Source organism: Myxocyprinus asiaticus, chromosome 28 (assembly GCF_019703515.2).
Source record: "Myxocyprinus asiaticus isolate MX2 ecotype Aquarium Trade chromosome 28, UBuf_Myxa_2, whole genome shotgun sequence".
Lineage (NCBI taxonomy): Eukaryota > Metazoa > Chordata > Actinopteri > Cypriniformes > Catostomidae > Myxocyprinus > Myxocyprinus asiaticus.
In genome coordinates this window covers 41,226,085-41,512,558 of record NC_059371.1, presented here as the reverse complement: position 1 = coordinate 41,512,558, position 286,474 = coordinate 41,226,085, and the positions used below count along the sequence as shown (strand labels likewise).

The 286,474-nt window shown below is 40.0% G+C and overlaps 7 protein-coding genes and 1 pseudogene across 19 annotated transcripts in view; 2 read left to right on the top strand and 6 right to left on the bottom strand.

Annotated features, from left to right (window-relative positions):
* The window catches only part of LOC127418564 (gastrula zinc finger protein XlCGF57.1-like), a 105,486-nt gene extending 92,472 nt beyond the window's left edge, over positions 1-13,014 (bottom strand). Inside the window, exons 1-5 of one of the 7 annotated variants that reach the window (XM_051659141.1) lie at positions 12,932-13,014; positions 11,918-12,167; positions 9,781-10,000; positions 4,509-6,009; positions 3,628-4,383 (exon numbers count right to left, since the gene is read on the bottom strand). In XM_051659141.1, coding sequence (XP_051515101.1) covers positions 4,051-4,383; positions 4,509-6,009; positions 9,781-10,000; positions 11,918-12,167; positions 12,932-12,967 — 2,340 coding nt within the window. In that variant the 5' untranslated portion in view covers positions 12,968-13,014 and the 3' untranslated portion in view covers positions 3,628-4,050. Of the gene's footprint in view, positions 1-3,627; positions 4,384-4,508; positions 6,010-7,240; positions 9,680-9,780; positions 10,001-11,917; positions 12,168-12,931 lie in introns of those variants that run through there. The other 6 variants (XM_051659150.1, XM_051659152.1, XM_051659155.1 and 3 more) reach the window with 6 other exon arrangements.
* Positions 13,015-42,993: 29,979 nt separating this feature from the next.
* LOC127418586 (gastrula zinc finger protein XlCGF57.1-like) lies at positions 42,994-72,758 on the bottom strand. 4 transcript variants are annotated; one of them, XM_051659213.1, is made up of 3 exons: positions 72,703-72,758; positions 62,754-63,132; positions 42,994-45,642 (listed from the first exon to the last, which is right to left on the bottom strand). In XM_051659213.1, the coding sequence occupies exons 2-3, from the start codon at positions 63,121-63,123 to the stop codon at positions 44,243-44,245; spliced, it is 1,770 nt and encodes a 589-aa protein (XP_051515173.1). In that variant the 5' UTR covers positions 63,124-63,132; positions 72,703-72,758; the 3' UTR covers positions 42,994-44,242. The 4 variants fall into 4 exon arrangements, with proteins under 4 accessions (XP_051515173.1, XP_051515171.1, XP_051515170.1 ...); XM_051659211.1 differs by lacking the exon at positions 72,703-72,758 and adding an exon at positions 66,999-67,056; XM_051659210.1 differs by lacking the exon at positions 72,703-72,758 and adding an exon at positions 66,561-66,636.
* LOC127418631 (gastrula zinc finger protein XlCGF7.1-like) lies at positions 70,164-83,920 on the bottom strand. The gene is made up of 3 exons (XM_051659288.1): positions 83,853-83,920; positions 79,981-80,176; positions 70,164-72,900 (listed from the first exon to the last, which is right to left on the bottom strand). Exons 2-3 carry the CDS (start codon positions 80,174-80,176, stop codon positions 72,143-72,145), a joined length of 954 nt encoding a protein of 317 aa, XP_051515248.1. The 5' UTR covers positions 83,853-83,920; the 3' UTR covers positions 70,164-72,142.
* Positions 83,921-93,968: 10,048 nt separating this feature from the next.
* LOC127418605 (gastrula zinc finger protein XlCGF57.1-like) lies at positions 93,969-107,537 on the bottom strand. The gene is made up of 4 exons (XM_051659242.1): positions 107,472-107,537; positions 106,988-107,075; positions 105,671-106,232; positions 93,969-96,760 (listed from the first exon to the last, which is right to left on the bottom strand). Exons 2-4 carry the CDS (start codon positions 107,045-107,047, stop codon positions 95,802-95,804), a joined length of 1,581 nt encoding a protein of 526 aa, XP_051515202.1. The 5' UTR covers positions 107,048-107,075; positions 107,472-107,537; the 3' UTR covers positions 93,969-95,801.
* Positions 107,538-109,153: 1,616 nt separating this feature from the next.
* LOC127418609 (zinc finger protein 501-like) lies at positions 109,154-130,044 on the bottom strand. 3 transcript variants are annotated; one of them, XM_051659248.1, is made up of 3 exons: positions 129,964-130,044; positions 128,939-129,404; positions 109,154-112,795 (listed from the first exon to the last, which is right to left on the bottom strand). In XM_051659248.1, exons 2-3 carry the CDS (start codon positions 129,402-129,404, stop codon positions 111,777-111,779), a joined length of 1,485 nt encoding a protein of 494 aa, XP_051515208.1. In that variant the 5' UTR covers positions 129,964-130,044; the 3' UTR covers positions 109,154-111,776. The 3 variants fall into 3 exon arrangements, with proteins under 3 accessions (XP_051515208.1, XP_051515207.1, XP_051515209.1); XM_051659247.1 differs by having other exon boundaries at positions 129,968-130,005; XM_051659249.1 differs by lacking the exon at positions 129,964-130,044 and adding an exon at positions 129,737-129,955.
* Positions 130,045-137,980: 7,936 nt separating this feature from the next.
* Positions 137,981-158,584, bottom strand: LOC127418570 (zinc finger protein 883-like; annotated as a pseudogene).
* Positions 158,585-160,500: 1,916 nt separating this feature from the next.
* Positions 160,501-193,264, top strand: LOC127418541 (uncharacterized). Its single transcript, XM_051659120.1, has 11 exons — positions 160,501-160,599; positions 161,073-161,255; positions 161,392-161,857; positions 165,249-166,452; positions 172,151-172,184; positions 172,860-173,408; positions 174,008-174,359; positions 174,521-174,847; positions 174,969-175,497; positions 175,621-175,788; positions 188,826-193,264. The coding sequence occupies exons 2-11, from the start codon at positions 161,073-161,075 to the stop codon at positions 189,571-189,573; spliced, it is 4,560 nt and encodes a 1,519-aa protein (XP_051515080.1). The 5' UTR covers positions 160,501-160,599; the 3' UTR covers positions 189,574-193,264.
* A 4,823-nt stretch (positions 193,265-198,087) lies between these two features.
* Positions 198,088-272,204, top strand: LOC127418576 (zinc finger protein ZFP2-like). 2 transcript variants are annotated; one of them, XM_051659197.1, is made up of 5 exons: positions 198,092-198,225; positions 199,120-199,254; positions 228,416-228,517; positions 252,454-252,949; positions 264,398-272,204. In XM_051659197.1, the coding sequence occupies exons 1-5, from the start codon at positions 198,190-198,192 to the stop codon at positions 265,645-265,647; spliced, it is 2,019 nt and encodes a 672-aa protein (XP_051515157.1). In that variant the 5' UTR covers positions 198,092-198,189; the 3' UTR covers positions 265,648-272,204. The 2 variants fall into 2 exon arrangements, with proteins under 2 accessions (XP_051515158.1, XP_051515157.1); XM_051659198.1 differs by lacking the exons at positions 228,416-228,517; positions 252,454-252,949; positions 264,398-272,204 and adding exons at positions 199,418-199,910; positions 236,550-240,632 and having other exon boundaries at positions 198,088-198,225; positions 199,120-199,335.
* The last annotated feature ends 14,270 nt before the right edge of the window (positions 272,205-286,474 follow it).

Sequence of the window (286,474 nt, the reverse complement as noted above, 5' to 3'; positions counted from 1 at the left end):
GACCCCTTTTCTTCTCTAAGTACACAACATCACTCTGACCTATCATTGACCACGTTTACATGCACTTAAGAAAATGGTTTATTCCAGGGTTTTAGCAGAAAGCGGCGTTCTGAAATGTCATGTAAACAAGAATGCTGATTTCCTTACGCCGTTTAAGGGCTAGAGAAAGTGGTTTAACCCTTTAAAGCCTGAGCCCAAAATTCCGAAAATTCCATTCTGTGCCAGAATATGATATTCATTTTACATTCATATTCATATTACATCACACACCTGAAATGTATATACCATACTGAAGTGAAGAACTAGGGCTTTCAAATTATATAAATATATGTATTATTATTTAAGGCTAATCATCCTTTATCAATAAGATTTCACACAACAATTTTTACTAAAATCTTCTCCGGCCACCATACTTCATCAGACAACTGCATTTTCAACCATTTTAATTACAAGCTAGAGGGAAACTTAGAGTGTATGAAATATACATAATTTTGTGGGCAATGTAGAATAGCAGACAGATTAGAAATATAATCTATTGTTTAAAAGTTATGACCATTCAAGTGATTAGTGGGAAAACAGAATAAAACAAACATTTAGAAGGTTAAGATACATTTCATATGATCACTCCTCAAATACTCCTTTTGAGCACCTGCAGTAATAAATTGAGATTGCATCTGAAATTGAAGGAAACAAACACTGAAATTTTTTGTGTTCAATCAAACACAAAACACACACTTTATTTAATTTGAACATTAGAATTACACACGAATTACACAGCAAAACATACAAAATCAAACTTTTGAACTATCTACAGTAAATACATTTTTAATAAAGAGTGCAGGAACATAATATATATAAATTCATAAATACTCAACAACTGCAATACCTGTGGAGAGAAGAAAGGGAGGAAAGAAGGGAGGGGCAGGGTTCCCACTCTAAGTCAATTGTCAAATTCCCTGACCTGAATTTCCATGACCTATAATGAGCGGAAAAAGAGGCCCCCATTGTGCTGAGCACTGAGCAGACAAAAACCAGCCACAGTATTTTAAATCCATCAATTTGCCAGCTTTATTTACTAGTCACAGATGTTTTCAGTACAAAACTAAGTTTTCACCGCTTAAACAATGCACAATTATGATCACATATTGCTAGGCCTATACACCCTTATAAACACACTGGCATTTATATGCAACAAACTTTAAGCAAAATATTTGTTCTTAAATGGTAACAAAATTAATGAATTTACACAGATATTACTTTGAATACTTACATGAACTTAGCTCTAATGTTAATCTAAAGCATTTGATACTTCAAACACATGAAGTTCTGATAACACTGCCTTTAACAAATAGCACAATCAAACTACCCTTCAGAAACACACATACACACTACTTTTTTTTTTTTTTTTGGTTTGTTTGCTTTTACCCGTTAAATGCACTTTGATATTTTTCTGTACTATTTCTACAGAAATTAATTTATGGTGTTTATGCTTTCAGGGGTTAAACACTCTGGAGGATTTTCTTTTTGTCATCAAGACTGTTTGACTGGGCAATGAATGTAAGATCCCCTACACTTTCTGCCTTTAATGCAAGGTCATCAGCAGATTTCCTTTTCATGTTTTGTTTTTCTGCTCCTTTAAGTCTTCTCTGTTCCTCAAGATGAGAGAGGTATTGGCTGTGGATGAAGACTGAAGGCTAGTTACCACAAAGTTATCAATTCCCCCCACTGACCTCAAATGATCACACACACTGTAAGTGCTTTCCTTCATGTTTTCAACCTCTATTTGTCTATTGACTGAAAAACCTCTTTCCATGCAAGAGCATTAGGAGCAGTGCCACAACATTCCATACACCTCTCCTGCCATTGTTTCACAGAATAGGGTATCTACCTGTGGCAGGATTGAAGACAGTGAATTCTGCCCTTCTCTTTGCATTGATACATTTGGCAGATGCTTTTATCCAAAGTGACTTACAGTGCCCTGATTACAGGGACAATCCCCCTGGAGCAACCCGGAGTTAAGCACCTTGCTCAAGGACACAGTGGTGGTGGCTGTGGGGATTGAACCAACAACCTTCCACTTACCAGTTAGTCCACTACACCACCACCACTCCATGGCACAGTCTTTGGCACAGACTCATTGATGAACTTACTGGACTGTTTGAGAATATAATCACAATCATTTTCATCTACTCGTTTGGTCTCAGTGAGCAGTTTGAGGATTCTTTTCAACTTGTTGATGCATGAATCTTTATTGCTTACCATCCTCCTTGGATCTAGGCAATCCATGTTGCGCACGAGAGTGTACTGTAGTGGAGATTTTTCTTGTAATTTCCTTGCAAGTGTCAGTAAGCACTTTTTGCAATCCATCCTGAACACCAACTCTCTTCTCAATAATCTTCTGTGATGACACCAGTTCCTTCAGCATTTTGTCTGCAGAGAACTCCACATGAACTTTACTTGCATGAATGAGATTGTTTTTGTCTGTGACATCAATTGACACTGTGTTTGCACTAGCCATCACATCAGGCTTGATAAAACGATCCATAGTTGACATGATAACGTTAGAAAGATCAGCAGCCAGAAAAGGAATCATAGGTCTGTGTTTGATATAGATTCAAGAAAGGTGCAACCTCTTTTGAAAATGACAAGTGAAAGGCCAACTTTGCATGCATCAGTGGGTCTCTGCACCCTTTTTGACAGTACTATAGGATTTAGTTCCAGGGTTGGGGAATTTGCCTGCCTCTACTGCATTCACATATTTCTTCAAGTCTGTCAATATCTTGATCATTCTCTCTGTAACTGGGACATTCTCTACCCATCATGTTTTACAGAATTTGAATGGCATAACAGGAGATGTTTCTGCAAAAGCTTTGGCATAATCCTCTCTTCGGGCAGAGGAATCTTTCAGTAGCCAATAAGCATTGCTTAAGAACTGGTCTACATTCCAATTTAAGGCATCTGCACCTTTTTTTAAATGCCCCGTGCAAAATATGTAGGCTACAGCTACCCACATTTAGTAACACAGTATTGACATCTCGTTCAAGTTTTGTATAAGGTCTTGGAATTTAAAATTGACATTAGGTCCATCCATTGAAAGCTGTACAAGACCTTTGTAATTTAACCCCTCTGTCGACTTGTGGAAGACCTCCACCATGTCCTCTGCTGCGGCGAGGCCCATGAATTCAGAAGTGATGTAGCGTGTAACTACAGCATCATTGTCCCAAAATCTTAAATTAATGTCCATATGCTTTGTTTGGGTCTTCTGATTCAAGCTTTCAAAAAACAAAACATATCCATTCTTAAGAGACCTTATCCTGTCCATCTGACTTGCAGTATGGTGCTATACCAAAAACAGTCAAATAAGACTGTTTATTTAGTTTCTCCACATTTAAAGCTGCTGGCAATGTCACTATCTGGGAACATTCTTTTGAACAAAGACCCTATAGAAGAAAAAAATGTGCAATGCTGTAATTTACCATATATGCCCAAATATAGGCTACTCATAATATTAAATGAATCTAAACCACAATCCTGAATTAATTCAAACGTAAGCACTGAACCGTTATAATCCTAATTGTATACTAGGACTAAAGTTAGTGCGATTTAATACCCAGTATTATAACTACACCACGAATGGAGTACCACCAGCAATCTTAAACCTGTGAAGGCCAAATTTTAAAATAAATGGGCAAAAACATTTTTTACCTTTCAGATGTTGTTGGAGGAGGCCTCTGATGCAGAAAAAAAGGTTTTTAAAAGTTTATGTTTTAGTAATTTTTTAATGACACGTTGTAATATTGCAACAGTGGCCAGGGAGGGCAGCAGAAATCCTGTATTTGTACTTGCATTGTCTGAACAAATATACAGAACAACTAAGTGTTCGTTTGCACAGTTGATTGCTTATGTAGCTCCATAACTGTATATATCATGAATAATAATCACACAACAGTCATATTTTTTTTTTTTTAAATATAGTAAAACAGGAAAAAATGTTTTTACAAAACTGAACTCAGACTTAGTCCCAAAGTTCAGGTATGATAGTCCCAAAGTTCAGGTATGGTAGTCCCAAAGACAGTTCTTGTCCTCTGAAAAACAAAGACGAACATTGCACTTGCGGCATAGAGTATTGGTGTAGCCAGTTTTGCAGAGTCTGCAGCGTCCTCTTGTTGTCTTCACTGGTAAATGTGCAACCATGTCCCTGCGCACATCCACCGGGGGGTGTGCAGATGGCCTCTTAGCTGGGGTCCCGTTTGGTTCACTCCCATCTGAGGACGGTCTCTTGTGAGCATTCAAAGGGCTCCTTGATGTCACCGTCTCTGTTACTGGGCTGCCACCGTCTGAAGATGGTCGCCCTCTCTTTGGTTTAATTGGAGTTGTGTTCACCTGAATTGGATTAGAACAGAATCAATTAAGATGTCAAAAATACATTAAGATACAAGTCAGATATGTTATAAACAGTGAAATATTAAACATATTACAAACAGTAAATAGCAGAAATGCATTCTCACCAGGATAAGAGAATCTGCTAGTTCTGCCTGAAACTGTCTCCTGTTCAACATCTCTTTTGGCAAAATCTTGAGCGCTTTGCAGTCTCGCTTGTAGAGGAGCCAGGCGTTGATCACAGCGAGAATAATGGTGTGCCAGAAGATGTACAGGTACCACCGTTTCGATTTTATGCAGTACTTATATTTGGCAGCAAATGAATCCAATAAATCCAAACCTCCCATGAATTTGTTGTAAGTTCCCACAATGTAAGGCCTCTCAACTTCAATGTAGGTTTTGGTGGCTTTGTCCCAGCGTTTAATTTTCTGCACAGGTTCTGGACCAGCAAAGGATGACACAAGTGTCACCGCCCTGTTGTCAAACCATTTGACAGCACAGATGTTGTGGTTCCCCTCGACTCTGAAGTCAAAGCTTCCTCTCCCACTCTTCTTCAAGCTCTTCTCGTCTGCAAGGTTACAGTTGAGTAGGCATACCTGTCTGGCTGTTCCCATGTAATGAATTCCACGTCGAAGGAGCTGAACTACCAATGGGATGCAGGTGAAATAGTTGTCTGCAAAGATTTTGTAGTTCTGCCCTTCTGGAAGTGTGGAAGCAAGTTTCATCACAACATCCCCTGACAATCCAAGTTCAGATTTGGCTCGATGTCCATTGACACTGCCTTGGTACACCTCAAAATCACAGACCATGCCAGAGATTCCTCTTCTCACCCATAATTTGAACCCCCATGGGTGTGGCTTTCCTCGCAGATACTGCTTTATGCCGCTGAATTTCCCCTTGAAAGGGATCATCATCTCATCCACAGAGTTGTGTTCTTCTGGTACAACCTGCAGACACTTCTCTCTGAATGAGTCAAGCCAAGGTCTTAGTTTCCACAGTTTGTCTGTCTTTTCTGTCTCTGGCACTGTCAAGTTGTTGACAAAATGTAACGATCTCAGCAGTTCTTGGAATCTGTTGCGTGACATCACATCTGAAACTTGGTTGTACCGCAGGGCTGTCTCCCAATACATACTGACTCCAGACATTTGTACTAGGCCCATCTTCAAGTAAATTCCAATCACTTTCTCGATTTCTTTTTTATTGGTGTTAACAGATCTTCCAGTCTTTTGAAAGCTGTACTCGTTTGTGTTTTGTGTCAGAGCCTGAAGCATGTCTTCTGACACGAACCTCTGGAAGTATTCCAGTGGTGTGTGGATGGAAACATCACCACTCGTGACATCTGGACCAGAAAAATCAGTATTGGGACTGACAAAATCCCTTTTCAGCCAGCGATACCGGTCACGGGGCATGGTCGGTTTCTTTGGTTGTAGCTCAATATCCTCATAATGATCGTCTGGGCAGTCAGTGGGTTGTTGGTTTTCTCTGTCCACTTCACCGGCATCTTCATCTGTTTCTCTATCACTTGCATCACTGTCGTCTGAATCCAACTCAAAGTCACTCTCTCCGTTTTGGATGATAGCAAGAACATCCTGCACACTATACACAGGTCCTTTCCTTGCTGGTGGCATTCTGAAATTAGAAAAGTAGCAATTATTTAAAAACTATTCACACAATATTCACAAAATATTCTATTATTCACACCTAAATCATTCCAGAGCATTAATTCCAATGCAACAACCATCACCTAAATCATTCCAGAACAACAGCCATCAGCTAAAACATTCAGAACCATTTAGAATATTCCCACCTGTCCCAGTACAATGCAACAACCATCACCTAAATCATTCATTCCAATGCAAGAGCCATCACTTAAATCATTCCAGAACTTGTTTCTGCCCAACTGTTTCTGACTAACAAACAAAGCCCAGGGCCAGTTCAATGTATTTTTGTTACTGACAAGATACAATTTCAAATACTGCAACTAGAAATTATTTACTGACTGATTCAATTCTGGCCTAAACTCAAAATTCTAACAAAAAAACACACACATTCTCACAAGCCCCAGAATTATACTACAACTATCCTCAAAAACATCCAGAACCTGTTTCTGCCCAACAGTTTCTGACTAACAAAACAAAGCCCAGGGCCAGTTCAATGTAATTTTTTAACTAGAATGTAGTAATTCATTCAATTCAGGTCTAAATTCAAAATGTTAACAAAGAAAACACATTTAGTACGTATAGTGAATAATCAAACAAAAAAAAGCTGCTGGACCGGAAGCTAGATTCAATCTGCTTATTTCAAGGGCCTGTTGTCAGTCTTTTTAATTACACCTCTTTGGTTGATTCAAACGTTTAATAACGATTAATTTAAACAAATCTATGAGTTTAAATACATGACTAAATACCGGTTGCAGAGGCTAAGAATTTGTCTAGCGTTAATGGTAATTAGCTCGCAACCTAATTACAGGGTTTTTCCTAGCTCAAAATGAGGCGGAGGTGGTACCATACTGATCAAAAAAAGTGACGTTAAAAACACGTAAAGGTTGGCTTTGTGTTAATACACTCCTATTGACCTGGCAACTGAATACTAGTGTTAATTTTGTCAGCTGTTTTATTTAATTAAGTCTTAGTCCTGTTAATCAACCATATCCTATTTTTTTTTTTTTTTTTTGTCAAGTTTTAGTTGACAAAGTCTGGGCATTTTAATGAAGTTTTAGTCAATGAAAACTGTTGACATTTTAGTAACATTTAGTTATATTGACATTTTAGTCAATGAACAATGTAAACCTTTTTAGCCATAAGAGTATTATTGATAAGCATTTGTCAATCTAGTCTATCCAAAACCAATATATATATACCTGTACGACCAGTAGGACTCAGTAAGCTTCAGGCACCACAAGATTTCAGCCTCCAGGGTCTTTGCTGTTGTTAAGCCGAGACGTGCTCCACTGTGTCTCATACTACTGTCACTGCTGGAGGTGGGAGCAGCTTCATTAGCTGACTGCTGTTCTCTTGGCGTGGGCTGCAGTAGAGCAGTGATGGGCACTTGGGCCGAAGATGATGCTCCTGTCGGCTTCATGCGGGTAGCATGCTTCTTACTGTTTGCGTGGCTGCGAAGTGCTCCCTCTCCCATATTTGATAACTCAATAGTAGTTTTACAAACTTTACATTTAGCTTTTCTGTTGTCTACTTTTAACACCCAGTCTTTGAAGTGATCATTTTGTAGCCAAAGCTCTTGAAATTTACATTTTCCTGGCATGTTTGCCTTAGTTAGCAGGTACAAGTGACTGCATTTATTGACTGAAGTTATTGTCAGTTGACGAGCGGGAAGGGGATAAAATGGTGCTGAAAAACAACCTAACCATAACAATACGCAATGCGGGAAACGCGTGAAATAACCCACTAAAGAAAAATATGGCATTAACATTTTACATTTTGATAAATGGCAACTTAAACTTAAACATGCTACAAACAAAATTCCCTGATATTCCATGACTTGGACCAAAAAAAATAAAATCCCCTGACTTTCCATGTCTGGAATAAACTTTTTAAAATTCCATGATATTCCAGAAATTCCACGACCCGTGGGAAACCTGGAGGACAACACCACCAGTAAACACAGCCCAACCTAGGCCTCTTCGCGAAACTGGTCACACTCAGCTGAGTGCCAAGACTGAAAACAGTTCCTATTGCGAACCAAGCAAAGTCTTTTGCCATTACATTCCGGCGCGCAACAAGCTACTTTAGTTTTATTTTCAGTCCTACTTTTCCGATAGCATAGCCAACATCTCTTAGAGGACTCTTCAAATTTAGGGACATGGGCTGTGTGGAGTGATGACGAAGGAGGGACTACAGGCTTTAGTGTATGCAAAGGGAAACTTGCGTGAATATCGATACCTCCCAGCTGACGAGCCAGGTTTTCTCTGAAATCTATCTGGGTTAAGTTGACCGGTCTACGCTCATCCCCTTGTGCCACATGAATGTGTTGCCATTCCTTAAACAATATGAAACTATTGACGACGGCAATGTCTATAAATTGGAAAAAAAGAGACTTCCACCACTTCTGAGTTTTTTGTCGGATGTCGTAAGATTTTTTCATTTGGTCTGACCTAGCAACACCGCCCATGTTTTTGTTATAATCACTAATGACACTGGGCTGGAGGGCTACTTCTTTTGTCCAGTCACCATCATTTTTTACAAACCTAGTAATTTCGGTTGAGGCATTTGCATTGTGGAAATTGGAGAGGCATGTAACTGCACGTGTGTCCTTCCACTGAATTACAAGTATATTTCCCTCAATCCTACACCATCTCATATCCCCACGAGCTGTGTTGCGTTCCCATTTTTTGATGTCTTTAAATTCTGCAGGGAACAGTTTACGATTCACCCTGCATGTCCCACAGGCATTAGTTCCCATTTCTAACAACTTAACCATAAGAGCTGGGGACGTGTAAAAGTTGTCGAACCAAACATTGTGGCCCTGGTCTTTGAAAGGCTGCAGTAACAATTCAACTACATTGGTGGCCAAGTCAGTGACACGCCCATCACGACTACCTGTGTAAACATTAAAGTTGAGAGTATACCCAGAGTCTGATGTTATAATTACCCATAATTTAAAACCCCACCGAGTAGGCTTGCCCTTCATGTATTGTTTAAATCCTGTCTGACCTTTAGACTTGACCATACGTTCATCTATTGCAAGATTTTGGTTAGGCTGAAAGAGCTGCTGGCATGTTTGTTTGAGGTGGTCCATAAGATAATGCAACTTCCTAAGGCGATCCTGATTATCCTCTGTGGTAGGGTCTACAACATGTAGAGCTGCTAAAAGAGCCTTGTAGCGGTCACGCGACATAAATCCCCTCGCCCACGAGCCCTGAAGTGACTTAGTTCCCCAATGACGATGGGAATCAGGGAGAATTGAAAACCCCATGTAAATGAGCAACCCAAGAAATTTGTAAAATTCATTGGGGGTCACCTCCATCCAAGCTCCTTGGTAGCTGGAATATGACGGACAGTTTAGGACAAGCTCCCACCCCTGACGGTTTGTAAAGCTGCATATCTCAGCAACTACAGCCTGAGTAAAAAACATCATGAAAAAGTCAATTTCTCGCAACATCACATTGGAGGTTGACCGCACAGCCTGACGCACACTATCTAAGTCAATACCAAGTGGACGGCTAGGCTTAAATGGGAGAGGTTTTGGTGCCTGTGAATCGTTGTCAGAGTACGAGGGATAAGAAACAGAGTCAGGGAAGCATTTACGCTTTCTAGCTGACTTGGGACCTGTGTGAGAATGGCTAGCCATACCCAAAATAATAAGAGTAACAGTGTTAGTGTTACTGTGAGTATCAGTCATATGAGAAATAGAAACAAACGATACATACACATTCATACATACCCAGTTGATGGTCTTGGCTGGGGATCAGGTTCCATCTCATCCTCCATCTCCTCGTGGTCCGGGTCTTCCTGCAGTAGTTCCTGGTCCAGCAGATCTTCCTCCTGTGTGCTCATGCCCTCATGAGCCATGTCCTCTTCTACTCTGAACCTAAGCTCATCAGCAGTCAGTTGCCTCCTCCTCTTGAGGGTGCTGAGCAGGGAGCCATAGTCTCTATCAATCTCTACAACAGAAAAAAAGTACAACAATTGGTAGCCAGCAGTGTGTTCTTCACAAATCCGTACACTGAATAGTCACCAAAGGCTTGCAGACTAACCAGAATGTCCAACTGCAGACAGACCTCTCACACTTTCCTTGTGAACAGGAAGCTACACACTACCTAAAATCATGTCTGTGTGATGGATGGGTAAGGCTGTATGTTAAATTATAGAAAGATATCTTCAATTTTTTTTTTTATTACATGGGATATTCAACAAGCTAGATAACTTATCTAACTAGCAGGCCAGTTTCCAGGCAGGTCTGAACAGCGTCTGCTCTCGGCCTAACATTACTTCAGGCGGATTTTTCACAAGCGACAAAACTGGCCAAAAAAGTTATTGATATTTAGCTAAAATGTAACATAGTATTGCTAGCTAATGTTTATTTAGCAAGTTTCACAGAAATTTGCTTAAAAATAGAGGCTAGCTGCCTGTCCGATGAACGCCGAAGGTCATGTCATTTTTTCCAGAAATGACTAGCGTTACTCCTACAAATAAATGCTCCGTAACTAAAACATTTTGACTTTCAACTGACAATACTCACAACACACGTTAAATAACTTATCATACCTTGAAAGATCGCCTCAGTTTTCAATTTGAAGCAGTAAGTCCAACACTTGAGGTAATCTCCCGGGGTATCCTCTCTAGCTCCGCTCAGGCAAATGGAGGATGACGATGATGATGATACATTTATTATTCCCGCCCAGTAACCCATTAACCAATTATATGTGCTTTTAGCTTATATTGTCATGAGTATCTGGCAGTTTTCAGAAATAAAATCGGTGATTGGACGGAGAAGATATTGAGACAGGAACCATGAGAATAATTGTTCCCAAATTTGAACGCTCCAGCTGGTAAGGGTTAATGCCATTTTTATACCATGATTTCCATAACTGTTGTCAGTTGAGGGCGCTATTCTGCTACTGTGTGTTTGACAACCCTGGGATAATACTTTTTTCCTCTGTGTTGGTGACAATGGTGTCTTTGATGTGAGTGGTTTTGGAGAGAGGGGGCGTAGTTAATTAAACGGCACTGCTCGTTTACAACACGATTGCAGCACCTTTAATGTATATCTAATAATCACACAGATTTGTCAATCATTTAAGTAGTTTTATTTCGCATTAGATTACTTTAATGCTTTTATATTGTTTTTAGATAAATATATAACTTTTTTCATGTTTAATTGCTACAGTTACTGAAAACTTCAAGCACTGTTTACTCTTTTCTCTATTTAGTTACTGGGTCTTGAATAATTACTTTAAAAGCTTGAAGCAACATTTACAAAAAAACACTGAAGGCTCCATTGTTTTAATTTAATGAGTGTTTCTCAATTCATCCAGAATCGTGCAGCTCTTTTGCCACCGATTGTAAAGTTGTGAATGTGTTAACACGTTGTTTTCTATGTGAAAGGGACATTCGTCGGCGAATCTCCTTTCATATTTGCTTAGCCTTTTTTTATACAAAGGCAGTTGCACTTCCTAGTGCATGATGCATGCACAGAACACTACATGGCGCTAGGAAGTGTAATCGAGCTTGAAATCATGATCACCAAAGAGACTGCTGATGTTAAGATTTATAGTGAAAAAGGAATTGCATTTTGTTCTGTTTCTCTCCCAAAGCAAATTGGATCGCTTCAGAAGACATGGATTTAACCACTGGAGTCAAATGGATTACTTTCATGCGGTCTTTGTGCCGTACACTTGCATTGTATGGACCTACAGAGCTGAAATATTTTCTAAAACTCTTTATTTGTGTTCTGCAGAAGAATGTCATACAATTAAGTACTAAAACAACTTTTTAGTGTGAATTTTGAGTCTTGTAACAGACTCTAAATTGACAGTCTGTTGTCATGAAAATGTAAATCATTAAAGGAAGAAATATACCTGAAGGAATAAAATCATCTTTATAACTCTGTTGTTCCTCTGCTGTGTTTTCTTCTTTTATCTCCTCTTGCTTCACTTCAATCTTCACTGGTGTCTGGAGCATCTGCTGTTCATCATCATCATTCTGTTGTTCCTCTGTTGTGTTTTCTTCTTTTATCTCCTCCTGCTTCACTTCAATCTTTACTGGTGTCTGCAGCATCTGCTGTTCTCCAGCGTGAATCACATCAATTTGCTCTCTCATGATGAACATCTGAACACAACAGGATATTCTCAAATTTATTCTCGTTTCTCCTGAAATTCAACGAGGTGTTTTTCCAGACACATTCAGCAATAAACGGCGATAACTCTTAAACGACTTAGAAAATATTTGGAAAGCTAATAATATTCTTCAAGCTTGTTTTCATTATTTTCAATCGATATTATGAGCATTTGCCTGCAAAAGCCGTCTCAATGTGAGTTACCCCGGGGAGAGGTCCTCCTGTCGCAGCGGTAAGGGACCGTGGAGAAAGTGCAATTTTCCACTTTTTTTTTTTTTTATTTTTTTTTTGGTCTGTGTGTGTCCAAAATTAAGTTTCTTTTTGTAATAGCTTTTTTGTTAAAGGACATAGAGACACGAAACCAATGTCATTCAATAGAGGAGGACAGGGCGCAACTTTCACAGCCATTAATTTTACCCCTAGTGGTTGAATAGGGAACTGCATGTCCAAAATTAACTTTCTTTTTGTAATAGCTTTTTTTGTTAAGAGTATTATTAGCTTTCCAAATATTTTCTAAGTCGTTTAAGAGTTATCGCCGTTTATTGCTGAATGTGTTGGAAATATCAACAACAAAACTATCTTGACCTCGTTTAGCGTCCTTCACAAAACAATGCAACATGCTGAGATAAAAAGCTTATTTTAAGGTCATTAAAACGCCAAAGAGAGAAAAACAACATGCACAGAAAAATACTGATCCACATAAATCTTGAAGTACATATAAAAGCATAAAATGATGTTAAAGACATTAAACTCGTACCGAACTGGGCTCTCGGATTATCAGCTCTTCTTTCATCTTGTTTTATGCCGGTTAGAAAAACAACTCTCGGTGTTCCTCAGCCATCTACTGGACTGGAGTGAATCACAAACTGATTTATCCTGAAAAACTCGCACAGTGAAAGTCAAAACTTTTTTAGATATCTGTACTGAGATCTTCTTTCATTTCGGTCGTTCAACAAGGAGAGAAAGGAGGCGGATATATTATAATTAACAGAGTAACTGATGTTTACACATAACGATGGCAAAAGGATGTTATAGTTATGCTATGCAATATGCTATTATTGTAGTCTTTTGGAAGAGTGTTATAAAAATCATGCTCCACAGTCACAAAATGGTAGAAATGCTCAAGCTGTGTTGACATTTGTAGGAAAAACGCTCATGAACACTTACAGAACATAAGTTATAACTTATAAACACACTGCTGAAGTCTTAGTCAACACCATCCTGAAATCTGAGCCTTCATTTAGTGTTTCATAAAACACTGTACCGGTGCACTATAACTACATAATTCAAAATAACCAATGACTTCAACACAGTCGATGGGTTTTAAATAAGACATTTATAAACATTAACTGTTGGCAGAATTATTGATATAAATAACATTAAATCAACCTTAACTAGGCCAATGATGTGAACAGTTTAGCTGAGACCCCCCCCCCCAAAGGGGCGGCTCCTGACGCCCAGACAAGACCGGGGAGAGGAGGAAATTTGCCATCGGGAGTCCACGGAGGGTTAAGGAAGGGTGACAGGAATCCAGGGTGACTGGACAGAGGGTCTAGAGGCCTGGGAGGAGGATCAGGGGGCCAGGACAGAGTTGGCGGAGGGTCAGGAGGTTTAGGAGGATCAGGTTTGGAGACAGCCGTGGAAGGCTTGGAGGAAGGTGAGGAGGACTTAGGAGGTGGAGCCAAAGAAGACTCAGGAGGTGAAGCCATAGGAGACTCAGGAGGCGGAGACATAGGAGGCGGAGCCATAGGAGGCCCTGGTGGCAGAGCTGGAGAACCTGGAGACCGGAATGTAGCCGAAGGCTTGAATGACCAGGGTGGAGCTGGAGGCTTGGAGGACCAAGGCGGCGCTGGAGGCTCGGAGGACCAAGGCGGAGCTGGGAGATCGGAAGACTGAGGCGGAGCCAGTGGGACTGAGGACCAAGCTGGAGCCATAGGGATAGAGTTCCCTGGTGGAGCCAAAGGATCAGAGAGCCAAGGCGTAGCCGGAGGATCGGAGAGCCAAGGTGGAGCCAGGTGACTGACAGACCAAGGCGGAGCAGGAGGGACGAGGAACACTGGTGGAGGCGATAGGCTGAAGGACCATGGTGGAGCCGAGGGATCATAGATCCGAGGTGATGTTGAGGGATCGGAGGGCCAAGGCGGAGTCCAGGGTACGGAGGGCCTAGGCGGAGTCTGAGGGTCGAAAGACCTTTTCATCTGTAATTCCACAGGTGGCAATGGTAGAGCCGGTGAATTGGGCAGAATCGGCTGATCAGGAGGAGGAGCAACTAATGTCCTGGGCGGGACCAACGGAGGAGGAAGGGCCATAACGCTGGACAGAACCAGCGGAGGAGGAAAGGCCATCATGCTAGACGGAACCAGGCATCCATGATGCTGGACAAAACCAGCAGAGTAGAAGGACTGGACGGAACCAGCAGAGCAGAAGGGCTGGACGGAACCAGCAGAGCAGAAGGGCTGGACGGAACCAGCAGAGCAGAAGAGCTGGACGGAACCAGCAGAGGAGGAAGGGTACTCGGGTGGGCACAAGGGCGGGAACCAGCTCCAAATCTTACAGCTCAGTGAGCGCTGGCTCTGGGACGGACAATGCGGCAGGTGTTGCCTCTGGGTCGATCTTTGTCTCTGGCGGGGGGGCTGTGGAAGGCGTTGGCTGAGTTTCAAAGTCTGGGGCAGGCTTGGCGCTCGCTTGGCAGTGACGGCCACACAGGGGGTATTCACCGTAGGGGAAGAATAAATGTCCTCTTCCCCTACAGTGAAAAGTGAGCTACATAATTTGAGAGCCAAATCCATGTACTCACATAAAGTCCAGTGAGGATCATCCTTGGGCATCCGTGCCCTTAATGATTAATTAAGGGCAGAGTGTGGTCATCAAACTGCACCACATTTGCAAGATCAATGAACTCATGGACATGATCCTCTAATGGACGGTCCTCTTGAGTGAGGAGGAGTATTTGGACAGCCGCTAGATCCATTTGTAGGTCAGTAAAGAGGTGGTGATCTTTTAGAAAAGAGGCTTAGGATCTAATCGCAGCTTCTTTTAATAATAGCAAGGAAGAAGATAATTCAATAAACATGGTAGAATAAAAAAGAACTAAATATATACATCAAAGCTACAGCTTAACATAAGAACAAGAACTGACAATAAGTGAAGGAAACAAGAGGGCATATATACACAGATGAATAATGAGGGAACAGGGAACAGCTGTGAAAGATGGAGGGCAGGTGAGTGTAATCAAAAAGGTGCATACTGGGAAATGTAGACCATGAACAAGGGGAAAAACTAAACAGTCACTGAAACTGAACTGAAGGTGAAGGAAAAACACAAGGCAGTTCATGACACATGGATGGAGTTGGGAAGGTCATTACGCCATCGAGGTACGGGTGAAGCCGAAAGCCCGGGAAATTGATTTGGTGCCTCTTGTGTTGGTACAGCAAGGCACCGCTAATTTACAGACCGCAGGCTTCTGGTAGGAATGTAGCTCTGCAGGAATGATTGTAGGTAAGCTGGAACAGACCCAGCTGTTCTGTATGCCAGCATCAGAGCCTTAAGCGTGATACGTGCAGCTACCAGCAACCAGTGTCGAGAGACGAGGGGTGTAACATGCATTCTCTTGGGTTTGTATCAGACCAGATCTGCTGCTGCATTCTGAAATATTTGCATAAGCCTAATTGCACATGAATGAAGGTCAGCTAAAAGAGCATTACAGTAGTGCAGTCTAGATATGACAAGCGGCTGAACAAGGAGTTGTGTGGCATGTTCAGAGAGGAGAGGTCTTATTTTCCAGATGTTGTAGAGTTCAAATCTACAAGTCTGTGACACTGCAATGAAATACGAATCCACTGACACAAGATGCAGGGTAATCAGGTCATGCTAGATCAAAAGCGATAATATTGAGGGATGCGTGTAAACTTAAAGTATTAATTTGTGTAAAACAACCCCCCACAGCACTTTTTCATCTCAAACGAAGATCTAAACAGCTCCCTCCCCCGATTGGGTTAGTAGAGGCAAATAGTAAGGTGTGAATCGCTGACAAAATGAGGCTATCTGGGTGTTTAAATCTTATGTCTGTGTAAAAAAAAAAAATTATTCTAGAAATGTTTTTATGTGCTTAAAAAGTGTTAAAGGTATTTTACAGGGCTGTCATGCACATTTTTTTTTTTTTTTAACAATGAAATGTAAACATATATATATATATATATATATATATATATATATATATATATATATATATATATATAAAATCAACATTTAAACCCCACAACCCCCCTCCCCACACATAATAATCATACAAACTATAATACACTACTCTCTCCACACCCCACCCGAGAGCCCTCCAAAAACTCCAAATACCTGCCCCATTTCCGAACAAACTTATCCAAGCCACCCCGTCTTCTAGATGACACCTCCTCATAAGTTGCCACCCTCCCCACCTCCGTGCACCACTCCGGATATGGGGGCGCACCAGCTGACCTCCAACCCCTCAAAATAACCTGCCTGGTGATCATCACACATGTCAGAACCCAGTTCCCTATATGACCATCCCCCACATCGATGACCGCCCCATCGCCCAGAACACAAAGTCTGGGGCAAAATGAAACCTGAGTGCCCACCACGTCGCACACAAAATTCTGAACCTTCGACCAGAATTTCTGGATCTCGAAACACCACCAAAAAACATGGGCCATGTCTCCATCCTCCGATTGGCATCTCCAGCAGGTGGGTGTGTCTTTAAGACCAAGCCTATACAGTCTAGAGGGGGTCCAATAAAATCTATGCAAAATTTTGAATTGTATAAGACACACCCTTGCATCACTAGATGCAGACTTAACATTTTTAAGAATCTTAGCCCACACCTTCCTCCAATGCCAAGTTGAAATCTTTCTCCCATACTCTCTTGAGAGAAGTTAAGGCTCCGTCCCCCATACTCTGAATTAACAGAGAGTAGTACACTGATGCTTCATGACCTTTTCCAAAAGCCGCAATCACCTCTCCCAAAGCATCTGCCTCCTTAGGGGGATGTGTGCCACTCCCAAAAATAGTGCAAAGCAGGTGGCGCAGTTGTAAATACCTATAAAACTGAGGTCTGGGGATCCCAAAATGTTGGACCAAGTTTTCAAATGATCTCAACACACCACTTTCATATAGGTCACCGAGTGTAGCAACCCCCCTCACAATCCACTCCAGCCAGCAGAAAGGAGACTTGCCAATATATAGGCTTGGGTTCTGCCATATGCTCGAGGCAGCATTTAAATAAGTGTCCAATTTAAACAATCTGGACACTTTAGTCCATACCGAGTGTAAATGCGAAATAACGGGGTGTAACTTAACTTTTCCGATTAGTTTGATAGAAATACTTTGTAATGGTGAAATAGGGGCAAGAACTGCCTGTTCGATAACAAACCAGGGAGGGGCTTTCTCAGGTGGAAGTGACCAATGAGCCAAATGTCTGAGACTGCAATAAAACAAAATCTTGGGAAGGCCAAGCCCTCCTTTGTCTATCGGCCTATGTAACTTATTAAAATGCAATCTGGGACGTTTACCATTCCAAATGAAGGACTTCGCTATGCTATCAAATTCCTTGAAATAAGAGAGGGGGACATCTACAGGGAGAGATTGTAGCAGGTAGTTAAATTTTGGACTACAATTCATTTTAATAACAATAACCTTCCCAGTCATCGATAAATTTAATGAAGCCCACCTGCTGACATCGCTCGAAAACCTTTTTATTAAAGGGTCAAAATTTACACTAACTAAATCAGATGAATTTGCTGGGAATAAAATCCCCAAATACTTAATGCCCTGTTTGGGCCACTGGAAGGCGCCCGGCTGAAAAGCCGTTACTGGGCAGTACACTGTCAGAGCCAAAGCTTCGGATTTAGCCCAATTGACTTTGTATCCTGAGAACTTGGAAAAGGAATTAATAATTCTGTGGAGGCAAGGCATAGATCTAGTAGGTTCAGAGATAAATAATAAAATATAATCTCCGTAAAGCAGAAGCTTATGCGGCACACCACCCGCCACCACCCCTGGAAAATCCTCCTCCTTTCTTATCGTGGCTGCTAATGGTTCCAGGGCAAGACAGAACAATAATGGGGAAAGAGGGCAACCCTGCCGAGTGCCCCAATCCAGAGTAAAATAATCTGAGATTAATCCATTTGTTTGTACCGCTGCTACAGGGTGTCTATGAAGTAACTTAATCCAACCAATAAATGTACTCCCGAACCCGTACATTTCCAAAATCTTAAAAGGATAATCCCATTCTACCATATCAAACGCCTTTTCGGCATCAAGTGAGATGGCAGCGATTGGAGATTGATCATTCGCTACTGACCACATGATATTGATGAGACGCCTGATGTTATCAGAAGAGCTGCGGCCCCGAATAAACCCCACCTGATCTATATGTATAAGAGATGTCATAACTTTACTTAATCGATTAGCCAAAATTTTTGACTATATTTTTACATTTAGTTGGATCAGGTAAATTGGATGGTAACTTTTACACTCGTTTGGATCTTTGTCCTTTTTAAGAATCAGACTGATCCGGGCTTGTGTCATGGTTGGAGGAAGTTTTCCGTTCTTTAATGATTCAGTATAAACTTCTAACAAAAGTGGAGCCAGTTCTGTAGCATAGGATCAAAAAAATTCTGCGGCAAAACCATCTGGCCCCGGAGCCTTGCTAGTAGGTAGGGATTTAATTACCTCGTCAAGCTCCTCCAAGGTTATCTCAGAATCAAGAGAGTTTTTTTGCTCAGTCGTAAGTTTAGGAAGATCTAATGGTTCCACAAAGTTTCTAATATCTTCATCAGTAGACAAAGACGTGGAACTATAAAGATCAATATAGAACCTTTTAAAGGCATTATTAATATCAATGGCTGAGGTAAATATTTCACCAACAGCAGATTTTACTGAGGGAATGGTAGAAAAAGACTCTCTCTGCTTTATATATCTAGCCAAAAGCTTCCCTGCTTTGTCACCCGACTCAAAGTATGACTGTCTTGCCCAGAATAACCAAAACTCCATTTTCCATAACAAAATAATATTATATCTATATTTCAATCGGGTCAATTCTCTGAGGCCATCAGCTGACATATGGCGCTTCAGCTCTGCCTCTGCACTTTTAATATTCCCTTCCAACTCCACAAGTTCTCGTGCTTTGGATTTTTTGATGAATGATGCATACTGTATGATCCGGCCCCTAAGAACCGCCTTAAGTGCCTCCCAAACCATGCCCACAGAGGATACTGAGGACCAGTTGGTCTCCATATAAACATTGATTTCAGTCTTTAACATTTGTTGGAAATCAGGATTTTGCAGAAGGGATACATTAAGGCACCAACTATATGATTTCTTTTTCTCTATATGTGGCATCACCTCTAAACTCACCAGGGCATGATCTGAGACTAAGATATTTCCAACTGAGCAATCAACAACAAATGAAATTAGGGATTTGGATATAAAAAAAAATATATTCTAGAATAAATCTTATGGACTGATGAAAAAAATGTATAGTCCCTACCGGACAGGTTCAAAATCTCCAAATATCCGAAAGACCAAGATTTTTACACATCCTGTGAAGCGTCAGTGTTGCTCTAGGGGCTTGCACACTTATGCTTCACTATAATCAAGGACTGAATCCATCAAAAGATTAAAGTCTTCACCCAATATTATACCATGAGGGGTGCCAGCAGCTTGCAACATCCCTTCAAGATCTATAAAAAAGCCCTGAACATCAGCGTTAGGTGCATAAATATTAGCCAAAATCAACCTTTGCCCTTGAATTTCAGCTAAAACAATAATTACTCTTCCTAATTTATCTTTAATCTGTTTGAGACATTTGAATTGTAGATGTTTATTTACCAATATAATGACTCCCTTGCTCTTACTTGAGCCAGCACTAAAGAAAACATGTCCACCCCATATCTTAACAAATTTTTCAGCTTCCTGCGGGGAGAGATGTGTTTCTTGAAGAAACACTATATCATATTTGATACATTTAAGAAAAGAAATAACCTTCCTTCTTTTTATGGGGAGCCCCAACCCATTCACATTCCATGTGGAGAGAGATAGTACACTCATATTAACAACTGACATATTGATATAGTAGAAAAAATAAATTGTGTGCCAAAAACAAAATTATGAAGACCACATTCCCCATTAGTGAAACAATCAAACCCCGAACATCCCCCCGAACATAACAAACAGAAAAAAGAAAAACGTGCGCATTAACCCCGCGCACGACAGTGCCAACCGGCGTCAATCCCTCTAAACTCAAAAGGTCCATGAACGCCCACGAGCCCCCACGACAACTTTGCCATCGGATTGCTCAATTTTGCCTCACAAATTGTGGCAAAATTACATAACAGAAAATACTTTGAAAAATAAACCCAGTCAATAGGAAGAATGAACACAAAGAATGTGTATATTCATTCACAGAACTGTCTCAAAGATGTGATCTTCCACAAAACAAATTCCAGCTGATATAAAACCATTCAGATTCCTCGGTCAGACAAACAAATGTTCAGTGAGCCAGCTGTTATGAGTTCAGCGGATGAAGTAATCATTCCAATGTCCCGTAAAAAAAACTCAACAAAACAAACCACAGCCAGCAGGAGGAATAAGCACGAAGAACGAAAAGATTAATCAACAGCTGTTCCAAAGGAATGTTATTCAACAGAACAAGCTCCAGCCGCTAGGCGGAACCAATACAAAAAGATATAAAACCGGCATCCCGGTTCCCCGGATGATCGAGTCAGTTCACTCAGAGGCTGCATAAAAGTATATACCATGACTTACACAATCCATCAGCTTTATAAAAGACATCCTTTGTGTGAGCATGTAGATATTTTGCGGTCATCCATAGTGTCCACTCTCAATCTGTCCGGGAACTTAAATGCAAATGTTTCTTTAAGGAAAGTGTTATTCACAAAACAAGTTCCAGCCGCTAAGCGGAGCAAACGCAAAAAAACCTAAAATGTGGCCCAGCTTCCTCAAGAGTTAGTACAGCAAGTCAGGCCCACTCACATAAGAAACATCCAATGGTTTACTCAGACATTGATTCTATAAAAGATATTGCCTGATTTGGACATGTGAATACTTTGCGACCGACCTTTGTTTCTATTCTCAGTTTGGCAGGAAACAATAGAGCAAATGAGATCTTTTTCTGATGTAAGAGTTTCTTACATTCCTTGAACCGATCGCGTTTCTCTCTTGTCGAACTCGCAAAGTCCGGGAATAAGAAAATATTATGGTTCTTCCAAGAAAGCGTCCCTTTGCTCCTCGCCTGGCGCAACACAAGATCTTTATCGGATGATCTCAGAAATCTGTCCAGAATCAATCTGGGCCTGTCTCCCTCAGCAGATCTGTGAGCTGGGACTCTGTGTGCTCGCTCGATTTCCAGCTTGTGGCCTGTTATGTCGAGTAGACTCGGGAAAAACTCATCTAGGAATTTCACCATATCTCTGCCCTCCTCATGCTCAGGAATTCCAACAATTCGAACATTATTCCTGCGGTTTCTATTCTCAAGATCTTCAAGCTTTTCAAGGAGATGTTCCAAATCATATTTGGTCGTGGGCGGATTAGCGGTTAATTCCCTCTCCGAAGATTCCAGAAAATCGATTCGTTTTTCAACATCAGTCACTCTTGTAGCTAACTCAGAGAATTTTGTTTCCATCGCCGTAATCGATCGACATATTACAGCGAAATCCTCCAAGTCAGCAAGAATCTTCGTCAACATCACCGTCATGTTGGACAAATGACGCTGGATTCCTTCTCCCGCCACGCCATCCAAATCGAGTCCCCGGTCTGCAGGCCTGTCAGGGCTTTCATCCTGAACACGTAAGTGTCTTTTAATGTCTCCAGAGCCTGAGGATTTTGACTTCTTTGCCATGTTTTGCAACAAAGGGCAAATGTGTAACTGGGTGTATTAAATTTCACCAGAATATAACATGAGAATAATCGAAAATTCAGCAAAGTGCGCAGAGCTCGTCGCTCGCACATCCGCTCCTTGTATGGCTTCATGTGACCTCCCTGTCATGATAACTTGATTTAATTCAATTACCCGATTAAAAAAATTACCACATTACAAAATTGCAGAATTGACATATCAAAAACAATCCGGAAGTGACTCTGATGTAAGAGTTTCTTACATTCCTTGAACAGATCGTGTTTCTCTCTTGTCGAACTCGCAAGGTCCGGGAACAAGAAAATATTATGGTTCTTCCAAGAAAGCTTCCCTTTGCTCCTCGCCTGGCGCAACATAAGGTCCATGGATGAAGGTCCTAACACATACAACAAGAGGTGCCAGCTGTGTGAGAGCTCTTCAGTTTAGATTTTTGCAAAATAATGCAGATGTCTGTTGACCTGAAAAACTATAACATCACTTCAGCAAAGCAACAGCACCTGAAAAGAATACATCCGTTTTTTTTACTTCAGTCCCGCCGGACACAGCACAGTTCACTGCATTCAATTTGCGGTTATGCGTCCGGATTTGGAAAAGAGTTTGAGCCTTTCGTTGCCGTGCAGGACATGCAGAAATTAACAAAAAAACAAATTGAAATGCACTCTACAGGCCAAGTATACTTCGGCTGTCCACGTTGCGGATCACAGATCAGTGGCAAGTTGCATGATGCAAATATTGTCATGAGCTCAGTCCGCCAGACTGACCACAAGCAGCCCAGATTTCCTCGACACATGAACACGATCCTCGTCCGTGCATGCCATCTGTGGATGCGCCTGCCATTGACTGTACTAAAAGACTATTACAAAGCAGCTGTAGTGGGCATGCGTCGAATGCATTCGTATTCGCTCACGGACAGAAGAGTATACTTTGACAACAATGCAGTTGACCGTGCGCGAGCTGATCTGGAATGCACAAAAATGAAGGACACCCTGGCCTTAAGCCTATTTATCTACACAACTGTTTGCAAAATAGGCTTTTAAGCCTTAAAGTTTTGACTTGCGCCCCCGCAGACAATATATTAAACAGGCTTACCCGAGGGAGTAATGGCTGGTCTTCATAAGTGAAATTATTAACAGTTTTCCTCAAGAAATAACTGAATGTCCAGATGCTTTAAGGAATTTTAAATGGTACATGGCAAGCAAGGCTGTTTCTGTTCCCTAGGCATTTGATTGTTATTTTCGAGGGAGTGTGCAGATACGCTGGTGTATTAGTGTGGTGACTGTGTCATTTGTCAAACAGTGTGACAGTCAGAGGTCATTTGAATAAGACACACAAACTTATATTATCATTTACTTAAAATTCCCTTTTTTGGACCATTAAGTTGGACGCCATGCGGGGATCGGACGTGTGAACGGTGAGCTCTGCGCACTTTGCTAGTTTTAATACTTTTCAAGACATAAACCGGTGAGATTCGATACACTCTGTTCCATAACTGTTCTAGGAGGACAATATGTCAAAGAATTCAAATTCTTCAGGCTCTGGAGACAATAAAAGACACTTACATGCTCAAACTGACACCCCCGAGCAGGCCGTGAGCCTTGGAGTCGATTTAGACAGAGAAGTGCGGGAAATGCGGTGAGAGATGTTGAACATGTTGGCAATGCTGACGAAAGTCATTGCTCACTTGGAGGATCTTGCTGTGATACGTCAATCGATCACTGCCATGGAGGCGAAGTTTACTGATGTGGTTAAAAGAGTGGGGGATGTCAAGAAACTGACCAATTATCTTGAGTCATCGGAGAGGGAATTATCTGCTAATCCGCTAGCGACCAAGGTGGATTTGGAGCGTGTCTGGGAGAAGTTGGAGGACATGGAGAACCGTAATCAGCGGAATGACATCCATATCGTTGGAATCCCTGAGGGAGCAGAGGGACAGGATATGGTTAAATTCCTGGATGGGCTCTTTCTGAAACTGCTAAACATAGCAGGCCATAAGCTAGAAATTGAGCGAGCTCAAACGGTTCCTGCTCCTCAACCCACAGAGGGAGACAGGCCCCGATCAATTCTGGCCAAATTTCTGAGATCATCCAATAAACATCTTGTGGTACGCTAGGCGAGGAGCAAAGGAAAGCTTTTTTGGAAGAATCACAGCATTTTCTTGTTCCCAGACTTTGTGAATTCGACAAGAGAGAAACGTGATAAATTCAAGAAATGCAAGAAACTCTTACATCAACGGATGGTCGCGTTTGCTCTGATGTTTCCGGCCAAACTGAGAATAAATACCGTAAAACATTCACATGCCCACAGCAAGCGATGTCCTTCATAAAGTCAATGGAGTGAGCAAGTCACCTCATTGTACTCATGTTGCAGCTGAGTGGACCGGCTCACTGAACATTTGCTTGACTGTTTGAAGATTCTGTACACTTTTTTTGTGCTGGCTCCGCCTAGCGGCTAGGGTTTGTTTTTTGGAGTATTTCTTGCAAAGACATTGGAGTGATTAAGTCATTTGTTTGCACTTATGTTGCAGCCCGAGTGGACCGGCTCACTGAACATTCGTTTGACTGTTTGAAGATTCTGCGCACTCTTTTTTGTGCAGGAGTGGCACACCTTCGGGACAGTTTTGTGGATGAATCTACATGCTCTTTGTGCTTATTTCTCCTGTTGGCTGGGGTTTGTTTTGTGGAGTATTTCTTGCAAAGACATTGGAGTGATTAAGTCATTTGTTTGCACTCATGTTGCAACCGAGTGGACCGGCTCACTGAACATTAATTTGACTGTTTGAAGAATCTGCACGTTCTTTTTCAGTTGGTTCCACCTAGCGGCTGGAGTTTATTTTGTAGAATAACACACCTTCAGGACAGTTTTATGGATGAATCTACATGTGCTTTGTGTTTATTCCGCCTATTGGCTGGAGTTTGTATTATAGATTATCTTTTGCTGTGTAATTCTGTCTCACAAAATTTGTATAGAAACACCGAATTTGAGCAATCCAACGGCAAAGTTGTCGCGGGGGTTCTCGTAGGTGTACATGGACTGTTTGAGTTTGGAGGGATGGACGCCAGTTGGCGCTGTCGTGTGCGGGGTTAATGCGCACGTTTTTCTTTTTTCTGTTTGTTTGGTTTCTGGGTGATGTTCGGGTTTTGATTTTCATACTAATGTTGGAATGTGGTCTTTATAATTTTGTTTTTGACACACAATCTATTTTTTCTTTATGTCAAAATGTCAAATGTTAATATGAGTGGATTGTCTCTCTCCATGTGGAATGTGAATGGGTTGGGGAACCCCATAAAAAGAAGGAAGGTTATTTCTTATCTTCAGCATAAGAAATATGATATAGTGTTTCTTCAAGAAATGCACTTTTTTCCGCAGGAAGCTAAAAATTTGGAAAGATATGGGGTGGGCATTTTTTTTATAGAGCTGGCTTGAGTAAGAGCAGGGGAGTCATTATGCTGATAAGTAAACATCTACAACTTAAATGTCTCAAACAGTATAAAGATAATTTAGGAAGAGTCATTATTGTTTTAGCTGAAATTCAGGGACAAAGTCTTATTTTGGTTAATATTTATGCACCTAAAGTTGATGATCAGGGCTCTTTTATAGATCTTGAAGGGATGTTGCAAGCCACTGGCACCCCTCATAATATAATTTTGGGAGGAGACCTTAATCTTTCGATGGACTCAGTCCTTGATCTTAGTGAAGCAAAAGTGTGCAAGCCCCCTAGAGCAACACTGACGCTTCACAGGATGTGTAAACATCTTGGTCTTACAGATATTTGGAGACTTTTGAACCCATCTGGTCGGGACTATAAATGTTTTTCATCAGTCCATAAGATTTACTCTAGAATAGATTTTTTTTTATATCTAAGTCCCTCATTTCTTCTCTAATTGATTGCTCAATTGGAAACATTTTAGACTCAGATCATGCCCTGGTGTTATTTGAGGTGTTGCCACATATGAAGTAAAGGAAATCATATAGTTGGCACTTTAATGTATCTGTGGCAGGGAGGAGGGCAGGGCCGGGTCGTGATGCTGCACACCCGGCCCCTAATCAGGCTAATCAAACCCTTGAGAGGGATAAAGGCGACCGGAGGCGGCAGCTCCAGAGAGAGAGAGTTACGGGCAGCTGCCCGGCATGTGTTTGTGTATGTCTTTTTGCTTAAGTTTATTGTTAAAATATTATTTATATTGTTAAGCCGATTCTCGCCTCCTCCTTTCCATTGAACCGTGTAACAGTATCCTTTTTTTGTCAGTGCCGTAGCCTAGTGGGCTGTGCTCATGACATGTGGTGCTAATGTATTGTGGGTAACCTGAGTTCTAGTCCTGGCTTGGGAGGTCCTTTCCTGATCCCATTCCCACTCTTCTCTCTCTCATTTCCTGTCACCTCTCTACTTTACCTATCCCATTAAAAAGCTGAAATCTTTGTCTATATGGAGATCAACTGGTCCTCAGTATCCTCTGTGGTTGTGGCTTGGGAGGCACTTAAGGTGGTTCTTAGGGGTTGGATCATACAGGATGCTTCATTCATCAAAAAATCCAAAGCACAAGAACTTGTGGAATTGGAAGGGAATATTAAAAGTGCCTTCAGCAGAGCTGAAGTGGTGAATGTCATCTAATGGCCTCAGGGAATTGACCTGATTGAAATATAGATAAAATACAATTTTGTCACGGAAGGTGGACTTTTGGCAATTCAGGGCAAGACAGTCATACTTTGAGTTGGGGGACAAAGCAGGGAAGCTTTTGGCTAAATATATAAAGCAGAGAGAGTCTTTTTCTACCATTCCCTCAGTGAAATCTGCTGGTGGTGAAAAATTTACCTTGGCCACTGATATTATAATTAATTTAATTTTTAATTTATCACACATTATACATTTTGCACATATACAGTGAAATTCTTTTTTTTCACATATCCCAGCTAAGCTGGGGTCAGAGTGCAGGGTCAGACATGATACAGTGCCCCTGGAGCAGATTGGGTCAAGGGCCTTGCTCAAGGGCCCAACAGTGTCATCTTGGCAGTATTAGGGCTTGAAACCCTGACCTTCTGAGCTGTAACCCAGAGCCTTAACTGCTGAGCCACCACTGCCCCCCTTTTAATAATCCTTTTAAATAATTTTATCTTGATCTTTATAGTTCCACATCTTTGTCTACTGAACAGGATATTAGAAACTTTGTGGAACCATTAGAACTTCCTAAACTGTCGGCTGAGTAAAAAAATTCTCTTGTTTTTGAGATAACCTTGGAGGCAAGGCTCCAGGGCCAGATGGCTTTGCTGCTGAATTTTTTAGATATTATGCTACAGAACTGGCTCCACTTTTGCTAGAAGTCTATACAGAATCATTGAAGAATGGAAAGTTTCCGCAACCTATGACACAAGCCCAGATCAGTTTGATTCTTAAAAAGGACAAAGTTCCAAGCGAGTGTAAGAGTTACCATCCAATTTTCCTGATCCAGCTAGACATTAAAATATTGTAAAACATTTTTGGCTAACCGATTAAGTTATAACAACTCTTGTACATATAGATCAGGTGGGGTTTATTCAGGGCCATAGCTCTTCTGATAACATTAGGCATTTCATTAATATCATGTGGTCAGTGGCAAATGATCAGACTCCGGTCGCTGCCATGTCGCTTGATGCCGAAAAGGCGTTTAATATGGTAGAATGGGATTATCTTTTTAAGATTTTGGAAATGTACGGGTTCAGGAATACTTTTATTGGATGGATTAAGTTACTTTTTAGACACCCGGTAGCGACGGTACAAACAAATGGATTTATTTCAGATTATTTTACTCTGGATAGGGGCACCCAGCAGGGTTGCCCTCTTTCCCAATTATTGTTCTGTCTTGCCCTGGAACCATTATCAGCCATGATAAGAAAGGAGGATGATTTTCCAGGGGTGATGGCAGGAGCTGTGGCGCTTAAGCTTTTGCTTTTTGCAGATGATGTTTTATTATTCATCTCCGACCCCACTAGATCTATGCCTTGCCTCCACAGAATTATTAATTCCTTTTACAGAGTAAATACAGAGTTAATTGGTCTATATCCGAAGCTTTGGCTCTGAGATCAGAGCGTACTGCCCGTTAATGGCTTTTCAGCCGGGCGCCTTCCAGTGGCCCAAACAGCATTAAGTATTTGGGTATTTTATTCCCAGCAAATTTGTGTGATTTAGTTAGAGTTAATTTTGACCCTTTAATAAAAGGTTTTCGAGCAATGCGGGCAGGTGGGCTTCATTACATTTATCTATGATTGAGAAGAGTGGATTGTGAGGGAGGTTAATACGCTCTGTGACCTATATGAGAGTGGAGTGTTGAGATCCTTTGAAAATATGGTTCAACATTTTGGGATTCCCACGTCTCAATTCTATATGTATTTACAGCTGGGCCACCTGCTCTGTACTATTTCTGGGAGTAGCATACACCCGCCTAAAGCGGCAGATACTCTGGGAGTGGTGATTACTGCTTTTAGAAAAGACCATGAGGCATCAGTGTATTACTCCCTGCTAATTCAGTGTCTGGGGGACGGAGCTTCAACTTCTCTCAAGAGATTATGGGAGAAAGATTTAAACTTGGTATTGGAAGAGGGAGTGTGGGCTAGGATTCTAAAAAACGTCAAGGCTACATCTAGAGATGCAAGGGTGTGCCTTATGCAATTTAAGATTTTACATAGATTCTATTGGACCCCCTCTAGATTGTATAAGCTTGGTCTTAAAGACACACCCACCTGCTGGCAATGCCAATCAGAAGATGGGGACACAACCCAAGCTTTTTGGTGGTGTGTTAAGATACAAGAATTTTTGTTGAGGGTTCAGAGTTTTATGTGTGACGTATTGGGCATTCAAATTTCATTTTGCCCCAGACTCTGTATTTTAGGTGATGGGGCGGTCATTAATATAGGGGATAAATGCATACAAAATTGGGTCCTAGCCAGTGTTATGATCAGCAGACAAATTATTCTTAGGGGATGGAAGTCGGCTGGAGCACCCTCATTTCAAGAGTGGTGCACAGAGATGGGAAGGGTAGCGGCATTCGAGGAAATGTCATGTAGAAGGCTATGCAACTGGGAGGACTCTCATGGAGAGGCAGTGGAGAGAGAAGTATAGTTTTAAATGTGTGATTTTTTTCTTTTTTTTGTGTGTGTGTGTATACTCAAGTGTGACCACAGGGATATTTGTTGAGGGTCAGGGTGGGGTTGGGTATTGGGAGGGGGAAAGGGAATAATGGGGGTTAAATGTTGATTCTGTGAATACATGTTTTGCTTTTCGGTGTTAATTGTGTGAATCAATAAAACGTCTTAATCAGAAAAAAAAAATCCCTTTTTGGACATTAGAATTTGAAGTACACAATCGTAGTTATCAAATAACCGCGAACAGATGATTGATTAATCATTGCAGCAGGCCTAAGCACAGGAAAAAGCAATCAAATATACTTTGAACACTCAGGCATAACCCAACAAACCCAGAACTGTCACAGATTTTGCAGGAATGAGGACCCAAATGCAGAAATGAAAGAAATAACTGATTTTATTAAACAAAAGAAAACAAACAGGCAACACAATTCTCTCACAGGGAGAGAAAACTGACAAAACAGAAACCTGAACAGGGACACCAACAAGGACCAACCAAGATCAGGAACATGACTAGAAACAGGAAGAGACTAACCAGCACACAAAACAATCTAACAAACACGAGAGGGAAAAGGACACAATATATAGAGGGAAGGCACATGAGGAACAGGTGAAGACAATCAACATAACGAGGACTAGATGAGGTGTGGCAAGGGGAAACAAGTAGGCAGGGTCAGGGAAGCACATGGCTGACACAAACACTGACAGAACCATGTGCTTAAACACAAAACAAAGACAAACATGCCCACAGAACTTTGAAGGGAGAGGGCTGCCAGACCAAGGTCATGACAAGAACAATCAATCAATACTAAGCCCTGATTGTCCATTCCATGAATGCCCAGAACAATATGGATAAAATAACATTGTTAAAGCATGAATAACATAACACACAGTGGCAGCCCGTGCATTTTAAATATAGGCCTTCATTCATGTGATTTATGCCATTAAGAAAACACAGTTTCACAATGAATAAGACACCGTATCATATATTATGTGGCAGTCAACTAATAATACCAATTGACATTTAAAAAAACATCAACACACGAAAGCCAGAACCAAGGAGGTCTAATACGAAGAAAAAGCTCTCTAATAATATTTGCGATTTTAATGTTGCTTGCAATAAATTTTGTTTCGTAAGGTTACACGGTTACTTTTCAAAACCTGATTTGACACTGAATGCTCCTGCAGCCTAATTTACACTTAGAAAACTCATGATGTTGCTTTAACAATGCAAAAAGCACTTACCAATTTGCTTGAAGTGAAAATCAGTCCTCCTTTCCTGTTTAATCAATCGCACGATCATCCAGAACATCTCAGGTTTTTAAATCCATAAGGATCTCTTTCTCAATGGTGATGAGGCAGTGATGACAGCTGTCTCGTCAGGAAGATCTCTCAAATTACGTACATCACTTAAAGCATGATTGCGTCACTCAAGGCCAGCTAGAAGGCCTTGGACTGGAACATATCCTAAAGACCACACCCACCAAGAACAAATAAATAAATCTGACTGGCTGATGAATCTGACAATCTGACTTAAGATGCCCATTCATTTGCACAGTTGAGGGATTCTGCAGAAATTCTGGTAGGCCTAACGGGGTGGAGCTCAGACTCACGTGGTGCTTCGGCTAAGGAGCATGCAATTTGTGAAACAGCTGACATGCTTTGCTTATAAGCATCGAGGGATTAATTCTGATTGGATAAACTTTTCAGTTTTTTGCTATTCATTTGTTGATGAATTAGGAGTGGAAAGCGATTGAAAATACATAGGCAAAAAGGTGAATGAGAATGAAAGGATGAAAAAATATTTATTTGTTATGCATGTTATGCCAGCAGAGAAGGCTTTGCTGGCCCTGAGAAATCACCACTGGTATCACACATATTAGCTTGGTTACTTTTTAAGGTTAGCTACACCTGGGAGCCTGGGTAGCTCAGTGAGTATTGACGTTGACTACCACCCCTGGAGTCACGGGTTTGAATCCAGGATGTGCAGAGTGACTCCAGCCAGGTCTCCTAAGCAACTAAATTGGCCCAGTTGCTAGGGAGGGTAGAGTCACATGGGGTGATTAGTGGTTCCCCCTCTCAATGGGGTGCATGGTAAGTTGTGTGTGGATTGCAGAGAATAGTATGAGCCTCCACATGCTGTGAGTCTCCATGGTATCATGCACAGCAAGCCACATGATAAGATGTGTGGATTGACTGTCTCAGAAGCGGAGGCAATTGAGACTTGTCCTCTGCCACCTGGATTGAGGTGAGTAACAACACCACCACGAGAACATAGTAAGTAATGGGAATTGGGCATGCCAAAAATTGGGGAGAAAAGGGGATTTATTATTAAATAAATAAATAAAAAATAAAAAAGATTAGCTACACCCTGGTAAATGGTCCTGAATTGTAATTTTTTATACAAATATAATGGCATTCATATACAAACACAAAACTGCTCAGTATCGGCCGATACCTAAAACTAGGTACTTTGTATCGGTCTTCAAAAATTGGTATCGGTGTGACTTTTGTTTAAATGGTAGTTCCACCTCACGAAATTCTAGCAGTGCAAAGCTTGCATATTGCAACTCTGCGTCGTTGTCACTCAGTTCAAAGTAATTCCACACAAGAGACATTTTCTTTTAACACACAGCATGATTTCTGTCTGACACATTTATTCCATCCTCTTTTGATTGGCAGGAGATAATTGGCCCCGATTATTGGGGTTATTGTGAAGCTAAAGAGTTATTGTGAAGCTATTGAGTTATTGTGAAGCTGTAAGCTCAGAAGGGTTGACAATTAAAAGCCTTCCCTGAGACTGAAGATCCCAGTTCCCTGTGTCCTCCTTCCCTCCCTGTGTGAAGTTTTGCTTCACCCCCAAAAAGGTGTTAAGATGAAATATCAGTACCATGATTATGACAGGAAGTATTTAGGACAGCGAGCTGGCAACAATTGTATTTGGTAAATTGGCTTGGCGGATACTTCTGAATTGTTCTTCCCCCCCAAAAGCTGTATAGAGATTTACACGTTTGTTTGAAGGTGCGTTCTTGTACGATGGCTGGTCGAGGGGGCTACATTTTGATTCAACAGGTGACCTCCACTCATCATGGAAGTGGATGGGGTCATGGCATTCGCACAGGGAAGGTGAGAATGAGAGTTGGCTTGCGCTGCGTTTGAAAGGGAGGGCTCCCGCTGCGATTCAAATGAGAGACTGCTCAACGAGAGAGTGGTTTAGCTCGTGGCATTCGAACGGGTAAGCCCAGCATGCATTCGAACAGGGTCCACTCTGCATCCGAACGGAAAAGCCCACTCAGCACTTCGAAAGAGAGAGCCCACTATACGTGTGAACATGAGTGGGCTCACAAAACATTCGAACGGGAGAGCTCTTACTGCAATTAGAACGGGAGGACTCTGGTTTAAATATATACACACACACATATATGCACACACGCACATACATACGCACACCTGCGCACGTGAACACATATGCGTGCATGCATGTAGGATGTATCGAGATGACAGTGGTTGGTAACATGAGTGATAGAGACAGGTGATACTGATAGGGGGATTAGCTGATTAGTGATTTATGAGCTTTCCTGATGTGGAAACAATTGGTGCAGCTGTGATATGCATCTGAGGACCAGCAACCAAGAGATTGAATTTGTTGTTTGGCAGGGAAGCCAGATTGGAGGAGGACTGATTTTAGGAGCTTTTGGAACCAGAATCTTGAAGCTGCATGGTTATCATCGGCGAATAGCGGATCAAGAGGGGACTTAGATTGGTAAGGTTGGATAGGGGTGGACAAGTTGAAAATGAAATCGAATGCCCATTTTATCTTAATCTGTTTGCTTGTTTAATGAAGAATCTGATGTTTCGTTTATCTATAATTTGCAGGTCTGAGAAGGTGGGATGAATGTTGGGATCGAACTGTGTATTTCGGCTCTGCGTTTCTGAGCAACGCAGAGCTGAAAGGCCAGGATAAACATAGCGTCAAACGTGCAAGCTGTGTTTACTGAATGGTAATGAAGGCGGAGGGTGGTTAGGCATTTGTTAAGATATCAATGGTTAGAGGCATTCTGGTGCCCAAGTGTTTAATGAGCAGAAGAAATTTGGGGTTATTGATTGCTGGGGCAGACTTGCCGAAGGACGCCGTTTGGATAGCCTTTGGTGGTATCTGGTTAAATGTCTTTGAATTGGTTTAGGAAAGGAGTGAAATGGTGAAATTGATATGCTGTGGTAGAACCGTTATTAAGTGCAATATATATATAATCCGTCAAATTTGGTGAAGGAAACGCCAAATCGAGGGTTGACAGAAGTGCTAGATTGTGGTAAACTGCATTGGAACAGCTTTCGAAGGCAGCCTCGTGCGAGGGCCTGCTCTGGGTGGAAAGCTTGGACAAAGGACCTTGACGTGGCTATAGGGGGCTGTACTGTTGATATTTGCATCTAATCAGCCAGTTTATGGGGACAGTCCTACGTAAGGGCCCGAGCCGGGTGGAAGGTTTAGATTAAAGGACCTGTGTACGGCCGTAGGGAGTTGTACCATAGGTATACGGTCAGATTGGCTGGCTTGCAGAAGTAGCCTCACTCAATAGACTACCCATAGATGGGGAAATATGGTGCTTTGAGAACAACAAGAGGAGGTGGTGACCGCCATCACCTGTAATGCTCGCTGCAGCTGCTGAGAAGCGAAGACAAAGGGCTTCGGCGGAAGCATGGTAAAATGCTGCTGTGGCTGTAGAGTAAGTGGACCTCCTGCAGGAGCAGAGTTTAGAATGCTGTTTCCGCAGTGGATTTAGTATTTGGGGGCATAGTAAAGGGGCTCCTGTGGGAGCGCTGTGGTTTTTTCCATTGCTATGTTTAAATGTTTGCCATCTTTGGCTGCTTGGAAGGTAAAAGTGAAAGCAAGAGGAAAACCTGTGAACAATTTTGTTGAAGGGATTTTAGATGGGCTCTCGTAGAGACCTGCTGGAAGTAATATGGGTGAAATCCTTGTGGATGGCGCAATTTCAAGCGTTTCTGTAGAAACTACAAAATATTCATATTAGGTGAAACTTATGCACATTTAATAATCATAAGAAATCTGTGAGAAGGCCACTGGAGTGTGGGCTGCACTTGCACCAGTAGAGGGGTAACCTCAGGCTGCTAATGCTTATTTGAGGGGAAAACATGTGGACTGCTAATGCTTATTAGAGAGAAAAGCATGCAGTCGACGTTTCGAGGACAGAGAGAGAGAGAAGAGAAAATAAATATTAGTAACATTTAGAAAAAATGTGACCAGCAGCATAAATTATATATGAAAAGAGAGTTGCAGCTTTGCAATGCATACAGAAATGCAGGAGAAATGTGCTGGGAAATACAGTACATCTCAGTAAACAATGTGAAAAAACAGCATAAAATTATCTGAGAAATAAGAGCTTTGGCTCTGTGCTGCATACTGATATTCAAATGGACTTGCAATCACTTGTAGTCATTTGCTCCTTAGGAGTATGACTGCCACCTGCTGTACAATATACCTCTTGCATAGGAAATGCATCGCATAGCAATAATGAACAGCATGAAATTATCTAGGAATAAATTGAGTTGCAACTCTGCACTGGATTGATTTTACTTGTGTGAATTGTTTGTCCTGACGGGAGGAGGGAAGGTCATATTATAGTGTAAAGATGAGTGGACGTTTGTAGCAGCACTTGCTTCATGTTATCGAGCTCGAATGCTGAGAGCCGAGACACGTTGCAGGATGATTATGAATGAGTTGGGACATGGCCTCTTGCGGAGCCGAATTCCGATATTCATGTTAGAATATGGCAAACAATCACTGGATAGAGCATGCCCTAAACGAGCAACACGGCGAGGCAGTGAGGCTGACAATACTGGGGGTTGAAATGGTGGTTGGATTGAATAGTTAATCTTTGTTTCTCTCGCCAAATAAAAATGGAACTCTAATGGCATGAAGCCTTAACGGCAACCGTTCGCGGAGGCAGCTCGCACTGCTTTCTGGGTGGAAAGTTTAGATAAGCAAACATATGAGCAATCGCAGAGAGCTGTTTCACATTTTTAAAGAGCCGGAGCAAACAGTTTGCGGAAGCATCTTCCCGCTATAAACTGCCTTGGCGAATGGAGCATAGAAAGAAAAACGGTAAAAAATATAACACAGCGTGGTAGCCATCAATACTGCTAAAAACAAATGAGCTGCTGTGGCAGCTTTTGTTGAATAATGAGATTGTTTGGATGAAAGAGCTGTTTTGATTAAGGTGAAAAAGTCCTCCTTGAGCGGGGAGGAAACCTGGGCATGAGACCGCCCAGGTTTCTGAGGGGTGGAAGTGGGGTTTGGGGGTAGGAGAGAGAGAGAGAGAGAGAGAGAGAGAGAGAGAGAGAGAAGACAGAGAGAGAGACTCCGGATCACTGCTTCCTGGAAACACCCCATGTAGTCCTCGACCAGCTGGATCGCTTCCTCCAGTGATGCTGGACGGTGGCACTGGACCCACTCTGCCTCCCATGGGGCAGCTGGGCGACGAATTGTTCCAGAACCACTTTGTCTACGATATCCTGGGCGTCGCGGGGTTCCCCTGCCAGCAACCATTTCCGGCAGGCATCCCGGAGCTACTGGCAATCAGGTGGCTGTGTTTGCCCAGTTTCAGGGCATGGAAGTGCTCTCGGCTCTGTTCGGGGGTCTGGCCAACCTGTTACAGAATGGCTCTCTTCAATTCTGCATACACGAGGAGGTTGGCTGCCACAAGCTGCACTTCCCCGGAGAGTAGTGGTAACAGTCGAGCCGCCCACTGGTCAGGCGGCCATTCCCACACCTCAGCTGTCTTCTCGAAGAGATCGAGTTACACTTTGGGACCGTCGGCCGGCCTCATTTTGACAAGGGTGACTGGTTGGACAGCCAGGGTGGGCTCCAGGGCTGCAGCAGCAACCCCCTCGTGCCTGACCAGGGTCCAGAACGCCTATCGGTTCTCTGCTTGGGCCTGGAGTTGAAAACGCTGCTCCTGCTCCAGCCACAGCATGACGAGGGCCTGATGTTGGGTTTGCTGGATGCCGGCGAGGGTTTTGATCACCTCTCCCAGTGGTGAGGACTCCATGACGACATGTCTCCTCATCCTGGGTTTCGGCACCAGTGTGACAAAACTCCAAGTACAGGTATGGGAAGGAGGAGACAGGGAGTAGTGACATGCTATAGGTAACGCTTTATTTCTCTTCTGTGCAGCAGATGCACTCTTTTCAGGTTCTTTCACTCAGTTCAATAATTCACTCTCAAAAAATAAAAAAACTTCTTTACAAACACTCAATAACCTTGGTACACACAATGTCAGCAGTTGGCAATGCTGCACACTCGTTCTCCCTCTTCTAACGTGTTCAGTGGTTTTAAGGCATTTCTCCGCTATCACTGTAATAAGAAACAGTTGTTAGAAATCATGTCAACCAGTTTGACGAGCCACACCACTCCCTCTCTCCCGCAGACAGACACACGACCACGCCTCCATCACCACAGTCACTTACATACAGTTGACTTAGGTGAGCGATAAGTCAGTGAATGATAGTCCCAAAAAATGATGCACCTACAGTTTGTAAGTAGTAATGAAGTTCATCCAGATGAAATTGATCATAGTAACCACTGTGCTTGGATGTGCTTACTGTCAGCCTGGTATGTCCCTTTGGAGGCTGTCAACCACATGGAAGAGTGGTGCAGTGGATTGTGCACAGAGATGTGTGACGAGGAGGAGGGTGGGGCTGGGCCGTGACTATGCACGCCCGGCCCCCAATCGGACTAATCAGCCGAGGAGAGGGATAAGTGCGGCGAAAGCAGACTGCCGCATTTGCTGCACTTATCCCTCTCTTCGGCTGATTAGCCCGATTGGGGGTAAATCAAAAACGCATTAGTCAGAGCTAGGGATGAGCTTTTTTGAGTTATTTTGTAATCAAGTAATCTAACCCACAAAAAATGAGTAAATAATTACTCGTAAATTAAAATGGAAGTTAAAATTATTAAGTATAACTCTATTTCAAAATGAATGGGATAACTTAAACTATGCTTTTCCTTTTGAGGGGGTGAATTGAACAAATGCATTAATAAAAAATAAAAAAACAGTACACAGTAAAAACAGTTTAAAAACAGTTTCACACACCAGCAGCTCACACATTAACCAATACTGTCGGCATTAGGGTAATACACAGATATAAACTTTGAGTCTACTGTCTACATACTATTAAAAAAAAATAAAAAAAATATTTCACATATTATTCAGAAAAATAAGTAGCTTTTTAACTTGTCTTTTCTGGTGTGCATGTGGTTTATGTCTAAAACTATTTGGTTTAATTTAGAGTAAATCTGACTAATAATTCAATCCGACTTCAATTAATAGACCTTGAATTTAGACAAAGGTTTCAATCAGTTTCTGATCATCATTTTAGATACGATATTAATTTGGGGCTTTATTAATTTTGGGCTTTTGATTACTTGATAGGTCTTCATTTTATTTATTCATTCATTAGGAACCTGATATCGTTTAGAGTAATACAGCAGCCAAATTAATATGCAGATATCACGATCATGCGGTTGCCAGTTCACTCTAATTCAGCGGTTGCGAGGTTAACTAATATCATTAAGTCAGGCTGTCTACTGCTTGCTCATAACTAAATGATAGTTTGGCTAAGTCATGTACATACAATTTACTTAGGTGAGCGATAAGTCAGTGACTGATGGTCCCCCAAATAAATATGCACCTACTGTTTCTCTCATTCATAGGCTGCAGTAATATTCTTATCCTGGTCATACACTTTCTGTGACCTCAGATTTCACTAATCTACTGGAAATAATGAGTTCAGGAGAATTGTGGATAATCAAAATGAACAATTTATTTGCCACGTAGGATTAAAACTTTACATCAAAAAATCAATCAAAGCGAATTTACAAATGATCAGAATAAACATAATAGATCACAACTCAGAGAAATACACCTGGCAGTAGAACGACACATAGTAACAGTGTGGGAGATCTGAATTACAGATTTCTCCCAAAAGCTTTTGCTAACTCTCCTTAAATATCCAGACCTGAAGGATAATTGCAACACATGGAAACAACAGACAATTAAATTGGAATTTGGAACTGAAAAGAACCCTACTACTTGAGGTGTTTGGGAATAATTTGAATTCAAGACCCCATGAAGGCACACCCCAACAGCAGAGACATAATTTCTGTAAATCCTAAAATCTTTCTTATGACTAAGTCAACTGCTGTGGTAATTAGACCAATGTACCAGTCAGTCTTAGACCTTTTGAATGATACCAAACATGCATAGTTACACTCTTTGTATACAGCAGATATGGTATTTTTGTACATACAGATCTTAGGTGGGTTTGAGATAATTCTATGATGAGAAGGAGAGTGGGTGAAGGGAACATATGTGGAAGGACAACAGTGAGGCAATTTACACTCAGTGGGGTCTGTTGCTTCAGTTAGAGATACTAACTTCTTATGCTGATTTTCTCAGAGATATTTGTTTACTTTTCTCATGAAGCGATGCTCACTGAGCCCAGATGACTTAGCACACACTTTGCATGACTCCAACAAGAACTGAATACCAATAGTGTATAATTCAATAATAATCAAAGCATTACAAGTATTACCAGACTTGGCTTTACCTTAAAGCACAGACGCCATTACATCTTCTCTCATTCAGCACCTGACCTGAACAACATGCATATCCACAGCGCCCCCAGTGGACTCAATTGTTACTGCAGGTGATGCGTGAAATGTAGTTGTAGCCTTATTTTGTTATTAAGAGCGACTCTTTGAATTTACACATAACGGATATTCTGCACTCTCCTTGCTCTTTCTGATGTTTTATAACACTGAAGAAAACAAATCCCACATGAATTTTCTTGACAAACTATTTACTTGACATCACTATGACTACTTGCGCAATTCCTATTTACATGTTTCTGTAGAGGCCCTGATTGTTTGAAACTTCTACCACATGAAGAGCATTTGTATGGTTTCTGTCCAGTATGAATTCTCCCACGTGTTTTCAAGCCTTGTGACCGAGTGAAACTCTTTACAAAGTGTGAGCACTTGTATGGTTTCTCTCCAGTATGGATTCTCTCGTGTCTTTTTAGGTTTACTGACTGAGTGAAACTCTTTTCACAGTATGGGCACGTGTAAGGTTTCTCTCCAGTATGAATTCTCTCGTGTTTTTTCAGGTTTTGTGACTGATTGAATCTCTTTCCACAGTGTGAGCACTTGTAAGGTTTCTCTCCAGTATGAATTATTTGGTGATCTGTCAAGTCGCTGGCTGTAGTAAAGGTTTCCCCACATTCAAAGCACATATGAGCACCCACACTGGTATGTATTTTATGGTGCCTTTTTAAAAACAAATTCTCTCTTGTGTGAATTCTTGTGTGCAGTTTAAGATGTTGTTTTTGTGTGAAACTTTTTCCACACTGATGGCATGTGTAAGGCTTCTCTCCTGTATGAATCCTTGTGTGCAATTTAAGATGTTGTTTTTGTGTGAAACTTTTTCCACACAGATGGCATGTGTAAGGCTTCTCTCCAGAGTGAAATCTCATGTGTATTCTAAGATAATCTTTACTTCTGAAACTTTTTCCACACTGATGGCACGTGTAGGGCTTCTTTCCAGTATGAACTCTCATGTGTACTCTAAGGTAATTTTTATTTGTGAAACTCTTTCCACACAGACAGCATGTGAAAGGCTTCTCTCCAGTGTGAATCGTTACGTGTACATTAAGTTTTCCTTTACATGTGAAACTTTTTCCACACTGATGACACGTGAAAGGTTTCTCTCCAGTGTGAACTCTCATGTGTATATTAAGCCAGCTTTTACTTGTGAAATTCTTTCCACACTGAGAGCAGGTGACAGATTTCTTGGCTGTTCTTCTTTGAGGCTTTTTTGGTGAGCAATTTCTTTTAGTCTTCGAGCCACTCAAGGAGTTTTCTCCAGTTGTGAAATCATGGTGTTTCTGATACTGAATTTTCTCCTCCACTTCAATCAGCTCTTGACTTTCCTCTTTCACTTCCACCAGCTCTACAATGAACACATGAAAATGAATCAATTCAAGAGGGACAAGTGTGAAAAACTAAACTGAACTCAAATTTAATGGCACAACACAAATCTCCACAGTGTATTTTTGATTTTCACTATGTAAAAGGTATACATTTATACCAGGGATACTCAAACTTCTATGGCAAGAGATCTGCTTTTTAGGAGTCAAACACAGAAGGTGCTGTTGCCCTTAATGTATCCGTTAGTATACTTCTTCTTCCCCAATGAGAGTCTATGGCAGCTCTATGAACGCTACATAGGAAAATGATGAAATTTGGCACACTAATAGGAGTGGGCATGAATAGCCCCCATACCAAATTTGGGACCCCTAGGACAAACTCTATGGTGCCACCACCAGTTAAAAAATGCACTTTTCTTTTGTGCATATCTTCTGAACCATTTGTCAGATAATGTTTTTTGCATCTAATTACTCTTCTCCTGAAGATTCAAATGGAAAATGGAAATATCGAATTTTGATTTTTGACTTTTTTGAAAAGTTCAGTTAACAGCACTAACAAGGTCAACGTAAAACAGGAAGTGAGGCTATATCTCGGCAATGCTTTATCCTATCGAAACAAAACGTGGTATGCTTCATTAGGACTATGATCTGAGGATTCATGCCAAGTTTGGTGATAGCGCCACATAAGGCTCAAGAAATGTAAAAAATATCTTCTTTTTTTTTGCTCTAAACTTTTAAACTGTATGTCCTAAAATCATGAGGTTGATGTCTATGGATTCTGTGGGTTATGCGGATTTCAACAATACATTTTTTCCCCCATATCAGCCATTTAGTCTCTCCGCCATTCTGAATTTTATGAAAAAGTGATATATCTTTTAAAAGTGTTGTCTGATTTAAAAGAAAATTGGCAGGCATCATCAACATTATGTTCTGAGGATATCCGAGCAATTTAGAAACATCAGCACCTATACTCTAATCTCAGCATACCTCTTTGCCATCAGTCAGCTTTGTCAACTGAGTGGCACAGTGTGTAAAGTACTTGGGAGTAGTTTTAAAGGTTGTGGTTCAATACCCACCCACCTAGAACAGTGTTACAGTTGAATTTATTTTGTATTAGAGGTCTTTGTATTGTGCTAACTGAATGTTTGCAGGGATAAACCCAAATAATTTTTACTTGTAGATATTCTCTTTGTTCTTCTTCTATTGTTTTCTGATATATATATATATATATATAAGTTTTATTAAAAATATGTCTTTTGAATGCTTTAACAAATTTATATGAAAATTGGAATGCATAATTGAAATCATGTCCTGAGGATGCCAGAGTAGTTTGGAGAAAGTGCCACCTATGTTTCAAAAGATAACCAACTGCTCTGTATGCTGGCTCAATCCTTGGTATGTCTCTTTGCCAACAATCAGCCATGTCAACTGAGTAGCACAGGGTGTTCAGTACTGGGTTATAATTCCAAAAGTCATGGGCTTGATCCCTGCCTAGACAAGCCATCTGGATTGATTATTTTGTATGGTATTCAATGAATGGTTGCAGGTTTAATCAAATTTTGATTGTCATCCTGGTGAATCTTTGTTGAAACATTCATCCAGATGAAATTGATCATGGTAACCACTGTGCTTGGATGTGCTTACTGTCAGCCTGGTATGTCCCTTTAGAGGCTATCATTCACATGGAAGAATGGTGCAGTGGATTGTCCACAGAGATATAATACAGAAAGTGCATGTTCGAAATCTACTTGGGTTGACTCATAAATCAGTGAGATATTTGGCTGATGCATTGGTTCATCTCTTTACTTTTTAGTAAATAAAAATGCATTAGTCAGAGCAAGGTATGAGCTTTTTTGAGTTATTTTGTAATCAAGTACTCTAACCCACTAAAAATGAGTAATTGATGACTCGTAAATTAAAATGGACATTAAAAATAACAAGTATAACTCTATTTCAAAATGGGATAACTTCAACAAACTATGCTTTTCTTTTTTTTTTGGGGGGGGGGGGGGGGTGGTGGTGAAATTAACAAAATGCATTAATAAAAAATAAAAAAACAGTACACAGTAAAAACAGTTTAAAAAATGTTTAATTCACACGCAGCTTCCATATAAACCAATACTGTCGGCATTAGGGTAATGCACAGATACTTTGAGTCTACTGTTTACATACTATCACATTTTATTATTATTTCACATTATTATTCAGAAAAACAAGTAGTGAAACTTGGCTTTTTAACTTGTCTTTTCTGGTGTGCATGTGGTTTTACGTCTTAAACTATTTGGTTTAATGTAGAGTAAATCTGACTAATAATTAAATTCGACTCCAATTAATAGACCTTGAATTTAGACAAAGGTTTCAATCAGTTTCTGATCATCCTTTTAGATACGATATTAATTTGGGGCTTTTGATTACTTGGTAGGTCTTCATTTGAATTATTTGTTCATTAGGAACCCGATGTCACTTGGAGTAATACAGCAGCCAAATTAATATGCAGATCTTACGATCACGAGGTTGCCAGTTCACTCTAATTCAGCGGTTGCGAGGTTAACTAATATCATTAAGTCAGGCTGTCTACTGCTTACTCATAACTAAATGATAGTTTTGCTTAGTCACGTACATACAATTTACTTAGGTGAGCGATAAGTCAGTGACTGACTGTCCTCCCAAAAAATATGCACCTACTGTTTCTCTTATTCATAGGCTGCAGTAATATTCTTATCCTGGTCATACACTTTCTGTGACATCAGATTTCACTAATCTACTGGAAATTACGAGTTCAGGAGAATTGTGAATAATCAAAATGAACAATTTATTTGCCACATAGGATTAAAACTTTACATCAGAAAATCAATCAAAGCGAATTTACAAATGATCAGAATAAACATAATAAATTACAACTCAGAGAAATACACCTGGCAGTAGAACGACACATAGTAACAGTGCGGGAGATCTGAATTACAGATTTCTCCCAGAAGCTTTTGCTAACTCTCCTTAAATATCCAGACCTGAAGGATAACTGCATCACATGGAAACAATAGACAATTAAATTGGAATTTGGAACTGAAAAGAACCCTACTACTTGAGGTGTTTGGGAATAATTTGAATTCAAGACCCCATGAAGGCACACCCCAACAGCAGAGACATAATTTCTGTAAATCCTAAAATCTTTCTTATGACTAAGTCAACTGCTGTGGTAATTAGACCAATGTACCAGTCAGTCTTAGACCTTTTGAATGATACCAAACATGCATAGTTACACTCTTTGTATACAGCAGATATGGTATTTTTGTACATACAGATCTTAGGTGGGTTTGAGATAATTCTATGATGAGAAGGAGAGTGGGTGAAGGGAACATATGTGGAAGGACAACAGTGAGGCAATTTACACTCAGTGGGGTCTGTTGCTTCAGTTAGAGATACTAACTTCTTATGCTGATTTTCTCAGAGATATTTGTTTACTTTTCTCATGAAGCGATGCTCACTGAGCCCAGATGACTTGGCACAGACTTGCACCTTGGATGACTCTGACAAAACTGAATACCAATAGAGTATAATTCAATAATAATCAAAACATTACAAGTATTACCAGACTTGGCTTTACCTTAAAGCACAGACGCCATCACATCTTCTCTCATTCAACACCTGAACCAGTGGTTCCCGACCCTGTTCCTGGAGGCCCCCCAACACTGCACATTTTGTTTATCTCCCTTTTCTGACACACCCAATTCAGGTCTTGGAGTCTCCACTAACGAGCTGATGAGTTGAATCAGGTGTGTTTGTTTAGGGAGATATCCAAAATGTGTAGTGTTGGGGGAACTCCAGGTACAGGGTTGGGAACCACTGACCTGAACAACACGCATAACCACAGCACTCCCAGTGGACTCAACTGTTACTGCGGGTGATGCGTGAAATGTAGTCTTATTTTGTTATTAAGAGCGACTCTTTGAACTTACACATAATGCATATTCTGCACACTCCTTGCTCTTTCTGATGTTTATAACACTGAAGAAAACAAATCCCACATGAATTTTCTTGACAAACTATTTACTTGACATCACTATGACTACTTGCGCAATTCCTATTTACATGTTTCTGTAGAGGCCCTGATTGTTTGAAACTTCTACCACATGAAGAGCAGTTGTATGGTTTCTGTCCAGTATGAATTCTCTCACGTGTTTTCAAGCCTTGCGACCTAGTGAAACTCTTTACAAAGTGTGAGCACTTATATGGTTTCTCTCCAGTATGGATTCTCTCATGTCTTTTTAGGTTATCTGACTGAGTGAAACTCTTTTCACAGTGTGAGCACTTGTATGGTTTCTCTCTGGTATGGATTCTCTCGTGTCTTTTTAGGTTTACTGACTGGGTGAAACTCTTTTCACAGTATGGGCACATGTAAGGTTTCTCTCCAGTATGAATTCTCTCGTGTTTTTTCAGGCTTTGTGACTGAGTGAAACTCTTTCCACAGTGTGAGCACTTGTATGGTTTCTCTCCAGTATGAATTATTTGGTGATCTGTCAAGTCGCTGGCTGTAGTAAAGGTTTCCCCACATTCAAAGCACATATGAGCACCCACACTGGTATGTATTTTATGGTGCCTTTTTAAAAACAAATTCTCTCTTGTGTGAATTCTTGTGTGCAGTTTAAGATGTTGTTTTTGTGTGAAACTTTTTCCACACTGATGGCATGTGTAAGGCTTCTCTCCTGTATGAATCCTTGTGTGCAATTTAAGATGTTGTTTTTGTGTGAAACTTTTTCCACACAGATGGCATGTGTAAGGCTTCTCTCCAGAGTGAAATCTCATGTGTATTCTAAGATAATCTTTACTTCTGAAACTTTTTCCACACTGATGGCACGTGTAGGGCTTCTTTCCAGTATGAACTCTCATGTGTACTCTAAGGTAATTTTTATTTGTGAAACCCTTTCCACATTGACAGCATGTGAAAGGCTTCTCTCCAGTGTGAATCGTTACGTGTACATTAAGTTTTCCTTTACATGTGAAACTTTTTCCACACTGATGGCACGTGAAAGGTTTCTCTCCTGTGTGAACTCTCATGTGTATATTAAGCCAGCTTTTACTTGTGAAACTCTTTCCACACAGACAGCATGTGAAAGGTTTCTCTCCAGTGTGAATCGTTACGTGTACATTAAGTTTTCCTTTACATGTGAAACTTTTTCCACACTGATGGCACGTGAAAGGTTTCTCTCCTGTGTGAACTCTCATGTGTATATTAAGCCAGCTTTTACTTGTGAAATTCTTTCCACACTGAGAGCAGGTGACAGATTTCTTGGCTGTTCTTCTTTGAGGCTTTTTTGGTGAGCAATTTCTTTCAGTCTTCAAGACACTCAAAGAGTTTTCTCCAGTTGTGAAATCATGGTGTTTCTGATACTGAAATTTCTCCTCCACTTCAATCAGCTCTTGACTTTCCTCTTTCACTTCCAACAGCTCTACAATGAACACATGAAAATGAATCAATTCAAGAGGGACAAATGTGGAAAAACTAAACTGAAAAATGTAATGGCACAACACAAATCTCCACAGTGTATTTTTGATTTTCACTATGTAAAAGGTATACGTTTATACCAGGGATACTCAAACTTCTATGGCAAGAGATCTGCTTTTTAGGGACCAAACACAGAAGGTGCTGTTGCCCTTAATGTATCCGTTAGTATACTTCTTCCTCCCCAATGGGAGTCTATGGCAGCTCTATGAACGCTACATAGGAAAATGATGAAATGTGGCACACTTATAGAAGTGGGCAAGAATAGCCCCCATACCAAATTTGGGACCCCTAGGACAAACTCTATGGTGCCACCACCAGTTAAAAAATGCACTTTTCTTTTGTGCATATCTTTTGAACCGTTTGTCAGAGAATGTTTTTTGCATCTAATTACTCTTCTCCTGAAGATTCAAATGGAAAATGGAAATATCGAATTTTGATTTTCTACTTTTTTGATAAGTTCAGTTAACAAAACTAACAAAGTCAACGTAAAACAGGAAGTGAGGCTATATCTCGGTAATGCTTTATCCTATCGAAACAAAACGTGGTATGCTTCATTAGGACTATGATCTGAGGATTCATGCAAAGTTTGTTGATAGCGCCACATAAGGCTCAAGAAATGTAAAAAATATCTTCTTTTTTTTGCTCTAAACTTTTAAACTGCATGTCCTAAAATCATGAGGTTGATGTCTATGGATTCTGTGGGTTATGCGGATTTCAACAATAAATATTTTTCCCCATATCAGCCATTTAGTCTCTCCAACATACTGAATTTGATGAAAAAGTGATATATCTTTAAATGTGTTGTCCGATTTAAAAGAAAATTGGCATGCATCATCGACATTATGTTCTAAGGATATCCAAGCAATTTAGAAACATCAGCACCTATACTCTAATCTCAGCATACCCCTTTGCCATCAGTCAGCTTTGTCAACTGAGTGGCACAGTGTGTAAAGTACTTGGGAGTAGTCCAAAGGTTGTGGTTTGATACCCACCCACCTAGAACAGTGTTACAGTTGAATTTATTTTGTATTAGAGGTCTTTGTATTGTGCTAACTGAATGATTGCAGGGATAAACCCAAATAATTTTTACTTGTAGGTATTTTCTTTGTTCTTCTTCTATTGTTTTCTGATATATATATATATATATATATATATATATATATATATATATATATATATATATATATATATATATATATATATGTTTTATTTAAAATATATCTTTTGAATGCATTACCAAATTTATATGAAAGTTGGTATGAAATCACGTCCTGAGGATACCAGAGTAGTTTGGAGAAAGTGCCACCTATGCTTCAAAAGATAACCAACTGCTCTGCATGCTGGCTCAATCCTTGGTATGTCTCTTTGCCAATAATCAGCCATGTCAACTGAGTAGCACAGGGTGTGCAGTTCTGGGTTATAGTTATGAAGGTCATGGGTTTGATCCCCACCTAGGCAAGCCATCTGGATTGTTTTTTTTGTATGGTATTCAATGAATGGTTGCAGGTGTAATCAAATTTTGATTGTCATCCTGTTGAATCTTTGTTGAAAAGTTCATCCAGGTGAAATTGACCATGATAACCACTGTGCTTGGATGTGCTTACTGTCAGCCTGGTATGTCCATTTGGAGGCTAGCATTCACATGGAAGAATGGTGCAGTGGATTGTGCACAGAGATATAATACAGAAAAGTGCTGGTTTGAAACCTGCCTGGATTGACTCAAACTAGTGAGATGTTTGGCTGATGCATTGGTTCAGCTTTTTAGTAAATAAAAAATGCATTAGTCAAAGCTAGGGATGAGCTTTTTTTAGTTATTTTGAAATCAAGTACTCTAACCCACAAAAAATGAGTCACTGATTACTCATAAATTAAATGGAAGTTCAAAATGGGATAAACTATGCTTTTGTTTTGTTAAGTTGTTTAGTGGGGGGTGGGGGTGAAATAAAAAGCATTAATAAAAATAAAACAGTTAAAAAAAACCATTTTCATTCACCCGCAGCTTACATTAAAAGCAATATTGTCGGCATTAGGGTAATGCTATTATTTAGAAATACAAGTGAAACTTGGCTTTTTATCTTGTCTTTTCTGGTGTGCATGTGTAAGTAAATCTGACTCCAATTAATAGACCTCGAATTTAGACAAGGGTTTCAATCAATTTCTGATCATCACTTTAGATATGATATTAATTTGGGGCTTTTGATTACTTGGTAGGTCTTCATTTGAATTATTTGTTCATTAGGAACCCGATGCCGCTTAGAGTAATACGCCAGCCAAATTAATATGCAGATCTTACGATCACAAGGTTGCCAGTTCACTCTAATTCAGCGGTTGCGAGGTTAACTAATATCATTACGTCAGGCTGTCTACTGCTTACTCATAACTAAATGATAGTTTTGCTTAGTCACGTACATACAATTTACTTTGGTGAGCAATAAGTCAGTGACTGACTGTCCCAAAAAACATTGCACCTACTGTTTCTCTCATTCATAGGCTGCAGTAATATTCTTATCCTGGTCATACACTCGTGGTAACATCAGACCTTGCTAATCAACTGGAAGTAATGAGTTCTGGAGAATCGTGAATCAGCAAAATGAACTATTTATTTGCCAGGTAGGATTAAAACTTTACATCAGAAAATCAACCAAAGCGAATTTTCAAATGATCAGAATAAACATAATAGATCACAAGTCAGAGAAATACACCTGGCAGTATAACGACACATAATAACAGTGCAGGAGATCTGAATTACAGATTCCTCCCAGAAGCTTTTAATAATTCTCCTTAAATATCCAGACCTGAAGGATAATTGCATCAAATGGAAACAAACTATTCAACTGGAATTTAGAATTGAACAGAATCCTGTTACTTGGAGTGTCAGGGGATCATTTGCATTAAAGACCCATGAAGGCACACCCCAACAGCAGAGACATAATTTCTGTAAATCCTAAAATCTTTCTTATGACTAAGTCAACTGCTGTGGTAATTAGACCAATGTACCAGTCAGTCTTAGACCTTTTGAATGATACCAAACATGCATAGTTACACTCTTTGTATACAGCAGATATGGTATTTTTGTACATACAGATCTTAGGTGGGTTTGAGATAATTCTATGATGAGAAGGAGAGTGGGTGAAGGGAACATATGTGGAAGGACAACAGTGAGGCAATTTACACTCAGTGGGGTCTGTTGCTTCAGTTAGAGATACTAACTTTGTGAGAGACTTCTTATGCTGATTTTCTCAGAGATATTTGTTTACTTTTCTAATGAAGCGATGTTCACTGAGCCCAGATGACTTGGCACATGCTTACACTTTGTATGACTCCAACAAGAACTGAATACCAATAGAGTATAATTCAATAATAATCAAAGCATTACAAGTATTACCAGACTTGGCTTTACCTTAAAGCACAGACGCCATTATATCTTCTCTCATTCAGCACCTGACCTGAACAACATGCATATCCACAGCGCCCCCAGTGGACTCAATTGTTACTGTAGGTGATGCATGAAATGTAGTCTTAATTTGTTATTAAGAGGGAACTTACACAATGCATTCTGTGCTCTCCTTGCTCTTTCTGATGTTTTATAACACTGAAGAAAACAAATTCCACATTAATTTTCTTGACAAACTATTTGCTTGACATCACTATGACTACTAGGGCAATTTCTATTTACATGTTCCTGAGGGTATCTGATCGTTTGAAACTCCTCACACATGAAGAGCTGTGGTATGGCTTCTATACTGTATGGATTCTCGTGTATTTTCAGTTGTGACTTAGTGAAACTCTTTCACAGCGTGAGCACTTGGATGTTTTTTTTCAAGTATGAATTCTTTCGTGTCCTTTTAGGTTATCTGACTGAGTGAAACTCTTTTCACAGTGTGAGCACTTGTAAGGTTTCTCTCCAGTATGGATTCTCTCATGTCTTTTTAGGTTATCTGACTTAGTGAAACTCTTTTCACAGTGTGAGCACTTGTATGGTTTCTCTCCAGTATGTATTCTCTCGTGTCTTTTTAGGTTTTCTGAATGACTGATACTCTTTCCACAGTGTGAGCACTTGTATGGTTTCTCTCCAGTATGAATTATTTGGTGATCTGTCAAGTCGCTGGCTGTAATAAAGGTCTCCCCACATTCAAAGCACATATGAGCACCCACACCGGTATTTATTTTCTGGTGCCTTTTCAAAAACAAATTCTCTCTTGTGTGAATTCTTGCGTGCAATTCAAGATGTTGTTTTTGTGTGAAACTTTTTCCACACTGATGGCATGTGCAAGGCTTCTTTCCAGTATGAACTTTCATGTGTATTCTAAGGTAATCTTTTTTTCTGAAACTTTTCCCACACTGATGGCACGTGTAGGGCTTCTTTCCAGTATGAACTCTCATGTGTACTCTAAGGTAATCTTTATTTGTGAAACTCTTTCCACACTGACAGCATGTGAAAGGTTTCTCTCCAGTGTGAATCGTTTCGTGTACATTAAGTTTTCCTTTACATGTGAAACTTTTTCCACACTGATGGCACGTGAAAGGTTTCTCTCCTGTGTGAACTCTCATGTGTATATTTAGCTTGCTTTGACATGTGAAATTCTTTCCACACTGAGAGCAGGTAAAAGATTTCTTGGCTGCTCTTCTTTGAGGCTTTTTTGGTGAGCAATTTCTTTCAGTCTTCAAGACACTCAAAGATTTTTCTCCAGTTGTGAAATCATGGTGTTTCTGATACTGAAGTTTCTCCTCCCCATCAATCAGCTCTTGGCTTTCCTCTTTCACTTCCAACAGCTCTACAATGAACACATGAAATTGAATCAATTAAATCAATTCAAGAGGGACAAATGTGGAAAAACTAAACTGAACACAAATTTCTTGGCACAACACAATTGTCCACAATATACCTTGGAAGAGATATTAGGGAGGCCAGCAGGGGGTGCTCACCCTGTGGCCTGTGTGGGTCTTAATGCCCCAGTATAGTGACAGGGACACTATAATGTAAAAAGGCACCGTCCTTCGGATGAGACATTAAACCGAGGTCCTGACTCTCTATGGTCATTAAAAATCCCAGGGCACTTCTCATAAAGAGTAGGGGTGTTACCCCAGTGCCCTGGCCAAATTCCTCCCATTGGCCCTTCTCAATCATGGCCTCCTAATAATCCCCATCCATTAATTGACTCAATAGCTGGTGTATGGTGAATGTACTGGCACACTATGGCTGCCGTCGCATTATCCAGGTGGATACTGCACACTGGGGGTGGTTGAGGAGATTCCCCTGTTCAATGTGTAAATCGCTTTGAGTGTAGTGTCAGAAAAGCGCTATATAAATGTAACATTCATTCATTCATTATATTTGTGATTTTCACTGTGTAAAAGGTATACATTTATACCAGGGATACTCAAAATGGGAGTCTATGGCAGCACAATGAACACTACCTAGGAAAATGATTAAATATGGCACACTGATAGGAGTGTGTATGAACAGCCCCCATTTTAAATTTAAGACACCTAGTATAAACTCTATAGCGCCACCACCAATTCAAAAATGCACTTTTCTTTTGAGCATATCTCTGAAGAATTGAACTGCAACTAGTGGAAATGCTAATTTTTTTTTATCAATAATTAGATTTTCACTGTTGGCAATGTTAATTTCTGATATCTGTAATGTGATTGTTACTAATAAGAAAGCCTTTTTAGATTTCTTTATTTACTCTCCAAATATCAGAAATACCAAATGTAACATGTTGAAATACATGTACTGATGTCAAAAATGAACATTTCCACTAGTTGAAATTAAATTCTTGATATCAAAAAGGAACATTTGCACTAGTAAAAATTTAATTATTGATATCAAAAATTATAATTTTTACTAGTAAGAAATGGACTGCTGAGATGTGAAATTTGAACTTTAACTAGTAAGAAATGAAATATAGATATCTATAATTGCGTTTTGAATGGGAGTGAATGACAGATTGTGAAATTCTACTAATAAAAATGCAATTACAGATTTCAAGAATTACAGTTTTTACTAAGTCTGGGCGATATGGCCAAAAATTGTATCACAATATTCTTCTTCATATCGTTAGATAACGATATTTATCACAATATACATTCACATTTGCACTTTTTTTTTTTCCAAGTTGGCAGAAGAAAAGAAAATAATGTAATCCTAAACAGTCAAAATAGTCTCTACAAAATTGCATTGGGGCCAAGAGGCAGCCAAAGCATTGGGGTCTGAGGGGTCTTCTACCAAAATATTAAAATTGTATAGAGTTAATCAATCGAATGTAGTTGGATATAAATGATAAAGATCATCTATTCATTTTAAAGCATAGTGACAGCAGTCAAGTATTTGTTTGAATATTTTTACATTCAAATTATATATTACTTTACATTCAGATACAAAAGTATGGGGGCATAGAAGCCCTTGTGACTGAGGCATGATACTGTATAGGGGTTCAAGGGTATTCCCTGAGAGAAAATTTTGAAAATATAAAAGTCTGAATGGACCATTTTATATTTCCATTAAAGTGAGAAAGACTAGGCTGCCAACTAGTAGTTTTATTGTCTTTCCTTGTCACCCATGCCTGAAATGACAACAACAACCCCCCCCCCCCCCTTTACTAGCGCAAATGTAAATATAGCTGCAAGCAGCAATGACCTGCCCAAGCATCATGGGTCAATTTCCACCCGGTGGCTTTCGGAAAACAATGCAAGGTGGACACGTATTTGGCATTATTCTAAACAATTTAAGCAATTTGGGTAAATATAAGAGGACTATTTTTAAGTCTGTTGTAAAAGCCACAGTTCCTGCTGCCAGATGGTGGCGCTATGACCGTGACCCAAAATAGTCACATCCATGTGATTAGCCCCCAAGACTAAACATACATCTCAATTTTGATACAAAATTGGTATCAAATTAAAGTTAAAACACTCAACTTTCATCTTCTGCAGTCTATTTTGCAAATAGAACATTATAGTGAAAACATTTTAAAATGTTAAGAGTGTGTTTTTAAAACATGCGACATTGAGCGACAGTACTTATGTTTCATGTTCTCTGCTTATGATCTGATCCATTGATTGAAGAAAAAACAGCATGCATTTCATTGTGAGGGTCCACTGATGAAAATGCAACAAACATATCAGATGGTTAAGTAACCTTGTTACCTTCTAGTTGAAGTTCTGTTAATATTTTTGCATCTGTGATTATTTGGCAGTTTTAATCACCTAAAATGTTCGCTAACATTATGCCAATTGTTTTTAACGGAAGTGTATTATACAGGATAAGCTTTTATGTATGTAAACATGTTTGATGCTATTTGTTAAAATATATTTATACATAATATGATATAAATGTGAATCTATCAGAATCAGAATGAGCTTTATTGCCAAGTATGCTTACACATACAAGGAATTTGTCTTGGTGACAGGAGCTTCCAGTACACAACAATACAAAAACAACAACAAGACTTCTAAAATAATAAAAATGTAATAAAAAAATAGATAAATATTGTAAAGAAACAAGTATATATAGAATACACAACAGACATATACACACATACACACACACATACATAGTGCAAATCTAAATACAAATCGGTTATGTACAGTGCAAGGGAATGTAATGGCAGAAGACGTAGGATGTGCTGGATAATATAAAAAGACTAAGCTGTGTACTGCACATTAATTATTGCTCAAGGGGGCAGTTTAAACTGTTTATGATATGGATAGCCTGGGGGAAAAAATGTTCCTGTGCCTGACGGTTCTGTACAACCTCTGCTGGGCCTTTTTCGCAATGGAGTCAATGTGGGTCTCCCACTTCAGGTCCTGTGAGATGGTAGTGCCCAGGAACCTGAATGACTCCACTGCTGCCACAGTGCTGTTTAGAATGGTGAGGGGGGACAGTGTTGGGGGGTTCCTCCTAAAGTCCACAATCATTTCCACTGTTTTGAGCGTTTTCTAGCTCAAGGTTGTTTTGACTGCACCAGACAGCCAGCTGTTTAATATCCCTTCTGTATGCAGACTCATCGTCATCTCGGATGAGGCCGATGACAGTGGTGTCGTCTACAGAGGGGTCCTTGGCGATGCAGTCGTTGGTGTAGAGGGAGAAGAGTAGTGGGGATAGCACACATCCCTGGGGGGCACCAGTGCTGATTGTACAGGTGCTGGAAGTGAATTTCCCCTGTCTCACAAGCTGCTGCCTGTCTGTCAGAAAGCTGGTAATCCACTGACAGATAGACGTGGGAACAGAGAGTTGGTGTAATTTAGTCCAGAGAACAGCTGGGATGATAGTGTTGAAAGCCGAACTGAAGTACACAAAAAGGATCCTTGCATATGTCCCTGGTCTGTCCAGATGTTGCAGGATATGATGCAATCCCATGTTGAATGCATCATCCTCAGACCTGTTTGCTCAATAAGTAAATTGAAGGGGATCTAGAAAGGGTCCAGTGATGTCCTTCAGGTGGGCCAACACCAGTCTCTCAAATGATTTCATGACCACAGACGTCAGGGCAACAGGTCTGTAATCATTAAGTCTTGTGATTTTTGGTTTCTTTGGGATGGGGATAATAGTGGAATGTTTGAAGCAGCATGGGACTTTACACTGCTCCAGTGATCTATTGAAGATCTGTGTGAAGATGGGGGCCAGCTGGTTAGCACAGGATCTAAGACATGCAGGTGAAACACCATCTGGGCCCTGTGCTTTCCTTATCCTTTGTTTTCAAAAGCCGCGGCTCACATCATCTTCACAGATCTTAAGTGCAGGTTGAGTAGCAGGAGGGGGGGGGAGGGGGGTTGCAGGAGGTGTTGGTGTTTGTGTGAAGTGAATGTCAGAGTGGGTGTGGGGTGTGAGATTGGGCCTTTCAAATCTACAGAAGAACACATTCAGGTCATCAGCCAGTTGTTTGTCCACCACAGGGTTGGGGGTAGGAGTCCTGTAATTCGTAAGTAGTTTCATGCCACTCCACACTGATGCAGGGTCGTTAGCTGAAAACTTGTTTTTCAGCTTCTCAGAGTATCTTCTTTTAGCCACTCTGATTCCCTTATTCAGTGTGTTCCTGGCCTGATTGTACAAGACTTTATCCCCACTTCTGTTAGCATCCTCTTTGGCCTGACGAAGCTGCAAACCATGGTTTGTTGTTGTTAAATGTTAAATAAGTCCTAGTAGGAATGCACATATCCTCACAGAAACTGATATATGATGTAACAGTATCTGTGAGCTCGTCCAGGTCTGTGGCTGCAGCCTCAAAAACACTCCAATCAGTGCAGTCAAAGCAGGCTTGTAGTTCCAGCTCTGCTTCATTGGTCCATCTCTTTACAGTCCTTACTACAGGCTTAGCAGATTTTAATTTCTGTCTGTAGGTTGGAAGATGAACCAGACAGTGATCAGATAGTCCCAAATCTGCTCTAGGAACAGAGCGATATGCAACCTTTATTGTTGTGTAGCAGTGATCCAGTATATTTCTGTCTCTGGTTGGGCATGTAATGTGCTGTTTGTATTTGGGCAGTTCACGTGTGAGGTTTGCTTTGTTAAAATCCCCAAGAATAATAATAACAACTGAGTGTTCTATCTATATATATATATTGTGGTAAGCAGGGCATGGCCGGGGCACTGCAAGGCTGGAGAGATAAATGGTAAACGAGTTCCACCTCCTTGAATCCCGATCCGCTGGTGCTGGAGCAGTTTGCAGCCGGCGACCGAAAGGGACGGCTGAAGGGGGTCCAGCGCCATCGTGCAGCGTTGCTGACGGAGGCAGTGCATCTGGCTGAGGATTGTTTGGCAGCGTGTTCGGGGGCCGGTGTGCCCATCTCTCTCTCTCCTCCAACCCCTTCTCCTTCCCCTCGTCCTGTTCCTATTCCCCGAAGCCTATTTTCCAACACTCTCAAGAAATTGGGGGGGGGGGTGAGTAAGTCACAGGCCCAACACAAGTGACTCCCTGGCCGGAGTTTGGCAATGGGTGTATGTTGCGAGCAGGGTGTGGCTGAGCGGCGTAGGGGCAGAGTGAGGCCAGAGAGGTAAGTGGCCACACCGGTCTCGTGTTCCAGGGAGGAGCGGCGGGACTATTTAAGGAGAGAAAACAGCGGCAGACAGGGAGAGAGAGATGCACAGAGCTGTGTGTGTCTCACAGTAACTGCTGAAAAGCAAGGCTGTTGAGTGTTGTTGAATGTGTTTATTGATTGTGCTGAAAAGTATGTTTATGTTTTGATGTTCACTTAAAAGTATGGCATTAAAGTCTTATGTGCATTGTTCACCTGGTGCCCGCTTCCTCCTTCATAGGATAGGCAGAAGTCTACCACATTTATAATTAACCCTTACCAGCTGGAGCGTTCAAATTTGGGAACAATTCTTCCCATGGTTCCTGTCTCAATATCTTTGCCGTCCAATCACCGATTTTATTTCTGAAAACTGCCAAATACTCATGACAATATAAGCTAAAAGCACATATAATTGGTTAAGGGGTTACTGGGCATGAATAATAAATGTATCGTCATCATCTTCATCCTCCATTTGCCTGAGCGGCGCCAGAGAGGATACCCCGGGAGATTACCTCAAGTGTTGGACTTACTGCTTCAAATTGAAAACTGAGGCGATCTTTTGAGGTAAGACAAGTTATTTAACGTGTGTTGTCAATATTGTCAATTGAAAGTCAAAACGTTTTAGTTACGAAGCATTTATTTTTTAGTAGTAACGCTAGTTATTTCTGGAAAAAAAATTACATGACTGTTGGCATTCATCAGACAGGCAGCTAGCCTCTATTTTTAAGCACATTTCTATGAAACTTGCTAAATAAACATTAGCTAGCAATACTATGTACATTTTTAGCTAAATATCAATAACTTTTTTGGCCAATTTTGTCACTTGTGGAAGACAGTCAAACCTTTTTATTTACGAAGCATTTATTTGTAGGAGTAGGGCTAGCTAGTATTTTTCTGGAAAAATGTGACTGTCATCGGCGAGTCTCTTCTTTTTATATCTAACATTTTTTGGCAGTTTCTGTGAAACTTGCTAAATAAACATTAGCTAGCAATACTATGTAAATGTTTAGCTAAATATCAATAACTTTTTGGCCAATTTTGTCACTTATGAAAAATCCGGCTGAAATAATGTTAGGCAGAGAGCAGACGCTGTTCAGACCTGCCTGGAAACTGGCCTGCTAGTTAGATAAGGTATCTAGCTAGTTGATTTTCCCATGTAATAAAAACAAATGGTAGATATCTTTCTATAATTTAGCATATAGCCTTACCCATCCATCACACAGACATGATTTTAGGTAGTGTGTACCTTCCTGTTCACAAGGAAAGTGTGAGAGGGCTGTCTGCAGTTAGACATTCTGGTTAGTCTGCAAGCCTTTGGTGACTATTCAGTGTACGGATTTGTGAAGAACACACTGCTGGCTACCAATTGTTGTACTTTTTGTCTGTTGTAGAGATGGATAGAGACTATGGCTCCCTGCTCAGCACCCTCAAGAGGAGGAGGCAACTGACTGCTGATGAGCTTAGGTTCAGAGTAGAAGAGGACATGGCTCATGAGGGCATTAGCACACAGGAGGAAGATCTGCTGGACCAGGAACTACTGCAGGAAGACCCGGACCACAAGGCGATGGAGGATGAGATGGATCCTGATCCCCAACCAAGACCATCAACTGGGTATGTATGAATGTGTATGTATTGTTTGTTTCTATTTTTCATATGACTGATACTCACAGTAACACTAAAACTGTTACTCTTATTATTTTGGGTATGGCTAGCCATTCTCACACAGGTCCCAAGTCAGCTAGAAAGCGTAAATGCTTCCCTGACTCAGTTTCTTATCCCTCGTACTCTGACAACGATTCACAGGCACCAAAACCTCTCCCATTTAAGCCTAGCCATCCATTTGGTATTGACTTAGGTAGCGTGCATCAGGCTGTGCAGTCAAACTCCAACATGATGTTGCGAGAAATTGACTTTTTCATGCTGTTTTTTACTCAGGCTGTAGTTGCTGAGATATGCAGCTTTACAAACCATCAGGGGTGGGAGCTCGTCCTAACTGTCTGTCATATTCCAGCTACCAAGGAGCTTGGATGGAGGTGACCCCCGATGAATTTTACAAATTTCTTGGGTTGCTAATTTATATGGGGTTTTCAATTCTCCCTGATTCCCATCGTCATTGGGGAACCAAGTCACTTCAGAGCTCGTGGGCAAGGGGATTTATGTCATATGACCGCTACAAGGCTCTTTTTGCAGCTCTACATGTTGTAGACCCTACCACAGAGGATAATCAGGATCGCCTTAGGAAGTTGCTCTATCTTATGGACCACCTCAAACAAAAATGCCAGCAGCTCTTTCAGCCTAACCAAAATCTCGCAATAGATGAACATATGGTCAAGTCTAAAGCTCAGTCAGGATTTAAACAACAAATGAAGGGCAAGAATACTCGGTGGGGTTTTAAATTATGGGTAATTACAGACTCAGGGTATACTGTGTTTACACAGGTAGTCGTGATGGGCGTGTCACTGACTTGGCCACCAATGTAGTTGAATCGTTACTGCAGCCATTCAAAGACCAGGGCCACAATGTTTGGTTCGACAACATTTACACGTCCCCAGCTCTTATGGTTAAGTTGTAGAAATGGGAACTAATGCCTGTGGGACATGCAGGGTGAATCGTAAACTGTTTCCTGCAGAATTTAAAGACATCAAAATATGGGAACGCAAGACAGCTCGTGGGGATATGAGGTGGTGTAGGATTGAGGGGAATATACTTGTAATGCAGTGGAAGGACACGCGTGCAGTTACATGCCTCTCCAATTTCCACAATGCAAATGGCTCAACCGAAATTACTAGGTTTGTAAAAAATGATGGCGACTGGACAAAAGAAGTAGCCCTCCAGCCCACTGTCATCAGCGATTATAAAAAAAAACATGGGCAGTGTTGCTAGGTCAGACCAAATGATAAAATCTTACGACGTCCTACAAAAAACTCAGAAGTGGTGGAAGACTCTTTTTTTTCCACTTCATAGATATTGCCGTCATCAATAGTTTCATATTGTTTAAGGAATGGCAACACATTCATGTGGCACCAGGGGATGAGCGTAGACCGGTGAACTTAACTAGATTTCAGAGAAAACCTGGCAAGTTTCCCTTTGCATACACTAAAGCCTGTAGTCCCTCCTTTGTCATCACTCCACACAGCCTATGTCCCTAAATTTGAAGAGTCCTCTAAGAGATGTTGGCTAAGCTGTTGGAAAAGTAGGACTGAAAATAAAACTAAAGTAGCTTGTTGTGCGCCGGAATGTAAAAGACTTTGTTTGGTTTGTGATAGCAACCGTTTTCAGTCTTGGCACTCAGCTGAGTGTGACCAGTTTCACGAAGATGCCTAGGTTGGGCTGTGTTTACTGGTGCTGTTGTCCTCCCCCTCCCCTCTTTTTTCCCTCTCTTCTCTCCACAGGTATTGCAGTTGTTGAGTATTCATGAATTTATATATATGCTGTACCTGCACTCTTTATTAAAAATGTATTTACTGTAGATAGTTCGAAAGTTTGATTTTATATGTTTTGCTGTGTAATTCTAATGTTCAAATTAAATAAAGTGTGTGTTTTATTGAACACATAAAATGTATATTTCAGTGTTTGTGTCCTTCAATTTCAGATGCAATCTCAATTTATTATTACAGGTGCTCAAAAGGAGTTTTTGAGGAGTGGTCATATGAAATGTATCTTAACATTCTGAACGTTTTTATTCAGTTTTCCCACAAATCACTAGAATGGTCATAACTTTTAAACAATAGATTATATTATATATATTATAGCACTACTCCTACAAATAAATGTTTCGTAACAAAATGGTTTGACTATCTTCCACAAGCGACAAAATTGGCCATAAAAGTTATTGATATTTAGCTAAAAATGTACATAGTATTGCTAGCTAATGTTTATTTAGCAAGTTTCACATAAATTTGCTTAAAAATAGAGGCTAGCTGCCTGTCTGATGAACGCTGACGGTCAAGTCATTTTTTCCAGAAATAACTAGCGTTACTCCTACAAATAAATGCTGCATAACTAAAACGTTTTGACTTTCAACTGACAATACTGACAACACACGTTAAATAACTTATCATACCTTGAAAGATCGCCTAGTTTTCAATTTGAAGCAGTAAGTCCAACACTTGAGGTAATCTCCCGGGGTATCCTCTCTGGCTCCACTCAGGCAAATGGAGGATGACGATGATGATGATACATTTATTATTCATGCCCAGTAACCCCTGAACCAATTATATGTACTTTTAGCTTATATTGTTATGAGTATCTGGCAGTTTTCAGAAATGAAATCGGTGATTGGACGGCGAAGATATTGAGACAGGAACCATGGGAATAATTGTTCCCAAATTTGAACGCTCCAGCTAGTAAGTGTTAACATACCTAGGTTCCTCCCATAGAACGCAGCTTTTTGTGTACATGTAAATAATAAGTAGCGCTCTGATGGATGTTTGAAAAGTGCGCATGCGTGGGACAGACCGGGACAACAAATGTCATAGAATGGAGCCCAACAACATGTCAACACAGCAGAAAGAATTCAACATTTCTGGAAGTACAGTGGAAAAAAAAAAATCACATATATTATAAACTATACATTTATACACACAAATGTAAAATATCGACCATCCTTATTATTTGGATATATGCGCTCATATATTGGGGAATCCCGGAGTTCTATGTAAGAGGGAAACGCCCACTACTGCGTCGCGATTGTAAATTAAGGAAGCAAACACAGCAACAACTCTGGAATATCTGGAAATTAAGCAAATCAACAGAGTAAAATAGTGAAGTCTTTCTCAGATGCCATGCGTTTACACAAGCGTCGCGGGAAAATTACGTTGCTGTGGAGAAAGCTGCTTACTGACGGAGTCATATGTAAACGGGAGTAAAGAGTAAGCCGCTTAATCTGTGCTTGTAAATGGGAACAGTTCTCACGCAATAACCCACTTTCTCGCAATAAGCCGCTTTCTGGTGTCCATGTAAGTCATTCAGACACATGGTTCCTACGCAGATGATACGCAGCTCTACGTGTTGTTCCAGCCTTACGACCCCACCATCTCAGCTCGTATCTCTGCCAGCCTCTATGAGATCTTGTCCTGGATGAAGAAATGTCACCTACAGCTCAACCTAGCCAAGCCAGAACTTCTTGTGATTCCAGCCAACCCGTCTGTTGACCACAACCTCACTGTCTACCCATCCAACCATCCATCTATCTATCATCCATCCATCCATCTGTCCGTCCATCTATCTATCCATCCATCCATCTACCAATCCAACATCCATCTATCCATCTTTCTATCCATCCATCGTCCATCCATCCATCCATCCATCCCTCTATCCAACATCCATCTCTTCGTCCATCAATCTATCTATCCATCCATCGATCCATCTATCCATCCATATATCTATCAGTCTATCTATCCGTCTGTTCGCCCATCAGTCCATCGATAGTCAAAGCTGTCACAGTTATCTGATTTATTGGTTCATTAATCAATAGATTTTGGCGAAAGATCAGTCCATCAATCAAGATACTAAAGCTCAGGTTTCTCTAGGTGAATTTAATCTGTAAGTGTAGACTTCTGTTAGTCACTTTAGATAAAAGGATCTGCCTGATTCAATGATAATTAGTAAATGAACACAGTAAAAGTCAGGTGTGTGCAGTCTCTATAGCTGAAGTCCGATCAATTAGTCATTTGTCCTGGCAGTGAATCTGAATATGAGCCCAACCGAACACAACGCTCTATTACTGCTTTAAATGGACAAACACATAACATGATCAATACCACAAACCTTTAATGCAGGACATTTGCATTGGCTGGTTTCAGTTATCACTGATAGACGAGTGTTAGTATTCATCTTGGTTTAACTAAGCTAATGCCAAACAGGACAGCCCGGAACCTGGGAGTGGTGTTGGATGACCAGCTCAACTTCACTGTCAACTTCTAAACTGCCAGATCTTTAGAACAACATTAGAAAATTCAGACCTTTCCTGTCTGAATATGCTACACAGATTCTGATCCAAGCTCTGGTCATTTCAAGACCAGACTACTGGAATGCCCTGTTGGCTGGTCCCCCAGCTAGCACGATTAAGACACTGCAGATGGTCCAGGACCCTGCAGCATGTCTGATCTTCAATCAGCCAAAGAGGGTTCACATCACCCCTTTCTTGATTTCAACTCTACAGTCAATGAACGAGCGGTGCCTGGTGGTCCTATCACAGGCACAATGTCCATTTCACGAGCATTCATTCACTCCACACAATCTGCTTATACCACCTCAACAATCAAGAAACAGCTGAAAAAACATCAATTCCGAGAGCACTTAACCAATCCACACTAAATGCACTTACTATTTCAAAAAAACAATTACTATATGTCTCTTTCTTCTGTGCTAACATCTTTACTATTCCAGCCACTGTGAAAACTTGGCTGTGTAATACTGAAGATATTGTTGACTTTTGTATGACAAATTGCTTATATCCTCATTTGTAAGCTGCATTTGGATAATAGTGTCTGCTAAATGTTAATGTACATAAATGGTGCACATTCAAATTATTTCAGGGACTTTTATATTATTTAACAATGCATTTGGTGATTTGGCAACAGTTCTCTGAAGTCCTATGAGGAACAATTAAAAACAGTGAGTAAAATATTGCAATATATTGCACTATGTACTTGCAATACACCAAAATTGACTGATCTTTTACTGACTGAACAATGAAACAGAAATGGCCTCGAAGTAGGAGGAGCTCCAGGTCACACCTACTGATGACATGGACTAGTGGCAGTAAGGTGTTCAGTAGCCGGCACAAAGTTTTCCTGAAAGTTTGCACTGGCAAGCTGTTACAAACCATTAAAAGAAACTCAAAAACCCAGATTTTTTTTTTTCACAACCATTCGTTCCTCAATTTCGTATGAAGTATGCCGGGTACTTCACGGTCCCTGACAAACTTATATGACTTTGGAAATAAAAAGCTGAACCTTTAAGGACAACAGAGCACTTCTAAAATGACAATAAAAACAGGGATTGTCATGAAAATGTACAGCAACTGAAACATACCTGAAGGAATAAATTCATCATCTTCATTTTTCTGTTGTTCCTCTACTTTGATTTCTCCTCTCATCTTAATTTGGTTCCTGCAGTCCAGCAGCTTCACTGAACACATCTTCACTGGTGTCTGCAGCATCTGCTGTTCATCATCATCTTCATCACTCTGTTGTTCCTCTGTTGTGTTTTCTTCTTTAATCTCCTCCTGCTTCACTTCAATCTTCACTGGTGTCTGCAGCATCTGCTGTTCATCATCTTCATCACTCTGTTTTTCCTCTGCTGTGTTTTCTTCTTTAATCTCCTCCTGCTTCAAGTCAATCTTCACTGGTGTCTGCAGCATCTGCTGTTCTCCAGCGTGGATCACATTCACCTGCTCTCTCATGATGGATATCTGAACACAAAAACATCATGATTATAATTAACTGACATTCATTAAAAAAAAAAAAAAAAAAAAAAAAAAAAAGGATATTATTTGATTAATATACACAAGAACAGCTCTTTAAAACAAAATAACCATTTCTGAGATGAACCATTTCTCAACCAGCCCGTCTGGCACCAGCAATCATCCATGCGATGATCTAATCAGCCAATCGTGTGGCAGCAGTGCAGTGCATAAAATCATGCAGATACGGGTCAGGAGCTTCAGTTAATGTTCACATCAACGCTATTCTGAGATGCTGGCTGGCGCTGTTTTGGCAGCATGGACCTACACAATATTAGGCAGGTGGTTTTAACGTTGTGGGCGATCGGTGTATATGCTTTGTCTGTAACCACATACATCGATATAATAAAATTATGCGTGGAGAGGAAAATGTCAGCAGTCTGAGTGAGTTGATTCGTACATTGATAGTTAGTTCATCTTGTTAATGATCTGATGCAATGAGCACTGCTGCACTCTCCCCTAAAGAATGTAAATTTTTAGGGACAAGATCACTGATTATTTGTCAAATTAGAATGACACAGTCTGAGTGAGCTGGAGTCGTAGACTTCATACATTAATAGATTGTTAATCTAATTAATGATTAAATGCATTGAGCACCGCTGTAGTGTACAGTTGAAATCAGAAGATTACATACACTTAGGTTGAAGTTCAAATTTTTTAACCACTCCACAGATTTAATATTAGCAAACTATAGTTTTGGCAAGTCGTTTAGGACATCTACTTTGAGCATGACCCAAGTAATTTTTCCAACAATTGTTTACAGACAGATTGTTTCACTTTTAATTGATTATACCACAAATCCCATGGGTCAGAAGTTTACATACACCAGCTTGGAAAATTCCAGAAAATTATGTCAAGCCTATAGACAATTAGCTTCTGATAGGTGTACTGAATTGGAGGTGTACCTGTGGATGTATTTTAAGGCCTACCTTCAAACTCAGTGCCTCTTTGCTTGACATCATGGGAAAATCAAAAGAAATCAGCCAAGACCTCACAAAATAAATTGTGGACCTCCACAAGTCAAGTTCATCCTTGGGAGCAATTTCCAAATGCCTGAAGGTACCACATTCATCTATACAAACTATAGTATGCAAGTATAAACACCAAGAGACCATGCAGCCATCATTCCGCTCAGGAGGAAGACGCATTCTGTCTCCTAGTGATGAACACAGTTTGGTGTGAAAAGTGCAAATCAATCCCAGAACAACAGCAAAGGACCTAATGAAGATGCTGGAGGAAACAGGTAGACAAGTATCTATATCCACAGTAAAACGAATGCTATATCGACGTAACCTGAAAGACTGCTCAGCAAGGAAGAAGCCACTGCTCCAAAACCACCATAAAAAAGCCAGACTACAGTTTGCAAGTGCATGTGGGGACAAAGATCTTACTTTTTGGAGAAATGTCCTCTGGTCCGATGAAACAAAATTGTAACTGTTTGGCCAAAATGACCATCATTATGTTTGGAGGAAAAAGGGTGAGGCTTGCAAGACAAAGAACACCACCCCAACCGTGAAGTATGGGGGTGGCAGCATCATGTTATGGGGGTGCTTTGCTGCAGGAGGGACTGGTGCACTTCCCAAACTAGATGGCATCATGAGGAAGGAAAATTATGTGGACATATTGAAGCAACATCTCAAGACATCAGCCAGGAAGTTAAAGCTCAGTCGCAAATGGACCTTCCAAATGGACAATGACCCCAAGCATACCTCCAAAGTTGCGGCAAAATGGCTAATGGAGCAGTTTTGAGCATATCAGACTTAAAACCAAGAGCGAATGTGTGTATATTGTATAGGGCTGCAACGGTACACAAAATTCATGGTTCGATACGTACCTCGGTTTTGGGGTAACGGTTCGGTACAGTTTCGCTACAGCAGCGAAAACAAAGAAACTTTAAATTACTTATTTTGAAAACAGTGGCTGATGGGCAACAATTCTTATTGTGAAGGCTCATTTATACATGACTGCACTATGCATATTCAATGAAATTACAACACAAAACTTAAGAGCCTCTTATATGCACATAATTTAAACACATAAATAATAATAAAAGTAAAAGTGTAATTATAAAAATTAACAAAATTAAGACATTAGCAGTGCAGATTTGTGTCTTTTGCCTTTCAGCTCACTACTTGTACTTACTCAATTTTCAAGCTTTTTTTTTCTAGAAAAATCAGAATATCCACATTATCAGAGGAGAGGGTGGATCTGTTAGCACTGACAATGTCCCCTGCAGGACAATTACAGCACGTGCTTGTTTATATAGAGTGGGCACTTCAGAATTGCTGAAATGTGTTATTGTAGGAACTTTATAATGGGGCTCAAGCACAAAGTTTGTTCCATATTGTATACCGCATCGAAGCGCGTTCAGTGGGAGATGCGGATATAAACTTAGAGACAGCTTGTGAAAGCCGCCGGGGCAGCGCACACGTTGATGAAAGAACTATCCACATAAACTTCACATGCATTTATCTGATCCACAGTTTCTAGTGTACCGTGTGCTGCTCTGTTCTGTAAAGATTTGGTTCCGTGCGGTCCCATGTTGCTCCTCAGTCTTTTTTTCATTTTAGTTCTAAATGGTTTGTGTTGTTCGTTAGATCAGCCAGTCAGGCTTCCTAAGCAACCAATTGGCCCTGTTGTTAGGGTGGCTAGAGTCACTTTGGGTTAACCTCCTCGTGGCCGCTATAATGTGGTTCTCGCTCGCGGTGGGGCACATGGTGAGTTGTGCGTGGTTGCCATGGAGAATAGCGTGAGCCTCCACACGCGAAATACGTCTCCGCGGTAATGCGCTCAACAAGCCACGTGATAAAATGCACGGATTGAAGGTCTCAGACGTGGAGGCAACTGAGATTCATCCTCCGCCACCCTGATTGAGGCGAGTCATTACACCACCATGAGGACTTGGAGCGCATTGGGAATTGGATATTCCAAATTGGGGAGAAAAAACACATAAAAGAAAAAAGAAAAGACATGAATTTAACCGTTGGAGTTGTATCGCTGACGTTTATGCTGACAGTCTGTGATTTTTGGAGTTTCAAAAGAGAAATCTCCATTCACTTGCATTTTAAGGACCTGCTGAGCTTAGATATTTTTCTTCAAATGTGTTCTGGTGAAGAAAGAAAGTCATACATACTTGTGATATCTCTCGAGGGTGAGTACATAATGATAGAATTTTCTTTTTTTTCCTTTTTTTTTTTACTAAATTCAAAATATACATTCTTTTTCTCTGCCTGTGTGACATCATAAAGCAATTTCATGCGTTATTAAACTTTGTGGCCATTTCACAACATTTTAAAGTCCTGTGTTCCGTTTTAACGTAGTCAGAGGAGTACACAAAGCGACACATACAGTTAGAATATCAGGATTTTTTTTTTTACCATGCCAAAAACAGACGAGCCTTATTCCTGCGTTCGAAGGCGAGATTCAAGCATGTTGTCTATTGTCCTCCAGAATTTCGCGCCGAATCTTTCCACACACACACACACACACAACAACAAAAAAAAAAAAAAGAGTAGGCGTGCACGCGCAGAGTCTCTGTGCTTGTGCTACTCTAATAACGCACGCGCTCGCTCGAGCAAAATGCTTGTTCACATAATGCTGAAGTTTACCAGCATTGTACATTGATATATAAGCTAATTAACAACCTTCCCATCCCACCGTATAGCCCCCCCCACCCCATGGGGGGAAAAATTCATCGGATCTGCTCGAGTCACGTAAATGACATATTTTGGACTGTAAACAACGGTGAATTTCGCCGAAAAGAGACTCGTTTGCAGGTATGCATATTAACCTCACAAATGATGTTGAACACGTACCGTGAGTCTGAGCGCTCAAACTGCGAGATCTTCCTCTTCTGATGTTAATGGCGGTCGGCAAAACAACTTTTGGTGCATTACCGCTCCCAGCTGGACAGTGCGGTAAAGTTAGTTTTATATTTGAAATTCTTTGACATTTGCGACAATACCCATTCAACTCTCCATGCACAGGTTTCACATTTTCAAGCCAAACCAACTTGGAAATGCATGAAAAGGTTTTCTTTGCCTAGCACAAAGCTGAATTTAAAAAAAGATTTTTTTTTCATATAAATTTTATTAGCCCTATAAATCAATTAAACAATTTAACCATTTGACATTATGACATCACAACAAATATGAAATGTTCTTAAAAATATCCCTTTCATGACACAAGGCTCTGTTTGTGGAATTTACATTCTATATGTTTTCAAATAAATATAGTAATGTAAATGTTTGTAATATTCTAATTCCATTAAACTCAATGACCGTTTGACCTAGAGACATGAAACCAACTGCAAAATACTCAGAATATTATTCTTTATATGGCACAAGACTTGTTTTTGGGAGTAAATGTTCAGTACTTTTTATACAGATATTTGCATCCCTATAAATCAAACAGAGCCTTGTGTCATGACAGGGACATTTTTAAGAACATTTCATATTTGTTGTGATGTCATAATGTCAAATGGTTAAATTGTTTAATTGATTTATAGGGCTAATAAAATTAATATGAAAAAAAAAAATCTCCTTTTTTAAAATTCAGTTTGTGCTAGGCAAAGAAAACCTTTTCATGCATTTCCAAGTTGGTTTGGCTTGAAAATGTGAAAAATGTGCATGGAGAGTTTAATGGGTATTGACGAAATGTTAAACGAATGTCATAAAACTAACTTTACCGCACTACTGGACAGCAGTGTAGAGCTGAGGAGGGTCTGGCCCAGAGATTATTTAGTAGAGATGGACCACTTCTATTTAAATGAATGGGAGAAATTGGAACAATGGATGTAGAAAGGAAGTCCCGCCTTACAGTTAAAAGAGCCAATCACCTTTTAGAGACAGACATCGCCTGTCAATCAACTCATGCATGCGCATTAGCTATACAATCTTCTTTTTTTTTAGCGTAATATAGTTAAAGAAGCACAATTTATGATTCCAACATTTTATTGCCGATTTGAAATATGTTCTTTGATCGTAATGTTGACCAACCGTTTTTGAGATTTCGGTCTTTCCCAATTCAAGTACATAGGAGCTGCGCTGTCGTAACTGGAAATAGCAGAGATAGTATCCACCTTATTTTTCAGCAAAACTAGGGCGCCGCCATTATGAACATTGAATGTAGATCACTTCCGGTATAAGCCACTTCCAGCTATTTTAGCGATACAAAAATACTACGTTATGCTGCTTTATATTACAGGCTGGCAATAAATGTCGACATATTATTATCATTAATCATGGTTTTCATAAACTCATTGGTTTTGAGCGCATATAGTTTTACCGTTTATCGCATTTTGCCATCGTTTAATCACACACTGTTGCGCTGGCAGAATTAATGAAATCAGGCGCTGACAGGACAGTTCTCCACAACCAGCAGAGAGGAGAAAGCTGCCGGGAAAATGCTGCTTCAACTTTCTTTGCACCAAAACTGCATTTTATCCTGACAAAATAATCGCATTTTACTGTCATTTCGTGTCAGAGAGCATTCTCTCTTTCTTAGCGGTGCATAGTAAACAAACACGCAGATCTCACATTCAGCTTATGAAACATTGCCTTTGGAAATAACTAAATAAAAGGCATCATCTGAGGTTATGCAGGTAAATATTAATGGAGGTTTACATGGAGACAAGAAAGACTGCATCATCACAATCTCGGTAAAGAAAGAAGCAGATTGTATTACCGTCTCTTCAATACAACACTCAGCAACAACTGAGTGATTTACTCACTCTTTTACTATAAATGCTGACATTAGAAAATTATCCAACTTTGGCATTACTAAGTAATTAATTACTGTAAATTACTTTTTCATTGAAAAAAGTAAGGGATTACTCTTAATTTTTCAGTAATTTAATTAGTTACTTCTGATGTAATTGCGTTAAATACTGTGTAGACTCTAGAACAATTCTATATAAAACAATAGTGAATTTAAAATCTAAATTTAACGTCTAATGTTAAAATATGTTTTCTAATTTAATGCTGCCCCCTTAAATTCTCTGGCCAGTTCATGAATAGTTTATTTGATTTTATATTATTTATGTGAGAGAATTTAAATAACAGTTTCATGTCTTGTATATTTCATCAGGTCGAGGTTGATCAGGGTTTTAGAAATTAGTAATAAGTAATGCAATTACTTTTCAGAGTAATTAGTATAATAATCTAATTACACTGTAGTTGTAATTAGTAGTTAGTAATTAATTACTTTTATTAGAGTAATTTACCCAACACTGCTGAGTATGATACAGACCTTGCAACAACCGATGAGGGACAATTTTCTGATGGTGAGGGCCCTGCTGAGGTTGCTGCTAGATTCTGGTTGAAGAATGGGAATTTTTTCTGGTCTTCATCTCCACCTGAGAGGCGAGGCAGGTTGTCTGCTGAAAAGGTAATCAAGATGACCCCAGGGCTCATAAAATATGCCATTTCCTGGATTAATGATATAAAATCCTTCAAACTGTTCCTGACAGAACCAGTAGAAAACATAGTGATTTCCATGACTAATTTGGAGGGGAGACGCATCTACAAAGACAACTGGAAGGAGGCAGACCAGACAGACATCCAAGCATACATAGGTCTGTTGATTCTGCCTGGGGTCTACAGATCCAGAAACGAGTCTACCACCAGTTTAGGAATTGGGTTTGATACCTTGTGTGAGCGTAGTCAGAACCTTTAACTTTAGTAGCATTTCCAGGCAAAAGAAAATCCTCTTTGGGTCAAAATGACCGAAAGACAACATGAGGGTTAAAGTAAGAAATAACTCAAGTGTCAGGTCACATTGTTCTAGCCTATTAAGGTGAAAAAGCTGTGGTTAGGTCAAGAAGCAAAACAACACCATATTTGCATGTGTGTGTGCTATACATTGTAAATTACTAATCCCAGTACAGTGGCCAGGCATTTGTTTCCTAGAAATTAACCGAGAGCACAAAGTGTTTATAAGAAGAGGTACAGTCTTGCACAGGATGAGAGTACTAAGAAATGTTTTATAACTTCATGCTTAATATAACAGCATGATATGAAATGAATACAGAATACATAAGATTTCATAACTAATTATAAGTGACTATGCATCATATTATTCCATAAACAAAATATATATAAAAGAGAAGGACATAAGAAGAAATCTGTTATAACTTGAACATATAAATTGCATATCAAACACAGACAGATAAAACAGTAGTAAATGCATGCATCTGCAAACTGTCATGTTGATATAGTTGGCACTGCTCCATCTTTCAGTATAAGTTTCTTTGCAAAGTTTGAATCATAATGGTGCTTGAAACAATCCTTAGAAAAATGTGCAGAACAAAGGTAAGTGCCACATTAATGCGTTCAGGAATTTTGTTTACATAAATTTAAGTAACTCGTTCCTAATGTTGGGATCCTTTGGAAGGCTATGCAGAGATGCAGTTTTTCTACAACCAGGAACACAACAACGTCTGGGGACCTTAACATTTTCTTTGGTTAAAAGGAAACTACAGTCACAATAGTACCACTTTCAGAGTTGGGGACAGAAGTTTACATACACTAAGTTAACTGTGCCTTTGAGCATCTTGGAAATTCCAGAAAATTATGTCAAGCCTTTAGACAATTAGCTTCTGATAGGTGTACTGAATTGGAGGTGTACCTGTGGATGTATTTTAAGGCCTACCTTCAAACTCAGTGCCTCTTTGCTTGACATCATGGGAAAATCAAAAGAAATCAGCCAAGACCTCAGAAAATAAATCCACAAGTCTGGTTCATCATTGGGAGCAATTTCCAAAATGGCTGAAGGTACCATGTTCATCTGTACAAACAATAGTATGCAAGTATAAACACCATGGGACCACACAGCCATCATACCGCTCAGGAAGGAGACGCATTCTGTCTCCTAGAGATTAACGAAATTGTGCGAAAAGTGCAAATCAATCCCAGAACAACAGCAAAGGACCTTGTGAAGTTGCTGGAGGAAACAGGTAAACAAGTATCTATATCCACAGTAAAACGAGTTTTATATTGACAAAACCTGAAAGGCTGCTCAGCAAGGAAGAAGCCACTGTTTCAAAACCTCCATAAAAAAGCCAGACTACAGTTTGCAAGTGCAAATGGGGACAAAGATCTTACTTTTGGAGAAATGTCCTCTGGTCTAATGATACAAAATTTGAACTGTTTGGCCAGAATGACCATCGATATGTTTGGAGGAAAAAGGGTGAGGCTTGCAAGCCAAAAAACACCACCCCAACCGTGAAGCATGGGGGTGGCAGCATCATGTTGTGGGGGTGCTTTGCTGCAGGAAGGACTGGTGCACTTCACAAAATAGATGGCATCATGAGGAAGGAAAATTATGAGGATATATTGAAGCAACATCTCAAGACATCAGCCAGGAAGTTAAAGCTCGGTCACAAATGGGTCTTCCAAATGGACAATGACCCCAAGCATACCTCCAAAGTTGTGGCAAAATGGCTTAAGGACAACAATGTCAAGGTATTGGAGTGGCCATCACAAAGCCCTGACCTCAATCCGATAGAAAATTTGTGGGCAGAACAGCGTGTGCAAGCAACGAGGCCTACAAACCTGACACAGTTACACCAGTTCTGTCTGGAGGAATGGGCCAAAATTCCAGCAACTTATTGTGAGAAGCTTGTGGAAGGCTACCCAAAACATCTGACCCAAGTTAAATAATTTAAAGGCAATGCTACCAAATATTAACAAAGTGTATGTAAACTTCTGACCCACTGGGAATGCTGAAATAAATAATACTCTCTATTATTATTCTGACAGTTCACATTCTTAAAATAAAGTAGTGATCCTAACTGACCTAAGACAGGAATTGTGAAAAACTGAGTTTAATGTATTTGGCTAAGGTGTATATAAACTTCTTCAACTGTACATCAAATCCCCACAAGGTGTCAGTGATTGTTTAGATTCATCAATGCAGGTGATTATAGCAAATGACTGTTCTTAAACTACACTTCCTGTGATTACTTTGGGCAACACCTTTTCATATGAGTCACTACATTGCTTGCTACATTGAAACTTTTCCCACATTTAGAGCAGTAGTATGGTTTCTCTCCAGTATGGATTCTCTCGTGTGTTGTCAGGCTTCGTGACACACTAAAACTCTTTCCACAGTATGAGCATGTATAAGGTTTCTCCCCAGTATGGTTTCTCTCATGAATTTTCAGGTTTTGTGACTTAATGAAACTCTTTTCACAGTATGAGCACTTGTAAGGTTTTTCTCCAGTGTGAACTCTTTGGTGCTGTTTTAAGTTGCTGGATTTAATAAAAGTCTTCCCACATTCAAAGCACAAATGAGCCCCCACAGAGGCATGTATTTTCTGGTGCTTTGTCAAATAGGATTGGCGTGCAAAACTCTTTCCACAAGAAGAACACATGTAAGGCTTCTCATTTGTGTGAGTTTTCAGATGTTGTTTTAAGCTTGAATTCAAAGCAAATGTTTTACTGCACTGATCACATTCAAATGATCTTTCTCCAGAGTGAAAGAGGAGATGATTGTTTAAATCGACTGCATATACATAACTTTTTCCACACTGATGGCACGTGTAAGGTCTCTCTCCAGTATGAACTCTCATGTGTTTATTAAGAACTTCTTTATTAGTGAAACTCTTTCCACACTGAGAGCAGGTGACAGCATTATTAGCTGCTCTTCTTTGAGGCTTTTTTAGTGATAAATTCTTCTTAGTCAGCTCTTGAAGTTGCTCTTTCCCTTCCATCATGTCTGAAAAAGTTGACAAAAATAAATTAGACAATTCAAGGACTAGGGATGTCAAAATCTCCGGTACATTGGTACCAAATCAATACTAAAAGTACCAACTTTTAGTTGCAATACCAACTCAATGTAATACCAGCACGCTGTCTGACTGACACCTGACTGCTTTCAAATGCTAACATACAAATTTGACATATTTAAAATAATGTATGCACAATTAAATAAAATCGTGATATGTCCTAGTGTAATTATTAAATTGCGAAAGGCTGTGAATCAGTCTGCATGTGCTGTGCATTTTAAAGTGAATGTGCAAAGCCACCCACTTATACACTGAAAACTCCACAATATGAGCATCATGTTCACTGTACATGTTGTAGGAGATGACAGAGCAGAGCAATCATTCACTGTGAAGCACACAGCACAATTAGACTATATATTTATGAAATCACAGCATTTACCATTTAAGTGTGAAGCTATTGTCAAAACCACACAGAGACTGAAAAGCCTTCATGTCAAATGAAGCTCGATTCAATTAGATATGTGAAACAGAATTTGGTACAGAAATTTATTACAACTGTATAGTAAAATTTAATATTATCTGTAATAATAATAACAACAATGATTAATGAATCATAATACTAATATTTAAGCAATGTCACAAGCAAGAGTTCTGTTGAACTGAATAGAAGTTTTCATTTATAATGTGATGTTGTTGTGCAACACTTTATTTGACAAAAATAAAACCTATGTTGTGTTTTAGATTATGCTGTGATAATCTTTACTGAACCTCTTCATTGGATAAAAATAAATGTTCTATTTTCAGAAAATGTTCTATTTTCATTTGTTTAACGTTTTATATATTTATTTGATTAGGCACTATTTTAACGATTAAATTGAATACAAATTTAAAACATGGAATTCAGAAAAAAAAAAAAAATGGAAAACAGCATTTGTGGGGAAAAAAAAAGTTTTCAGTAGGGTCCTACTTAAACCTGAAATTCTTACAAAATTGAGAAACATTTTAGGGAAACATGCATTTGTTTGAATTTATTATTTACATTAATATTTAACTTTTTAAATAGTCTGAAAAAGAGTGATTAATAGCATGTAACCCATTTTTGCTGTGGTATTTAAATTGGCATCGAGAATTGTAAAATTTTACTAGCATCAGTACCGAATACAGAAATTTTGGCATTGTTACATCCCAATCAATGTAAAATGTAGAAATCAATTTGAACCCTAATTTAATGGCAGAACATAACAAACATCCAGTATTTATTTGTGATTTTTGCTGTGCAAAAGGCGGCAGATACACTATACGGCCAAAAGTTTGTGGACACCCCCTTCTAATTAACGAATTTGGTTACTCCATTAAATCCAGTAAAGAAAAATCTTAATGTTTCTTTATGTAATGGCTTGGGCTTTGTGTACTTCCAAATTTGTGGCAACTGTTTGGGGATAGCCCTTTTCTGTTCCAGCATGATAATGTCCCTGTGAACAAAGTGAGGTCCATAAAGAAATGGTTTACTGTGGTTTACCAAAGGGGGAAATTGATGCCTAAGGTTTTGAAATCAGATGTTCATCAAGCACATATGGTGTCCACAAACTTTTGGCCATATAGTGTATATACAGTATATAAAATATAAAATCATATATAATATACTCTGTGTGCATGTGTGTGTGTGTATATACACACACACAACAGGTCAAAAGTTTTGAAACACTTGACTGAAATGTTTCTCATGATCTTAAAAATCTTCTGATCTGAAGGCGTATGCTTAAATGTTTGAAATTAGTTTTGTAGACAAAAATATGATTGTGCCACCATATTAATTTAATTCATTACAAAACTAAAATTTATAAAAAATAAATTAAAAAAGTTCTTGAAATTGATGACTTGGACCAAATAATAAATTAAAAGCAGCCAATAAGTGCCCAACATAGATGGGAACTCCTTCAATACTGTTTAAAAAGCATCCCAGGGTGATACCTCAAGAAGTTGGTTGAGAAAATGTCAAGAGAACATGTCTGCAAATTCTAGGCAAAGGGTGACTACTTTGAAGATGCTAAAATATATCACAGTTTTGATTTATTTTGGATTTTGTTTAGTCACAACATAATTCCCATAGTTCCATTTATGTTATTCCATAGTTTTGATGACTTTACTATTATTCTAAAATGTGTAGAAACATTTTTATAATAAATAAGTGTTTCAAAACTTTTGACCAGTAGTGTGTGTGTATATATATATATATATATATATATATATATATATATATATATATATATATATATATATATATATATATAAATTTGTGCTCAAAAGTTTGCATACCCTTGGAGAATTGGTAATATATGTACCATTTTTAAAGAAAACATGAGTGAGCAGGCAAAACACATTTCTTTTATTTCTTATGGGATTCATATTCAACTGTAGGTTATAACAGAATGGCACAATCATAAAACAAAAAATGGCAACAAAGAAAAAAATGAAATGACCCCTGTTCAAAAGTCTGCATACCCTTAGTTCCTTTAGCATCAATGACAGCGTGCAGTCTTTTGTAATAGTTGTCTATGAAGCCCCAAATTCTTGCAGGTGGTATAGCTGCCCATCCGTCTTGGCAAAATGCCTCCAGGTCATGCAAAGTCTTTGGTCGTCTTGCGTGAACCGCATGTTTGAGATCTCCCCAGAGTGGCTCGATGATATTAAGGTCAGGAGACTGTGATGGCCACTCCAGAACCTTCACCTTTTTCTGCTGTAACCACTGGAGGGTCAACTTGGCCTTGTGCTTAGGGTCATTGTCGTGCTGGAAAGTCCAAGAGCGTCCCATGCGCAGCTTTCACGCAGAAGAATGCAAATTGTCTGCCAGTATTTTCTGATAGCATGCAGCATTCATCTTGCCATCAATTTTCACAAGATTCCCCGTGCCTTTAGAGCTCACACACCCCCAAAACATCATTGAGCCACCACCATGCTTCACAGTGGGGATGGTATTCTTTTCACTATAGGCCTTGTTGACCCGTCTCCAAACATAGCGCTTATGGTTGTGAACATAAAGCTCTATTTTGGTCTCGTCAGTCCAAATTACAGTGTGCCAGAAGCTGTGAGGCGTGTCAAGGTGTTGTCGGGCATATTGCAACTGGGCTTTTTTGTGGCATTGGCGCAGTAAAGGCTTCTTTCTGGCAACTCAACCATGCAGCTCATTTTTGTTCAAGTATTGTCGTATTGTGCTCCTTGAAACAACCACACCATATTTTTCCAGAGCAGCCTGTATTTCTCCTGAGGTTACCTGTGGGTTTTTCTTTGTTTCCCGAACAATTCTTCTGGCAGTTGTGGCTGAAATCTTTCTTGGTCTACCTGACCTTGGCTTAGTATCAAGAGATCCCCGAATTAGGGGGCCTGGGTAGCTTAGTGGTAAAAGACGCTGGCTACCACACCTGGAGTTCACTAGCTCGAATCCCAAGGCATGCTGAGTGACTCCAGCCAGGTCTCCTAAGCAACCAAATTGGCCCAGTTGCTAGGGAGGGTAGAGTCACATGGGGTAAACTCCTCATGGTCGCTATAATGTGTGGTTTGTTCTCGGTGGGGCGCGTGGTGAGTTGAGCGTGAATGCCACGGTGGATGGCGTGAAGTCTCCACACGCGCTATGTCTCAATGGCAACACGCTCAAAAAGCCAAGTGATAAGATGCGTGGGTTGACGATCTCAGATGCGGAGGCAGCTGGGATCTGTCCTCTGCCACCCGGATCGAGGCGAATCACTACACGACCACGAGGACTTAAAAGCGCATTGGGAATTGGGCATTCCAAATTGGGTGAAAAAGGGGAAAAATCCAAAAAGAGATCCCCGAATTTTCCACTTCTTAATAAGTGATTCAACAGTACTGACTGGCATTTTCAAGGCTTTGGATATCTTTTTATATCCTTTTCCATCTTTATAAAGTTCCATTACCTTGTTACGCAGGTCTTTTGGCAGTACTTTTCTGCTCCCCATGGCTCAGTATCTAGCCTGCTCAGTGCATCCATGTGAGAGCTAACAAACTCATTGACTATTTATACACAGACACGAATTGCAATTTAAAAAGCCACAGGTGTGGGAAATTAACCTTTAATTACCATTTAAACCTGTGTGTGTCACCTTGTGTGTCTGTAACAAGGCCAAACATTCAAGGGTATGTAAACGTTTGATCAGGGCCATTTGGGTGATTTCTGTTATCATTATGATTTAAAAAGGAGCCAAACAACTATGTGATAATAAATGGCTTCATATGATCACTATCCTTAAATAAAAGACAGTTATTTTGCATGATCAGCCATATTTTCAAAATCAATGCCAAAATTTCACAATATCTGCCAGGGTATGCAAACTTTTTGAGCACAACTGTATATTATATATATATATATATATATATATATATATATATATATATATATATATATATATATATATATTCATTTTTATATATATGATTTCATGCAATATAGTATTATAGTATGCAAGCTGTACATTTTATTTTAATATTTAGCTTTTATCCTTTTGATCACATTTTAGCATTTGTTCAAATTTCATTTTTAATAATGATATTGTCAGTGTTTAAAATTTCATACAACTTTTTAACAATATATTCACAAGGTTGGAACCTAATGAAAATAGAATTAATAATTATATTATTATTATTTTATAATTATATCATACAAATAATAATTTAAGTGCTACTATGTCAAAACTACTATTAAAAAAAAGTTTTTTTTTCATTTTTTTTTTACCAAACCCTTGCATAGATGTGGCACAAGCCTATATGTTAAATTATTTAATATTTGTGAACGCAATGCACATTAACAAGAGAGTAGTTGCACAGCGATTTTTTTCCTTATCTGTGCAGTGTATGATTAGAAATAATGTTTCTTTTTAAGTTTTTGATCACCAACTGACTGTAAATAACAGAAAGGATTTTAAAAGAGACATGAAATTGGGTGCCTGGATCTTGTCTTTGGATACAAAATTCACGGAACAAAGAAAAAGTAAACTTTTACTTGTATAATGTGTATTAACTTGCTTGTACAAATATTTATTGTACACTTTTTCAAATTCAAATCTACAAACTCTCGAGTTTGCAACATTTGTACCTTCTTACAGACGTCCAACAGGTGTGGTACTGTTCTGTAGCCATGTTTTAAAATGGAGAATGTTGTAAAAACAATCTGGGGAAGAGTTTAATCAAAGTCAGAGTTGACGTCGTTAAATGCAATACCAATGCCATTTCACAGCTGAACTAAAGCGATGGTGACAGTGCTATCAAGACAGATCCGGACCCACTTCAGCCAAATAAGGTCAATTTCCTTCAGGACGCTCACGAGACACAACACGCTGTAAAAGATGAGGCTGAATCCAGCTTCTGCTGCTTATTCAGTAAAACGATTGTGGCGCTCAAGTTCTTCTTCATAACTACACAACTCAAGAAAAATGTACTCACCAATGGCTAATAAAATACATATTTTAGTTGCATAGTGTGAAAATTGGTCGCATTGGTGAGTGATTTACTTGCTATGTAGAGGGTTGCTAAGTGATTATAAATCTTCACTTTTGGCACTGGCATATGTATTGTAAATAAAATGTTTTTTTGTGAGTTGGCAACATAGCTGCTTTTGGGGGCAAAATGGCAGACACTTAAGAATGGGACGATTCGGTTATCTCACGGTTCGGTTCGATATATGATATGAGGTTATCGATTCGATAATATCTCGATTTGATATGATAACATTAATATTAAATGACAAAGTATGGCAGAATTTTTTTTTTTTAAATGTTTGCGCAAAATGCACATTTTATTTCTCATAAAAAGTACGTTCTTAAATACACAATATAAATCTTCAAACTCTAAATAATAAGAGTTTCTCATGTGCCTTTCACTATAAAAAAAGAGCTTTCAAACAAACAAGCTTTCAAAAATAGTGGACTACATTCATGCTGATCAGATGCAGAACAAGCAATAGAACTGAACAAAACCTGTCCTGAAAAAGTGTGAAAATATTTACGTTTTTAATCATTTGTTTGTCTTGATTATTATAATTACATTTAAAATGTTTAAAAATATAAAAATTCTACTTTCTATCAATTAATATTATTTCTTGTAATTGTATATATAATAATATGAGCTGTCAATGTTTGAAATAATGTGTACAATTTAAAGTAATAACATTAAGTTTACATTCATTTGTATAACAAGCACTATAACTGTACTGTCACTTTAAGAGTTTAACGTGCATCTCACAGACTTGCCACAGTCTTTTAATATCCTTTCTGTTCTTACAGTAAAATAAAAAGTTAAAAAAAAATAATAATTTTGATCACAAATAGCACAGAAGCGCCAAAAAATCTAGACTTCTCTCTCATTGATAAATGAACCGCAACACCAGTGCGAGTCTGCACAATGATGTGCGATGAAATGCACGAAACTCTTAAATTGACAGTACCATTATAGCGTTCGTTATACAAATGAATGTAAACTTAATGTTATTACTTGTAAATTGTACACATTATTTAAAACACTGACAGATCATATGTCATGTCATTATTATATATACAATTTCAAGAAATAATATTAATTGATAGAAAGTAGAATTTTTATATTTTTAAAAAGTTAAAATGTGATTATAATAATCAAGACAAAAAAATTATTAAAAACTTTTTCAGGACAGGTCATTTCAGTTCTATTGCTTGTTCTGGACCTGATCAGCCTGAATATAGCTCACTATTTCTGAAGGCTCATTTGTTTGTGATCATTCCTTATAGTGAAATGCATATGAGAAACTCTTATTGTTTTACCTTGAGCATTTATATTGTGTATTAAAGAACTTTTATAACTATTTTTATGAGAATTTATAATGTGCATTTTGTGCAAACATAAAAAAAGAAAATAAATATTTCTGCCATACTTTGTCATTCAAGTGTTATCATATCGAATCAAGATAATATTGAATCGTGAACCTCATATCGTATATAAAAACGAGATAACCATATCGTCCCATCCCAAGTAAATAGGTATCGGACAAAAATGTTCATGTCTGTGCATTCCTCGAAGAAACATACCTGGATGAATAAAATCTTCATCACTCTGTTGTTCCTCTGCTATGGTTTCATCATCATCATCTTCATCACTCTGTTGTTCCTCTGCTGTGTTTTCTTCTTTTATCTCCTCCTGCTTCACTTCAATCTTCACTGGTGTCTGCAGCATCTGCTGTTCTCCAGCATGAATCACATCCACCTGCTCTCTCATGATGAACATCTGAACACAAAAACATCATCATTATAATGGACTGACATTCATCAAACTCAAAAAATATTCTATACTTATACAAGAAGTAAATATAAAGAGAAATAAAAACCACAAATTTGTAGAATAACATTAATTTGTCAAATGAATATTGAATAAATGACACTTAAATTATTACTCTAAAATAGTGCTGTCAGTGTATTAAAATTTGTAATCACGATTAATCGTATATTTTTTTTTTAGATAATTGTGATTAATCACGGGTCTCGAAAGTGCTCAAATTTGACACTACATATTAGTGGTCGACCGATGTGGGGTTTTTTTAATGGTCGATGCCGATACAATGCCGATATATATAACAATTTAATATAGTAAATAACAAACATAAAATTGCTTAAAAAAACCCCTCTTATTTAGCTCTACATTTACTTAATTTCACACAAAATTTTAACTTTGTAAAAAAGAATCTAAAAAAATAATATTGTATTTAAATGGTAGCAGTTTCTTCTGAATTCTGTTTAGTCATAACATTTTTGTAATTTATTTGCACATGAAGAAATTAATATATTAGGAAGAAGGAAATAACAGTACACACAGTAGTCCAGCAACCATGGATGGCATGTCCACGTTAGCAATCGCATTTACTCAGAAAATACCGAATAAAACCAATTGTACATACAGTGCATAGCGAATAAGACATTTACTTATAGCACACGTGAAGCTCTTTTACATGGAAGTTGCATCAGAGAGTATTTGGCAGAGATGGGCCACTTCTATTAAAATGAATGGGAAAAATCAGAACGCCCAACTGCAGCCAACGGTCAGTGGATGTAGACAGGAAGTCCCACCTTACATGTAAAAGAGCCAATCACTTTTTAGATACAGACATCGCCTGTGAATCAACTCGAGAATGCGCATGCGCGTTAGCTATAAAAGCTGGAAAATGTTAGTTTTTTAGCATAATCTGAGGTAAAGAAACACCATTTATGATACCTGTGTTGTCAGATTTTACTGCTGATATGAAATATGTCCTCTGATCGTAATCTTGACCAGAGATTTCGGTCTTTCCCCATTCAAGTGGATAGGAGATGCACTTTCATGACTGGAAATAGCCTCCCGAGAGCGTTCCAAACATGGCCGACAGTGGACTGACTTGCTAGAAAGACTTTGGTTGGACTCATGCGGATCCAGCAATCTTCTGACAGTTTAAATGGCCAGGATCACCCTGCTTGGTTCGTCGTCATGATTTGTGAATCAGAGGAACTTTTGATCCTGATCCTGAAGTTTTGATTCTGGCTGATAGAATACACACTTCAGAGGAAGATATTAGATGAGCGCTCGACAGGAAGAAAACGCTGGAGTTTCGTGAGGTTCATGAATTACATCCATTTATACGAGATATTTGCATATTTGAAAACGGTATATAATAGAAGTTTTATTGATATTTACCATTTACAATTAGAAAAGTTACAGGAAACTGTTGAGGACTGTTAAAATACGTGCTTTAGAGTAAGATAAATTAGTACTCCACAGAATTCTGGATCTGCTGAAGTTTTGTAAGGTTTGTTTATTAGAGGTTTAAACTAGATATGCGCATATTTGCAGACAGTATATGATATTAGTTTTATTGATATTTGCCTTTTTATCATTAGACAAGACAGTTAAAAGTTACAGGGAACTGGGTGCCTGGCTAGCTCAGCAAGTAAAGATGCTGACTACCACCCATGGAGTTCGTGAGTTTGAATCCCAGGGTGTGCTGAGTGAATCCATCCAGGTCTCCTAAGCAACCAAAATGGCCAAGTTGCAGGGTGGGTAGAGTCACGTTGGGTGAGTTGTGCGTGGATGCCGCAGTGGACGGTGTCTCCGCGGTAACGCGCTCAACAAGCCACGTGATAAGATGCGCGGATTGACGGTCTCAGTCAATCCGCGGAGGCAACTTAGATTCGTCCTACGCCACCCGGATTGAGGCAAGTCACTACACCACCACGAGGACTTAGAGTGCATTGGGAATTGGGCTTTCCAAATTGGGGAGAACATTTTTAAAAAGTTACAGGGAACTGTTGAGGTGAGAGAGGGAGAATGAAATAGGCGAGCACTTCAACATTATTAGCTCAAACCGGTCACCGGTCTATTATTGTAGTAACATGATGCATGTAGCAACAAAATTAACCGTGACTGGTCGTTTACATGTTTCAGTCACTTCACACGCAAGCAGGCGATTTTTGGCACCCTCAAGAAAAAAATCAGCCAAACAGGAAAATGTTTCGGCCTCAGCGATATATCGGTACTACATATATTTATTTTCCTGTCAAAATGCATTTATTTCCATTTTAGGAAAGTGAGCAAAACAATATGTAACAATATGGTGGTTTATTAACATTTTCCAAACTAAGCCTTCCACAGTATAAAGATAGAAATGCTTTAAAATATCACCAATTCAAAAAACATTAAACGTTTCCCCAAAGTCTACGTGGGAGCTTGAATTATTGAAAGAACTAGTGCCCACATAGGTTGCATATTCATTGCCATGGGAATTAAATCTCTTAAACACTCATCCTCCACAATATTAATCAGCCGGTAGACTGTGGCTATACGCTTTCCTACAGCAACCGTGAAGCTGCGTTCATGATTCATGTCAGAGCATCAACGCCAACGTTAAACGCCACTTTGAACTCCACATGAAAAGCGCTTGCAGACAAAAACCACTCATTGGTGATAGTTAAGTCTTGACATGCTTCTGTGATAATTAAAACGCACCTTACATAGGTCCCATCTAGGCTTTTTTGTACATCAAACAGCGTTAAAAGTTCCTTTTTCCATCTCCATCATTTCAAGGAAGCACTGTTGTGTGCGTTTGTGGCATGTCCATCAGTGTAATGCCTCCGGATGGACGCATTAAAAAGGTTCTGCACTCCTAAGAAGTGTTGGTTAATCTTTATTAATGGTACATGTGTTAATCCTCAGAGTTGGAGTCACATGCAGAGAGCAAAAACAGAGGATAGTCCACCCCTGAAATATTTAGTGTCTTTAATACCCTGTCTATGTGTACGTGCAAAAGCACTTCCTTTTTTGGTGCAAGAGTTCTGCATGATGTTAGGCAATAACTCAGGTCAGGTCTCTCTGACCTACTGAGAAGTGAAAACTGGTTAAGTCTAAGGGTCCAAAACAGACCCCCTTGCATGTTTGTTCCAACTGGGTATTGTAAATTACTGAGCTCAGCAAGATAAGCAAAGCAATCCTGACATCCTGTGTCTGTCTTGAGTGCACAAAGTTTAGACAATAAAGCATAAAAACCAACAAGATCATACAAAGAGAATGACTTAATATTCCAACATACATTTTGAGTATGAATGAGTACATTGATAATATGAATGCATATATAATTATGTATATATAATTGATTGCAAGTATAATATTGCATAAGCAAAGTATAAAAAGAATGAAAATCATCTGGCCACATGCATTAATAACAAACTCGCTGGATATATCAAAAATTAAACATGATATTTTCAGATTTCTTCTCGTTTCTTCTGAAAGAGAATAGTTCAAAGAGTCCTTCACAAAACCGCCAAATGCAGCGATAATAAGCTTCGGTTGCGATGCATACAGATATATACAACATACACACAAATGCACATAAAAACAAATATAAATCTCACAGATTACGTATAACACATTAAACACGTACCAACTGAGCGCTCAAACTGTGACATGACTTCTTGCTTGGCGGTTTGCAAAACGACTTAGGGTGTTTTGGCGCCAACTAATGAATTGGAGTGTGTGTGTGTGTGTGTGTGTGTGTGTGTGTGTGTGTGTGTGTGTGTGTGTGTGTGTGTGGAAGCCGTGGAGTGCCGATTAAAAAAGAATGAAGAACTAAATGATCAATCTATTAATTTGAAAATAAAAAACGTGAATAAATATATATATATATATATATATATATATATATATATATATATATATATATATATATATATATATATATATATATATATATATATTATAAATGGACAAATAGATAGACATATTTACATTTATTGTGTATTTAATTCATGTTTAAAATACAATTAAATGCAACAACAAAATAGCGCATTAAAGCTAGTGTGTGCAATCTTTTCCAGAATCGTTTTTTTATACTGGTTGAAAGTCTCTTCACATCCTGATAGCAATCAATAATTTAACTGGTCTAAATGTAAAAAAACAAATATATATATATATATATATATATATATATATATATATATATATATATATATATATCTTCTGTGGAAGGGACAGGACTAAAAAATGATCGACCAATCATTGCATTCGGTCCGAATGTAATGATAGGATGTCCTTCCTGTCTGTCAATCTATATTTCCATACCGCCGCGCAACTTGTTCGCGCAATCACACGTCATCAGCGCGGGTTCCTTGACGCTGTGCAGAGCGAGCGCGAGAATGGAAGGCGAACCGCAGCTACCTTATGTTCCTCCTGAACCACCAGTAAAAGGAAACAAGAAAAGAAAGACCATGTTAGAAACTTCTAAAACGAAAAAATGTCTGGATCAAAAGCGTGCTAAAAGCAGAAATAACATTGGCGTTGCTTTTCCACGCTGGAGGCAACTGCGGGACTCAAAGGGTCTGAAAAATGACGCCATGGTTGCTGTTTTTCTTTTGGACAGGTAATTATATGGTTTGATTTGTTTTTGATATATTTTGTTAATGTAATGAAGTATTTAGCTCATGTAGTTTGTGTACCTTTACGAATTAGCTCAACGCTTGCAGCAGTTACGGTGTAAAATGAAACTATTTTTATGTTTTCAACGTTACGAAAACACTGCAACATCCACACCTTTGGTGCATGGATTCATAAGGCCACCACCACCAACTGTTTCGACTATTTCTTCAGTCTCTCCCAAAACAGTGAGTACAATGTCATGATAGAGGAGGCATGGCTTTGGAGACACCTCTGAAGCGAGGGTGAGCTCTATGCTTTCAAAGCTAGCTTGCTAACTGCTAGCCTCTCTGGATTACACACCCTAGCTTTAATAAGTCATTTTTAAATGCACCTTTAAAATTGCATTTAAAAAAGCATTTGGGTATTGTTTTTCTTTATTCATTTTCCAGTTGCTTTTTTTTCATATAATTGCCAATGGCTTTTCTTTTTCATTTTTACTTTGGCTTTTGTTTCACCATTTGATAATCGAGTTTAAAAATGCCACTGCACAATTGACTCGCGGGAGTAACCAATGAAATTTAGACTGTTTTAAGACACTTCCCTCACATGCCACTGGAATTAGATGTAAGATGGTTATTTATAGAGGTATGAGCAGTTTACGTGCTCTATGAAGCCCGTGCAAAAGACCAGAGAAAGGGAGACGTTAACCCCAATGCAGTCAACAGAACGAGCCCCCCGACCCATATCTCTGACTGAAAACACATAATTACTTGAATACACCTCTTCTATGATGAACATATTTTCACTTTCTAAATCTGAAGTCATTTTGATATTTTTTCTGGGGCTTAAAGTAAAAAATGTCATGTGGTGTGACCATCCAAAGACAAAAAAATAAATAAATAAAAAATAAAAATTGAAGCTTTATTGAAAAAGAAGAAAAGTGTTTCCCTGAGTACTGCAAAGTAATCTTTTATTATTTATAAAAATAATAATAAAAAGTTGCCTATGCACCAAACGACCCTGAACCAGCCAAGAAACCCTAAACTATAACATCTGAAGGTGCTCCCATCTTGTGGTGGTGAAGAGTCATCACATAAATTAAAAAAGACTTTGGATTTTCATTTTCTAAAGAAAATATGAGGGGCATTTGCCTCTGATGTTGTGGGTGACTCTTAGCATTTTGTTATTTGGTGAAAAGGGAAGAAACTTAGCTTAAAAAGACTTACGGGTGAAAAAATGTGGACAGTTTCTATGTACATTTTAGTTAACAGGTTAATTAACATGAAATGGTGCACCTTTCTCTGAAGTGTCTTTGAATAAGTATGATCTTAATTTGTTACTCAAAAATGCATATTGCTGTCTCAAAAGTATGAGCATTAGTTGAACATTTTTGTCCCATTACTATTGCCCCTATTTCAATATAACCCCCTGGGGCTGTTTTATCCCAAGTGAGGGGCCCCCTTGTCACATTAAAAAAAAAATTGAAAAACATTGTTATTTCTTTTCACACAATCTATGCTGCTCCATCAATATTCAATACAAAATCTTGATAGACTTTGTGACCTAAAAATAAAGCCCTGTCATACCCTCTTACTAGTAAAAAACAAAACAAGCAAACACATCAAATTAAAGGGATAATATCATATTTATTTCATTATTGTTCTTGAGGTTCACTTAATGTTTGTAAAGGTTTTTGCACTACAAACAGTCATAATGTAGTATTAAATGACCTTTTCCCACCTAAAGCACTCTGTCTTAAAACGCTCGGTTTTCTGTACTGTCAACTTTAAGCCCACTGTTATGACTGGCTAACATTTTGCAGAGAAAATGCCGCCAATACTTTTTTCACTGCCTGATAACAGTAGCCTGGAATAACACAAGCTTCAAATGTAAAGGGTTTCCAGTTGTATTGGACGGTTGGCCCAGGCGTTGGCCTCTGCTGTGTGGCTTCTTCAATATGCATCCCACGTAATGGGAAATACGGGATGTTTGCCAGATGATTCGCACCCGATCATTTCACAGGTCAACCGAGGGAGGGAATCCCCCTCGACTGTTTCGCTGCTTTCATACGGGACAATGGGCTTCCCGATGCATTCATTTTAGACAAAATATGGGACGTCCTGGCTAATGAAAGACAGAAGAGACGGCAGCCACTACCGTATAATACACCATTGTCTTTCATTGCACTCCGTGCTACGTGCTCTTCTTACAAACAGTAATAAAATAATCTCAAATCAATATTTCATGCGCAGTTATGTATTTCTTTGGTAAATAACATCTGGGGACCTTATTTGACTTCTTAAACTTTGATTGGTTAAAAGTAATCTACAGCAACAATAGTACCACTTTCAATAGAGTTGGAGACCTCAGCCGCTCTCTTTCAGATCACCGCAACAATTACGTATGCTGAGGAAGTGGGGATGTTCAAATGAACACCCCATTCCTACATCACTGTGGGGCTGGAGAGGAAGTTTTGAGTTCTGAAACTTACATAATGTTTTTAATAGTACAATGACCTCTAAATGTATAAGTCAAAATATCAAGAAAGATTTGATGATTTTACTGTGTACCCACGTTAGCGATGCAATGTACAGTATATGCTAACAGGGAATGTTTCCATTTACTTGCATCTGTCTAATCACAATTGCAAAATAAACTTTAAAGTGAAGATAAATCTCTAAAGTAAATTAGGAAAGATATAGATACAGCAAATCCTCACAAGGTGTCAGTGATTTAGATTTCACCTCCAGTGGCTGCGGTCATATCTGGAACCCTCCAACGGCCAAGGCAAAACAAATATCGGTTAACTATTGTCATTGATTTTTGTTGATGACGATAGTTCCAAAGCATCTATTAATGATAAAAACCAATAAATCAGCCAACCTCAAACCCACATTATAAGAGCTGTGGACTGGTTCAACAGCTAAACAACAAAAACTGAATTAATATACATTTGTTTCTGTTAAAATACAAAATTAGCCCACTTATAACAGGAAAAAAAACAGTTTTCAATGTTATAACAATTACCTTCCCTAAACTTCTTTTGATTAAGGCCAAACTTCATCATTGCAGGTGGTTATAGCAAATGACTCTTCTTTGACAATGCTGCTCTTTTAGAAGAAATTTCATCTTTGGTATAGATCTTATTCACAGTAGCGCCATCTTTGATTTTTTTTTTTTTTTTTACGGGAAAGAAAACAAGGCTGTAAGGGTTAAACTTACCATCTCTTCAGTGGCACGCACAGTAATAAGCTGTATAAAGCTCCTAGATCTCACCCTAAAAGTTTTCTGTCTATTGAATGTTCTTGGGATAATATACTGTATTTTCAATGTTTTGTCTGCGTAACGATCCAAAAACACTTTTAACTGAAGTACAGCCCAGTTAAGAGACTGTGCGTCCATCCTTCACAGACTCATTGTCATTCCCCTCAAAAATCAAAGATGGCACTGCTGTGAATAAGGTTTATTATCTGAATTTTCACCAAGTTATTTGAAGCATTGTCCCTGAAGATCGACATCTCTCTGTGATTACTTTGGGCAACCACTTTTCATATTAGTCACTAGAATTCTTGCTGTGCTGAAACTTTTCCCTCATGAAGAGCAGTGGTATGGTTTCTCTCCAGTATGGATTCTCTTTTTTTTTCTTTCCCTTTTTCATCCAATTTGGAATGTCCAATTCCCAGTGCACTTTTTAAGTCCCCATGGTCGCGTAGTGATTCGCCTCAATCCGGGTGGTGGAGGATGAATCCCAGTTGCCTCCGCATCTGAGACCATCAACCTGCGCATCTTATCACGTGGCTTGTTGAGCGCGTTGCCACGGAGACATAGCGCCTGTGGAAGCTTCACGCCATCCACTGCGGCATCCGTGCTCAACTCACCACGCGCCCCACCAAGAACGAACCATATTATAGCGACCACGAGGAGGTTACCCCATGTGACTCTACCATCCCTAGCAACCGGGCCAATTGGGTTGCTTGGGAGGCCTGGCTGGAGTCACTCAGCACACCCAGTATGGATTCTCTTGTGTGTTTTCAGGCATTGTAACCAAGTGAAACTCTTCTCACAGTGTGAGCACTTGTAAGGTTTCTCTCCAGTATGAATTCTCTCATGTGTTTTCAGGCTTTGTGACACACTAAAACTCTTTCCACAGTATAAGCATGTGTAAGGTTTCTGTCCAGTATAGATTATCTCGTGAATTTTCAGGTTTTGTGGCTTAATGAAACTGTTTCCACAGTGTGAGCACTTGTAAGGTTCTTTCATGGCTTAAATCTATGTCTTCCCACATTCAAAGCACAAATGAGCCCCCACAGTGGCATGTTTTTCTGGTGCTTTGTCAAATAGGACAGGCATGCAAAACTCTTTTCACAGGAAGAACACTTGTAAGGCTTCTCATTAGTGTGCATTTTCAGATGTTGTTTTAAGACTGAATTCAAAGCAAATGGTATTCCACACTGATCACATTCAAATGGTCTTTCTCCAGAGTGACAGCGGAGATGACTCTTGAGATGGTTTGCATATGCGTATCTTTTTCCACACTGATGGCACGAGTAAGGCATCTCTCCTGTGTCAACTCTCATGTGTCTAATAAGATGGCTTTTACATCTGAAACTTTTTCCACACTGAGAGCAGGTGACAGCATTTTTGGCTGCTCTTCTTTGAGGTTTTTTAATAGAGAAATTCTTGTTAGTCAGCTCTTGACGTTGCTCTTTCACTTCCATCAGGTCTGAAACATAGCAAGTCGACAAAAATCAGTTCAAAATAATTTAAGGTTTAGGGATGTCATAGGTACCTGTACTTTGGTACAAAGTCAATGGTAAAATAAAAGAAAGTCACAATTCCCAGTGTTTTGCAGTACTGGTAGTACAGACTCAATTTGATTCTCGCTGTGTGACTGACACCTGACTAGGGACATGCGTGACTAAACTGTTCAACATTTTTACACATTTACATTTCGCTTTATTTTTATTTATTTTTTTACAAAGGATAAACTTAAATTATTGTCATGTTAATGTTACATTTTAAATATAGTTATTAAAAAATCATTAAATAGGATTTTTGGAGCAGATGTGTAAAGATGTATAAGTTTAATTTCATCTTTCACAAGACGAGCAAAGTAGCTATGGAAATCAATTCGGTGGTGGTGCAGGAAACGGATTTCCAAAACGTTGGTTTGCAAGTCGCTATGGTTTTCACATTTGAGTCTTCATTATATCTGTGCGTACTTGCAAACTATTTTCCCGCCAAGAGGGCTTTTTCAAGTGCAGGATAATCGCCTCAGGTGAGTCAGGTCCCATCTTTCACCGGACCATGCTGACGTTCATTTTGCTCATCAAAACTGTTGCTCTGAGTAATTAGCCTAGAAAATGAATATAGGTATGCATATCTTTTTATTATTATTATTATTTTAACCCTGCTGATCGAGAATGGTATTTTCAATGATGTCCCAACTGCTTAACTGGTTAAACCATATTTTATTTTGTGTGCATGTCATGCTTAGAACAATACTTCTTAACCAAACAGCTGTCGTATTAGACCATAGGCTAATGCACATTGTGAAATACGTGCAACTTTTCAGCAAATTTTTTTTTCTCATAGATTGGGCTTTCCTGTTAATTATTTTCAACCGTGTTCTGTCTGTTTTAATATATTAAGTAACATTTACTTGGCGAATTCCATTTAGAACAAGTTATTAGCGCAGGGCCAATAGAGTAACCCTATTCATGCAATTGTTTTCAATAAATATGCCTGTATTCACTAACGTTGATACAGTAAATGCATGTCATGATCTATATTTCTTTTCAGTGGAATTTAGTGTCAGATTTGGCTTTTGGAATAGATTTTTAAATGGGTCGCATAAACACAATATTTTTTGACTGTTTTCTGAGGGTTTCTTACTTTTTAGACTAGTCGGCTTTAAAAGTTCGGTTTAAATGTCAGTAAAATGAGTTGTTCCGCACATCCCTACACCTGACTGCTTTCAAATGTTCACACATGAATTTGACATATTTGGGGAAAATGAATGCACAATAAAATTTAAATCGTTACATGTCCTATTGTTATTATTAAATCGTGAAAGTCTGCGATTTAGTCTTCATGTGTTTGCCGTTTTAAAGTGGATGTGTTAAGCCGCCACATTATGAGCATCATGTGCATGTTGTAGGAGATGACTGAACAGAGCACTCATTCATTTTGAAGCACACAACACATGCAGACTACATATTTAAATAATTAAATCACAGCATTTGCACTTTAATGATAACACTTGGCCATATATCCCACTGTTTATCCGGAAGTGTCCAGCTATTTTCAAAACGACACGGAAACTGAAAAGCCACCAAAATAAAGCTCGATTCAACCAGACATGTGAAATTGAAATTGGGACAGAAATGTATACAGTGGTATAGTAAAATGTAATATTCACTGTAATAATAATAACAACGATTAATAATAATAATAATATTTAAGCAATATCTCAAGCAAGAGTTATGTTGAACTGAATAGAGTTTTTCATTAATGTATTCATTTATAATGTGATGCTATTATACAACACTTTATTTGACAAAAAATAAAACCTATGTTGTGTTTTAGATTATGCTGTGAGAATCTTTACTGAAGCTCTTCATTTGATTAAAAAAAAAAAAAATGTAATAGTATGTTGAAAAGATTTTGTTCTATTTTCATTTGTTTACATTTTGAATGAACATGATTAGACACTATTTTGATGATGAAACCAAATTCAAACTGTATTACATGTAATTAATAATAATAATAAAAAAGCATAAATAAAAGGAAAACAGATTTCATTCTGCTGATCTCCTGGGATTTTCACACACAACAGTCTCAAGAATTTACTCAGAATGGTGCCAAAAACTAAAAACATCCAGTGAGTGGCAGTTCTGTGGATGGAAACACCTTGTTGATGAGAGAGGTCAACAGAGAATGATCAGACTGGTTCGAACTGACAAAGTCTACGGTAACTCAGATAACCACTCTGTACAATTGTGTTGAGGAGAAGGTCATCTCTGAATGCTATTCTGAGATGCGGGCTGGTGCTGTTTTGGTGGTACGAGGGGGACCTACACAATATTAGGCAGGTGGTTTTAATGTTGTGGCTGATCGGTGTATATATACATTATATACAGTAAATATATATATATATATATATATATTAATACATTTCTCCAGACTTGTAATCCATAAGTGAAATGACTGTTGCTGTATAATATAAAATATATATTGTTTGGGTTATTTCATAATACTATGTGTCTTTACTGTTATGACCAGTTGTCATGATAATGGATGTAACAGTCTCATCTTGCATGCTTTACACTTGTGCACAACTGCATAGAAAGCACACCTGAGGAAAATTACGCTGAATAAAAACACCAAAGTCTTAGCATTTATTTGAGAAAAACTTCATGTAGTAGTGATGTGGTTTGCAATGACTGGTGGGTAAATTTCCCGCTCCACTTCCTGTGAAGTGAGGTATCCATGTATCCTTATTCCCGATTTGGAGTGCCCTTCGAACTGAACATTCGCTCCATTCGGATAGGAATCTGTCTTAAGATGGCTGATAGGAATGCACCTTATGAGTTTTTTGTCATCTTGTGTTTAGTGGCAGTTTGCAAACCGGTAACTTGTGGTGCGTTTCCACCAGCTACTGGACTGGACTGTGAATGCGTTTGGGAAAACTCATTATCGGTTATATCCACCTTTTTCCTGAACCATGATTCATTATGGATGCCTGTTTTCAATTTCCAGTCTCCAGTTTTTTCACTCACATCAGCGTATGTGGATAATGTGACGTTTAGCATATTAAATGTGTAAAAATTGACAAAAGGCTCCATAGTGCCGATACTTTAGTCACAATGACCATTTTTGACAGTGCATCACCCGTTAAAGTTTAAAGATTGGGTGGATGACGTGAAACTATGAACAGAGATGAGTTACATTGATAACATCAACTACTTTGAGTTGTTGTGACAGCAAACGAATGCACAAGTTGAGTCTGAACTAATTTTTACTTCAACACTTATTTTTTTTTAACCTTGTTTCTTATGAGATTGGATCCTCCCATGAACCACCAAGGGGCCACCACGCTGTCAAATGTATTATAAGTAGCCTAGTACAGGTATTGTCATGCAAACATAACCATACCAGTAAGAAAAATTATATTACATGCATGTATAAATGTAATGTCAACTGTAGTCTACCATAGTGCATAGATACGGCTGTGGCTTTACAGCTACCTGGCAGGTGCAGAATAAAAGAGAAAAGGGGAAGAACGTGAAACGAGAGCAAGAAGTTTTGCATTTCACATGTGAGCAGACCACCCGAGATGGATCTTAATACCAGGTGTAAAAGTGGTCTTCTCTGCCCTTTCCTGCAGCCTCTTCACCCTGCTTTTCCCCTTCTGTATTTTTTCTAAGAAATATCTGAAAAGTAGCACAACATTTATTACACTTTTTTTATTTATTATTTCCTTGACCCTAAAATGCATATTAAATGCCTGCTCCCTAATGTATTTTTTTGGAGTTAAGCTCCCACATTCATAGCATTCCTCAACATTTTCTGTACCAATAGTGTAACATGCCAACATTTCTAACTGCTTATAAAGGTATATCGCCATAATGATGGAAAATAAACTCATATATAGGTGGTTGCTGCTGACCTGAGACATGTAATAGTGTAATGATATAGTTGCACTTCCATCAATATTTGTTCCACACAAGTTTACCATCACAGCAAATCTAGTACTTATTACTTCATTTGTTTTTAGGTATTATATGGTGATATAGGTAACATAAAGTTTATACAAATTAACCAGCGAGAGCAAGGATAATTCTAACACTTTTTTTTTTTGTTCATTTATTTGGAAAAAAAAGTTAAGACTTATAAATGCCTAAATCTTTCATGGCAGCAGTCATTATTACTCATGTAATAAATGTATAACCTAATCGAGTCAAACAATTGAGCTAAAAGTACACAAAGGCCAATGTTACATTCATTCAACACTGTTTAATTGTAAAGGTGATGTTCAGTAAATGTTACAATGCAAATGGGAAAATCTTTATAATGTGAATGTACAGTAGCCTATATAATTCACGTTCACATGCTAATGTTAATACAAACACTGGACAAATCCTCAGATTATGAAGGATAGCCTTTATTAGTAACATCAGACAATTTTTTAACACCAAGGCAAAATGTAAACACAAATAATCAGAGTTTAACAAAATATTTTTTCACTTATATAATCGTCATTAAAAACTTTAATTTGTCGATCTATTTGTCATAACAGATACAAGAGTCAGTTTCCTAAAGACGCATTTAAGGCAGGGGTTCTTACGAAATTGTATTCACCTGGGACCCACACTTACAAAACCTTGCAATGCACTGTATTTGGTATATACATTAATTTATGTGCTTTTTTTAATGAATAAAACAATTGTGATATATATATATATATATATATTTTTCTTTTAGACTTTTGTGATTTTTATTTCTTTTATATTCTTTCAATACATAAAAACCTTTTAAATGAGATTAAACATTTGAACAAGCATAGAAACCCTCTCAAATTGTAAATATAAAACAATTACAATTAAACAAAATCAATAACATCCACATTGATCTAGAATACAATATCACTTAATGATGCTTTGAGCTTCCTTAATGCATCACATGCTGTAACGCCTACAAATATTCCCTAAACCAATTTTTCGTCCCACACCGTTTGTTGTACTCTCATGAGTGAGGTGTCAAATCCTCTGATTTATTGAGGACAATATTTCTGCTATGATCAGATGAAAAATCCCATAGACTTCACATTGACAAGGGATCAGTGGTATCATATCTCAGTACGGGATCCATATCTCGGTACCAGAACATTGTATAGACATGGAGGTGGACTCTTTTAACTCTTTTTATTTAGGTCCCTGGAAACTGCCTAGCAACCATTTAGCAACACCCATATACAGTATCAGCACAAGAACATCATAAAAACATGGGGGTGGGTTCTTTTAACAGTGTACTGAGGCCCTTGGTGGGACACTGCTGTGACAAGTTTAGCCCTACTTGCATTTCCCTCAGAAAATGTTCCTATATAGTTAAAACCTAATGTTTCTGTAAGAAAACAAACTAGCCAGTAGCTCCCTAAAAAATGAAATTGCGTCAAATAGCTTCCACTGATGAACAAATTAAACAGTTTGCGATAGAAGCGAGAGATTTGCAGACATTTATAGTAACTCGGGTCAGTTAACAAGCTAATGTTATCAAGCAGAGAAAAGCCTTGATCAAATTAAATTAACAGGATAGCATTTTTATTTATTTTTTTACATATCTGTTCATAATGGCTGTTTCTGACCATTTTGGCAGCCTAAGCGAGTTCTGTTATAGGGGGGTGCATCTGAGGCAGCGACCCCTCCATTAGAGAGCCTTAAACTAACATGTGAAAGTAAAGAATTTAGGACAGATTTTTTTTTTTTTTAACTATCGTGTAATATGATAGCTATTAAAGTTGGCTATGTTCCAAAACCAACATTGTAAATGTTAAATGGACAATAACTAAAACTGTCCAAAATGAGAGACATATTTTAAGTATTTGGAAATATATTTAAATTATTTAAAATATTAGTTTTTCATGTGATAAGTTTTTAAAGCTTTAAGGGAAATCATACATATTTTATTTTAAGATTGCAAGTTAAATATGAATAAATTACTTTAAGGTGGCAATTTGTATGACAATCATCATAATCGCAATTGTTTCTGTGAATTTTTCATAATCATGACAGCCCTAATTACAAGTTTCTTTGGTTTCCATTAAAATTATAATCAGCCCACTCATAAACAGATGAGCATTCCTACAAAAGTTCAGTTCTCCAAATAAGAAGACTTCCTTAAAAGTCTTCTGTTTTAATCTTAGATGATGCTGTTGTTTTGGGAGAACTTTCCTCCTATTTTACACTAACTATTTACTTCATATTATTGGGTCTAAAGATGAATTTTGATCAGTGTGACTACTTGGACAATGATTTTTTAAATGTTTCTGTAGATGACCAGATTGTTTGAAACTTTTCCCACATGAAAAACAGCGGTAAGGTTTTTCTCCGGTATGAATTCTCTCGTGAGTTTTCAAGTTTTCTAACCGAGTGAAACTCTTTTCACATTGTGAGCACTTGAAAGGTTTTTCTCCAGAATGGATTTTAAGGTGCACTGTCAACTGGCCGGCTGAAGTAAAGATCTTTTCACATTTAAAGCACTTATTAGCCACCACACCGGTATGTGTTTTCTGGTGCACTTTAAAGTAGAACGAGCATGCAAAACTCTTTCCACAAAGAGAACACTTGTAAGGCTTTTCTTTGGTGTGGATTTTCAGGTGTTGTTTTAGAAACTGTGCCTTAACAAATGTTTTACCACACTGATCACATTGAAACGGCCTTTCTCCAGAGTAAAGGCAGAGATGATCTTTGAGATGGTCTGCAGACGCAAAACTTTCCCCACACTGATGGCACGTGTAAGGCTTCTTTCCAGTGTGAACTCTTGTGTGTCTAATAAGTTGCTCTTTTTGAGTGAAACTCTTTCCACAATGATGACATGTGTAAGGCTTTTCACCTGTGTGAATGCGTGTGTGCTTATTAAGGTTTCCTTTAGTAGTGAAACAATTTCCACACTCATGGCACGTGTAAGGTCTCTCTCCAGTGTGAACTCTCATGTGTGTATTAAGATTGCCTTCATTTGTGAAACTCTTTCCACACTGAGAGCAGGTGAAAGATTTCTTGGCTGCTCTTCTTTTATGCTTTTTTGGTGTGGAATTCTTCTTAGTCTTTGAGCCACTCAGAGATTTTTCTCCAGATGTGAAATCATGATGTTTCTGATCCTGAATTTTCTCCTCCACTTCATTCAGATCTTGAGGATCCTCTTGAACTTCCATCAGCTCTATAATGAACACAGTAAATTGACAAAAATCAATTTCATGAGGGAAAATGTAAAAAAGTTAATAAAACTGAACCCTAATTTAATTTATGGCATAACACAACAAATGTCCAGTATTTATTAGGGTTGTGAGTTGCCGAAGTCCTCCCGATTCCGACATTTTGATGCTAATTCAATATGTATTGCGATTATTTTATTTTTTAATTATATGATATTTTATCTGTTAACTTGTGGTCGAACAATATGGGTTTATTAATGGCCGATGCGGATATCCAGAGAGCAGTGTGCCTGATAGGCTGACATAATGATATCTCGCACACTTAAAAATAATAAAAAACATGCATTAAATTTGCAAAAAATAAAAAAATAAAAAAAGGTTAACCTTTATTTAGCACTACATTTACATAAAATTCTGTCAAACAATAAGATTTTGTGCATTTAAATGGTAGATAGCAGTTTCTTATGGTTTCTGTTTAGTCATCCAATATTAGTAATTTATTTGCACATAAATTGCAAATAATTGCAAAATTATTATTGGGACAGTTCACCCATAAATTAAAATTCTCTCATCATCCCAGATGTGTATGACTTTTTCTTGTGCAGAACACAAAAGAAAAAAAACAGAAGAAAAAAAAAGAAATTAATCTCTGTAGGTCCATACAATGCAAGTGAATGGTGACCAAAACTCTGAAGGTCCAAAAGGGACAAAAAGGCACCATAAAAGTAATCCTTAAGACTCCAGCGGTTAAATCCATATCTTTAGAAGCGATATGAGAGGTGTGGGTGAGAAACAGATCAATATTAAAGTCCTCTTTTACTGGAAGTCTACACTTTCACTTCCACATTCAGCCACCTACTGGTTGGGGCTGGACAAAGGTGGAGATTAACAGTAAAAATGGACTTAAATATTGATCTGTTTTTCATCCAACACCTATCACATCACTTCTGAAGATACAGATTTAACCACTGGAGTCTTAAGGATTACTTTTACGCTGCCTTTATGTGCTTTTTGGACCATCTGAGATCTAGTAACCATTCACTTGCATTGTATGGACCTACAGAGATGAGATATTCTTCTAAAAATCTTAATCTGTGTTCTGCAAAATAAAGAAAGTCTAACACATCTTAGATGGCATGAGGGTGAGTAAATTATGGCATAACTTTCATTTTTGGGTGAACTATCCCTTTAATATAATCGTAGAAAACATTCCCTGTCTTAGGTCAGTTAGGATCACTACATCATTTTAAGAATGTCAGAATAATAGTAGAGAGAATTATTTCAACTTTAATTTCTTTCATCACATTCCCAGTGGGTCAGAATTTTACATACACTTTGTTAGTATTTGGCAGCATTGTCTTTAAATTGTTTAACTTGGGTCAAACATTTTGGGTAGCCTTCTACAAGCTTCTCACAATAAGTTGCTGGAATTTTGTCCCATTCCTCCAGACAGAACTGGTGTAACTGAGTCAGGTTTGTAGGCCTCCTTGCTCACACACGCTGTTTCAGTTCTGCCCACAAATTTTGCCATCTATTTTGTGAAGTGCACCAGTCCCTCCGGCAGCAAAGCACCCCCACAACATGATGCTGCCACCCCCATGCTTCACGGTTGGGATGGTGTTCTTTGGCTTGCAAGCCTCACCCTTTTTCCTCCAAAAATAAAAATGGTCATTCTGGCCAAACAGTTAAATTTTTGTTTCATCAGACCAGAGGACATTTTTCCAAAAAGTAAGATCTTTGTCCCCATGTGCACTTGCAAACTGTAGTCTGGCTTTTTTATGGTGGTTTTGGAGCAGTGGCTTCTTCCTTGCTGAGCAGTCTTTCAGGTTATGTCGATATAGGACTCATTTTACTGTGGATATAGATACTTATCTACCTGTTCCCTCCAGCATCTTCACAAGGTCCTTTGCTGTTGTTTTGGGATTGATTTGCACTTTTTGCACCAAACTACGTTCATCTCTAGGAGACAGAATGCGTCTCCTTCCTGAGCGGTATGATGGCTGCGTGGTCCCATGGTGTTTATACTTGCATATACACCGTTTGTACAGATGAAAGTGGTACCTTCAGGTGTTTGAAAATTGCTACCAAGGATGAACCAGACTTGTGGAGGTCCACAATTTATTTTTCTGAGGTCTTGGCTGATTTCTTTTGATTTTCCCATGATTTCAAGCAAAGAGGCACTGAGTTTGAAGGTAGACCTTAAAATACATCCACAGGTACACGTCCAATTGACTCCAATTAGCCTATCAGAAGCTAATTGCCTAAAGGCTTGACATAATTTTCTGGAATTTTCCAAGCTGCTTAAAGGCACAGTTAACTTCGGACCCACTGGAATTGTGATATAGTCAATTAAAAGTGAAACAATCTGTCTGTAAACAATTGTTGGAAGAATTACTTGCACAAAGTAGATGTCCTAAACGACTTGTCAAAACTATAGTTTGCTAATATGAAATCTGTGGAGTGGTTAAATTAGTTAATGACCTCAACCTAAACATATGTAAACTTCTGACTTCAACTCTACATATACTGCATAATGAATACGTCATTAACATATAGCCCATGTAAAGCGTTTTTACTTTGAAGTTGCTCTCATGCGCTAGTGCAGATCCAGCGAGCAGCAGTCTCCTGACAGCTTTCATTTTACACGGCCAGGATCGTCTACTTATAGTTTCATGAACTGACTGTCAAGCATCATTCATGAGTTGTTTTTTCGTCTACAATTCTTATGTTTTTTTGTCTTGGATGTTGTCTGCCTTATTGTCTACGATAGACAATCACTTTTGGACATTGGTTCTGCAATAGCACACCGAAAACCGGACTTTAAATATCTCAATGCCAACCCGTTGTTTTCAAACACGAAAGCGGAGCCCTTTGTCTGGGCTGCCCGACCGCGGAAACGCAGCCAGAAAAGGGGAAGGAGAGCCGGCGTTCTCGTCGGACTAAGACGTCGCGCAAATCGACCCCTGCTACTCAGCATTCTACTGGCAAATGTTCAGGCTCTGGACAACAAGCTCTGTGAGCTGAGAGCGTGGATCTCTTTCCAACAAGAGAGGAGGGACTGCTGCATTATCTGCCTTACAGAAACTTGGATGTCTGCGGAGATTCCAGACTCAGCCATCGAACCCGTGGGGTTCTCCGTGCACCGAGCGGACAGAGTGAAAGATCTCAGGTAAAAGCAGAGGTGGTAGTGTATGTTTTATGATCAACAAATCCTGGTGTGATCAGAGGAATATACATTCTATCGAGTCTTTCTGCTCTCCTGATCTGGAATTTCTCATGCTTCTGTGTTGGCCATTCTTGCTACTGAGGTAATTCACAGCGGTCATTATCACAGCTGTGTACATCCTGCCACAAGCCGACACAGACCGTGCACTCAAGGAACTGTATGAGAGTATAAGCAAGCAGGAAACCACACACCCTGAGGCCACATTCATTGTGACTTTAACAAAGCCAACTTCAAGTCAATAGCACTGTAATCCTACCAACACATCAGTTTCAACACATGAGGGGACCGGGTTTTGGACCATTGCTACTCTCCCTTCTGGGATGGCTACAAATCCTTCCCCCACCCACCATTTGGCAAATCTGTCCACTCTTCCGTTCTCCTTCTGCCCGCTTACAGGCAGAAACTGAAACAGGAAGCACCCACTCTCAGAACGATCCAGTGCTGGTCAGACCAATCAGATTCTATGCTACAAGACTGTTTTGATCACGTGGACTGGGAGATGTTCCGGTCCGCTTCTGATGACAACATCGAGGTCTACACCGATACGTAACGTGTTTCATCAGGAAGTACATAGATGATTTAGTGCTGACCAAAACAATACGGATCTACCCAAACTAGAAACCGTGGATTAATAGTGATTTTCGTGTGGCACTTAATGCGCGGACCTCCGCTTTTAATTCTGGGAACGCTGAGGAGCATAAACAAGCCAGTTATGCCCTCCGCAAAACTATCAGAGCAGCCAAACGCCAGTACAGGGACAAGATATTCCCTGTACACACATGACTGTGTGGCAACACGCAGCTCTAGTGCCATCATTAAGTTTACTGATGATACGACGGTGGTAGGTCTGATCACTGACAATGATGAAACAGCCTACAGAGAGGAGGTGCACACTCTGACACACTGGTGTCAGGAGCACAACCTCTCCCTCAACGTCAGTAAGACCAAGGAGCTTGTGGTGGACTTCAGAAGAAAAGAGAGAGAACACAGCCCCATCACCATCAATGGAGCACCGGTGGAGAGAGTCAGTAGCTTCAAGTTCCTCGGTGTCCACATCACAGAGGAACTCGCATGGTCTGTCCACACAGAGGCCGTTGTGAAGAAGGCTCATCAGCGCCTCTTCTTCCTGAGACGGCTGAGGATGTTTGGAATGAATCTCCACATCCTCACACGGTTCTACACCAGCACTGTAGAGAGCATCCTGACTGGCTGCATCACCGCCTGGAATGGCAACAGCACCGCCCTCAAGTGCAAAGCGGTGCAAACTGCCAGACACATCATCGGAGGTGAGCTTCCCTCCCTCCAGGACATCTATACCAGGCGGTGTATGAAAAAAGTTCGGAGGATCATCAGAGACTCCAGCCACCCGAGCCATGGGCTGCTCTCACTACTACCATTAGGCAGGCGGTATTGCAGCATCAGGACCCACACCAGCCTCTTCCTCCAAGCAATCAGACTTTTGAACTCTTGATCTCCCACGATACATATATCAGCACCGCACTTTATTAGCCTCAGACTGGACCCACATTTTATACTTCACTGGCAACTGACTATCAACCGACAGCTGAATGTCAACACAACACTTCATATTTATTTCCACTGATTACATGAGGGGGAGGGGTACAGTGTATTTTTTTTGTATACAGTCTTATTTTGTGTATACTGAATACTGTATATTATTAGGTGTATGTTGTATATTGTGTTGTTATTGTGTTGTGTAACAAGATGTGTAAACTGTGTTGTGTGTAAATCAGATGTTTATTGTAATTGTCATACTGCTATGTTGCTCGGAACCGCACCCAAGACTTTCACCCACTGTTGCACTTGCGTATATGGTTGAGTGATAATAAAGGGATTTGATTTGATATTAGGTCAAAAATGGCAAAAAAGAAACGGCTTTCTCTAGAAACTCGTCAGTCAATCATTGTTTGATGAATGAAGGCTATACAATGCTTGAAATAGCCAAAAAACTGAAGATATCATACAAAGGTGTACACTACAGTCTTCAAAGACAAAGGACAACTGGCTCTAACAAGGACAGAAAGAGATGTGGAAGACCAGATGTACAACTAATCAAGAGGATAAGTACATCAGAGTCTCTAGTTTGAGAAATAGATGCCTCACATATCCTCAGCTGACAGCTTCATTGAATTCTACCCGCTCAACACCAGTTTCATGTACAACAGTAAAGAGAAGACTCAGGGGTGCAGGCCTTATGGAATAATTGCAAAGAAAAAGCCACTTTTGAAACAAAAAACAAAAAGTAAAGGTTAGAGTGGGTAAAAAACACAGACATTGGACAACAGATAATTGGAAAAGAGTGTTATGGATTGTGACGAGGAGGAGGGCGAGGCCGGGCCGTGATGGAACACAGCCGGCGCTGAATCAGCTGATCAGCGAGATAAGGGGCACCCAGAGACGCCGATACGAGAGAGAGAGAGAGAGAGACGCACGTGCCCGCGTTGCATATGTGTCTTTGTTTTATGTTGTTTTAAGTTGAGTTTTACATTAAACCTTATGTTTACTGTTCAGCCGGTTCCTGCCTCCTCCTTGCCTGTCCTTTAACTTTTACAGTGGTGCCGAAACCCAGGTGGGATGCGCTGTCACGGAGTCCTCGCCACTGCCATCCACCAGGGAAGCAGCCGCGGCCATCTGCCGAGAAGAGGAGGAGTGGTTCCATCCACCAGGGGATGGAGGACTCGCTGCCGTCCACCGGGGAAAGCGTGAGCTGGCCTCCGCCAGAGGGTGGAGGAGCGGTTGAGGACCGGGTGACAGCGCGTCCAGGAGCCGGCGAGCAAGTTCTTCTCTCTCCTCTCCCTCTCTGTGTGTCTCCGCTCACCCTTTCCCTCTCCCCACGCCTCCCTTTATCTCCCCACCCCATTGAGCTTTTGTGGGATCAGCTAGACTGTAAGGTGTGTGAGAAGTGCCCGGCAAGACAGCAACATCTATGGCAAGTGCTACAGGAAGCGTGGGGTGAAATGTCACCAGAGTATCTGGACAAACTGACTAGAATGCCAAGGATCTGCCAAGCTGTCATTGCTGCACGTTGGATGATTTTTTGATGAGAACTCTTTGAAGTAGTTTAAGTAGTTTTCTTAAACGTTTTTTCAAATTGTAATAGTCATTTTTCACGTTATTAATGTCCTGACTATACATTGTGATCAGTTGAATGCCACTTTGGTGAATAAAAGTACAAATTTCTTTCCATAAGAGCAAAATCTGTACATTATTCTAAACATTTGGCTGCCAGGGAGTCTTGTAGTGCGGCTAGCGTTAGCAATGTCTCGTTCCCTTTGTCTCAGGGAACCAAGGTTAAGTACGTAACCGAGACGTTGCCTTACGACTCAGTACACTCGCCATTGCGTAGTAATGCATATGGGGAATATGGGGAGTGCCTTCTTACACGACCTAGTTGGGGTCTTCCAAATGGACAATGACCCCAAGCATACCTCCAAAGTTGTGGCAAAATGGCTTAAGGACAACAAAGTCAAGGTATTGGAGTGGCCATCACAAAGCCCTGACCTCTATCCGATAGAAAATTTGTGGGCAGAACTGGCTCAGTTACACAAGTTCTGTCTGGAGGAATGGGCCAAAATTCCAGCAACTTATTGTGAGAAGCTTGTAGAAGGCTACCCAAAATGTTTGACCCAAGTTAAACAATTTAAAGGCAATGCTACCAAATACTAACAAAGTGTATGTAAACTTCTGACCTACTGGGAATGTGATGAAAGAAATAAAAGCTGAAATAAATAATTCTCTCTACTATTATTCTGACATTTCACCTTTTTTTTTCTTTTCTCCCCAGTTTGGAATGCCCAGTTCCCAATGCGCACTTAGTCCTTATGGTGGCGTAGTGGCTTGCCTCAATCCAGGTGGCGGAGGATGTATCTCAGTTGCCTCCGCTTCTGAGACCATTAATCCATGAATCTTATCATGTTGATTGTTGGCTTGTTGAGCACGTTACCGGGGAGACCTAGTGAGTGTGGAGGCTTCCCCCTATTCTCCGTGGCATCCATGCACAACTTGTCACGCGCCCCGACAAGAGCCAGAACCACATTATAGTGACCACGAGGACGTTAACCCAATGTGACTCTACCCACTCTGGCAACCAGGCCAATCGGTTGCTTAGGAAGCCTGACTGGAGTCGCTCAGCACGCCCTGGATTCGAACTTGCAACTCCAGGTGTGGTAGTCGGCGTCTTTACTTGCTGAGCTACCCAGGCCCCCCGACAACATCCCATTACATGTAACAGAATACGTGTAATGGGATAATGTATTTAAAATACAAAATAAGTAACTGTATTCCACTACAGTTACAATTTAAATAATTGGTATTTATAATACAGTTACATTCAAAAAGTATTTTGATTACTGAAGAGATTACTTTGCATTTTATTGTCATTTGTTTCATTTAATATTTAGTACTTTCAGATGGAAAACATTTATACATATAAATGATGCGATCCAAAGTGCATTTGAACAGCGGTGAAACACTTTCTTATGATGTGTTACATTCATACGAGCAGACAGAGAAGTAAGTTTGAAGTAAGTTTGGAGCAGAAGAAATAGAAATAAACCTTGTGTAAATTGTCAGCTTTATGCTAAGCTGAAATGTTATTTCTAGCCATTTTACATGCATGTTACCAGACACGATCATATTTTTTTATCAAGAAAATTCACGTTGGATCATAATTTCTTTTTTCCTAGTAAGACCTTTGATATTAGGGTAAAAATCGTATTCTTGATAATGATTTTTTTTTATTGTTTTCCTGTAAAAATATCTAAACATCCTTAATACAAGATCAATTTGATTTATCTTATTTTAGAAACAACACTGCATAAGATATTTAGGTTTTTTGGAGAATGTATTTTTAACAAGTGTATTTTGTCTTACTGTACTGGCAGAGTTTTTATAGTCAAAACAAGTGAAAAAATCTTCCAGTGCTGAAGTAATCCAAAGTATTTACTGACCTTGAGTAATCTAACAAAATATGTTACAAATTACATTTTACAGCATGTATTCTGTAATCTGTAGTGGAATATGTTTCAAAAGTAACCCTCCCAACCCTGCTGAGCACTTTATTAGGTACATCTGTACACCTACTTATTCATGCAATTATTTAATCAGCCAATCATGTGGCAGCAATGTAGTGAATATAATCATGCTGATACGGGTCAGGAACTTCAATCACATCAATCATCAGAATGGGGAATTTATTTTTTTATCTCACTGATTTTGACCGTGGCATGATTGTTGGTGCCAGACGGGCTGGTTTGAGTATTTCTGTAACTGCTGATCTCATGGGATTTTCACGCACAACAGTCTCTAGAATTTACTCAGAATTATGCCAAAAACAAAAAACATCCAGTGAGCGGCAGTTCTGTGGAAGGAAACGCCTCGTTGATGAGAGAGGTCAACGGAGAATGGCCAGACTGCTTCGAACTGACAGAAATTCTACGGTAACTCAGATAACCACTCTGTGCAGTTGTAGTGAGAAGAATATGATCTCAGAATGCACAACGAACGTTGAGACGAATAGGCTACAACAGTTGAAGACCATGTCGGGTTCCACTTCTGTCAGCATCTTTTTAGCGCAACTTTTGAGTGATACAAATCATCTGGTAACAGATTCTGACATGTCATTTGTTAGTCCTGAAAAAGTAAAACAACATAAAAAGAAGAAACATACCTGAAGGAATGACATCATCATTATCATCTTCACGCCGTTGTTCCTCTGCTGTGATTTCATCATCATCTGCATCACTCTGTTGTTCCTCTGCTGTGATTTCATCATCATCATAATCTTCTTCATCACTCTGTTGTTCCTCTGCTGTGATTTCATCATCATCATCTTCATCACTCTGTTGTTCCTCTGCTGTGATTTCATCATCATCATCTTCATCACTCCGTTGTTCCTCTGCTGTGTTTTCTCCTCTCATCTCCATCAGATTCTTCAACATCTTCACTGGTGTCTGTAGCATCTGCTGTTCTCCAGCATTACAGACAGAAGTCAGAGACTCTGTGGAGGTTTGATCACCCTGATTACTGTCACACACACTCTCCTGAGCATCAGTAGAACAGAGTAAAGTGAGCTGTGAGTCCTGTGTGTCTCTGGATCTCTGTTCAGAGAGTTTGTCCAGCAGCCGCTGTGGTGTGGACTGATCTCTGCCGCTCCACACTGAATCCTGACATTCTGTGGAGGTCCCATCAGTCACACACACTGAGGATTGACAGGAAACCTTTTCCAGCTCCTGACAAACACAACACAATCACATCTGTACCGGTCATCATCACCGAGTCACAGTCATGTCACATCATTTGAAACTTACTTACAATCTCAACTTTAAGGGACAGTTCACCCAACAATTTAAATTCTCTCATCATTTACTCACACATCTGGGATGGTATGAGGGTATGACTTTCTTCAGCAGAACACAAACAAAGATTTTTAGAAGAAAATCTCAACTCTGTAGGTCCATACAATGCAAATTAATGGTGATCAGACCTTTGTAGCTACAAAAATCACAAAGGAAACATTAAAGTAATCCATAAGACTCCAGTTGTTTAATCCATATCTTCTGAAGCAATATAATAGGTATGGGTGAAAAACAGATAAAAAATGTAAGTACTTTTTTTTTTTTTTACTCTAAATGTCCACTTTCACTTTCACATCTGAAAGTCACATGTGCTGCCTGTTTAGTTTCACTTTCACATCTGAAAGTTAAAGTGGACATTTAGAGTAAAAAATGGACTTAAATTTGTATCTGTTTCTCACCCATACCTATTATATCGCTTCAGAAGATATAGATTAAACAATTGGAGTCTTATGGATTACTTTTGTTTCATTTTTCACCATTCATTTTTTTGGGTGAACTATCCCTTTAACTCTCTGAAAACAGATTTTAAGATTTAGCTAAATCAGGTTCATTAAAATCTAACAAGACTCTGCTCTGGAAAAGACAAATAGACACAGTGATTCAGTTAAATGATGAAATGAATGTTTAACCTGTAAACTGTCTCTCTCCATCAGTTTTGTCCTCATCACCTCTTTCTTCAACTCTCTCATGATGAAAATCTGAACACAAACAACAGATCTGTAAAACAAAACAAAACATTTTTCTGAGATGGTATACATGTAAATGTGCTTGTGTTTGGTTTCATTTTCCTGACAGCATGAATATTATCGGATATTAACCCATCACACGCTTTATTCAACATCTAACAGCCTTCATTGAACTCATTACAACAAGCCGATGGATTTAACGAGCTCATATACCAGAAATTAATCATGATATTATCAGATTTCTGCTTGTTTCTCCTAAAAACCGATAATTTTGAAGCGCCCGTCACAAAACCGCTATATGAGACGATAATAAGCTTCTTTTACGGTCATCAAATTGAAAAAAAGAACAAAATAAGACATGCACAGAAAAAATACACAACAAAATAAATAAAAATCTCACAAGTTAAGTTAAAGTTGCACCACGTACCGAACTGAGTGCTCAAACTGAGACTTCCGCTTTCTTCTTCTTCTTCGTCTTGTTTTTATTGGCGGTTTGCATTCTTAGATTGCGCATTACCGCCATCTACTGTGATTAATGGATCGGAGACTTTCCTACTATATACTTCAGCTCCTCCATTTTTAGCTCCGAGCCCCTCATATCCCAGAGAGAGAGAGAGAGAGGGGGCTATATTCTTTCAATTAGATTTTAACTTTTAAGAAACTGTAATAGTATATTACTTCCTATTGTTGGATTCAAAATGTTCTTAATGGCGGTTTGCAAAACAACTTATGGTGCTTTCCCGCCAACTATTGGAATGGAGTGTCGATGCATTTGGGAAACGTTAAAGATTTGTTTATATAACGTGCACGTGCTAATTTTAGTCAATGCAAATCAAACACTAGACAAATCCTCAGATTATAAAGAATGGACTTTAATACACAGCAGTCAAGATAAGATGATATAGAAATAATCAGTTTCACAAATTATTATTATAATTTTTTACAGTATATAATTATCATTATATTTCACATTTTCAAACTGAAGATCTAATACATGCTAGAATTAAGTTCATAAATATGCATTTAAGGCAGGGGTTCAACATGAATACAAACACACTCAAATTGTAAATATAAAAACATAAGTTGAAACTACAATCTCAAATAATTACATTTTTTGTCATATAAGAGGTCATTGTGTTATAAAAGCATACTGTAACTTTCAGAATTCAAAAATGATTCTCCAGTCCAAAAAGAGTACTTACTGTTTCCACCCTGCAAAAACGACTCGTTTTGAAATTTTCCTCCTTGTGACGTAGAAGATAGGAGTCATTTGCATAGTCTCTACATTATCTGCAATCGCCGCGGTGAAATCAGAAAGAGAGAGCGGATGAGGGATGCCAATACTGGAAGTTTCACTATTTTTACTGTTTGCTTTTCACCAACGAAAATATTAAGATGTGGAGTAAAGTACCCAGATGTTATTGTGTTCCTGGTTATGGATAAACTGCATCTCTGCCATGCCTTCTGAAGGATCCCAACATTAGAAACGAGTGACAAGTTCAAACAAGCGTCAATTTGGAATTATATATTTCTGCCACATTTTCTCTATGGACTCTTTTGAGAACCATGATTCAAGCTTTGCAAAGAAACTTGTATTGAAAGATGGAGCAGTGCCAACTATATCGGACATGACCGTAGTGCTGGTGAGTAACAAGTGTAATTCAAATGTTTAATTGCCTGAGTTTGTTTGATATGTAAGCATTTTATTGCATAATAACCCATGATCAGAACTCCAACGTGGAGGGGATTGTACATAATACACAGTTACTCACCAAAGAAATACATAATTCCTCAAGTATCGATTTGATATTAAATGATTATGTTAGAATAACGTGTAGCACATTGAAAGACAGTGGTGAAGTATATGCTAGTAAGGCTGCCAGCTGTCTCAACTGTCTCGTGTTAGCAAGATCATCCTGTATTTTGACCAAAAATTAACATGTCTGGACATCCTTTTTTCTGTGATTAATCGAGTATCGCGGGAGACCCTCTCCCTTGTTCGAGCGAGCGAGGGAATCCCCTCCCGGCGAACATCTTGTATTAGTCGACATGGAAGCATATAAATGTGAAGAGAGACAGGGGAAACCCACGAGCCCACCATCTCTTACATTTATGCATTTGGCAGACACTTTTATCCAAAGCGACTTACAGTGTACTTATTACAGGGACAATCCCCCTGGAGCAACCTGGAGTTAAGTGCCTTGCTCAAGGACACAATGGTGGTGGCTGTGGGGATTAAACCAACAGCCTTCTGATTACCAGTTATGGTGCTTTAGTCCACCATGCCACCACCACTCCATAACTCTTATAACTCTCTTTACAGCTGAATACAGATTTATTAACCTTTCACATTCACGGCTTGTGTTATTCTGGACTATTTTCACTGTTTTCAGCTTTACATAGCATTATTTTACCACCAAATCTTGTATGCCTGACAAAGTAAGTACTTGGAAGCAACAGTGTGCCGACTTCAGTTCAGTTATCAGTTATTCAGCTGAACAACTGCTGTAATTCAATTGTGTGCTTCACATTTAATGGAACATACAGCTGTCAATGATTGTCTGGAGCGCGTGCTTTTAGTGGATTTTGTAAATCGCTTACATGTTTTCATTCTTTCATTTTTGGAAAATACAGTTCCACATGTGTAATAGCGGGAGGGCATTTACTCTGCAAAGATGTTAGCCAATTAGAACAGTGGGCGTGTTTTAAAGCTGTAGTACAGGTCAAACGGAGCGTTTCAGATAGATGACTAAACACAGGGTAGAAAAAGGTCATGTAATACTACATTATGACTGTTTTTGTGCAAGAAATTTTACTAACATAATGTGGACCTCAAGGAAGAAAACTCTAACCCCTAATCCTAACCCTAACCTTACTCCTAAACCTACCCGTACCTCAACCTCATTAGCAGCAAATGTGGGCATTTTGCAGAACAACACGTAGTTACACAGAAAATATAGTCTGGTATGTATTTAATGTTAGTACATAGTACTTAAGGCCACCTAATATAAAGTGTGACCGAAAATAAAATAAGAATCCATGGCATGGAAACTCCTTTAAGTTTGAATTGAAATAAGGTATCACTTAATATTTTCCTCAAAGTATCCCATTTTGTTACCCTTAGAAACATGTACTAAGGTAACTGCTGTATAGTTAATGCCAATACAGGTATTGTCATTACAATAATACGGTGGTAACTTAGTATTAGTCAAGAAAATACAAAGATTTTGTAAGCATTTTCCATAGTTTGAAAGTCTTACCATATGAATGTAAACGTTAAGGCATAGTAATAACAATTGCAGTAACTATGGTATTTTGGCAGAAACTATTGAAACAATAATTACAAAACAAAATAAAATTGCAATATGAGCATGAGCGTGTGTATTTTTTCCCTTTCTCAGAATTTTGTCATGATTAATTCACTATTTTGGTTGGTGCACATCTTCTGAGACTGACAAGATCTTGCCAATCAGAATGTGCACAAAACAGAGAGAGCGAATGTGAGAAAACAGAACAGACATCAAGGAAGAGAATAAAAATAAAGAAAAATAAATAGGCACAAAAAACAGACTCTGCCATTTATGCAGAGACAATTTTTTACATCTCTTCATACATTCAGAGGGTGGGGCCCACTTTTTGAATCAGTCTCATAGCTTGGTTTTGTTCCAATAAAATAAAATGAATAAAATTTTTTTTTTTTTTTTGTTGGTGCAATGAAGGGACCTCAACATCTGCAGCTGGACCGGTGGTGGATTTCCTAAATGTAGGATGATAGGGTGTACCGTGAGAAATAGCATTCATACAAGCTTTTTATATTCCCATACCTCTCTCACCGCATCATTCTTTACTGGCGAATCAGATTTGTTGTCTTACAACATTCGGCCAATGTTCCACTCACCCTTGATGAAATGACAGTGACGCTGAAGTGATGTCACCCTGTAGCTCAAGACTGGTTGCCTAGTGAAGCTAAGCAGGGTTGAGCCTGGCCAGTACCTGGATGGGAGACCTCCTGGGAAAACTAAGGTTGCTGCTAGAAGAGGTATTAGGGAGTGTGTGGGTCCTAATGCCCCAGTATAGTGATGGGGACACTATACGGTAAAAAGGCACCGTCCTTCGGATGAGATGTTAAACTGAGGTCCTGACTCTCTATGGTCATTAAAAATTGAAAGAGTAGTGGTGTAACCCTGGTGTCCTGGCCAAATTCCCCCTATTGGCCCTTCTCAATCATGGCCTCCTAATAATCCCTATCCATTAATTGGCTCTATAACTCTTCTCTCTCCTCTCCACCAATAGCTGGTGTGTGGTGAGCGTACTGGGGCACTATGGCTGCCGTCGCATCATCCAGGTGGATGCTGCACACTGGTGGTGGTTGAGGAGAGTCCCTGGTTCACTGTGTAAATCGCTTTGAGTGTAGTGTCAGAAAAACACTATATAAATGCAATGTTCATTCAAGGAGCCTTTTGCGGCCTAATTATGAGACCACTGATTGAGTCATAGGAAGTGATTAAAGGACGATACTATTCAATGGCCGATTGACTGTAGCATCCTTAGTTTCCATTAATAAAAAGGTAGCCCACACACAACAGAAAAGCATTCCGAAAAATTCCTGAATTAATACGAAGACTTTGTTAAATGTCCTTTTTTACTTTCTTAGATGATGCTGTCTTTTGGGAGAAATTCTATCTTTGTGTTCATCTGAACTTCCAACAATTTTACTTGATATCTTTGGACCTTAATATGATTTTTGCTCACTGTGAATACTTGGGCAATTCTTTTTTATATGTCTCTTTAGATTACTTGCTGCGCTGAAACTTTTCCCACATGAAGAGCAGTGGTATGGTTTCTCTCCAGTATGAATTATTTCATGTGTTTTCAGGGGCTCTGACCGAGTGAAACTCCTTTCACATTGTGAGCACTTGTAAGGTTTTTCTCCAGTATGGATTCTCTCGTGTTTTTGCAGGTTTTGCGAGCAAGTAAAACTCTTTTCACAGTGTGAGCACTTGTAAGGTTTTTCTCCAGTATGAATTTTTTGGTGTTGTTTCAAGTGGCTGGCTGTAATATAAGTCTTCCCACATTCAAAGCACATATGAGCCCTCATAAAGGTATGTATTTTCTGGTGCTCTTTAAAATAGGACAGGTCTGCAAAACTCTTTCCACAAGAAGAACACTTGTAAGGCTTCTCATTTGTGTGTCTTTTCAGATGTTGTTTTAAGCCTGAATCCAAAACAAATATTTTTCCACACTTATCACATTCAAATGGTCTTATTCCAGAGTGACGGCGAAGATGATTCTTGAGATTATCTGCATATGCAAAACATTTTCCGCACTGATGGCACGTGTAAGGCTTTTCTCCAGTATGAACTCTCATGTGTTTAATAAGATATTGTTTTTGTGTGAAACTCTTTCCACACTGATGGCATGGTAAATGCTTTTTTTCTGTGTGAACTCTTGTGTGCATATTAAGATATTTTTTACGTGCAAAACTCTTTCCACACTGAAGGCAGGTGTAAGGCTTCTCTCCAGTATGAACACTCATATGTATATTAAGATCACTTTTAAAACTGAAATTCTTTCCACACTGAGAGCAGATAAGAGATTTCTTGGCTGCTCTTCTTTGATGCTTTTTTGGTGAGCAACTCTTTTTTGTGTTTGAACAACTCAAAGATTTTTCTCCAGTTGTGAAATTCTGATGCTGAAGTTTCTCCTCCTTTTCATTCAGTTCTTGATGTTGCTCTTTCACTTCCGTCGGCTCTACAATAAACACAGTAAATTATCAAAAATCAATTCAAATTCAAGAGGTGTGAAACATCAAAAGGAACCGCAATTTAGTGGAAGAAAACAAATGTTCAGTATATATTTGTGATTTTTGAATTGAAAAATGTATATATTTATATCAACGGTGCTCACATTTCTATGGCAAGAGATAAACTTTTTCATAACGTTATTATAGTAAGATCTACTACGCACACACACACACACAAACACACACACACACACAAAAAAAAGAAAAACATATATATTTTTCATCTATGCTGTTTTTCCGGGGGGGGGGGTTTCCTATGTAAAATATCACAGCGCATCACAGTGTTTTCAGCGTCTCACGCAGGTGCAGCATAATTGTTTTAAGTTCTTTTGTCTCGAGACACACGTGTTGTGCTCTATTCATTGAATTGTGTCTTGCTTTTTGAACGCAACAACGTATTCAGTCTAAATGGCCTCCAAGTCTTTTAGAAATGCTTTAGCCATTAGTTACGTCAGGGGTGTCCAAAGTCTGGCCCGCAGGCCATCTGCGGCCTCTGACTGCTCTGATGCGGCCCGTGAGAGATTTTAGAAATAGAACAAAATTAGGCTCGCTATGGAGAAATTCATTCATATTCTGGACACTGGATATTGCTATCACGTACAGCCACTATTCACAGCGCATCGATTCCACTAGTGCGTTCAGCGTCGCCATCAGCTTCATCTGGCAGAGTTCGACAGGAGTTTGGAATACTCCTTATTTCCAAAGATGAAGCACCACACAGAAAGAATGATGCATTTATTCAAGGATGGCATCAGGTTAGATACTTTACTCATGTACTTGTACTTGTTAAAATATCCCGATACCTCAAAACATACAACTGAGTAGAGCTGCTGTTGTGTGAGCTGCTGCACAGCATGCACAGAAACACACGAACCGAGCATACTCATCCAGAACGTCCTCTGTAGCACTGGGATGTATAATCAATTTGTTCGTTCTGATATTTCATTGAAACAAGAAAAATTATTCAAGGGCTTCCCAGTGCCATGTGAGTGAGGACACTGTAGAAGAGAGTGCTTAAAACATTTGCACATCTGTGCCTGATGCATGAGCTCAGCTTGCACATGCACATCTACAAAATAAAATGAAGCGCAATAATTTTGATCCAATTAAAATCATATTTGTAATGCAAATAACAACAGAAAAGAAGCTATAATTGAATAGTTATAAAAAGTAATTCCTTGAAAAATAAAGAGTAATTCCTTGCATCACTTCATTACAGGAAAATATCTGATTTTAATTATTGTGGGTCACACCCAACACTTATAGCAGCTCTATATGTGCTTTGCAGTGCCACTGAACTGACATAAAAAAAAAGATAAAAATGTGAAGTGAGTATAATACAGTATTTTGTATAAGACGCATCACTGTTCCATTATAAGTGTTCTTTATGAGTGAAATACCGCCTCAGTGTAGAGCTCATTCAGCAGCACATACTAGACAATATTTTCCCAGTTTTTGACTATTCGGACACTTTGCTGGACATTTTAGTCGGCAGTGCAGCTGTGCTGTTCAAGAGACGCAGGTGAGGGAGACGAGCTGGCGAGCTAATCAGGCTCCATCGGTGCGGCTTTCAAGCAGCCTTGCCAAGTATTTATCTAGCGAATCTCTGCTCTCTTCCTAACAAAACGGACGAACTACATCTCCTCACCTGTACAAACAAGGACTTTTCCACCACTGCTGCCTTGTGCTTCACAGAAACCTGGCTGAGTGAAGCCATTTAGGAGGGCGCATTACATCTGCCGGGCTTTCAGCTGTTCAGAGCGGATCGCATCGCGGATATAATGGGAAAAACGAGAGGCGGTGGAACATGCTTTTACATCAATGAAAGTTGATGTACAGATGTAACAATGTTAAAGAAGATATTCTGTCCTAATTTGGAAGTAGTCTTTAGAACTGTAAGCCTTTCTACTTTCTGCGGGAGTTTTCCTCATTTATTCTGTTGAGTGTTTATATCCCGCCACACGCGTGGGTGAACGCAGCGCTGCAACAGCTGGCTGATCAAATCACAGACATGGAACAACAAAATCCAGACTCAGTTATTATTATTCTTGGGGATTTTAACAAAGCAAACCTCACACGTGAACTGCCCAAATACAAACAGCACATTACATGCCCAACCAGAGACAGAAATATATTGGATCATTGCTACACAACAATAAAGGATGCATATCACTCTGTCCCTAGAGCAGCTTTGGAACTCTCTGATCATTGTCTGGTTCATCTTCTTCCAACCTACAGACAGAAACTAACATCTGCTAAACCTGTAGTAAGGACTGTAAAATGTGGACCAATGAAGCAGAGCTGGAACTACATGCCTGGTTTGACTGCACTGATAGGAGTGTTTTTGAGGCTGCAGACACTAATCTGGATGAGCTCACAGATACTGTTACATCATATATCAGTTTCTGTGAGGATATGTGCATTCCTACTAGGACTTAACATACAACAACGACAAACCGTGGTTTACAGCAGAACTCAGACAGCTTCGTCAGGCCAAAGAGGTTGCTTACAGAGGTGGGGATAAGGTCTTGTACAATCAGGCCAGGAACACACTGAACGAGGAAATCAGTGGCTAAAAGAAACTATTCTGATAAGCTGAAAAACAAGTTTTCAGCTAATGACCCTGCATCAGTGTGCAGTGGCCTAAAACAACTTACAAACTACAGGACTCCTGCCCACAACTGGCTGAAGACTTGAATGTGTTCTACTGCAGATTTGAAAGGTCCAATCTCACACCCAAACCCGCTCTGACCTTCACTTCACACAAACACCTCCTGCAACTCCCCTCCTCAACCTGCACTTAAGATCTGTGAAGAAGAGGTGTGCCGTGGCTTCTGAAAACAAAAGACAAGGAAAGCACAGGGCCATGATGGTGTTTCATCCGCTTGTCCCTGACGTCTGTGGTCATGAAATAATTTGAGAGTCTGGTGTTGGCCCACCTGAAGGACATCACTGGACCCTTTCTAGATTCCCTTCAATTTGCTTATCGAGCAAACAGGTCTGTTGAGGATGCAGTCAACATGGGATTGCATCATATCCTGCAACATCTGGACAGACCAGGGATATATGTAAGGATCCTTTTTGTGGACTTCAGTTCGGCTTTCAACACCATCATCCCAGCTATTCTCCAGACCAAATGACACCAACTCTCTGTTCCCATGTCTATCTGTCAATGGATTACCAGCTTTCTGACGGACTGGCAGCAGCTTGTGAGACGGGAAATTCACTTCCAGCACCTGTACAGTCAGCACTGGTGCCCCCCAGGGATGTGTGCTATCCCCACTACTCTTCTCCCTGTACACAAACAACTGCACCGCCAAGGACCCCTCTGTCAAGCTCCTGAAGTTTGCAGACGACACTACTGTCATTGGCCTCATCCAAGATGATGATGAGTCTGTATACAGAAAGGAGGTTGAATGGAAGGCCCACTGGTGTAGTCAAAACAACCTTGAGCTGAACACACTCAAAACGGTAGAGATGATTGTGGACTTTAAGAGGAACACCCCAACACTGACCCCCCTCACCATTATAAACAGCACTGTGGCAGCAGTGGAGTCATTCAGGTACCTGGGCACTACCATCTCACATGACCTGAAGTGGGAGACCCACATTGACTCCATTGTGAAAAAGGCCCAGCAGAGGTTGTACTTACTCCGCCAGTTGAGGAAGTTCAACCTACCACAGGTGCTGCTGATACAGTTCTACTCAGCAGTCATTAAGTCTGTCATCTGCACTTCAGTAACTGTCTGGTTTGGTGCAGCTACGAAATCGGATATCAGAAGACTACAAAGGACAGTTCGGACTGCTGAGAGGATTATTGGTTGCCCCCTGCCCTCCCTTCAAGAACTGTACACATCCAGAGTGAGGAAAAAGGCTGGAAAAATCACTCTGGACCCCACTCACCCTGCCCGCTACCTTTTTGAATGGTTGCACTCTGGCCGACGCTTCAGAGCTCTGAGCACCAGAACCGTCAGGCACAGGAAAAGTTTTTTCCCTCAGGCTATCCATCTCATGAACAGTTAAATTGCCCCATTGAGCAATAACTATGTGCAATTCAAAGTTTAGTCTTTTTATATTTATCCAACACATCCAACCACTTCTGCCATTACATTCCCTTGCACTGTATATACAGTGCATCCGGAAAGTATTCACAGCACTTAACTTTTTCCACATTTTGTTATGTTACAGCCTTATTCCAAAATGGATTAAATTAATTATTTTCCTCAAAATTCTACAAACAACACCCCATAATGACAATGTGAAAGAAGTTTGTTTGATAAAAAACGAAAAAAATCACAAGTACATAAGTATTAACAGCCTTTGCCATGACACTCAAAATTGAGCTCAGGTGCATCCTGTTTCCACTGATCATCCTTGAGATGTTTCAACAACTTTACTGGAGTCCATCTGCGGTAAATTCAGTTGATTGGACATGATTTGGAAAGGCACACACCTGTCTATATAAGGTCCCACAGTTAACAGTGCATGTCAGAGCACAAACCAAGCCATGAAGTTCAAGGAATTGTCTGTAGACCTCCGAGACAGGATTGTATCGAGGCACAGATCTGGGGAAGGGTACAGAAAAATTTCTGCAGCATTGAAGGTCCCAATGAGCACAGTGGCCTCCATCATCCGTAAATGGAAGAAGTTTGGAACCACCAGGACTCTTCCTAGAGCTGGCCGCCTGGCCAAACTGAGCGATCGGGGGAGAAGGGCCTTAGTCAGGGAGGTGACCAAGAACCCAATGGTCACTCTGACAGAGCTCCAGCATTTCTCTGCGGAGAGAGGAGAACCTTCCAGAAGAACAACCATCTCTGCAGCACTCCACCAATCAGGCCTGTATGGTAGAGTGGCCAGACGGAAGCCACTCCTCAGTAAAAGGCACATGACAGCCCGCCTGGAGTTTGCCAAAAGGCACCTGAAGGACTCTCAGACCATGAGAAACAAAGATTGAACTCTTTGGCCTGAATGGCAAGCGTCATGTCTGGAGGAAACCAGGCACCGCTCATCACCTGGCCAATACCATCCCTACAGTGAAGCATGGTGGTGGCAGCATCATGCTGTGGGGATGTTTTTCAGCGGCAGGAACTGGGAGACTAGTCAGGATCAAGGGAAAGATGAATGCAGCAATGTACAGCGACATTCTTGATGAAAACCTGCTCCAGAGCGCTCTGGACCTCAGACTGGGGTGAAGGTTCATCTTCCAACAAGACAACGACCCTAAGCACACAGCCAAGATAACAAAGGAGTGGCTCCGGGACAACTCTGTGAATGTCCTTGAGTGGCCCAGCCAGAGCCCAAACTTGAACCCGATTGAACATCTCTGGAGAGATCTGAAAATGGCTGTGCACCGACGCTCCCCATCCAACCTGATGGAGCTTGAGAGGTCCTGCAAAGAAGAATGGGAGAAACTGCCCTAAAATAGGTGTGCCAAGCTTGTAGCATAACACTCAAAAAGACTTGAGGCTGTAATTGGTGCCAAAGGTGCTTCAACAAAGTATTGAGCAAAGGCTGTGAATACTTATGTACATGTGATTTTTTTCAGTTTTTTTTATTTTTTAAAAATTTGCAAAGATTTCAAACAAACTGCTTTCACGTTGTTATTATGGGGTATTGTTTGTAGAATTTTGAGGAAAATAATGAATTTAATCCATTTTGGAATAAGGCTGTAACATAACAAAATGTGGAAAAAGTGAAGTGCTGTGAATACTTTCCGGATGCACTGTAACAGATTTGTATTTACACTGCATATATATATATATATATATATATATATATATATATATATATATTATTATTATTTTCTTTTTTTGTTGTCTTATTGTGTATTCTATATATACTTTATTTTCTATTCAGTTTTTATTTTTATTCAATTTTTATTTATTTTATTCAATTATTTTTTATTATTATTTCTTGTTGCTGTATTGTATTGTTGTGCACTGGAAGCTCCTGTCACCAAGACAAATTCCTTGTATGTGTAAGCATACCTGGCAATAAAGCTCATTCTGATTCTGATGTAGGGCCTACACAAGCATACCATAGAGCACAAATTGTGATAATATTAATATGTCAGTCAGCGCAAGTTAAAAATGCACAAATAACACTGAAAGAAACCGATCTATTTCTTTGTGCTGCAAGTGAAAATGTAAGCAAGGTGTTTTGCTGTCACTGTTAATGTTAATTTCCCCACAAGCACGGAGATAAATCAGACAATGTCACATTCAGACAGCTATACTGCACTTTTTACATATACAAGCACTTAAATGTTTAGATGTGGGGATTGTATTTTGAATTTTATGTTCCACTGTTGTGAATTTTGAGTTAAAATGTGTCCCTGACATGACAAGCCATTTCATAATACACATGCAATATGACATCATATGGATAGAATACGCAACACTGAATTTGTGCATTAAAAAAAAGCTCAAATGCTCAAAATGCAATGGCAATGAGAGATGGCCAATTTAGAAGAGGATTTAGAACATCAACAGAGAAATGCCAAGGTATGTATACAGTACACTTTATTACATATAGTCATGGTACAAGAAATCAATCATTTAACACAACCGAAATGTAATATTAGGTGGTTTGATGCTTAATTAAATAATTGCTGCGTCGGAGAACTGCATGTTTACCGACAAGGTGAAGATGATGCTAGCAATATTTGAATGGCAAGAAAAATGTTACAAAGTCAAGGATGGAAACGGCTCACCTTTCATCTTAATTATCCCAACTATGTTAATTTTTACAGACAAAAGGTATTTGTGAAGGATTTCAGTCAGGATTTAGGCCCCATCATAATACAGAGACTGCTCTTATCAGAGTTACAAATGACTTGCTCTTAACTTTTAGAGCTTTTAGATCTTAGTGCTGCCTTTGACACAATAGATCACGGCATTCCCTTAGGCTTGAGAATTTTGTTCCCATTTGTAGACAGGCATTAGCTAGGTTTAGGTCCTATTTATCTGATCGCTACCACTTTGTGTAAACAAGGAATTGTCAGATCAAGCTAAAGTTATGTAGTGCCACAGGGATCAGTTTTAGGGCCTCTGCTTTTCTCCTTATATATGCTTTCCCTGGGAGACATTATCAGGAACCGTGGAATTATTTTTTACTGTTACGCTGACAATACCCAACTTTATATTTCCTCGAAACCCAAATACATTTTCCAAGTTAGCACAGTGTATCAATGATATCAAAGACTGGATGGCTAAAAATGTCCTTCTACTAAATTCTGACAAAACAGGGGTATTAATTATTGGACCAAAACCCTCTAAAAATAAGATGCTAGAATATTATTTAATTTTCAATCGATGTACTGTTACGTCATCTTCTACAGTAAAGAACTTTGGTGTTATACTTGATTGCAATTTGCCCATTGTTCCAATGTTTGTAGAACAGCATTCTTCCACCTCAGAAATATTGCTAAATTACAACACATGCTCCTTGCTTCTGACACCGAAAAAATAATTCATGCATTCATGACCTCAAGACTAGATTATTGTAATGCATTACTGGGAGGATGTCATACAGGTTCAATTAATAGAATTCAGTTAGTTCAAAATGAAGCAGCTAGAGTGCTTAAAAGAACCAAGAAATATGATCATATTAGCCCCATTTTACCATCACTACACTGGCTGCCAGTAAAGTTTTGTATCAATTTTAAAATTCTTTTAATTACTTACAAAGCTTTGAATGGCCTAGCTCCTTAGTAGTTAAGCAACCTTCTATCATGCTATAAAACGTCATTACAATCGCAAAATTGAGGCCTGTTAATAATACCTTAAATATCGAAATCCACATAAGGAGGTAGATCCTTTCCCTATTTGGCTCCTAAATTTTGGAATAGTCTTCTTAGCAGTGTTCGGAACTCAGACACACTCTCTCAGTTTAAAGCCCCAAGTATACTTCAGTCAGATGCGAATGTACTGGACGCATGATGCAAATCTCGTCATCAGCAGGGTGCTCGAGTGCAGCCCAATTTTTCTAACCGCGTGTCATTGAATGCGCAGAATACACATGCGCCTGAAATTATTTGCACGAATTAGGCCGGGTGTACACGGTGCGAGTTCTGACACTCGGGAGGTCATGAGCCCCTGCACACGTTATGACTCAGTTTATCTAAAAATCGTATAGGTGCAGTGGTACACGACACGACTTAACTATCTGACGAATTCCGGAGCAATCGCATTAATTTTCACGCTATTTATCATTATAAGACATAAAGCCAGAGAACACTGCTTCAATTCCTTGTAGCTTGCGATTTAGAAATAAAATAGAAGACTGGCATTGCCAGAGGCTGCATTAGCTGAAAACTCATCTGCCGATTAAAAAAAAAAAAAAATGGATACTTATTACAAATGCTGTACAACATTTGACAGATTGAGATTTTGAAGGGAGGCTTTGTGATTTTATGACTGCATACATCAATCATAACGTCAGTGTGTTGCTGCCAGTTAATTCCTGATAAAGTGCACAAAATGTACAAGATTAAAAAGAAAGTTTGGAAAATTTGCTCACCGTTTCTGTTGGTTATACTTGGATTTAATATAAGCGCAAACATGATGTTTAGTGCAGAATTCAGAGTTATTTTAGTGGAGTACGCTACCTGAACTATTCAGCTTTAGATTTAGGCTACGTCCTTCTCATCTATGTCACACTGCTTGCATGTTGATAGCAGTCATTCTGAAGAAGATCCATGGGGTCTTCTTGTCCATGTAAATGCGCTTTAAAGCCGCACACACAGCTAAGTTAAAAAATCTTGTTTTAGCAGCGGTTGATTGACAGGCAGAACTTTCAACCTAGATGTCCTTTGTTTCACTAGACACGCACTTGGAGAAAAAAAAATCTTCTATCACATATCCACTATTGTGTGAAAATACAATTATAATAGATACTATATCCCCCTAAATGTTGCCCTAGAACTGAAACGAATTCAAAAATAGACCATGATGGAAATGTGAAAACTGTCCATCAGAGTGAAGATTGTTTTCAAGTGCAACCTGTATGGCAAATTATTTGTTTGAAGAGCAGAGAACAGCATGGCATTTCTGTAGAATCCTACGGTGATGTGGTCGTGAATAATATGGGGAAAACACAGATTTAACACAACCATTTTCTCCAAATGTGTAAAAGCTTCATGAACACTCAGTTTTCATGGATCGTGTGAGTTGTAACACCTTCTCTTGATTGGTCAGCTTCAGGTAGAACGCCAAATTGGCCCAAATTTTTTTAAACAGTTTTAAAAATTATCGTGAGGTCGTGAGCTACTCGAAAGCCGCTTGGCTCCGCTTGTAATTCCTCTCACACGAAGCGAGCCACAACCACACGAGCACCAACGATTTCCAGGCGATCTCTCCTGACTGGAAAAAATCAGTCCATGTCTGCCCGCCTTTAGTGGATCCACAAGGTGGCAATGCTCACATTTCAGCTGTTGCTGTAACGAAGAAGTGCGAGAAGAGATGAAGGTAAAAACAACAACAGTTGTAGTGCGCATGTGTCAACCACCTGTGTATGTGCGCACTGTCAAATGGAGTATACTTTCACAATCTCGTGTTCGACCATAATCAAAGTATACTTCGGGCTTAAGTCTAGACTAAAGACTCATCTCTTCAGCCAGGCATCCAACTAATTATTCCCTCAACTCACAGTTATGCTGCTTTAGTTAGGTCTGCTGGAACTGGAAACCCTTCTCATATTCTATAACTCTGCTTTAAATTGAATGTCATCTAAGCTAATAATATTCTATTCGTTTTCTTGTCTCATCCTTGGGATACATATCCTGAGATTTCCAGATTTAGCTCCAGTCCTGCCCGATGTCCCACTCCCACCACTATGTTTTGCTGATCGATGACTACTAACTGCAGCCTGTACCAAAAACACAGCAAGGAGCACTTTGATGATCACTGTCTGCAATACATCAGTCTACTACAATGGACTTCACAGAGGATAAACTGCTGCCAAGCACAACTTTAAGACATGGGATACTTCACTGGCCACTGCCTGAACCTCGGACTTAGGATGGACTTCACCGAAATGAACTGCCAAGCTTCCTGTCAGACTGAAAATGGAATCCATGGACTATAAATTACTGCCAACTAAAGCCTTCACCAGCCCAATAACACAGGACACTGCATCTATGGCCACGTACACACTAAAAAGTTTCAGCAGTGACAACAAACTCTGCAGTGCCTCGTACCTGTGAACAAGAAACATGAATGCCACCTGTTTTGTGTTTGCTATTTTTGAGCTCAGAGATTATCCACCAGAGATGTATTATCAAATGGCAATGTTTAGTTAGCTGCCTTCGACAGAATTACCGTGTTTTTCAGGGCTCAACATTAACGCTTGTCTGCGACAAGTGGATTTTGAACGGGCAAGTGAAATAAATATTTACTTGCCCAACCAGACAAGTAGCCCATTTAAAACTAGTGATCGACCGATATGGGTTTTTTTATGGCCGATGCCGATATCCTGAGAGCAGGGTGGCCGATAGGCCAGTACAATGCCAATATATCACACAATTTAATATAGTAAATATCAAACATAAAATTGCTAAATAATGAATACTCCTATTTAGTACTTTTACTCAATTTCACACTAAACTTTAACTTATAGTAATAATATAAAATATTAAAATATAAAATAATATTGTATTTTAAAATGGTAGATAGCAGTTTCTTCTGATTTCTGTTTAGTCATCAAATTTTGGTAAATTATTTGCACATAAAGAAATGTTTAATATATTAGAAAGAAGGAAATAACAGTACACACAGTAGTCCAGCAACCATGGCATGTGCGCATTAACAATCGCATTTTCTCAAAAAATACAGAATCAAACCAACTGCACATACAGTGCACAGTGAATAAGACATTTACTTATAGTGCACACGAAGCGTTTTTACTTTAAAGTTGCACTCATGCGCTCGTGCGGATCCAGCGCAAGCAGCGATCTCCTGACAGTTTAAACGGCATGACAGACTGACCGTCATGATTTGTGAATCAGAGGAACTTTTGATCCTGATCCTGAAGTTTTTATTCTGGCTGATAGACTACGCACTTCAGAGGAAGATATTAGATGAGCGCTCGACGGGAAGAAAATTGATTTTCATGAGGTTCGTCAATTACATCTGTTTAAACGAGATATCTGCATATTTGCAGATGGTATATAATAGAAGTTTTATTAATGTTTGCCTATTATCATTAAAAAGAAAGTTAAAAGTGACAGGGAACTGTTGAGAGACTGTTAGATTACACACTTGAGAGGAAGATATATGAGCGCTCCACAGGATGCTGGATCTGCTGAAGTTGTGTGAGGTTGGTTTATTACATCTGTTTAAACAAGATGTGTGCATATTTGCAGATGGTATATGATATTAGTTTTAATTATATTTGCATTTTTATCATTAGACAAGACAGTTAAAAGTTACAGGGAACTGTTGAAGAGAGAGAGTGAGAATGAAACAGGTGAGCACTTTAACATTATGAGCTCAAACGCGTCTTTCGCTGCTCTGATATTCGGACCATTTAAATGACACTGTGTTGCACACCAGTCTATTGTAGTAACACGATGGCCCGTAACAACAAAATGAACCGTGACTGGTCGTTTACATGTCTCAGTTGCTTCACATGCAAGCAGGTGATTCTCAGCACTCTCAAGAAACAAATCAACCAAACAGGAAATTTCATTTATCGGCCTCTGCGATATATCAGTCAATCACTAATTATTTAAAAACTAATTTCACTAATAACGAAAAAATAACCGGCTATATTTGTGATATAGCCTAGGCCTGTGCCACTTTTTGCAAAGTTTATATTCTTATTTTGCTGTTGAAAACAATCCAGAGCGTGTAATTTTTTCATTCGCTAGCATCTAGTAGCTGCGCGCCATTTGACTGACAGGCGGCTTATTATGTGCAGGCTTTATGCGTGCACTCTAAGAGCGCCTGAACGGTCAAATAAATTTACAAATTCTACCAAAATGTCTTGAGTCGTTCATTTAAATACAGATTTACAGTATGTCTAAAGTGAATGTAAACAGTGGGGGAAAAGTGGATTTGTATCAAAATGTAGGACTTGTAAGTGTTAATGTGACCTAATAATAGACCTGCCACTGTCTAGGCAAGGCAAGTTTATTTATATAGTACATTTCATACAGAATGGTAATTCAAAGTGCTTTACATATAAATGATAAAGTACAAGAACCAGTTAAGAACAAGAAATGAGAATAAAAAGTAATAAATTAATTTAAAAAATAAGTACAAATAATAAAAAGAAAAAAAAAGAAAAAAGAATACAGAAATAAAATGATGCAGTGCAACCAGTAAGTGCAGCACAGTGCTCATTTAGTAAATGCACAGTTAAACAGATGTGTTTTCAGTCTGGATTTGAATGTGGCTACTGTTGGAGCACATCTGACCTCTTCTAGAAGCTGGTTCCAGCTGTGGGTGGCATAATAGCTAAATGCTCTCACACCTTGTTTTGAGTGAACCCTCTGTATGTCTAACTGACTTGATACTAATGATCTGAGAGGTCTGTTAGGTTTATATTCAACAAGCATATCTGAAATGTATTTAGGTCCTAGGCTGTTGAGCGATTTATAAACGAGTTATAGTACTTTAAAATCTATTTTAAATGTAAGCCAGTGTAAATACCTGAGGACTGGAATAATATGTTCTGATTTTTTTGTTCGGGTGAGAATCCTGGCAACGGTATTCTTGCTGCAGGTGTCTAATGGTCTTTTTGTGAAGGCCGGTGAGGAGTCCATTGCAGTAGTCCACCCTACTGGTGATGAATGCATGAACAAGTTTCTCTAAGTCTTGACTGGATACAAAACATCTAATTCTGGCTATATTTTTGAGATGATAGTATGCTGATTTAGTTATTACTTTGATGTGACTACTGAAACGAAAGGTCTGACTCCAAAATGACACCAAGATTCCTGACTTGATTTTTTGTCTCTAGACCCTTGAAGTCAAGGTATGTGTTCACCTTGGGAATTTTGCCTTTGTTGTCAATACAATGACCTCTGTCTTGTCATTGTTTAACTGAAGGAAGTTTTGGCACATCCAACTGTTAATTTCGTCAGTGCACTGGCACAGAGAGTCTATGGGGCTGTAGTCATTTGGAGACAGGGCTAGATAGGACTGGGTGTCGTCTGCATAGCTATGGTACGCAATTTGGTTATTTTTCTTAATTTGGCCAAGTAGGAGCATATACAGGTTGAACAGGAGTGGTGCAAGAATTGAGCCTTGTGGGACTCCACACGTCATGGATGTCCACTTAGATTTATAGTTGCCTATGTTCACATAATAACCCCTCCCTTCTAGATATGACCTGAACCAGCTGAGGACCATCCCAGAGAGCCCTACCCAGTTTTCCAATCTGTCTAGGAGAATGTTGTGGTCAACAGTGTCAAACGCAGCACTAAGATCTAATAATACCAGCACTGAATATCATTTAAGGATCTTTATGTGTGCCATCTCTGTGCTATGATGCGGTCAAAAACCAGACTGGAAATTGTCAAAGTAGCCATTCCAAATTAAGAATTTGTTCAGCTAATTGAAAACAACCTTTTCAATGATTTTGCCTATGAAAGGAAGATTTAAAATTGGTCTGTAATTGTTCAATATCGAGTTATCTAGATTGCTCTTTTCAAGAAGGGGCTTGACAACTGCAGTTTTCAGGGACTTCGGAAAGTGCCGCATTTCTCAAACTCAGAATCGTGAACATTGTGTTGAAATGTAATCAAATAAACAATAAAAAAAAACTCAATATGAGGCTATTGACTAGTATAATAATGTGACAAAAGTTAAGAACAATATATTCAAACAGCCGATATAAAAAAGTTTTTGGACCGAAAATTTAAGCGTGGGGAGATCCATGGTAACATTTCCATGGATGTTTTATTTCCATGGTAACATCGATTTCTCTGATTGGTGAATGAATTCTCACTACTGTGGATGACATTGGACAACATCCATAGAACACTGAGACATGAAGCTATTGCTTCATTCAGCAAAAAAAGAGGTGTTTAATGTGTATTTCAAGTTATATCGACAATGAGTGTGAATATTCACAAGCCTGACCAGCACTGGATTAGCTAGGTCCCTTTTTTCCAACTGTACATACTTAGAATCATTTTCGTTCATTTTGCTAGGTAAAGTATGCAAATGGCGTATTATAAATTCATATAATACGACAATTGACGATCTAGCTTTGCGTCAAATGCGATAATATATTTTTTAACACAGTGACCCTTACTTTAACCATACCATACGTCTAATAGTGGACAACATTATTTGACTAATTGTATTTATGCAGTATATATAATTTTACACTTCAGTATCACTGTCTCGCTCACTGATGAATGGAAGAAAAAGCCTTTATGATGTTTGAATACTTATGAGAAGTTTTTATTTAAAATTCCCGTATTTGTCCATTAAAGGGATGGTTCACCTAAAAATTTAAATTCTCTCATGTTATTCAAGATGTGTATGACTTTATTTCTTCAGCAGAACACATTTGAAGAAAATAGAAAAATATCTCAGCTTAGTAGGTCCTTAAAATGAAAGTGGATGGTAATCAGACTTTTGAAGCTCCAAAAAATCACAGACAGTCAGCATAAATGTTATCCATACAAATCCAGCGATTAAATTAATGTCTTCTAAAGCGTCACAATCGCTTTTGGTGCGAAAAAGATCAATGTTCAAGTATTTTTTAACTGTAAAGCATCGCTTCCGGGTTAGCAGCGGTATGCGCGTGACGTAATTGCGTTCGCATGTTCACGCGAGAACTGACGTACGTGCGACACACCCGGAAGAGTAGCGATGTTTACAACTGAGTAGAAGGAATGCTCTACAGAAACTTTGTTGGTTTTGGATTAGATCAGTATTTGTATCTATGTTTTTCACAAAGGTCCGTTTGTGCTTATCCTGGATATCTCAACCGAGAGAAGAATGTGAGATTACATCCGTAATATGCCAACACGAATACGTTACATGAGAGACCACGTGAACTTGGCGCTACACGATAAGTTTACACGCACATTCTGACCGATTTATAGTTTAAAAACTTAAATATTGATAATTGTTGCACCAAAAGTGATTGTTTCCCTTTATAAAACCTTAATTTAACCACTGGAGTCGTATGGATGACGTTTATGCTGACTGTCTGTGATTTTTGGAGCTTCAAATGTCAAATCACCATTCACTTGCATTTTAAGGACCTACTGAGCTATTTGTCAATTTTTCTTCGAATATGTTCTGGTGAAGAAAGTCATACACATCTGGGATGGCATGAGGGTGAGAATTTTCCTTTTTGGGTGAACTATCCCTTTAAAATGTGATTAGAATTTTAAATAATACCGTGTACAATAATCGTGGTTTTCTCAAATAACCGCGGTAAGATATAATAACCGCTATCAGAAGATTATTTAATAATCACGACAGGCCGGGGGGCCTGAGTAGCTCAGCAAATCCATGGAGTGCTGAGTGACTCCAGCCAGGTCTCCTAAGCAACCAAATTGGCCTTGTTGCTAGGGAGGGTAGAGTCACATGGGGTAACCTCCTCGTGGTCGCGATTAGTGGTTCTCACTCTCAATGGGGCGTGTGGTAAGTTGTGTGTGGATCGTGGAGAGTAGCATGAGTCTCCACATGCTGTGAGTCTCCGCGGTGTCATGCACAATGAGCCACGTGATAAGATGCGCGGATTGACGGTCTCAGAAGTGGAGGGAACTGAGACTTGTCCTCCACCACCCGGATTGAGGTGAGTAACTGCGCCACCACGAGGACCTACTAAGTAGTGGGAATTGGGCATTCCAAATTGGGGAGAAAAGGGGATAAAAATTAAAATAAATGAATAATCACACGCTATACAATAAAAATGACTTGACTTTTGTAGTCGAGTTGACAACAGCCTTAATGCAGTGAAATGCTTTCATCTCCCCTTTTATCCACAAAAACCCAGTGTCATGTGGTCTTCTAAATTTGTATAGTAACTTGTACATACCAAACATGTGTGTAATTATGCAAATATAAGCCTAATAAGTAAGTAATGTGACTATAAAACAACATTAAAAAGATAAAACTAACCTGAATTAATAAAATCATCATCATCTTCATCACTCTGTTGTTCCTCTGCTGTGTTTTCTTCTTTTATCTCCTCTTGCTTCACTTCAATCTTCACTGGTGTCTGCAGCATCTGCTGTTCATCATCATCTTCATCACTCTGTTGTTCCTCTGCTGTGTTTTCTTCTTTTATATCCTCCTGCTTCACTTCAATCTTCACTGGTGTCTGCAGCATCTGCTGTTCGTCATCATCTTCATCACTCTGTTCTTCTTCTGTTGTATTTTCTTCTTTTATCTCCACCAGCTTCACTTCAATCTTCACTGGTGTCTGTATCATCTGCTGTTCATCATCATCTTCATCATTCTGTTGTTCCTCTGTTGTGTTTTCTTCTTTTATCTCCTCTTGCATCACTTCAATCTTCACTGATGTCTGCAGCATCTGCTGTTCTCCAGCATGAATCACATCCACCTGCTCTCTCATGATGAACATCTGAACACAAAAACATTATGAGATGGTATATATAAATGTAATTTTTCATGGTTTCATTTGTACTGACAGCAGAAATATTATCGATATTAGCCAATAACTAGTGGTGCACCGGTCAGGAAATGAGGCTGATACCGATCACTGGTTTTTCCTTATAAAGTTCCCTGTGCCACACTTTTGCATGTTATATGCAGCAGTTGTTATTTATGTTGACATATATGTTAATGCCCCACACTGTAAAATTACACTCAACTTATTTTAATAGTGAAATGCTAACATTTGTTTAATTGAAAACAGTTATGAATAGATCTGCAGATTTAAATCTGGGTTCTCACAAAATAGCTTTGGAATGAGTGACTGATGAGCTCATAAATTAAACATGATATTCTCAAATTTCTTCTTGTTTCTCCTGAAACGGACTTTTTAAAAGGGTCCGTCACAAAATCGCCACATAAGACGAGAATACGATTATTTTACGATCATAAAACGTCAACAAGAGAAAAACAACATGCACAGAAAACTACACATCAATCTCAAAAACAATATAAAACACATTATGCACCGACTGAAAGCTCAAATTCTTCTTTCATCGTCTCTTGTTTAATGGAGGTTTGCAAAACAACTAATGGCGCTTTTGCACCTCATACTGGACTGGAGTAAAGATGCGTTTGGGGAAAAATTATATATATATAGGGAGGGTTACTTTTGAAACATATTCCACTACAGATTACAGAATACATGCTGTAAAATGTAATTTGTAATGTATTTCGTTAGATTACTCAAGGTCGGTAACGTATTCTAAATACTTCTGATTACTTCTTCAGCACTGGTAGATTTTTTCACTTGTTTTGACTATAAAAACTCTGCAAGTACAGTAAGACAAAATACACATGTTAAAAATACATTCACTGAAAAACCTAAATATCTTATGCAGTGTTGTTTCTAAAATAAGATAAATCAAATTGATCTTGTTTTAAGGATTTTTAGATATTTTTACAGGAAAACAATACAAAAATTATTATCAAGAATAAAATGTTTGCCCTAATATCAAAGGTCTTACTAGAAAAAAAAGAAATTATCTAACGTGAATTTTCTTGATGAAAAAATCGTGCCTGGTAACGTGCATGTAAAATGGCTAGAAATAGCATTTTAGCTTAGCGTAAAGCTGACAGTTTACACAAGGTTTATTTCTACTTCTGCTCCAAACTTACTTCTCTGTCTGCTCGTATGAATGCAACACATCATAAGAAACTGTTTCACCGCTGTTCAAATGCACTTTGGATCGCATAATTTATGTATAAATGTATTCCATCTGAAAGGACTAAATATTAAATGAAACAAATGACAATAAAATGCAAAGTAATCTCTTCAGTAATCAAAATTCTTTTTGAATGTAACTGTATTCTAAATACCAATGATTTTAAATTGTAACTGTAGTGGAATACAGTTACTTATATTTTGTATTTTAAATACGTATTCCCGTTACATTTATTCCGTTACTCCCCAACCCTGTATGTAAATACATATAATTATACACACACTTATGTTTAAAGTCACTGCATAATGTAACAGCAAAGGCTATTTAATCGGCCAAACAGGATGCTGGATCTGCTGAAGTTGTGTGAGGTTGGTTTATTACATCTGTTTAAACAAGATGTATGCATATTTGCAGATGGTATATGATATTAGTTTTAATTATAATGACTTTTAAAACAAACATTATCAATTTGAACAATACTGATAAAGTCTGTTTGCCGTGTACATCTCATGTCATTTACTGTAAATTTGTTAAAAATCACTGCAAGTTTAAACTATTCAGTGACGAAATAAACGTGGCAACATCTAAATGCTTTAAGACTCCTTATTATTCAAGCAATGGAAAAACAAATAACAACCTTCTTCGTCTGACCAGTTATGATATATTTTAGAACTGTTAACGATATGTTAATGATGGCACAGCGATAATGATTAGATAATTTTGTGGAGAAATCACCATGTTTTGGTTTACAAAGGCACTTTGATAAGAAGAGTATAAGCAAGTAATAAGTCGCAGCAATAGTGTTCATATATTTGGTGAAGAAAGGCCATAAAGTTGTTTATTAAAGTAATACAAAGGCAATAAGATGCCACAATATATATTATATTGTGAATAGAGCTCACATAAGAATAAAAGGGATGCATAGGCAAAAAATCCAGCAATATGAATTCATTCATTATGGAGACAATACAGTTAAGATCAGTACGTTTTTTAAAAGGGGATGCAAGGCAGAGATATAGTTGACGTTATGAGAACCCATATGCGAGTGGCCTCTAAGGAGCAAACTGTGGCACCTACACCGATCAGCCACAACATTAAAACCGAAATATTGTGTAAGTCCCCCTCGTGCCGCCAAAACAGCACCAACCCGCATCTCAGAATAGCATTCAGAGATGATATTCTTCTCAACACAATTGTACAGAGCAGTTATCCGAGTTACTGTAGAATTTGTCAGTTCGAACCAGTCTGGCCATTCTCTGTTGAGCTCTCTCATCAACAAGGCGTTTCCGTCCACAGAACTGCTGCTCACTGGATGTTTTTTGTTTTTGGCATAATTCTGAGTAAATTCTAGAGACTGCTGTGCGTGAAATTCCCAGGAGATCAGCAGTTACAGAAATACTCAAACCAGCCGGTCTGGCACCAATAATCGTCCATGCGATTATCTAATCAGCCAGTCGTGTGGCAGCAGTAGTTAATGTTGCAATCATCTGATTTGAAATTACTGTACATTTTCAGTTGTAGTGCTTTAAAAATAGCAAAGAGTGAATATAAATTACAAATCACTCCTTTTTGTTTTTATTAGCATTTTTCATACTGTCCCAACTTTTTCGGAATTGGGTAAGTAGTTAATACATTTCGGTGCCTCAACAAGTTTACAAAAAATGTCCATGATTGTTAGTACAATTTAAGACTAATAACAATTTGATGAGTTGAAATAACAAGGCGATGTGAAACAGGAGATGTTAAACAGGTGAGGCAATCGTGTCATAGTATATAAGGACCTCCAAAAACAGCCTAGTCCTTCAAGAGCAAGGATCATTCGAGACTTGTCAATTTGCCAACAGAAGCTTCAGCAAATAATCCAGCACTTTGAGAACAATGTTCCCCCAAGACAAATTGGAAGGATTTTGGGCATTTCTACAGTGCACAATATAGTTAAAAGATTCAAGGAATCTGGTCAAATCTCAGTGTGTAAAGGGCAAGACAAAAACCACTTCTGAATGCGTGTGATCTCTCGTCCCTCAGGCATCACTGTCTTAAAAAACATCATTCATCTGTAATGGATATCATGAACATGGGCTTGGGATAACTTTAGTAAACCTCTGTTAGTCAACACCATTCGCCGCTGCATCCACAGACTTTACTGTGCAAAGGAGAAGCCATACATCAACACTGTCCAGAAGCGCTGCCGACTTCTTTGGGCTCAGTCTCGTCTTAGATGGAAAGTAGAACAGTGGAACAATGTTTTTTTGGTCAGAAGAGTCCACGTTTCAAAAAGTTTTTGAAAAACACAGCTGTCGTGTTATCGGGCCAAAGATGAAAAGGGCCATCCAAGCTGTTATTAGCGTCAGGTCCAAAAGCCAGTGTCTGTATGGGCAAGGGGTGTGTCAGTGCCAATGGCATGTGTAACTCACACATCTGTGAGAACACCATGAATGCAGACAGATATATACAAATTTTGGAACAACATATACTGCCATCCAACACTGCCTTTTCCAGGGAGGTCCCTGCATTTTCCAACAGGACAACTTCAAACCACATACTGCCCAGATTACAAGTGCATGGCTGTGTAAGCAGAGAGTGTGGGTGCTAGACTGGCCTGCCTGCAGTCCTGACCTGTCTCCAATTTTGAATGTGGCGCATTATGAAGCACACCATACGGCAACGAAGACCCGTACAATTGTGCAACTAAAGACCTACACTATATGGCCAAAAGTTTGTGGACACCCCCTTCTAATTAACGAATTTGGTTACTCCATTAAATCCAGTAAAGAAAAATCTTAATGTTTCTTTATGTAATAGCTTGGGCTTTGTGTGCTTCCAAATTTGTGGCAACTGTTTGGGGATAGCCCTTTTCTGTTCCAGCATGATAATGCCCCTGTGAACAAAGTTAGGTCCATAAAGAAATGGTTTACTGTGTCTGGCATGGAAGAAATTGACTGGCCTGCACAAAGCCCAGACCTGAACCCCACTGATCACCTTTGGGGTGAACTGGAACAGCGACTGTAAGTCAGGCCCCATCAACCAACATCAGTTCCTGACCTCACTGATAGCCTTATTTCTGAATGTAGAGCAAATCCCTGCAGCCATGTTACTACATACAGTATAGTGGAAAGCCTTCCCAAAAGAGTGGAAGCTGTTATTACAGCAAAGGGGGAAATTGATGCCTAAGGTTTTGAAATCAAACGTTCATCAAGCACATATGGTGTCCACAAACATTTGGCCATATAGTGTACATAAAGGATGAATGGGGGAAAATGACACCTTCTAAACTTAACAAACTTGTGTCTTCAGTGCCCAAAAGCTTAATACGTGTTATTAGAAGAAATTATGATGTTTCACAGTGGTAAACACACGACTGTCCCAACTTTTATGGAGCGTGTTGCAATCATCTGATTTTAAGTTATTGTACATTTTCAAAAAATCATGAAATTCATAAGGAAAAACCTTCTGGAAGTGATCAGCACATTTGGACCGGACAGCTCCCGTAACGAAGCACTTAATTTCTGCTTATGAGCGATATAAGTGCTGGTTTGGTAAACACAAGTTACTTCATCATAAAATAATGAGTAACGTTAGTTAACATGATTGTAAAAGCTTAAGTTGCAACGTTATCAGGAAACCCAGCCATCGCTTCTTATTTTACGATGGAGTAACATCTAATGTGTTGGTGCTGGACCGCTTACATGCAGGTCCACGCGGTTCTGTTTCAATTTAATTTTGTGGCAGTAAGAAAGCGCGTGTAACTTATGATTCAAGTTTGCAGTTATGCTGATTTCACAGAAAACATTAGGAATACGTTTGCTCTAGTCTTTAAATAACAACAAACAACGGATCCATGTATTTAATCACTGACTGACAAAAACTACTGACAGTGTTAATGCTTGAATTGGTCATTAAGAATGACTACTTATTAAAACAGTAAAATATTATTTAACATTATCTGCACATAAACTAATTACTATTCATCACCCCCTGCACCCTTTTTAAAACAAAATGGCACCCATGGATTCAGTTCAGGTAGATTTTATTTTGAGGTGTAGGTGAAGGGAAAGACTGAGTGGGCTTTAGGAGTGGTCAGAGAATCCATTAACAGGAAGGGAGAGATCACACTGACTCCAGTGAATGGATTCTGGACTGTGATGCTGAGGAATGAGAATGAATATATAGCCTGTGAAGATCATCTTGTCTCTCTGTGTGTGAGAGTGAAGCCACAGAAGGTTGGTGTGTTTGTGGATTATGAGGAGGGTCTGGTCTCCTTTTATGATGTGGAGTCCAGCTCTCATAGCTACTCTTTCACTGGTCAGTCTTTCACTCAAAAACTCTTTCCATATTTTAGCCAATATCATATTTATAAAGGTAAAAACTCAACTCCACTGATCATCACACCTATCAGTTTGATTTCAACATTTTCTGAAACAAATATTAATGGTGCTTACCAGTACAAAACTCCCCAGCATGATATTATGGCGTTGTGGTTGTTAGTGTCTTACTATTGATATTCTGGTCTCTAGATATGACTTGGGTCCCAAAGTATGAATAGTGATAACGACACTTAACAGACACCACTAATAATAGTACTTTTTGTAATAAGAATCTGAATATATACACAATATTGCCAAAAGTATTCGCTCATCTGCCTTTAGACGCATATGAACTTAAGTGACATCCCATTCTTAATCCATAGGGTTTAATATGACGTTGGCCCACCCTTTGCAGCTATAACAACTTCAACTCTTCTGGGAAGGCTTTCCACAAGGTTTAGGAGTGTGTTTATGGGAATTTTTGACCATTCTTCCAGAAGTGCATTTGTGAGGTCAGACACTGATGTTGGACGAGAAGGCCTGGCTCGCAGTCTTCGCTCTAATTCATCCCAAAGGTGCTCTATCGGGTTGAGGTCAGGACTCTGTGCAGGCCAGTCAAGTTCTTCCACACCAAACTCGCTCATCCATGTCTTTATAGACCTTGCTTTGTGCACTGGTGCGCAGTCATGTTGGAACAGGAAGGGGCCATCCCCAAACTGTTCCCACAAAGTTGGAAGCATGGAATTGTCCAAAATCTCTTGGTATGCTGAAGCATTCAGAGTTCCTTTCACTGGAACTAAGGGGCCAAGACCAGCTCCTGAAAAAGAACCCCACACTATAATCCCCCCTCCACCAAACTTCACAGTTGGCACAATGCAGTCAGACAAGTACCATTCTCCTGGCAACCGCCAAACCCAGACTCGTCCATCAGATTGCCAGATGGAGAAGCGTGATTCATCACTCCAGAGAACGCGTCTCCACTGCTCTAGAGTCCAGTGGCGGCGTGCTTTACACCACTGCATCTGACGCTTTGCATTGCACTTGGTGATGTATGGCTTGGATGCAGCTGCTCGGATATGGAAACCCATTCCATGAAGCTCTCTACGCACTGTTCTTGAGCTAATCTGAAGGCCACATGAACTTTGGAGGTCTGTAGCGATTGACTCTGCAGAAAGTTGGCGACCTCTGCGCACTATGCGCCTCAGCATCCGCTGACCCCGCTCTGTCATTTTACGTGGCCTACCACTTCGTGGCTGAGTTGCTGTCATTCCCAATCACTTCCACTTTGTTATAATACCACTGACAGTTGACTGTGGAATATTTAGTAGCGAGGATATTTCACGACTGGACTTGTTGCACAGGTGGCATCCTATCACAGTACCACGCTGGAATTCACTGAGCTCCTGAGAGCGGCCCATTCTTTCACAAATGTTTGTAGAAGCAGTCTGCATGCCTAGGTGCTTCATTTTATACACCTGTGGCCATGGAAGTGATTGGAACACCTGAATTCAATTATTTGGATGGGCGAGCGAATACTTTTGGCAATATAGTGTATATAAAAAAAAAATCAACAATCTGATTACACAAATGTAATATACAGTGTTCTTCTGCATTTAAATTCTGCTGTAATTAGAGATTGTTATATTCTATGGAACTGTACTAATGACAAATTGCTTTGATACAAATAAGCATGCTGAATTGCACTAGGCAAGTTTATTTATATAGCGCATTTCATACACAGTGGTAATTCAAAGTGCTTTACATTGAAATGATAAAAAAATAAAAGATACATAAAAGTTCATTTTAAAATCACTTAAGAAGAAAATAAAAATAAGACGACAAAAAATAAAATAAAACAACAACCCTGCATTGAAGTAACAGTGCTTGCATTTTTTGGAGCTGCAATTTAACATTATTGTATATTTATGCTTTGAATATTTCAACTGAATTCATTGTGCACAAAACTTCATTTAAAAATAAATATTCACATTCAAAATATTCTTTTTTTCATCATTATTATTTGATGGGTGATAAAGAGCCCATTTTGCTTTACAAATTATCTAAAATTTCAGTGGTTCAAAGACATTTGCAAATTCAACCTGGCATTGCAGGAAAAGCAGTATAGTGGCAATGCACACTCTTAACTTGCTGCTACTAGGCTTCACCACTAAGAGGAACAATTGGGTGTTGATAAACATTGAAGACTTTAAATATGTCTTTTACCCTGTTGTGAAGTCACGGAGCCAAATACAAATTTACTTGTCAAGAATCTGTCAATTTATTAGTTCTTTTTGTTATTAGACATAGGAGAGAAAGTAACATTTCAATCAGAGAGTTGTCAAGTCGGTCTCCCCGTCTTTCTCTGAAGATGCCAGCTCGTACAGGATGTATTTAAGTACATCCTTTTGAAAAACACAACACATCCTTCCACTGTTTAAAATGAGCCCACATTACTTCCCATCCCCTCATAATTTGAAACTCATACCTCTGAAAAGTCTTTCTCAGCAACTTTACATCCAAACAACACAAATGTATGCAACTTTTATAAGACATAAAGGACTTGTATAACGTTTGACTTGCACAAAGCTTTAAAAGCATGCATATTAAACAACATCATATAAAAGCAGAAGTGTAATAATGTAATTCAAATGATCAATAATGCTACTAAATTATTATGAATATTGATGATGATATTTAACACTAATAAACACAAATATTTAATCTACAAAGATCAAGAGCAACAGGGAGAGATCCTGGCGCCCCCAGGTATGTCTGCTCTCTCCACTACTCTTGTCTCTACACTGCCTAGGACCCCTCTTTCAAACTCCTTTTAAAGGAATAGTTCACCCAAAAATGAAAATTCTTTCATCATTTACTTACCCTGATGCCATCCCAGATGTGTATGACTGTCTTTCTTCAGCATAACACAAATTAAGATATTTAGGAAAATGTTGCAGGTCTGTAGGTCCTTATAATTTAAGTACACGGGTGCCATCAGGCTGCTGGCTATTTGATGGTCCAAAAGGCATATTTAGACAGCATAAAATTAATCCACACGACTCCAGTCGATCAATTAATGTCTTAAGCAAATTGATAATTAAATTGTTGCTTCCAGCCAGCACTGTATTGCTGTTTGAAATGACCAAACTCTCGCGACGTTCATTCCTCTGTTGTATATAAAAGCGTGCGCTTCTGACTTCTCACGTGAACGCACCATTGAGCTTACGTCACTGATGCATCAACTACTGGCAGGAAGCAATTTTTTTAAATTAATAAAGCTTTAAAAATCAATTTGCCTTCTCTGTCACACTATAATCCATCACGCTCACTACGACAGAAAAACTCAATAACAATAACGAGAATATCAAAATCCACAAAAGGAGGGAGATCATTTTCATATTTGGCTCCTAAGCTATGGAATAGTCTTCCTAGCAGGGTTCAGAACTCAGACACAGTCTCTCAGTTTAAGTCTAGACTAAAAATGTATCTATTCAGCCAGGCATACACCTAATTTATCCCTCAATTCATAGTTATGCTACTTTAGTTAGGTCTGCCGGAACCGGAAACACTTCTCTTATTGTTTAACCCTGCTTTAAAGTTAATGGCATCTACGCTAATTTTATTCTATTTCTTTCCCTGTCTAAACCTCGGGATGTCCGATTCCCACAGTATCGTTAAGTGATGATGACCAACTGCAGCATGTGCCAGACAGACTTCACTTCAGTCTACTAAGAAAGACTTCACAGAGGATGAATTGATGCTAACTCAAAGACATGGGATACTTCATGATCTACAGTCCGAAGCATGGACTCAGGATGGAGTTCACCAAAATTACCTGCCATATGCTTCCAGCCAGACTGCGATGCTCCTCAATGAATGATACCTACAGTTGAAGTCTTAAGTTTACATACATTTTGGTTGAGGTCATTAAAACACATTTTTTAACCACTCCACAGATTTCATATTAGCAGACTATAGTTTTGGCAAGTCGTTAGGACATCTTCTTAGTGTATGACATGAGTAATTTTTCCAACAATTGTTTTCAGACAGACTATTTCACATTTAATTGACCATATCACAATTCCAGTGGGTCAGAAGTTTACATACACTGTGCCTTAAGCAGCTTGGAAAATTCCAGAAAATTATTTCAAGCCTTTAGGCAATTAGCTTCTGATAGGCTAATTGGAGACAGTTGGAAGTGTACCTGTGGATGTATTTTAAGGCCTACCTTCAAACTCAGTGCATCATGGGAAAATCAAAAGAAATCAGCCAAGACCTCAGAAAAATTATTGTGGACCTCCACAAGTCTGGTTCATCCTTGGGAGCAATTTCTAAATGCCTGAAGGTACCACGTTCATCTGTACAAACAATAGTACGCAAGTATAAACACCATGGGACCACACAGCCATCATAGGAGACTAGAAATGAACGTAGTTTGCCGTGAAAAGTGCAAATCAATCCAAGAACAACAGCAAAGGACCTTGTGAAGATGCTGGAGGAAACAGGTAGACAAGTATCTATATCCACAGAAAAACTAGTCCTATATCCACGTAACCTGAAAGACCGCTCAGCAAGGAAGAAGCCTCTGCTCCAAAACCGCCATAAAAAAGCCAGACTACAGTTTGCAAGTGCATATGGGGACAAAGATCTTACTGTTTGGAGGAATGTCCTGTGGTCCGATGAAACAAAAATGGAACTGTTTGGCCAGAATGACCATCGTTATGTTTGGAGGAAAAAGGGTGAGGCTTGCAACCAAGGGACACCATCACAACTGTGAAGCATGGGGGTGACAGCATCATGTTGTGGGGGTGCTTTGCTGCAGGAGGGACTGGTGCACTTCACAAAATAGATGGCATCATGAAGAAGGAAAATTGTGTGGATATATTGAAGCAACATCTCAAGACATCAGCCAGAAAGTTAAAGCTTGGTCACAAATGGGTCTTCCAAATGGACAATGACCCCAAGCATACTTCCAAAGTTGTGGCAAAATGGCTTAAGGACAACAAAGTCAAGGCATTGGAGTGGCCATCACAAAACCCTGACCTCAATCCGATAGAAAATTTGTGGGCAGAACTGAAAAAGCGTGTGTGAGAAAGGAGGCCTACAAACCTGACTCAGTTACACCAGTTCTGTCTGGAAGAATGGGCCACAATTCCAGCAACTTATTGTGAGAAGCTTGTAGAAAGCTTCCCAAAATGTTTGACACAAGTTAAACAATTTAAAGGCAATGCTACCACATACTAACAAAGTGTATGTAAACTCCTGACCCACTGGGAATGTGATGAAAGATATAAAAGCTGAAATAAATAATTCTGACATTTCACATTCTTAAAATAAAGTAGTGATCCTAACTGACCTAAGATGGGGAATGTTTCTAAGATTAAATGTCAGGAATTGTGGAAAAACTGAGTTTAAATGTATTTGACTAAGGTGTATGTAAACTTCTGACTTCAACTGTATATCAACTTGGACAAAGGGGGGACAACACTCTTTTTTTCTTCTCCCCTTTTCTCCCCAATTTGGAATGCCCAATTCCCAATGCGATCGAAGTCCTCATGGTGGCGTAGTGACTCGCCTCAATCCGGGTGGCGGAGGAAGAATCTCAGTTGTCTCCGCATTTGAGACCATCAATCCACGCATCTTATCACGTGGCTTGTTCAGCGCATTACCGCGGAGACGTAGTGTGCGTGGGGGCCCACGCTACTCTCCACGGCATCCACACACAAGTAACCACGTGCCCCACCGAGAGCGAGAACCACACATTATTGCGACCACGAGGAGGTTACCTCATGTGGCTCTACCCTCCCTAGCATCCGGGCCAATTTGGTTGCTTAGGAGACCTGGCTGGAGTCACTCAGTGCATCTACGTGTATTTCCTCAGTTAATTCGGGATGACTTCAAGGACTTTAACACTAAAACTTAGTTCATACAACTTACATACTGAATTTCCGAAACCAAACCTTTCTGCATGAAGACTTGAGATATTTTTAAAGACTTGAGATTCTTGAGTAGGTACTTCCTGCCATATGTGCATGTTCTGCCTTTCCTTAAGTCCAACATTTTTATGTCAAATAAACAGATGAAATGTCATGTGCAGGCAGATATGATCCAGGTTTTAATGGAGCAGGCTCAGCAGGGTCATAGGAAGAAAAACTATTAGTAGCATGTAAAGACCGCAGTAAAGCTAGTTTGTGATTTGAAATTCAGACTTCAATTGACTATGAATCCACTATGCGCTGTATTAGATGTAAATAATGTTGCATTTTATTTTTCATGATTTGTGAATTTGGATGACATCATCCTCAGCTCCGCAACCGGTCAGACTCTTCATTTTCAAATCCAAATAGCTCCAAAAGCTGAACACCTAGAAGACTGAAAACACTCTCACCTTGACAAGTCTGTTTGATAATTTTTTTCAAAGCAGTTTGTTTTCCTGTCAACCCTTTTTAAGTCCATGAGTCGGGAAGGCGAAAAATAACTGCTATTTCCAGCAAACACGCAGTCTGGGTTCATGCAAATCCACTTGTATTAGATAGAGCCTGATTTGTTGAAACATGTAAAGGCGGTAACACAGGATGTGGTAACCGTGAGTTCCCTATTCATTTTGGGATATGGAAAGAGGTGCCAGGCAGCTAAACGGAGACACCTCCGCTTGTCAAGGCCGTTCACAAGAATTATATCACATTTTCATGCTGGACTGTTTGAGGCACACACTGCAAAAGATAAATATTTGTTATCTTTTCGCGGCTGCCACGTGTCATTGACCAATCAAAGGTTACTCTAATCAACTGGTTAGTTCCCTTCAGAACAGTCTGAAATCGCTCCCTATTCTGTAGCATTCACTAAAGAGAATGAATTAACGAGTGAGTGTTTTCCCTTCACAGCCAGTGTGTGCCCACCAGTCATATTTATTTTAACAAAGTTCTATTCGTGGTTAAACTGTTTTATGGAGATACAAAAGCAATATGAACATCACAATCAGGGAAGAAGGCAACAACAATGAACTTACGTTGGTCAATGGATGCAAACGGTTTTGAATAATGACACAGAAAGCCAAAGTATCTATCTATATCCATCCATCCATCGATTAATTTCATCTTATATAGGTTCGTGGGGTGAACTCGGCTGCATACGTTTTCTATTTAAATGTGTGCTTTCTTCCCCTTTAATCTTGCATGCTCTGCTCAGTGTCTGTTGCATGAAAGTCCGTGTAATATAAGATGGACACATTGGGTATTAATTTATAATGATAATTGATTCTTAAATTTCATAATCAATGCATCGATACCTTTTTCCACCCCTACTAGCAAGCCCTCAAAATGATCATGTTGGAGACTGAAGCTGCCTTTGTTTGCAAATTTATCCTGCACTTGAAAAAGCCTACTCTGCTGGAAAATAACTTGCAGGCACGCACAGAAGACTCAAATGTGAAAACATCCATAGGGACTTGAAAGTCAGCGTTTCAGAAATCTGCTTCCTTCACCATTACCGAAGTGACTTCAATACCTACATTGCTCATCTTGCAAGAGGACATTTTTCTGCTCCCGCCATGAGTGAGAGAAGGAAGCATGTGTGGCCCGAGGTAAAATTAAACTTTGTATACATCTGTTTCAGATTTCCTATTTTTGTAATAATTGTATTACTAATTATATTGGAAATGTAAAATTAACATGAGTAATTTAAGCGCATACTAAAATATAAAGGCAAATGTAAATGTGTACAATTGTTGAACAGTTTAATGGGGAAAAATATTGACTGACTAGCAATTCCAGTGTCGACTAGCAGCATCTGTACCGTTTAGTCGACTAGTCTCGCACATCCCTAGTTTATAGAAGTGGCTGCTTATAATAAACCCACTGAAATAAACAAGACTAATTTGTGAATTATATAATTATAACATTACTTATTATAACATAACTGAACGGAGAAATTAAAGTGAGCATCTTACCTGACGCTGGCCAGACTTAGTATCCCAATTAGGCTTTCTTTGTTCATTTTATTATCCAGCTTTTTTGTCAGATGGCAAAAATCTACATCAACATTGAAAGGCGTGCAGCAGGCAGAAGATTGGCACGCAAAAGGACTCTTAACAGTAGTTCATATTGGTCATATACTTGAAGAAATTAAAAAAAATTAATAATCAGCAAATCACAGACATTTGTTTTCGGACGGGATTAGATTTCTCAGAGGACCCTTGGGTTAGCTGAAAAAAAAAAACAGTAGGTAATTTGCTCTGAAAGAGGTTGTGTGAGAAAAATAGACTTGTCAGATTCAGATGGGATTAAAATCAAGTCAAACACGGATATCCCGAACCTCCTCAGGGAAAACTAGTCCCCTCCGAATAGGCCTTTACATAATGCTGCCCTTTTGGGAGATTCTGAATTTCAAACTATTTACTAGATATCGCTGGACATGATGATTTTTTCTCACTATGACTACTGTAAATTCTTTTTTACGTTTCTGTATAGCACTTGCCGCACTGAAACTTTCCCCACATGAAGAGCAGTGGTATGGTTTCACTCCAGTACGAATTCTCTCATGAGTTTTCAGGTTATCTGACTGAGTGAAACACTTTCCACAGTGTGAGCACTTTTATGGTTTCACTCCAGTATGGATTCTCTCGTGTCTTTTCAGGTGTTCTGACTGAGTGAAACTCATTCCACAGTGTGAACACTTGTATGGTTTTTCTCCAGTATGAATTCTCTCGTGTCTTTTCAGGTTTACTAGAAGAGTGAAACACTTTCCACAGTGTGAGCACTTGTAAGGCTTTTCTCCAGTATGAATTCTCTCATGTGATTTCAGGTCTTGTGACTGAGTGAAAGTCTTTCCACAGTGTGAACACTTGTAAGGTTTTTCTCCAGTATGGATTCTCTCATGTGATTTCAGGTGTTGTGACTGAGTGAAACTCATTCCACAGTGTGAGCACTTGTACGGTTTTTCTCCGGTATGGATTCTCTTGTGTCTTTTCAGGTGTTCTGGAAGAGTGAAACACTTTCCACAGTGTGAGCACTTGTAAGGCTTTTCTCCAGTATGGATTCTCTCGTGTCCTTTCAGGTCTTGTGACTGAGTGAAACTCTTCCCACAGTGTGAGCACTTGTAAGGTTTTTCTCCAGTATGAATTCTTTGGTGCTTTTTCAAGTGGCCACCTGTAGTAAAGGTCTTCCCACATTCAAAGCACATATGAGCCCTTACACCGGAATGTACTGTCTGATGCTTTTTCAAATAGGACAGGCATGCAAAACTATTTCCACAAAAAGAACACTTGTAATGCTTCTCATTTGTGTGAGTTTTCAGATGTTGTTTTAGGTACTTTGCCAGAACAAATGTTTTACCACACTGATCACATTCAAATGTTTTTTCTCCAGAGTGACAGCGGAGATGATTTCTGAATGGGGCAGCAGATGCAAAACATTTCCCACACTGATGGCACGTGTAAGGTTTCTCTCCAGTGTGAATTCTCATGTGTACAATAAGAGAGTCTTTACATTTAAAACTCTTTCCACACTGATGGCACATGTAAGGTCTCTCTCCAGTGTGAATTCTCATGTGTACATTAAGCTGGCTTTTATATAAGAAACTATTTCCACATTGAGAGCAGGCCAGAGTATTTTTTGCTGTTCTTCTTTGAGGCTTTTTTGGTGAGAAATTCTTCTTAGTCTTTGAGCCATTCAGAGATTTTTCTCCAGTTGTGTAATCATGATGTTTCTGATCCTGAAGCTTCTCCTTCTCTTCTTTCAGTTCTTCATGTTCCTCTTTCACTTCCATCAGCTCTACAATGAACACAGTAAATTGATAAAAATCAACGAGTAATTTCTCCAAGAATTGATTACAGACAGATTGTTTCACTTTTAATTGAATACATCACAATCCCAGTGGGTCAGAAGTTTACATACACCAAGTTCATTGTGCCTTTAAGCAGCTTAGAAAATTCCAGAAAAAAATTGTCAAGCCTTTAGACAATTAGCCAGTTAGCTTCTGATAGGAGCTGTACTGAATTGGAGATGTACCTGTGGATGTATTTTAAGGCCTACCTTGAAACATGGTGCCTCTGCTGTTAGAAATCATGTCAGCCAGCTTGACGAGCCACAACACCACCACTGTCCCGCAGACAGACACACGACCACGCCCCATCTCCACATACCCCCACCGCCCGACATCCAGCCTGCCAACACCCCCCTCCCCCCCACTGCTGGAGAGAAAGTCAGCCACAGCCATCTGCACCCCCGGTCTGTGCATCATCTAAAATTTGAACAGCTGAAGTGCCAGGTACCAACAAGTGATCTGCGCATTGGTATCCTTCATGCGGTGGAGCCACTGGAGTGGGGCATGATCTGAACAGAGGGTGAAGGCCCGCCCCAGCAGGTAGAAGTGGAGGATGAGGACCACCCACTTGATTGCCAAACACTCCTTTTCAATGGTGCTGTACTTAGTTACCCTCAGCGCGAGTTTACAACTAATGTACAGCACCAGCCACTCCTCCCCCTCCACCTCCTGCGAGAGCACTGCCCCCAGCCCTCTGTCAGATGCATCCGTCTGCAAAATAAAGGGGAGAGAGAAGTTTGGAGCATGTAAGAGCAGTCCCCCACAAAGTGCAGATTTAACTTTTAGAAAAACCTGTTGGCACGACTCCATCTGCTGGACCGGATCAGGAGCCCCCTTTCGAGTGAGATCAGTCAGCAGGCTGGTGATGTCAGAGAAACTAGGCACAAACCTTCGTTAGTAGCCAGACAGCCCCAGAAACTGTCTCACCTCCCTTTTGGTCTTGGCGCTGGGCAGGCCGCGATCGCCGTGGTTTTGTTCATTTGGGGACGCACCTGCCCATGGCCCAAGTGGAACCCCAGATACCGAACTTCCACCCACCCAATTGCACACCTCTTCGGGTTGCCCGCGAGCCCTGCCCGCCGTAGCGATCTCAGGACGGCTCTCAGATGTTGCATGTGCCGCAGCCAATCATTAATATAAATGATGATATCATCTAGATAAGCGCCGGCATATGCAGTATGTGGCCTGAGAATTTTGTCCATGAGACGCTGGAACATGGCGGGGGGCCCGAACAAACCGAACAGAAGGGTCACGAATTGGTGTAAACCAAATGTTGTGGAAAACGCAGTCGTTTCTTGGGAGATTGGAGTTAAGGGGACCTGCCAATAATCCTTTGTTAAATCCAGTGTCGAATAAAATTGAGCCGCGCAAAACCGATCGAGCAATTCATCAATCCGGGGCATTGGGTACTCGTCAAATTTAGACACCGCGTTCACTTTTCAATAGTCCACACAGAATCGGACCTTCCCTTGCTCTTAGGTACCAGAACCACCGGGCTGGCCCAATCGCCCATCTCGAGCATTGCCTCTAATTCTTCCCGAACTACCTTTTTTTTGTGTTCAGGAAGGCAATAGGGGCGGCAACAAACCACCGTCTCGATGTGGTGCTTTATGACTGGGGAGAGGTGAGAACATGTCCGCAAATTCCGCTTGCAACTTGGAGCTGCTATGGTGAGAGGTGGTCTCCACACGGGACCGGGGTGAACTGATTAGGTTTGAGCGTCACCTCTGGACTGAGCTCCACCCTCTCGGGAACTACCGTCGTAAAGGCCACAGGGACCGCCTCCATGATTTTAGGAGGTTGAGATGGTAAACTTGACATGCTCTGCCGGATCTTTTCACTTAACCTCATAATCGAGATCTTCAACCCGCCGTGTGACCTCAAAGGGCCCTTGCCACTTGGTGAGTAATTTAGAGCTTGAGGTGGGCAGTAATACAAGCACTTTATCTCCAGGTGCAAATACCCATAGTTGAGTGCCCGTCATACAGCCGGCTTTGACGTTCCTGAGCTTGGAGCAAATTCCCATGTGTTAATTGACACAAAGTGTGGAGTTTTTCTCTAAGATCAAGAACATACTGAATTTCATTTTTACTGTTTGAAGGTCTCTCCTCCCAAGCTTCCCATATGATGTTGAGCATGCTGCGCAGCTGACGCCCATACAGCAGCTCGAATGGGGAAAACCCTGTGGAGGCTTGTGGTACCTCTCGCACTGCAAATAACAGGGGCTCGAGCCACTTATCCCAATTTCTAACATCCTCATGTACAATCTTACGGATCATGTTTTTCAGGGTTTTATTAAATCGTTCCACCAACCCATCGGTTTCTGAGTGGTAAAAACTGGTGCAAATCGATTTAATACCTAATAATTCGTAGAGTTCGCATAGTGTTCGTGACAAATACAGTTGTGCTCAAAAGTTTGCATACCCTGGCAGAAATTGTGAAATTTAGTCTTTTATTTAAGGATAGTGATCATATGAAGCCATTTATCATCACATAGTTGTTTGGCTCCTTTTTTAATCAAAATGATAACAGAAATCATCCAAATGGCCCTGATCAAAAGTTTACATACCCCTGAATGTTTGGCCTTGTTACAGACACACAAGGTGACACACACAGGTTTAAATGGCAATTAAAGGTTAATTTCCCACACCTGTGGCATTTTAAATTGCAATTAGTGTCTGTGTATAAATAGTCAATGAGTTTGTTAGCTCTCACATGGATGCACTGTGCAGGCTAGATACTGAGCCATGGGGAGCAGAAAAGAACTGTCAAAAGACCTGTGTAACAAGGTAATGGAACTTTATAAAGATGGAAAAGGATATAAAAACATATCCAAAGCCTTGAAAATGTCAGTCAGTACTGTTCAATCACTTATAAAGAAGTGGAAAATTCGGGGATCTCTTGATACCAAGCCAAGGTCAGGTAGACCAAGAAAGATTTCAGCCACAACTGCCAGAAGAATTGTTCGGGATACAAAGAAAAACCCACAGGTAACTTCAGGAGAAATACAGGCTGCTCTGGAAAAAGACGGTGTGGTTGTTTCAAGGAGCACAATACGAAACCATCGATTACTCTCACTTGGTCAAATGTGTGTTTGAGGGACTCGTCACGTGACTGCTCTAGTGGGAAATCCCCCTCAGGAAATTCCCTGATGGCGGAGACCTCCTCCCTTGTGTCATCTTGACGCATAGCTGGGGGGTGGGGGGGTTGAGATGTAGGGGAGAGAGAGAGAGAGAGAGAGAGAGAGAGAGAGAGAGAGAAGAAAGAGTCTCTGGACTGCTACCTCATGGAAACACCGTCATGTAGTGTTCGGCCAGCTGGACGGCCTCCTCCAGCGAAGCCAGGCAGTGGCACTGGACCCACTCAGCCATCCCCCGAGGAAGCAGGGAAATAAATTGCTCCAGTGTCACCAGGTCGATGATGTCCATGGTGCCACAGGTTCCCTCAGCCAGCAACAATTTTCGACAGGCATCCCGGAGCTGCTGTGCAAAAGCAAACGTGTGGCCATGCCTTCTGAACTTAAGGGATCTGGAGAGCTGGCGGCTCTGCTCAGGACTACGGCTGACCCATTGCACGATGTCCTTCTTCAGGTTTCTGTAGTCGAGAAGGCTGGTGGCAGGAAGTTGCTGGGCTGCTAGCTGCACTTTCCTGGAGAGCAACAGAACAGATGGGCTGCTCACTGGTCAGGTGGCCATTTCCACACCTCAGCAGTCTTTTCAAATAAATCATTGTTCGGCCCCTTATTAATAAGGGTAACGGGTGATGTAGGCTCCGGGGTCACAGCTGCAGCCTCCTCTCTGTCGATCAGGCTCCGGAATGCCTGCCGGTCCTCCACTTGGGTCTGGAGCAGGAGCTGGAAATGCTGTTCCTGCTCCAGGTGTAACTCCACAAGGGCTTGGTGTTGGATAACAACGTTATCCTCCGATAGCCTCCCAGGTTTCGGCACCACTGTGACAGGTTCATAATTTCTGGGCAATGGAGGAGTCAGGAGGCAGCAAACTGTCAATGTGAGTATTTTATTACTCTTCAGCGTCACACAAAAACTTTAACAAAAAGGGCTCTTAGTGGCCAAATACACACACAAACGAGTCTTTGATAATCTGGTGGGTACATGCAGCCAACACTCTCTCTGCTGTCTTTCTCTCCCACTCTAATGCTTCGTGCGCCTTTTCAGATCTCCCTCTGCCATCACTATGACAAGAAACAGGTGCTAGAGGTAATGACAACCCAGGTGACAAGCCTCACTGCTCTCTCTCTCTCCCGCAGACAGATACATGACCACACCTCCCATCCCCAAAAGGTGTTTTCTCTTTTCCTCATCAGTGCTGTTCAGAATATCACGGCTGTTTAGCCGTTTGACATGGTTGAATTGCTCCATAGCGCTTTAAAATAGAAGATTGTCATGTAGAATTCAAATGCACCACGATATTGGGAGAAGCTTGATTTAATCGTGCACGTGATTGGCTCTACGCTATCCTGTCACCGGAGCTCGCAGCCCTGTTGATGAGCACACAGAAAGAACAGAGAGCAACTTCAGGTTTCAATCACTCCGTGCGCATCCGTGTCCCACATGAGAAGAATATTTAGTGCTTATAAAACAAGATGAATATCATAAGGTTGCTGCATCACCTGACGGAAATGTGTACATATGTGGCTTGCATTAGAGTGTCAAAACAAATGTCCATCTTAAAAATATATACACATGCATGTTTATGCATTGCATCGATGACATCACATTGTTGGTTATTTAATCGATGCATCGATCCAGATCGATGGATCGTACACCCCTACCTTTCATACCATAATTTTACAAAAAACAATTAAGTCTTTAAGAAGAAACTCTAATCCAGTGTCCCTGACATTTCAGAACTGTTATGAATTTGGAAAAATCTAAATAAAAACATTAGGGATGCACCGATTGATCGGCTGCCAAATCAACCAATCCTCGTATTAAATCTGTGATCGGCCCTGCCAACTAATGGGCAGGAAGGAGATAGAAAAATAAAAAGAATAAAAAAAACAGCTCTGAAGATGGTGATATTAATGAAGAATGTTAATTGGCAAAAAACAAAAGAATTCTCTCATGAATGTGCATAGGAGGGCTAGTGTAAGTGTATTTTTAGAGTAAAAAGACTTAAATATTGATCTATTGCTCACCCACACCTATCAGACTGCTTCTGAAGACATACGTAGATTTAGTCACTGGAGTCGGATGGATTGCTTTTATGCTGCCTTTGTGATTTTTGGCATTCTGTACACCATTCACTTGTATTGTATGGACCTACAGAAATGAAATACTCTTCAAAATATCTTTGTGTTCTGCACAGGAAAGAAAGTCATACACATCTGGGATAGCATGAGGGTGAGTAAATGAGAGAATTTTCATTTTTGGGTGAATTGGTCCTTTAAAAGGCAACTGAGCACTTCTCAAACAACAATAAAAAAAAAAAACAATGAGGGACTTTTTAGTGTGACTTTTGAGTGACAAAAATCATCTGGTAACAGATTCTGACATAACAGTTGATTGTCATGAAAATGTAAAAAAAAACATTAAAAAGAAAAAACATACCTGAAGGAATAAAATAATCATCATCTTCGTCACTCTGTTGTTCCTCTGCTGTGGTTTCTCCTCTCATCTTCATCTTCATCAGGTTCCTGCAGTCCAGCAGCTTCACTGAACACATCTTCACTGGTGTCTGCAGCATCTGCTGTTCATCATCATCTTCATCACTCTGCTGTTCCTCTGCTGTGTTTTCTTCTTTTATCTCCTTCTGTTTCACTTCAATCTTCACTGGTGTCTGCAGCATCTGCTGTTCTCCAGCGTTACAGACAGAAGTCAGAGACTCTGTGGAGGTTTGATCACCCTGATTACTGTCACACACACTCTCCTGAGCATCAGTAGAACAGAGTAAAGTGAGCTGTGAGTCCTGTGTGTCTCTGGATCTCTGTTCAGAGAGTTTGTCCAGCAGTCGCTGTGGTGTGGACTGATCTCTGCCGCTCCGCACTGAATCCTGACATTCTGTGGAGGTCCCATCAGTCACACACACTGAGGATTGACAGGAAACCTTTTCCAGCTCCTGACAAACACAACACAATCACATCTGTACCGTTCATCATCACAGAGTCACAGTCATATCACATCATTTGAAACTTACAATCTCAACTTTAACTCGCTCAAAACAGGTAAAGAATTAAATGAATGTTTAACCTGTAACCTGTCGTCTCTCTCCGTCAGCTTTGCTTTTAGTGACGTCACCTCTTTCTTCAGTGACGTCACTTCTTTCTTCAGCTGAGAGATTTCTGTGATGAAATCATCAATATCCAGCATAGACAGATCAGTTCCTACTGATTTACAGCAGATTACATCCACCTGCTCTCTCATGATGAACATCTGAACACAAAAACATCATCATTATAATGGACTGACATTCATCAAACTCTAAAACATTATTATATGATTAGAAACAAGAATAGATCTGTTAAACAACATCTGTTTCTGAGATGGTATAAAAAAAAAAAAATAAAGGTGTGCTATGTGTATGGTTTCGTTTTCTTGACAGCAGGAATATTTTCAGCTATTATAACATGCTATAAACTGAAAAGAAGGGACTAGAAATGGTTCAAGGAATGAAAACGAAAACCAACGAAATTTTTAGCAGAAAGTAATCGAAAACCAGAACAAAGTGATTTTCAATTGTTCCGGAGTGAAAACATTATTTCCAAATGCTGGTAACCAGTTATAACCGGTTAATTTCGTTCCCATAATTTTTTCATTAAACTAAAGGCCAAAGGGTTTATCACAGTAAATTTTTGGAACTACACAACTTCATGTTGCCCAAAAAAAACATGTGCTTTGATCCTGAAGGAAACTGCTGCATCACATATTTCTTTAACTTATTGCCTGTTGTGGATGTCACATTCTGTAAATGAAGACCTTTTTAACAACTACGTACTGTATAACTACTACAACATACTGTATATTTGTACAGCTAATCCTGGTACAAGGAAAACATTATTAGAGGTAAAAAGTTTACAAGTTTTCAATTAATTATTGTTAGATATAATGCATTAATACAGATTTGATGCTGCTGGGTTTTGACTGAAAATCAGACACAAACATTAAACTTAACTGTTAATTAATTGTTTGCTTGTTATGATTTCTATAATGATAAATCCACCACAAAGGAAAACAATTAACAGCTTATTGTCACTTATTTTGCTGAGGCAACTGGCTTATTTTGGGCTTGTTTCTCTTGTGAGATCTGGCAATGCTGCAACTGATATTTCACCCACCCCTTAGTGCACAGTACTGTCATTTTAAAAAGAATGTTATTAACCGTTCATTTATTTCGTTCTAACTAGGTGTGACTGCTCGATCGGCCACCGATCTAAAGCCCGCTATACACTGTAGTTTTTTTCAGTACTTTAAGATTGTTGCTTGTCAGACTGTACGATACGAACACATTGAGATCGTCACATGTGCGACATTATGCCGCTCAGCAAAGTGACACCACTCTCCCATTCCTGTTAGGGTTTCCAATCGATTCTCCCCACTCAGTGACGCACCCACTGAGAATCATGTTGAAAGAGCCCTAATAATTGGTGATTCTACTGCAAGGAACACGGAAATAGAGACTCCAGCCACTATTTTTAAATGCATTTTGGTTGCCAGAGCATCTGACATCAGATCAAATTTACAAGTGCTGGCTAATTCTAAACATAGATTTTCTAAAATTGTTATTCATGTAGGCACTAATGATGTCTGGCTTCGCCAGTCAGAGATCAATAGAGATAACGTTAAAGAGGTGTGTGAACTTGCAAAAACGATGTCAGACACTGTAATATGCTCTGGCCACCTCTCTACTCATCATGGTGACGAGGTTTATAGTAGATTAGTGTCACTGAATGCCTGGATGTCTGAGTGGTGTCTGGAGAATAGCATAGGATTTAAAGACAATTGGAAGAGTTTTTGGGGTAGACCTGACCTGCTAAAGAGAGACGGACTCCATACCTCCACGGAAGGTGCCGCTCTCCTCTATAGTAATTTGCTCATAGTCTTAATAATAATAGTATTTGGCTAACTGGGGCTCAGGTCAGGAAGCAGACAAACTGGTTAATTCAAACATCTGCTAGCTGCCTTGAGACTTCACACAGGTCACATAAACTACAACACATAGAGACTGTATCACCTAGATATCACATAGAGACTGTGTCTGTTCCCCGAACTACCAAACACAAAACTCTCACTAAATAATTTAGAAAAAATCTGATTAAGGTCAAACTTGAACAAAATATAAAAATTAAACAAATTAAAAAGTATGTATGTTAGATCCATTACCAACTAAGCTCTTAAAAGAGGTATTCCCTGTAATCTCAAAACCTCTTCTTAATATTATTAACTCTTCACTATCCTTAGGACACGTCCCAAGAAACTTTAAAATGGCAGCTATCAAACCACTTAAGAAGCCACAACTTGATCCTGGAGAACTGGCTAATTACAGACCGATTTCAAATCTCCCGTTTATGTTGAAAATACTAGAAAAGGTAGTATCCTCCCAACTATGTTCATTTCTAGACAGAAATAGTATACAGGGCTCAACAATAAGGACTGCCCGACGGCCCAGGGCCAGTATGAGAGAGATTCGGGCCAGTTGCTAGAACTGTCACTTGCCCGATCGGGCCAGTGCTGCATTTATAACATTTGTGCAAGCAAACAACAAGCGAGAGAGCACAAAAATTACACTGAGCGAACAAAGTATTGTAACAGACGAGCAAGTGCTCGCAAAGATGCACAAGAGCATAATATACTGGACGCACTAAGGCACAGTTGTATGTACGCATAAGAGCATGCAGACACCGAGTGCACTCTCCTAGCACTGTCCTCGCTCTTTTCCAAGTGTCTTAGCAGCAGCTATTACCAATGTGAAGAAAATAGCAGGAAAAAAATCCACTTTTGCACGTCTTTAGCAACCACACCAGTACAAAAAAATCCTTAGCATTGAGCCCTGGTATATATATATAAACAATTTCAGTCAGGATTTAGGCCCCATCACAGTACAGAGACTGCACTTATCAGAGTTACAAATGACTTGCTCTTATCATCTGATTGCGGCTGCATTTCACTTCTAGTGCTTTTAGATCTTAGTGCTGCCTTCAACACGATAGATCACGACATTCTCTTGAATAGGTTAGAGAATTATGTTGGCATTTGTGGACTTGCATTAGCATGGTTTAGGTCCTATTTAGCAGACCGCTACCACTTTGTCTATGTAAATGAGGAATTGTCAACCCAAACAAAAGTATGGCGTGCCACAGGGATCAGTTTTAGGGCCTCTGCTTTTCTCCTTGTATACGCTTCCCCTGGGAGATATTATCAGGAATCGTGGAATAAGTTTCCACTATTATGCGGACAATACCAACTTTATATTTCTTTAAAACATGACGAAATTTCACAATTCTCCAAGTTAGGAGAGGGTATCAATGAAATAAAAGATTGGATGGCCAGAAACTTCCTTCAACTCAATTCCGACAAAACAGAGGTACTAATTATTGGACCAAAAACCTCTAAAAATAAGCCGCTACAATATAATTTGACTCTCGATGAATGTACTGTTACATCATCTTCAACAGCAAAGAACTTGGGTGTTATATCTGATACCAATCTGTCCTTTGAAAATCAAAACCTCTCTGTTGCTGATGCCGAAAAACTAATTCATGACCTCAAGACTAGATTATTGTAATGCATTACTGGGAGGTTGTCTAGCAAGAACAATAAAGAAACTTCAACTGGTTCAAAATGCAGCAGCCAGAGTGCTGACTAGAACCAAGAAATATGATTATATTAGCCTCATTTTAACGTCATTACTATGGCTACCTGTTAAATTTTGTATTAATTTAAAAATTCTGTTAACTACGTACAAAGCTTTGAATGGTCTAGCTCCACAGTACTTAAGTGACATTCTACCACGCTATATTCCATCACGTTCATTATGATAGCAAAATTCTGGCCTGTTAATAGTTCCTAGAATATCAAAATCCACAAAAGGAGGTAGATCCTTTTCATATCTGGCCCCTAAACTATGGAATAGTCTCCCTAACACTGTTCGAGATGCAGACTCATCTATTTAGCCAGGCATACACCTAATTTATCCTTCAACTCACAATTAGCCTGCTTTAGTTAGGTCTGCTGGAACCAGAAACCAGAAACATTGTCATGATCTATAATTCTGCAATAAACTGAATGGCATCTATGCTAATATAATTCTATTTTTTTCCCTGCCTCAACCTCGGGACTCCTATCCTGAGGTCACCAGAACCAGCTGGATCCAGCTTCATTCCTGCTTCGTGTTGGACTCCACTACATGTCTCTGAGTGATGATGACTAATAACAGCCGGTGGCAGCCAAACATCAATTCAGTCTATTACGATGGACTTCAGAGGATGAACTGATGCCAACTCCGACCATAAGACGTGGGATACATCATATGCCATTGCCTGAACCTTGGATTTAGGATAGAATTATCGGCCGGTTGAACTGCGATGCACCTCACTGATCTCTGCCTGCATCACCTCGGTCTAATGATGGACTACACTCTTATAATGGAATACATAAACTATCAATTAATTGCCAACAAAAGCCTTCATCAGCCAACTAACAAGGACAATGCATCTATGTGAACTTCTGCAGTTAATCCAGGTTGGACTTCAAAGACATAAGTCATTAATCTTATAGTTCATTCAAAATCTTTGTTTAAACACTGGCCCTTAACACTTACTTAGTTTAATAATTTTAAACCATGACTTGCACTATACATAAGTAGCGCCCGATTTATCAGTCAGACGATATTATCGGCCGATATTAGCCTTTCACGGATATATCGGTATCGGCGTATATGTTTACCGATATGCGCAGATATAAAAACTTTTTTTCAGAACATATAATGCAGAAAATAATGCTTGAATTTGTCTCATAACGTAGTTCCAGCAGAGTGCACTCCGACACCGCTGACGGTGGTTCTGCAGACAGGGTGGAGTTAAGCGGTGTCTTCTCTGTAAATTGCTTACTAGTTTGTTTATTAACTTTCCAGTATGAATTTCACAATGACCCCGTAATTTTCTCTTTTCAATATAACTAATATAAGGTTAACCCTGTCCCTGACAACAATGTCACTCATGTTTATCACATCTGTTTGCTATGTTAGTCAGCTATAGTTTGTCACTGCAGTCAGTAACGTAGCAGATTGAAAGGTAAACATAAGAGCATCTTTTTGCAGCTCAGCAGACAACGGTGCGGTGGTGGATTGTGTCTGTTGAGTGTTGATTTCACGCTACGTTGTTACCTAGTTGGTGAGACGCAATGCTGGTCCATCTTTTACTCTCTGTGACAACGAGCTTATAGCTAACTAGCCAACGACGTAGCTACTTTCACTGCTTGTCAGCTGAGTGGAAGCTAATGTGTAAACATGGATTCACCAAACAGTTTTGTTCAGGATTCACAATTTGGTACCCCCTTCAACCGAACAATTCCAGTCATTGCATTTACAAAATGTAATATTTAAAAGTCTGGTTTTCCACTGTTGAAAGTTTCCCCTGAACTTGTATAGCTGAATGCGGTGTAATACCGCTGCCGCTGTTTATTTCTTGACTTGTCAGGTGTAAATCTTCTTGTTTTAAAACTTGCCCCTAACTGACTGGCAGTATTAAAATAGTCCGCATTTGACTGATACTAAACAGTACTACTGATGTTTATTTATCTGTTTATTTTATTTTTATTTATTCTTTGTTTAAATGGTCAGCATTTGACTGATAAACATCAGTAGTACTGTTTAGTATTTAGCTATTTATTTTATTTTTATTTATTCCTTGTTTAAATGGTCAACAACTGACTGATACTGAACATACAGTACTGATGTTTATTAAGCTATTTATTGTATTTTTATTTATTCTTTATTTTCTCAGTGTTCATTTCTAGAATTTGTTGACAATGTATATTAATAATGTCAAATATTCTTTGATAAAAATATTTAAGAAAGCAGCCTTCTGAGTAACTTTGCATAGTTACATCGGTGCAAAATTGTTTTCTGCTTATTTATTTTATAAAATGAAAAGAAGAAAAAAACACTGAAAACTGAGCACAAATGTTGCTATGACACAGAGCAGGTTTCTTGCCAAGGTGGTCAGAGGTTTTCTCAGAAAACAGTGAATTGGGGAGCGAGAGAGGTGCAGACCATCTCATCTGCCCATCATAACAGCAGTCACACTATACGAATGCGATGATAAATTTCTGACACTGCCACAACTTCATCAGAGGCTAAAGATCACCGCAAAGGCTATTAATCAGCCGTCATGAGCATGTCACAGTAAACGTTGTAAGATCGCCGATTTTGCCCTGCGATGACAGAAATCCTTTAGGATTTAGAAATCCTTGAGCAATCTGACTCAGAGGGAAGAATCGTGCAGCGTGCACCGGGCTTAAATCGGCCGATCTTTGTCTTAAATCTTAAAAACGGGTATAAAATGAATTAAACAACAAAGATGCGTATACAAATCTAAATACACATGATGTAACGCGAGTCGTGGCAATCAGATGGTGTGTGGAGCGATAGAGACTGTTTGAGCGATCATGAGCACTTTTAGCTTCACTCTCTAAAACATGAGCACTCTCGATGTCAATCAAACATGCGGCTCTGTAGGTGCTCTTAATATCTCATCATGAGTCACTCATCCCAGCGCTATTCTGTGAGGATCCCAATTTAAATCATATTAATATTGGTCACAATATCACTAATAACAGAAATAATTGTTCAACGTTCAATAACGGCACCGCGTCTTCACGCATTTGCTTAATAATTAGTGATTTCTGTTACAACAAGATGCCAAAGACAGTAAACAAATAATAGATATGAATGATTTCTCACTGGAGCAGTTTTACAGCTTGTAATGGATATATCTTTCTTATTTTTTAATGTATCTCTACTGTGTGTGATGCTCTCATGGTTTTTACTGGTTGCCTTTTGATATTGACAACAGAATTATTCGTAACTGTTTTCAACACAAATAAAAGTTAGCAAATTACAATGAATGTAATTTTGGTAATACTTAATGAAAAAATAGGTTAAATAGGTTTCATTTCTTTAATATTATTTAATGCATTATGAATCATGAACAAACAATGAACAATACATTTTTACAGCGTTTATTAATCATAATGTTAGTTAATAAAAATGCAATTGTTCATTGTTAGTTCATAGTGCATTAATGTTAACAAATACAACTTTTGATTTTAAAAATGCACTAGTATATGTTGTAACTAACATCAAGTTCATCAGTTCATGTTATCTACAGTAATGTTGTTAATGTTAACATATAGAGCTTTTTTATAAAGTGCTACCGTAATTTTACTGTGTGGGGCATAAATATATAACTGCAGCATATAACTTGCAAAAGTCTGACAAAGAGCACTTTAAAAAATAATAATAATAATAATAAGAGGTTGATTTTGGCCTCAAATTTCCTGTTCGGTGCAAAACTAGTTTTAAATGGTAACATTTTGGAAAGGAGTCTGCGGAACTTGAAACATATCAACATAGATCTTGATGTGCACACAACATAAATACATAAAATGATGTAAAAACACAATAAACAACACGTACCTGCGCGCTCAAACTGTCTGCAGCTCTTGTTTCATCTCGTGTTTTATGGTGGTTGGAAAAACAACTCACGGTGCGTTTCTGTCATCTACTGGACTGGAGTGAATCACACATGATGATATAGCCTGAAAAACTCGAAGCGTTCATCGTTTTAACTCCATTTTGCCTCAGCAAAACTATTATTATTATTATATTTTTTTATTATTTTTTTTTTATTATTATTATTATTTTTTTTTTTTTAGATATCTGTAATGAAAAAATAAATAAAAAATAAAAAAATAAATTTTTCTTTTTTTTTTTTATTAAAAAGTGTGGCCTTTGTTTGGCGAATTGTCTCGTCGATCGCTCAGCCTGTCAATGTAAACCTGTCCCCATTGACTTGCATGTGCATCAAATACCTGTCTGTGTTTACAGGGGTTTCGAGCCATATACCTGTCCCCATTGTGTGATACGTGCCTATGTACGCATCTAAATCAACAGTCTATGAACTAAATGGAGTGAATAAACCATAAAAAAGAAAAATGTCGACTAAAGTACTGAACCACTTTAAAAGAATATACTCTGGTTGCTGTTTCCCACCAGACTGGCTTCCATCATCTTTTCAGATATGTACATCTTCAGAAGAAGCGCTGAAACACCTTCTGGAAAGCCACAGATGGGCAACTGGCACATTTTACACTGTTTGGTCATTTATCAGTTTCTAAATTAACAATGTTTATTTGTTTTGTTGTTGTTTTTTCATGTGCCTATGAAGAACATTTATGTTGAGTTGTATACAAATGCACAATGCACATAAGACAGCTACTTTCATTAAACAATGCTTTATTTACAGTTTGATCATAACTGAACCCCATTTGTATGAAATATGAGCAAGTAAAAGAAAGGGAATGTGCAATGAGTTTTAAAAAAGCATTAAATGCCTTTTTTTATTTCCTGGTGACAGGTGGGATGATAGTAAAAAAATAAAAAATAAGAAAGTGACACCCAGATTTCTCTGGAAAGTGGAAGACTATTCAGAACACATTCCTCTCTCTGTTAAAAGAAGATGCATATATCACATATGCTTGCCAGCATGGAAAAAACTACAAAAAGACACCAAAAACAGATAAGTTGGTATGTTCCTAAAGCACACCTTTTCATGAGCTTAATGTATGTTGTATGAGAGTGGCAAAATATACATTTGCTTATAGACAAGCTTATAGGCACACATATTTTTTTTTATTATTATTTTATTGTTGCTGGTGATGTCTGGTAAAGTCCTGCCTTACAACAGGCCGACAAGCCCTCAGTCCAGCCTCTCTCAGCCTATTGCGGACAGTCTGAGCACTGATGGAGGGATTGTGCATTCCTGGTGTAACTCGGGCAGTTGTTGTTGCCATCCTGAAGATCTGTAAAGTTATTTTGGATTTTTTACAAAATTATCTTTAAAATACAGTGTCCTGAAAAAGGGACTTTTATTTTTTTCGCTGAGTTTATTATGTATCCCTAGTCATGAATATTTTTACTCTTATGTTCTGAAGGTTATCAACTTCTATTTGTCCCTGCTGATGAAGAGGAGCGATGATCAGCAGGAAGGCCTTAAGGTCTACTGTTTAAGCACATTTTTCTTCCCAAAGCATCAGAGTGGTGACGGACATTTTGCTGGCCATGCAGCAGTGACTAAATGGACAAAAACAGTGGATCTCTTCTTCTATGATCTGATTCTTGTTCCTTTGCACCTTGGCTTGCACTGGGCTTTGGCTGTAAGTAATTTATGAAGAACAAAGCCTTTGTAACTCATTGTTTCCATATCTATACTGTATGATTAAAAGTGTAAAACACTATATTTTTACTCTTGTGCTTATGTCTTTAACCTATTACCTCCATTTCTAATCACCAGGTAATTGATTTCAAATCCCAGACAATCCAGTGCTATGAATCCATGGGTCAGAGACATGGTGATATCTGCCACACATTGTTGTGAGTTATGTCCAAATGATTGCTGCAAGTTTGGTTTGATCATCAAATTGCTTTGAAGGCATGTGTCTCATGTGCGTTTTTCAGGCTAAATCATCTTGTGTGATTCACTCCAGTCCAGTAGATGACAGAAACGCACCGTGAGTTGTTTTTCCAACCACCATAAAACACGAGATGAAACAAGAGCTGCAGACAGTTTGAGCGCGCAGGTACGTGTTGTTTAATGTGTTTTTACATCATTTTATGTATTTATGTTGTGTGCACATCAAGATCTATGTTGATATGCTGTTTTCTCTCTGTGGCGTTTTAATGACAGTAAAAGAAGATTATTATCTCCACATGGAGCATTGTTTTGAGACGGACGCTTTAAAATATTCAGTTTCAGGAAAAACAAGCAGAAATCTGTGAATATCACGTTTCATTTCTGATACATGAGCTCTTTAAATACAGCGGCTGTTTATAAACGAGTTCACTGTAGGTGATAATATACTTTACAGTTTATATCCTGTTATAACAGCTGATAATATTCCTGCTGTCATACACAAGCACACGTTTATTTTTTTTTGTATCATCTCAGAAACAGATTTTGTTTAACAGATCTGTTCTTGTGTGTAATTATATAATAATGTTTTAGAGTTTGATGAATGTCAGTCCATTATAATGATGATGTTTTTGTGTTCAGATGTTCATCATGAGAGAGCAGGTGGATGTGATCTGCTGTAAATCAGTAGGAACTGATCTGTCCATGCTGGATATTGATGATTTCATCACAGAAATCTCTCAGCTGAAGAAAGAGGTGACGTCACTGAAGAAAGAGGTGACGTCACTGAAGACAAAACTGAAGGAGAGAGATGACAGGTTACAGGTTAAACATTCATTTCATCCTTTTACCTGTTTAGAGTGAGTTAAAGTTGAGATTGTAAGTAAGTTTCAAATGATGTGATATGACTGTGACTCTGTGATGATGAACGGTACAGATGTGATTGTGTTGTGTTTGTCAGGAGCTGGAAAAGGTTTCCTGTCAATCTTCAGTGTGTGTGACTGATGGGACCTCCACAGAATGTCAGGATTCAGTGTGGAGCGGCAGAGATCAGTCCACACCACAGCAGCTGCTGGACAAACTCTCTGAACAGAGATCCAGAGACACACAGGACTCACAGCTCACTTTACTCTGTTCTACTGATGCTCAGGAGAGTGTGTGTGACAGTAATCAGGGTGATCAAACCTCCACAGAGTCTCTGACTTCTGTCTGTAATGCTGGAGAACAGCAGATGCTGCAGACACCAGTGAAGATTGAAGTGAAGCAGGAGGAGATCAAAGAAGAGGAGCACAGTGATGAAGATGATGATGAACAGCAGATGCTGCAGACACCAGTGAAGATTGAAGTGAAGCAGGAGGAGATAAAAGAAGAAATCACAGCAGAGGAACAACAGAGTGATGAAGATGATGATGATTTTATTCCTTCAGGTATGTTTCTTCCTTTTAATGTTGTTTTACATTTTCATGACAATCGACTGTTATGTCAGAATCTGTTACCAGATGATTTTTGTCACTCAAAAGTCACACTAAAAAGTCCCTTGTTGTTGTTTTGTATTGTTGTTTGAGAAGTGCTCAGTTGTCTTTTAAAGGAACAGTTCGCCCAAAAATGAAAATTCTCTCATCATTTACTCACCCTCATGCTATCCCAGATGTGTATGACTTTCTTTCTTGTGCAGAACACAAACACAGATTTTTAGAACAATATTTCAGCTCTGTAGGTCAAATCAATACAAGTGAATGGTGGACAGAACTTTGAAGCGCCAAAAATCACACAAAGGCAGCATAAAAGTAATCCAAATGACTCCAGTGACTAAATCTATGTCTTCAGAAGCGATATGATGGTTGTGGGTGAGCAACAGATACTTATTTAAGTCTTTTTACCCTAAAAATCCACTTACACTTGCCCTCCTGTGCGCATTCACGAGAGGTATTTTGTTTTTTGCTGGTTCACATTCTTCATTCATATCACCACCCTCTGAGCTGTTGTGGAAATATGATTTTTTTAAAAATAATTTTTCATTTCTATTTCCTTCCTGCCCAGTAGTTTGCAGGGCCGATCACAGATTTAAGACAAAGTTTGGTTGATTAGCAGCCGATCAATCGGTGCATCCCTAATGTTTTTATTTACATTTTTCCAAATTCGTAACAGTTCTGAAGAGTCAGGGACACTGGATTAGAGTTTCTGCTTATTGACTTTTGTCAATCTGGATGCATTGATTAAATAATTACAATGTGATGTCATTGATGCGCATAAACATCGATGTATATATTTTTTTTTAAGATGGCTGTTTGTTTTGACACACTAATGCCAGCCACGTACGTACACATTTCCGTCAAGTGATGCAGCAACCTTATGATATTCACCTTGTTTTCTAAGCACTAAATATGCTTCTCATGTGGGACACGGATGCGCATGGAGTGATTAAAATCCTGAAGTTGCTCTCTGCTCTTTCTGTGCGTCAACAGGGCCGCGAGCTCCAGTGAAAGGATAGCGAAGAGTCGATCACGTGATTAAATCGAGTTTTCCTCAATATCGTTTTGCATTTGAATTTGACATGAGAATTATCTATTTTAAAGCGCTATGGAGCAATTCAACAATGTCAAACGGCTGAACAGCCAAGATATTCTGAACAGCGCTGACAAGGGAAAGAGAAAACACCTGCCCTACACCAACATCAATTACAAGACTCACATCTTCATATCAACACCCTTACTAATATTTATCACAGTAAACTGTAACAGAATTTTTATTAAAAAAAAAGTGTAAGTTGTAGCCAAGAAAAAACAGGGATAACACATGCTCTCCTGTCATGGGAATGTAAGTATTCTGGATTGAAAGACTTGCTTGACTGTTGTAGAGATGACAGATTGTCACTCTAGTGTTTTCTTTATTCCACAAGGCAATGAGCTGTAATCAAACAATTGATGATCACATGATGGGACTTTATTTTTTTATATATTTATTTTTCTGTATTCTTTTTTTCAACAACAGAAGTACCTTATTTGGTTGTGGATGTCCCAATGTGTATAATGGATTTGTACTTTTCAGAGTGCTCGCAATATTCAAATTTTATTTTGCTTGCATTTGTGAACTATAAAAATATTAAATGAATGTGTAAAATAAGCACACAATATCGTAATATTGATCGCAGGCCCCTGAATCTAATTGAAATCATATCGCAACAGACTTTGAAGTATCGGTATACATTGGATCTCTTGCTAAGAGAATAGATATAACATTGTATTGTGAAGAAACTTGTGATTTACAACCCTAATGAAAGGAATAATCCACCCATAATTGCTAATTCTGTCATCATGTACTAGGGTGCCAATTGGGCAGAGAAACTAAGAATATTTACCATAAATATTTTTAAAATTTGAATATTATTCAAATTTTAAAGTCAGCTGATTTTTAAATTGACGTTGTTTCCCAAGTCCACAAGAGGGTGCAATTAATACATAAACCATTCAGCACCATTATATTATTGCAAAGAACATTCCTGGCTGTTAAAAAAAAGCATTTCATTTTCAACTAATGTGCATAAAATAAAAGTTTTAGTCGGTCCATATTTTCAAATGTAAAGTCAAAAGAAAATTAGGGGTAAACACTTCAATAAACCGTACACATAGTGTTGCACTTGCACTGATGCCACAGTATACTACTATTCCAGACTAAAGCTTCATAATAACAGCGAAAAACCACATTGATTTTTATTCAGTACAGTTATATGTAGAGTAGCATTATTCCCAGATAGCAGTGGTATTCGTCTGAACTTGGTGGTGAAGCAGCTCAGACTGTAAGCCCAGGCCAGGGGCTGTTCAATCAGACAGAACACAATAGAATGGAACCGAACGCGAGAATCTCAAGAGACACATTTTTAAGTTGAACTTCTTTCTCGCTAAAGCGTTTAAAAAAACTCACTGCATAATCTGAGAGACTCTTATAAGAGAGCAAGACGCAATGGCCAAGTACCTCCACCAACTGTAAGGGGCTGTTCACACCGAACGATTCTGCAACCATCCATTTGTTTTTCTATGTAAACACTCGCTAGACGAATGTCTTTGTTTCGCTTTGTTTTTGATTATTCATTGTCTCGTGCAGGAGCGCTGTTTTTTTAGATGATGTGTCTAATTAAAAATACATTTAAAAAGCATCTTGAGACATCTGCTTTCTGTTTAAGTGTATTTGTTGCACTGTTTCTAACCTTTTTTAGCACAAGAATGCGATCAATCTGAAGATCCAAAATTTTAATACAGTTTTAGCATTTAAATGTAGCATTTTTTTCTTAAATTCGACAAATATTCAATTTTCACATTTTTATTTGACAGCCCTATCATGTACTCACCATCATATCCTTTCAGACTGACTTTCTCTGATTGGTTCACACTCAATCTAAATTACTATAGTCATGAAATGCAGCTATCAGACATAGTGGTATAAATTACACTTTGCACTGCAAAAATCTAAAATTAATATTAGGAATGGGGATAAAAATCGGCTCTTACAAATTGTGATTCTTGAGACAATTTTTATCTCCCTGATAAAAAAACAAATTATTTAATTTTAAAATAGAAACGTTTTGCTTAATATGCTAATACAATAGATAGATAGATTTGATTACTAGTTAGCACAGCTAATGTCAACTCACAATCATTTAAGGAATTGTAATACATATTGATTTGGCATTTCAATATCATATCAAATCAGGAGGCAATTCCCACTCTCAATAAAAAAAAAATATATAAATGTTATTTCTTTTTACATTTGTCCCTCTATAATTATTTATTTATTTTTTTCAATTTACTGTGTTCATTGTAGAGCTGATGGAAGTGAAAGAGGAACAACAAGAGCTGAATGAAGTGGAGGAGAAGCATCATGATTTCACAACTGGAGAAAAATCTTTGAGTGGCTCAAACACTAAAAAGAATATCTCATCAAAAAAGCCTCAAAGAAGAGCAGCCAAAAATAATTTCACCTGCTCTCAATGTGGAAATAGTTTCTTATATAAAAGCCAGCTTAATGTACACATGAGAATTCACACTGGAGAGAGAACTTACACGTGCCATCAGTGTGGAAAAAGTTTCACAAATAAAGGAAACCTTAAGATGCACACAAGAGTTCACCCTGGACAGAGGCCTTACACATGCCCTCAGGGTGGGAAAAGTTTTGCACCTGCTGCCCGATTCAAAAATCATCTCTGCTGTCACTCTGTAGAAAGACCTTATAAATGTGATCAGTGTGGTAAAACATTTGTTGTGGCAGCGTACCTAAGACAACACCTGAAAACTCACACAAATGAGAAGCCTTACAAGTGTTCTATTTGTGGAAAGAGTTTTGCACGTGTGTCTTATTTTAAAGAGCACCAGAAAATACATACCGGTGGGGGGGCTCATATGTGCTTTGAATGTGGGAAGACCTTTACTACAGCCGGCAACTTGAAACAGCACCAGAGAATCCATACTGGAGACAAACCATACAAGTGCTCACACTGTGGAAAGACTTTCACTCAATCACAAGACCTGAAAGCACACGAGAGAATCCATACTGGAGAAAAACCTTACAAGTGCTCACACTGTGGAAAGTGTTTCACTCTTCCAGTAAACCTGAAAAGACACAAGAGAATCCATACCGGAGAAAAACCATACAAGTGTTCACACTGTGAAATGAGTTTCACTCAGTCACAACACCTGAAAAGACACAAGAAAATCCATACTGGAGAAAAACCATACAAGTGCTCACACTGTGGAAAGACTTTCACTCAGTCACAAAGCCTGAAAACACATGAGAGAATCCATACTGGAGTGAAACCATACAAATGCTCACACTGTGGAAAGTGTTTCACTCAGTCAGTACACCTGAAAACTCATGAGAGAATTCATACTGGAGTGAAACCATACCACTGCTCTTCATGTGGGGAAAGTTTCAGTGCGGCAAGTACTATACAGAAACATGTAAAAAATAATTGCTCAAGTAGTCACAGTGAGCAAAAAACATCCTCATGTCCAACGATATCAAGTAAATAGTTTGAAATTCAGAAACTCAAAAATTTCTCCCAAAAGGGCAGCACCATTTAAAGCCCTATTCGGAGGAGGAGGTAAGGGAAATCCATGTTTCACAGACTTGATTTTAATCCCATGTGAATCTGACATATCTGTTTTTCTCACACAACCTCTGTAAAAATTTCAGAGCAAATCACCTAATGTGGACATTTCTCCAAAAAGTAAGATCTTTGTCCCCATGTGCACTTGCAAACTGTAGTCTGGCTTTTTTTATGGCGGTTTTGGAGCAGTGGATTCTTCCTTGCTGAGCAGCCTTTCAGGTAATTTCGAAATAGGACTCTTTTTTTACTGTGGATATAGATACTTGTCTACCTGTTTCCTCCAGCATCTTCACAAGGTCCTTTGCTGTTGTTCTGGGATTGATTTGCACTTTTTGCACCAAACTATGTTCATCTCTAGGAGACAGAATGCGTCTCCTTCCTAAGCAGTATGATGGCTGTGTGGTCCCATAGTGTTTATACTTAAGTACTGTTGTTTGTACAGATGAACGTGGTACCTTCAGGTGTTTGGAAATTGCTCCCAAGGATGAACCAGACTTGTGGAGGTCCACAATATTTTTTCTGAGGTCTTGGCTAATTTCTTTTGATTTTCCCATGGTGTCAAGCAAAGAGGCACTGAGTTTGAAGGTAGGCCTTAAAATACATCCACAGATACACCTACGATTGACTCAGATTAGCCAATTAACCTATCAGAAGCTAATTGCCTAAAGGCTTGACATCATTTTCTGGTGTCTTAAAGGCACCGTTAACTTAGTGTATGTAAACTTCTGGCCCACTGGAATTGTGAAATAGTCAATTAAAAGTGAAACAATCTGTCTGTAAACAATTGTTGGAAAATGTATTTGTGTCATGCACAAAATGGATGTCCTAAACGACTTGCCAAAATGTCTAGGTTACTAGTGTAACCTCTGTTCCCTGACGGAGGGAACGAGACATTGTGTCGATGTAGTGACACTAGGGGTTCGATCTTGAGTGCCCCAATCACCTTTGCTTAAATAGAAAAGGCCAGTGAGAATTGGCAAGTGGAATTTGCATGCCACTCTCCACCCTGGACATACGGGTATAATACATAAGCGTGCACCACTCATTCAGATTTATGCTGAGGAGCCAATAGAGAGTCCCGGCCATGACAACGGCCGGTTCAGCACCGCGGCAGGAGGGACACAATGTCTCATTCCCTCCATCAGGGAACAGAGGTTACACTAGTAACCTAGACGTTCCTTGTCTGTCACTCACTCAACGTTGTGTCGATGTAGTGACACTAGGGATTCCTACAGGAAATGCCGCAGGTGCTGAACCATGTCAAGAGGTACAGAAGAGTGGACACGGGCAAGCTGCTGTGTGCCTCGCAGCGAGTGCTCGACCATGTCGTGACCTTCCAGTGAGTTTAGGTAAGGCGTCTCCCTAGTACCGTTAAGGGGGGAGGAGGCACTTACCCAAGGAGGCTATAGGCGGTGGCCTTTCCTGATATTTGCTGTTAAGCAATTTGCTGCCGAGCACCTTCTGGAATAACACTGGGAAGTGCTCTTCCCTCTCCAGGAGGGAGGGCACTACGGAGACCACATCCTACCGGAGAGAGATTAACATGTGGAGAATACCTCATATGGACTTACCAACTGGGAAGTTCACATATGGAATGATACCACTGGGAGGACCCTATCTAAGGAGAGGGTACACAGCAACAGTGGCCGAAGCAGAGCAAGGCTCTGATGAGGGGAAACACAGGGTTCACCAGAGGGGAAAACAAACAGTGGAAACGCATCACACAGGATTTCCCAGAGGGGAATCGCCACGTATGGAGCACTGAGCCCGAGTACACGGGCTCACCTGAAAAGGGGCATACCACGAGTACTGGGCCTGGTGGCGTCACTTCTCTGCCGAGTTCGTCACCGAACAGTGCTTAAGAATTGGAGGCGTCCAGGGTTCACCAGTTACAGGGAACTGTTGTGGACAAAATAGCGCACATTATCACCTTGAAAAAGGGGAAAGGCGTAATGCAAGCGGTACACCCAACCGGCTGCTCGGCTTACCTGCTGTTACCCTGTAACACTCGGGATGAAACCGGTTCTATGTGTAGGTTGTAAAACCTCGCAAAGGTATTGGGTGTAACCCAACCCGCTGCTCTGCATATGTCTGCTAGAGAGGTCCCCCTTGCCAATGCCCAGGAGGACGCAACACTTCTAGTGGAGTGCATCTGGACTCCCAAGGGGCATGGCAGGACTTGTGACTGGTAAGTCAAGGAAATGACATCCACAATCCAGTGGGCCAACCTCTGTTTGGAGACAGCTTTCCCCTTCTGCTGCCCTCCAATGCAGACAAAGAGATGCTCCGAGCATCTGATGTTCTGCGTGCGGTCCAGATAGTTGCGCAGGGCGCGAACTGGACATTGCAACGACAAGGCCGGGTCTTCCTCCTCTGAAGGGAGCACTTGCAGTTTCACCACGTGGTCCCGAAAGGGAGTGGTGGGAACTTTGGCCATGTAACTGAGCCGGAGGCTCAAGATCATGTGAGAGTGTGCCGGCCGAACTCCAGGCATTTGCTGGTGACAGAGAGCACCTGTAGGTCTCCCACCCTCTTGATGGAAGTGAGCGCCACCAGGAGGGCCATCTTCAGTGACAGTGCTGAGCTCGGCCTGCTCCAGGGGCTCAAAGGGGACTCTCTGTAGAGCAGGTAGAACCACAGAGAGATCCCAAGAGGGAATCAAGCACGGTCAAGGAGGATTCAACCTCCTTGCACCTTTTGAGGAACCTGGTGATCAGGTCATGCTGCCGTGAGAGTCTCCCATCCAGTGTATCGTGATACGCTGCTATAGCAGTCATGTACACCTTCAGGGTAGAGGGAGACAGCTGTCTCTCCAGCCCTTCCTGTAAAAAAGACAGTACAGACCCGACCGCGCACCTCTGTGGGTCTTCCCCATGGGGAGAACACCAGTTCATGAAGAGATGCCACTTCAAGGCATACAGCTGCCTTGTAGAGGGGTGTCTTCCACGACTTCATTACCAAAAAGTGCCTTCCATGACTTCATTAGCTCCTCGTTCACTTCTGGGAAGAAAGGCACCTGGGCGGGGCGCGGCTGTGAGTCCGATTCCAGAAACCAATCATCCAGCTGCTCAGTGCAGGGTGGAGGGTTCCACTTTAGCCCGATGTTCACAGCCACCCGGGCAAGCATGGCTGCTATCTCAGCGTAAGCCTCATCCTATGCTCTACCGCCCGTGAGCGGGATCTTGGAAGATTCGTCTGCTTCCAACAGCAGAAGCCCACCCTCCGATGCTGCGACCGATAACTCATCCTCGTCATGAGCTGTGAACGAGACATTAAATATGCCCTGATGCGGACCGCTTGCATCACTCAACAGCTCTTCCGGGTAGAACGAGCATGTTGGGGGATGGGAGGTCTGTGGGGGCTGAGCCGGCGGAAACGCTCCCATGTCCTCATCCAGATCGCCCACGGCGCTCGCTGACCCGGCCGCCTAAGCTTCAGCGCAGGATGGACTGGGTTGGGAAGCAGACGTGGTGGCACCTTGCTTCACGAAGAAGGAAGTGAGCTGCGACCGCAACGTTCTTATGGGCCTTCACGAAAACTGCCTCGGCATGCTGGCGCCCCAAGCACTCGAGACAGATTTCATGGCTGTCCGGAGGGGAGCGATAATGGCCACATCCAGTAGCACAAAGGCGAAAGGCCATTTTTAAAAAGACACCGATCGTTTATGCGAGCTCTTTTAGTAGAAAATGTACTTTTTAGAATATACTCTTAGCACCTGTAGACTTGGCCGCCGAAGCGCCCAGGGGAAACACAACACTCGACCGTGTGAGGGTGACTGCTGATATGCGCTGTAAAATCCAGCAGTGTAGGTGATGGGACAAACACAATACATGCATTCGGCTCCGAAGAAAAAATCTGAATGAGTGGTGCACGCCATCTCCTTTTATACCCGTATGTCTGGGGTAGAGATTGGCATGCAAATTCCACTCGCCAATTCTCATTGGCCTCTTCTATTTTAAGCAAAGGTGATTGGGGCTCTCAAGATCGAACCCCTAGTGTCACTACATTGACACAACGTCGAGTGAGTGACAGACTGGGAAATATAGTTTGCTAATATTAAATCTGTGGATTTTTAATGACTTCAACCTAAGTGTATGTAAACTTCAGATTTCAACTGTAAGCCTTTTATGTAAGTCTTAAATAAGTTGCATACATTTGTATTGTTTGGACGTAAAGTTTTCAGAGATATGTGTTTTAAATTATGAGGGGGTGGGAAGTAATGTGGGCTCATTTTAAACAATGGAAGGATATGTTGTTTTTTTGTTTTTTTCAAAAGGATGTACTTAAATACGCCCTGTACGAGTTGGCATCTTCAGAGAAAGATGGGGAGACTGACTTGACAGCTCTCTGATGGAAATTTTACTTTCTCTCCAATGTCTGATAACAAAAAGAACTAATAAATTGACAGATTTTTGACAAGTACATTTCTGTTTGGCTCTGTGACTTCACAACGGGGAAAATACGTCAATTTAAAGTCTTCAATCTACATCAACACCCAATTGTTCCTCTTAGTGGTGAAGCCTAGTAGCAGCAAGTTAAGAGTGTGCATTGCCACTATACTGCTTTTCCTGCAATGCCAGGTTGAATTTCCAACCGTCTTTGAACCACTGAAATTTTAGAGAATTTGTAAAGCAAAATGGGCTCTTTATCACCCATCAAATAATAATGATGAAAAAAAGAATATTTTGAAACTGAACTTTGAAATGTGAATATTTTTAAATGAAGTTTTTGCAAAATGAATTCAGTTGAAATATTCACAGCATAAATATACAATAATATTAAATTGCAGCTCCAAAAAACGCAAGCACTGTTACTTCAATGCAGGGTTGTTGTTTTATTTTATTTTTTGTCTGTCTTATTTGTATTTTAAGTTATTTTAAAATGAACTTTCATGTATCTTTTATTTTCTTTATAATTTCAATGTAAATCACTTTGAATTACCACTGTGTATGAAATGCGCTATATAAATAAACTTGCCTTTTGCAATTCAGCATGCTTATTTGTATCAAAGCAATTTGTCATTAGTACAGTTCCATAGAATATAACAATCTCTAATTACAGCAGAATTTAAATGCAGAAGAACACTGTATATTAAATTAGTGTAATCAGATTGTTGATTTATATATATATATATATATATATTCAGATTCTTATTACAAAAAGTACTATTATTAGGTGTCTGCGAAGGAAAGTGTCATTATCACTATTCATACTTTGGGAACCAAGTCATATCTAGAGACCAGAATATCAATAGTAAGACGCTAACAACCACTCCTAACACCCTAGCAACTGCCCGGCAATGCCATAGTATCATGCTGGTGAGTTTTGTACTGGTAAGCACCATTAATATTTGCTTCAGAATATGTTGAAATCAAACTGAGAGGTGATGATGATGTCACAAAGTGGCGAAAGTTATTAATATTAATTAGGTTATGTGCAGATAATATTAAACAATCTTTTATTGTTTTAATAAATAGTCATTCTTGATGACCAGTTCAAGCATTTTAATAAAAAAAAAAATTCCATTATTTGATAACTTGAACTGTATATTTAAACCTGTCAGTAGTTTTTGTCTGTAGTGAATAAATACATGGATCCATTGTTTGTGTTACACCTGCAGTGCCTGCTATCTCTCCTGTATGCCGCCAGAGGTCGTATCCCAAGAGCACTACCTTTTCACAAACTACATACCCATAATCCTCTGCTCAGACTGATTACTCTCACATCTGGTTCACATTAACTCTGGTTATTTAAGTTGCCTGTTTTCTTGTATTCAGTGCTAAGTCTTGTTTGCCTTGTCAACATTTCTGAGTGTTATTTACCCATCCTGTTTTCCCTGTGTTTTGACTCCTGCCTGTTTCTTGTATTTCCCAGCCTGCTTGTGAGTTTTGTGGATTTATTGCCTGTTTACTGGATTACCCTTCTGCCTATCGGATTTACTTGGTTAGCCTTCCTGGACAGTCTGCTTGTGTACTGAACCACTGCCTGCCTTTTTTTTTCTCTGTTTTGTTACTTTGTTTTACTATTTATACTGTTATTAAAATTGCATATGTATCTTAACACTCCTGCCTCGGCATCCTTGCTACAGAAGACTTCGCCTAACTTCGATTCAGCAGCTTTCCAACAGTTACACAAACTTGTTTCAGCGCAAGCAGCCATGCTTACCAGTCAACACCAGCAGCTGTGCAAGCTCACCTCAATCACGGAAGAACTTTTTAAATCCATGCAGCCAAACCCACAAGTATCTCCGAAGAGGTTTTCCACTAACAACTCTGCCTGCTGCACAACGCATTCTTCAGCTGTTGTCAATCCTCGACTCTCACTTCCAGAGAAGTTTGATGGATCACCCAGTAAGTGTAGAGGATTTCTTACAATGTGAGCTTTTTCTGTCTCAACTACCTCTCATGCATCCCAATGATGAAGCTCGTGTTTCCTTCATCGTATCACTGCTGTCAGGAAAAGCACTAGACTGGGCTATGTCAGTTTGGAGTCGTGAGAACATACTAAAGGGGTCCCTGTCTCACTTTCTTGCTCGTTTACGGGAGGTTTTTGAGCACTCTGAGGGTAGGAAGGTCCCGGGAGAACTTCTATTGAGTTTAAAAAAGGGGAATAGGTCTGCTGCTGAATTCGCCTTATCCTTCCGCAGACTAGCAGCGCAAACTGTGTGGGTAGAGGACACATTGAAGCTGTTGTTCCGTCAGGGGTTAAATCCTGATCTTCTGACTGAGCTAGCATGTCGTGATGAGGGGAGATCTCTTGATGAATTCATCAAACTAGCCATTTGCCTGGATAATCTAATCAGAGCCCATCGTCCAGTCAGTCCCCTTCAGACATTTCACTCTGATATCGTTGTAACCAGTCATCACGAGCCCATGCATGTGGGTCACTCTTCTCTCTCCTCCAAGGAACGATGACGCCGTCTTCGAGAGAGATTGTATATTTACTGCAGACAGTCGGTACATTTACTGGTTGCCTGAGTTCAGAAATTTCAAACACTATTATTATTGAACAGTTTGAACTTTTTGTTACATTGCATGTTCAAAATAGTGAACATCAATTGTCTGCCATCTTAGATTCAGGGGCTGCAGGTAACTTATTGACCTGGGTCTCGCCACAAATCTAAATTTGTTTTTGTCTTTTTGTCTACATGTCTCAGCGCTAGATGGACAACCCCTAGGCTCTGGCAAGATTCTACAGATCACTCAAACCATTTGTCTTCAAGTTGGAATCCTCCATGAGGAGATTCAGATCCTTGTCATTCACTCTCCTAAGAATCTGATTGTTCTTGGCCTGCCATGGCTGAGACTTCACAACCCAGAGATCTCCTGGAGAGATGGACAAATCACTCGTTGGAGTACTTCCTGTTTCCAGTCTTGCCTCAACCTTCCTGAACCCATCTCTCCCTCCTGTAAGCACCACGACGATTCTCCCTGACAAGGAGATTTAGATCCTACAACATTGTTATTCTGATCTCCAGGAGGCTTTCAGCAAATCAAAGGCTACACAGCTTCCTCCTCACCGTTCCTGTGATTGTCCAATTGACCTTCTGCCAGGCTCCTCTCCTCCATGTGTACAGATATACCCCTTATCCGAACCAGAGACTAAAGCAATGGAGGAGTACATTTCGGAGTCCCTTGAAAAAGGTTTCATTCGACCATCCACTGCTTCTGCTGCCTTCATCTTCGTAGGAAAGAAGGATGGGGGTCTTCGTCCATGTATTGACTACCGAGGCTTGAACACTGTCACCAAGTATCGCTGTCCCCTTCCCCTGGTACCAGCAGCATTGGAGCAGTTACGAAATGCCAAAATCTACACCAAATTGGATCTTCGTAACACAATTTAATCCACATCCGGGAAGACAGCCTTTTCTACACACACACCGGCCACTACGAATACTAGGTAACGATTTTCGGACTTTCCAACAGTCCATCTGTCTTCCAAGCCTTTGTAAATGACATTTTTCATGATATCATTGGTAAATGGGTTATAGTCTACATTGATGATGTTTTGATATACTCTTCTTCCCTTGATGAGCACATTCAACATGTCGGAGTGGTGCTCAACCGCCTCATCCAACATCAGCTTTATGCCAAGATGGAGAAATGTGAGTTTCATCAGTCTACCATCTCTTTCCTGGGTTATGTCATCTCCTCTGAGGGGGTCTCCATGGACTCTTCCAAGGTACAAGCCATACTGCAGTGGCCACTGCCTGTGTCAGTCAAAGAATTACAGCCCTTCCTTGGTTTTGCCAACTTCTACAGACTATTCATCCGAGGTTATAGCTCGGTGGCGGCCCCATTCACCTCATTGCTCCAAGGTAAAGCCCAAAAACTAAACTGGACACCTCCCTGCTCGTCAAGCTTTTGATGACCTTAAACAGCACTTCACTACTGCACCCATTCTTCATCCAGACCCCACTTGACCCTTCGTGTTGGAAGTTGATTCAGGTGTTGGTGCGATACTCTCCCAACGACAAGGATCTCCTGCCAAACTCCATCCCTGTGCCTTCTACCCACGCAAGTTATCTGTGGCCGAGAGAAACTACGATGTCGGCAATCGAGAACTCTTAGCCAAGAAGGTGGCTTTCGAGGTGTGGAGACATTGGCTAGAGGGAGCTCATCATCCTTTTCTGGTGATCACTGATCATCATAAACTAGAGTACATTCAATCTGCTAAACACTTAAATCCTCGTCAAGCTCGATGGTCTCTCTTCTCCAGGTTCGATTTCACCATCACCTTTCGACCTGGCTCCAAGAACACCAAAGCTGATGCCCTGTCCCGCATTCATGGGTCCACTACTGGCAACAACCCTGTGACTTCCATTATTCCACCCACTCTCATTGTCGCTTCCGTACAATGGGACATAATGGCAGACATCACCCAAGCTCAGAACCAAGAACCCACTCCCGCTGACTGCCCTCCAGATAAGATTTTTGTTCCCAACTCCTTACGCAACAGAGTTCTACAGTGGGTTCATGACTCGGGACATCCAGGCACTCAAGTTACTTGCAGATTAGTGCAAAACCGGTTTTGGTGGGAGAACCTAGCAAGAACTGCAATGTGTGTGCTACCTCTAAATCTATTCGACAGCTCCAGTCTGATCTCCTTCAGCCTCTACCTGCCCCTCGACGTCCTTGGTCTCAACTCTCAAGGTTTTACTTCCATCTTAACCATGGTGGACCGCTTCTCTAAGGCATATAGATTCATCCCTCTGCCCAAGCTCCCCTCGTCAGTGGAATGTGCTGAGAATCTGTTTCAGTACATCTTCCGCTTTTATGGCCTACCCGAAGACATTGTCTCCGACCGTGGTCCCCAACTCACCTCCTGAGTCTGGTCTGTATTCTTCAAACTGTTCAACGTCAATGTGAGTCTAACCTCTGGTTACCATCCTCAATCCAATGGTCAAGCCAAACGTCTAAATCAAGACCTTGGTAAATTCCTCTGGGCCTACTGTCAAGTCAACCAGCACGACTGGATCCGTTTCCTACCCTGGGCAGAATATGCTCAGAACTCACTATTCACACCAGCTACCGGAACCACGCCATTCAAGTGTATCCTAGGTTTTCAACCCCCACTCTTTCCCTGGTCCGGGGAGCCATCCGATGTACCTGCAGTCGACGACTGGATGCAGCGCAGCGAGGCTATCTGGGATCAAGCTCACGTCCACTTACAGCATGCCATTCGCCAACAGAGTGAACAGGCCAATCTCCATCGGCGCCCTGGCCCTAACTATGCTCCTGGACAATGGGTTTGGCTATCTACCCGAGATCTTCATCTGCAACTCCCGTGCAAGAAACTAAGTCCCAGGTATGTGGGTCCTTTCAAGATTCTTCGTCAAATCAATCCAGTTTCATTTAAACTTCAGCTCCCTGCTAATTACCGTGTTTCCCCTACCTTTCATGTTTCTCTGCTTAAACCCGTGGCACCCCCGAGAGAGGACCCTCAAGACCCCCAGAGACCCCTTCCATTCCTCATTGATGGAGAGGAAGTCTTTTGGGTACACAAGCTCCTGGAATCTTGGCGCCGGGATCGGACACTTCAATACTTGGTGGACTGGGAGGGCTACGGCCCTGAGGAGTGTTCCTGGAGGAACTCGGAGGACATTCTAGATCCTGCTCTTATCGCTGAATTCCACCACAGTTTTCCTAATCGTCCCGCTCCCAGAGATCGAGATAGACCCCGACGTAGACAACCTCCTCACGTCAGGAGCCGTTCATGGGGGGGGGGCTCTGTTACACCTGCAGCACCTGCTATCTCTCCTGTACGATTCCCATAATCCTCCGCTCAGACTGATTACTCTCACATCTGGTTCACATTAACTCTGGTTATTTAAGTTCCCTGTTTTCTCGCATTCAGTGCGAAGTCTTGTTTGCCTTGTCAACATTTCTGAGCATTATTTACCCATCCTGTTTTCCCTGTGTTTTGACTCCTGCCTGTTTCTCATATTTCTCCAAAATTGGAGACAGGTCAGGACTGCAGGCAGGCCAATTTAGCACTCGCACTCTCTGCTTACACAGCCATGCACTTGTAATCCGGGCGGTATGTGGTTTGAAGTTGTCCTGCTGGAAGATGCAGGGACGTCCCTGGAATAGACAGTGTTGGATGGCAGTATATGTTGCTCCAATATTTGTACATATCTGTCTGCATTCATGGTGTTCTCACAGATGTGCGAGTTACCCATGCCATGGGCACTGACACACCCCTGGCCCATACGGACACTGGCAACAGTATTTTAAAATTCTGTTAACTACGTTTAAAGCTTTTAATGGTCTAGCTCCACAGTACTTAAGTGATTTTCTACCATGCTATATTCCGTCACGTTCACTATGATCGCAAAATTCTAGCTTGTTAATAGCTCCTAGAATACCAAAATCCACAAAAGGAGGTAGATCCTTTTCATATTTGGCTCCTAAACTATGGAATAGTCTCCCTGACACTGTTCGGGACAAAGACACACTCACTCAGTTTAAGACTAGACTAAAGACTCATCTATTTAGCCAGGCATACACCTAATTTATCAATCAACTCACAATTAGGCTGCTTTAGTTAGGTCTGCCGGAACCAGAAACATCTATCATGATCTACAACTGCATAAAATTTAATGACATCTATGCTAATATTATTCTATTTGTTTCCATTCATATCCCGAGGTTACCAGGGCCGGCCAGATCCAGCTTTGTTCCTGCTTGGTGTCGGACTCCACTGCTACGTGTCACTCAGTGATGATGACAAACTACAGCCGGTGCTAGCCAGACATCAGTCTATTACAATGGACTTGAGAGGATGAAATGATGCCAACTCCAACTGTAAGACATCGGATACTTCATATGCCACTGCCTGAACCTTGGATTTAGAATGGACCCCACCGAACCTCACCGAAATGACCTGCTGGTTGAACTGCAATGCACCTCATTGATCTCTGCCTGCATCACCTTTGTCTTTTGATGGACTACACTCTTAAAATGGAACACATAGACCATCATTTAATTGCCATCAAAACCCTTCATCAGCCAACTAACAAAGGACAATGCATCTATGTGAACTTCTGCAGTTAATCCAGGATGGACTTCAAAGATATTAGTCATTAATCTTGCAGTTCATAAATTTTTTATTTTTTTTTTAAACACTGGACCTTAATGCTTCATTTAACAAACCAAATAGCTTTCAATTGTGTTTGATATAATGGAAAGTGGTTTTCAAGTACCAAATTAGCAATTTAGCATGATTACTCAAGGATAAGGTGTTGGAGTGATGGCTGCTGGAAATGGGGCCTGTCTAGATTTGATCATAAATGACTTTTTTCAAAGAGTGATGGTGTTGTATTTTTACATCAGTAATGTCCTTACTATACTTTGTGATCAGCTGAATGCCACTTTGGTGAATTAAAGTACCAATTTCCTTCCTAAACAGCAAAATTTATACATTATTCCATACTTTTGGCCGCCAGTGTATGTCTTCTTAAATAATATGTTTTTGTCATGCGGAGACTGCCTATTGATTTCATAACGATTTTTTCAACACATATTTTATCTTCTGATATAGATTCCAGTGGCTTTTCAGTGATCAAAATTTATTAATACTATTTATTAAATTTCCCATTGTCTTTGATGATCTGTGAGAGATGCCAGAAAGATACATTTAAGTTGCTCTTAATGGAGTTCGAAGCTCTCATTAATTTACGAACGTTTTTACGAACGACTTAGAAAACAATGCTTTTGTGAAACACGACTTAGAGATTAAGTTCTACATAAGTGCTACTAACCTTCAACTTAGAGCCTCGGGAAACCCAGCCGACGTTAGTTAAGATGACCGTACCCAGATAGCACAAGTACGTCTCTTGAGATGTCTGTTTTAGATCTTTTCATCTGGAAAGCATTGCATCTAATTAACATCTGCTAAACATCTTAAAAAGATCAGATTTATAAACATTCTAAATCATAAACGTCTCAAAGACATCTTATTGACATCCGAGAAGAAACATCTTATAGATGTATTGCAGATGAGCAAACAACCTAAAGCATGCGTATTCCAGATGTAAACACGCACATCAAATAGACGTCTGGGTGATTTAAGTGTGCTATCAGGGTAAAAGCTTATGTTTCATCGTTTTCAGGAAGCTCAACCCTCGTCAGTTGTTTGCTTGCACGCATTTCACTTCAACTAGTCAATTTTGAAAAATTTTAAAAATAAAATTCATTAGTAGAAACACGAAAAGCAAAAATATTTCAAAATTATAATTATACTTCAAACGAAAATATAATCACAATATCGAATTGGTAAAAAAAAAAAAAAAAATCCTAGATTTTTAACTACCCAAATCCAAACATTTTAAACTCTTCAATTTCTTTTACCAGCAATTGTAAATATAAACATAATTATAACTGAAAAATAAACCATGGCCTCTATAAAGTTCAACACAAATCTCATACATTTTTGTGTCATAAAATGGCTCCAAAAGAGATTGTCAGGGACATAATTTTCTACTATATTTTCTACTATATTTTCAGAATTGAGTTGTTGCGCACATACATGCAGAGTAAAAAAGTGTAAGATTGAAGTGTGCACAAATTACATGTTGATTGTCGCTCAACCCTTAAAAAAGTGCATCACTGAACACACAGAATAAAAATTAAACCCTTTGTAAAATATCATATAATATAAAACACCAATATTAACATAAGAAAATGTTTAAAACACTGAACCAAGCCTCTTACATCATTAACATCAGTGGGTAAAAATATCCCAGAACCTCAAAATCTTTTAATATAGCTATATTCGAATATTAAACAGACTAAATATCATTAAACAGCTGAACAATAATTAAATGGTTCAGCCCAACCTTGGCTGAAAGCTTTATAATTGTCAGATGTTTATAATTATTGTCTGTCTGGGGTTACGATGTTTCCTGCCACACTGAATACAAGTTCTGTCAGTGAAATTACTGACAAACATGTAAACTCAGCAAAAAAAGAAATGGCTCTTCGCTGGCCATGGCAGAACACTGACATTCTTGTCTTGCAGGAAATCACGCACAGAACGAGCAGTATGGCTGGTGGCATTGTCATGATGGAGGGTCATGTCAGGATGAGCCTGCAGGAAGGGTACCACATGAGGGAGGAGGATGTCTTCCCTGTAACTCACAGCGTTGAGGTTGCCTGCAATGACAACAAGCTCAGTCCAATGATGCTGGGACACACCGCCCCAAACCATGACGGACCCTCCACCTCCAAATCGATCCCACTCCAGAGTACAGGCCTCGGTGTAACGCTCATTCCTTCGACGATAAACGCGAGTCCGACCATCACCCCTGTGAGACAAAATCGTGACTCGTCGGTGAAGAGTACTTTTTGCCAGTCCTGTCTGGTCCAGCGAAGGTGGATTTGTGCCCATAGGCGATGTTGTTGCCGGTGATGTCTGGTAAGGACCTGCCTTACAACAGGCCTACAAGCCCTCAGTCCAGCCTCTCTCAGCCTATTGCGGACAGTCTGAGCACTGATGGAGGGATTGTGCATTCCTGGTGTAACTCGGGCAGTTGTTGTTGCCATCCAGTACCTGTCCCGCAGGTGTGATATTCGGATGTACCGATCCTGTGCAGGTGTTGTTACACATGGTCTGCCACTGCGAGGACGATCGGCTGTCCTTCCTGTCTCCCTGTAGCGCTGTCTTAGGTATCTCACAGAACGGACATTGCAATTTATTGCCCTGGCCACATCTGCAGTCCTCATGCCTCCATGCAGCATGCCTAAGGCACGTTCACGCAGATGAGCAGGGACCCTGGGCATCTTTCTTTTGGTGTTTTTCAGAGTCAGTAGAAAGGTCTCTTTAGGGTCCTACGTTTTTATTACTGTGACCTTAATTGCCTACCGTCTGTAAGCTGTTAGTGTCTTAACGACTGTTCCACAGGTGCATGTTCATTAATTGTTGATGGATCATTGAACAAGCATGGAAAACATTGTTTAAACCCTTTACAATAAAGATCTGTAATGTTATTTGGATTTTTACAAAATTATCTTTATAATTATGTTTAGTTATGTTAACAAATTCAACCATAAATTTTACTCATTACAGAATATGTACAAAAGTGAGTAACACACCAAAAGCTAAAGGAATGTGTTACATATTATTAACAGGGCATAAACAACACCTCAAATATATATATAAAAATATAAATACATAAATATATAAACAGTATAAACTAGGGCTGTGTCGATACTCGATACAATCGAATATCGATATATTGTGATACTTTTTTCACAATATTGTTTCGATACTTAGATTAAATGCATCGATATATATCGTGATAATTTCAGAGCAGTCAGAGACGCTTCTATGAGGCACAAAAGAGACAAAGTTTCTCTCATGGACATGCTGGTACTCTCTCATGCATTTCGATCTAGGGCCGGGCAAAAATATTGACTTTCTACGATCCAAATGTCGATTCTTAACATGCCAAGATCACGCTTTCTTTCTATCTGGAATCCCCAAAAATCAGATGTGTGTTAATACTTCCCATTTGCTACAAAAAATGTCTGTGATTATCCACTGGCAGGTCATTTTTTAGATTTCACTCACCAGTGTTTGATCGGTGTATTGGCTTAGAAGTTCAGCACTGAGATATTTTCACTAAAAAAGTAAACGTTTTGACTCTGTGTAATATGATTTCAAAGACTAGATCCAAGCAAACCATTTGTTGTTTAATAATGTCTATTTTAGGGGGCCTGGGTAGCTCAGTGAGTATTGACGCTGACTACCACCCCTGGAGACACGAGTTCGAATCCAGGATGTGCTGAGTGACTCCAGCCAGGTCTCCTAAGCAACCAAATTGGCCCGGTTGCTAGGGAGGGTAGAGTCACATGGGGTAACCTCCTCGTGGTCGCTATAATGTGGTTCTCGCTCTTGGTGGGGCACGTGGTGGGTTGTGCATGGATGCTGCGGAGAATAGCGTGAAGCCTCCACGCACGCAACACCTCTGCGGTAACGCGCTCGACAAGCCACGTGATAAGATGCGCGGATTGACAGTCACAGACGTGGAGACAACTGAGATTCGTCCTACGCCACCACGAGGACTTAGTGCGCATTGGGAATTGGGCATTCCAAATTGGGGAGAAAAGGGGAGACAATTTTTTTTAATATCCTTTTATGTTAAGTCAGTTATTTATCAAAAACAACTAAATAAATTTTTATTCTAATCACACATAACATGAATGCTGTAAAGAAGCTATCTGACCCAAACAAACCCAATTGTCAAAGTCCCTGCCACAGGTCTTAAAGAGACAGTACCATTTTAGTGCTTGTTCTACATATCTGAGTAAAAACTTGTAAATAATACAAATTAGTTCATATTTCAGTATACTGTATATATGCAATATCAGAATCAGAAAGAGTTTTATTGCCAAGTAAGCTTACACAAGGATTTTTTCTTGGTGACAGAAGCTTCCAGTGCACAAACAATACAACAACAAGATAGAGATAATAATATTAATTAAAAATAGAAAAAAATAAAAAGTGAATAAAAATATAATAAGACAAAAATATACATATAGTATGTACAAATAAAAATCAGTTACATAAAATGCATGGGAATGTAATGCAGAAGAGGATATGTTAAGCAATATAACTGACTAGACTTTGTATTGCACGTAATTATAGTATAGTTTTTAGCTGTTCATGAGACGGATAGCCTGTTTGTGTGAAGTGAAGGCCAGAGCAGGTGTGAGGTGTGAGACTGCACTTTTCAAATCTACAGTAAAACATATTCAAGTCGTCAGCCAGTTGTTGGTTCCCTACAGTGTTGGGGAATGGTGTCTTGAAGTTAATAATGTCTTTCAGGCATATGCTTGTTTTGGATGGGATTAAAATAAATGAGAAACTCTGGCAATCATAGTTAGCCCCACATAAAATGAATCCCGTCCATATAGTGGTTTATGACATCACACAGGGGCGGACTGGCCATAGGGAGAACTGGGAGTTTTCCCGGCAGGCTTGCAAAAGTGCCCCCCTCAACAAATTTTGGGCCGGTTTCTCTGTAATATCCAGGGTCGAATTCTCTTCCCAGTCCACCCCTGCTCGTTGATACAGGGTTGCAATTTTACTGATGGTATTAGAATGGGGACTTTTGTTTTGGGAGGGGGTAATAATCAAGGGGAAAGTTCAGCAAAGTGGAAAAAAAATCACCGCTGATACTGAGACTGTGGGAATGAACAATTCTCTCATTATTCGTCACAAGTTTTTCAATACAGAAAAAGCACGAAGCACAGTGATGATCATTTTTGTAAAATATTAGGCTAAGACTGCTTATTGGGACAAAAGGCGATTTTATCGGGACGTCTGGTCACCCTATGTACATGGGTTTTTAAGGGCTGCACAGCACTGGCACAGACAAATAGACATTACTTAATACACAGTGTGCAATGGGTGTTATGAAAATCTATTTTTTTATGAGTTTGAGCAGGATTCAGCAAATGTTTTTTCTTTCTTTTTTTGATTACATGCATAACGTCACCTTGTAATATAATACGTTTTTCAGGTTAAATCATCTTGTGTGATTCACTCCAGTCCAGTAGATGACAGAAACGCACCGTGAGTTGTTTTTCCAACCACCATAAAACACAAGATGAAACAAGAGCTGCAGACAGTTTGAGCGCGCAGGTACATGTTGTTTAATGTGTTTTTACATCATTTTATGTATTTATGTTGTGTGCACATCAAGATCTATGTTGATATGCTGTTTTCTCTCTGTGGCGTTTTAATGACAGTAAAAGAAGATTATTATCTCCACATGGAGCATTGTTTTGTGACGGACGCTTTAAAATATTCAGTTTCAGGAAAAACAAGCAGAAATCTGTGAATATCACGTTTCATTTCTGATACATGAGCTCTTTAAATACAGCGGCTGTTTATAAACGAGTTCACTGTAGGTGATAATATACTTTACAGTTTATATCCTGTTATAACAGCTGATAATATTCCTGCTGTCATACACAAGCACACGTTTATTTTTTTGTACCATCTCAGAAACAGATTTTGTTTAACAGATCTGTTCTTGTGTGTGTAATTATAATAATGTTTTAGAGTTTGATGAATGTCAGTCCATTATAATGATGATGTTTTTGTGTTCAGATGTTCATCATGAGAGAGCAGGTGGATGTGATCTGCTGTAAATCAGTAGGAACTGATCTGTCCATGCTGGATATTGATGATTTCATCACAGAAATCTCTCAGCTGAAGAAAGAGGTGACGTCACTGAACGCAGTGCTGAAAGAACTCAAGACTTAAGTGTTTTTACCCTAAAAATCCACTTACACTTGCCCTCCTATGCGCATTCACGAGAGGTATTTTGTTTTTTGCCGATTCGTATTCTTCATTCATATCACCACCCTTTGAGCTGTTGTGCAAATATGATTTTTTAAATTATTTTCGTTTCTATTTCCTTCCTGCCCAGTAGTTGGCAGGGCCGATCACACATTTAAGACGAAGATTGGTTGATTTAGCAGCCGATCAATGGGTGCATCCCTAATATTTTTATTTACATTTTTCCAAATTCCAAGTGATGTCATCGATGCGCATAAACATCGATGTATATACAGGTGCATCTCAATAAATTAGAATGTCGTGGAAAAGTTCATTTATTTCAGTAATTCAACTCAAATTGTGAAACTCGTGTATTAAATAAATTCAGTGCACACAGACTGAAGTAGTTTAAGTCTTTGGTTCTTTTAATTGTGATGATTTTGGCTCACATTTAACAAAAACCCACCAATTCACTATCTCAAAAAATTAGAATATGGTGACATGCCAATCAGCTAATCAACTCAAAACACCTGCAAAGGTTTCCTGAGCCTTCAAAATGGTCTCTCAGTTTGGTTCACTAGGCTAAACAATCATGGGGAAGACTGCTGATCTGACAGTTGTCCAGAAGACAATAATTGACACCCTTCACAAGGAGGGTAAGCCACAAACATTCATTGCCAAAGAAGCTGGCTGTTCACAGAGTGCTGTATCCAAGCATGTAAACAGAAAGTTGAGTGGAAGGAAAAAGTGTGGAAGAAAAAGATGCACAACCAACCGAGAGAGCTGCAGCCTAATGAGGATTGTCAAGCAAAATCGATTCAAGAATTTGGGTGAACTTCACAAGGAATGGACTGAGGCTGGTGTCAAGGCATCAAGAGCCACCACACACAGACGTGTCAAGGAATTTGGTTACAGTTGTCGTATTCCTCTTGTTAAGCCACTCCTGAACCACAGACAATGTCAGCGGCGTCTTACCTGGGCTAAGGAGAAGAACTGGACTGTTGCCCAGTGGTCCAAAGTCCTCTTTTCAGATGAGAGCAAGTTTTGTATTTCATTTGGAAACCAAGGTCCTAGAGTCTGGAGGAAGGGTGGAGAAGCTCATAGCCCAAGTTGCTTGAAGTCCAGTGTTAAGTTTCCACAGTCTGTGATGATTTGGGGTGCAATGTCATCTGCTGGTGTTGGTCCATTGTGTTTTTTGAAAACCAAAGTCACTGCACCCGTTTACCAAGAAATTTTGGAGCACTTCATGCTTCCTTCTGCTGACCAGCTTTTTAAAGATGCTGATTTCATTTTCCAGCAGGATTTGGCACCTGCCCACACTGCCAAAAGCACCAAAAGTTGGTTAAATGACCATGGTGTTGGTGTGCTTGACTGGCCAGCAAACTCACCAGACCTGAACCCCATAGAGAATCTGTAACAGAATTTTTTCAAAACAACTGTGTAAGTTGAAGCCAAGAAAAAACAGGGATAACACATGCTCTCCTGTCATGGGAATGTAAGTATTCTGGATTGAAAGACTTGCTTGACTGTTGTAGAGATGACAGATTGTCACTCTAGTGTTTTCTTTATTCCACAAGGCAATGAGCTGTAATCAAACAATTGATGATCACATGATGGGACTTTAATTTTTTTATATATTTATTTTTCTGTATTCTTTTTTCAACAACAGAAGTACCTTATTTGGTTGTGGATGTCCCAATGTGTTTAATGGATTTGTACTTTTCAGAGTGCTCGCAATATTCAAATTTTATTTTGCTTGCATTTGTGAACTATAAAAAAATTTAATGAATGTGTAAAATAAGCACACAATATCGTAATATTGATCGCAGGCCCCTGAATCTAATTGAAATCATATCGTGACAGACTTTGAAGTATCGGTATACATTGGATCTCTTGCTAAGAAAATAGATATAACATTGTATTGTGATAACTTGTAATTTACAACCCTAATGAAAGGAATAATCCACCCATAATTGCTAATTCTGTCATCATGGACTCACCCTCATGTTCTTCCAAACTTTCTGTGAATGTTTCACACTCAATTTAAATGACTATAGTCAAGAAATGCAATATATTAATATAATTAATGGTATATATATATATATATATAACTTTTGCACAGCAAAAATCACAAATTAATATTAGGAATGGGGATAAAAATCATCTCTTACAAATCGTGATTCTTGAGACAAATGATTTTTAAATTGTCTCCCTGATAAAAAAAAACAAAAAACCCAGATTTAATTAATTTTAAAATAGAAATGTTTTGTTTAATATGCTAATAGATAGATAGACAGAGTTGAAGTAAGAAGTTTACATACACTTAGGTTGAAGTCATTAAAACTAATTTTTTAACCACTCCACAGATTTCATATTAGCAAACTATTGTTTTGGAAAGTCATTTAGAACATCTGCTTTGTGCATGAAATGAGTAATTTGTCTGACAATTGTTTACAGAAAGATTGTTTCACTTTTAATTGACTATATCACAATCCCAGTGGGTCAGAAATTTACATACACTAAGTTAACTGTGCCTTTAAGCAGCTTGAAAAATTCCAGAAAATGATGTCAAGCCTTTAGGCAATTAGCTTCTTATAGGCTAATTAGAGGTGTAACTGTGGATGTATTTCAAGGCCTACCTTCAAACTCAGTACCTCTTTGCTTGACGTCATGGGGAAAACAAAAGAAATCAGCCAAGACCTCAGAAAAAAAAATTGTGGACCTCTACAAGTCTAGTTCATCCTTGGGAGCAATTTCCAAATGCCTGAAGGTACCACGTTCATCTGTACAAACAATAGTACGCAAGTATAAACACTATGGGACCATGCAGCCATCATACCGCTCAGGAAGGAGACGCATTGTGTGTCCTAGAGATGAACATAGTTTGGTGCAAAAAGTGCAAATCAATTCCAGAACAACAGCAAAGGACATTGTGAAGATGCTGGAGGAAACAGGTAGACAAGTATCTATATCCACAGTAAAATGAGTCCTATATCGACATAACCTGAAAGGCTGCTCAGCAAGGAAGAAGCCACTGCTCCAAAACCACCATAAAAAAGCCAGACTACAATTTGCAAGTGCACATGGGGACAAATATCTTTTTGGAGTAATGACCTCTGGTCTGATGAAACAAATTGTAACTTTTTGGCCATAATGTCCATTGCTATGTTTGAAGGAAAAAGGGTAGGCTTGCAAGCCGAAGAACACGATCCCAACCGTGAAGCATTGGGGTGGCAGCATCATGTTGTGAGGGTGCTTTGCTGCAGGAGGGACTGGTGCACTTCACAAAATAGATGGCATCATGAGGAAGGAAAATTATGTGGATATATTGAAGCAACATCTCAAGACATCAGCCAGGAAGTTAAAGCTCGGTCGCAAATGGGTCTTCCAAATGGACATTGACCCCAATCATACCTCCAAAGTTGTGGCAAAATGGCTTAAGGACAACAAAGTCAAGGTATTGGAGTGGCCATCACAAAACCCTGACCTCAATCTGATAGAAAATTTGTAGGCAAAACTGAAAAAGCATGTGCGAGCAAGGAGGCCTACAAACCTGACTCAGCTACACCAGTTCTGTCTGGAGGAATGGGCCAAAATTCCAGCAACTTATTGTGAGAAGCTTGTGGAAGGCTACCCAAAACATTTTACCCAAGTTAAACAATATAAAGGCAATGCTTCTAAATACTAACAAATGTATGTAAACTTCTGACCCAATGGGAATGTGATGAAAGAAATAAAAGCTGAAATAAATCATTCTCTCTACTATTATTCTAACATTTCACATTCTTAAAATAAAGTGGTGATCCTAACTGACCTAATGTTTTCTATGATTAAATGTCAGGAATTGTGAAAAAGTTTAAATGTATTTGGCTAAGGTGTAGGTAAACTTCTGACTTCAGCTGTAGATAGATAGATAGATCACTATAGATAGATTACTAGTTAATGTATAGTAGCTAATATACCAATTCACAATAATTTAAGAAATCGTAATACATATTGAATTGGCATTTCAATATCATTATATTGAATCAGGAAGCAATTCCCACCCCTAATAAATACTGTTGTGTTCTGCCATTAAATTGGGGTTTAATTTTATTTCTTTATACATTTGTCCCTCCGAAGTTGATTTTTGTCAATTTACTGTGTTCATTGTAGAGCTGAATGAATTGGAGGTGAAACTTCAGGATCAGAAACATCATGATTACACAACTGGAGAAAAATCTTTGAGTGGCTCAAACACTAAGAAGAATATCTCACCAAAAAAGCCTCAAAGAAGAGCAGCAAAAAATACTTTGACCTGCTCTCAATGTGGAAATAGTTTCTTATATAAATGCCAGCTTAATGTACACATGAGAATTCTGGAGAGAAACCTTACACATGCCATCAGTGTGGAAAAAGTTTTGCATCTGCTACCATATTCAAAAATCATCTCCGCTGTCACTCTAGAGAAAAAACATTTGAATGTGATGAATGTGGTAAAACATTATTTCTGGCAAAGTACCTTAACACCTGAAAACTCACACAAATGAGAAGTCTTACAAGTGTTCTTTTTGTGGAAAGAGTTTTGCATATCTGTCCTATTTTAAACAGCACCAGAACATACATTCTGGTGTGGGAGTCCATATGTGCTTTGAATGTGGGAAAACCTTTACTACAGCCGGCCACTTGAAACAGCACCAAAGAATTCATACTGGAGAAAAACCTTACAAGTGCTCACACTGTGGAAAGTGTTTCACTCTTACAGAACACCTGAAAAGACACAAGAGAACTCATACCGGAGAAAAACCATACAAGTGCTCACACTGTGAAAAGTGTTTCACTCTTCCAGAGTACCTGAAAAGACACACGAGAATCCATAATGGAGAAAAACCGTACAAGTGCTTACACTGTGGAATGAGTTTCACTCTTCCAGACAAACAGAAAAGACACAAGAGAATCCATAATGGAGGAAAACCATACAAGTACTCACACTGTGGAAAGACTTTCACTCAGTCACAAAGCCTGAAAACACATGAGAGAATCCATACTGGAGTGAAACCATACAGATGCTCACACTGTGGAAAGTGTTTCACTCAGTCAGTACACCTGAAAACTCATGAGAGAATTCATACTCGAGTGAAAACATACCACTGCTATTCATGTGGGGAAAGTTTCAGTGCAGCAAGTACTATACAGAAACATGTAACAAAGAATTGCTCAAGTTGTCACAGTGAGCAAAAATCATCCTCATGTCCAACGATATCAAGTAAATAGTTTGAAATTCAGATAAACTCAGATTTCTCCCAAAAGAGCAGCATCATTTAAAGCCCTATTCGGAGGGGACTAGTTTTTCCTGAGGAGGTAAGGGAAATCCGTGTTTCACAGACTTGATTTTAATCCCATGTGAATCTGACATATCTGTTTTTCTCACACAATCTCTGTAAATATTTCAGAGCAAATCACCTAATGTGGACGTTTCTCCAAAAAGTAAGATCTTTGTCCTCATGTGCACTTGCAAACTGTAGTCTGGCTTTTTATGGTGGTTTTGGAGCAGTAGCTTCTTCCTTGCTGAGCAGCCTTTCAGGTTATGTCGATATAGAACTCGTTTTTACTGTGGATATAGATACTTGTCTACCTGTTTCCTCCAGCATCTTCACAAGGTCCTTTGCTGTTGTTCTGGGATTGATTTGCACTTTTTGCACCAAACTATGTTCATCTCTAGGACACACAATGCGTCTCCTTCCTGAGCGGTATGATGGCTGCGTGGTCCCATGGTGTTTATACTTAAGTACTATTGTTTGTACAGATGAACGTGGTACCTTCAGGCATTTGGAAATTGCTCCCAAGGATGAACTAGACTTGTGGAGGTCCAAAAAAACATTTTCTGGGGTCTTGGCTGATTTCTTTTGATTTTCCCATGATGTCAAGCAAAGAGGCACTGAGTTTGAAGGTAGGCTTTAAAATACATCCACAGGTACACCTACGATTGACTCAAATTAGCCAATTAGCCTATCAGAAGCCTAAATTGCCTAAAGGCTTGACATAATTTTCTGGAATTTTCCAAGCTGCTTAAAGGCAGTTAACTTAGTGTATGTAAACTTCTGACCCACCGGAACTGTGATATAGTCAATTAAAAGTGGAACAATCTGTCTGTAAACAATTGTTTCATGCACAAATTAAATGTCCTAAATGACTTGCCAAAACTATAGTTTGCTAATATGAAATCTGTGGAGTTTCAATGACTTAAACCTAAGTGTATGTAAACTTCTGATTTCAATTAAGTCTTTTATTCAAGTCGTAAATAAGTTGCATACATTTGTATTGTTTGGACATAAAGTTTTCAAAGGTGTGGGTTTCAAATTATGAGGGGATGGGAAGTAATGTGGGCTCATTTTAAACAATGGAAGGATGTGTTGTTTTTTTTAAAATGGATGTACTTATATATGCCCTGTACAAGTTAGCATCTTTAGAGAAAGATGGGGAGACTATGGAATATTTTTATTTAATCATTCAGTTAATCCATTTTTGATAATTGAATTAATATGTATGAAATATGCAATGATCTAAAAATGACAGTGTGTAATCAGTGTACTATGAATAACTGCATTATGAATGCTATTCAATATATTTGATATTTAATCATTCATTTATTGATTTAATTATCATTTACTCAGTTTAATAATCAAGGTGCAAAACAATGGGAAAATGCAGCTTGGCTTCTCTATAGAGAATTACAGCCTCTTTCTATCAAACTTTGTATGACACAAAGGAAGACCTGTGTGAGGATGCTAAAAGGATAATTTAATGAGCAGAACTGGTGTCCAAAAAAGCCTGATGATATATGCTTGTTAATTAGTGCTAAAAATGACATGATAAGCATGTAAACTTTATATGACTTTAAGGGAGATGTGTGTGGATGAACAAAAAAGAAAAAAAGGACAAAAATAAATAAAGGAACAAAAAAACTGGTGTCCAAAAAAGGCAGATGATGTATGTGCGCTAATTAATGCTAGAAATGAGATGAAACAAGTATGTGGACAGACATACAACTCTCCATTTTTAGGAATATGTGTAACCAACGACTGTAATAAGGGAAATCATTTAATATACTAATCATATTAATGCAGGAAGTAAGGATAGTTAGTCAATCTAAAATATGTAACCATATGAAGTGATAACAGTGTGTTTTATACATAGAAAATGAAACAGTCATGCTTTTGCCATCATTGAAGCAAGTTGAGGTCAAAGGTGTCCAGCTGGAAGGGAAGCGAAGATGAAACTAAGGAGGCATAAGATGATTTAACTGGATGAAGAGGCTATCCCTCAAAGAGTTATGGGGAGCAGAAACTATAAAAATGTATGATTCTGAGGTGTAATTTTAGATGCTCCATGGACCACCTCGGCTTTGTTATTTTCATAATAATGTCTGTTTTTGGAATCAGAACTTTGCACCTTCGATAAATGTTTGACTCGACTGAGCTTCGATGGCTGTTGTGGGAAATCTGCCACGACAAGACTGACTTGACACCAATCTCCATTTGAAATTTTACTTTCCTATGTCTGATAACAAAAATAACTAATAAATTGACAGATTCTTGGCAAGTAAATTTGTATTTGGCTCCGTGACTTCACAACACGGTAAAAGATATATTTAAAGTTTTCAATGTTCATCAACACCCAATTGTTCCTCCTAGTGATGAAGACTAGTAGCAGCAAGTTAAGAGTGTGCATTGCCACTATACTGCTTTTCCTGCAATGTCAGGTTGAATTTCCAACCGTCTTTGAACCACTGAAATTTTAGAGAATTTGTAAAGCAAAATGGGCTTTATAATATATATTTATAAAATATATATTCAGATTCTTATTATTAGTGGTGTCTGCTAGGGAAAGTGTCGTTATCACTATTCATACTTTGGGACCCATATCTAGAGACCAGAATATCAGTAGTAAGACGCTAACAACCAGCACCCTAGCAACTGCCCAACAACACCATAGTATCATGCTGGGGAGTTTTGTACTGGTAAGCACCATTAATATTTGCTTCAGAAAATGTTGAAATGAAACTGATAAGTGTGATGATCAGTGGAGTTGCGTTTATACCTTTATAAATATGATATTGGCTAAAAAATGGAAAGAGTGTTTGAGTGAAAGACTGACCAGTGAAAGAGTAGACATGAGAGCTGGACTCCACATCATAAAAGGAGACCAGACCCTCCTCATAATCCACAAACACACACAGTGAGAGTTGAGGATTATCAGGCTTTATATTCATTCTCATTCCTCAGAATCACAGTCCAGAATCCATTCAATGGAGTCAGTGTGATCTCTCCCTTCCTGTTAATGGATTCTCTGACCACTCCTAAATCCCAGTCAGTCTTTCTCTTCACCTGCACCTCAAAATAAAATCTACCTGAACTGATCATTTTTCATTTATTTTCAATCAATTTAATGCATCTTAGTCCCCCCAAACTAAAGTCCCCCCAGTGAATATCTGCCATTTCCACCACTAAATATATGTTGCATAAAGCTGTTACAATGTCTGGTAATACTCCTTCTTTCAGGAAAGTGAAACCAAACACAAAGTACACATTTATATTTATACCAACTCAGAAACAGTTATTTTGTTTAACAGAGCTGTTCTTGTGTGTGGGAGTTGTGTCGAAGTCTGTTTCCCTGTCGGATTCTGTTTCTCCCTAGTCCCGCCCCCGTCCTAACGGCGAAGGAAGCGCGCATTCTCAAAAAGCTCGCCCCCGAGATGCAGTGCTCGTACCACTGAGGTACTACGGAGAGCGCTAAGGCTCAAAACTAGAGTTTTGAGCGAGTTTTATCTGTAGAATGCTGTATTCTAGAAGTGAAAGGCAAATTTCTTGACTGTCTAGTTATATTTTGAAAATGGGGTAACAGAACCTATGTTTGTTGCGTTTTTTATGTCTTTATGAGCACAACCACCTACTGTTATTCTATCAATAAATAATATTATATTTGTGAGAGTTTTCATTTTGAATGTTGTAGACTTTTGGAATAAATGTGTGCTCACTCACATAACTGTGATTTTATAGGCTAAATATGCGACCACTCTCACAAGGCACAATACCTGGACATATTGATCATATTTCTAGTAAACTAAATCTGATGGTTTTCTGTCTCAACAAGTACACTTTCACCACAATTTATTGAGAAAAGGTCAAAACAAATTGTAGATAAAAAAATAATATCACACAAGTTTTTAGGTTTTATCTTTGTCTTAAAACCACCCCCATTATAGTGGGGGGAATGCATCCTGACAGCTGAAAATGTTACTGTCACATACTGTTCCCCCTGTGTTCAATAAGAAAGCAAGCACATACATGTGTCAAATTCATACTGCTGACTTGTTTCCCCACAACAGATAAGTCCTGTGATTTGTAGCCTGCTATACCTAAATTTGTCTATTATAGCAGGGGGGGGGACATCCTGACAGCTGAGAACCCTAAACGAGACATGTAATTGTTTTGTTGTTTTTGTTCAATTGTAAAATACATCAAAGCTTAGGCTAATTAATGCATTTTAGCCAAACATGATTCGACAACTTTATGCAATCTGTGTTATTAAATAATTTTTCTGATTACTCGATTAATCTTCAGAAAAATGGTTAGATTACTCGATTGCCAAAATAATCGATAGTGACAGCCCTACAGTATACGTGATGCAAAGTTCATCATCAGCACAGTCTGCATGGACTGTCCGGATGGGGCACAGATTTTCTTGACACGTGGAGAGTCCTCATCTGTGCAATTAGTCAGTGCATGCACCTCCCCTTAACTTTACTAAAAGCTTATCACTTAGTAGTCGTATTGCTCATGCACCGAATGTGTTTGTATTCGCTCGCGGTCAGTAGAGTTTACATTGACAGGCTGAGCGATCGACCGTGTGTGAGACAATTCGGCAGACAAAGGCCACACTTTTTAATTAAAAACACAATAAAATTTGCAACCAGAGGCGTCATGTCCATTCAAACAGTATTTTTTTAATTTTTTTTTTTTACAAAGTTGATTTTGAATGGCCTATCTGAACTTCCAAACGTATTTGTTACTTTCATAATTAAATAGAATGATTATTGCATGTAAAAACAAATTGTTTTCTAAAACGAATGGAATTTCTGACCATTAAGTAATGTTTCCAGAATGTTGCAGGTCTGTTTTTGTGTTACAAACTAAAAAAGAACTTATGCAGAATGTTCTGCAATGGTTATATTTAGGTTTTATTATGCCATAAATTAATCTTCCCAAAACATTGCAGGGAGGATTTATGGGATAATCTAGTAAGAACTTAAAACATTCTCTAATGGTTATTTTTAGGTTTTATATTTGTTCCCCTTTTTGCATAGTTTTTTTTTTATATTTGATCATTTTTCATAAATGTTGCGGAGAGGCTGATAGACAACAATGAATGACATTATTGCAGTACAGAATTTAAATCCCTAAAAAGGGCAAGCATATAAAGGTACCCCTTAATTGCTATTTTTCAACACATTAGGGCCTAAATACATTTCCAATAGCTTACCTTTTTTTTAACTTCTTTATATATATATACAGTGCATCCGGAAAGTATTCACAGCGCTTCACTTTTTCCACATTTTGTTATGTTACAGCTTTATTCCAAAATGGATTAAATTCATTATTTTCCTCAAAATTCTACAAACAATACCCCATAATGACAATGTGAAAGAAGTTTGTTTGAAATCTTTGCAAATTTATTAAAAATAAAAAACTAAAAAATTCACATGTACATAAGTATTCACAGATTTTGCCATGACACTCAAAATTGAGCTCAGGTGTATCCTGTTTCCACTGATCATCCTTGAGATGTTTCTACAACTTGATTGGAGTCCACTTGTGGTAAATTCAGTTGATTGGACATGATTTGGAAAGGCACACACCTGTCTATATAAGGTCCCACAGTTAACAGTGCATGTCAGAGCACAAACAAAGCCATGAAGTCCAAGGAATTGTCTGTAGACCTCCGAGACAGGATTGTATCGAGGCACAGATCCGGAGAAGGGTACAGAAAAATGTCTGCAGCATTGAAGGTCCCAATGAGCACAGTGGCCTCCATCATCTGTAAATGGAAGAAGTTTGGAACCACCAGGACTCTTCCTAGAGCTGGCTGCCCGACCAAACTGAGCGATCGGGGAGAAGGGCCTTAGTCAGGGAGGTGACCAAGAACCCGATGGTCACTCTGACAGAGCTCCAGCATTTCTCTGTGGAGAGAGGAGAACCTTCCAGAAGAACAACCATCTCTGCAGCACTCCACCAATCAGGCCTGTATGGTAGAGTGGCCAGACGGAAGCCACTCCTCAGTAAAAGGCACATGACAGCCCATCTGGAGTTTACCAAAAGGCACCTGAAGGACTCTCAGACCATGAGAAACAAAGATTGAACTCTTTGGCCTGAATGGCAAGCGTCATGTCTGGAGGAAACCAGGCACCGCTCATCACCTGGCCAATACCATCCCTACAGTGAAGCATGGTGGTGGCAGCATCATGCTGTGGGGATGTTTTTCAATGGCAGGAACTGGGAGACTATTCAGGATCGAGGGAAAGATGAATGCAGCAATGTACAGAGACATCCTTGATGAAAACCTGCTCCAGAGCGCTCTGGACCTCAGACTGGGGCGAAGGTTCATCTTCCAACAGGACAATGACCCTAAGCACACAGCCAAGATAACAAAGGAGTGGCTCCGGGACAACACTGTGAATGTCCTTGAGTGGCCCAGCCAGAGCCCAGACTTGAACCCGATTGAACATCTCTGGAGAGATCTGAAAATGGCTGTGCACTGATGCTCCCCATCCAACCTGATGGAGCTTGAGAGGTCCTGAAAAAGAAGAATGGGATGGGAGAAACTGCCCAAAAATATGTGTGCCAAGCTTGTAGCATCATACTCAAAAAGACTTGAGGCTGTAATTGGTGCCAAAGGTGCTTCAACAAAGTATTGAGCAAAGGCTGTGAATACTTATGTACATGTGATTTTTTTATTTTTAATAAATTTGCAAAGATTTCAAACAAACTTCTTTCACGTTGTCATTATGGGGTATTGTTTGTAGAATTTTGAGGAAAATAATGAATTTAATCCATTTTGGAATAAGGCTGTAACATAACAAAATGTGGAAAAAGTGAAGCACTGTGAGTACTTTCCGGATGCACTGTATATATATATATATTGCTTTTATTCTCAATTTTATAGCTTGTAGAAATCCTGAACATAACATTGAAAAGATAGGAGCATTTGCCTCAAGGTCAGCTGCCTTTAAAAAAAAAAAATTAAAAAAAATGCTGCCTTTTTACATTTAGATAAAGGTTGTGAGTTGACGACAGACTTTATGTACAAAGTTGCATGTCCTCAGAATTTGCAGGGATCCCCTATTTAATATATTTCAGAAAAAAATGAACCGACTCACTCATTTACCCCCAGTATACAAAAACCTTTTGGGGTTTATTAAATGTTGAAGTAAAGATCAGAGTGTATGGGATTTGAAAGGATTAAAAAATAGATTTGAAAAGCATACGACAATTATATAATATGTGCTATCTTCCAATCTTACTCGCTGCGTCTGATATATAAGCACGCGCATTTGATCCGCACGCGCTTTCATTCCTCTACAGGAATTCGCGCGCTTGCACAATTTAAAAATTAACGGTCATTCCGGTGGATCGACTCGCTGACAGACATTCATCGATTTCCTCGAAAGTACTTCAAGGTGTGGTATTAAATATAAATTTGACAAAGATTTGACTCATGTGAACGAAAAGAACATGATGTAAATGTGCACTGAGAAGGTTTTTTTTTATTGACATCAAATGAAGAGATGTCTCTGCTAAACTGTTCCCTTCAGTGGTAAGAAATGTATTTCACACTGAATGTTTATTCATTTTTTTATGTCTTTTTTTCAGTATCTGCATTAATGTCCGGTGCTGAGCAGTGTTGGGTTAGTTACTCTAAAAAAGTACTCTGTCTGAAAAGTAATTGCATTACTTATTCTAAAACCCTGATCAACCTTGACCAGATGAGATATACATGAAATTGTTTTCTCTCTTTGGTGTTTTAATGACAGTAAAAGAAGATTATTCCCCCAAAAGAGCAGCATCATCTAAGAGAATAACAAAGGACATTTGAAAAAGTGTTTTTGTAGGAATGCTTTTCTGTTATGTCTGGGCTAAATGTTTGTTTTAAACATTTAAATGATGCCACAGTTCAAATCACTGAGATTTTTCCCCCCATTCTGATGGGTGATGTGAACATTAACTGAAGCTCCTGACCTGTATCTGCCTGATTTTATGCACTGCTGCCACACGATTGGCTGATTAGATAATCACTTGGATGATTGTTGGTGCCAGATGGGCTGGTTTGAGTATTTCTGTAACTGCTGATCTCCTGGGATTTTCATGCACAACAGTCTCTAGAATTTACTCAGAATTATGCCAAAAACAAAAAACATCCAGTGAGCAGCAGTTCTGTGGACAGAAACACCTTGTTGATGAGAGAGGTCAACAGAGAATGATCAGACTGGTTTGAACTGACAAAGTCTACGGTAACTGAGATAACCACTCTGTACAATTGTGGTGAGAAGAAGATCATCTCTGAATGCTATTCTGAGATGCGGGCTGGTGCTGTTTTGGCGGCACGAGGGGGATCTACACAATATTAGGCAGGTGGATTTAATGTTTTGGCTGATCGGTGTGTGTGTATATATATATATATATATATATATGTGATATATATGTGTGTATGTGTTTATGTATGTATGTGTATACAAAAACCCAAAAGTTTTCCCAGATACTTGCACACTCCAGTCCAGTATGAGGCGGAAAAGCGCCATAAGTTGTTTTGCAAACCTCCATTAAACACGAGAAGATGGAAGAAGATCCCGCAGTTGGAGCTCTCAGTTCAGTATGTGTTTTATATATTTTACATCATTTGTGAGATTTTATTTATTTTGATGTGTATTTTGTCTGTGCATGTTGTTTTTCTCTCTTTTGACGTTTTAATGATCGTAAACGAAGCTTATCGCCGTATGTAACAGACTCTTCTAAATATTCAGTTTCAGGAGAAACTAGCAGAAATCTGAGAATATCATGTTTAATTTCTAATATATGAGCTCGTTAAATCAAGAAGCAGATTGTAAATGAGTTTAATTAAGGCGATTATATTTTGAATAAAGCTTGTTAAACACAGGAACAGTTTTTTTCCCCTCAGGATATCCATCTCATGAACAGATAAATTGCCCTATTGAGCAATAACTGCAATGCACAGTTTTTTTTTTTTAATTTTTTTTTTTTTTATCCAAGACATCCAAAATCTTCTGCCATTTCATTCCTCTGAGAAAAAAAAAAACAACAACAACAAAAAAAAAAACATTTACACTGTACATAACAGATAACAGATTTTTATTAGATTTGCACTACGTGTGTGTATGTATGTATGTATGTATGTGTGTGTCTCTGTGTGTGTATGTACATATGTGTATAATTATTTTTTATTAGCATCTATGTCTTGCTGCTGTTTTTGTATTGTTTTACACTGGAAGCTCCTGTCACAAAGACCAATTCCTTGTATGTGTAAGCATACTTGGCAATAAAGCTGATTCTGATTCTGATTAAAGGCTGATATCTTATAATATTATGTCTATCAGGAAAATTAAACCAAACACAAAGCACACATTTATATTTATATAATCTCAGAAACAAAGTTATTTCAACAAATCTGTTCTTGTGTGTAATTATAATAATGTTTTAGAGTTTGATGAATGTCAATCCATTATAATGATGATGTTTTTGTGTTCAGATGTTCATCATGAGAGAGCAGGTGGATGTGATCTGCTGTAAATCAGTAGGAACTGATCTGTCCATGCTGGATATTAATGATTTCATCACAGAAATCTCTCAGCTGAACAAAGAGGTGACGTCACTGAAGAAAGAGGTGACGTCACTGAACGCAAAACTGAAGGAGACAGAACTCGTTTCACACTGTACCTGTTTTGAGCGAGTTAAAGTTGAGATTGTAAGTAAGTTTCAAATGATGTGATATGACTGTGACTCTGTGATGATGAACGGTACAGATGTGATTGTGTTGTGTTTGTCAGGAGCTGGAAAAGGTTTCCTGTCAATCTTCAGTGTGTGTGACTGATGGGACCTCCACAGAATGTCAGGATTCAGTGTGGAGCGGCAGAGATCAGTCCACACCACAGCGGCTGCTGGACAAACTCTCTGAACAGAGATCCAGAGACACACAGGACTCACAGCTCACTTTACTCTGTTCTACTGATGCTCAGGAGAGTGTGTGTGACAGTAATCAGGGTGATCAAACCTCCACAGAGTCTCTGACTTCTGTCTGTAACGCTGGAGAAGAGCAGATGCTGCAGACACCAGTGAAGATTGAAGTGAAGCAGGAGGAGATAAAAGAAAACACAGCAGAGGAACAGCAGAGTGATGAAGATGATGATGAACAGCAGATGCTGCAGACACCAGTGAAGATGTGTTCAGTGAAGCTGCTGGACTGCAGAAACCTGATGAAGATGAGAGGAGAAATCACAACAGAGGAACAACAGCGAGATGAAGATAATTTTATTCCTTCAGGTATGTTTCTTCCTGTTGTTTTAAATTTTGAAAACAATCAACTGTCATGTCAGCATGAAAAAGTTCCTCCTTGTTTTTATTGTTGTTTTAGAAGTGTTCACTTGTCTTTTGTGCATTAAAGCTCCTGCGCACTTCCTAGAAAATCGAAGAACAAATGTGTGTCACGTCATTTAGATTAAAATCTGGCCAATACAAAAGTGTTTTTGAGTTCACTCGATGGTTCGTAACAATTCTCCTGGGCAAACTTCTTACCGGCTGCTAAAAACCTTCTTACTGCCATTGGTCCACGTCATCGCTAGGTGTGACCACTGATATATAATTAGAACTGGATCGGTGATGCAGCGTAAAACTGCCAGCAGGAGGTGAAGCCACCGGAAGTGTTCGAGCGGGCCATCTCAGTATGCCCAACCTCTCATAGAGCGTCAATGACTGACAGGAGAAAACGCCCCCATTTCACCCTCTCCGACCTGCGGATACGACAGTTGCATTTAGCCCTATGTCATCATGTTCATTAAAATCATGTTTAATGATTAATTAGCTTGTTATGGATAATATTCATTACGAGGGAGAAGATAATACGTGGATCGCGATGTCAGAGCATTGTTTTTCCAACAATCAGTTTAATTAATTGTCCTCCAGTCGACCCGTATCAGTTTAATTTTAACTAGTGCCCGACCGATATTATCGGCCGACTGATATTAGCCTTTCACCGATATACGGTTATTGGGCGTCACTGGCATCTGGTTAGAGATCGCCACAGGCGGCTGCACCACCCTAAGGATGGCCCTGCAATGCATTCCTTCCCATCCACTTCAAGTATTGTCCAAATTTGGGAGGACAAGGAAATGGTATTGCTGGTTGCGCCAGAATGGCCCAACCGGCCATGGTGCCCAGAGTTAATAGAGCTCTTGGATTGATACATTTCAGCATCAGCCAGTCCGTGCAGCCTGACCACACCCCACTCAGATCGTCTGTGTGGATCGTCAGCGAATGCGCCGACCATTGACCCTACTAAAAGAGTATCACAAAGCAGTCGTAGTATGCATGCGTCGAACATGTCCATCTGCACTCAGGGTCAACGCGGTCGACCGAGCCCTCCCTTTCATCATCGTCGCCCCACCGTCTTTCAGCAGTCTCACTACGGGTGTGGGCAGGAGAGAGGAGAGGTGCAATTTAATAAGCCTCATTTGGGCAGCGTCGGATGAAGCACACCTGATTTGAATATTGCTTCATCACCGCTGCCATAAAAGTGCAGAGTGTGTGAAAACATTGCATCCTCACAGGTCAAGGTGCAGAGTGGGTAGGGAACTGGCCAAATTAAATGCTTCCTCGGAACCCCTGTGAGCTGTGCAGGAAATACCGCTCATGTCACAGCTGATGGGCATGGATCCCACTGAAGACAAGCCACTGACTGCCCCTCGAAGCCGCTGTCCCTCACTCCACAGACAACTGAGGAAGTGTGTTGCGGCCGCCAGACCCCACCCACATTCTGGAACATTCCTTTGGACACTCCGCATCTTTCACAAAGCCCCATCTCAACATGAGGATGCCAGATTCACCTTTATTTTAGACACTTTCACCCATTAACACTTTGATCCTCCTTTTTTGGACATTTGAAGTTTATTATTGTTACATTCTACGACCTTACTAGTAAACTTATTTGTCTAGGGGTACACTGTAGATAGGGCTTGTACACCATTTATATCTGTCCCAATGGTTTGCAAAATAATGTGAGAGTAAGTCCCAGGATGTGTTTGTGTGCATTTGTGCCAGCTAGCTTCTTCTTGTGGGCAGTGGTGGCTCAGCGGTTAAGGCTCTGGGTTACTGATCAGAAGGTCAGGGGTTCAAGCCCCAGTACTGCCAAGAAGCCACTGTTGGGCCTTTGACCCTATCTGCTCCAGGGGCACCGTATCATGGCTGACCCTGCACTCTGACCCCAGCTTAGCTGGGATATGTAAAAAAAAAAAGAATTTCACTGTGTATGCGCAAATGTATAATGTGTGATAAATAAATACAATTATTATTAATTATTATTAGGGGACGCCCAGAGAGAGGCCACTCACCTGCATTGGCTTCACTCTGGCCCGATAGCATGTCGCATGGCGGTCTGATTCCCCGGTCAAGCTCTGGTGTTGGTCAGTAGTGTTTTGTTGTTTTTTTTTCTTCCCTTTATTCCTCCCCTCAATTTACAGTGCACTTTAAGTCCTCGTGGTGGCGTAGTGACTCCCCTCAATCTGGGTGGTGGAGGACCGTCAACCCGCGCATCTTATCACGTGGCTTGTTGTGCACGTTACCACGGAGACATGCCGCGGTGGATGCCGTGAAGCCTCCACACACGCTATCCAAGCACAACTCACCACGCGCCGCACCGAGAGCGAACCACATTATAGCGACCACGAGGAGGTTACCCCATGTGACTCTACCCTCCCTAGCAACCAGGCCAATTTGGTTGCTTAGGAGACCTGGCTGGAGTCACTCAGCACGCCCTGGGATTCGAATTAGCGAGCTAGCGAACTCCAGGGGTGGTAGCCAGCGTATTTTACCACTGAGCTACCCAGGTCCTGGACTCCACCTTCTGTGTTTGTCAGTACTATCCCTAACTAGCTCCTAACATTTATTATTTCAAATAAATGCCTCTCTGAGGCCTGACGCCACACCCACTTCATCTCTTGCTCACCTTGCCACAAGAGAGAGCATTTAGTATTCAGCCCAGAATAATTCATTCATGTAGAATTAAGTATTATATCCAACCATGCCCTTTGCACAGCAAAAATCACAAATACTGAATATAATGGATGTTTGGGGTGTTCTACCATTAAATTTGTTTTTGTTTTGTTTTTCTTCACATTTGTCTCTCTTGAATTGATTTTTAAATAGGATTTGAACCAGCAGAGCACAGTTCTTGTGATGTCCAGAGTAGAGAGGGTGGAGAGGGACAGGAGGATCTGTTGTTTGACTGTGACAAAGGCTGCAGACGTTAGTTTTTTTAGACACACTCTGTAAAAACTGTGTGAATTTAAATGCACAATCCAGAAATTATAATAGCCACATAATTTTGAAGGGTTGGCACTCCAAAGAACATGTAATATTTAATTTGTATTCTTTGTCATTTTCATATTAATGACAAAAACACGGTGTTGTTGACGTGACAGATGTATGTGGCACTTACTGTACATGATGAGGAGAAAACCACCCAAAACACTCTGAAATCTGTTGATTTTGACCTCTAAGATATCCATATGGTGTCTTTTTAAGGCTGCTTGATTGATTGAATTAAGAATGAAATCACAAAATGGTCTTACACGATTACTAAACTGCAAAAGGTCTCAGTTCAGTGCTTTAGTCAGAGATGTGTGATCATGGGGCACCCTCTAGTGGCTACAGATGGCACATGTTGAGCAGTGCAGCAATATTAGATGATGTTTATCACATTACAATTTAAATCGTCTCGTGCCGTCTTGCTGGACAGTGAAAAACACATTTTATACTAGAGGTCGACCAATAGTGGATTTTACCGATACTGATAACCAAGTTGGGCAGTACTTGCCGATAACCGATTAATCAACTAATTTTCAACTAATGTGCATAAAATAAATAAATAAAAAGTTTAAGTCAGTCCATATTCTCAAATGTTAAGTCAAAAGTAAAATGGGGGGGGGGGGTGCTTCAATAGACAGTTCACATGGTGTTACACTTGCTCTGATTCCTACTACTCCAGACTCAAGCTTCATAATAACAGCGAAAAACCACATTGATTTTTATTCAGTACAGTTGTATGTAGAGTAGCAATATTCACAGATAGCAGTGGTATTTGTCTGAACTCAGTGGTGAAGCGGCTCAAACTATGAACCCAGGCCAGGGGCTGTTCAATCAGATGGAACACAACAGACTGGAAATGAATGCGTGAATCTCGAGAGACACATTTCCAAGTTGAACATCTTTCCTGACAAAGCATTTAAACAACTCATTGCATAATCTGAGAAACGCTTATGAGAGAGCAAGACACAATGGCCAAAGACCTCCACCAATTGTAAGGGGCTGTTCACACCGAACACTTTTGCAACCATCTCTTAGTTTTTCTATGTAAACACTCGCTAGACAAACGTCTTTGTTTCCCTTGGTTTTTGTTTATTCAGTGTCTTGTGCAGAAGCGTTGTTTTTTTAGATGATGTGTCTAATTAAAAAGAACTTTAAGAGCATATTGAGATGCCTACTTTGTTAAACTGTTTGTTGTGCTGTGTCTAGCCTTTTTTAGCGCAAGAATGTGATCAATCTGAAGTCATCGTATTACAGTGAGGTTACATTTTCTAAATTGAAATCAGATGTGTTTCTGATTTGTTTATACGTTTCTCTCGGCTGCATGAAGATATTAATTTGCTTTCTCATGTCACTAGCTTTAAATATGTAACTTAGCTGGCTAACAAATGCATAAATGTGACCAGCAGGATATAAAATAATGCAAATAGATGGTAATATATGGTAACAATCTTGACATTTAAACATTTGGGTAGGACTTGCGTGTATTTCTGTCACATTGTTCTAACCACTTGAGGTTAGCTTTAATGTTAGTTTCCTCTCAGCCTTGTCGGCAAACATACTGCTGTTCTCTACTAATGCAGCATCTAGTCAACAAATGAATTACTTTATAAAGATATGAAAACATGTACTGTAGTGTACTGTATATGTACCTTTTCATTATTGATGTTTTAAATCCGGATTTGAAGTGTTCCGCTCCATGCAGAGTGTAATCTCGTGTCAAAACAAACACCAAAAGGCATCAGTGAAGTTTTTATTTCACCTCTAGAGGTTGCTCTCATACTGTATAACGACAGTGGACCCATCCCAGCTGCTCCAGCACCGGACGCAATGGGGAAAAACTATCGGTGTGGATTTTTGCTGATAACCAATAGTTCCAGAAATCTCTTATCAGTGCCGATTAATCGGCAAAACCGATATATCGGTCGACCTCTATTTGATACGTATCTGATTTTTTCCGATGTGCCTTTTAGTGTGAGCAGCCAGGTCAGATATAATATGATTTTTACATATATCTGATGGAACATTTGTCACTTGCACGCTTGATTTACCACATAATATGCCTGTTATAGTTTAAAACTTTAGATCTCAAGTCATATCTTTTCTAGTTGATACATGCAGTTCCTTTTTAAGAAAATAAAATAAAACTTTAGGCTTCAACAGTTGGGTTCAGTGGTTCATTTGAATTTCACATAGTAAAATATGTGCATGAAAACATGCAGAGGTAAATTTAGCCTATGTAACACAGCTCTTTGCTCATGTCACCCGTGCAGAAAACAGTTTCTATATTTCTCAAACTGTATCAGAATGCAAGTAAATGGGAATCTGAAATAATTGCAAATAATTCTTACCTTACATATATATGATGCTGTTTTTCCTGCTGTCCTTCGATTTAATGCCGTCTCGCTCATAATATTACATTCTTGAACTTCAGTGGTAATTCAATTCTACCATACAACTGCAAATGACTTAGTTTAAAATATCTTTATCCATCTGGTCTTTCATCACTTGCAGATATTTTATTAGGTAGTCATTAAGTGTCCTATTCTGTTAAAAAAAAAAAAAAAACTACTAATAAAAATTTTAACAAGTTATTTTATTATGCATATTAAAATAATGAACATGTCTGTGTTTGTTATACACCTTCAGGGAGTGTTATACACATGCGGGTAAGTTAACGAGCATCGGCTGTTCAGACTAGTGTCTGATATGGGCTAAATTCTCTTAAAAGAATCTGATTTGGACACATTCAGCTGCGTGTGTCTGAACATAGCCATAATGGATGTTTGTTGCATTCTGCCATTTAAATTGGGGTGGGGGTTCTTCACATTTCTCCTTCTTGAACTTATTTTTGTCAATTTACTGTGTTCATTGTAGAGCTGATGGAAGAGCAACAGGAACATCAAGAGCTGAATGAAGTTGAGGAGAAACTTCAGTATCAGAAACATCATGATTTAATAACTGGAGAAAAATCTTTAAGTGACTCAAAGACTAAGAAGAATTTCTCACTAAAGTCTCAAAGAAGAGCATCAAAAAATACTTTCACCTGCTCTCAATGTGGAAAGAGTTTCACACATAAAAAAGGTCTTAATATCCACATGAGAATTCATACTGGAGAGAAGCCTTACTTGTGCCATCAGTGTGGGAAAAGTTTTACATGTGCAGGCTCTCTCAAGATTCATCTCCTCCGTCACACTGGAGAAAGACCATTTGAATGTGATCAGTGTGGTAAAACATTTGTTGTGGCAGCGCAGCTAAAAACACACCAGAAAACTCACACAAATGAGAAGTCTTACAAGTGTTCTTTTTGTGGAAAGAGTTTTGCATACCTGTCCTATTTTAAAGCACATCAGAAAATACATTATGGCATAGGTGCTCCAATGTGCTTTGAATGTGGGAAGACCTTTACATCAGCCAGCAACTTGAACAAGCATCAAAGAATTCATACTGGAGAAAAACTTTACAAGTGTTCACACTGTGAAAAGAGTTTCACTCAGTCAGAAAACCTGAAAACACACGAGAGAATCCATACTGGAGAGAAAGTTCACAAGTGCTCGCACTGTGAAAAGAGCTTCACTCAGTCAGAAAGCCTGAAAAAACACGAGAGAATTCATACTGGAGAGAAACCTTACAAGTGCTCACACTGTGGAAAGTGTTTCACTCAGTCAGAACACCTGAAAAGACACAAGAGAATTCATACTGGAGAGAAAACCTAAGTGCTCTTCGTGTGGGAGGAGATTCAGCATAGCAAGTCATGTACAGTGTTGCCAACTTAGCGACTTTGTCGCTAGATTTAGCGACTTTTCAGACCTCTTTAGCGACTTTTATTCAAAAAAGCGCCTAGCAACAAATCTAGCGACTTTTTGGACAAACCTTAGCTACCTTCCGTAGAAGAAAGTCACCAGTACTGCCCCGCGAGCGTGTGGTCTTGCTTCTGCCCAGACTCGGAGGCACACCTCTCTGTGCGTCTACTCTGTTCAGTGAGACTGACAGAGAGAGAGGTGAGAAGGCGGAGCAGCACATTTCTTTTTCTAAACATGCACATCATTTTTTGTAAATATGCAGTTTGTGTAAATATGCACATAGTGGTTTGTTATGACTGAGTGTTGTGTGTGAGAAAAGATAAGAACATTTCTGTCGCTTCTAACTTTCTCTTTAAATGATAGATTAGGGAATTAATAGGGTATTACAGTATGTACGGTAAGCACAGAGAAGCAAACACATGTAAAGCGCGGACACTATGCAAAATGCAAATGAGATGCGATGATGTCACAAATATGCTAATTAGCATATGACGTCATCTAGCGACATTTAGCAACTTTGAGCAGGCTTTAGCTACTTTCAATTGAAACTAGTTGGCAACACTGGTCATGTAGTTTCTCATATGAAAATGTGTTGCCCAGAGTAATCAGTGATAAGTCCCATCTTCAGTTATAATGCTTCAAGTAAATAGTTGAAATTTCAGATAATCCCAAAGATGGAATTTGTTCCAAAAGAACAGCATCATCGAAGAAGAGTCATTTGCTAAAATCACCTGTTATGGTGAAGTTTGGCCTTGTTCAACATTGTATTAATGACCCAATTCCACCTGATATTAAGATCACAAGTGGTCTACACTAAATACAGGTGGAAACGGGGTCCAGAACTCCATAGGGATGCGAGCATCGTCCAAAAAAATGACGTAACGTACAAAGAGACTGAACGTGTTTCACCGGCATCATGCTGACAGATGAGGTAGCATAATTAAAATCATAGTTTTCCCCGCCATTGTGAGCCACAAGCGAGAGTGTTTCTTCTCCTCTAACACAGGATGGTTCGCCCTGTTTTTACCATTGTTGGCAACATGCTAGGAGACTGCCATGTCTTAACACAGAGATTTCAGGTGCCTCCATGTCGCTTAATAGCTCTCTTGCTTTCCCTGCTGTCACAAGCCGGGAACAAGATTGTAGTGTGACGCAGGTTGCTTCTATGCTTGTTTTTGATGTTGTTGATGCCATGCCAGAAGACTGCCATGTTGCCTAGTAGCCATCTCACTTTCCCCACTGTCTCAAGCCAGGATCAAGTTTGTGGCGTGACACAGGTCACTTTGATGTCTGCCACTCACTTTCCCGGCGTTAACGAGCCAAGATTGAGATCACGGTCACAGTGTTACTGTTTCTGTTGCTGTTGGCTCTGTCCCATGACTGTCATGTTCCAACTAGTTTTGAATCCTTGTTGCAGTCACACAAAGCACAAAACCACTAAAGCAAGACCATGTGCTTTCGTTCACAAGGTGTCCTCTTGTGACCAGATAGGACAGTGGGCTACGGCCATACCGATTGTGATGTATCTACATTGTCGGGGGAAGTTACTGTGACATGTTTACTTATATGTATAACTTCTGAAATGGACTTTTTGTAATTTGTTATGTTGCATGTTTAAGCATATTATTTCCATGTTTAATAAAGAATATTTCATCCCCATCATTATTGAATCCTCGTTTTATGTTTTTAATTTATGGTGTTATTGTGTGCATTGCATAGACATTTTGACTTCATGTCTTGAGGTCAAAAGATACTTTGGTTTCCCATATTCTGGATCGGATCACACACAGTATACTAGGGCTGTCACAATTACTCTGTTTAATTTGATTACTCTATTACAAAATTGCCCAATCGACAAATCGAAAATAAGGTGGAAGTGGAGTGCGAACACGGACGAGGGTGTGAACACAACAACGAGAGCTGTGTGAGCGCTTCACTTTAGATTTAAAAAAAACATTCAGGACCTAAAAAACTTCACTTCAGTAATGCAATAGAACTTGAATAGACGATATCCAGTTTTTACAAATCCACCGGACACACACACCCGGTAAGGTCATCTGCATGCCATTGCCCGAGAAGTTGAGCTCTTCATCGCCATGCGGAACATGCTGAACTCTGCAAAAAACATTGAAATGCACTCTAATCCTATTTACCTAAACAATTGTTTCGCAATACAGGCTTTTGTGAAGCAACTTAAAATAATGTCACGATAAAGATGTCCTTCGGATTTGATTCAATTTACACATGCAATTACAGATGCACAAACACATTCTGTTCAATAAATCTGACTGAATCCAGACGATCTAAGAAGGTTATTTTCAGCAAATTATCGTTTGAGTTCTGTTCGGTGTAAATTAATTACCATTGGAATTAAAGGCGATCTTTATCCTCATGTAAATTATATTTCGTGATTATTGTTTAAAAAATAGATTGCAATGCCCCACGTCCAATAAATATTTTATAGTTTATGGCCATTATTACAGGTAAAACTCAATGTGGGAATCCAGAGAACTTTATTTACTGAATAAAACTACAGATCTCTCTGAATGCTGTCAGTCAAGGCTCAAAGTGATTCTGCTGTTAAAGCCACAGCTTCTCGTCTTGCACCCCACAGACGCAATATAAAACTTTGGGTTACCTGAGGGAATAATGGATATCTCCGTATGTGAAATTATAATACGTTTTTACTCAGTAAAGAACTGAATGTCCAGATGCTTAAGGGCATTTTACAAGGTACGTGCTTTGCGATCTTCATGTAGCACACGCGCAACAATGCCAGCAACTGCTGCAGCTCAACGTGAGAGTGAAAAAATGACATGAATACTGTTAATATTGTATTCCGTTTTGCATGCAAGTAACAGTTAATAAAAGAACATACAAATATAAAGGCTTTTATATCTCTATAAAATAGTTTAACTACATATATAATTTATACTCAATAAACAGTTGTTGGGCAGACTGTAACGAACGATAGTGAGAAAAACAGACCCAAGAGCAGAGGAACAGTTCGAAGGATTTATTAACAGTAATAATGAGCAGTCACTGGGTTGAGCAATGTAGAAAATCCGACACCGGCTGCAGCAGCAGGAAGCGATCTCCAATGGTGTGCGCGTCGTAGATGCGCAAGGGGCAATCCGTGAAGAGTGTTTGTAGGATGAGTGTGTGCATTGTGGAAGTCAGGATCAGATTCATCGAATCCTCCATTGAAACTTGGTGAGATGCAGAACAACGCCCAGCAGAGATGAGCAAACTTAACTCCTGACATGCAGGCAGAGACGAGGTATCCTCCGTGGAAGGCCAGCTGACATGCAGCAATACTGGATGGCAACCAACAGATATACAAGACAGGACCAACTAGGCAGAGAGAGTGAGGTTAGTACTCAACATCAAACAACAATCTAGCAAAGACACTGAGAACACGACAGGCTTAAGAAGGGAGTGAATTAGGGGAGAACAGGTGTTGTTTGGCATGCTAATCAGTGGCATGATCAGCGTTCCTCCGGGAACAATCAGTGTTCCCATGGAATCGCTGATCAAGCATGCCGACTACGCCTGTGAGACATGAGGGAGAGAAAATGACAAAACATACAAAACAAACCAACAAACTCACCGGAGCCGTGACAGACATTGGGGGCGGCCTCTGTCAGAAACCACATCGACCGGGAGGCCATGGATGCGGAAGACATGGTTAATGACTGCTACCGCTGTCTCCATCGATGAAGGTAATTTGGAGAGGGGAATAAAATGAGCCGCCTTGGAGAACCGGTCCACTACAGTCAAAAAGACTGTGTTGCCATGGGAGGGGGGAGACCAGTTACAGAATCCATGGCTATGTACGACCAGGGTCTCGAAGGGACAAGCAGTGGTTGGAGGAGCCCGGCTGGGGTAAGCGGCTACTAATCAACGTACGTCCTGTGCTAATGATGGCCATCAGAATCGCTGTTTAATGAGTGTCTGAGTGCGAGTCGCCCTTGGATGACAAGCAACTTTGGATGAGTGACCCCACTGTAGGACGTGTGTCCAGGCAGATAGTGGAACAAATAAACGGCCCGCTGGGCACGTGGCGGGGGCTGCAGTATTTCGTAATGCCGCATGGACTTTAGCCTCCACCTCCCAGGATACCATGTCCACCAAGCGAATCCCAGGTAGAATGGTAGCCGGTGGGGTGGTGGAGGTCTTGACCTCAAAACATCTAGATAGGGAGTCAGGCTTGATGTTTTTAGAGCCCGGGCGATAAGACAGCATGAAGTTGAAACACGTGAAAAATAGTGCCCAGCGAGCCTGTCTAGAGTTTAGGCATTTGGCGCTATGAATATACTCTTGGTTCTTATGATCTGTCCAGACCACGGAAAGTACCCCCGAAGGCCACTCACCCTAGGTCAACCGGACAGCCAATAATTCTCGGTTGCTGACATCGTAATTCCGTTCATCTTGTGTTAAGCAGTGTGAAAAAAAGCACACGGATGCATCTTTCCATCCGAGGGGGAGCACTGCAACAAGACTGCTTCGAAACCAACCTCAGATGCATCCACTTCCACCAAGAACTGTTTTGCAGGATCAGGAGTAACGAAGATGGGTGCGGTAGAAAACTGCTCCTTTAATTTAGAAAACACGGCCTCAGCTTGCAAGGACCAACAGAAGTCAGTGTGTGTGGAGGTGAAGTCCGTCAGAGGTGCGGCGTGCTGACTGTAGTTCCTTATAAACCTCTGATAAAAATTAGCGAACCCCAGAAACCTCTGCATTGTCTTGCGAGAATCTGTGGTTGGCCAGTCAGAGATGGCTTTAACCTTAGTCGGGTCCATGCGTAATCCCTTGGATGAAACGATGAACCCTAGGAACGGAATCGACTGTGCATGAAAAGCACAGCTGATTCTCTAACAGTCGCTGAAGCACCTGCCTGACGTACTGCACATGGTCCTGGATATTCTGGGAGAAGATCAGAATATCATCAAGGTCGACAAACACAAAACGATCAACCATGTCTCTAAGCACGTCATTCACAAGCCCCTGGGAGACGGCGGGGACGTTGACCAATCTGAAAGGCATAACCGAATATTCAAAGTGCCCCCTATGGGTGTTAAAAGCCACCTTCCGGGGGGCCTGGGTAGCTCAGCGAGTATTGACGCTGACTACCAACCCTTGAGTCGCAAGTTCGAATCCAGGGCATGCTGAGTGACTCCAGCCAAGTCTCCTAAGCAAACAAATTGGCCCGGTTGCTAGGGAGGGTAGAGTCACATGGGGTAACCTCCTCGTGGTTCTCGCTCTCAATGGGGCGCATGGTAAGATGTGTGGATTGACTATCTCAGAAGCTGATGCAACTGAGACTTGTCCTCCACCACCCGCATTGAGGTGAGTAACTGCGCCACAACAAGGATCTACTAATTAGTGGGAATTGGGCATTACAAATTGGGAGAAAAGGGGATAAAAAAAAATTAATTAAAAAAAAGCCATCTTCCACTTATCCCCCTTCCTAATCCAGACAAGGTGATAAGCTTTGTGCAAGTCTAACTTTGTAAAGACGGACGCTCCCTGCAAGAGTTCGAAGGCTGAGGACATCAAAGGTAAAGGATAGCGATTCTTCACCATGATGTCATTCAGCCCCCGATAATCTATACAGGGTCTAAGCGAGCCATCCTTCTTCTCCACAAAGAAGAACCCTGCCCCTGCTGGCGAAGAGGAAGGGCAAATGAGACCAGTTGCCAGAGAATCATTGATATACAGTTGTGCTCAAAAGTTTGCATACCCTGGCAGAAATTGTGAAATTTTGGCATTGATATTGATATCTGTACATGGCCTCCCTCTCGGGAGCCGAGAGTGAATACAGCCATCCCAGAGGTGGCGAAGTGCCAGGAAGCAGTTCAATCACACAGTCAATTGGCTGATGAGGAGTAAGGGTCACGGCGCAGGACCGGCTGGACACCGCCCTCAAGTCATGGTATGTCAACAGTACTCCGGATAAGTCCTCCGGTTCATCCTGCAATGGAACACAAGACTTGACAGGGGAAACAGCAGAGTTAAGACAGTGTGAAAAAAGAACTCCAAGCAAGAACAGTGTTGGTTGACCAATCTATGTGTGGGTTGTGCGTTTCCAACCAAGGATGCCCCAACACTACCGGTACCAATGGAGATTGGATAAGGTGAAGGACAACTGCTCCTTATGATTCCCAGAGACAAAGGTGACCGGCTTTGTGGATTGAGTGATAACGGACAGTGGCATGCCACTTAGGGTGTGGGTGGTGATGGGTCTTTCCAACTGGACCATAGGAAGTCACCTCTTAGAAGCCAATTCGAAATCCATAAAGTTCCCTTCAGCTCTGGAATCAACCAATGCGGAAACCATGTGACAGGCAGATACATACTTCAGCTGGGCCAGGAGAAGTGTCCGAAGTCCAGGAGTTTTGTCCAAAGGTGCTGCGCTTGCCAGTAATCCCTCTCCTACCAACAAGCTATGTCTTTTACCAGAGTGGAAGCAGAGAGATGATCAGAAGCAGCACAGTAAAGACACAGTCCATCAACGAGACGTCGCTGTTTCTCTCTGCGTGAGATTTGAGTTCTATCGACTTGCATAGGCTCTGTGTCGGGCCGTGATACTGCCGAGATTGCTGGAGAGGCAGAACGGGTAGGAGGATCAGCCGCCAGGGTAGATGGAAAGTAGCGTCGGCGATGGTGACTGCGTAGGGTCAGGCATTGATTGACTCGGATAGCCAAATCTACCAAGTCATCTAAGCGTGGAGGCAAATCCAAAGAATAAATCTTGTCCAGAATGTCGTCGGAAAGACCATACAAAGATCGATCCCACATAGCGTGGTCATTCCACTCAAAAGAAGCAGCAAGTGTGCAATATTTAATCGCATAATCTGATACTCGTCGATCTCCTTAAGACAGTCCAGATAAAACCCTCGCCGCCTCCCGACCTTGAGCCGATCGTTCAAACACTCGGCGGAGCTCCATGGTAAAGGCATGATTGGAAGCGTAGTAAGGATGTCTGTTGTCCCACATGGCAGTGCCCCATTTGCCAGCTCTTCCAGCGAGGAGCGTAATAACACAGGCCACCTTCATCATATCCAAATCGAAAAAGGAGGGCTGTAACGTGAAGAACAGGGAACATTGCGAAAGGAATGCACTGCAGGATTCGGCCTCATCTGAATACGGGGCTGGAGGGAGAATGTGGGCTTCAAAGTATCCAGGAGCCAGAGGAACTGCCAGAGCTGGTAAGGAAGCTTCCTGAGATGGGCCAGCATCAGGAGATGGTGGAGCTGCTGAACAAAGGAGGTGAGTTCGGTGAGCTGCGAAGCCATCACCTCCAAAGCCCGGTTCGAGGCAGCGATTTAATCCTGCTGACGTCCCATGCCTGCGAGATGTAGGATATTAGATGCAGAAAAGCAAACAATTGCAGCAATATGACTTGAATCTTGAAAACTCAACCTTTTAATCCTGGAATTCCTCAACGTCATAAATTAAAGGACCAGGCACCAAGAAGTCTCACATCTGGCCAATAAAACTAACAAAGGAGTCTTGTCCAGATTACGCATGACTTGAGAACTTCATGTTTCTGAAGAAACCCCACTGCTTCAAGGGCAGAGGTCACAGGCAATAAAAGACAGAGAACACACTACCTGGAATTCCCAGGAAAGGCTCAAAACACACTCTGTTTTGTCCTCCGATATAAACCAATTTGCTACACTTACTCATCAGATCACGAAACATCGTGATTATCATCCTGCAAACAGCATCTAAAAAGAATCCATGAATGTTGTACTTTGCTGAGTTAACCCGCTGGAATGTACCTAGCCTTGCTAGATGTTTCTGAAAATTACTTTGACCTGTGATTAGTTGTATAACTGACAAATGAATGATTATAGCCTGATATACCTTTTTAAAATATTTGTAGTGATTTGTTATCACTTATAACTGACAAATCGACGATTATAATCTTTTATCTTGTATTATTCATCTCATTCTACTAAGAATGTTAACTATTCAAGGCTTAACCTGATATTATACCCTGACAATCAGGTTTCTCATAACGTGTAATGTTTTATCCATGTTGTAAAACCAATGAATTAACCAGTATGTTAGGATTTTCATGTTTTGTTACTTACACGTATAATAGTCATGAAAGTATGTCACATTTAGTACGTAAATGCTTGCTTGTTTACTAGAGAATGTTGATGACAACGAATGTCATGTATCTTGCACTGTTTTCAAGATATAAAAGTTCATGATTAAACATTCACTAGTATGAGCGGGAAGTTTGTAAGAATCCTCCACACAAAGGATTGTAAATCAACTTCGAAAAGGGCAGACCAGTTGACCATGTGACTCTGAAAAGCCACTTCTGATTGGCTCTGGACACCTCTGGGGTGCAGCCAGTTTCAGTTCAAAAGATCCCTACCAAGGAAGAACTCCCTCTTAGAACTACTCTCTTAGAACTCATCTCTTGGAACTGGCTCTGTGGTTCTCTTCTCTTGGTCGGCTCTCTTGCTTTTCACTCCTCCATGCCATGTAGAGTCCAAGGAACCTCGGGTCCCAAAGTCCCTAGGAAGCCTCTCACTCTCTGCTCTATGGTTCACATACCCAAAGGGAGTCGCGAGTCTTCCTTGCAGAAGGCCTCGTTTCAAAGCCCACCTCATCATGCATACACACAATAACTATCCGCGATCATCGACGGAACGAACTTTCTTCAAACGCCAAAGAACCAAGCAACACAAGGAAACGCAACCCAAGGAAATGCAAGGACACGCAAGTACATCTCCAGACTTTTGCTCAAAGTGCTGGTGTATTAGTTAAATACTTTTGGTAATCTGATTGCAAATCGATTTAGACTCAAAGAAGGATGAATGGTCCTTAAGGCTTTGTGTACAGACTCCATAATGTTCATTTTCTCTGTATTGATCATTTATTTCACATTCTGTCACTACTCACCAACCTGTTTCATGTTGTATGTATTAGATTAGTTTTATGTTTAGCAAAAAAGTTTGTTTGTATTCAAAGATAATTTGACTGTGGTATATTTAAAAAAAATAATCTCATCCCTGTTTTTAAAAGATTTCACTTCAAAGCTATACCTAAATATGTGTGATATTATTTTCAATAAGCCATGAGAATAATATTACTCCACTAAGTGAATTAATCATAATTCCCTTATTAAAACTAATTCCTTACAATAGAAATTGTGAGCAGATACAACGAGACGTATTATGATATTAATGGTGGAGAATTTTATTCAGACAAATAATCTAGTTATTTGTAATTTATCTTGCTTATAATGGTTGTCGAACGTGACTAATTCCATTATAAATTGCCTTACTTGATGTAGAATAAGGACAGTTTAAATTAATTCCTAGCTCACACATACTGTTTCCTATGAGACATGAGGGAGAGAAAATGACAAAACATACAAAACAAACTGACAAACACACTGGAGCCGTGACACAGACATTGTTTCTGAAAAGATAAAATATTGTATTTCCATGGCCTGTTTTCCCATATTTGAGTTCTAAACTAAAATGGGAGATCATGTTGAACTAGTTAAAGTAAAAAGTAGATCTTGCAGTTAAAAAGCTGGACACACCTGGAGAAGCCAATCTCTATCAGCTTGAATATACATCTTTTTATATATTATAGATCTGCTTTGGATGTCTGTTGGCTTTACATATTGTTCGCACAATTGTTTTGTTGTTTTTATTCAATCATAAAATACATCAAAGCTTAGGCTAATTAAAGCAAAACGTGACTCGACAACTTTATGCAATCTGTGTTATTAAATTTTTCAGATTACACGATTAATCGTCAGAAAAATTGTGAGACAGCCCTACGGTATAAGTGATGCAAAGTTAATCATCAGCACAGTCTGCATGGACTGTCCGGATGGGGCACAGATTTTCTTGAAATGCGGGGAGAGTCCTCGTCTGTGCACTTAGTCAGTGCATGCACCTCCCCTTAACTTTACTAAGAGTATCACAAAGTAGTCGTATTGCTCATGCACCGAATGTGTTTGTATTCGCTCGCGGTCAAAAGAGTTTACACTGACAGTCTGTGCGATCGACTGTGTGCGAGACAATTCGGCAGACAAAGGCCACACTTTTTAACTAAAAACACAATAAAATTTGCAGCCAGAGGCGTCATGTCCATTCAAACCTTTTTTTTTTTTTTTTACAAAGTTGATTTTGAATGGCCTATCTGAACTTCCAAACGTATTTGTTACTTTCATAATTAAATAGAATGATTATTGCATGTAAAAATTTAATTATGTTTTCTAAAAAGAATGGAATTTCTAACCATTACTAATGTTTCCAGAATGTTGCAGGTCTGTTTTTGTGTTACAAACTAAAAAAGAACTTATGCAGAACATTCTCCAATGGTTATATTTAGGTTTTATTGTGCCATAAACTAACTTTCCCAAAACATTGAAGGGAGGATTTATGGGACAATGTAGTAAGAGCTTAAAACGTTCTCTAATGGTTATTTTTAGGTTTTATATTTGTTCCTCTTTTTGCATAGTTTTTTTTTTAAATCATTTTTCATAAACGTTGCAGAGAGGCTGATAGACAACAATGAATGACATTATTGCAGTACAGAATTTAAATCCCTAAAAAGGGCAAGCATATAAAAGTACCTCTTAATTACTATTTTTCAACACATTAGGGCCTAAATACATTTCCAATAGCTGACTTTTTTTACTTCTTTTTTTTATTTTATTTTTTTTTTATTTTTTATTGCTTTTATTTTCAATGTTATAGCTTGTAGAAATCCTGAACATAACATTGAAAAGATAGGAGTGTTTGCCTCGTTTTATATTTAGATAAAGGTTGTGCGTTGACGACAGACTTTATATACAAAGTTGCATGTCCTCAGTATTTGCAGGGACCCCCTATTTAATATATTTCAGAAAAAAATGAACCGACTCACTCATTGCTCCTCTCCCAGCCTCTTAAATATTTGTATCCCCCAGTTTACAAAAACCTGTTGGGGTTTATTAAATGTTGTACAGATCAGAGTGTATGGGATCTGAAAGGATTAAAAAATTAAAATAAAAAAAATTGATTTGAAAAGCATACGTTAATTATATAATATGTGCTATCTTCCGATATTACTCTCTGCGTCTGATATAAAAGAACGCGCATTTGATCTGCACGCGATTTCATTCCTCCACAGGAATTCGCGCGCTTGCACAATTATTACACCCAACACTGGTGCTGAGGTAAGTGTTTCGCGTACACGCAATGGAACACAGAACGCCGTAATCGCACCTGATGCTTAAAGTCCCTGTTAAGAAAGACGCATCGTTCTTTTTTCTTTATGTGATGTCATGAAAGAACATATGTGTGCTGCAGAATATTTAGTGCGAGCCTGCATACCCTTAATAATGCGTTTTGTCATTGCTTTGTAGGTTCACGTGAAGAGTATCATTTATAAATATACATACGCGCCACATCTCTGCGCATGAGCACAAGGTATTTTAAATACCATTGAGAAAGTAGTCGGATTCAAATGTTTACATGGCTAATATTTTTCTTTTAATCTGATTATTTTAGGTCTACACCACTCCCTTCAATCGGATGGAAATTAATTACAAATCCAGCTTAATCGGATCATTTTTGTGTTTACATGAAGGCTTTTCAATCGGATTAAGCTATCAGTCGATTCTAAACGGTTTATTTGGATGCATGTAAACGTGGCCAGTGTGGTACTGGCATGACTTCAGGAGTTTATCATAATTTTATGTTTCATAAGTGAAATGAAAATTCTCTCATCATTTACTCACCCTCATGCTATCCCAGATGTGTATGAACTTTCTTTCTTGTGCAGAAGAATAGTTCATTTCTGTAGGTCCATACAATACAACTGAATGGTGGACAGAACTTTGAAGTGCCAAAAATCACATAAAGGCAGCGTAAAAGTAATCCAAACGACTCCAATGACTAAATCTATGTCTTCAGAAGCGATATGATGGGTGTGGGTGAGAAACAGACACAAGTGTTTTTACTATAAAAATAAATTTAAACTTGCCCTCCTGTGCGCGTTCACAAGAGGTATTTTGTTTTTTGCCGATTCATATTCTTCATTCATATCACCATCCTGAGCTGTTGTGCAAATATGATTTTTTAAATTCTTTTTCTTTTCTATTTCCTTCCTGCCCAGTAGTTGGCAGGGCCTATCACAAATTTAAGACGAAGCTTGGTTGATTTAGCAGCCGGGTGCATCCCTAATATTTTTATTTACATTTTTCCAAATTCATAACAGTTCTGAAGTGTCAGGGACACTGGATTAAAGTTTCTGCTTAAAGACTTAATTTTTTTAATTATTTATTTATTTATTTTTTATTATTATTATGTTATGAAAGGTAGGGGTGTATGATCCATCGATCTGGACTGATGCATCTATCAAATAACCAACGATGTGATGTCATTGATGCAACGCGTAAACATCTATGTATATATTTTTTTAAGATGGTCGTTTGTTTTGACACTTTAATGCAAGCCACATACGTACACATTTCCGTCAGGTGATGCAGCAACCTTATGATATTCATCTTGTTTTATAAACACTAAATATGCTTTTCATGTGGGACTAGGGCTGGACGATATGTCTTATAAAATTATATCTCGATAATTTTCAGCAAATTGACAATATTCAATATATATCTCGATAATTATGTATTTGTTCTAAAATGGCTCAAAAGTTTTTTTGTTTTTTTTTGTAATCAGAGGAACCATCATTTCATCCAAACAGCCATCGTAGCAAAGTAGATTCAATATTTTAAAGACATTAAAATATAATAATTAGTTTTTCATTAAATAAACACAAGGGAGAATGAAATGTAATACTTTTCATTGATTTGCACTTTATATATATATTGCATCTACAATGATACATAGTAGCTTAATAAAAAGCATTATTTACTTTCAGATGTTTTTACTAATATATTTTTGTGAATGAACAGGGTGTGCAAAGCTACTTCACTGACTTATTTTTGAAACCCTAGTTGAACATTGCATAATACTAATTATTATTATAATATAATGTTGAAGTATAATTTTTATTCTGATTATTAGATTTGCGTTATACAAAAGTAATATATTTCTGTCCTGTTTACTTCACCTCCACCTGGGGATTTAATTTTGACACTGAAAATGCTGTCGTATTTACTTCAACTTCACAAGAAGCTTTTATTTCAACACAAGGTGCGTCTCAGTCAGCTCCCTAGTTCAGTAGTCAGGGCACTGATCAGGGAGTTGGCCATTTTTAGGGTTGTTTCAATCGCAAAATCATTCCAGTGCACTAAAAAGTTTGCTCCCTAAAAAATCCCACAATGCACCATAAAAACCAGAGACCATTGTTGCTCACTATGTTCCCCTTAAGTGTCCCAATGTTCAGTGGATGAACACCCTTGCCAGTGCCTGAATTTGTGTATGCTGATTCACAACATGAGTCGGGGACAGAAAAGGCAATGTGTATTTGACAGTTTACAATGTTTTGCATTTCCTGTAATGCTGTAATCTCCTCCTTTTCTGTTATACGGTGCCGCGTTTGTAGATGTGTTTAATATATTGTTGCAGTCACTAATGTTTGGAATTGCGTGAATGCTTGAACCTGCATTACTTTGATTTCACAATGCACGTGAACTGACCTGAGAGCATCGCCATGTTCATGCACACAGATCAGTGCGTCACCGGTTTGTTCTGAATCACACACAGCCCATGTTTATCTGTCTTTAAATCACAGCCTTTTGTGGATTGATAATCACATATGACCAACTTGCAATGTTTTTTTTTTGTTTGTTTTTTTTTATGATTTTTCCCCTTTTTCACCCTATTTGGAATGCCCAATTCCCAATGCACGTAAGTCCTCGTGGTCGCCAAGTGATTCGCCTCAAAAAGGATGGCGGAGGACGAATCCCAGCTGCCTCCGTGTCTGAGACCGCCAACCCGTGCATCTTATCACATGGCTTGTTGAGTGCGTTGCCACGGAGACATAGCGCATGTGGAGGCTTCACGCCATCCACCGCGGCATCCGCGCTCAACTCACCACACGCCCCACTGAGAACGAACCACATTATAGTGACCACGAGGAGGTTACCCCATGTGAATCTACCCTCCCTTAGGATGCTTTGGAGACCTTAGGAGTCACTCAGCACACCCTGGGATTTGAACTAGCGAACTCCAGGGGTGGTAGCCAGCGTCTTTTACAACTGAGCTACCCAGGCCCTCCGACCAACTCGCCGTGTTGATGTTATTTTGATTAATTGTGCAGCCCTGAAGGATCGTGAAATTTGTCTACTGATGCGCTCTTGATGAAACGTAATGGCCAAATGAAAGCACATTAAAATCATCACGATATTCACAATATTGGTCAATTTTACATCGTCAACAAAATGAAAGGATAGCGCAGAGCCGATCACATGCACGATTAAATCGAGCTTCCCTTGATATCGTGGTGCATTTCAATTCTACATGATAATTTTCTATTTTGAAGCGCAATGCAGCAATTCAACCATGTCAAACGGCTAAACGGCTGTGATATTCTGAACAGCACTGAAGAGGGAAAGAGAAAACACCTGTCCTACACCAACATCAATTACAAGACTCACATCCTTATATCAAGGATCGGTTCTTGGTCCGCTTCTTTTTCTAATCTACATGATTCTGTCAGGCCAGATCATTCGTCTCCATGGTCTTAGTTTTCATAGTTATGCTGATGACACACAAATCTACATCACCTCCCAGTCCAAATCTGTTCTTGCACCCACTTCCATTACTGCTTGCCTCCAAGATCTTAAAGTCTGGATGGCAGCAAAGTTTTTAAAACTGAACACTGACAAAACCGAAATTTTGTTAGATGGCCCAAAATCCCTGGTCTCTTCCCATTACGACATTTCCATTGACATTAGCTGCGTTTACATGGACACTTTTTGTTTTAATCAGAATGAAATCATTCCGATTGATGATTCCATACATACTGTTTACATGAACGCTACATAAAGTTTATTCGGATTGAGTGTTTATATGTATCAAGCATCAGATCAGAACTGCTAATCAATACATCATAAATAACAAAAAATATGACATTCAAAATGTTCAAATATACCATCTACTCGTTTTCCAGCAACAATAAAAACATCTTTGAAATATACAGCCTTTGAATTGAGCCAAGAGGTTGGTTCTATTTACCTGTTTCATGTGATAGCATTATATGACCTCGCTGTCACATACAGTACAGTATATTGCCAAAACTCCACATATCGTCTGTGTGCTGAGCTGTGGGATGCGACAAAAGCAAAACTTTTGTTTCTATTTATAAAGCTTAATAAAGTGATACTGCTGCTCACATACCAGAGCCAAAATCACAAAGTCAACCAGTGATGAAGAGGACACTTAAATATATAATAACATGACCGTGTAAGATGTGTGACAATTGTAACATATTGTATAAAAGCATTATAACGTCACAATACAGTGTATATTTAATTGTAGGCTATACAGTATACAAAAATTGTCATTAAACAACACATACGATTTCTCGTGCTTTCACACATAACAAGAAATCAACTCCCATCACTCCTATCCTTCACAGACTGCACTGGGTCACAATTGCCTGTCGCATACAGTTCAAAATTCTTGTTTTAGTCTTTAAGGCCTTTTATGGATTAGCACCCTCATATCTGAGAGAACTAAAACATTCTTATGTTCCCGTCTGCACTCTTAGATCTAGTGCTGCAAACTTGCTTGTCATACCCAAGTTCAAATTGCCTATTGTCGGTGGTAGGGCTTTCAGTGTTACTGCACCAAAGCCTTGGAATCAATTGCCCCAAAACCTTCATGAATATATATATATATATACAGTGCGAATTCTCAGGGTCAGCAAAGCTTTCTCTGCTGGCCTAACATGACAAATGAATACATACTTTTTCATCCTTTCATTCTCAGTCACCTTTTTTGCCTATGTATTTTTAATCGCTTTCCACTCTTAATTAATCTACAAACAAATAGAGAAAAATGAAAAGTTTATCCAGTCAGAATTTATTCATTGATGCTTACAAGAAGTGGACAACTGTTTCACAAATCACATGCCCGAAGCCGAACCAGCGTGTGAGTCTGAGCTGCACCCCGTCAGGCCTTCAGAATTTCCACAGAATCCCTCAACAGTGCAAATTAATCTGCATCTAATGTCAGATTGTCAGATTCATCAGCCAATCCGATTGATTTATTTGTTCTTGCTGGGTGTGATCTTCAGGATGTCTCGGTCGAGGCCTTCTAGCTGGCCTTGAGTGACACAATGACGCTTTAAGTGAAAAAATTATTTGACTGCCCTATCATGGACTCACCCTCATGTTCTTCCAAACTTTCTTTCAGACTTTCTGTGATTGGTTCACACTCAATCTAAATTACTATCATCATGAAATGCAGCTATCAGTCATAATTACTGGTATAAATATATACATTTTGCACTGCAAAAATACAAAAATTAATATTAGGAATGGGGATAAAAATCAGATCTTACAAATTGTGATTCTTGAGGCAAACGATTTTTAAATTGTCTCCCTGATAAAAAAACAAAAAAACAATTTAATTCATTTTAAAATAGAAATGTTTAGCTTAATATGCTAATACGATAGATAGATAGATAGATAGATAGATAGATAGATAGATAGATAGATAGATAGATTACTATTTAGCACAGCTAATGTCAATTCACAATAATTTAAGAAATCGTAATACATATTGATTTGACATTTCAATGTCAGTATAACGAATGAGGAGGCAATTCACACCCCTAATAAAAAATTTATTTGATTTCTTTTTATATTTGTCCCTCTATAATTGATTTTTGTGTTCAATGTAGAGCTAATGGAAATGAAAGAGGAACATCAAGAGCTGAATGAAGTGAAGAAGAAACTTCAGGATCAGAAACATCATGATTACACAACTGGAGAAAAATCTCTGAGTGGCTCAAACACTAAGAAGAATTTCTCACCAAAAAAGCCTCAAAGAAGAGCAGCCAAAAATAATTTCACCTGCTCTCAATGTGGAAATAGTTTCTTATATGTAAGCCAGCTTAATGTACACATGAGAATTCACCCTGGACAGAGGCCTTACACGTGCCATCTCAAGAAGCCTTGCAAGTGTTCTTTTTGTGGAAAGAGTTTTGCACGTGTGTCCTATAAACAGCATCAGACAATACATATGTGGGGGTTCATATGTGCTTTGAATGTGGGAAAACCTTTACTACAGCTAGCAACTTAAACAAGCATCAAAGATTCATTCACTCAGTCAGTACACCTGAAAACACACAAGAGAATTCATACGGGAGTGAAACCATACCACTGCTCTTCATGTGTGGAAAGTTTTAGTGCAGCAAGTACTATACAGAAACATGTAAAAAAAGAATTGCTCAAGTAGTCACAGTGAGCAAAAAACATCCTCATGTCCAACGATATCAAGTAATTAGTTTGAAATTCAGATAAACGTAAAGAATTCTCCCAAAAGGGCAGCATCATGTAAAGCCCTGTTCGAATGGGACAAGTTTTTCCTGAGGAGGTTCAGGAAATCCAAGTTTCACAGACTTTTATTCCCATCCGAATCTGACAATTTTCTCACACAACCTCTGTAAACATTTCAGAGTAAATTATCTAATGTATTTTTTTTTTTTTGACTAACTCAAGGGTCCTCTGAGAAATCTAATCCTGTCCGAAAGTAAATATCTGTGATTTGCTGATTATTACGTTTTTTACATTTCTTCTCAAGTATTTGACCAACATGAACTACCGTTAAGACTTGTTTTGAAGTTCTTTTGTGCACCAATCTTCTGCCTGCTGCACGCCTTTCAATGTAGATGTAGATTTTTGCCATCTGATGAAAAACTAAGATAATAAAATCAACCAGGAAAGACAAATCGGGAAACTAAGTCTGGTCAGTGCAGTCCCGGTTCTACGGGGGTGCTTGAGGGTGCTAAGCAATCTCAGACGAAACTTAGAGCACTCTCAATTGCAGACCAGGGAAAACTGCCCGCGGGTCAATTTATCATGAATGTTTTTTATTAGATCTTTCATTTATCTGGCTTTTGGACCTATCGCGCATCCACAAGCTTAAAATATGCTCAGAGTTGACAGATAATAGATGCAACACCACAATCAGAGATTTATACATGCACAAATAGGAAATATTTCGCCTCATGTCATACTTAATTTATGCAATCTGGCAACCATGCATGCGAGTGCGCGCACTCTCTCTCCTCTTCGGAAAAAAAAAAAACATAAAGTGCTCAACAGTGCAATATTCTGCTCAAAGAAAAGTGTGATGCAGTCACTCCGTGTCCATTCGTGAGGCTGCATGTGCTGTTTAGTGCCAAGTCTGCGAGCAAACCTTTTCAGTGATGAACTTTAGTAAAATCCCAATAGATCTTCGCATCATTCGCATACAAAGGGGACACGCGAGTAAAACCAAGTGAGAGAAGAATATGTTTGATCTTTGTGTTATTTGTGAAATGCTGAAGTCCCTCACACCTGTATGTGAATGTTACTCTGGCAGCAATCATTTATCAGTATCATGCAGCCTGTTTTATTCAGTTATGTGCTGAATGGGATGCCAAATAAACCATTGATGATACTCACATCATGACCCATGAGTGTGTAAACAGGTTGATAATCTTCTGAGAATAAAACAAATGTGTCCACTTTGCGGCCAACATTAAAATAAGCCTTAAGAATCTATAATTTCAGAATATTTTATTTTACTATTAAACCAGACTCCTGATGTAGTGTGTAAATTGAATACTAAATTACCACTACATTGAAGTATGGTAAAATAAACAGTCTTAATTCAGTTTTACTAACACGTAATAGAAATGTAGCAGCAAAACTTCAAGCAATCGCAGAATGGTCCCATCAGTATACACTTCAGAAAAGTGTGCATCATTCACTGAGTGCATGAGTGCACTTCAACTTCTGGGCTTAAAAGATACAACTATGTAAAACTTTTTATCTTCTCTCTTCCATGTTCTACTTAACAGCTGATGAGGCCCCTGTACCAAAACAAGTGCACACCTCTGCTCAATTGAATATGTAAGACTAATACTGTAAATTGGCAAGCATATTTCCTTGAATCCCAGCAAACTTTTTGTGAACACACAATTGCTGCATAAAAAGTTATAAACGTGTATGATTGTGCAAATCAGTATGTCCTAATCTGCATTTTGCTGTCATTTTCTGCGACAGATCTTGTGAAAAAAAACGAAGCAATAAATGTTTTGTACATAACTGTTATTTAAGTTGTTTTAGTAGCATTTAAACATTTTTTTAAATGTGTAATTATGATACATCTCCACTTTATACAGAGCACCCCCACTATTTTCAGAAGCACCCTCAGTGATTTTGATCTGGAACCGGGCCTGCGCGAGATTAAAGGGAAAGCGCACTTTTAAATTAAGAAAATGTATGCAGCCGAGTTCACCCCACGAACCTATATAAGATCAAATGATTTGATGGATGGATGGATGGATGGATGGATATAGATAGATAGATAGATAGATAGATAGATAGATAGATAGATGGATAGATTTCTGTGTCATTAGGGGTGGGTGATATGACCAAAATCCTATATCATGATATGAGTATGTTACATCACGATAATGTTATATATCACGATATAGTTACATTTTACTATTAAAGGAAACCTTGACATACACATGACATTCAACACTGGAGAGAGACCTCACATGTGCCACCAGTGTGGAATAAGTTTTGCATATGCATGCCAATTCAAGAATCATCTCTGCTGTCACTCTGGAGAAAGGCCTTTTAAATGCGATAAGTGTGATAAAACATTTGCATTGAATTCATTCCTAAAACAACATCTGAAAACTCACACAAATGAGAAGCCTTACAAGTGCTCTTTTTGTGGAAAGAGTTTTGCACATGTGTCCTGTTTTAAAGAACACCAGAAAATACATACCGGTGCTCATATGTGCTTTGAATGTGGGAAGACCTTTATTACAGCCAGCAGCTTGAAACAGCACCAAATAATTCATTCTGGAGAGAAACCATACAAGTGCTCACACTGTGGAAAGAATATCACTCATTCACAATACCTGAAAAAACACAAGATAACTCATACTGGAGAGAAACCTTGCCACTGCTCTTCTTGTGGGAGGAGTTTCAAACAATCAGGTAATCTACATAGACATGTAACAAAGTATTGCCCAAGTATTCACAGCGAGCAAAAATCATCTTCAGGTCCAAGGACATCAATTAAAGAGCTGATGGAATTCCTCCAATAGAGCAGCATCATCTAAGAGAATAACAATGGACATTTGAAAAAGTGTTTGTATTAATAAATAATTTTTGTAGGAATGCTTTTCTGTTATGTCTGGGCTAAATGTTTGTTTTAAACATTTAAATGATGCCACGGTTCAAATAACTGAGATTTTTTTTCCCCCATTCTGATGGGTGATGTGAACATTAACTGAAGCTCCTGACCCTTATCTGCATGATTTTATGCACTGCACTGCTGCCTCACAATTGGCTGATTAGATAATCACTTGGATGATTGTTGGTGCCAGATGGGCTGGTTTGAGTATTTCTGTAACTGCTGATCTCCTGGGATTTTCACACACAACAGTCTCTAGAATTTACTCAGAATGGTGCCAAAAACAAAAAACATCCAGTGAGCGGCAGTTCTGTGGACAGAAACACCTTGTTGATGAGAGAGGTCAACAGAGAATGATCAGACAGGTTTGAACTGACAAAGTCTACAGTAACTCAGATAACCACTCTGTACAATTGTGGTGAGAAGAAGATCATCTCTGAATGCTATTCTGAGATGCGGGTTGGTGCTGTTTTGGCGGCACGAGGGGGATCTACACAATATTAGGCAGGTGGATTTAATGTTTTGGCTGATCGGTGTGTGTGTATATATATATATATATATGTGATATATATGTGTATGTATGTGTATACAAAAAGCCAAAAGTTTTCCCAGATACTTTCACACTCCAGTCCAGTATGAGGCGGAAAAGCGCCATAAGTTTTGCAAACCTCCATTAAACACAAGAAGATGGAAGAAGATCCCGCAGTTGGAGCTCTCAGTTCAGTATGTGTTTAATATATTTTACATCATTTGTGAGATTTTATTTATTTTGATGTGTATTTTGTCTGTGCATGTTGTTTTTCTCTCTTTTGACGTTTTAATGATCGTAAACGAAGCTTATCGCCGTATGTAACAGACTCTTCTAAATATTCAGTTTCAGGAGAAACAAGCAGAAATCTGAGAATATCATGTTTAATTTCTAATATATGAGCTCGTTAAATCAAGAAGCAGATTGTAAATGAGTTTAATTAAGGCGATTATATTTTGAATAAAGCTTGTTAAAGGTCAATATCTGATAATATTCCGTCTATCAGGAAAATTAAACCAAACACAAAGCACATATTTATATTTATATAATCTCAGAAACAAAGTTATTTAAACAAATCAGTTCTTGTGTGTAATTATAATAATGTTTTAGAGTTTGATGAATGTCAGTCCATTATAATGATGATGTTTTTGTGTTCAGATGTTCATCATGAGAGAGCAGGTGGATGTGATCTGCTGTAAATCAGTAGGAACTGATCTGTCCATGCTGGATATTGATGATTTCATCACAGAAATCTCTCAGCTGAAGAAAGAGGTGACGTCACTGAAGAAAGAGGTGACGTCACTGAATGCAAAGCTGAAGGAGAGAGAACTCGTTTCACGCTGTACCTGTTTTGAGCGAGTTAAAATTGAGATTGTAAGTTTCAAATTATGTGATATGACTGTGACTCTGTGATGATGAACGGTACAGATGTGATTGTGTTGTGTTTGTCAGGAGCTGGAAAAGGTTTCCTGTCAATCTTCAGTGTGTGTGACTAATGGGACCTCCACAGAATGTCAGGATTCAGTGTGGAGCGGCAGAGATCAGTCCACACCACAGCGGCTGCTGGACAAACTCTCTGAACAGAGATCCAGAGACACACAGGACTCACAGCTCACTTTACTCTGTTCTACTGATGCTCAGAAGAGTGTGTGTGACAGTAATCAGGGTGATCAAACCTCCACAGAGTCTCTGACTTCTGTCTGTAACGCTGGAGAACAGCAGATGCTGCAGACACCAGTGAAGATTGAAGTGAAGCAGGAGGAGATAAAAGAAAACACAGCAGAGGAACAACAGAGTGATGAAGATGATGATGAACAGCAGATGCTGCAGACACCAGTGAAGATGTGTTCAGTGAAGCTGCTGGACTGCAGAAACCTGATGAAGATGAGAGGAGAAACCACAACAGAGGAACAACAGCGAGATGAAGATAATTTTATTCCTTCAGGTATGTTTCTTCCTTTTAAGTTGTTTTACATTTTGATGACAATCAACTGTCATGTCAGCATGAAAAAGTTCCTCCTTGTTTTTATTGATGTTTTAGAAGTGTTCACTTGTCTTTTGTGCATTAAGGCCCCTGCACACTTGATCATTTAGATCAAAATCTGGACAATACAAAGGTGTTTTTGAGTTCACTCGATGGTTCGTAACAACTCGCCTGGGCAAACTTCTTACCGGCTGCTAAACACCTTCTTACTGCCATTGGTCCACGTCATCGCTAGGTTTGACCACTGATATATAAATAGAACTGGATCGGTGATGCAACGTTAAACTGACAGCAGGAGGTGAAGCCACCGGAAGTGTTCGAGCGGGCCATCTCAGTATGCCCAACCTCTCATAGAGCATCAATGACTGACAGGCTAAAACGCCCCCATTTCACCCTCTCCGACCTGCGGATACGACAGTTGCATTTCACCCTCTGTCATCATGTTCATTAAAATCATGTGTAATGTTTATTTAGCTTGTTATGGATAATATTCATTACGAGGGAGAAGATATACGTGGATCGCGATGTCAGAGCATTCACCTGCCCTGGTGTTAAGTCTATCAGTGCAGCACAACGATCACCAAAGAAAGCGGGAAAACTGTCCACAGGTTGTAATGTAAGTAGGAAAAGCTGTAATATCTGATTGTTTAGGGTGACAAAATGTCCTTAACTCCGAAAGGGACTTTAAAAAAGTCAGACTGGGATTTCTAAATCACCTTAAATGCCCTGTATTTGCTTGGTTTCACATTGAAGTGATCTCTGTAGTCAGTTAAATTCATTGTCCTCCAGTTGACCCATATCAGTTTAATTTTAACCAGCTTTGCTTTGCGTGTCTCCCTCAATCTCTGTGCTCGCTGCACGTACGATAGAATGAGAGAGCACGTGCTGTTATTCAAGTGACCTTGAGAAAAAGGCACTTTTTAACATAAAATGGGTAAAAGTGGTTAAAGATGCTGGCTACCACCCCTGGAGTTCGCTAGTTCGGTAGTTCGAATCCCAGGGTGTGCTGAGTGACTCCAGCCAGGTCTCCTAAGCAACCAAATTGGCCTGGTTGCTAGGGAGGGTAGATTCACATGGGGTAACCTCCTCGTGGTCACTATAACGTGGTTCGTTCTCGGTGGGGCGCGTGGTGAGTTGAGCGGATGCCGTGGTGGATGGCATGAAGCCTCCACACGCGCTATGTCTCCGTGGCAATGCGCTCAACAAGCCACGTAATAAGATGCGCGGGTTGATGGTCTCAGATGCGGAGGCAACTGGGATTCATCCTCTGCCACCTGGATTGAGGCGAATCGCTACACGACCATGAGGACTTAAAAAGCGCATTGGGAATTGGGCATTCCAAATTGGGTGAAAAAAAAACATAAAACAAATAACTCTGAACAAACACTTCTATGATCACAATAAATAAGTCTGAAAATGTCTGTTTGTATCTTACCTCCATTTCAGTGAACTTGTTTACATTCAGCTGATCTGTTCGCTGATGAAGTTTGTTAGAGGTGGATACTGTTTGATATAGATATACTGTACATAACTCGTTCGGGCTTTCAAGAAACAGGAAAAATTCCCGGCTTTAAATAAATAAATAATTACATGTGTAGGACGTTTGCGTTGTAGGGATGTACATGCCAATATATCGGGATGTACATACATACATGTCATCCCAGATGTGTATGACTTTCTTCAGCAAAATGCAAAGATTTTTAAAAGAATATCTCAGCTGTGTAGATCCACACAATGCAAGTTGACAAAACAAAAGGGTGCCAGATTCACCTTTATTTTAGACACTTTCACCCATTAACACTTTGATCCTCCTTTTTTGGACATTTGAAGTTTATTATTGTTTCATTCTACAACCTTACTAGTAAACTTATTTGTCTAGGGGTACACTGTAGTTAGGGCTCATACACTGTTTATATCTGTCACAACGGTTTGCAAAATAACATGAGAGTCAGTCCCAGGATGTGTGTCTGTGCGATTGTGCCAGCTAGGGGACGCCCAAAGAGAGGTCACTCACCTGCATTGGCTTCACTGTGGTCCGATAGCATGTCGCGTGGCGGTCTAATTCCCCGGTCAAGTCCTGGCGTTGGTTGTTAGTGTTCAGTTTTTTTTTCTCCCCAATTTGGAATGCCCAGTTTCCAATGCGCTTTAAGTCCTCGTGGTGGCGTAGTGACACCCCCTCAATCTGGGTGGTGGAGGATGAATCTTGGTTGCCTCCGCGTCTGAGACCGCCAACCTGCGCATCTTATCACGTGGCTTGTTGTGCACGTTACCGCAGAGACATAGTGCGTGTGGAGGCTTCACGCCATCCACAGCGGCATCCACGCACAACTCACCACGCGCCCCGCCAAGAGCGAACCACATTATAGCGACCACGAGGAGGTTACCCCATGTGACGCTACCCTCCCGAGTTCCCGTGTAGTAATAGTGGTAGTAAGACAACAGTGATACTTTCCAACTGGACAACAATCACTGTAGAAGAAAAGAGGAAGATCAGTCCACACAGAGCTGTATTTTCCCACACTCTTGACGAGCTGAGTTCCAAATTTAAAACTAATGGCCGCCCCATCTGATGCATGTGTGCCTTTCTTATTCCCCGCATATGAGTGATATAATCTGGACTCTGCCTTCTGTGTTTGTCAGTACTATCCCTAACTACCTCCTAACATGTATTATTTCAAATAAATGTCTCTCTGAGGCCTGACGCCACACCCACTTTTTCTCTTGCTCACCCTGCACAAGAAGCATTTAGTATTCAGCCCAGAATAATTCATTCATGTAGAATTAAGTATTATATCCAACCATGCCCTTTGCACAGCAAAAATCACAAATACTGTATATAATGGACGTTTGGGGTGTTCTGCCATTAAATTTGTTTTTTTGTTTTCTTGAATTGATTTTTAAATAGGATTTGAACCAGCAGAGCACAGTTCTTGTGATGTCCAGAGTAGAGAGGGTGGAGAGGGACAGGAGGATCTGTTGTTTGACTGTGACAAAAGCTGCAGACGTTAGTTTTTTTAGACACACTTTGTAAATGTGAATTTAAATGCACAATCCAGAAATAATAATAGCCACATAATTTTGAAGGGTTGGCACTCCAAAGAACATGTAATATTTAATTTGTATTCTTTGTCATTTTCATATTAATGAAGAAAACAAGGTGTTGCGGACGTGACAGTTGTAAATGGCACTTACTGAACATAATGAGGAGAAAACCACCCAAAACACTCTGAAACCTGCTGATTTTGACCTATAAGATATCCATATGGTGTCTTTTAAGGCTGCTCGATTGCTTGAATTAAGAATGAAATCACAAAATGTTCTTACACGATTACTAAACGGCAAAAGGTCTCAGTTCAGTGCTTTAGTCAGAGATGTGTGATCATGGGGCACCCATGGTGTGAGTGGCTACAGATGGTACATGTTGAGCAGTGCAGCAACATTAGATGATGTTTATCACAATACCATTTAAATCGTCTTGTGCGGTCTTGCTGGACAGTGAAAAACGCATTTTATACTAGAGGTTGACAGATAGTGGATTTTACCGATACTGATAACCAAGTTGGACAGTACTTGCCGATAACCGATTAATCAACCGATAGTTTGTAAAACTGATACTGAATGAAAAAATAACACGCAATAAACAGTACTGACTGAACCATGAAAATGTATTGTAATTTTTTAATGAAATAAATATATAAATATTAATATATATGAACTAATAATCAAATTTTAAAGTCAGCTGATTTTTAAGTTGACGTTGTTTCCTTAGTCCACAAGAGGGCACAATAAATACATAAACCATTCAGCACTGTTATATTATTGCATAGAACATTCCTATCCTGGCTGTTAAAAAAGAGCATTTCATTTTCAACTAATGTGCATAAAATAAATAAACAAAAAGTTTAAGTCAGTCCATATTCTCAAATGTTAAGTCAAAAGTAAAATGTGTGGGGGGGGGGGGTGCTTCAATAGACAGTTCACATGGTGTTACACTTGCTCTGATTCCAACTACTCCAGACTCAAGCTTCATAATAACCACATTGATTTTTATTCAGTACAGTTGTATGTAGTGTAGCAATATTCACAGATAGCAGTGGTATTCGTCTGAACTCGGTGGTGAAGCAGCTCAAACTATGAGCCCAGGCCAGGGGCTGTTCAATCAGATGGAACACAACAGACAGGAAATGAATGCATGAATCTCGAGACACACATTTCCAAGTTGAACATCTTTCCTAACAAAGCATTTAAACAACTCATTGCTTAATCTGAGAAACGCTTATAAGAGAGCAAGACGCAACGGCCAAAGACCTCCACCAATTGTAAGGGGCTGTTCACACCAAATGCTTTTGCAACCATGCATTGGTTTTTCTATGTAAACACTCGCTAGACAAACTTTGTCTTTTTTCCCTTTGTTTTTGTTTATTCAGCATCTTGTGCAGAAGCGTTGTTTTTTTAGATGATGTGTCTAATTAAAAAGAACTTTAAGAGCATATTGAGATGCCTACTTTCTGCTAAACTATTTGTTGTGCTGTGTCTAGCCTTTTTTAGTGCAAGAATGTGATCAATCTGAAGTCATCGTATTACAGTGAGGTTACATTTTCTAAATTGAAATCAGATGTGTTTCTGATTTGTTTATACGTTTCTCTCGGCTGCATGAAGATATTAATTTGCTTTCTCATGTCACTAGCTTTAAATATGCAACTTAGCTGGCTAACAAATGCATAAATGTGACCAGCAGGATATAAAATAATGCAAATAGATGGTAATAAATGGTAACAATCGTGACATTTAAACATTTGGGTAGGACTTGCGTGTATTTCTGTCACATTGTTCTTACCACTTGGTTAGCTTTAATGTTAGTTTCCTCTCAGCCTTGTCGGCAAACATACTGCTGTTCTCTACTAATGCAGCATCTAGTCAACAAATGAATTACTTTATAATGATATGAAAACATGTACCGTAGTGTACTGTATATTTACCTTTTCATTATTGATGTTTTAAATCCGCATTTGAAGTGTTCCTCTCCATGCAGAGTGTAATCTCACGTGTCAAAACAAACACCAAAAGGCATCAGTGAAGTTTTTATTTCACCTCTAGAGGTTGCTCTCATACTGTATAACGACAGCGGACCCTTCCCAGCTGCTCCAGCACTGGACGCAATGGGGAAAAACTATCTGTGTGGATTTTTGCTGATAACCATTAGTTCCAGAAATCTGTTATCAGTGCCGATTAATCGGCAAAACCGATATATCGGTCGACCTCTATTTGATACGTATCTGATTTTTTCCGATGTGCCTTCAGTGTGAGCAGCCAGGTCAGATTTAATGATTTTTACATATATCTAATGGAACATTTGTCACTTGCACGCTTGATTTACCACAGAATATGCCTGTTATGACTTTAGATCTCAAGTCATATTGATACATGCAGTTCCTTTTTAAGAAAATAAAATAAAACTTTAGGCTTCAACAGTTGGGTTCAGTGGTTCATTTGAATTTCACATAATAAAATATGTGCATGAAAACATGCAGAGGTAGATTTAGCTGTGTAACACAGCTCTTTGCTCATGTCACCCATGCAGAAAACAGTTTCTATATTTCTCAAACTGTATCAAAACGCAAATACAAGTAAATGGAAATCTGAAATAATTGCAAATAATTCTTACCTTACATATACACTATATTGCCAAAAGTATTCGCTCACCCATCCAAATAATTGAATTCAGGTGTTCCAATTACTTCCATGGCCACAGGTGTATAAAATGAAGCACCTAGGCATGCAGACTGCTACTACAAACATTTGTGAAAGAATGGGCCGCTCTCAGGAGCTCAGTGAATTCCAGCGTGGTACTGTGATAGGATGCCACTTGTGCAACAAGTCCAGTCGTGAAATTTCCTCACTACTAAATATTCCACAGTCAACTGTCAGTGGTATTATAACAAAGTGGAAGCGATTGGGAATGACAGCAACTCAGCCACGAAGTGGTAGGCCACGTAAAATGACAGAGCGGGGTCAGCGGATGCTGAGGCGCATAGTGCGCAGAGGTCGCCAACTTTCTGCAGAGTCAATCGCTACAGACCTCCAAAGTTCATGTGGCCTTCAGATTAGCTCAAGAACAGTGCGTAGAGAGCTTCAAGGAATGGGTTTCCATGGCCGAGCAGCTGCATCCAAGCCATACATCACCAAGTGCAATGCAAAGTGTCGGATGCAGTGGTGTAAAGCACGCCGCCACTGGACTCTAGAGCAGTGGAGACGCGTTCTCTGGAGTGACGAATCATGCTTCTCCATCTGGCAATCTGATGGACGAGTCTGGGTTTGGCGGTTGCCAGGAGAACGGTACTTGTCTGACTGCATTGTGCCAACTGTGAAGTTTGGTGGAGGGGGGATTATGGTGTGGGGTTGTTTTTCAGGAGCTGGGCTTGGCCCCTTAGTTCCAGTGAAAGGAACTCTGAATGCTTCAGCATACCAAGAGATTTTGGACAATTCCATGCTCCCAACTTTGTGGGAACAGTTTGGGGATGGCCCCTTCCTGTTCCAACATGACTGCGCACCAATGCACAAAGCAAGGTCCATAAAGACATGGATGAGCGAGTTTGGTGTGGAAGAACTTGACTGGCCTGCACAGAGTCCTGACCTCAACCCGATAGAGCACCTTTGGGATGAATTAGAGTGAAGACTGCGAGCCAGGCCTTCTCGTCCAACATCAGTGTCTGACCTCACAAATGCGCTTCTGGAAGAATGGTCAAAAATTCCCATAAACACACTCCTAAACCTTGTGGAAAGCCTTCCCAGAAGAGTTGAAGCTGTTATAGCTGCAAAGGGTGGGCCGACGTCATATTAAACCCTATGGATTAAGAATGGGATGTCACTTAAGTTCATATGCGTCTAAAGGCAGAGCGAATACTTTTGCCAATATAGTATATAATGCTGTTTTTCCTGCTGTCCTTCGATTTAATGCCGTCTCGCTCATAATATTACATTCTTGAGCTTCAATGGTAATTAAATTCTACCATACAACTGCAAATGACTTAGTTTAAAATATCTTTATCCATCTGGTCTTTCATCACTTGCAGATATTTTATTAGGTAGTCATTAAGTGTCCTATTCTGGTTAAAAAAAAAAAAAAACTACTAATAAAAATGGTAATAAGTTATTTTATTATGCATATTAAAATAATGAACATGTCTGTGTTTGTTATACACGTTCAGGGAGTGTTATACACATGCGGGTAAGTTAACGAGCATCGGCTGTTCAGACTAGTGTCTGATATGGGCTAAATTCTCTTAAAAAAATCTGATTTGAGCAGAAAATCTGATTTGGGACACATTCAGCTACATGTGTCTGAACATAGCCGTAATGGATGTTTTCTTCACATTTCTCCCTCTTGAATTTATTTTTGTCAATTTACTGTGTTCAATGTAGAGCTGATGGAAGAGCAACAGGAACATCAAGAGCTGAATGAAGTTGAGGAGAAACTTCAGGATCAGAAACATCATGATTTAATAACTGGAGAAAAATCTTTGAGTGACTCAAAAACTAAGAAGAATTTCTCACTAAAGTCGCGAAGAAGAGCATCAAAAAATACTTTCACCTGCTCTCAATGTGGAAAGAGTTTCACATCTAAAAGAGATCTTAATGTCCACATGAGAATTCATACTGGAGAGAAGCCTTACTTGTGCCATCAGTGTGGGAAAAGTTTTACATATGCACAAGATCTCAAGATTCATCTCCTCCGTCACACTGGAGAAAGACCATTTGAATGTGATCAGTGTGGTAAAACATTTGTTGTGGCAGCGTACCTAAAAACACACCTGAAAACTCACACAAATGAGAAGTCTTACAAGTGTTCTTTTTGTGGAAAGAGTTTTGCACGTGTGTCCTATTTTAAAGAACACCAGAAAATACATACCGGTGTGGCGGCTCATATGTGCTTTGAATGTGGGAAGACCTTTACATCAGCCAGCAACTTGAACAAACACCAAAGAATTCATACTGGAGAAAAACGTTACAAGTGTTCACATTGTGAAAAGAGTTTCACTCAGTCAGAAAACCTGAAAACACACGAGAGAATCCATACTGGAGAGAAAGTTCACAAGTGCTCATACTGTGAAAAGAGTTTCACTCAGTCAGAAAACCTGAAAACACACGAGAGAATTCATACTGGAGAGAAACCTTACAAGTGCTCACACTGTGAAAAGAGTTTCACTCAGTCATTTAACCTGAAAAGACACAAGAGAATTCATACTGGAGTGAAACTTTACAAGTGCTCACACTGTGAAAAGAGTTTCGCTCGGTCACAAAACCTGAAAAAACACGAGAGAATTCATACTGGAGAGAAACCTTACAAGTGCTCACTCTGTGAAAAGAGTTTCACTCAGTCAGAAATCTTGAAAACACACGAGAGAATTCATACTGGAGAGAAAACATAAGTGTTCTTCATGTGGGAGGAGTTTCAGCACAGCAAGTCATGTAGTTTCTCATATGAAAAGGTGTTGCCCAAAGTAATCACAGAGAGAAGTCCCTTCTTCAGTTACAATGCTTCAAGTAAATAGTTGAAATTTCAGATAATCCCAAAGATGGAATTTCTTCCAAAAGAACAGCATCATCTAAGAAGAGTCATTTGCTAAAATCACCTGTTATGGTGAAGTTTGGTCTTGTTCAACATTGTATTAATGACCCAGTTCCACCTGATATTAAGATGGTGATCCGATCACAGGTGGTCTGCACTAAATACAGGTGGAAACGGGGTCCAGAACTCCATAGGGAAGCGAGCAAGCGAGCATCGTCCAAAACAATGACGTAACGTACAAAGAGACTGAACGTGATTCACCGGCATCATGCTGACAGATGAGGTAGCATAATTAAAATTACAGTTATGATTGTTTTATTACAAACTTTGAGACTGTATATTATATTTGACTCTCCAGTGCTGGAACAGGGCTAAAACAAAGTGTGGATATAGGTCTGACTATGTGAGACAGTAGTTTGAAGTAATCACATTTCTTTGCATGATACATTGACTGCATTTATATGATAGCCTATGTCGGCGTTGGCTAGCTAGCCAGCTTTATCAATAGCTGTTAGCTAAATTTGGTGGATGATGACAGTAGCTGTTTATAAAATAGACTGTACATTATAAATGTGTTGACACAATTCAGTATTGATGTGATTCCATCACAACTGTCATTTTGATATATCGATGCGCTATTGTTTTATAATAATAGAATGTTTATATTTTCTATATAACCTTATGTTACACTAATGAATGGGTCTTTTTGCATTATCGTGAACATTGTCTAGCATTCATTTAATGTGTTTTTGTAGTTTAGCTAAAATTACACAGATCAATCCTTATGGCACTATATTTCACATGTTTTGCAATTATGTAAGCTTACCTGTCCAATAAGAAGAATGCCAATTTAGGGTCGGTTTTGATCCCCAAAACCAAACGAAGTTCCCTCCAGGAATCAAATGCCCTGCCGATGTTCACACTAGTTTTCGCTCGATCACGTTTCCGCTTAGCCAGATGGGATTCAGTAGATAAATGTTTTTTGTTTTGTTTTTTGGCTTACTCTGAGTTTGTGTAGGAGTCGATGTTGTGCTGGGAGCCGGACGTTTGCTGGATTCCATCTCTAAGATAACGTTACCTAGTGTTGCAGTTTGTTGTCGCTGTTGAATAGTGGAAGAGAAGCTACTGTCTGAGGCAAAGCTCTTGGTAGCATGCATAAATGTCACATCCTTTGGATTTTACCAGCAAAAGCGACCCACTTCCTTCATATGAAAATCAGTCTACAGGCTTTAATAGGCAACCTAGGAAGTCCGGGAAGGGCTCGTTTTTTAAGTTGTGTTACATGCCGTTCACACATTGGCAAAAAAAAAAAAAGGCAAATATTACATGAAAATTGTTACATATTGCACCTTTAAAGGTGCACTCAGTATGTGACTCTAACCTCCCTAGCAACTGGGCCAATTTTTTTGCTTGGGAGACCTGGCTGTAGTTACTCAGCACGCCCTGGGATTTGAACTCACGAACTCCAGGGGTGGTAGTCAGCGTCTTTACTAACTGAGCTACCCAGGCCCCCCAAGATCTTGAAAATATTAAATATGCTACCCTCAACTCACCAACCCCACTGCACTGTACTTGACAATTACAGTATTTTATAAAAACAGGTATCGGTGAGTGCCAAACAAAGTACTGTAGTCATACGCAGTCTCTAAAAAATTTTTACGGTGCATCTCTGACTTACTGTTTATATAAATTAAATGTTTGAATGAAATATTTTGCTTTATGCAGTTTGCACTCTACCAAAGGTTGTACTGTCTGCTAAGGTGTTTGACATTGTAGGGACAGAGATTTTCATAAGGGATGTGGTAGGCAGACTGGCTTGGTTAGGGGCTAGTTTTATTGGTCATTGTGCTAGTGCTGAATGATGAAAATTTGTGTTTTGTTATTATTATTATTATTCTCTTATGGAAGAATCTTGTTATGAGACATCACTTATGAGATTCAGATGGCAGAATAACTCACATCAAGACTTTGATAGAGAGCTTTCCTCTCAATTTATGCACCCTGTAGTCCTGATCTTACCTTTTTTCTTCAATTACATCTTATCTCAAACATGTCAGACACTTGGACAGTGATAGGAGCAGATATGAATGCTGTAATGTTCCACAATTTAGATGAATGCCCAGGAATTGGCAGGTCTATGCGTGGCCCGGTGTCTGTGAAGTGACACCCTTCATTAAATTTGTCAGGAATCCTATTTTTATTTTCCCCGCCGTTGTGAGCCACAAGCGAGAGTGTTTCTTCTCCTCTAACACAGGATAGTTCGCCCTGTTTCTACCATTGTTGTCAACATGCTAGGAGACTGCCATATCTTAACACAGAGATTTCAGGTGCCTCCATGTCGCCTAGTAGCCCTCTTGCTTTCCCTGCTGTCACAAGCTGGGAACAAGATTGTAGCATGACACAGGTTGCTTCTATGCTTGTTTTTGCTGTTGTTGATGCTATGCCAGAAGACTGCCATGTCGAAAATTTGTTGATTTTAGGCGCCTATGTGTTGCCTAGTAGCCATCTCACTTTCCCCACTGTCTCAAGCCAGGATCAAGTTTGTGGCGTGACACAGGTCACTTCGATGTCTGCCACTCACTTTCCCGGCGTTAACGAGCCAGGATTGAGATCACGGTCACAGTGTGTTCACTGTTTCTGTTGCTGTTGGCTCCATCCCATGACTGTCATGTTCCAACAAGTTTCGAATCCTTGTTGCAGTCACACAAAGCACAAAACCACTAAAGCACGACCATGTGCTTTAGTTTGCAAGGTGTCCTCTAGTGACCAGGTAGGACAGTGGGCTACGGCCATACCGATTGTGATGTATGTACATTGTCGGGGGAAGTTACTGTGACATGTTTACTTATATGTATAACTTCTGAAATTGACTTCTTGTAATTGTTATATTGCATGTTTAAGCATATTATTTCCATGTTTAATAAAGAATATTTCATCCCCATCATTATTGAATCCTCGTTTTATGTTTTTAATTTACGGTGTTGTTGTGTGCATTGCATAGACATTTTGGCTTCATGTCTTGAAGTCAAAAGATACTTTGGTTTTCCGCATTTTGGATCAGATCGCACACAGTATACTAGAACTGTCACGATTACTCGGTTTAATTTGGTTACTCGATTACAAAAATTACTCTATTACAAAATTGCCAAATCGACAAATCAAAAATAAGGCGGAAGTGGAGTGCGAGCACGGATGAGCAGCTGTGTGAGCGCTTCACTTTAGATTTAAAAAAAACATTCAGGACCTAAAAAACTTCACTTCAGCAATGCAAAAGAAATTGAAAAGATGATATCCAGTTTTTACAAACCCGCTGGACACACACACCCGGTAAGCTCATCTGCATGCCATTGTTTTCCAAAAAACATTGGAATGCACTCTAATCCTTGAATTAAATGCGATCTTTTTCCTCATGTAAATGATATTTCGTGATTATTGTTTAAAAAATAGATTGCAATGCCCCACTTCCATTAAATATTTTATAGTTTATGGCCATTAATACAGGTAAAACTCAATGTGGGAATCCAGAGAACTTTATTTACTGAATAAAACTACAGATCTCTCTGAATGCTGTCAGTCAAGGCTCAAAGTGATTCTGCTGTTAAAGCCACAGCTTCTCGTCTCGCACCCCACAGACGCAATATAAAACTTTGGGTTACCTGAGGGAAAAATGGACATCTCCGTATGTGAAATTATAATACGTTTTTACTCAGTAAAGAACTGAATGTCCAGATGCTTAAGGGCATTTTACAAGGTACATGTAAAGTGACAAGCTTTTGCGATCATCATGTAGCACACACGCAACAATGCCCGCAACTGCTGCGGATCAAAAAATGTCATGAATACTGTTAATATTGTATTCCGTTTTGCATGCAAGTAACAGTTAAATAAACAACATACAAATAAAAAGGTTTTTATATCTCTATAAAATAGTTTAACTACATATATAATTTATCCTCAGTAAACAAGTTTGATGGGCAGACTGTAACGAACGATAGTGAGACAAATAGGCCCAAGGGCAGAGGAACAGTTCAAAGGATTTATTAACAGTAATAATGAGCAGTCACTGGGTTGAGGAATGTAGAAAATCACGACACCGGCTGCAGCAGCGGGAAGCGATCTCCAATGGTGTGCGCATCATAGATGTGCAAGGGGCAATCTGTGAAGAGTGTTTGTAGGATGAGTGTGTGCATTGTGGAAGTCAGGAACAGATTCATAGAATCCTCCATTGAAGCTTAGTGAGATGCAGAACAACACCCAGCAGAGATGAGCAAACTTAACTCCCGACACACAGGCAGAGACGAGGTATCCTCCGTGGAAGGCCAGCTGACATGCAGCAATACTGGATGGCAACCAACAGATATACAAGACAGGACCAACTAGGCAGAGAGAGTGAGGTTAGTACTCAACATCAAACAACAATCTAGCAAAGACACTGAGAACACGACAGGCTTAAGAAGGGAGTGAATTGGGGAGAACAGGTGTTGCTTGGCATGCTAATCAGTGGCATGATCAGCATTCCCCCGGGAACAATCAGTGTTCCCATGGAAACGCTGATCAAGCATGCCAACCACGCCTGCGAGACATGAAGGAGAGAAAATGACAAAACAAACCAACAAACTCACTGGAGCCGTGACAGACATTGGGGGCAGCCTCTGTCAGAAACCACATGGATGCGGAAGACGTGGTTAATGACTGCTACTGCTGTCTACCTCGATGAAGGTAATTTGGAGAGGGGAATAAAATGAGCCGCCTTCGAGAACCGGTCCACTACAGTCAAAGTGACTGTGTTGCCTTGGGAGTGGGGAGACCAGTTACGAAATCCATGGCTATGTACAACCAGGGTCTCGAAGGGACAGGCAGCGGTTGGAGGAGCCTGGCTGGGGGTTTTACAGGACATTTTATTAGTCACAAAAATTGGGCAAGCGGCTACGAATCAATGTACATCCTGCGCTAATGATGGCCACCAGAATCACTGTTTAATGGGTCTCTGAGTGCAAGTCGACAAGCGACTTTGGATGAGTGACCCCACTGTAGGACGTGTGTCCGGACAGATAGTGGCACAAATAACCGGCCCGCTGGGCACGTGGCGGGGGCCGCAGTATTTCGTAAACACCACACAGACTTTAGCCTCCACCTCCAAGGATACCATGCCCACCACACAAGTGCCAGGTAGAATGGTATCCGGTGGGGCAGTGGAGGTCTCGACCTCAAAACATCGAGAGAGGGTGTCAGGCTTGATGTTTTTAGAGCCCGGGCGATAAGACAGCATGAAGTTGAAACGCGTGAAAAATAGTGCCCAGCGAGCCTGTCTAGAGTTTAGGCATTTGGCACTATGAATATACTCTAGGTCAGTGTTTCCCAACTAGTGTGCCGTGGAAAATTATTAAATTCCACAAAATAAATAAATGCATGAAAAATAATAATAATTTCAGGGATCCAAACTCCTCACCTTTTGGAGCAATTTGCCATTTTGAAACCATAATCGGTCACTTTTGTGATTGTGAAGAGAAATGATTAATGTGCAAAAGTGACTGATATTTATACGCATTAAGGGTCTTTCACATGACTCACGTCAGTACTTCAGAATACATTGAAGTCTATGAAATGACGGCACTTTACACCAGTGTTTTTCACACACACATTTTTGCTTCACCAATGTTTTTAAGAGTACTAAGCAACAAGAAATATTTTAAAACTGTCCAAATTTTGAAGAGACATTGAATGTCTCATAATTTCTTTTAATTAAATATTACCTTATCGTTTACGAATATCAGAGACCCCAGTTATTCAACTAATTTAAATTCACCAAGAAAACTCTTAGACCTAAACATAAATGAGTCCTTTTATTACTTTCTGCTATCAAAGCAACTGCAAGGTTTTTTTTCTCTCTTCCAAATACATGTTTTCAATGTTTATTGTGCACACCTCCTGCTTTTTTATGTGGCAAACTCACAAAATCGCACCTCTGTGACGCTTTCAGCGACACTTTACAATGACGAAAGAACATTACTGAAACTCAAAATTATTATTATTTGTCTATTATTGTGGTCTTTTCTGATAAAAGCCTTGCTCAGCAGTTTAAATAGGTTACTGTAGGAAAATGATACTGTAGATCTGCTTTGCGTTTATAATTCTTATACTGAAGTCAGTAGATTTGTAGCCATGCAAGTTTTAATAAAGGAGATGGTAAGGACGTCATTGATACTCATTATTAGACTATTATTGTTGTCTTTTTGGATGAAAAATAATGCTCAGACTGAAGGAAGACTATAGATCTGCTTTGATCTTTTAATGCTTAAACACTATAAAGTCTCTTGGTAGATTTCAGTCATGAAGGACTCAAAATGATTCACTGACTCACTCATAGCACATAAGACGCTCATTTGTCGCCACCTAGTGACACTTCCAGAAGGGATCACTGAACAAATAAAATTGAACAAATTTGTGAAACAGAAGCTAGCCTCACCAAAATACTCTTTATTTTGCAGCTAATTCTGCACAATTGTAAACTTGAATAAACTTGAATCACTAAAATAACTGGAATTGGTGCTTTTAAATATTATATTTTATATTTTAAAAAAAATATCCCCAGAAAAAAATTTTGTGGACCAGTCTTACCTTTTTCGCCCCTCATGAGTTTGCATCCCTGTAATTTGTTGTGGCAAATCTACAGATTAGAAAAGAAGCACATTTTTTGTTTTTTCATTTCCCATTTAGCGCTCTTGCCACCAAATTTCAAACATTACAAGTAAACATGCTACTAAGACGGACAGAAAACATGGACAAGTTCTTGAAAAGGAAAATATTGACGATGGTAAGCTTTGTGGGATAGTGGTGTGCCGTAAAATTTTTTAGTCGTATAAAGTGTGCCATGGCAGAAAAAAGGTTGGGAAACACTGCTCTAGGTTCTTATGAAAAAAGTACCCCCGAACCCTCTAACAAACCAACCTCAGACGCATCCAGCTCCACCAAGAACTGACCTGCAGGATCGGGAGTAACTAGGATGGGTGTGGTAGAAAACTGCTCCTTTAATTTAGAAAACACGGCCTCAGCTTGCAAGGACTAACAAAAGTCAGTGTGTGTGAAAGTGAGGTCCGTCAGAGGTGCGGCGAGCTGACTGTAGTTCCTTATAAATCTCAGATTAAAAATTAGCGAACCCCAGAAACCTCTGCAATGTCTTGCGAGAATCTGGGGTTGGCCAGTCAGAGACGGCTTTAACCTTAGTCAGGTCCATGCGCATTCCCTTGGACGAAACGATGCACCCCAGGAACGGAACCGACTGTGCATGAAAAGCACACTTTTCCGCCTTGACGAACAGCCGGTTCTCTAACAGTTGCTGAAGCACCTGCCTGACATGCTGCACATGGTCCTGGATATTCTGGGAGAAGGTCAGAATATCATCAAGATAGACAAACACAAAATGATCGACCATGTCTCCAAGCATGTCATTCACAAGCCCCTGGAAGACGGCGGGGCGTTGACCAATCTGAAAGGCATAACCAAATATTCAAAGTGCCCCCTATGGGTGTTAAAAGCCGTCTTTCGGGGGGCCTGGGTAGCTCAGCGAGTATTGACGCTGACTACCACCCCTGGAGTCGTGAGTTCAAATCCAGGGCATGCTGAGTGACTCCAGCCAGGTCTCCTAAGCATCCAAATTGGCCCAGTTGCAAGGGAGGGTAGAGTCACATAGGGTAACCTCCTCGTGGTCGTGATTAGTGGTTCTCGCTCTCAGTGGGGCATGTGGTAAGTTGTGCTTGGATCGCGGAGAGTAGCATGAGCCTCCACATGCTAGGAGTGTCCGCGGTGTCATGCACAATGAGCCACATGATAAGATGTTTGGATTGACAATCTCAGAAGCTGATGCAACTAAGACTTGACCTCCACCACCCGGATTTAGGTGAGTAAACGTGCCACAACAAGGATCTACTAAGTAGTGGGAATTGGGCATTACAAATTAGGAGAAAAGGGGATAAAAATAATTAAAAAATGTAAATCCATCTTCCACTCATCCCCCTTCCTAATCCAGACAAGGTGATAAGCGTTGCGTAAATCTAACTTTGTAAAGACGGACGCTCCCTGCAAGAGTTCGAAGGCTGAGGACATCAAAGGTAAAGGATTGCGATTCTTCACCGTGATGTCATTCAGCCCCTGATAAGCGAGCCATCCTTCTTCTCCACGAAGAAGAACCCCACCCCTGCCGGCAAAGAGGAAGGGCGAATGAGACCGGTTGCCAGAGAATCATTGATATAACTGTTCATGGCCTCCCTCTTGGGAGCCATCCCAGAAGTGGCAAAGGGCCAGGAAGCAGTTCAGTCACACAGTCGTCTGGCTGATGAGGAGGAAGGGTCGTGGCGCGGGACCGGCTGAACGCCGCCCTCAAGTCATGGTATGTCAACGGTTCTCCGGATAAGTCCACCGGTTCATCCTGCAATGGAACACAAGACTTGACAGGGGAAACAGCAGAGTTAAGACAGTGTGACAAACAATAAGGACTCCAAGCAAGAACAGTTTTGGTTGACCAATCTATGTGTGGGTTGTGCGTTACCAACCAAGGATGCCCCAACACTACCGGTACCGATGGAGATTGGATAAGGTAGAAGGACAACTGCTCCTTATGATTCCTGAGACGAAGGTGACCGGCTTTGTGGATTGAGTGATAATGGCAGCGGCATGCCCCTTAGGGTGTGGGTGGTGATGGGTCTTTCCAACTGGACCATAGGAAGTCACCTCTTAGAAGCCAATTCGAAATCCATAAAGTTCCCTTCAGCTCCGGGATCAACCAAGGGGGAAACCATGTGATGGGTAGATCCATTCTGCAGTCGGGCCAGGAGAAGTGTCTGAAGTCCAGGAGTTTTGTCCAAAGGTGTTGTGCTCGCCAGTAACTCCTCTCCTACCAACAAGCTATGTCTTTTACTGGACAGGAAGCAGAGAGATGATCAGAAGCAGCACAGTAAAAACACAGTCCATTAATGAGACGTTGCTGTTTCTCCCTGCGTGAGATTTGAGTTCTATCGACGTGCTTTGGCTCCGTGTCGGGCCGTGATACTGGCGAGTTTACTGGAGAGGCAGAATGGGTAGGAGGATCAGCCACCATGGTAGGTGGAAAGCGATGTTGGCGATGGTGACTGCGTAGGGTCAGGCGATGTTTGACTCAGATAGCCAAATCCATCAACTCATCGAAGCGCGGAGGCAAATCCAAAGAATAAATCTCGTCCAGAATGTCATCGGAAAGACCATGCAGAAATCGATCCCACATAGCGTGGTCATTCCACTCACAAGAGTGCGAGTCACATTGAAGAAATTAAATCGCATAATCTGATACTTGTCGATCTCCTTAAGACAGTCCAGATAAAACCCTCGCCGCCTCCCGACCTTGAGCCGAGCAATCAAACACTCGGCGGAGCTCCGTGGTAAAGGCATGATGGGAAGCGCAGCAGGGATGTCTGTTGTCCCACATGGCAGTGCCCCATTTGCCAGCCCTTCCAGTGAGGAACGTAATAACACAGGCCACCTTCAGGCGAAAGTGGAGGGCTGTAATGTGAAGAACAGGGAACATTGCGAAAGGAATGCACTGCAGGATTCAGCCTCACCTGAATATGGGGCTGGAGGGGGAATGTGGGCTTCAAAGAATCCAGGAGCCAGAGGAACTGCCAGAGTCGGTAAGGAAGATTCCTGAGATGGGCCAGCATCAGGAGATGGTGGAGCTGCTGAACAAAGGAGGTGAGTTCGGCGAGCTGCGAAGCCATCACCTCCAGGCAGCGATTTGATCCTGCTGACGTCCCATGCCTGCGAAACATGAGGGAGAGAAAATGACAAAACATACAAAACAAACCGACAAACTCGCTGACATTGTTTCTGAAAAGATAAAATATTGTATTTCCATGGCTTGTTTTCCCATATTTGAGTTCTAAACTAAAATGGGAGATCATGTTGAACTAGTTAAAGAAAAAAGTAGATCTTGCAGTTAAAAAGCTGGACTCACCTGTAGAAGCCAATCTCTATCAGCTTGAATATACATCTTTTTATATATTATAGATCTGCTTCGGATGTCTGTTGGCTTTACATATTGTTCGCACAATTGTTTTGTTGTTTTTATTCAATCGTAAAATACATAAAAGCTTAGGCTAATTAATGCATTTTAGCCAAACATGGCTCGACAACTTTATGCACTATGAGTTATTAAATAATTTTTCAGATTACTCGATTAATCGTCAGAAAAGTTGTTAGATTACTCGATTGCCAAAATAATCGATAGTGACAGCCCTACAGTATACGTGATGCAAAGTTCATCATCAGCACAGTCTGCATGGACTGTCCGGATGGGGCACAGATTTTCTTGACACGCGGAGAGTCCTCGTCTGTGCACTTAGTCAGTGCATGCACCTTCCCTTAACTTTACTAAAAGAGTATCACAAAGTAGTCGTATTGCGAGACAATTCGGCAGACGTGTCCATTCAAACAGTTTTTTTTACAAAGTTGATTTTGAATGGCTTATCTGAACTTCCAAACATATTTGTTACTTTCATAATTAAATAGAATGATTATTGCATGTAAAAATGTAATTATGTTTTCTAAAACAAATGGAATTTCTAACCATTAACTAATGTTTCCAAAATGTTGCAGGTCTGTTTTTGTGTTACAAATGAAAAAGAACTTATGCAGAACGTTCTCCAATGGTTATATTTAGGTTTTATTGTACCATAAACTAACCTTCCCAAAATATTGCAGGGAGGGATTTATGGGACAACCTAGTAAGAACTTAAAACATTCTCTAATGGTTATTTTTAAGTTTTATATTTGTTTCCCTTTTTGCATAGTTTTTTTGTATATTTGATCATTTTTTCATAAACGTTGCGGAGAGTTTGATAGACAACAATGAATGACATTATTGCAGTACAGAATTTAAATCCCTAAAAAGGGCAAGCATATAAAGGTACCACTGAAAATTTATTAATTGCTATTTTTCAACACATTAGGGCCCACATAATACATTTCCAATAGCTTACTTTTTTAAACTATTTTTATTTTTATATATTGCTTTTATTTTCAATGTTATAGCTTGTAGAAATCCTGAACATAACATTGAAAAGATAGGAGTGTTTGCCTCGAGGTCAGCTGCCTTTAAAAAAAAAATAAAAAATAAAAAATGGCTGTCTCGTTTAAAAAAAGCGAGTAGGACACTCCGAATGCAGCCTTCATTCACGAGAATTCGGAGGATGCATGAGGTGTATCCTTCGTGGGCACTCAAAACCCACATTTCTTAGCTTCAACGGAAATGTCTAACAATTAAAATAAAATGACGCCAATTTGCCCGTAAATATGATGTTCAAACGCAAGGAATGTTAATTCCCAAGTTGAAGTACCTCAGTAGAAGGGTGCAGAGTATATAATATGTATTATTATATTAATATATAATCAAAATAAAGTATTAGACTAAAATTACACCTGTAAAATCTATTTTTAAATCTTTTATAACGCTCCTAAAATTTGCCTCATACATTCCCTTCCAGAGGGACTGTGTTCCCTTCTCACTTAAAGCGCCCGCGCTTTAAAGAGTGGCATGCTGTCATAGCAACCATGTTACGTTCCGTTTCCGTTTGTCCTAAGAAGGCCGTCTCCTTTAAACTAGGCTTGTTTAAAGGAGGACACTCGGTATACTGCATCCTTCAAAGGACACGTCCGCAGCCTTCGAAACGAGACACAGTCAAAGGTTGTGAGCTTGTGTGACTTTATATACAAAGTTGCATGTCCTCAGAATTTGCAGGGACTCCCTTTTTAATATATTTCAGAAAAAAATGAACTGACTCACTCATTGCTTCTCTCCCAGCCTCTTAAATATTTGTATCCCCCAGTTTACAAAAACCTTTTGGGGTTTATTAAATGTTGAAGTAAGATCAGAGTGTATGGGATTTGAAAGGATTATAAAAAATAGATTTGAAAAGCATACGATAATTATATAATATGTGCTATCTTCCAGTCTTACTCGCTGCGTCTGATATACAAGCACGCGCATTTGATCTGCACGCGCTTTCATTCCTCTACAGGAATTCGCGCGCTTGCACAATTTAAAAATTAACGGTCATTCCGGTGGATCGACTCGCTGACAGACATTCATCGATTTACTCAAAAGTACTTCAAGGTGTGGTATTAAATATAAATTTGACAAAGATTTGACTCATGTGAACGAAAAGAACATGATGTAAAAGTGCAACTGAGAAGTTTTTTTTATTGACATCAAATGAAGAGATGTCTCTGCTAAACTGTTCCCTTCGGTGGTAAGAAATGTATTTCACGTTGAATGTTTATTCATTTTTTAATGTCTGTCAATAATTTTCTAATTGAAAAACACTCAATTGCATTGAATTCATTGGTGATTAGGAAGAATTTGCTAAAATATCTGCATTAATGTCCGGTGCTGAGCAGTGTTGGGTAAGTTACTCTAAAAAAGTACTCTGTCTGAAAAGTAATTGCATTACTTATTCTAAAACCCTGATCAACCTTGACCAGATGAGAAATACAAGGATATACATGAAATTGTTCTTTTAATTCTTTCAAATAAATCACATAAAATCAAATAAATTATTCACGAACTGGCCAAAGAATTTAACTGGGCTGCATTAAATTAGAAAACGCACATTTTAACATTAGATGTTAAATTGCGATTTTAAATTCACTATTGTTTTATATAGAGTTGTTTTATAGTCTATACAATATTTAAGTTACATCAGAAGTAACTGTAATTACTTAAAAATTAAGAGTAATCCCTTACTTTTTCCAATGAAAAAGTAATTTAACTACAGTAATTAATTACTTAGTAATGCATTACACCCAACACTGGTGCTGAGGTACAGTGTTTTATGAAACCCTAAATCAAGTTTTGAGGACGTTAGGCTCCCTTTGCATCATCTCTTGTAAAACATATTCTGACATTTACTTTCTGAATCTGTCATGTACGATCGACTGTCACTATGGCAAAGAAGAAATGCTTTAGAAATGATGGTTTCGACGTCAGGAAGTGAGTGAAGTCGCGTACACGCAATGGAACACGGAACGCCATAAACGCACCTGATGCTTAAAGTCCCTGTTAAGAAAAACGCAACTTTCTTTTTTGCTTTATGTGATGTCATGAAAGAACATATGTGTGCTGCAGAATATTTAGTGTGAACCCGCATACCCTTAATAATGTGTTTTGTCATTGCTTTATAGGTTCAAGCGAAGAGTATCATGTATAAACATACATACACACCACATCTCTGCTCATGAGCACAAGGTATTTTAAATACGATTGAGAAAGTAGTCAGATTCAAATGTCTACATGGCTAATATTTTTCTGTTAATCTGATTATTTTAGGTCTACACCACTCCCTTCAAGCGGATGGAAATTAATTACAAATCCAGCACAATCGGATCATTTTTGTGTTTACATGAAAGCTTTTCAATCGGATTAAGCTATCAGTCGATTCTAAACGGTTTATTTGGTTGCATGTAAATGTGGCCAGTGTGGTATTGGCATGACTTCAGGAGTTTACCATACTTTATGTTTCATAAGTGTTCATAAGAGTTTGTCCACAAATAACAATGACGCTTAGGCATATCTATCTTTTTGTGACTGCTGAGGATGATTTTTATAAAGTTATACGAAAAGACAACAATAATAGCCTTAAAAATAATTGAGTTTACAAAACCTCCTTATGGCATTTTAATGTGTGAACATCAGTCACATTTATTCTTATAATTAGAATTCATCCGCTGCATTGATGATCTCTCCAGTGTGAATTATTATTAGACAAATAAAAATAAATAAATACAAAATTACAGATATCTTTCTAAAAAATAGTTTTGACGAGGCAAAAATAGTTAAAACGATGAACGCTTCGAGTTTTTCAGGCTATATCATCATGTGTGATTCACTCCAGTCCAGTAGATGACAGAAACGCACCGTGAGTTGTTTTTCCAACCACCATAAAACACGAGATGAAACAAGAGCTGCAGACAGTTTGAGCGCGCAGGTACGTGTTGTTTATTGTGTTTTTACATCATTTTATGTATTTATGTTGTGTGCACATCAAGATCTATGTTGATATGCTGTTTTCTCTCTTTGGCGTTTTAATGACAGTAAAAGAAGATTATTATCTCCACATGGAGCATTGTTTTGTGACGGACGCTTTAAAATATTCAGTTTCAGGAAAAACAAGCAGAAATCTGTGAATATCACGTTTCATTTCTGATATATCAGCTCTTTAAATACAGCGGCTGTTTATAAACGAGTTCACTGTAGGTGATAATATACTTTACAGTTTATATCCTGTTATAACAGCTGATAATATTCCTGCTGTCATACACAAGCACACGTTTATTTTTTTGTACTATCTCAGAAACAGATTTTGTTTAACAGATCTGTTCTTGTGTGTAATTATATAATAATGTTTTAGAGTTTGATGAATGTCAGTCCATTATAATGATGATGTTTTTGTGTTCAGATGTTCATCATGAGAGAGCAGGTGGATGTGATCTGCTGTAAATCAGTAGGAACTGATCTGTCCATGCTGGATATTGATGATTTCATCACAGAAATCTCTCAGCTGAAGAAAGAGGTGGCGTCACTGAATGCAAAGCTAAAGGAGACAGAACTTGTTTCACGCTGTATCTGTTTTGAGCGAGTTAAAGTTGAGATTGTAAGTACGTTTCAAATTATGTGATATGACTGTGACTCTGTGCTGATGAACGGTACAGATGTGATTGTGTTGTGTTTTTCAGGAGCTGGAAAAGGTTTCCTGTCAATCTTCAGTGTGTGTGACTGATGGGACCTCCACAGAATATCAGGATTCAGTGTGGAGCGGCAGAGATCAGTCCACACCACAGCGGCTGCTGGACAAACTCTCTGAACAGAGATCCAGAGACACACAGGACTCACAGCTCACTTTACTCTGTTCTACTGATGCTCAGGAGAGTGTGTGTGACAGTAATCAGGGTGATCAAACCTCCACAGAGTCTCTGACTTCTGTCTGTAACGCTGGAGAACAGCAGATGCTGCAGACACCAGTGAAGATTGAAGTGAAGCAAGAGGAGGTAAAAGAAGAAAATACAGCAGAGGAACAACAGAGTGATGAAGATGATGATGAACAGCAGATGCTGCAGACACCAGTGAAGATGTGTTCAGTGAAGCTGCTGGACTGCAGAAACCTGATGAAGATGAGAGGAGAAACCACAACAGAGGAACAACAGCGAGATGAAGATAATTTTATTCCTTCAGGTATGTTTTTTCCTTTTAAGTTGTTTTACATTTTGAAGACAATCAACTGTCATGTCAACATGAAAAAGTTCCTCATTGTTTTGTTGTTTTAGAAGTGTTCACTTGTCTTTTGTGCATTAAGGCACCTGCACACTTCCTACGAAATCGAAGAATAAACGTGTGTGACGTCATTTAGATCAAAATCTGGCCAATACAAAGGTGTTTTTGAGTTCAATCGATGGTTCGTAACAACTTCCCTGGGCAAACTTCTTACCGGCTGCAAAACACCTTCTTACTGCCATTGGTCCACGTCATTGCATGGTGTGACCATTGATATATAAATAGAACTGGATCGGTGATGCAACGTTAAACTGCCAGCAGGAGGTGAAGCCACTGAAAGTGTTCGAGTGGCCATCTCAGTATGCCCAACCTCTCATAGAGCGTCAATGACTGACAGGCAAAAACACCCCATTTCATCGTCTCCAATCTGCGGATATGATAGTTGCATTTCGCCCTCTGTTTTCAATCATGTTTAATGTTTATTTAGCTTGTTATGGATAATATTCATTACGAAGGAGAAGATATACGTGAAAAAAGGAATCAAATACTCTTTAAGGGATAGTTTACCCAAAAATGAAATTCTCTCATCATTTACTCACCCTCATACCATCCCAGATGTGTATGACTGACATTCTTCAGAAGAATGCAAAGATTTTTAAAAGAATATCTCAGCTGTGAAGGTCCACACAATGCAAGTTGATGGTGATAAGCACTTTAAAGCTCCAAAGCAACACAAAAAGCACAGACAGTCAGCATAAAAGTAATCCACACAACTCCAGTGGTTAAATTAATGTCTTCCCAAGCGATACGATTTGTGGATGATAAAGATATACATTAAGGTAGGCTTATAGTTTTTTTTTTACAATTTCTGAAGTAACCTAATGGTACACCTGTCATGTCTATTGAAATGGAAAAACTTTAACAATAAATAATTATTTAAATAATATTTGATCTTTTTTATTTTCTATGTACCGTTTTTCAATCCAAGAGGGGAAAAAAAGAGGCTTCTCTGTAATTTAACTTAAGCATTTTTATTCTGGAGCAAACCACTCCATCAGGTATTTTTGAATTTAGCCTTCCACTGGACACTGCAAAGCTTTTTGGCAGCTATATAGCCTACTAAATATTAATGCATGGTTGACTAAGGTGTAATATATTTAATAATCCCTGTGGGAATTTACTCAGTGCAGTCACTTGTCTCTCCATATTTGCAAAGGTACAGATGCGTGTAGGAAAGCTTGACAGCATCAGCAGCACTATAAAGAGCAGGGGGGCTTTTAGCAGAGGGTCAATTTCACACCACGGTGCGTGGCTGTGCACGCGCATCAGAGCGCTTTCATCCATCAATGTGAGAAAATGCAAATGAGTTTGACTTGATTTAGAGTCATCCCGCGTTCTGTGTTCATATTTCTCCATGTTTATCTTTCGCTATAAGTCTCGCATGCAGCCAGGAGGAGTGTCATACAGATATTTACATTATGCGATATAGACGTATAGAAAAATCTCTACCGGTTGACAATTTATTCCATCTCCATGACAAATATCACCATAACACCCAGCAAGGGGCTTATTTGTCGCGTTTTGTAGCTTGTAACGTAAATGCTACAGCCTGATTGTGTTTGTGTGTATTTTGTATACTGTGCAAAATTGTAAAAGAGCCATTTGCTTAATGACGTATTTATAGAGATGTCTTTTTGCAAATGTTTCCACAAGCACATGAAAACAAGCATATTTCACTCTGTCTGGCAGGCATGAGCACTGTTTTATGTACAGTGACGCTCGTCGAGGCTGGTTGTGTTTAATGTGAATGCATGAATCTCTCCCCCTCTCCTCCCACTATACTTGTCAAGCAATTAGCAGGAATGAGGATCCAAATGCAGGAATGAGTGAAAATTAAATTATTCTATTAAATAACAGTAAACAAGCAAATAAAGCAAAACTCATGGTTAGAGGAACAACAACAAAAAAAAACTACCCTCCCCCCATCAAAAAAGGGGAACAGAAAACAGAACAGACAAAAACACAAACTAAGGTGGGGCTGGAGGCACAGACCAGGGTGAGACAGGAAGCACAGACCAGGGCAGGACCGGAGGAACAAGAAGTACCAACCAAGGGAGGGAAACTAGGGGGATGGCTTCAAGTATGGGGCAGGGTCAGGAGGCCGGGGAAATGGAATGGCCCAGGCAGACCAGGGAGGGAGGGAGGGTGGGGGAAACCAGGGGGGATGGCTTAGTCCAGGAAGTAGGATGACAAATGTCATAGATTAGACCGGGAGAACAGGGTGACACACAAGGCCAGGGTGGAACTGGAGGGGAATCCGGATGCCAAGATGGACCGGGAGGCCAGTGGCGGAGCTAGAAATGGACCAGGAGGACTGGATGGATCAGGAAGAGAACCTAGAGGCCAAGGCAAGGTCCGAGCAGCTGGGTTCAACTTAGGATTGTCCTGGACCATTGGGCTGTGGTGGCTGCTGGACAGAGATCGGTGGTGGCACAGGACAAGACAGATCGGGCAGGGACCCCGAAGGGCCAGACGGACTGGGCAGGGACCCCAGAGGGCTGGGCAGACTGTTCGTTGGCCGCAGCTGGGCAGAGAGTGAGGTTTTTGGTGGCTGCTGGGCAAAGGGTGAGGTCCATGGTGGCCTCTGGTGTGGCGTCAGAATGGGCGGTAGCCGTTGGTTTGAGGTCAGACTGGACAGTGGCCGCAAAACCGGGATCAGTCTGGATGCCAGCCGCTGGACAAGGGTTGGGTTGCTGACGCTGGTGTCGGGTCAGATTGGGCAGCGGCCACTGGAGTGTGGTCGGGCTGGGTGGTGGCCACTGGCGCGGGGTCAGGCTGGGTGGCTGCTGCTGGTGAGGGGTCAGACTGGACAGTGGCCGCTGAATGGGTCAGGTAGAACGGCGATCACTGAACGGTAGTCAGTGTGTGTGCAGGCTGCTGGGCAGGGGTCAGTGTGGATGCAGGCTGCTGGGTAGGGGTCAGACTGGATGGCGGCCGTTGGTGTGGAGACTGACTGGACAGGTTTATCGATGGCCGTGGGGAACTGGACAGGCTCATTGACAGCCGAGGCAAACTTGACAGGCTCGTCGATGGCCGTGGGGAACTGGACAGACTCGTCGATTGCAACAGGTGAAGGGATATTATTGACCGCCAAGAGAACAGCAGCAGACTTGTACCCCTCCAGGGGTGCTGCAGCGGACTCTGACCCCTCCTGGCGGTCCGCAGGGGGCTCCTCCGCCTCCTGGCGGTCAGCAGCAAGTCTGGGTGCTTTTCTTCCGAGCGGCCACCCCATCCAATGCCAGTGAGGGAGTATCATTGTCCTCGGGCTGGGATGAAGGAAGGAAGTCCTCTGAGGCAGAGGCTTAGATAAACTCATCCAAATTCATGGCCAACTTGATTGTAATGGCAAGAGAGTAACCTCCAGAAACAGGAACACAACAGAAACAAACAAACTCGCAACATGATCTGACAAATACAAGAGGGAAGAGGGCAAAATATATAGAGGCAAAGCACATGAGGAACAGGTGAAGGCAATTAACATAAGGACTAAAATAGGGAGAGTGATGAGGGTAACGAGGAGGCAGGGTCAGGGAAGCACATGGCAGACGAACACAAAGCCATGTGCTAACACATGCTACAACAGACAAGAGTACACATGGTGATGAAGGACCAAACAAAGCCATGTGCACTTGCACAACACACAAGACTGACAGAAGAGCGCATGACAAGAGGACTGAAACCAAAGCCATGCGCTCACAAAAGATGAGACATGGATCATGAGTGTCCGGATCCCAACCCAGAACAGAAAAAGAATTAGGCTGAAGAGTCAGGACCCAGACACCATGCTCTGAACAGGAAACACAAACACAGAACCTGGGTGCCAGGATCCTGTCACCACTATAAGCATGTCTGACAAAGTGACAGTTTCCTGACAATACTGAGTATGGGGAATAGAGCATGGAGATTTGAGGGGGATTTATCACCGGCTCAGGCTGGCATGCCACATCTTCTCCACATCAGGCTCCATTCAACACAAGTGCTGTGATTGCCTGGGCAGAGCCCACGCCGACAAAGTGCTTACCGAGTTTGATTGCATTTTTGGTGGGCACATAAATCTCAACGCTTTACTCTCAGCTTTTGGTTTGAAAGTCAAAACTGGTCCTCTCCTCTAGCCACACTCCTTCTGCGGCTCCTGAGGGACTGCATGAGGGAGACGCGTGAGGACGGGATATAGAGCACGGAAAAGTTGAGGATAAATTGTCACTGTTGTCATTGTGCCTTTCTTTCCAGAGCTGCATGAGCAGCTTATTATGTCATGGCGTTTTCCCTATTCAGTAAGATTTTCAGGTATCTGGCGCTGTTGCCTTATGGTGCTTATTAAACAAGCTTCTTGTTTCTCCCACCGTTGTGAGCCGGGAACAGATTGTCATTTCCTCTGTAACGCAGAACAATTTTCCCCGTTTTTACTATGGTTGGCAACACACAGGAGACTGCCTAAGTTGCAACACACGCACGACTATGCACTACAGTTTGTGAGGTGGCTGCTGATAAATTCCCATTTTGGATCTGAGGTGCTTGAATCTGACACTCACAAGTTTCAGTTCAAAATGATTACCCGGAAGCAGATTCTGTCTCATGTTCGCCCTATAGACTGGCTTGTGTCAATTAACCTAAAAGTCACTTTGATGTGCACATAACCCCTCATCACAGGCCATTCTTGAGATTCGCCTTCAAGGGGACTGCTTACCAAAGTCCTGCTCTTCGGCTTATCCCTGGCTGCTTGTACATTCACAAAATGTGTTGATTTGGAGCTCACTCCGTTGAGGCTGAGCACATTATGAATTACCTCAATGACTGTTTGCTCTTAGCACTTTCAGAAGAAACAAGCTTGCAGACCTGTTACTTGCTCATTTGGAGCATCAGGGCCTTTTGCTGTCCATTGTTGGGAGGGTCAAGAATGTGTGGTGTGGTGGTGAGATGCACGTTGCTGTCGTGCATGTTCCTCATCCCGTCGTAAGCAATCGCGTTTTGTGATCCCCGCAGTAGCGATCGCTGCCTTTGGAAGTCACCCCCAGTAACAGTCACTGGGGGGGGGGGTGATTGGGTGTCACCGGCATCTGGTTAGAGATTTCCATGGGGCCCTCCGGGGCCTGGTGCGACCGCACCAGCTGCACCGCCCTAAGGATGGCCCTGCAATGCATTCCTTCCCGTCTACTTCAAGTATTGTGCAAAATTTGGGAGAACAAGGAAACAGTATTGCTGGTTGCGCCAGAATGGCCCAACTGGTCATGGTGCCCAGAGTTAATAGAGCTCTTGGATTGGTAAATTTCAGCATCAGCCAGTCTGCACAGCCTGACCACGCCCACCCAGCTTTTTTTGACCAGTGGATGCGGTCATCGTCTGTGTGCATCGTTGGCGAATGTGTCGACCATTGACTCTACTAAAAGAGTATCGCAAAGCAGTCATAGTATGCATGCATCGAACGCATCAGTCTGCACTCAGGGTCAATGGAGTATACTCAGGAAAGCAACGCAGTCGACCGAGCCCTCCCTTCATCATCATCATCCCCACCGTCTTTCAGCAGGCTCACTACAGGTGTGGGCAGGAGAGAACAGAGGAGGAATTTGATAAGCCTTGTATGGGCAGTGGAGGATGAAGCTCACCTGATTTGAATATAGATCCTGCCATAACAATGCAGAGCGTGTGAAAACATTTGGTCCTCACAGGTCTAGGAGCAGAGTGGGTAGGGTACTGGCTGAATTAGATGCTCCCTCGGAACCCCTGCAAGGTGTGCAGGAAATAACGCTGACGGGCACGGATGCCGTGCCGCCTTCCCCTCACACTCGCCATGGCCCCACTGAAGACAAGCCACTGCCTTGCCCCTCGTAGCCGCTGTCCCTCACGCCACAGACAAATGAGGGGAGTGCGTTGCGGCCGCCGGACCCCACCCGCCTCCTGGAACATTCCTTTGGACACTCCTCATCCTTCACAAAGCCCCATCTCAATGCGAGGATGACAGATTCTCTCTCTTTTTTTTTTAGACACTTTCCCCATTAACACTTTGATCCTCCTTTTTTGGACATTTGAAGTTTATTATTGTTACATTCTACGACCTTACTAGTAAACTTACTTGTCTAGGGTTACACTCTAGTTAGGGCTTGTACACCATTTACAGTGCATCCGGAAAGTATTCAAAGCGCTTCACTTTTTCCACATTTTCTTATGTTACAGCCTTATTCCAAAATTGATTAAATTCATTATTTTCCTCAAAATTCTACCAACAATACCCCATAATGACAATGTGAAAGAAGTTTGTTTGAAATCTTTGCAAATTTATTAAAAATAAAAAATGAAAAAAAATCACATGTACATAAGTATTCACAGCCTTTGCTCAATACTTTGTTGAAGCACCTTTGGCACCAATTACAGCCTCAAGTCTTTTTGAGTATGATGCTACAAGCTTGGCACACCAATTTTTGGGCAGTTTCTCCCATTCTTCTTTGCAGGACCTCTCAAGCTCCATCAGGTTGGATGGGGAGCGTTGGTGCACAGCCATTTTCAGATCTCTCCAGAGATGTTCAATCGGGTTCAAGTCTGGGCTCTGGCTGGGCCACTCAAGGACATTCACAGAGTTGTTCCGGAGCCACACCTTTGTTATTTTGGCTGTGTGCTTAGGGTTGTTGTCCTGTTGGAAGATGAACCTTCGCCCCACTCTGAGGTCCAGAGCACTCTGGAGCAGGTTTTCATCAAGGATGTCTCTGTACATTGCTGCATTCATCTTTCCCTCAATCCTGACTAGTCTCCCAGTTCCTGCCGCTGAAAAACATCCCCACAGCATGATGCTGCCACCACCATGGTGGTATTGGCCAGGTGATGAGCAGTGCCTGGTTTCCTCCAGACATGACACTTGCCATTCAGGCCAAAGAGATCAATCTTTGTTTCTCATGGTCTGAGAGTCCTTCAGGTGCCTTTTGGCATTCTCCAGGTGGGCTGTCATGTGCCTCTTACTGAGGAGTGGCTTCCGTCTGGCCACTCTACCATACAGGCCTGATTGGTGGAGTGCTGCAGAGAAGGTTGTTCTTCTGGAAGGTTCTCCTCTCTCCACAGAGAAATGCTGGAGCTCTGTCAGAGTGACCATCAGGTTCTTGGTCACCTCCCTGACTAAGGCCCTTCTCCCCCGATCGCTCAGTTTGGCCAGGCGGCCAGCTCTAGGAAGAGTCCTGGTGGTTCCAAACTTCTTCCAATTATGGATGATGGAGGCCACTGTGCTCATTGGGACCTTCAATGCTGCAGACATTTTTCTGTACCCTTCCCCAGATCTGTGCCTTGATACAATCCTGTCTCGGATGTCTACAGACAATTCCTTGGACTTAATGGCTTGGTTTGTGCTCTGACATGCACTGTTAACTTTGGGACCTTATATAGACAGGTGCTTGCCTTTATAAAATCATGTCCAATCAACTGAATTTGCCACAGGTGGACTCCAATCAAGTTGTTTTTTATTTTTAATAAATTTGCAAAGATTTCAAACAAACTTCTTTCACGTTGTCATTATGGGGTATTGTTTGTAGAATCTTGAGGAAAATAATGAATTTAATCCATTTTGGAATAAGGCTGTAACATAACAAAATATGGAAAAAGTGAAGCACTGTGAATACTTTCTGGATGCACTGTATATCTGTCCCAACGTTTTGCAAAATAAAGTGGGTCAATCCCAGGATGTTTGTGTACGCGTGTGTGCCAGCTAGGGGATGCCCAGAGAGAGGCCACTCACCTGCATTGGCTTCACTCTGGTCCGATAGCGTGTCACGTGGCGGTATGATTTCCCGGTCAAGCCCTGGCATTGGTCGGTAGTGTTCAGTTTTAAAAAGAGTTCCTGTGTAGTAACGGTGGTAGTAAGACAACAGTGATACTTTCCAAATGGAAAACAATCATTATAGAAGAAAAGAGGAAGATCAGTCCACACAGAGCCATATTTACCCACACTCTTGACAGGCTGAGTTCCACATTTAAAACTAATGGCTGCCCCATCTGACGCATGTGTGCCTTTCTTATTCCCCACATATGAGTGATATAATCTGGACTCCACCTTCTGTGTTTGTCAGTACTATCCCTAACTACCTCCTAACATTTATTATTTCAAATAAATGCCTCTCTGAGGCCTGGTGCCACACCTAATTTGTCTGTCTCTTGCTCACCCTGCTACAAGAGAGAGCATTTAGTATTCAGCCCAGAATACATCATTCATGCAGAATTAAGTATTCTGCAGAACCCTGCCTTTTGCACAGCAAAAATCACAAATACTGTATATAATGGACGTTTGGTGTGTTCTGCCATTGCATTTGTTTTTGTTTTTCTTCACATTTGTCTCTCTTCAATTGGTTTTTAAATAGGATTCGAACTAGCAGAGCACAGTTCCTGTGATGTCCAGAGTAGAGTGGTTGGAGAGGGACGGGAGGAAATGTTGAAAAAGGCTGCAGACATTAGTTTTTTTTAGACACACTCTGTAAAATCTATGTGAATTTAAATGCACTTCAATCCAGAAATAATAATATCCACATAATTTTGAAGGGTTGGCACTCCAAAGAACATGTAATATTTAATTTGTATTCTTTGTCATTTTCACATTAATGAGAAAAACATGGTGTTGCGGACGTGACAGTTGTAAGTGGCACTTACTGCACATCAGGAGAAAACCACCCAAAACACTCTGAAACCTGCTGATTTTGACCTCTAAGATATCCATATGGTGTCTTTTAAGGCTGCTCGATTGATTGAATTAAGAATAAAATCATAAAATGTTCTTACACGATTACTAAACGGCAAAAGGTCTCCATTCAGTGCTTTATTCAGAGATGTGTGATCATGGGACACCCTCTAGTGACTACAGATGGCACATGTTGAGCAGCACAACAATATTAGAAGATGTTTATCACATTACAGTTTAAATCGTCTTGTGTCGTCTTGCTGGACAGTGAAAAACGCATTTGATACTAGAGGTCGACCGATAGAGGATTTTACCGATACCGATAACCAAGTTGGGCAGTACTTGCCGATAACCGATTAATCAACCGATAGTTTTAAAACTGATACTGAATGAAAAAAATAACACCCAAAGTAAAATAGTGCTGAACTTTACTACAAAAATAAACAGTACTGATTGAACCATGAAAATGTACTGTACTTTTTTAAATGAAATAAATATATAAATATTAATATATATGAACTAATATTCAAATTTTAAAGTCAGCTGATTTTTAAATTGACGTTGTATCCTTAGTCCACAAGAGGGCACAATAAATACATAAACCATTCAGCACCGTTATATTATTGCATAGAACTTTCTTATCCTGGTTGTTAAAAAGAGCATTTCATTTTCAACTAATGTGCAAAAAATAAAGAAATAAAAAGTTTGTCAGTCCATATTCTCAAATGTTAAGTCAAAAGTAAAATGAGGGGGGGAAAACGCTTCAATAGACAGTTCACATGGTGTTACACTTGCTCTGATTTCTACTACTCCAGACTCAAGCTTCATAATAACAGTGAAAAACTGCATTGTTTTTTATTCAGTACAGTTGTATGTAGTGTAGCAATATTCACAGATAGCAGTGGTATTCGTCTGAACTCGGTGGTGAAGCGGCTCAAACTATGAGCCCAGGCCAGGGGCTGTTCAGTCAGAAGGAACACAACAGACAGGAAATGAATGCGAGAATCTCGAGACACATATTGCCAAGTTGAACATCTTTCCTAACAAAGCATTTAAACAACTCATTGCTTAATCTGAGAAACACTTATAAGAGAGCAAGACGCAACAGCCAAAGACCTCCACCAATTGTAAGGGGCTGTTCACACCGAATGCTTTTGCAACCATCCATTTGTTTTTCTATGTAAACACTTGCTAGACAAACGTCTTTGTTTCCCTTTGTTTTTGTTTATTCAGCATCTTGTGCAGAATCGCTGTTTTCTAATTAAAAAGAACTTTAAGAGCATATTGAGATGCCTACTTTCTGTTAAACTGTATTTGTTGCGCTGTGTCTAGCCTTTTTTAGCGCAAGAATGTGATCGTATAACAGTGAGGATAAAATTTTTTAATTGAAATCAGATGTGTTTCTGATTTGTTTACTTGTTTCTTTCAGCTGCATGAAGATATTAATTTGCTTTCTCACGTCACTAGCTTTAAGTATGCAACTTAGCTGGCTAACGAATGGATTAATGTGACCAACTGGATATAAACTAATGCAAATAGATGGTAATAGATGATAACAATTGTGACATTTAAACATTTGGGTAGGACTTGCGTGTATTTCTGTCACATTGTTCTTACCACTTGAGGTTAGCTTTAATGTTAGTGTCCTTTCAGTCTTGTTGGCAAACATACTGCTGTTCTCTACTAATGCAGCATCTAGTCAACAAATGAATTACTTTATAATGATATGAAAACATGTACTGTAGTGTACTGTATATGTACCTTTTCATTATTGATGTTTTAAATCCGCATTTGAAGTGTTCCGCTCCATGCAGAGTGTAATCTCACGTGTCAAAACAAACACCAAAAGGCGTCAGTGAAGTTTTTATTTCACCTCTAGAGGTCGTTCTCATACTGTATAACGACAGTGGACCCTTCCCAGCTGCTCCAGTACCGGACACAATAGGGAAAAACTATCGGTGTAGTAGAAAACGCACAAATATATCGGTCGACCTCTATTTGATACGTATCTGATTTTTTTCCGATGTGCCTTCAGTGTGAGGAGCCAGGATTATGATTTTTACATATATCTAATGGAACATTCATCACTTGCTCGCTTGATTTGCCACATAATATGCCTGTTATGGTTTAAAACTACATATCTTTACTAGTTGATACATGCAGTTCCTTTTTAACAAAATAAAACTTTAGGCTTCAACAGTTGGGTTCAGTGGTTCATTTGAATTTCACATAGTAAAATATGTGCATGAAAACATGCAGAGGTAAATTTAGCCTATGTAACACAGCTCTTTGCTCATGTCACCCGTGCAGAAAACAGTTTCTGTATTTCTCAAACTGTATCAAAATGCGAATGCAAGCAAGTAAATGGAAATCTGAAATAAAAAGTTAATTTAATCATACATATTAAAATAATGAACATGTCTGTGTTTGTTATACACGTGCTCAGGGAGTGTTATACACATGCGGGAAGTTAACGAGCGTCGGCTGTTCAGACTAGTGTCTGATATGGGCTAAATTTAAAATCTTGTGTGAACAATCTTTAAAAATATGAAATTCTGATTTGGGACACATTCAGCTGCGTGTGTCTGAACATAGCTATAATGGATATTTGTTGTGTTCTGCCATTTAAATTGGGGGGGGGGGGGTTCTTCACATTTCTTCCTCTTGAATTTATTTTTGTCAATTTACTGTGTTCATTGTAGAGCTGATGGAAGTGAAAGAGGAACATCAAGAGCTGAATAAAGTTGAGGAGAAACTTCAGTATCAGAAACATCATGATTTAATAACTGGAGAAAAATCTTTGAGTGACTTAGAGACTAAGAAGAATTTCTCACTAAAGTCTCAAAGAAGAGCATCAAAAAATACTTTCACCTGCTCTCAATGTGGAAAGAGTTTCACATATAAAAGAGATCTTAATGTCCACATGAAAGTTCATACTGGAGAGAAGCCTTACTTGTGCCATCAGTGTGGGAAAAGTTTTTCATGTGCAGGCTATCTCAAAGATCATCTCTGCTTGGAAAAACCATTTGAATGTGATCAGTGTGGTAAAACATTTGTTGTGGCAACATACCTAAAAACACACCTGAAAACTCACACAAATGAGAAGTCTTACAAGTGTTCTTTTTGTGGAAAGAGTTTTGCATGCCTGTCCTATTTTAAAGAACACCAGAAAATACATAAAGGCATGGGTGCTCCAATGTGCTTTGCATGTGGGAAGACCTTTACAACAGCCGGCAACTTGAACAAGCACCAAAGAATTCATACTGGAGAAAAACTTTACAAGTGTTCACACTGTGAAAAGAGTTTCACTCAGTCAGAAAACTTGAAAACACACGAGAGAATCCATACTGGAGAGAAAGTTTACAAGTGCTCACACTGTGGAAATGGTTTCACTCTGTTACAAAGCCTGAAAACACACGAGAGAATTCATACTGGAGAGAAACCTTACAAGTGCTTACACTGTGGAAAGTGTTTCACTCAGTCACAAAACCTGAAAACACACAAGAGAATTCATACTGGAGAGAAACCTTACAAGTGCTCACACTGTGGAAAGAGTTTCGCTCAGTCACAAGACCTGAAAAAACACGAGAGAATTCATACTGGAGAGAAACCTTACAAGTGCTCTCGCTGTGGAAAGAGTTTCGCTCAGTCATACAACCTGAAAAAACACGAGATAATTCATACTGGAGAGAAACCTTACAAGTGTTCACACTGTGACAAGAGTTTCGCTCAGTCACAAAACCTGAAAACACACGAGAGAATCCATACTGGAGAGAAACCATACAAGTGCTCACACTGTGGAAAGAGTTTCACTCAGTCAGAAAGCTTGAAAACACACAAGAGAATCCATACTGGAGAGAAACCATACAAGTGCTCAGACTGTGGAAAGCATTTCACTCTGTCACAACACCTAAAAAGACATGAGAGAATTCATACTGGAGAGAAACCATAAAAGTGCTCTTCGTCTGGGAGGAGTTTCAGCACAGCAAGTCATGTAGTTTCTCATATGAAAAGGTGTTGCCCAATGTAATCACAGAGAGAAGTCCTTCTTCCGTTACAATGCTTCAAGTAAATAGTTGAAAATTCAGATAATCCAAAAGATGGAATTTTTTCCAAAAGGGCAGCATCATCTAAGAAGAGTCATTTGCTTAAATCACCTGTTGTGGTGAAGTTTGGCCTTGTTCAAAATTGTATTAATGACACAATTCCACCTGATATTAAGATGGTGATCCGATCACAGGTGGTCTGCACTAAATACAGGTGGAAACGGGGTCCAGAACATTTAGTTATCGAATCACTGAAAACACATACGGAGGTAGTGAAAATGCATATGACCACATCGCATTGAGGTGTGAAATGCTAATCTGTCCTGAATGCATCTCTGTCAGCAGTGTCAGTCAGTTAAACTGTGCTCTTATGTGCGACTTTAAAAGGAAATAACCATCCAGTCAGATTATTTGAAAAAGCAAACATATATACAAGCACAAGAACTTCATGGATCTTCTACAGAAGAACATGAACATCTGAAACTCAGTTTAATAAAATAAATAGAATTCTGATCTGAATGCTACAGTTGTGCTCAGATTACATTTCAGCTGCATCTTTTTTTCGTGTTGTATTTGTCACAGTTTGTTACATGCATTTTAAAAGTTTGATTTCAGTCAGACTAAAGCAATAATATATATTTTTTTAAATGTCATGTGAATGCGTTAGTCAGACATAAAGTGAACAAGTACGTTTTTTGCAAAATTGAATGTAACAGACCTAGATAATGTGATTGTAGCTTTGCCCTGTCGAGCATGTATAGACCTTATTCACAGCAGCGCCATCTTTGATTTTTGACGGGCATTATAGTGAAGCTGTGAGTGATAAGCATACAGTCTCTTCAATGAGCTGTACTGCAGTTTAAAGTTATAAGGATTGCTCCGTGAACAAAATGTTGAAAAAATTACTTTCAAAGACAAACAGTAGACCAGAAACTCAAGACAACATGAGTTGTGGAAGATCAGATGGGATCTTGGAGGTTTATACAGCTTCATACTGTGCATGCCATTGAAGAGATGGTATGTCTATCCCTCACAGCCTCCTTTTCATTCCTGTTAAAAATTAAATATGACGCTACACATCAATCGGACCACAATTGGCCTGGACATTATTGGCATATTCTGAAAAGAAACAGAGGTGCCGCACAACGTATATTTAACCCAGAAGTTGAATGCAACGCAAAGCAGAGAAGAAGAGCAACAGCACAGGGTGTTTAATTCAAAGTGATCATCTCTATGCACTGTAGTGTGTTGCCTTCTTGAGCATCAATGAATGTTTGCACCTTTTGTAATCGTTGTGTATTTTGATGGAGTCCCTCAATCAAAAAATGGATGTCGGCAACATATAGCCACTGTTGGGAAGAACTTAATTGTGCAGAAGATGCTGGCAAACCAAAAAAAGTGCTTTCTTAAAGTTTTCTTAAAGGTGCACTCAGTATGTTTTTGAAGTATAATGAGGCTTACGCTGACACTTAGTGGCCTGGATGCTGCATCATTCAAACAGTAGTTTTCATTTACCAAGGCCATTGTAGAAATTCACTATACACAGTAAACCAGGATTATTTTAATCCATGAGTGAAAAGAGTCCAATAACAGGGCGGTTAATGAGATAATATCATAATATCATGTGATGCTAACATTACTGCCCCCACGAGGAGCCCCCACCCCATTTAGAATAAAAGTGCTTTTATAAGGTTACTGATATGACTGAACTCTTCAGCTCTCCGGACTGACTTACACCCCCCCCCTTCCTGGAGGGGTCGAGTTTCTCCTTTGGCCATTCCATCACCGGCTGGTCTTCCCTGCCTCCTGGATACCTGGGTAGGACAATGGGAGGGAAAGGGAGAGAGAAAGATAGTGGGAGATACAGAGAGAGAAAGAGAGAAAAGAAAAAACTCTGGTTTCCGACCATGCCGCCATTCGGTCCTCAGCTAGCTGTCCAGCGATGCTTCATGACGCCGGGCGATGGAACTGGATTCTGCCTCCTGGTGGATGGCAGCAACTCCTCAGTCCTCTGGTGGACGGCAACGGCTCCTCCGCTTCCTGGCGGATGGCAGCCGCTCCTCCATCTCCTGGCGGACTGCTCCGGTACCATCAAACCACACCTCTCCTCGGCATCGCGATCCTCCATCAGTGGCTCTCTGACGGCACGTCTTCCTCCAGTCCCGGGTTTCGGCACCAGTGTGGCAGTTCGGGAAAGGAGGAAGCAGATTTACAATCAAATTTTTTTAAATTCAACATAAAACACTGAACTGAAACATAAAAGTGCACACACAAAACACTGCTGCATGCATCTCTCTCTCTCTCTCTCTCTCTCTCTGTCTCTTTCTTGCATCCCCAGCTCCTCCTTTTGTCTCTCTCCCACTGATTGGACAACTTAGCGCCGGGCGTGAATCCTCTCGGCCCGGCCATGCCCCCACTCCTCCTCACATCTAGGGGTGTAAGAAATAGGTCAATATTTAAAACTTTTTTTTTTACTAAAAATGTTCACTTCCAGCCATTTGAATTTATAATGGTACATTTTATTTTAACATGGTTGGCAGGGATTGGATAATGCTGGCCATTATTTTTAAATCTGAATTATTTATGCTAATTTGTGATTGGTAAAATATTTAAGCACTGGCTATTGCTTGTTTGTTTGACAGTGCAAAGAGAGAACATTGATATTTTGTTGCCAAAGTAGAAAAAAACATTGTAATATAAAAGTCAAATAATTTTTATTTATATAATTTGTTGTGCATTTCCCAATACACATTGTTCCAAAGCAGCTTTACAGAAAATCAGCTGTAATGTCTGTAATGCGCAACTTACCACACGCCCCATTGAGAGAGAGAACCACTAACCACTTCATAAATACCATAATTTATTATTTAAGACTAGCTACACTGACCTAACCACAGTAATGAAGAGCCATCCATGGTCTTACCTGTGCATATGTCATTTAAGTTTAGCAATTTTTTTTTATTGATTTATTTTTCATTTTCACCCCAATTTGGCATGCCCAATTCCTAATGCATTCTAAGTCCTCGTGGTGGCGTAGTGACTCACCTCAATCCAGGTGGTGGAGGTCGAATCTCAGTTGCCTCCGCGTCTGAGACTGTCAATCCATGCATTTTATCACGTGGCTTGAGCGCGTTACTGCGGAGACCTAGTGCGTGTGGAGGCTCACGCTATTCTCCGCGGCATCCACGCACAACTCCCACATGCCCCACCGAGAGCGAGAACCACATTATAGCAACCAGGAGGAGGTTATCCCAATGTGACACTACCCACCCTAGCCCCTGGGCCAATTGGTTGCTTAGGATGCCTGACTGGAGTCACTCAGCATGCCCTGGATTCGAACTTGTGACTCCAGGTGTGGTAGTCTGCGTCTTTACTTGCTGTGGTACCCAGGACCCCAAGTTTAGTTAATTATTACGTTTTCCTTCTGTGTAATATATATTCTGTTTGAATGATGTTTGAAATTTGAAAATAAACAGGATAATTAATATAATGGGCTCATATAAATAAGTAGGCTCTTCAATTTTTAAAAGGGGGAGAGAAAAATACCTGTATCTTTTGTTGTTGACATCAGCAACAAAAATAGTATACTTAATTCATCCCCTTATACTTGAAAACCATTGAACAAAACTAATACAGGTTACGTTTTTTTATTATGGTGGGTCACCACTTGATGTCCAATGTAAAATCTGGATTCCAAAGCAAAACCAGTTTCACTGATCTACATGATTACAGCTCTGTGGAAATTAAATCTCACTACACTGTTCATGTAAAATTTTCATGGGACATTCATGGGGCAAAATACTGGTGTCACAATAAACATGAAATTGTTTTGTGCCAGATGACAATGAGAGAATTGATAAGATTTATATGGCATTTGCTGCCAGATAGAATGCAGACACGCTGCTCACTGTAAAACAATACATGTCAGCTCTGTCTGCAGGTATTTTATTAGTCAGCTGCTATAATCTAGAGACCAACAAAACATTAATAATTCTGATGCCGTTTGGGATGTATTCTGTAATTGCAGCAATGTATTATTTATTTATTTATTTTTTACATTCCTGAGAATATTTACTTACTCCAATTAACTATTTGCCTTGATCCTATTAAACAACACCTAAACCTTTTACAACTGTGGTTTAAAATGGAAGATTACATTCATGCAATGTTGGTAGACTCGTTTATTTGTTCTCTGTTTGAAAACATCAGACGTTGTCAATTTATTTAGCCTATTATTATTGTAGTTATATTAAAAACGTGGTATGTGATTATTAATGATATATATTTTCTCGTATTGTATAAATGTATCCATTTATACAATAATTGGTATAAATGGATACATATATTCAGAAAATGGAGTAAACAGCCAGAATTTATGTTATACATACCTATTGCACAGCAAAAATCACAAATAAATGCTGAACATAAAATTATATGTTATGCCATTAAAATAGGGCTCAATTTAAATTCTTTTTACATGTGTCTCTCTTGAAGTTTTGTAAATTTACTGTGTAGATCTTTTAGATCTGTGTAGACTGTGTAAGTCCAGGAGGAAAGTCAAGAACTGAATGGAGGAAGGCAAAGAATTTCTCACCAAAAAAGCATTAAAGAAGAGCAGCCAATAAATCTTTCACCTGCTCTCAGTTTGGAAATGTTAACTTAATATTCACATGAGAGTTCACACTGTAGAGAGACCTTACACATGCCATCAGTGTGGAAAGAGTTTCAAACAAAAATAATCTCTTAAAGTGCACAAAAGAATCCATACTGGAGAGAAGCCTTTCTCATGCCATCAGTGTGGGAGATGTTATGCATATGTAAACCATTTCAAGAATCATCTCCACTCTCACTCTGGAGTAAGGCCATCTGAATGTGATCGGTGTGGTAAAACATTTGTTCTTGCAGCATACCTAAAAAATAATCTGAAACTCCACACAAATGAGAGGCCTTAAAAGTGTTTTTTTTTTTTTGTTTGTTTTTTGTGTAAAGAGTTTTGCACACCTGTCCAATTTGAAAGACCACCAGAAAATGCATACCGGTGTTGGGGTTCATATGTGCTTTGAGTGTGGGAAGACTTATACAACAGCCGTCAACTTGAAACAGCACCAAAGAGTTCATACTGGAGAAAAACCATAGAAGTGTTTGCATTGTAAAAATACTTTCACTTGGGCGAATAACTTTAAACATAATGACAGAATCCATACTGGAGAGAAACCATACATGTGCTCACACAGTAAAAAGAGTTTCACTCAGTTAGAAAATCTGAAAACACACAAGAAAATCCATACTGGAGAAAAAGCATACAAGTGCTCACACTGGAAAGTGCTTTACTCTGTCACAACAACTAAAAATACATGATAAAATTCATACTAGAGAGAAACCATGCCACTGCTCTTCAATGTAGCAAGCAGTCTCGAGACTCGTGTGAAAAGGTGTTTTTGCAAAGTAATCACAGAGAGATGTCCATCCTCAGGAACAATGCTTCAAGTAAATAGCTCGAAATTCTGATAATCCCAATGATGTAATTTCTTCTAAAAGAGCAGCATCTAAGAGATGCATTTATATTTACTGTGTTTATTAATTTTTCATTGTCTTTGCTGTTGACTGAAAAGATTTTCTTACACTGAAAGAGTGCTACCTGTCCACAACTCACAATGTGGATTAGAGTTTGACTGATTTATTGGTTTTGACCCATGGTTTTCAAACTGGGAGGTGTGCTTCCCCAGGGGGCGTGTGGTCATGTCAGTTGAGGCATTGAGAATGATGATAAATTCACAAAGTAAGATTGAAGGATAAATAAATGTAATAAAAATGTATTGGTAAGCTAAATGAAAAATACTTATACTACTGCTAATACAGGGCTAGATCTAGTTATAGCTGTGCATTACTTGACTGACAGACAGCTTATGTGTGTGTGCTGAACATGCTTGTGTGCTCTGAAAACACTCAGATATGCGCCTGAACAGTCAAATACACTTAAATTGCCCTTGTTGGTAAGGTATTAATTAGGGCTGCATGATATGGAGGAAAAATGTGATGTGATACCATAATGCTATGACATCATTGAAGCGTGAGGAACATTGGAACACCCACCGTTCAAACCGAAGGTTATTGGAATAAAAAAGGACCACCTATGTATGAGATTACAAACATAGTTGTTTACCAAGTAAGGTAATTTTTATTTGTATAGCGCTTTTCACAACACACATCGTTTCAAAGCAACTTTAAATAAAATCATGCTTTAACAGAAAATGTTGTGTAGTTTGATTAAATATGATTGTAAATTGTGTATAAAATTAAATAATAATTGTATTTAGAATCCCTGTGAGCAAGCTGAAGGTGACTGTGGCAAGGAACACACAACTCCATAAGATGTTGGTTAATGGAGAAAAATAACTTTGGGAGAAACCAGGCTCACTGTGGGGGCCAGTTCCCCTCTGGCTAAACTGCATGAATATAATGCCAATATTAGTTATTTGTGTGCAGTGCAAGTCATAGTTTAAAATGGGTAAACTAAATAAGTGTTGAGGGTCAGTGTTAAAAAAAAAAGATTTTGTATGAACTGTAAGGTTAATGACTAATGTCTTTGAAGTCCATCCTGGATTAACTGCTGAAGTTCACATAGATGCATTGTCCTTTGTTAGTTGGCTGTTAAAGGCTTTTATTGGCAATTAATTTATAGTCTATGTATTCCATTTTGTGTAGTGCAGTTCATCAATAGGCCAAGGTCATACAGGTAGAAATCAGTGAGGTGCTTCACAGTTCAACCTGCAGGTCAGTTCAGTGAGGTTCAGTGGAGTCCATCCTAAACCAAGGTTCAGGCAGTGGCATATGAAGTATCCCATGTCTTATGGTTGGAGTAGGCATCAGTTCATCCTCTGAAGTCCATCGTAATAGACTGAAGTAATGTCTGGCTGACACCAGCTGCAGTTAGTCATCATGACTCATGACACATAGCAGTGAAAAGATGCTCAAGATGGTGCCGGGTATGGCTGCTGCGTTGCGAGCTCTGACCCAACATTGCAGTTTTTTTTTGTTTTGTCTACGATTCTTATGTTTTTTGTCTTGGATGTTGTCTGCCTTATCATCTACGATAGACAAACACTTTTGGACATCGGTTCTGCAATAGCACACCGAAAACTGGACTTTAAATTCCTCAGTGCCGACCCGCTGTTTACAAACACACCAGTGGATCCCTTTGTCTGAGCCGCCCGGCTGCGGAAACGTAACCGGAATAGGGGAAGGAGAGCAGGCGTTCACATCAGACTAAGACGTCACGCAAATCGACCCCCGCTACCAAGTATTCAACTGGCAAATGTTCAGTCTCTGGACAACAAGCTCTGTGAGCTGAGAGCGTGAATCTCTTTCCAACGGGAGACGAGGCACTGCTGCATTATCTGCCTTGGATGTCTGCAGAGATTCCAGACTCGGCCATCAAACCCACAGGGTTCTCCGTGCACTGAGTGGACAGAGCGAAAGACCTCTCAGGTAAAAGCAGAGGTGGTGGTGTATGTTTTATGATCAACAAATCATGGTGTGATTAGAGGAATGTACATTCTATCAAGTCTTTCTGCTCTCCTGATCTGAAATTTCTCATGCTTCTGTGTCGACCATTCTGGCTACCGAGGGAATTCATAGCGGTCATTATCACAGCTGTGTACATCCCGCCACAAGCCGACACAGACTGGGCACTCAAGGAACTGTAGTGTATAAGTGAGCAGGAAACCACGCACCCTGAGGCCGCGTTCATTGTGACTGGGGACTTTAACAAAGCCAATTTCAAATCAATCGCACCGAAATACTACCAACACATCAGTTTCAACACACGAGGGGACCGGATTTTGGACCATTGCTACTCTCCCTTCCGGGATGGCTACAAATCCCTCCCCCACCCACCATTTGGCAAATCAGACCACTCTTCCATTCTGCTTCTGCCCGCTTATAGGCAGAAACTGAAACAGGAAGCACCTGCCCTCAGAACGATCCAGGGCTGGTAGAACCAATCAGATTCTGTGCTACAAGACTGTTTTGATCATGCGGTCTGGGAGATGTTCCGGTCCGCCTCTGATGACATCGAGGTTTACGCTGATACCGTAACGTGTTTCATCAGTAAGTGCATAGAGGACATTGTACTGACCAAAACTATACAGATCTACCCGAACCAGAAACCATGGATTAATAGCGATGTCCGTGTGGCACTTAATGCACGGACCTCTGCTTTTAATTCCGGGAACACGGAGGAGCATAAACAAGCCAGTTATGCCCTCCGCAAAACTATCAGAATAGCCAAATGCCAGTACAGGGACAAGATTGAAGGACAGTTCAAAACTGACTCTAGAAGCATTTGGCAGGGAATTAATATCATCACAGACTTCAAATGGAATAAAAACTCTGCCATGCACACAGCTGCCTCTCTCCCGGATGAGCTTAATACTTTTTATGCTAGTTTTGAGGGAAATAACACCGCCCTCGCGGAGGGAGCTCTCGCGGCCGAAGCTACAGAGGTTAGTTCACTCTTCATCTCTGTAGCGGATGTAACCCGATCCTTCCGACGGGTGAATATCCGTAAAGCTGCGGGTCCAGGCGGCATTCCGGGCCGCGTCATCAGAGCATGCGCAAACCAACTGGCTGGTGTTTTTACAGACATTTTCAACCTTTCCCTCTCCTTGTCTGTGGTCCCCACATGCTTTAAAACGTCCACCACTGTGCCTGTACCAAAGCAATCCAAAATCACTTGCTTAAATGACTGGCATCCTGTTGCTCTGACCCCCATCATCAGCAAATGCTTTGAGAGACTAATCAGAGATAACATCTGCTCTGTGCTGCCCACTTCATTGGACTCACTGCAGTTTGCATACCACAACAACCACTCCACTGATGATGCCATTGCATCTACACTACACACTGCTCTCTCCCACCTGGAAAAAAGGAACACAAATGTGAGAATGCTGTTTGTAGACTACAGCTCAGCATTCAACACCATAGTGCCCTCCAAGCTTGATGAGAAACTCCGGGCTCTGGGCTTAAGCAGCTTGCTGTGCAGCTGGATCCTGGACTTCCTGTCAAGCAGATGCCAGGTGGTTCAAATGGGCAGCAACATCTCCTCATCACTGACCCTCAACACTGGAGCCCCGCAGGGCTGTTTTCTAAGCCTACTCCTGTATTCCCTGTACACACATGACTGTGTGGCAAAACACAGTTCCAATGCCATCATTAAGTTTGCTGATGATACGATGGTGGTAGGTCTGATCACTGACAATGATGAAACAGAGAGGAGATGCACACTCAGACACACTGGTGTCAGAAGCACAGCCTCTCCCTCAATGTCAGTAAGACCAAGGAGCATGTGGTGGACTTCAGGAGAAAAGACAGAGAACACAGCTCCATCACCATCAATGGAGCACCGGTGGAGAGAGTCAGCAGCTTCAAGTTCCTCTGTGTCCACATCACTGAGGAACTCACATGGTCCGTCCACACTGAGGCCATTGTGAAGAAGGTTCACCAGCGCCTCTTCTTCCTGAAACGGCTGAGGTAGTTTGGAATGAACCACCACATCCTCACACGGTTCTACACCAGCACTGTAGAAAGCATCCTGACTGGCTGCATCACTGCCTGGTATGGCAACAGCACCACCCTCAACCGCAAAGCCCTGCAAAGTGTGGTGCGAACTGCCAGACACATAATCGGAGGTGAGCTTCCCTCCTTCCAGGACATTTATACCAGGCGATGTGTGAAAAAAGCTCGGAGGATCATCAGAGACTCCAGCCACCCGAGCCATGGGCTGCTCTCACTGCTACCATCAGGCAGGCGGTATCGCATCATCAGGACCTGCACTAGCCGACTCCATGACAGCTTCTTCCCCCAAGCAATCAGACTTTTGAACTCTTGATCTCTCATGATCAATATACATCAGCACTGCACTTTATTAATCTTATTATCTTACACTGGACTATCATAAATTATATTCTCTCTTAACAATACTGGCAACTGACTATCAGCCGACAGCCTGAATGTCAATACAGCACAATACAACTTACTGTATATTATATATACTATTTTTATTGTATATTGTGTATTCTATATTGTGTGTATTGTATACTGTAAATTGTATATTATTATTGTATATTGTGTTGTGTAATTATGTGTATATTAGATATGTAAATTGTGTTGTGTAAATCTGATGTTTATTTTAAATTGGTATATGTCTCATCACTGTCATGACTGCTATGTTGCTCGGAACTGCACCCAAGATTTTCGCCCACTGTTGCACTTGTGTATATGGTTAAGTGACAATAAAGTGATTTGATTTTGATTTGATTTAATTTTATTTGATTTGATTTGGAGTCCAACACAAAGCAGGAACGGAGCTGGATCTGGCCGGCTCTGGTAACCTCGGGATATGAATTCCGAGGTTGAGAGAGGGAAACAAAAATAATAATATTAGCGTATATGCCATTCAATTTATTGCAGAGTTATAGATTATGAGATATGTTTCTGGTTCCGGCAGACCGAACTAATGCAGCATAATTGTGAGTTGATGGATAAATTAGGTGTATGCCTGGCTAAATAGATGATTATTTAGTCTAGACTTAAACTGAGTGTGTCTGCATCCTGAACAGTGCTAGGGAGACTATTCCATAGTTTAGGAGCCAAATAGGAAAAGGATCTACCTCCTTTTGTGGATTTTGATATTCTAGGAACTATTAATTGGCCAGAATTTTGCGATCATAATGAACGGGATGGAATATAATGTGGTAGAAGGTCACTTAAGTACTGCGGAGACAGGATTTTAAAGTTAATACGAAATTTAACTGGTAGCCAATGTAACGACAATAAAATAGGGCTGATATGATCATATATCTTGGTTCTAGTTAGCACTCTGGCTGCTGCATTTTGAACAAATTGAATTGTATTTATTGAACTTGCAAGACATCATTTAACATTCTGACTTTACTGCTGCAACTGAACAGGATTAACTTTACCAGTTGTACAAACAACACAACAAAAAGAACAGAACTTGATTCATGTAGTGATGCTACTAACTTAACTAAATTTTTCAGTAGCTTGACAGTAGCTCAGCTGCTTTTAAAACAGAGTAGCTTTTATAGTAGCGAACTACTTTTTCCAGCAAGTAGCGGTGTAGCGTGACCAAACGCTACATAATGTTGGTCAGATTATAACTAATAGCCTTCCTTGTTGCGTAGAAGCCAAACTTTTACCGGCAAAACGTCAGACGATCTGGCAGCATATTTCTGTCTGCTGATCAGATCAGGCAGCGTCATTGTCTTCTTTTGTAATGGCAGATCACAAACAAAAATAGTGAATTACTGGCATCTACTGAGAGCTCATTACAGCTCACTTGGATAAGAAGAGATTGTCTGATGGTTATGTAAAGTGAGCAACCACAGTTTGTTTACCTTTACAAGACGTACAGGGGCAGGTAAATCTGAAAACGATGAACGAACACCATTTTATTCTTGTATGAAACGAATGCTTCAGACACATTGTTCTTAATAGATCACAGAACAGCATATTTTGTTTCTGTTCTAAATATGTTTATTTCGCTTCTCATCATCTGTGCGTTATTGGGAGCAGCGAGTTAATTATTATTATAATATTTATAAATATACAGTATATATTATTATAACAATTACTATCATGCAGAACTATTTGATTTCTCAATTTCTTAGCATTTAATTAACTATTATTTTCATGTAAAATAAATAAAATGATTGGTAAAAGAAATAATTTATGGCATGTATTATTATGCAACAATCTAGAATGACCATCCGTCCACTTTTTTTGGACCTGAACAAAACGAACAAATATTTGTAGAGCAACATCTGTATGTGACCTGTAAAGCTGGCACTTGCATGTCAATGGCAAAAAAGTCAGAAAATACAATGAGCACGAACACAGGTGAGGGGAGAAAGCCCTGAGTCTTTATTCACATATTATACACACTAAATATTATGTGACAAGAACAAAAAATGCCAGCCCAAGGAGAGTTTGTCATAAAAATTTGATCTTTAGGGAAGTAGGCTACACTTGGCCACAGCAGGACTGAAAAGTGTGAAGTATAATAAAGATTTTTTAATGGCGTCTGATCTTTTTTGTTTTCATTTTATACTATTGTATTTTATTTTATGGCCATTATTAACTGTAAATATATTAAATAAATTTAATATATTTAAACACATTAAATGTATTTAATTAATACATTAATTAATAAATGTCATTAGTGTAAATTTTGTTATTAATATTATTGGTTTGATAGTAACATTAAAAAAAAATATTGCCTCATTAAGTAGCTTCAATGTAGCTAGCTACTTTTGATAGTAACTTGTAGTGTAGCTAACTACTTTTTCAAAAGAGTAGCTTGACTGTAGCTTCACTACTTAAAATTATGAGTAGCTTGTAGCTTGTCAAACTACAGTTTCAAAGTAACTTCCCCAACACTGTAAATATGCTACCCTCAACTCATCAACCCCACTGCACTGTACTTGACAATTACAACATTATATAAAGACAGGTATAGGTCAGTGCCAAACAAAGTATTGGTAGTCACATGCAGTCTCTGAAAAGATTTATCATAAATGCTTGAATGAATTATTTTGCTTTATCCTGTTTGCACTCTACCAAATGTGGTACTGTCTGCTAAGGTGTTTGACATTGTAGGGACAGAGATGTTGGGCCTCATGTATTCAGATAGAAGACAAAGGCAGGCCTAACACAGTCGTAAAAACCTAACTCAGGCCCTCACATAACAAGTCATAAATCGTACTGATAAAAACCGTGCCAAAATCAAACAAAGGGAGTCCAAAACAGTCTACAAATCCCATGAAGCCTTGCTCACTAAAGGATCGAACTCTCAACTCCTATTGGATGAGGCGCACGACAGAACGCACCTCAACCATGACATCATCAGGTAGAAATACCTCTGAAATGCTTCCGGGATTTGCTTCCAGCAACTTTGCTCGCCGTGCGTAGACACAGCTCATCGCTGCTCTCAGGTGCAGCCTCGTGGCACAAGGAAGTAACATCCGACTTGAAACTGTGGCCATACAATCTCCGTCTCGCTGGACGAGTTGAGATTACTCTGTGTTTCACCGAACACTCTAATGGATCCGAAGGAGACCGCCGAGCAATCCGCATCTTCATCCGTTTGCCTGCAGAAGTGAAGAGATAAAAGATTTCTCTTCCATCTTCAATCAAGTCGACGTTGCCGATTTCTCCGCCAGCCCGCTGAGAATCAGCAGCCGTACCGCCCGCCGACAGAGAGAGGAAACGGCCTCCCGTCATCACCCAAGCCTCGTGGAACCGAGTCTGAGTTAAAGGATGGATGAACACACATTCTGCGTCCTCATGCGATTCAAGTAAGAGGTTTACGTCTGGGCAGAGATAGAATATTATAGTGTGTTATTCTTGTGTATCAAGGTTATTGCTTGTACAGTTTACAGACCACCGAGTCCGCTCATTATTAATACTCGGGGTATTATTTATCACGAATGAGATTTGTTGTATTGTAGTCCAACCACATTGGACTGTTGAGCATTTCCACCATCGCGGGTGAGACCGGCACACTGAGTTTATCCATTAAAGAATCAAAGACCGCGGGACGGTTTACGAGCTTTCTCTCCCACGATCGTGAAATCGGCTTTGGGGCCATCACTTAATTCTCTCTCTCTCTCTCTCTCTTACTCACGCACGAACGCACGTGCGTGATCCCTCACAAACATTCTCGCACATATTTTTGGCTAGTAGATAGCTTTGTGATAAAGCTCAGCTTTGTCCCTAAGCTACCATTTACTGGTTTCTCTCCGCCCACATTCGTGGCCATATTCTCTGGCTGGAAGTCTCGCGTGACATACTCTCCACGAGAGTCACGTCCGCCATTTTGTGCACGTTCCTCCTTACACACACACACACACACACACACACACACACACACACACACACACACACACACACACACACCCTCATGTGTTATAGGATTATTTTGATTTCCATATCTAATCATATCACTGTTTAGTTTGTAGTTGTAAGTCGGAAGTTTATTGACTGCATTGTATTAATTATTAATTGATATTACTGCATAAATAAACTTTGTTATATTACAAAGAAAAGTGTTTTGGTTTGTTTTGCATACACCTGTGTCATGCTGACGGGATGTCAGTGCTCGGATTCAAGCCTTAATTCATTGTTTTTTTTTTCCGAAAATCGATATTCTTCGGATGTCGATTTTCCTAAGAAAACAATCTAATATTGAGACTGTTATACTATCTGGTTATTAGTCCCTGATTCCAGGGTGGTGCCCCGTCAATGTTAATCCTTATTAATATTCTATTGATTTTTGATAATTGATAATTATCTTTGACGATTGTTGATTTTGAAGGATCAATAAGCTAGTGTTAATTTTAATTAATGTATCATAGATGTTAATGATTGGTGATTATCTTTGATAATTGTTGATTTAAAGGATTAAAAAAGCTAACATTGATTCTCATCAATGTTCTATTGATTTTAATAATTAATAATTATCTTTGATATTTATTAATTATTGCTAATAACCAAACCCGCTCTTAAACGTAGCGCACTACATTTACTGGAGCCCATATAAGGTTTTAATGGTTAGATTCAATTAATAAGGTTAATTAATACAAGTACAATTAATTAATTTAAATATTAACTAATAACTAAAGAAATAATTATTAATTATTTCTGATAGTAACACTGATCTAAACAACCAGTAAAGCCCTTCAGAGATTTTCATAAGGGATGTGGTAGGCAGACTGGCTTGGTTAGGGGCTAGTTTTATTGGTCATTGTGCTAGTGCTGAATGATGAAAAATGTTTGTGTATTATTATTATTATTATTCCAATTACTTATGGAAGAATCTTGTTATGAGACAATCACTTATGAGATTCAGATGGCAGAATAACTCACATCAAGACTTTGATAGAGAATAAGAAGATAGCTTTCCTCTCAATTTATGCACCCTGTAGTCCTGATCTTACCTTTTTTCTTCAATTACATCTTATCTCAAACATGTCAGACACTTGGACAGTGATAGGAGCAGATATGAATGCTGTAATTTCCCACAATTTAGATGGATGCCAGGAAATTGGCAGGTCTATGTGTGGCCCGTTGTCTGTAATGTGACACCCTTCATTAAATTTGTCAGGAATTCCATTTTTATTTCCCCCGCCATTGTGAGCCACAAGCAAGAGTGTTTAATCTCCTCTAACACAGGATGTTTTTACCGTTATTGGCAACATGCTAGGAGACTGCCATGCCTTAACACAGAGATTTTAGGCTCCTACATGTTGCCTAGTAGCCATCTCACTTTTCCCACTGTCTCAAGCCAGGATCAAGTTTGTGGTGTAATACAGGTCACTGTTTGCCACTCACTTTCCCGGCATTAACGAGCCAGGATTGAGATCACGGTCACAGTGTGTTCACTGTTTCTGTTGCCTCCGTCCCATGACTGTCATGTTCCAACAAGTTTCGAATCCTTGTTGCAGTCACACAAGGCACAAAACCACTATAGCACAACCATGTGCTTTAGTTCACAAGGTGTCCACTAGTGACCAGATAGGACAGTGGGCTACGGCCATACCGATTGGGATGTATCCATGTTGTCGGGGGAAGTTACTGTGACATGTTTACTTATATGTATGACTTCTGAAATTGACTTCTTGTAATTGTTATATTGCATGTTTAAGCATATTATTGCCATGTTTAATAAAGAATATTCATCCCCATCATTATTGAATCCTCGTTTTATGTTTTTAATTTACGGTGTTGTTGTGTGCATTGCATAGACATTTTGACTTCATGCCTTGAAGTCAAAAGATACTTTGGTTTTCCGCATTCTGGATCGGATCGCACACAGTATACTAGGCCTGTCATGATTACTCTGTTTAATTTGATTACTTGATTAAAAAAATGACTTGATTACAAAATTGCAGAATCGACAAATCCAAAATTAGTTGGAAGTGGAGTGCGAGCACGGACGAGGGTGCGAACACAACAACAAGAGGTGTCAGCTGTGTGAGCGCTTCACTTTAGATTTAAAAAAACATTCAGGACCTAAAAAACATAACTTCAGCAATGCAATAGAATTTGAAAAGATGATATCCAGTTTTTACAAACCCGCCAGACACACACCCGGTAAGTTCATCTGCATGCCACCGCACGAGAGAAGTTGAGCCCTTCATCGCCACGCGGGACATGCTGAAAAATATTGGAATGCACTCTAAACCTATTTATCTAAACAATCGTTTCGCAATATAGGCTTTTGTGAAGCAACTTAAAATAATGTCATGACAAAGATGTCCTTCGGACTTGATTACATTTACACAAGCAGTTACAGATGCACAAACACATTCTGTTCAATAAATCTGACTGAATGCAGATGATCAAAGAAGGTTATTTTGAGCAAATTATCGTTTGAGTTCTGTTCTGTATAAATTAATTACCATTGGAATTAAATGTGATCTTTTTCCTCATGTAAATTATATTTTGTGATTATTGTTTAAAAAATAGATTGCAATGCCCCACTTCCAATAAATATTTTATAGTTTATGGCATTATTACAGGTAAAACTCTCTGGAATCCAGAGAACCTAACCACAAATCTCTCTGAATGCTGTCAGGCAAGGCTCAACATGATTCTGCTGTTAAAGCCACAGCTTCGCGTCTCGCACCCCACAGACGCAATATAAAACTTTGGGTTACCTGAGGGAGAAATGGATATCTCCCTATGTGAAATAATAATATGTTTTTACTCAGTAAAGTACTGAATGTCCAGATGCTTAAGGGTATTTTACAAGGTAAGTGTGAAGTGACAAGCTTTTGCGATCTTCATGTAGCACACGCGAAATAATGCCCGCAACTGCTGCAGCTCAACGCGAGAGTGGAAAAATTATGTGAATACTGTTAATATTGTATTCCATTTTGCATGCAAGTAACAGTTAATAAAACAACATACAAATAAAAAGGCTTTTATATCTCTATAAAATAGTTTAACTACATATATAATTTATCCTCAATAAACAAGATACGAACGATAGTGAGACAAACAGGCCCAAGAGCAGAGGGACAGTTCAAAGGATTTATTAACAGTAATAATGAGCAGTCACTGGGTTGAGGAATGTAGAAAATACCGACACTGGCTGCAGCAGCGGGAAGCGATTTCCCATGGCGTCATAGATGCTCAAGGGGCAATCCATGAAGAGTGTTCGTAGGATGAGTGTGCATTGTGGAAGTCAGGAACAGATTCATAGAATCCTCTGTTGAAGCTTAGTGAGATGTAGAACAACGGCCAGCAGAGATGAACGAACTTAACTCCCGACACGCAGGCAGAGATGAGGTATCCTCCGTGGAAGGCCAGCTGTCATGCAGCAATACTGGAAGGTAACCACACACACCCGACATGCGGGCAACCAACAGATATACAAGACAGGACCAACTAGGCAGAGAGAGTGAGGTTAGTACTCAACATCAAACAACAATCTAGCAAAGATACTGAGAACACGACGGGCTTAAGAAGGGAGTGAATTAGGGGAGAACAGGTGTTGCTTGGCACGCTAATCAGTGACATGATCAGCGTTCCCATGGAAACGCTGATCAAGCATGCCGACCGTGCCTGTGAGACATGTGGGAGAGAAAATGACAAAACGTCCTGGTTACTTGCATAACCTCCGTTCCCTGATGGAGGGAACGAGACGTTGTGTCGATGTAGTGACACTAGGGGTCACTCTTGGGAGCCTGAAACACCTCTGGTCTTGATAAAAAGCCAATGAAAATTGATGAGTGGTATTTGCATACCACTCCCCCGGACATACAGGTATAAAAGGAGCTGGTATGCAACCACTCATTCAGGTTTTGTGCTGAGGAGCCGAGACAAGGTCCCGGCCATTTCAGCGGGTAGTTCAGCGTTGTGGCAGGAGGGACACAATGTCTTGTTCCCTCTATCAGGGAACGGAGGTTACGCAAGTAACCAGAACGTTCCCTTTCTGTCACTCACTCGACGTTGTGTCGATGAAGTGACACAAGGGGTCTCTATACGAAACGCAACAACTGGCTGAACTGTGTTACGTGAACTGGTGGTGTGTGATGGGCAGACCACTGTGTGCCTCGTAGCCAGCGAACCAGGCCGACACGTAAGCTCCCCCAACGCTGTTATGAGTGTCGAACGGCCGTTCGGGGACAAGTCGACTGCCCAAAAGATAGAGACAGGCTAGCCCAGTCGTGGCCTCTTTTCCTCTCCCCCCCCCCCCCAAAAAAGGAATTAACTGACTGGGGCCAGCAGGTCTACATCGAGAGGTGTCCCTCCCAAGGGGAAGACACGGCGGAGACCACACCTTGCCCAGAGAGAGGGGGGGTATTTGAGTGGAAATATGTCACATGGTCTTGCTGAGCTTTGTCAGAAGTATGTCATGTGGAGAAGTCCCATGGTAGGTCCTACCCTACAGGAGAGGAGTTTCTATAAGCATGGTGACTGGGGCAGAGGGGCCTCTGCCCAAGGAAGATGCAGTTTACCAACAGGGAAATGAATTAGCGGAAGATATACATCGCATGGGGTTACCTATGGGGAACCACCACATGCAGAGCACCTACCCCAGTACAGGGCTTAGTTAGCACATGTACTGAGCCGGCAGCGAATTTCTCCGCAAACTTGTCTGCCACAGGGCTCGGAGAAAATCATCCAGGGAACACAGTTTGTGATCACTACTGGGAGTCAACAGCGCACGTCTTCAGCTCAGGGGAGGTGAAAGGCGCTATGCGCAAGTAATACACCTGGCCAGCCATCCCGGACTTACCTGCTTGTGCCTGCCACTACACAGGACGAAACCGGTTCCACCCAGAGATTGTAGAACCACACAAAGGTGTTGGGTGTTGCCCAGCCTGCTGCTCTGCAAATGTCTGTTAGAGAGGCGCCACTGGTCAAGGCCCAGGAGGCCGCTACACCTCTGGTAGAATGAGCTCGTAGCCCTGCCGGGGGCGGCACGTCCTAGGCGTGATATGCCATTGTTATGGTGTCAATGAGCCAGTGGGTGATCCTCTGCTTGGAGACAGTGCTTCCTTTCCATTGTCCATCAAATCAGACAAAGAGCTGCTCAGAGACTCTAAAGCTCTACGTGTGATCCAAATAGATGCGTAAAGCGTGCACCGGACACAGCAACGTCAGGGCTGGGTCTGCCTCCTCCTGGGGAAGCACTTGCAGGTTCACCACCTGGTCCTTAAAAGGGGTCATGGGAACCTTGGGCACATAGCCCGGTCGGGGTCTCAGGATCACGTGACAGTAGCCCGGACCGAACTTCAGGCAGGTTTCGCTGACAGAGAACGCTTGCAGTTCTCCTACCCTCTTGATGGAAGTGAACGCAGTCAGGAGGGCAGTCTTCAAAGAGAGTGCCTTAAGCTCAGCTGACTGCAGGGGCTCAAAGGGGGCTCTCCATAGACCCTGAAGAACTACAGAGAGGTCCCATGAGGGAACGAGGCGCGGTCTGAAGGGATTCAACCTCCTGGCGCCTCTCAGGAACCTGATGAGCAGGTCGTGCTTCCCTAAGGACTTACCGTCCACTGTGTCGTGGTGTGCCGCTATAGCAGCTACATACACCTTCAAGGTGGAGGGGGACAGCTGCCCTTCCAACCTCTCCTGCAGGAAGGAAAGCACCAATCCGACTGCGCATCTCTGGGGGTCTTCGCGTCGAGAGGAACACCACTTAGCGAACAGACGCCACTTCAAGGCATACAGGCACCTCGTAGAGGGGGCCCTTACCTGAGTGATCATGTCTACCACCGCGGGTGGTAGGCCGCTTAAGTCTTCCACGTACCGTCCAGGGGCCAGACATGGAGATTGCAGAGATCTGGTCGCGGGTGCCAGATGGTGCCCCGTCCCTGAGAAAGAAGGTCCTTCCTCAGGGGAATTCGGCGGGGGGGGGGGGGGCTGTTGCGAGGAGTGTGAGGTCCGAGAACCATGTCTGGGTGGGCCAGTAGGGTGCTACCAGGACAACCTGCTACTCGTCCTCCCTGACCTTGCACAGGGTCTGTGCAAGTAGGCTCACTGGGGGAAACGCATATTTGCGCAGGCCAGGGGACCAGCTGTGTGCCAGCGCGTCTATACCGAGAGGTGCCTTGGTGAGGGCGTACCAGAGCAGGCAGTGGGAGGATTCTTGGGAGGCGAACAGGTCTACCTGTGCCTGTCCGAATCAACTCCAGATCAGCTGGACCACCTGAGGGTGGAGTCTCCACTCTCCCCTGAGGGTAACCTGCCATGACAGCACGTCCGCTGCAGTGTTGAGGTCCTCCGGGATGTGAGCAGCTCGCAGCGACTTGAGGTGCTGCTGACTCCAGAGGAGGAGACGGCGGGCGAGTTGTGACATACAACGAGAGCGCAGACCGCCTTGGTGGTTGACATATGATACCATTGCTGTGTTGTCTGTCCAGACTAACCCGTGCTTGCCCTGGATCAACGGCCAGAACCTCTGCAGGGCGAGCAGAATTGCCAGCAACTCGAGGCAGTTGATGTGCCAACGCAGCTGCGGGCCCGTCCATAAGCCGGCGGCTGCGTGCCTGTTGCAAACAGCACCCCAGCCTGTTTTGGAGGTATCTGTCATGACCACGACGTGCCTGGAGACCTGCTCTAGGGGAACGCCTGCCCATAGAAACGTGAGGTCGGTCCAAGGACTGAAGAGGCGGTGACAGACCGGCGTGATGACCACGTGAT

Bases quoted from the DNA above. Each gene is read 5' to 3' on its own strand.
- LOC127418586 (XM_051659209.1), bottom strand. From the start codon at position 64,145: ATGATGTCAAGCAAAGAGGCACTGAGTTTGAAG. The intron at 63,133-64,112 runs GTAGGCCTTAAA...TTTTGTGTTCAG, and splicing joins AAGAGGCACTGAGTTTGAAG to ATATCCATCATGAGAGAGCA. The intron at 45,643-62,753 runs GTATGTTTCAGT...TGTTCATTGTAG, and splicing joins TGATGAATTTATTCCTTCAG to AGCTGTTGGAAGTGAAAGAG.
- LOC127418631 (XM_051659288.1), bottom strand. From the start codon at position 80,176: ATGTTCATCATGAGAGAGCAGGTGGATGTGATTCATGCTGGAGAACAG. The intron at 72,901-79,980 runs GTATGTTTCTTC...CAACTTTTTCAG, and splicing joins TGAAGATTTTATTCATCCAG to ACATGATGGAAGGGAAAGAG.
- LOC127418605 (XM_051659242.1), bottom strand. From the start codon at position 107,047: ATGAGAGAGTTGAAGAAAGAGGTGATGAGGACAAAACTGATGGAGAGA. The intron at 106,233-106,987 runs GTTAAACATTCA...TGTGTTTGTCAG, and splicing joins TGGAGAGAGACAGTTTACAG to GAGCTGGAAAAGGTTTCCTG. The intron at 96,761-105,670 runs GTATGTTTCTTC...TGTTCATTATAG, and splicing joins TGATGATGTCATTCCTTCAG to AGCTGATGGAAGTTCAAGAG.
- LOC127418609 (XM_051659247.1), bottom strand. From the start codon at position 129,991: ATGAAAGAAGAATTTGAGCTTTCA. The intron at 129,405-129,967 runs GTCGGTGCATAA...TTTTGTGTTCAG, and splicing joins AAGAAGAATTTGAGCTTTCA to ATGTTCATCATGAGAGAGCA. The intron at 112,796-128,938 runs GTTAGTTTTATC...TGTTTATTGTAG, and splicing joins TGATGATTTTATTAATTCAG to AGCCGACGGAAGTGAAAGAG.
- LOC127418541 (XM_051659120.1), top strand. From the start codon at position 161,073: ATGTTCATCATGAGAGAGCAGGTGGATGTGATCTGCTGTAAATCAGTA. The intron at 161,256-161,391 runs GTTAAACATTCA...TGTGTTTGTCAG, and splicing joins AGAGAGATGACAGGTTACAG to GAGCTGGAAAAGGTTTCCTG. The intron at 166,453-172,150 runs GTTTGAAATTCA...TTACACCTGCAG, and splicing joins CCAACGATATCAAGTAAATA to TGCCTGCTATCTCTCCTGTA.
- LOC127418576 (XM_051659197.1), top strand. From the start codon at position 198,190: ATGGAAGAAGATCCCGCAGTTGGAGCTCTCAGTTCA. The intron at 199,255-228,415 runs GTGACGTCACTG...CTGAAGAAAGAG, and splicing joins TGACGTCACTGAAGAAAGAG to GTGACGTCACTGAAGAAAGA. The intron at 252,950-264,397 runs GTATGTTTTTTC...TGTTCATTGTAG, and splicing joins AGATAATTTTATTCCTTCAG to AGCTGATGGAAGTGAAAGAG.